This window comes from Onychomys torridus, chromosome 20, assembly GCF_903995425.1.
Source record: "Onychomys torridus chromosome 20, mOncTor1.1, whole genome shotgun sequence".
Classification (NCBI taxonomy): Eukaryota; Metazoa; Chordata; class Mammalia; order Rodentia; family Cricetidae; genus Onychomys; species Onychomys torridus.
The window spans coordinates 20435487-20723844 of NC_050462.1; the positions used below are offsets into that span (position 1 = coordinate 20435487).

Sequence of the window (288358 nt, forward strand, 5' to 3'; positions counted from 1 at the left end):
GATTTAGCCTTTGCTAGTTAAAAAAAAAAAAAAAAAAAAAAAGGTTTCTGGGCTATGTGCTGCTTTGATAGAACTGCTTCTGATAGTTGATAGTACACATGGCTCCAGACCCAGAGCTGGCAATAAACTTTACCACCACCACTTTGGAAAGCTGAGGTGGGCAGAGCTAGCAGCCACAGTGGTGTTTCAGTCTTACAAAGATGGATATTACACAGAGAATCTGGTTTATGTTGTTTGTGGGATTTTTAACTATAGAAAAAGATTTGATCATAAAAGCTGTTGAGTTAAACAAATATGTAAATTTTAAAGGTAACTTGATTTCAAAATTTGGATATAAGGATATGTTGCTTTGGAAAAGAGTCTCTGCTTTTGTTTCCACAGAAAGCCAGAGGCTATGGATTTTTTCCAGATTTAGATACATCAGGTTTGATCAGCCAAGAACACCTGAATGGTCTCAGATGACACCATGGCACAGATGATCCAACATCCAGAATGGTTTCAAGGCAACTAACTGGCTCAGAGGTTTACCCTCACGGACTACTCCATAATCCTAAAATTTTCTTTGTGTCCCCCATAAGACACAGCACCCCCTCCAGCAGGAAGTAGTAAGAAAAACTACGCCCAAATTCCCAAAATTATTAAGCTGACTTTGGAGATGGAATTGGCTCACTCCTTCTCTAAACCCAGGCATATTGCTAAAAGAAAAGGTTAAGAGATTCTCGTGTCCCAAATCAAAAGAGCCCTCTGGTGTGGGACAGAGAAAAACCAATATTTTATTTAAATCAGGTTGATTATAAATGTGATCTCTTTCTAAAGAAAAAAAAAGGACATATGATATAGATATAATAGGATGAAAGGGTAGATTAATGAACTTACTTTTAAAGAACAACAACTTGTTTAAAATGTTTTACATTGGTATATATTTTAGTCTATTGATACAAACTTAAAGTTAATTTTGTTAAACTGTATATATATTTCTACTCTTGTTTGAGGTATTAAGTTTATACAACTCATTTAGATTGTAATGGATAATTAAGAAATACAGATCAATTAGTCTTCCATGATAATCAAATTTATAGTAATGTTAAGTTTTCTAGGTATACATAGATATATTTCAAATAGATAGGTAATCTTCAAACACTTCAGAGGTCTACAGAATATGGCATTTAAAATATTTTTAAAATTTAGACTTTCTGGACAGTGAGCTACTCCTGGCAGCACTGATTTACTTCAGAGAGGAGGATGGGCATTGAAGACACTTCATATGGAGTTTTTCACCTTGGCAAAAATAGCCATTTGGGCAAGAAACTGTTCTTGCCTGGACTGCTTGATCGACTGGACATGCAGGACCCATACAAAGGTGACCACTACATTTTGCTTGACAAAATGGTCCTTCAGGTTCCTGCTTGGCAGAGGAAACTGCCAGACATTCTACAGGACACTGAAAAAAGTGACCAAGAGACTTTAGCCATGAAGACAAATGCCCCAACTTTACAAAGAAACATTAGGTGACTGTCCAGGCTGCCAGCTGTCTCTGTCTACCCTACAAGACTCCCAAAAGTTGCTTGCATCCTTCTCCCGGTTCTCAGGTAATATTATATCCTTCTGAGGTCTTTGATGTGGTTGAAGACTAGATAGTTATAATTTCCTGTTATGATAAAAGATAAGTTAGATATAAAACCTTAGACTCACAAATATAAGATAGATATCTTCTTTAATATTGTAACTGTAATTCTTGCTTGATGATTGTTTTGTTATCTGAAATTTTACTATATAAAAGTTAAAACGTTGCTTTTTGAAAAAAAGAAAAGGGGAAGTGCTGTGGGATGTTTTGCATGTCAAATGTGTTGCTCTGATTGGTTAAAATAAATAAAGTGCTGATTGGCTAGTAGCCAGGCAGGAAGGATAAGGTAGGCGGGACAATGAGGAGGAGAATTGTGGGAAGTGGAAGGCTGGGTAGGGAGATACTGCCAGCCGCCTCCATGGCAACAAAGATGTAAGGTACTGGTAAGCCACAAGCCATATGGCAACTTATAGAGTAACAGAAATGGGTTAATTTAAGATAGAAGAAGTAGATAACAAGAAGCCTGCCATGGCTATATAGTTTATAAACAATATAAGTTTCTGTGTGTTTACTTGGTTGGGTCTGAGCGTCTATGGGCCTGGTGGGTAAGAGAGATTTGTCCTGACTATGGGCCAGGCAGGAAAACTCTAACTACAATCACCTGTAATTGAATTGGTTGAAACTAGCACTGGGAAACTTTTTCCATGAATTGTAATAAATGTACATATATACATGACCTATACAAAGATCTAGACATTATGTGATTAAATAGTCATAGTATGTTGTAGCATGAATCTTAAAGTCTTATTAATAAAATCAAACCTGGAGCCAGGTATTGGGGTGAATACTGGAAGATCAGAGAAGTAGAACAAGCCACAGCTACCTCACCAGTTCCTCAGCTGATCCTGTCTCCTCAGACTGCAAGCTTCTGAGTCCTCATCCAAATGAATCTCAGCTGGACTGTGCTGCGACAAAACCTAAAAGCTTAACCAGCCAAATGCTGCTAGTTTCTGGTCTCCACACCTTATATATCTTTATGCTTTGTGCCATCATTCCCTGGGATTAAAGGCGTGAGTTACCATGCTTGGCGGTATCCTTGAACACACAGAGATCCAGGTAAATCTCTGCCTCTGGAATGTTAGGATTAAAGGCGTGTGCTACCACTGCCTATCCTCTATGTTTAATAGTGTGGCCGTCCTGTTCTCTAACCCCAGATAAGTTTATTAGTGTGCACAATATTTCGGGGAACACAATACCACCAGTATATATGCATAGCCTTGAAAAAAAATCTACCCATTTCTCCAAGCAACATATCTGCAGTATAGTAAATTCGCATCATTTTCCATTTTCAATATTATGATTGCTGCTGAGCTGACAGCATTGTCTTTTGCATTGTAGCTCTTTCTGTGGGTTGGATGTGACCATTGCTGCCTTGAATCAGGGCTGTTGTGTTAACCCATGAGACCCTTATGAAAATAGGTCTATTAACATCCCCTGGCAAGACCTGGGCATTCTGGAGCCCTGCTGGGAATCACAACAATCACCAGGCTCATAAGCTTTCACAGGTACCTGTTCCTCACCAGGTGTGGTGATATTGTGTCCCCCAATATATTGTGTGCTCTAATAAATCTATCTGGGGTCAGAGAACAGAACAGCCACTAGATAGACATAGAGGCCAGAAAATGGTGGCACACACACCTTTAATCCTAGCATTCTGGAGGCAGAGATCCATCCAGATCTCTGTGAGTCCAAAGCCACATTGGAAACAGCCAGGCATGGTGACACATGCTTTTAATCACAGGAAGCGACGACAGAAAGCAGAAAGGTATATAAGATGTGAAGATCAGGAACTAGAGTTTTGTTTTGTTTTGTTTTGTTTTTTAGCTTTTAGGCCTTTAGCAGCAGTATAGCTGAGATCCATTCAGATGAGGACTCAGAGGCTTTCAGTCTGAGGAAACAAGAACAGCTGAGAAGTTGGCAAGGTGAGGTTGCATGCGGCTTGTTCTGTTTCTCTGATCTTTTAGCATTAACCCCAATATCTGGCTCCAGGTTTGTTTTATTAATAAGACCTTTTAAGATTTGTGCTATACCAGGTCCCACTGCTTCTCAGCATTCACAGCAGGTGAACAGTTACTGTGAGATGGACTCTGGTTGTGTAGCTGTCTATAAATTACCTAAAAGGGACTCTGGTGACATAGCTTTTGGGAGTTGTCACCTATGTGGTGAGGGCATATTTTGTTGATATAACTATTTTGGGATCACCTATCAGCCTATAAGGAACGCCCCAAAACTCACTGGTTCATCAAACTGGACTTGATGGACTCATTGCTTTGGTCTATTAAATAGATGCTCCCCTTCCAAATTAAGGCAAAACACAAACACATATGTATTTATTCATAAAAATGTATGTGTAGTCAGGAGTGATGGCCCAAATCTATAATCTCAGAACTTGGGAGCAAAAGCTGATAGATCTCTGTGAGTTTTAAGCCAGCCTGGTCTATGTAGTGAGTTCTAGGCCAGTCAGGGCTAAAGATAGAGATAATGTTTCAAAACAAAACAGACACCTGGCCATGGTGGTGCAAGCCTTTCATTCCAGCACTTGGGAGGCAGAGCCAGGTGGATCTCTGTGAGATCGAGGCCAGCCTGGTCTACAAGTGAGATCTAAGACAGGTACCAAAACTACACAGAGAAACTCTGTCTCAAAACAAAACAAAATAAAACAGACAAAACATGTGTATCAGGATATTTTTAATTTATTTATATGTTAGTTTAGCATGAAGCTGTCAGTTAAATAATCTATTTATTCTCTTTAACCTCTGTCCTGTATCTAAATTTAGGCTCCCTCAGAATTCTTCCATGTGGGCAGGAATAACAGGGCTAGGAAGGTTTACATAGTTTGTGCCCCCAGAAAGACAGCATCCTTCTCCATCTGCTGGGAAGTAGCTCTCTCATCAGCCTTCCTCATGCTACCTGCCCTGCAACAACTGGACTTGCTATTAGAGTTTAACATGTAGGCAATACCAGAATGGTTTTAAAAGTGGCTCCCTATTTGAGTTCCTGAGTTCCACCAGCTCTGTCCTCTGGATGTGCCCACCTTGGATCTTAGACCCTTCAGAACCTCAGCAACTGTCCGGTAGAGAACGCTCAGAAGCAAAGGGGGGTTTCCTGGTTATGTACACTTAACAGCTCCATAACAGTTCCATAAGGGCAAACAAGCAAGCTACATTCATGGCAGATTCAATCATCTCCTTGAACACCCCGTGACTGATTGTGGGCTCGTGGGACAAGTGATGTTAGTGGGAGTAACGTGGTAATGTCCAGGCAGCATGCCAACAGGAACACATCACTGTTATGCACATGGAACTGTTGGGTCATGTTACAAAGCCTCTTGTTGTTAGCATTCAGACCCGCCCCTTGGGGACCTGCCCAGTGTCCTGACAATGTCATTTTATGTAAACTCCTCTTTAAGAGAAAACCTCTCCCCCTCCTCTCTCTCTTTCTCTCTCCCTCTTCCTTCCTCTATCTTGCCACCAGGGCCCACATACCCCCTCCCCTCTCCTCCCCCCTTTCTCCTCCCCTCCCATCTCTACCTCTTCCCTTCTCCCTTCCTCCTTTAATAATAAAACTTTCCATATGGGTGCCACCTGTAGGTGAGTGACTTTCCACTGCGCCCCTTGGCTCCACCCACCAAGGCCTCCCAGGAGGCCATTTTTAAAAAACAACATTTGTGATTATACTGGGTCTTTTAAGACAAATTTCTCATCTCAAGATACTTAATTTAATCATATCTGCAAGGACTTTTGATAATATAATTAATAACAATAAAGATAATATATCCACAGATTCAGGGACTGGATGTGGAGATTTTAAAAGAGATATTATTTAGCCTACTAAATTCAGCATACTAAAGGGATGTAAAACTAATTAGAAAAGAAACATAAATGATTATTCATAAACTAAATTGTATCTACCTTGACAATTTTATCAGCATAGTTCATTGAACTGATATGCATTTGGGTGCACACTAAACTCCCCAGGCCTTACGTCCTACATGTGGAAAAATGGAATAAATATCTGACATAAATGGGTACTTATGGGACATTATGAGGATTAAATGAGATAGCATTTAGGGTGTTCCTACTTCATTATCTGAGTGTGCTGTGGGCATTGCTCTTTTGAGTCAAACACTTTTTCTTGAATATTTGCTGTACACTAGTGTTCCACATTGATATTACTTGATTAAACTGTAGCTTTAAAGAAAGAGAATAGTGCAAATAATCTGTAAATCCCATGTATTATTCTCCCAAATATTCATGGGAAAATGACTATTAAATGGCTTTAAGCTACTTTCTATCCATAAAGGTCAACATACTTACATCCTCTAGCATGACTTGGCGATCAACTATTTGACTTGAAGTAGGTTTTTAGATGTTCTTCATTTTCATGTCCATTTCGACACTATGAAATAAATATGACAAGAGCCTTAGTCCAACATATAACATTTAGCATGAAATTGGAACTCATTATGATAAATGGGAGAAATAGTGGAACAAACAGATGTCAGAGTTGGATACATCTAACTTTAAGTTCTAAATTTGCCATGAGCTGTATCCTTCATTCTTTTATTTAACCTCTGTAAATTTCAACTTTATCATTCTGGGAATGGAAGTAATTCCACTGTTGTAGATGTGAGGGTCAAGTAAGAAAGATACTTAGAATATATAAGATAATGGCTGTCGATAAGCAGTAATATTATCTAAATGTTTCTTAGTTACAACACAACTAGCAAACACCTTTCTAAATAATAAATATTAAGCTATCATAGATTTAGGAAAAACAATTTGTTAAGGTCAATTTATTTTTCTGAACCAGATAAGGAGCTGTGACCCATTACAAATAGTTTATTGATTGACTTTTAGAACTTTTACTCTCCATGACTTACACAGAAATACACATGCACCAATATGGACCATCCAAAGTGCCTTAGGTGATGGGAGTTCACTGCATGAGTTCAAGGAATTAGAAAGTAATATGCTGTTCTTGGTGCTGTTGAGATCATTGTCTTCCCATGTTTGAGGTTTTCTGAGCCTGGGAAATAAAATAGATTGTACAGGTGACTCAGTGGCTTGATTGCCTCAACTTCTCTGTTCCCCTCAGTATAATTGTTAGCTTGCTTTATTAATATCCCCAATGACAGAAGTCAGGTCCAAGACTGAAATCACACTTTTATCTCATTAGTCATACATATCGCATGCTATGACTGCACCCTGTTGGTTAAAGTGAAGAAGTTGTGAGGAATGTTGTACAAGTCTAAGAGTACTAGGAGTCATAGATCCTTGAGGCTTTGAAGCTATCTATTAAGTGATAGGTATGTATTTAACTTCATTACATATTCCCAAGTTGGGTTTTTTGTTTTATTTTTTGAGACAGGGTTTCTCTGTGTAGCTTTGGAGCCTTTCCTGGAACTTACTCTGTAGCCCAGGCTGGACTTAAACTCACAGAGAATCTGCCTAGCTCTGCCTCCGAGTACTGGGATTAAAGGCATGCACCACCACTGCCCGGCTCCAAGTGGGTTTTTAAAGGGGCTTTCTATTATTTTTTCTCTCCTACCAGCAGTGAATAAAAACATTTCATTATAAATGCTTTTAAATTTAGTTGTAGTAGGAGGTGTGTACATGTGAGGTATTTATTAACACATCTCATATCTTCCAGCAATGTTCTGTGTATGTGATGCATGTGTGTGCATATACCGTGTGTGTGTGTGTGTGTGTGTGTGTGTGTGTGTGTAGGCAAGATTTGTATAAGTGTTTTCCTATGTTGTCTTCTTTTTTATTGTTAATATTTATCTATCTATCTATCTATCTATCTATCTATCTATCTATCTATCTATCTATCTATCCATCCATCCATCCATCCATCCATCCATCCATCCATCCATCCACCCACCCACCCACTCACCCATCCATCTATATTTGAGACAGGGTCTCTCATTGAATCTGGAAATCATGGATTGGCTAGACCTCCCAGAACCCACCTGTCTTCCTCTCCATTGCTAGGATTACAGGAGTGTGTTGCCACAATAGACTGTTTACATGGATGCTGGTATGTGAACTCAGGTCTCTATGATTGTGGAGCAAGCATATTATTTGCTAAACTATCTCCTATTTCCATGTCCATTGTTTTCAGTATAGTTGTCTTGTACAAGTTTTGTTATACTTGTCAATGGATGTTTGATACTACTGCAGATTTTCCAAACTAACTGTTAGTATGTAGGAACAACCTTTTAGACATTTTATTAGCCTATTAATATTCACATATTTATGTAATATATTTTATGTACAACACATTCTCTTAGTATTTTTAGTAAGTTATCCTGCCTTTAACTATTTATTGTCATTATCACTTAAGGAAAACAGAACTCCATAGCACTTTAATTCCTTCCCTAGACTATTATGAGATTTTAATTACACATAAAATACACTTCTCACATATGTAGTCATACTACATTTCATTAAAGCAAGAATTATTTTATATTGGCATATCACTTCTATCCCTTCACTTCTTCCTATGGCTCCATAATCTTATATAGGTCACTTATTTTGCCTTTATGACTGAAGCCAAGTTTTTATTTTTAATAGCAATCATTTTCTTACATATATTTTTCATACAATATTCCCACATCCTTCCCACCTTTCTACTCATCAAACTCTATGCCTACATTTTCTGTCTCTCTCTGTCTGTAGAAACAAAAAAGCAAATAAAACAAACAAACCAAAGGAAAAAATCCCCCCCCCCCAAAAAAGCATAGGAAACAAATACACAGAAGACATAGTTAACAAAAACCCATAAAGACACAGAACCAGAAACCATAATATGCAAACAAAAGACCAGCAAGATAAAAAAAAAAAATCTACAAAACTACCACTGAGTTTGTTTTGTGCTAGCCATCTACTGCTGGGCATTATGTCTGCCCTTAAGTGGTTTATATACTCAGTGAGACTCCATTACAGAAAAGATTTTTCCTTTGCTAGTAGCTATCAAGAAACAAGCAACCCCTTGGTTAGAGATGGGAGCTCCTGTCTATTTCTTCTCCATGTCGTGACCCTATCAGGCCTTGACCTGTGCAGGCCCTGTGTATATTACCATAATTTCTGTGAGTTTATATGTGTTATCAGTCCTTGTGTCTCCTACAATCTTTCTCCCTTCCTTCCAGAGAGTTCCCTGAGCTCTGGGTGGTGGTGGGGAGGAAATTGATGAAGATATCTCATTTAGGACTGAGTATTCCAAAGTCTCTCATTTTGTACACTCGAGTTGTGGGTCTCTGTATTAGCCCATCTATCATAGGAAGAAGTTTCTCTGATGGTGGCTGAGTGAAATACTGACCTATGGGTACAGCAGAATGTTGTTAGGAGACATTTTATTGCTACGTACCTTTGGCAGAATCATAGTATTTAGTTTTCAGCTTTGCCCATGGCCTATCTAGTCTCAGGTTCTTGGCCACAAGCAGTGTCAGGCCAGGGTTCCATCTCATAGGTGGGCCTTATGTTTGTGCCATTATTGCACCAGCATATAATACAGGCAGGTCACTGTTGTAGATTGGAGGGTTTTGAGTTGGGTTGGTTACTTCTCCTCTAATAGTATGCAAAGTACCTTTTAGTATCATGTTCACAAGTCACTACATTTTCTGTACAGAATGAATCAAATATGTATTCTATACAGAACTCAAAAATGCTCCAAAGAAAAAAATTTACCCCAAATTAGCTCTTCTATGAAGCCCCCCTCTCCCACCTGGATTCTAATCTTTGTGATTCTCATTGCATTCACAGGTTTTCAATGTATTTTTTAAAAGCCCTTCAGTGCACCCCTTTTCCATCTGCAACAGTGAATATAAATATAAAGGTCCATCAGTTTGCCTATAAAATACATTTGAAATAAGAGTTAAAGCATTGACATGAATGGGAAATAATGAATGGAAAGCAAGCTACTATAACACTTTTCACGACACTAAATTTCAAGGCCACAGTGAATGAGGGAAAAGGAAACTGTGTATATTGGTTGAGAAACAAAAAGCTATCCGTGATGAATGTATGTATGCTAATCTATAATATAACTTAAAGGAAGCTACTGAATTCTTAGCTGATAAGTTCTTTGAACATCCATAACACATCATTAGAAATCAATATCCCCAAACTGGATCTGGTACAGAGGCAATATATTCACTGTTACTAAGTTCTGATCACAGAAGTCTTTAAGAAAAGATAAAGTGCAAGGATTTTTTGAGATCCACTTTATTCAAAGCAGAAGTAGAAAGGCACCAAATTCTTATAGAACATAATTTCCTTTTGATGGGAAATATCTACTTCATTATAAACACAGAGATGTTTTTGATGAAGTGTATTTTAAAGAATTTGTTTTAGATATAGCCTTGAGACCTTTTCAAATTATCTTTTGCTATATCCCTGCTAGCAGTAAATGAGCAAGATAGTACAGTAGTATAAGTTTAAGCTTAGTTTTCATTTTAACGTATTTTAGAGTATCATTTTCTTTAGGTTATCTCTGCATAAGCATTAGTGTTAAATCTAACTATTTGATTGCTGTTAGGACATCACTGATATTTATGCTGGCATGTATATAAGTCAAGTCGCATTTACCCATTACAGCTTAAGCCTTGTGTTTATTCTAACAACTAAGTCTATATACTAAGCACCTGAAATTGCTCTGTGCAATATAAATATATCAACTCTTTAAAAAAAACCTTAAGAAGGAATAATTTGCATACAAGGAGACTGAGAAACAAGGTAAACAACTTACGCCAGGGTGATAACTTGGATTTGAACCTGAACAAATGCAGAAGTAGATTTTATATATAAAATTCCAAGTTTGAATTTAGTGTTTTTATTTTCTTATTTTGGCTTCTGTCACCAACAATTAAGAATATATCATTACCAGGAATTACTTTATAATGTATACTTTTCAAAGGTAACTTCTAACAAATTACACGTCAGCTCATTCATTTCATTCTATAGGCAGACCTGTTATATACAAAACTTTGCATTTCATTTTAACATCAAAAGGCAATCAGGCTGAAAGTTTTAAAAATTAATTTAATAATGAGTATTTAGAAATGTGCTACACACAAACAGCACAGTAATATAAAATGCATACAATTTTGAACTACTTTTTAATGAACCCCTTAATATGGATGGGTGACAAGTTTCGATAGTTACCAGATATTTTGAGGACTCATTTTAGATATCATTTGGTCATGCAAATAAAAAAATAAATATGACAAATATATGAATTTTTGAAGTATAAATTGACATACAAATCTATATATTCTTAATAGTTTTCGTTAAAGCATCTTTGAAGAAGCATTCCATAACATAAAGTTGAGAACTTGGATGTAAAGAAAAGGCATGAGGTTTTATTAGGAGTGTGTAATTCACAAATGAAATACTTTCATAACAGCAAACACCAAGATGTTAAACGAAGTGATATATTTAGTTACTTTATTCTCTAAGTCATCAACTTCAGAAAATCACATACTTGGACTGGGCAAAGATGTGCATGCCAATGGCCCAATCACACAGGAGCAGGATCACTTGAGCCTTTGAGTTCAAGACCTGTTTGGGAAACATTATAAGGCCCAACCTCAAAAAGGAAGGGTGGGTAGGTGGGGCTACTCACTAGAAACATTAGAAAATTCCCAGTTGCAAACATTAAACGGGGAAACAAAACAAGTACAGGAGCAATCCAGAACTGAACTCTACTTTCTGAGAAGTCGTGAAGGAATGACAGAACACGGCTCCTTGAAGATTGTCAAAGCTTTGCTTAGGACTTCTGCGGAGATTTGTAAAACAATGAAATTAAAACTCTATCCTTCTATCCGCACACAAAATAAGTCCTGTTTTCTTGATTCAGACATCCAAAGTGCTAAACCACAGGATTGTAAATTGGGCTTAAAAATGTTCACATTCCTACTTCTTCAAAAGACAGCTCTGAGGCAGCTGGGGGGATATCCATTACCTTTTCTCATCTGAATAGTTTAAATAAAATTTAATGCATATGAGAAATACTAATTTAATCATAAGCAAGCTTGATAGAATTTACTATTTTAATTTTCATGGAAAATATACTACTTAGAACATATTCTTTACCGAAATTTAAGCCATCAAAACTTAATTTGGTTGCATTACTAAGTTACAAAGTTAACACAGGAGAAATAAACTTTCCTGAACTAATTTAGACCAGTAGCCCTAACTCTAAGTAAAAATCAGAGTCACCCAAAAAAGTTTAGGAAAAACGGAAGTCTGGTTCAATTTCCTAGAAATTACATTTAATTGTTATGGGATGGGTGGGAAAGTTCCCATATGATTCTACTATGAAATGAGGCTGAGTATCATTGATTGGTAATAATGAATAATTGCCACTCAAGATGGATTTGATTTAAATAAATTAAAATTCAAGAAAGAGTATTTTCTTTGTGGCAGACATTGTAATGAGTGCTAATAAAAGGATTTTTTTTTCCTATAAAAATTACTGGGTAATATTAATATTTATCCTCATCACTCGACTAGCTATATAAATTTACTAAAATAATCCTCAAACTTTTCTTGTTTGCTGTCATAAAGGATTCCTTTCACTTTACTTACTGGACTGTTATCCACTAGGAATTTTAATTGTAGTGATTACAAGCAAAACCTTTTTCTAGAGCTATATGGAGCCTAACAACTTCATTTTCAAGTCATAGTATATGAGGTATTCTCCACTTCATATCTGAAGTCTCAAAGCTATACTCGAAGAACTGAAATGAGATACTGCTTTGATGTTTAACAAAATCTCCTGGGTCAAGAATTAACACCCACTGGCATCAGTGCTGGCATTAAATTATCTTTAAAAAAAAAATCTATGTCAGATCCTCTGGGAATCTAAAAGGAATGGGTCTTTAATGTGGAACATGTTTCTTGTGACCTATTTATAAAAGATTTCTTAAAAAACATTACAGAAGCGTGGTCTCTAAGTCATATATAATTAGAGATTAGTTAACTCAAGGGAACTAACAATTTAAACTAAAAGTTTAAAATTTTTATGAAAGATCAGTAGTTAAAATAAATAATAAAATATATACCACAATACAATTAAGAATTTAGTGTTTAAAAAATAAATGTCACATTGTTTAGTGTTCAGTTAAACAGACTGACTGTAGTGGTTTAGACATCTAAGAATGATGAAGGTGTGACTTGAGAAGCAGAAAACTGATTTAAGACCAGAGAGACTAAGAAGAAAGAGATTACTATGACTACTCTAAAGCTTGGAGTTAGAATGACTGGGACTTTTCAGTATGATAATACGTCAAGAAGCAGAACACTTTGGAGAGCAAAAGTCAATGGGTAGACTTGATTATGTAGCTCATGTTAGAATACTGTATGAAACAGAAAATACAGTATTAGTGAGCACCACTAGGAATATGCATAAAACTTTACCTGCCTAATGACTGTATTTTAGAGTGAAGTTAAGGACAAGTACACAGTTATGTAAATGCATTCCTAAGCTAATATGTCATAATTTATGTGATATGAGTGATGTACGATTTATTCTAAAATGTTTTATCCACCATTCTTTCTAACCTCAAAGAACATATAAACAGTATGCATTTGTAGTACAATGTCCCTTGGCTTAAGAGAAGAATTACCGAAAGAAAAAAAAATGGCTTCAATGAATATCAATCCATTGCTGGATCCAAGAGGTTAAAAAAAAAAAAAAATGAGAAGAGAGCTCATAAATGGTAATTCTCAAAACCCAGGACATACTGGATTAATCTCCAAGGGTTCCTCTTTGATATCCTATATTATTTCAATTCAGATTAGTAGATGGATCTGATAGCCCACCCACTCCTGCTCCCCCACCTCAAAAAAATCCCATACCCTTTTCTTTCTATAATAAAAGTTTCAAGTTTGTCACCTGGTATTTAAGATTTCTCCTGTAGTTACCAAATTTGTGCCATATCTTATAAAACATATATCATGGGGCAGATAGGTCTCCAATGAAAATCTTGTTTTGACCCCATGTAGAGGATCTTAGTTTCTGAAAAAGCAGTATGTATTCTTGACATTTTTCAGTTTCCAATATGAGCAAATGCATGATAGACTGAAGGTCTTTGAAACCATTGTTACATGATAGAGAATAGTATTAGTCTACATTCAAAATACGTTCAATCTCTTCTAGTCTTTTCAAAGCAGCAACTCGTTTCTTCTCAATTTCTTTGATGTCTTTTGTTGTTTTATGGGGGGCCTCTTTGTCTGCACTTTTTGTTGATTGCTTGTTGGATTTTGAGTTTTTATGATCATTTGTTTTCATGATTTGTGTTGGTCTGGGTTCACTTCTGATTTCTTTTACATCCTCAGAAGGGATTTCATCTCTTTCTTCTGCACTTGAAGTCTTATCAACTGAAGACACTGGCTGCTCTACAATACCAGAAGAGGCAATTTTATCCCTGACTATACTCAAATGGCGTTGGATATATTCCTCATGAGGTGCTAATGCCAAGGTTTCCACCAGGCATCGTTCAGCTTTCAGCAAGTCCTTCTCTTCAAAGTACACCACACAAAGGTTGTGCTTTCCTTGAACATTGTTTGGATCCATTTCCAGTATCTTTTCAAAGCACTTTTTGGCTCCAGGTATATCCTTCTTTTGGTTCATCAGAATATCTCCTTTTAAAATGAGACCCTTGGTATGGTCAGGGTAGTATCTGAGCAGCTCTTCTAAAATTGGCAACGCCTTTAATTCCTTAGCAGTCTGTGAATATAGGAGAGCCAGGTTAAACAGCGCACTTCTAAAGTCAGCTTGTAATTTGATGGCTTTCTTCATCCAGATCTCAGCTTCAGAATCCTTTTTGTCATCCATGGCAAGCATGCCCAAGTTGAAATAGCCATTAGCATCTTGTGGCTCTTCATTTATGTAGTTTAGAAGCCGTTTTCTAGCTTCAGGTCTGAGTTTAGCTTCACCTAGAAGTAATTTTATTTAAAGGAGATAAATTATCAATGAATCAACCATTTTTTAGGTGTTGTTATATTACAAAATATAGCAACAAAGCAACTTATTTCCATATGTAAATAAAAAAGTAGAAATCAAACTTTATGGGAAAGATAATGAGCTTGAAACACTCAAGTGATAAGTTTGTTTCCTTGTCATTCAGAACTGTGGAAGCCAGGAGGAGAAATTTCTTTAGTCTGGAATATAATAGGGCATTAGAGGAAGAGTAGGTAAGAGTTTAAGACAGGATTTTCCAAGATGTATATTCAAGCACAGTTCTGTTAGTATTTTGAGTTTATACATCAAACAAGTTCTTTAATTTCTCTTGGTTAATTTACTGAATTTTCTAAGAATTACAGGGTGTGTATGTACATGTACATATATACACTATATATAAAAAGCTCAGCAAGTATTATAATAACTATAAATTTTCAAGTTGGAGTTTTTGGTGTATGAGCTCAAAAAATTTAGGAAGCTTCATGGTAAAAATACACTATTAAGTATAAAACTATAAAATGAGGTTTTGAATATCAAATACCAACATAATTTTTAGTAGAATTTTTAAAAGTTCTTGACTTTCATACATTTAGATGAGAACTTGTGGTGGATAATGAGCAATCCTCATAATTATTAAAATTCTAAAACTACTAGTTTTTAGATTTGTACTTTTAAAATATGAACCATAAAGACCTCTTTATATTGTTTTAATTGACTATGACTAATGAAGAAATTATGAAAATAAATCAATAGGCTCAGCTCTTAGATAAGTTACTATCCATTAGCTATATGAATTTGGGGTACTCATGAGGTCTTTTTGGCCTAATTTTCTAGCCTATCAAATACAAGATTTGGGAAAGCAAAGTCCACTTAAGTTACAAAATATTTCTAATTCTGTGTTTCTTTCACTTCTGCAAAAGTTTAAAGAAATATATTCAACATATAAGTAGACTATATAAAGGAGATTTTCAACATAAAAATTAATATAAATCATTTATGCTGTCTTATGCAGGAAAATATTCCTAGATAAACTATGGTTCAAAGACAGATTTATTTTGTTTGATCTTAGTTTACGAAATTATAGGAAATACAAGAAATTACAATAATATTCAAAAAACTAATTTGAAGATATATATAAAGACTATGGTTTGAAAGAAAATGGCCCCCGAAGAGAGTGGAACTATTAGAAAGTATGGCCTTGTTAAGGGAAGTGTGTCACTTTGTGGATGGGCTTTGAGGTCTCCTATGCTCATGCTATGCCATGTCACAATTTTACTTCCTGTTACTTGCAGATCAAGATGTAGGACTCTCAGCTCCTTCTTCGGCACCATGTTTGCCTGCATGCCACCATGTTTCCTGCCATGATAATAATGGACTAAACCTCTGAAGCTGTAAGCTACCCAAATTAAACGTTTCCTTTATAGAAGTTGCTGTGGTCATAGTGTCTCTTCACAGCAACTGAAACCCTAAGACAGGAGTGAAGTATTGCTATATTGCTATGATAGGCATGACATGCTTTTGTTTGAAGGAATATGGACCTTGGGAATGTAGATTAGCAAAGCAGTTGAATACTTTAAGTGCTGCTTTAATGGACCGTACTAGTAGGAGCATGGAAGACAGTGGCTGAGTATGATTTGATGAACTGTGGGAGCTTGGTTCAAGAGGTTTCAGAGGAGAATATTAGTATGTGATCTAGAGACTGTTCTTGTGATATTTTGGTGAAGAACATGGCTACTTTTTTTGCCCTTGTCTGAAAAGTCTACCTAAGGCTAAAATAAAGTTTTGAATTAAATGCATTGGCTAAGGAAATCTCAAAACTGCCTAGTATAGACTCTGTTGTGTGGTTACTAGTGTTAACTATAATGAAGACTTATAATGAAAAGGAGCAAACTCTGAAAGTGAAAATACAAAATGTACAATTTGAGGGGAAAAGGAGCACCAGGAAGTGGAATGGAACTAAGTCCTGTGTTCAATGAGTTCAACTGATTAAGAAATGGAATAAAGGGAGTGGTGACATCAGGGCAAGACCCCACTTAGTTAAGTTTCCAGCTTGTGAAAAGGAATTAAAGAAAAGTTTAGAGCTGGGTGTGGTAGTGCACACTTTTAATTCCAGCACTGTAGAGGCAATGACAGGCGGATCTTGTGAGTTTGAGGCCAGCCTGATCTACAAATTCAGTTTCAGGATAGCCAAGCTTAGGCAGTGAAGGAAACCATCAAAAACAGAAAGGTAGTGAAGATATAATTGAATGAAGGGGCCATGTTCCAGCCCCAGCAAACAGCAGAACTTGGAAGCTCAGCCATGTGGTTCTGATTTTAGAGTCAAGGATAGAAAACAGGGTTTACAGAATCTTCCTCTATGACTAAGGAAAGGTGCTGAGGCCAGGCATGTGTCAGGGTGTCTCTGAATGGAGGACTAGAGAAGCCATTTTGAGAAGCTGTGAAGGTGAAGCCTGGATTGCCTTGAAGACCCCAAGATGTTGAATATGTCAAGCCATGGGATACCCACTGAGAGAGCTGCTAACAGGAAGTGGAACCAGCCTAAGAGAGAAGTATGCTGTAGGAAGGAGTTGGGAGTTCTGAAGAGCATTTTGACATTATACATAGAGACACACAGTTTGGAGTTTGCCCAGCTGGTTTTTGGTCTTGCTTTGGTCCAGAATTTCCTTACTATGATCCCTTCTTATGTTTTGGAATGGTAATGTATATGTGAAGTATGTGATTTTGCATTTTGATTTTGATTTTACAGGAGATTACAGTTAAGAGAGTGTATGAATCTCAGGACAGACTATAAACTTTAGACTTTTAAATAAGTTTGAGACTGTTATAGACTATTGGGACTTTTGAAGTTGGACTGAGTTAATTTTTGCATTACGATATGACTACAAGCCTTTGGGGGCCAGGGAACGGAATGTGGTGGTTTGAAAGAAAATGGCCCACCAAGAGAATGGTAGTATTAGGAGATGTGGCCTTGTTGAGGGAAATGTGTCGCTCTTGGGGAGGGCTTTGAGGTCTCCTATGCTCATGCTATGCCGTGTCACAATTTATTTCTTGTTGCCTGCAGATTAAGATGTAGAACTCTTAGCCCCTTCTGCAGCACCATGCCTGCTTGCATGCCACTATGTTTCTTGCCATGGTGATAATGGACTAAACCTCTGAATCTGTAAGCCAGCTTTAATTAAATGTTTTCCTTTATTTATTTTATTTTTTTACATTTTTAGAGCTTTATTGAGAGAGGGAGAGAAAGAGAGGGAGAGAGAGAGAGAAAGGACCAGAGAAACAGAGAGACCACACGGAGGGAAGAGAGTGTAAAGAGAAAAGGTTAAATGTTTTCCTTTATAAAAGTTGCTGTGGTCATGGTGTCTTTTCATAGCAATTGAAACCCTGACTAAGATAAAGATACACAAAGAATTTTCTTGTAAGTCAAAGTAAAGTAACATGAGATTAAAAAATATGATAATGCTCTGGGATTCTCAAAAACAGTTACAAAATTTCCCCCACAACTGCTGCACTACTTGGACTTTATACTTACAAGAATTTTATTATGTTTATATAATAGTTAAGTACTAGTTGATAGAGTATCTGAAAAGTTTTAACACTCTAGAAAAATGAACAGGTAATACTGTCACATATGCCTGTTTGTGTCACCTGAAAGGACTTTATGTCAAATACTTTAAATATTCTTATTATAAGATGTCTAATGTACACAATTTTGTTACAAGCAGTCCTTCCAAAAAGTGTTTGTTATGGGTTTTGCGATATTCTAATTGGCTCAATATAGACCTATTTTCAGGAAACTTACCTGATTCCTGCATTAAAATAGCAGAATTGAATAATGCTAGCTTATGTTTGGGATTTAGTTCCAAAGCCCGATTAAAGTTCTTCAGCGCTTCACTTGGTTCTTTAAGTTCAATCGAAACAATTGCTAAGTTGTACCACAGATCTGCATTATTTCTGTCCAGCTCCAAGGCTTTAAGATATGCCTCCTTGGCTTTGAGAGGCTTATTCATTTTCAAGAGCAACTCTCCCCTGTGCGAAGAAAACAGACAGGGCTTTTCTTACAGTCTTACTAGGCCACTTCATAAATACCACTTTAGACTAGACGTTAAGTCTTCCTACACAATGGCTTTATTTTCTTCTTTTACCTTACATTTTTAAAAAGTCTCTTAAAAATCACTTTGTGAAATTAGCCTCAAATCTGAACTCTTATATATTTTCAAGTATTATAAAAACCTGCATATCTGACTTTGGATGATAATCGTCAAGAAGTAATCAGGAAAGGGTGACAGAAAATGTGTTCTCGGGTGAATCTTAGAGGAGACCACTGACCGCATGACACCATGGCAGCAAATGACAGGGGCACATCAGTGAATCAGATGATGACATTGGAACATCAAAAAAAATATGCTTGTTCCTGGGAATTCTGGGTCTTTAAATCTGATATAAATCTCACTGTCCAAATCAGCAGAGACTACAGCAATGTGAAATCTCTCTTTTTATATTAACTTCATCTCCTTCAAAGTGTTCTTATAAACTCAAAACAGACAAAGTGCAACTTCCCAATGGTTGGCCGGAGATCACTTGTGCCCCCTGCTGGAAGCTTAGGAGCACACTAGAATGACCAGCTTAAAATCTATCCGAGCAGCACAGCTCCACCTGCTGGAAGTTTAGGAGCACACTAGAATGACCAGCTTAAAATCGATCTGTCCAGCAAGGTTCCATGTGGGTTTGAGAACTTAACGTCATTTGCTTAAACTTTGTGAAGTTACTTTTACTAAGATGGACACAGCAACTTCAGGGCGTGAGACCAGGGTTATTATTTTAATGCAGAGATTATTGAGAGTTTTTATGAAATAACTGAGGACTGGATATGGAAAAGAAAAAACAACCCAATATCCGGTTTAGGAATAGATTTTAATCTTTTAGCCTCAAAAAGTTAAATTCAGAAGATACCTTCCTCAGAGAAACAATGCTATAAGTTATGGGCTTCATGTTCAGTACAGAAAAAAAGTTTAACATGCAATGTCTCTTTAGTATGAGAATATACAAAACTATTAACATGATGTCAGACTTTTTTTTTCTTTACTGTCAACCACGAAGTCTGATTTGTGGCAAAGGTGACAGAGACAGAGAGGCTGTTGAGACTGACTAACATTGTTTACAGGACACAAGTGGATCTAACACAGAGCTGCTTCTAAACTTTTCTCGCTACTGTAATGGTCCCCTTGTCAATTTCAAATTACTTAAGTTCGGCTGGCAATTTTGTTGAACTATCCATGCAGCTTCAGTTTACAGTGGTAATTCTAAGGTCCACCAGGATACCTGCTAATGTAAGCCTGCTTGAAGTCTGGCCTCATGCTTATTGCCTGTCGGTACAGTTGGTCGGCTTCCTCCAGGCGGGACTCATTTGCTCGGATGAGGTTGGCCAGATTGATATAAACATTTAAGTGATTTGGGGCAATTCTGGCAGCATATTTTTTACCAGGTATAATCTGTTTAGGAGAAAAACATGTTTGTATATTTAATCGTACAGTACCAAATAAAAATAACAACTAAGTTTTCATAGTGGCTCATTTCAAATAACATAGAACCTAAGGTTTTGCTGATAGTTTTGCTGATACATAACAAAATAAATCATAAAAAATGTGAAAAGCAAGCAGGGCATGGTTGCACATGCCTTTAATCCCAGCACTAGAGAGGCAAAATGGAGTTCTGTGACTAAGAGGCCAGCTTGTCTACACAGAAGAGCTCATAAAAAAAAAAAAAATAATAATAATAATAAAAGAAAAAAAAAAAGAAAAAAAGAAAAAGGAAAGCACTTAGAAGCACCTGAAAATATGAATTCAGTTTTTGACACTGAAGATTTATATTGTTTTCATCCATGCCAGTTATGAATTTTTCTGGCTTTCTGTTTACACTTCTCTTCATATTAAGTCAGATAAACCAGAACTCTTACAAGGTCAAGGTCTTGCAGTCTCCAACACAAGATAAAAACCCATTTCAGTCCAACTCTGTTAGCTCTAACGCTATCAAGAAAGTTATTTCTTGGCTGCAACAGTAGGGCAGCTAGTTTTACTTCAGAGTCATGTTAAAACCTCACTTGTTTTGTAAAGTTGAAAAATAAAATGCTCTAACTGAAATTCAAGTGTTACACATAATATAAATATGGATCTTTTGTACTACATATCCGACAACCTGTATCACTGCAAGAACTGATGAGCATGACACAGCAGAGAGACAAGCCTGGTGCTGTCTCACCACTTGCCTGAATTTCTCTGAGAAGAGCAATGCTGAACTAATGGTTTAAAGTCTTAGTAAAAGTCTCTTCATTTGGTCATTTACGGCAATGTATGATTAGCCTCAGATATTTCAGTTCTAAGACTCAGCATTTACACATGAACTATACCAAGTATTTTAAAAAATCAATTGAGCAAGAAGTTCTATCTAGTGAAGAATAGCCTGGGGGATATACTATAGTTTAATATCAATGAATTTAGTAAACTTTTTCTGTTTAGGTAATTCTTACTCCTATGGACATGACACAGTAATAAGGCAACTTACTTGAGGCATCAGTGATTTAGCCAACATGTAAGATTCTTCTGCTTCTCTAGTTCTGTTTAAATTTTTATAAGTTCTTCCTACGTTCATGTGGGCACCAATATCATCTAAAGCAAAACAAAACAATTCTTGTCAAATATACTAGGCATTATTCAACTATTGAGAAGGCAGGTACTGAGAAGCAAGCAAGGAATGTGAGAGCAGACTGGCCTGCTTTCTGTGAAGTTCTAAAACAACTTGACATAACTTAGAACAGCTATGACTCACAGAACAGTACAAAACGACTGAGACCCTCCAAGGACACAGAGTGCATGAAACATGGGAAGTCATGAGTGCATCTTTGAAGGTTGAGGAAGAGAGACAAAGACAATGGACTATCTTCACTACATTCTGCTACATCATACTGCAGACAATCTGTTTCTATTTCCTTAATCTTACAATTTTGAAATTCACTAAAAAATACAGTCCAACTCTACAAGTGAAAATGATTATGGGCATTCCTATAATTAGGACATGGTGGTAATGGTCTAATGGGTACAAATACATGAAAACTTTCAGATTTCTTTTTTTAAAACTATTCTTTGTATAGCCAGTGTTCCTTAAAATTACCTCCATTGATTTATATTTACAGGGACTTTTCATTCAAGGTCCATTCTCTAGCTATTAATTCTAACTTTTATGCTTTTTACTTTTATATTTTAACTATACATTTTAAGTATTTAAAAATAAATGAATACACACTCACATATTTTTGTTGTGTATTTATATGTATTTTTCGCATATCTTTTATACCTTATAGCAAATATATTTCTTTGGAATATTTTGAGTTGGCTAATCAAAGCAACCAAGGACCCTAAAAAATTAATTTATTCCTATTTCTATTAGTTAAGTAAAAAGCAGAGATAGAGTTTTCTGCTATCCTTCTACTTGCCTAGGGAAATTCTGTCCAAACAGGAAGAAATTAGGGTCTGACATCCGGCACAGACAAGGAACATCTCAAATGCTGTTACTCAGGAAACTTCCTTAGTAGGCAGCCTTGCACACTGCACACGGCTCCCTCCTCACACAAAGCCCAAACCCTTATTCTGTAGTTACACCTATATAAGGTGCAGTCACTGTTGAAGCTCATATTGTATTATGACTCCCATCTTTAGGCAAGTAATAAAACTTGCATTTTTCCTGTTATTTGTCTGTTGTCAGTTTATATGACCAACTAAAATGATCAAATGTCAGAAAGAATAGAACAAATTCTCAACTACACTTCCCATGGGAGCCTCAGGGCAGGAGTAACACTGCTCTACTCACTGGTGGTTCCTAGCAGTTCAAACAGCATCTGGTTTGTTTTCAATAGCACAGGGTTATGTTCTCAATATACAGGCGATGAGCAAACTCTTGGAGCTGTCTGCCATCCTTCTCCTTTTAGCCTCCCTCCCTGGTGTGAACAGGTTCCTGACTGTCAGCCAAAGGTCATGCGTACAGGCCGGACGCTCTTGTGAAGTGGTGGAACATTGAAGAGAGAGCTAGTAGAAGAAGTCAGGTCAGTGCAGGGATGCCAGGAAGAGATTGTTTGAACTCTGGCCCTTTTCTGTTCCTCCTTGCTTCCTGGTTGTCATAAGGTGAGCAACCTCTTCTGCTATATACTGCTGTGTAAGTACTGTCTACCCAAAGGCTCAGAGTACTTGATCCAGTCACCTAAAACTTCCTTGTCTTCTTTATGCTGATTATCTCAGTATTCGATACAGTAGTGGAAGCATGAATAGTCACTATCCCACATTGTAAATTATCTCCCCATTTCCTAGCTGCGTTGAAAATAATGTACTTATTAATATAGCTTACCTTTATCTACTATATTATGATGGGCTAGACCCTGGCCTAAGGCTTTTATGATGAGTATTTAGCCCATACAAAAAGAGAGTTGATTACTTTTCAAAATATGAAATGTAGAAAACTTGTGATTGAACTCATTATAAGGTCCATTTGAGACCAGGTTCTAAGCACTTTTTTAAAAAGGCAGCTTAGTCTATCCTCATTTCTTTAAAAAAAAAAAAAAAAAAAAAGAATAAAAAAGAATATTTAACTCACAAATACCTTAATCTGCTGAGGCCTCTCCTGACCCGACAGCCTCAGATTCTTGATCTCTCTGCCCTCGTCTCCTACGTGCTGACATTATAGGCCTATGGACCATAAGTGGTTTCAGAGTCTAAGCTTTTAACCACCAAACAATTGCCTCTTCTAGCTTACCTTGGCCATTCTGTCACTCTCAGCAGTATCTAGTAATGTCATACAATAGCATGTTATTCTCCCTGCCAAGTGACTATAAACCTAACCACATAGGAAGGAGTCAGAAGGCACATCATAAATGTTGTATCCAGTGTTTCCAGTCTATGTGCTTATCCAAAAGAAACTAGAATGATGTGGACCCTCTATCTTCCCAGTCTACGGCTGATTAAAACCTACTTCTGAACATGAGGATGGTGAAGTCATACTCGAGCTCTATATATGATGTATGCTTAAAACAGAAATAATTGAAAACTGAGGCAATTACTTAAGGCTGAGTGCTTACACCTGCAACATTCTGTAATCCATGACACCATTCATATAAGCTGATCACTCAAAAATATATTTTACATATGCACTTGATTTACTCTTTAAAAAATTGCTGAAACAGAAATCACTACCCCAACACAGAAGTGAGAAAGTCAAAAGTGAGGAGGCTTAAGTCTTAAGTGTTGGATATAAAAGTGATAACTTGAGCTGGAAAGATGGCTCATTTGTAGAGGCACTAAGCCTGGCAACCTGAATTCTTTCCCTTGGACTAGACTGAAGGAGAGAACTGACTCTCCTAATTGTCTTGTGACCACCACAAGCACAAGCATGTACACACACACACACACACACACACACACACACAATGCAATAAGTTTTTAAAAAGATAAAATTCCATTATGAAAATCTAAGACTTGAAAAAGAAATGAATTAGAATTACTACATTTAATGAATTTTGCCAGTGTAAAACATGAATCAGATGTTTATGTTGCTACAAGGAAGCTCCACATTATCAATAAACCAGCATTTCAAATAAATTAAGAATTAAATTAGTAAATATAACACAAGAAATAAGTGCGTGAGTGTACCTTGCAGGGAAGACATGAAAGAAATTTAAGGGGTCTACAAATAAGTGCTTTGGCTTAGCTAGAAGAGAAGATGTTTGAAAAGAGGCCATGTGAAACAGGCTTTAAAAACAGAAGTATGTACGGTAGAAGACAGATGGGAACACGAAAACATTCTATGCTCAAGATACACACAAAAAAGAGGAGATATAGGACACATACCCCATATTCCAAGAAAAACTAGCCTACATGAAAAGTCAAGGAAGATAGGAGAGCAACAGTTACATTTCTATAACAGGTTTTTCACCCCTTTCTACCAAAATTTGTCTTTTTCTTTTTTAAACCAACCTCCTTCTTCCCCTCCTTCTTCACCTGGTCTTAACCCTCCCACTTCCTTTCTACGCCCCCACCTCACTCAGCAATCCACTCCTCAGAAAGGGTAAGGCCTACCATGAGTCAACAAAGCATAGCACATCAAGTTAAGGCAGGATTAAGCTCCTCCCCCCTGCATCTGGGCTGAGCAAGGCATCCTACCATAGGGAACAGGTTCCAAAAAGCCAGCTCATGTGCCAGGGACAGATCCTGGTCCCACTGCTAGGGGCCCCATAAACAGACCAAGCCACACAACTGTCACCCACATGCAGAGGACCTAGGTCGGTCCTATGCAGACTCCCTAGATGTTGGTCTAGAGTCCTTGAGCTCCCACTAGTTCGGGTCAGGTATCTCTGTGGGTTCCCCATCATGATCTTGATCCCCCTTCCTCCTACAATCCCTCTTTCCTCTCTTCAACTGGACTCCTGGAGCTTGGCAAAATGCTTGGCTGTGGATCTCTGCATCTGCTTCCATCAGTCACTGGATGAAGGCTCTCTGATGACAATTAGGGTAGTTACCACTGATTACAGGAGAAGGCTAGTTCAGGCGCCCTCTCCACTATTTCTAGGAGTCTTAGCTGGGGTTATCCTGTGGATTCCTGGGGTTTTCCCTGGTACTACGGTTTCTCCCTAACACCACAATTGCCTCCCTCTATCAAGATATCTCTTTTGTTGCTGTCCCTCTGTCTTAATAACATAGTTGCTCTGTACCTCTTTCTGTGGTGACTAGGACCTTTTCTTATCCTTTGTAACACTGGGCCTGGAGGAAGAGTGGGTATTACCATGAATCCCAGTTTTTAATTCTACACAGTTGTGAGTCCTTTTAAAAATATCTCACAACTCTGATGACTAGTAAACTGCTTATCCACAGCTATTTTTACAGCTACCAATATTTGACTTAGACAGCTGACCCAAGCTAGTGGGAGCTCAAGGACTCTAGACTAACATCTAGGGCGTCTGCATGGGACCGACTTAGGTCCTCTGCGTGTAGGTGGCAGTTGTGTAGCTTGGTCTGTTTGTGGGCCCCTAGCAGTGGGACTCAGAGAGTCAAATATCCTGGAGCTCTTGGGCTCTCTCCAACATTACAACTGTCAAAATTCTTTAATTTCAACAATCTATATACATCTAACTATTTTTTCTTTTGGGGTTTGTGTGTGTGTGTATGTGTGTAGACCAGGCTGGCTTTGAACTTAGAGATCCACTTATCTCTGCCTCCCAAGTACTGGGATTAAAGAAGTGTGACATTACACCTGGCATACACATGGTATTTTCTAACACTGTGCCCTTGGTACAGTGCTGGGCACTGCCCCATTCATGGGACAGTTAGTATAAGGGGATCATTCTGCTTGTCTTCGAATAGAGTCCAATGACGGTATCTAGTGGTATCAGTAGTTGGATACAACCTTTAGTAAAATAATTCTGCATACTTGAAATGTCAGTAGCATTCTTCTTAAAAAAAAAAAAAAAAAAAAAAAAACCAAAAATCCGCTGCTCCAGTTACATGGTACTCAGATACCAACATTTCTTCAGATAGATCTGATCTCGACACTTTACTCCCATCCCTTTGGAATCAATTTAGATTATAAACATTGATCCCTTAGCCTTTCCTTCCTTAGGAAAACACATCTGAAAAAAATTCTAAGTCTTATTAACAGAGTAATTCATGCCTCAATATCATCACCTTAGCTGGGAAGTAAGGGGAGAAAAACATTTAACTACATCAACTGATTGACTTTTCAGTTATTACTGATCTCAAGCAGGGTGCTAATGCTGCTTGGCAACTGTAATGTTTTTCTAGCTGCCTAGTCCTGCTTCATGTGGATAAATCATACAAGAGCTTACAAGAAATGTACAGTTTCAGGTTACCTAAATCTGCACCAGAATATCACTAGAACAAGACTCTAGCGGACTGATATGCACACTGAAGTTTGCGAAGCACAGTCTTACAGGACCATTTTGCATTCTCCCTGTTCACACATCTCAAAGCAGTCCTTTCCTTTGGGATCTACGAGTGATTTTACTTTCGCACTGATGAAAGAGAAGCCAACAGAAGGCGACTTCAGGTTATTACATATTATTGACTCACCTCCTATCCACTGTCTACACTGGGCCTTCTTAGTTACCACAATTTATTCTAGGTCCTACAAGTAATGCAGCCTGTCTACCAGATCCTGCCTGTCTTCCCACAATAAATTATCACTTTTCTCAGCTATATGGATACACCTGACCTCTGCCTTGTTTCTTCCAAATAAACGAAGCTCTGTCATTCTGCCATCTTCTCTTGGTCTAGCACCACAGCTTTAGTCACAACACCCTTTAATTTTTTTCTGTGGTGTCTTCAATAATTCTTCCTCTACCCCTCAAACTCAGCTTAATCAACCGTGTGCCCTCACTCCACCTAATGTGTACATTAGTGCCATCTAACAACTACAATCTTAATAAAGCCTTAGAAAATAAGCTATTCGTCAATTTAGTAATGAACAGTTTTTACCTGGCTGAACATAGGTAGCCTGCAAGAAGTATTTCAAAGCTCTCTCAAAGTTCTTCTCATTTTCCAGAGCATGACCCACATTATTCCATAATTTGGCATTGTTTTTATTCACCTTAAACACAAGTAAAAACATAATGAGCTATAATCAGAATTATAACACCTCTATTAAAAATCCAAAAAACTCCAGTTCATAGACATTTGTTTGGTTGACTATTGGGAAAGGAATGTTTTATGAAAATACTCCTATAAATGAGACAAAATCCACTTTCTTCTAACATATCATAAAACAACAGCACTTTGACTTCATTTATGTTTCAGAAATGTTCTCAAAGTTTTATTTGACTAGAGCATAATCCTGTTTGAAAAGTACTGCAGCAGTATTTGTATTTTGTTTAGGAGAGAAGATACTAGAATATAAGAATATATTTTGGTTGTACGTATTTAAAGCTATTTATATAGTTTACTATGGAAATAGAAATGCTCAGATTAAAGCTGTGAAATCCATGTGTGTGTTTGAGTTCATAGATGGGTAAAACATGATATATAGCCAAAGGAGTAGCTGCAGTGATTAGAACTGTAGGCTTTATTCAGAGTCCTGAAAATAAATGCGGGCAAAATTCCTAATAATTATGGGATGCCATTAATATACTAAATTATGGATTTAATATGGCAATGATGCTTCAATTACCTACACAGTTAGGAGGGAAGTAAAACTGCATGACACAAGAAGAATCATCTGCTATGCAATATTTTGTGTTCTGACAAATGAAGCTTGTATGGGATCAGAGTACAGAGCTAGCCACTAGTTAGCCATAAAGGCCAGGCAGTGGGGGCTCACACCTTTAATCCCAGCACTTGGGAGGCTTATGCCTTTAATCCCAGCACAATCAGGACACAAGAGACAGGAATATAAGGCAGGTGAAGATAGGATCTTGGTTCCATTTGGTCTTAAGATTTTTAGAGGTAAGAAGTCTCTAGTGGTTGCTTCTCTGATCTTTCAGATTATTACCCTGATATTTGACTCTTGGTTTTTATTGATAAGACTAGTCAGGATCACACTTCATCTGGTTAGGTATAGTACTACCTTAAAATTTAAACTTTCTGTTTTGATATTAATGATGTTTAAGTTTTCTACAGTGAACAATGAACTTTCCTAATAGCAATCTCTAAAGTCTCCAAAAAGATGATGGGGCCCCTCAATGATTCCACTGGACTATGGTAATGCCACTAAGCTGACAAACAGTACCTAAAGATTGGCTTTGGACTACAAACTTCTCAGGACAATTTCAAGGTGGCTAGCTGAGATGACCCAGGCCTTGAGGTAAGTCCTGCACTTTCCCATTACACAGAGACTGGACAACAAATGACACAGCCAGCTGTGGTGATATACTGTGAACCCGAATAAACTTGCCTGAAATGTGGTGAGGACAGAGACAGCCACTAGATTAGACAGGCAGTGGGGGCACACACCTTTAATCCCAGCACTTGAGATCTCATGCGTTTGCTTGGTAAGCACAAACACCTTGAATCCCAGGAAGTAATATGGCAGGGCAGAGAAAGGTATATAAGGCATGAAGAAACAGGAACTCACTCTCTTTAGGTTGAGGATTCCATAGTTAAAGACTAGTAGGTGGCTATCTGCTCCTCTGATCCTCAGGCAAGTTTATTAGAATACACAATATATCACCACAGCTGGCTCTTCCAGGACTTGACAATTACTCAAATTTTTTCAGGGTCCCCTAAAGATGCTATTGCCTCCAGACAGGAGGAAGCAATTTTAAGAACAGGATGCCCACATTCACAAGAGATGGTGTGGGTGGTTTTTGGTTATTCAATGGGTGATGGATATTTCTCATCGTTTAGGGGGGTTGGTTACAAGTTATTATTGGTAATGGTCAGGGAAAAGCTGAACAAAGGAGATTAGATTCAGTGATCTTGTTCTAAAAGGAAAAAGGGGGGATACAGAAATAGGATAAAAAGGTAGAATATTGAATCTACTTTTAGACGAAAAAAAGCAACTATTAGTTTTAAATATTTTACATTGGCTTGGATTTTTGTACATTGATACAAATTTGAGATTATTTTTGTTATACTGTATACATGTTACAGAAATGATAGGATAAAAAGGTAGATTATTGAATCTACTTTTAAACCAAAAGAGCAACTACTAGCTTGAAATATTTTACATTGATATGGATTTTTGTATATTGACACAAGTTTAAGGTTATTTTGGTTAGAATGTACTGTACAAACATTTCTACTCTTGTTCAAGGCGTTGTACCTACACAGTTCATATAACAATGTAATGTAAATTTCAAATCCTTGAAAGTTATTACAAACTATTTAGGATAATAAAGAAATGCAGGTGAGTAGTTAGTCACCTATAACAATTAAACTTGTAGTCCTGTTAGGTATGTTTTCAAGGTCAAACAGATATATTTTAGATAGACAGGTGGTCTTCAAACACATTAGAGACCTACAGAATATGGCATTTAAGATGTCTTAATAACATAAGATCCTCTCTTTCTCTCTCTCTCTCCTGGCAGTACCAATCTACTTCAAAGAAGATGATGGGCATTGAAGAAACTCCGTATGTTACTTTCTTTGCGGCAAAAGTTAGCCATTGGGCAAGAAACTGCCCTTGCCTCGACTGCTGACAGTATTTTGTCCAAAATGGACGAGCAGGACAGAAAAGAAAGTGACTGCAGAACTTTGCCAAGAAAAGGTGGGATAGTCCCTTGAAAATCCTGCTTCACAGATAAGTCTGTCAATATTCTAGACCTGTAGGCCGAGGATGGAGGCCCCAACACTGTAGAAGAATCTTGGGTGACTGTCCAGGCAGCCAGCTGTTTCATTTCTTATTTTTGGAAGTTGTGTGCTTTACACTTCCTGTTTACTCAGGTAATATTATATCCTTCTCATGTCTCTGATGGAGTTGAAGACTTTATAGTTATAGTTTTCCCTTTTAACAAATTCAGACAAGACACTCAGAAAGTAATGCAAGTTAGGATAGAAACTGAATTAGGTACAACACTTTGGACTCAACAAGATAGGACAGATAATATAGAGTATTTTCTCTGAATTTGTCAAATGCTAATGGATTAGATGTTACTAATATAATTACTGCCATTATATATTTGTATATATTTATTGTACTTATTCTATACAGTTTTTCTATGTTAGTTAAAACCTTTGCTTTTTTTGTTTTTAGACAAAAATCAAGAGGCCAGGGGGTGGTTGCTCACACCTTTGATCTCAGTACTTGGGAGGCTCACATCTTTAATCCCAGCACAATTTGGAAGTGGAGACAGGGATATAAGGTGGGTAGAGACAGGATCTAGGCCCCGTTCAGTCTGAGGATTCATAGTGGTAAGAAGTCTCTAGTGGCTGCTGCTCTACTTCTCTCATCTTTCAGGTTGTTACCCTGATATCTGACTCCTGGTTTTAACTGATAAGACTAATTAGGACTTCACTTCAATCATCTTAAGTAGATATTATATAAAGCTATCTCATGAAACAGATGACTCAATAAAGCTAAGTAATGGAAAATAAAGAAGATGTCAAAAGGAGGGGCTGGAGGAATGGCTCAGCAGTTTAAAGCATGGACTGCACTCACAGAGGACCTGAGTTTGCTTTCTACTACTCAGATCAGGCAGCAGGGGAATCCAACATCTCTGGCCTCAGTGAGCACCTGCAGTCACACACACACACACACACACACACACACACACACACGCACGCACGCACGCGCACACACACACACATATCTGCACATATATACAATTAAAAAAAAAGAAATAGTCAAAGAAAATATGAGTTTAGAGATTAGGAAAGAATAAGAGAGAAGGAAAGCTTGGGGAAAAAATTCCATTTTTAAATAAAATTCTGTCTACTAACTCTGTTATCAATAGCGCTGAACCAGTGACACTCCTTCACACAGCAGGGTGACACTTGTGTTATGTATTTCATTTCACTGAATTAATAATTCATTGATTTTAGAACTCTCATTATTTTATATACTATTAACAATAACAAAGCCACCAATAAACTATGAGCTGTCATATCCTATACTACCATGCTATTAAGACACTGAATGTTAAAAACTGTGTACCTAAGAACTAAGAAGATAAAGTTTTCTATTTAAAAATTTTGCCATGTGACTTTCACATGAATTTAGTATACCATTCACAGAACAACTTATATATTCTTTCGACATATAATTAAATGGTATTTAGGGAGTTGGTTATGGTATGTATTATATAAAAACAATTTATTGCTTCTTGGCTAAAATGGAAGTAAATGCCTGCCTAAAAGTATAGTAAAAAATGGTTTCACAAATACATACATTTTGTCCTCTGAATAATAATACTTTACCTTTAATGCTGACATAAACAATGTATATTCAGACTCCCAGTCCCAATTCCTATGGAGAGTTTTCAGGGCATGGGTTAATATCACCATGGACAGACAAATCCAAGAGAGTTTTTTCAATACACTGTTCAAAAGATATAAGAAGAAAAAAAGTACTGTCTTCATTACCAAAGGCATTTTACATCTTAGAAGAGGTAACAAATATGTCAAACATTTCCAAATTATCATTTTGAATTCATTCTAACGACTTCCACAATTAGAAAGCACAGCAACCTCCAAATTAAATGTTATGAATATGGCCTTCCAATTGAGACTTCACTGATGCTTTATTCAGTCTTTGGGTTTTGTAGATCTATTACAAAATTCCCATAGGACAGCAAAGTCTGAAGATGCACAAGCCCTCATCTAAGATGGTAAACATTTGCAGAGCCTACACGACTTTCCCATATATTTTAAACAATGCTTAATGACTCTGTAAGAGTTAGCAGTTTACTGTTAAGGGACAATGATACGTAAAAGCCTACACACATTTGGTACAGATGCAATTTTTTTCTAATATATTGCTCTTTTAGTCTCTGATTATTTTTATTTATACTTTAAGGTCAGAACTGTCTGTTAAAAAACAGAGGAAAACCTATAAAACAGGCGCCAATCCCAAAACTTTAGGTCAATTGTTAACATCTGATTCTTCACTTACAACAGAAGGATTACGTCAATCTCTATTATCTCACTTAGTTAATATTTTGAGACTTTCTGTGCTTTGGATCTCTAACATGGTTCAATATTTTACATTTTGACAGATCCACTTATGCAGAACAAGATAATATGGATCAGATAGTATCACTGGTAAATTGTAATCAACACTTCTGTTTACTAGATGCATGACCTCAGGCAATTCAGGTAACTTGCATGAGCTTCAATTTTCACATTTGCATAGGAGGGCAGGTATGTTAAGATTCAATGAAAAAATAATTCTAAATGTCTATCATGAATAATCCTTGGCACACATTAGGCCCTAAAAATTTGTGACGATAACAACTGGATATACTGGCAGAAATTACAAGAAAGGTTTGATAGATATGGTTGATAATTGTGAAACTAAATAGGACAGTTTACTGAGAACATGTGTGTCAAATGAGGCTAGATGCAAAATGCAGAAAAAAATGGAAATATTCAAAGAATGAATATAGTATGAAGATTCTGAGCTAGAACTTATGTAAGATAATGAGGTGGGATAAGTTTATAAAAACCATGGAAATAATTTTTAAAGAAAAGTCCTAACTGGATATAAGAGGAGGCAGGCAATATGTAAGAGATGTTAAGACTGATACAGAGAGTCAGCTGTAAATCAAAAGTTAGTATCATTTATTGGTTTATTAAACGTACCTAATCTCATTGATATTGTCAGTTTCTAAGCATTACTGTTCCTTAACTGTTAAAACAACACAGAAACCTATATTATTTAATAATAAAGATGGTGATCGGAAATTATGAATGCTTGCTAAACAAATTTTAGATACACTCAGAACTCAGTATGACTCTAATAGGATGACCATATCTTAGTCACTGCATATGAAAGTGGAAATGGTCATCTGTGCTTGAGTTTCAATAACAGTATCATTGTTTCTCTTGGGTCTGACTCAGATGGTTGTCTTGGGCTGTAATATAAATTATCTAGAGAACACAGAGCGAGGAGGTGGTGAAGCGCTTTTCTAACTCGAATTACAGCTATCAAGATGAAAAGGCTAAAAGTGTGGCTTAGAAAACTGAACTACATGCAGACTAAAATACTAACACATTAAATTTTAATGTATTTAATTCCAAATTTAATAACCATCAGACAAACTAGCATTTAATTCACCTTTTGTTTGAAATTTTTTGCCATCCATGAGCTACTAAAATACAGAACCCCATGCTAGGAACATATAATACTCGCTCAGCAACAACAAATCCAACAGGAAAGAAAAGGTTGGATGCAGGAATAAATGGTAATGCCATTAAACAAAGTGCCTAGAATGAAAAAAAAAGATAGCACATTAAATTAAAAAAATACACAGATGACAAACAATAAAAGCTGTTATAATTTATTTGAGTAAATGAGTTTGTAGACTATTTTAGATAATACTACCATGAACAATGAACATAAAGGCAACAGTTGGGTAGTAATAAACATCAATGTGTACATAAGCAAGATAAGAAAAAAGTTTTCTTGAACTGCAGGATTTACTTTGGGGGACTGCCTACAGACTTCATGACGTGTCATTAGAAATTAAACTCTGAACCTTTTACAGCACTGGAGATATAAAAACATAATTAGCAATACTTCACTTGTTTTGAGAGAAATACAACTTTTAGCTAAGTTTACTACCAAGGTTCACTTAGTTAAATGACTTTTAAAAGAATATTTTGGAAAAATAGCAAAAAGTCCAATAAGAAATGGACAGAGAAGACATACAAACAACCAAAAGCTATACGAGAAAAATGCTCTATTTTACTAATCATCAGAGAAATGCAAACTTAAATTTTAATGAACTCCATCAGAGTTAGAGTGCTATTGTAAGAAGACAACAGAAAGCAAGTGTTGAGAAGAATGTAGAGAAATGTTAACTAATACATACTTAATGGTAGGAACTGCATTAGCAATGTTATTACATGCAATGGGACGGGAATGCCTCAAGATATTAAAAACAGAGTTATATAATCCAGTGATCCCACTAGTTTACATCGAAAAGAAGGAAACCCACACACTGTAACATATCTGCACTTCCATTATTGCACCATGGTTCAGAATAGCCAGCAAATGGAACCAACTCAGTGATGGGCAGATGGATGAACAGATAAAGTAGGGCATACACACACAAGAAAATCCTATTTAGCCTTAAAAGGAGGAAGAAACTCTTGCCATTTGCAACAGGGATAAAAGTGATGGACATTATATAATATGCCATTTACTGGTATCCTGATACTTTCATTTGTATATGAACTAGAAAAAAGTGATGTCAGAAACTGAGAACAGAATGGTGTTTACCATAGTGAGGCAGGAAAGTCTGGGGAGATGCTTGTCAAGGGACATAAACTTTTGTTACACAGGAAGAAATTAAAAAGAAGAAAAAACCTTACACACCCAACTTTTCTGCATGTGGTAACAGTAAGTTGAGAAAATGTCAATAGATTTTTTTCAGCAAAACAAAATCACTAAGGTTGGTAACAGACAAAAACATTGGTTTCTAGAACATTACTATAAGAAACCACATGATATTAGAGTCGGAAAGATTGAAGTAAGGTATGGTTTAGATTAGACAGAGACTTCTGGTTCTAGAGCTTGGATAATACTTTTTTTTTCAAGAGAGATTTTTCTAAATGGTGTTTTTTTTTTCTTTCTTATTTTTATTTTAGGTGTGTGGGTGTTTTGCCTGCATGTGTGTATATCTGTGCTGTGCCTACAGAAGTCAGAAGAGGGTATCAGACGTCCTGACAATGGATGTACAAATCTTTGTGAACTACAATATAGGCTCTGGGAACTGAATCTGGGTCCTCTGGAAGAGCAGCTGGTGCTTTTAACTTCTGAGCCATCTCTCCAGGCCCCCTCTAATGAGTTACATATGTTTTAAAAGGTTTATACTATGCATATAAAAATAAAACTGCCCCTTTACTTCAGATTTTCATTCTTTAAAACAATCACTAAAATCACTGCATACTGATATAAGGATATTCAGATTTCCTGCCCTTCAGAAAATGGGATGACATGTGGATTTTTAACTATAGTGATCCATGACTAAGCATATAAATAACATGGGAGGATTTAAATTTGATAGCTTAGGACTTGTAGCTTTGGACATTTGCTTCCATATTTTGTTTCCCTTCTCTCTCTCTCTTGTTTTTGTTTTTCATTTTGTTTTTGAGATAGGATTTCTTGTAGCTTAGTCTGGCCTTGAAATTGCTATGTTGTCAAGAATGACCTTGAACTTCTGATCTTCCTGGCTGCACCTAGGGCTTCATGCACATCAGCAGAGCACGCTATGCAGTCAGCTACATCCCTAAGCCCCTTTGTTTTGTTTTATAGGACTTACTTGAATATGCAATTTAATGCTTCAGAAATCTGAAGCTTTCCAAAGGACCTGAGGAAGGGCCGTCTCTTTCCTTATACTTCATTAATGAGATGGAGATGAAGATGCACATCAATTAATTGGTCTGAAATTTCAGTATTTAAAAAAAAAAAAATCAAAGCACAAACTATTAAAGATTTTTTTTTTTTACTTCTCATTTCCTAGAGATACATGACTAATAAAGCAACCACACAGAGTAAAGCTATTTAGCTACATTACTAAATTCCATAAACAAGGAAAATGATCACCCAGTTAAAGTCTGACTGTGTCTTTAATGATTACTTAGAAATCTTAGTTAATGAAGTACTAATTAATGTATGCCAATCTTGGTAACTATGATTAGCCTATAGTTTTCTTCTCCTAATAGAAAATCCTTTTGAGAAGACTATTATAGGCCGGAGAAATAGCTTAGCAGTTAAAAGAACGTGTTCTTCAAAAGGACCTGGGTTTCGTTCACAGTACCCTCAGTGGCAGCTCACAACTGCCTGTAACTCCAGTCTTAGGGGATCTAATGCCCTCTTCGGGGCCCTGGACACCAGGCACACACATGGTACACAGACATAGATGAAGGCAAAACACTCATATGTAAGAAAAAAAATCTAAACAATAAAAAATAGGGGAGTTTAAAGATAAATCCCTAACTTAATTCTTTTGTAATATAAACTATTCAATCACCCTGAGAACACTTCCTTATAAGCAAAAATGGGGACTAACAACTCTTGTATTATGTTGTTGATATATATTTAATATCTTAATAGATACCTAATATGGAATCTGTCTTTGGGCACTACTTTCTTGTCCTGCTTCTTCAGACATCTTCAGAAAAGTCAACATTTAAGAAAATTAGCATGACTTAAGAGTATAGGCAAAACAGTTATGTCCAAGGGCATAATTTTTCTTACATATATGAAATAACATATAACTTAAGTAAATCATTAAGTAAATATATTTCATTATTTTTATTATTTTCATCTATCTGCCTATGTCTTTTTATTTGCTAAACTTAGTCTCCTATCTTTCAACTGTCCTTTTAGCACAAGTTCAAAAGTAAATATATCGATTTTTTGTGAATTTATACTTAAGCAGTAGTGGACTCTTAGGAAAAGTATGAGACCGGACTGACAAAATTCATATCGTCATAAACTCAAGGCCAGCAACTTCAGATCACTCTCAGACTCCCCAGGCTGTCTAGGTTTCTCTGCTATGTATAATTCCATTCTCTTTGGTCATTTTGAATCTTGACTGCTTTTATCAAACTTCTCATTCATGCTTTTACGAGGAAACCATTGTTTCTTATTTATGGAGGTAAAGCTAAAGGGTGAGGACTAAAAAACCTTGAACAAAGAGAAACCACTCTCAGCTGCCTTTACTAATTACCCTCACCGATGCTAACATTACTGTGTCTTCATCTCCTCCACGTAACAGAACAGTGAATTTACCTGTCCAACTGAAACTACATTGTTGGTAAGTGTTCTGCTGATCTCCACAAACCTACCAGTTATCCACTTTCTTACTTATTCAATCACTTTCTACACAAATATAGTCAGCATACCTAAATTTAAACCTGTTGCCTCTGGAACCCTAGATATCATTTTGGGTACTATATTTTGACCTGTCTCCCCATTTATTACATTTCTTACCCATAAAACAATTGTGGGACAAAACTTTTAAAGCTGTGGTTACAACTACTTGCTTTACAGCCACTTAATAGTTCAACTAAATAATTCTGAAATTACAAAGGCAACCCATTAGTGATATCTTTGTTTCTAAAAAGTCCCACAACACAAATGAAATGCTTTTAAAGTATCAACCAATGGTCTATCTAATATGAACTAGCTCTCATTTCCTCATGTTCCAATAAAACTGCTTCAGTGATACCTCGTCAAATCCAACGTTTTCAAATAGATCTCATTTTTATGTTTAGCAATGCCTGTTAAAGTCAATCAGTCACTCTTTCCTAAAACATTTGCCTTTTTTGGGAGTATGTGTCCTACCTAGATTGTTTTCTTCTCCATGAACAATTTAAATATGCAGTTCTTTCAGAATTCAGTGGTAGTTCAGCTTCTTTTACACTACTCAGTTATGTTAACTATTTTCTAGGAGAGAATGAACACTAAGAATGCTACAGCATCCCTAAGTGTGAGTGATCCTCTATGTGACTTGAATGATATTAAGCAGCAGCCTATAGAACTGGTAAAGGCCTATTTGAGAAAGGCTTCTCCCAGCTGCCCTCCTTGTCCTCCATCCCATGCACCTATCTATCTATCTATCTATCCTCTGGTTTCAATTAGTACCTCCAGACTAAGGAAAATTCTAAGTGAGGCCTATAAGCATTTCTTCTGAAATTCAAAGTACTATTCAAAAACTCCAATAGGATGTTTTAAAGATACAAACTTGCACGTTTGAGTATAAAAGCCAACAGATCTTTTTCCTACACTCTGCATTTTTTCCAATTTTTTCTATATGTTAGCCATCTGTCACAGTTTCTTAGACTGCAAACTGTCTGGAAATAAGGACCTGGGGACTCCTCTCATCACAGTGCCTCAAAAGCTACCAGGTAAAGAGACTGCAGTCATAAATTTATACCGAAAAATATATGATAACCTAGTGGTGCCAGCCAGAAATGATGTACTTGTGGAATATTAAAATACTTTCTACCATACAGTAAATGCTAAAGAAAATGTTACCTTCAACAATGAAAAAAGAATGAGGAAAAATAAATCTGCAAAGTCAAGACTGAAGGAGGAAATTATCAAAAGATGCATGCGCACACACACATACACACACACACACAAACACACACATAAATTTTGAGATAATCAGAGGTCTCTGGACAAAGTCACACTCAGGGAGTAATTAAAATCTTGTTAACAGGACTTAAAATCTCTATTACTTTTAGCTGCATATTGCATGACACTATTCACAATGCCAGGGAAGCAAGCATACAATGTAATCATTTTTTTTAATGTGAATAAGAAATGCAGAGAAAGAAAATGAATGACAAAGGGATCTGACTGTAATTTCATTGTTTCCATCATATTAGAAAAAATATTATTAGCTTCTGTTTTACATAGCTGCTTGTGCATGTTAAAATATGCCTGTAAATTAATTTTATTATTAATTTAATTAATAATTAATAAGGACAATGAAGCATATGTTCATAAATTGAGAATGATCCACGAAGAAATATACTTCTAGAAGCACAAGTTGGATAAATTACAGATAATGTCGCACGGAACCAACCAAATGCAACATAATTTGAAAAGTTAAGATTTCTTACCATTAGGACAGTCTTTGAGGAATCACCAGGGTATCGGAGACTGAATATTCCCAAAGCCCCCAGAAAGCAAAAGAAAGCAAAAGTGGCAAGATTGCGAATATCTAGAAATGACTCGATGAGTGGTATTGTCCCCATGGTCCAATCACAGCAGAGTTCTGAAGGATTCAATAGAAGCCAAGCGTTCACAGGAAGGAGGTAGTTAAAAGTGAGCTGTCGTGTAGGGGTTGGGCTTACGGCAGCTGGATTATCAAACCTGCATAAACAACAACAAAAAAGGTATTACAAAAACGTTTCCTCCCCAGTGCTGAGGATTGAGACCACCACACTGAACAGGCCAGCACTCTATATGGAGCTACATCGCAGCTGGTGGTTTTTGGAGACATGATTATTGCTCATATAACTCGTTCTACCCTCGAACTCAGGACCCTCCTGTCTTAGTTTTCAAGTAGAGCGGTTACATGTGCATGCACTCAGTAAATAGCAAACAACAGCCCCAGTCGAAATGCTGTAGGCTTTAAATTTTCTTTAATTAGGGGAGAGGGAGAGGGAGAGGGAGAATGAGTGTAAGGAAGGACAAGGGCATGACACTAATTAACTCACACAGGTAAGTCAGAGGACGGCTTGTGACTCACTTCTCTTTCCATCATGTGGGTTCCTGGGAATTGAACTATGCTTCTAAGCTTTGGTGGAAGCACCTTTACCCAATGAGCAAGCTCAGCTGCCCCAAACCCCACGTTTTAGATACCAATTTTACTAATTAAATATATAACTAAATACACAATTACTTTATGTGCAACACTCTTAAACACAAGAGTAAATACTTTGGGGCATTGCAGTTAGGAGTAGTTGCTGCTCTTGTAGAGACCGAAGTTTGGTTCCCAGCGCCCACGCTGGCGGCTCACAACTGCCTGCAACTCCAGCCCCAGGAGAGCTAACATGTTCTTCTGGCCTCTGCTCATTCCTGCACACATGTGGTACACACACACACACACACACACACACACACACTAAAAATAAATCATTTTCTAAAGAGTAAAAATATGTTGTAGGTAACTCAGAATTTTGCTGTCTAATTCAAAATCTGTAAGTCAATCAAACTGCCTAACCTAGAAATTAATTGGATGAGAGAAATGGTATTAATGGAGAACTGCTTGAAGAGAAATCAGGTCAGCTCTTTTCAGTAATTACTAGAACAATCCAGACATGAATAATACATTCTGACAACCTGTAAAAGTACTTCCATTAAATCAAGACTTTCAGATTAAAGGTCATAAAAAAAGTTGTATGAGATTGAGATTTATTTGTTGTGTGGAAGCTTCTAGAATATCTAGCAATGTTGTTGTAAGTGAATCAAAATTTGCAGTTAAATACTGATAAAAATTATGATTCCTAGGGAGAATTTGTCTTTGTACTTTGACTACAGACAAAGCTGTATCACTTAGAGCACTCTTCCTGCTTTGAAATAAAACTGAAAATCACATTTCTAATACAAAGTATTTAACATGTAAGCCCTCTCAGCATTTTGTGTTCTAATTTTTCTCCTAGTAAATACGAACATGTTCACATTTAGTTTTCTCTAAATCATGATATATTGACTCCGAAGTTAATTACTACAGTCTAATTTTTTTTTACAAATTAAGTAAAATTTTTAAAAAGGAATATGTTTACATATTTGGTTTTGAATCCAAATACTAAATTTAATTTATGAACATATATAGTCCTTAAGAACATAGTTTGTTGTTTTAAAATGAATAAAGCATCAACCTCTATCCTATTTCAGTTGATTTATTTGGAAAAGAATCAAATGGTTGAGAAAAAAATCAAGAGTGCTTGAACAGACAGTGTCAAGTAGAACTTCTATAGTTGGCTATACACGAAGAGCACAGTGTCTAGAGCCCCTCGGACTGGAAGTAAACAGTGAACAGTGTCATGTAGAACTTCTATACATGAAGAGCAGTGTCTAGAGCCCCTCGGACTGGAAGTAAACAGTGAACAGTGTCATGTAGAACTTCTATACATGAAGAGCAGTGTCTAGAGCCCCTCGGACTGGAAGTAAACAGTGAACAGTGTCATGTAGAACTTCTATACACGAAGAGCAGTGTCTAGAGCCCCTCGGACTGGAAGTAAACAGTGAACAAACAGTGTCATTTAGAACTTCTATACACGAAGAGCAGTGTCTAGAGCCAGAGCGCGGACTGGAAGTAAACAGGCGGGACTGAACTTGACGTGTTCTCCTCTTCAGAGGATGCACTATTCATTTTTAAAAATAAGAGATTAGAGTACTTGCTTTAAAGAATTAATATTTAAGCAAACCAAACAATAAGGTCAATTTCTCAGGGCAATATAATAAAATCTAATTTATAAGCACATTTTTAAAAGCTTTTATTCTGAAAAATTTATTTCTATGTAATATATACCAAATAAGCAGCCATATAGCACATGCATAAACCATTTTTCAGAATGACTGACTGATACACAGAACAAAATTATTAAAACTAAGAGTAAGAAAGACGTAATTCAATCTATTTCCAATCCCTAAATGAGTTTAGTTGATGACAGATAGACTCAGGAAAAGACAAGCTAAAATTACTTCTTAAAAACAAAAAAATGCTAAGAATGACTAATAACAGGAAAATACTACAAATGTCTTGGCTTAGATAATAATCTGAAATTTTTTTTTTAAATAATCTATTCTGTGAATCTGAACAAGAAAAAAAAAATTCCAGCCAGAACTTGTAATGTACTATCATGGATAAAACGTCACTATGTGGTTGGTTTTGTTTCACCTCAATTATTTCATGTAATACCAATTACTTAAAATTTATGGGGGAACAGTATAAATTTCATTTTAAATTTTTACTATGATTAAGTGGGAAAAAAGGTAATGTTACAATAGGTAACCATAGAATGTAGATTTTAGTTTCTTAAGAAATTACTAGAGTGGGCACTATATCCAATTACTCAGTGCCCTTAACCAGGTGAAGACCAACAGGCAAGGCTATATAAAAATGGAGCAAACTTGTATGAGGAAGCTACAAGTTAAGGAATGCCAAAGACTGCCAGTAATGACCAGAAGCCATGTGGTGGAGATGTTGTTTCTAGGTTATCTAGTTTGCAGTTTTCTGCTCTAGCTGTTATAGAAAAACTAACAGAATGTCTTAAAAAAAAAAAAAAAACAAAACCAGAGATAAAATCTATTAATTAAAAAAAGGTCTGGAGATAGTTACTTAGCAGTTAGGTAGAAATTTTCATAGTTTAGTTCCAAGGTAGAGTATCCAGAAAGCTCTTGTAAAGCAAAGCAATTCCTATCCTAAGGCTTACTATGGTTCCACAAATAAAATTCAAAAGCAAAAATTAAAAGATAATACAACTTAGAACTAAAATATATACCAGAACAAACCTCAAGAATATTTATTGGAATATGTCAATGTACTCTTAATGCTTTGCATCCATTCAAAAATTACCAGAAATGTGACTAATAAATACAACTCATAATGACAAGAAAATGTACACAACACAAATACACCAAGAAGAATCATACACGAAGCGTACAATTACAGACTACGAAACACAAAAGAACATGTAGAAATATGGGAGACATAAGAAAGGCATGTCTGAGTGCACATCTGTGTAGAAGAGCATATCTAAAAATAAAATAAAACAAAATACATTATTTCTTAAAATTTTGACACAGTCTATAAAAGCAATGCATGCCAGATGGTAGTAAAGCCAATTTTTGAGCAGCTCATGGGAAGAGCTGAGGTAATGTTCTCAATTCAGTAAAAGTATTTTATAAAAGCACAAGTAAAATAAAGGTAATTCTAGAAATAAAAGTTGAAGGAATTTGTTGCTGATAAAACCAGGACATGTCAAACAAGATCCTTCATGGAAAAGTGATAATGGCACAGTAGGAAACTCTTGATACAACAATGGAATAAAAAGCACTGTAAATAATACCAAAATTTAATATAAGAGATTTATTTTGAATTCTTCCAAAGAAGAACATTCTAAGCAAAAATGTATAGTTAAGGAAGCAACATGCACATTGCAGAGGTTGGCTCTTTGGGAGACAGACGTACATGGGATGAGATGTAGTGGTATGTCTGAGAGTTCAATGACAGTTGTGCTCCTTTTATGCACAGCCTGAATGGTTGGTAGCTGTTTTTTATACTATCTTATAATACTGTTCCCAGAAACATGAATTGGTCTACATTCCTCTTCTGAGACTGGAGGAATTTTAATCTGGGTATTCCATTGCTGTAACAGATCTTGGACCCTAAGATTCACTGCTACATTTGCCACATATGCCTTCAGCCTTCCTCTCTGTCCTTCTGGTCCTATGCAGTCAACCCATCTCGAACTTTGTTTTACCTGAGATAGGATTCCAACCCCTAGAAATTCCACGTCTACCTCTTGAAGAGGCCAATGTGGATGCCATGATTTTGGTGTATTTATAGGCACATCCACACCTGTGTCCACCAGTCCTTCCAGGACAATGTTGTTAATTTGCACTCTAAGCTTTGGTCCTTGTTCATTTATGGAAGTCTGCCAAAAATATTCTTTTTATGGTGGTTTTTTTTTTTTTCATTTTTGATCCATCTATCAAAGCTGTTTTATCATCCAGTGCAGTATTATTCTTTACATTAGGCACTGGGTTATTTAATTGTCCTGGGGAGGAATTTCCTCTAGTGGTTGGAAATGTTTGGACCATGTTTGATATGGAGGCCTACAAGAGGTCCCCTGAGGTGTTTCCCACTGGTAAAGGGTTGCCTAGTATGCCTCTTGTTGATTTGCATTCATTGGTCCAATGTTGGCCTTTGCCACATCTTCCGCATAATCCAGAAGGCTGGGGTCTCCTGTCTGGGTTATATCAAGAAGAAGCATTGCCTCTAGGAGCACCCTGTGTATAATTTCTTTTTATATGACCTGGTGTACTACAGATAAAACATTTGGTACTTTGAGGCCTCCTTCTACCTATTAGTTATGGTCATCCTGGGAATATCTGGACAAATTAAGATTGACAATGCTCCAGCATATGTCTAAAATAAAATGAGAAAGTTTTTTTTTTTTTTTTTTGGCCTATTACAATATAAAGCATATTACAGGTATAATAACAATCCCACAGACCAAACAGTCACAGAAAGATCCAATCAAACTTTAAAGGATATGTTAGATAAACAGAAAGAGGTAGCAATCACCCCTAGAAATACATTACATAATGCTTTATTAACTCTGAATTTTCTCAGTGCTGATGAGAAAGAGACAACAGCTATGGAGATACATTGGATAACAGAAAAACTCCTGAGCTAAACCAACTGGTTTACTTCAGAGATGTGTTGAACTTGGAATAGAAACCTGGATACATCTTATGTTGGGGAACAGGTTTTTCTTTTGTTAGAAAAGCTATGGATTCCAATGTGACATCTCTACAAGTTGTAAGAAAAACTCAACAAACAGGGGTTGGGGCAGGGTTCTGTTTTTTGTCTTTACAGGGTAACAAAAATACCCATCTTCAAGCAATCATAAGGCCCTGGCCACCTAGACTTCTACCTCATAACAGAAGGACCAGTATACTCTACAGGGTAATATCTCACTGCCTAACATCAGTCTCTCTTTAACCTTAGAATAGTTGTGGTCCAGATTCAATTATAAATCAAGCTGGCTTTGGAGTTGGAATGTGGCTCTTTCTTCCTTTAAAACCAAGCATAATGCTAAAAGAAAAATTAGGAGATTCTGTTTTATATTGGAAAAGCCGACTGGTGAGAGCAGAAGAAAATCAATAATCTAGGGACCACTGTTGTCAAGATTCTATTTCTTCCCATGCTTATCCTTGATTTCCAGAAATCCTTTCTCAAGTCACCCTAAATCCAAACTTACCATTTTGATATTAATAATGTTCAAGTTTTCCACAGTGAAAAAAAGTCTTTCCAATTGCAATCTCTGAAGTCTCCAGAAGGAAGATGGGGCTCCACAATGACTCCACTCAGTTCAGAAAGATGTTATTGCGCTTAAGGACACTACTCAATGATCAACCTTGGACTAATAATTCTTCAGGACAGTTCAAAGATGAGATGGTCCATTATACTACACTTCTAGCCAGAATCTCAGACAACTTTACCCATTACTCTGTGACAGGTGCAGATTCTATAGCTAGTCCTATTGAGACCTAACTATCTTAACTTTCTTACAGGACCCACAGATATTTTTGGCCCCTAAATAGCAGGAAGCAATTTGAAGAAAATGATGGTCCTCTCCCAAAGTTTTCATTTTTCTCAGGGTTATGGATGGATGGTTATGGGGGGGGGGTGGGACAATAAAATTTAGACTCATTATTCTCCTTTAGAAAAGAAAAAGGGGAATAGTAGATATAGTATATTAAGGCAGATTATTGTATCTACTAGTAAACTGATTTAGCAAACTATCAGCCTTGGATAATTTGTACTGATATAGATTCTTGTATATTTGATACAAATGTAAACTATTCTTATATTCCTATTTAAGATAATTTGTATATTGATAGAAATACAAAACTATATTTGTTGTATTGTACATACATTTCTACTCCTGTTTGAAATATTTTGTATAATGATACAAATGTAATACTATATTTGTCATACTGTATGTATGTTCTACCTCTGTTTAGGATATTTTGTGTATTGATACATATTAAGGATATTGTCATATTGCGTACTGCACTATACATTTCTACCTCTGTTTAAGATATTTTGTGTATTGTCACAATTTTGAGGTCAGACTGTTTATCTTGTTAATGTGTAGCCTTAGTCCTTAGTTTACTTAGATAGAGAAGACTTACAGAACTATAGTCACCCATGCTTGTCATTTCTATAGTTATGTTAGGTTGGATTTTCCAGATTTACAGAAACAATTGTCAGATGGATAGGTAATCTTCAAACACTTCATAGACCTAGAGAATATGACATTTAAATGTTTTGATAACTTAGAATCCTGTTGACATGAGACATGATTGCTCCTGGCAGCACTGATCTGATCTTGAGAGAATGTTGGGCTTCTAAGACATTTCCCATTTGGAAGTTTGTCTTCTTCTTGGTACAAAACAGCCTGCTGGGCAAAAAAATTGCCCTTGCCTTGACTGCTGACCATATGAATGCTGTCCTTTCAGGACAAGCAGAACACAAGGAAAAGTGACTACTGAACTCTGCCAAGACAGGGTAAGATGGTATTTCAAAATTCCAGCTTCTGAAAATGGTCTGTCAGATATTCTAGGCCTGTAGCCAAATTGGATGCCCCAATGATGCTGAGAAACTTATGACTGCCCAGGCTGTCAGCTGTCTCTGTCTGTCTCAAAATAATTTTGGAAATTGCTTGCTTGCATTTTCCATTTTCTCAGGTATTATCTTCCTTCTCAGGTCTTTGAAGGAGTTGAAGACTAGATAGTTACAGTTACAATCTTCCCATATCTTAGCTAGAACATATTATGTACTAGAGTCAGATTCTTCAGGACAGGACAGCTATTGGAATAATCTTGGTAATTTGCCATTTACCTATGATTTGGACATCTCTGGACATTTAGCATGTCTTTCTTGTTTGATGCTGTTCTTGTTGTTTGTAGTTCCATTTTTGTTTATGTATTACCCCTTGTTTTTCCTGGACAACACTTGATAATCAATAGTTTGCATTAAGTTTAGAAGCTTCTTATTTAGACAAAAAGGGGAAATGTAGTGGTATTTGCTCCACCCATGACCTTGGGATATAGGGCCTGAAAGAGGCCCTGCTTCTTGCCATTGTGTGTAAAAAGTAAGGGAGAAGGGTTCCCTTCTCTCTGCTGTCTGCTTCCTGGTGTGAGTGAACTGGCAAGTGGATTCACTCCTGGTCAGAGGACTTTAGCTGTCTACTCCGGTCTGTATTTGTGAATGTATTTCCTCAATTTACCCTAATAAATATCCCTAATATGCCTTAAGCAGACTCCTGTGGATTTATTGCATTAATGAAACAAAGAAAAAAATCATAACATTATAGATTTACATTACATATATCACAAAGTATATTAAAAGCAAATGGATAAAACACCTCATCTAGAAGATTAAAAAGACAAAAAAGATCCAATTATATATATTCTATAAGAAATCTTCATTAAAGCAGAGAGACAGGAAAAGAGTAAAGTGCTGGGAAAATATATATATATATATTACATCACAGCAAAAAGATTGCAGGACAGCTCACTTCTGAATATATGATTCAAAAAGTCCATTTCCTAGTGATAATATGTTTTGGGGCTTAACCACCACCACCAACAACAACAAAACCAAAAAACCACATGAATTAAAAATTACCAGAATTACAAGGAGAAATAGACAAATTGACAAGGCTAGTCAGAAGAGGCTTGAATATTTTTCTCTCAGCATTACTTCATCAAGTAGATAAAAATCACTTAGGATATGAAGACAACACTATTATGATCTTTGCTGTGGAGGTTTCAAACACAACTGTAAACATATATACCAGAAAAAAAAAAATGTTTATTCTAAATAGTATATGTAGCTTTATAAGTATATTGATATCTCAGTAAAGCTGTTGAAAAATTAAGTATAAACTAAAGAACTCCTGGAGTATTAATGATGACTTAAAATCTTAATGTCAAACACCAGAATGGAAAAAAAATGAAGAATTTCCTACCTTGTAAACACTGGAAGTTGGGACTGAATAACTTGGACTCTAATCACGACCAGTAACAATGTACTGAACATCAAGACAATGAGCTTTATTAGTGTCTGCAGCATAGAGAAGGGAATACTACCCTTTCCACGGAGAAACTGTCCAGCAACTGTACATAACAACGGTAAAGTATACTGAAAAGAAAAAACAGTTTCAGCAACAAATACCAACCATGCTTCCAATAACGCAGTAATTCTAAATGTATAGAAATAGAACCAAAGTGAGAATAAGTGTAAGATAATGTAGTACAATTTGTGGAACCTATAAGGATTGAGACCAATCTTGGTAATCTCTGCAAATACTGAGCTGTCCTGTTACAGTATCACTGGAAATTCCACAAACTGTCTAAAGATTCTAGTCCTTAAAACATGAAGGGGTCATAACATTTTAGTAATTTTTTGGTGGGTAAGAGGACAAAATACACTTGTTTCTTATAAATTTTGCTATCATTATAGGAAGCAGAATGTTTTACATGTAGTGATATACATAAAGAATTAGGTTATTAAAATCTCATTTAGTTAGCACAAAAAAGAAAATGAAAAATTAATTTTCCCTTACCCCTTGGGCAACAAATACTTCATATACACAACAAATCCCGATGACTGTTATTCCTTGTTCTTTACATAATGTTGCAACAGCCACTAAAAGCACTGTCAAAGCAATCGGGGTCCACACTACAATTTAAGAATAGAAAAAATAAATCTATACAAAAGTTTTATAATGTCACAAAAGTATATTTTAAATTATTCCAAAACTTCCTATCAATATTTTGTTTCTTGGTGACCAATGCCTTATATTTTATGATACATTTAAACTGTGCACCTTTTACACTATATTGCCAAAGCAAAATATCAAGATGCATAATTTTTGTGGAGGAAATTATCTAGGCTAATACTAACTCTTAAAATAAAGGTAAATTTGGATAAATTAACAAGGCTGAACATGGTAATTAGTGAACAATCAACCAGACATGAAGACAAATTATCTGGAGTTATACAGGTACTAGCAAAGATACGGAGGAAATAGAACACTCTCAGTGAATGTAAAGATTCCTTAAAAGTTAGTAACGGGCTGGGCAGTGGCGGCGCACACTTTTAAACTCGACACTTGGGAGACAGAGCTAGGCGGATCTGTATGAGTTCGAGGCTGGCCTGGTCTACAGAGCGAGATCCAGGACAGGCACCAACACTACACAGAGAAACCCTGTCTTGAAAAAACAAAAGCAAAACAAACAAACAAAAAAATAGTAACAGGGGAGACCTGGCCCAAGCAGTGAGGAAAAAGCATGACCCAGCCCAGTGCCATTATGACTGAGTTCTTCCACTCTCAAGATCTAGGGGTCAGCTCTCCCAAGTGGCGAGTGGACAGCATCTTTCCCTCACCCACGCTACCACATGGCAGATGAAGGGGGCTGGACCAGCTTTCCAGCTCTCATGTACTTAAGGCCATCTCGCTCAGCGATACTGAGCTGCCAGGCAAGGTATAGGACTCTCTTTCCCAAGTGCTGCACCTGGTGAGGGGCAGGGCCAGTTCTCCCTAGTACTGCAGTCAGTGAGGGGCCAGGCCAACTCTGTGCAGCCCTACCCTCTTGGCCTTCATTGGTAACAGGAGCCACAGACATCAACACAGGGCCACAGTCCTAGCCATGAGTCTTGGCAGCAGCCCAGGCCTGAACAACATCATGGCTCTGGGTGGCAAGCAAGTCACCCACCTCAGCCTGCTCCTCATCACCTTAACCTCTTCAGAACTGCCTCTCCCAACAGGACATAACCCCCGCCCCCTCTCCCCCACATCTCACCATATATTTGTTCACCATAACTGCCTTGCAGCTCTGGGCTGAGGTGAGGTGGGAAGCTATCAGGGCAGTGCTCGAGAGCTCACCATGGTAGTAAAGAGCTGACCAACCCTGCAACTACCCAGGCCCAGAACCAGGATTGTGTTGGCCCACCCTAACATCCACTCCAACTATGGTCTGCAGGAGCATGTGAAGGGGCAGGTTCTGTAGACCCAAAGCTGCAGATCTCCATGACGCAGGGCAACAACAGGATAGCCAAGTCCTAGTGAGAGCCAAGTATTGATAGTGTAGCAGAGATCAGAGGCCTTGAACCAGACGAACACCTGCCCATAAAGATAGATGAACTAATGGGTACACTGTGTGGCTCACTGTGTCACACTACAGTTTCCACAATGAAATTTTTCTTTTCTCTTACATTTTATTTTGGATGGGAGGTTGTAAGGGCTGAGGGCAGATATGAAGATATAGGGAGATGAATGGTATTGAGATGCATAAAGTGTAAGCCACAAAGAATAAATAAAAAGTCTTAAAAAGTTAGTAACAGGATTACCATTTTAACTCAGCAATCATACTCCTGACTAACAGGAAATGGGAATGAGTATGTCCAAGAGACAAGTACACTCTCCTGTTTGCTGTATCACTCCTCACAACAGTGAGGGAACTGCACACATGTCGTGTCATCTGATGAGAGTACCAGGAAATGTTTACATATATAATCAAACACTACTTAACACACCCAAATTAAACCTTACAATTTCAAGAACATTGATGAAACTGGAAATCACTGTGTAGGCAAGTATTACATCTAAGTCACATAAGGAATCTAAAAAAGTTCATCTTGTAGAATTTCTGAAGACAGTGGTGGTTACAAGAGTCTGGGAATGACAGAGAAGGAAGAGAAGGATGGAGAATGGTTGATCAATTAAGTACTAAGTTACAACTAGTTAATAGTAAGCAGTTCAAATGTGATATTGTTCAGTAGAGTGATATTAATAATAATTGTGTACTATGTCCCCCAAAACTGCAAGAGGTCATCATATCTTGTCCCACACCTCTGGCGGAAGCCTCCTACCTCACTAGAGGCCAGGCCAGAGGCCTGAATGGCAGGTAAGACTGCCCAGCTCCCTGTGCCCACACTTGTCCAGTATAACCCCAACTGCCCCTCCACTAATCACCAAATCCTGCCCCACACCTCTGGCTGAAGCCTTCTACTCCACCAGAAGCCAGGCCAGCATTCTGAACCCTTGAGGACCCTAGCCAGATCAGAGGCCACACACACAGCCAGAATTCCAGCCCCCAACTAGAATAGCAATTGCCTGCTAGACCAGAGGCCATACAGGTCATCAGAAGTCCCAACTCGGGCAGAGACCCTCTACTCAACCACAGGCCACTCCAGCCAGAAGACCAAAGAAGAAATAGAAATGAAGAAGAAAATACCCATCCAACGAAGAAAAACTTAGAAATAAGTACCTAGACCTATGATCACTCAATATCTAGATGCCTAAATGCCAGTGTAAGAACACAATGAATAACATCCAGGGCAATATGTCACCACCAGAGCCCAGCCACCTCACTACAAGCCATGACTATTCCAACACAGCAGAAGCCCAAGAAAACGATCTTAAAACCAACTTTATGAAGATGACAGAGGTCCTTAAAGAGGAAATGAATAAATTCCTTAAAGAAATTGAGGAAAAGATAAAAAAATTGGAGGAAATCAATAAACCCCTAAAGAATGTCAAGAAAGCCAAGAAAAAAACCAAACAGTTGACAGTTAAAGGAAACAAATAAAACTGTTGAAGACTTGAGAACGGAAATAGAAGCAACAAAGAAAACACAAACTGAATTTGGGAATTCTGGAAATGGAAAATCTAGGTAAGTGAACAGGAACTACAGATGCAAGCATCACCAAGAGAATACAGGAAATGGAAGAGAGAATCTCAGGTGCTGAAGATATGATAGAAGAAATAGATACATTGGTCAAAGAAACTGTTAAATCTGAAATATTCCCAACATAAAACATCCAGGAAATCTGGGACACTATGAAAAGAACTAACCTGATAATAGGACTAGATGGAAGGAGAAGATTCCCAGCTCGAAGGCCCAGAAAATACTTTTAACAAAATCAAAGAAGATGTTTTTCTTAACCTAAAAAAAAGGACATGCCTATAAAGGTAAAAGGAGCTTACAGAACTTCAAATAGATTGGACCAGAAAAGAAAGTCCCCGTGCCACATAATAATCAAAACAATAAACACACAGAACAAAGAAAGAATATTAGAAGCCGCAAGAGAAAAAGGCCAAGTAACATATAGGCAGACCTATTAGAATTACATCGGACTTCTCAATGGAGACTCTAAAAGCCAGAAGGGCCTAAACAGATATGGTACAGACTCTAAAAGACCACAGATTGCAGCCCAGACTACTATACCCAACAAAACTTTCAATCACCATAGATGGAGAAAACAAGACATTCTATGATAAAGTCAAATTCAAACCATATCTATCCACAAATCCAGCCCTACAGAAGGTGCTAGAAGGAAAACTCCAATCCAGGGAGGTTAACTACACCCATGGAAACACAGGCGATAAATAATCTCATGCCTGCATGACCCAAAGAAGGAAAACTCTCTCTCACTACCATCAACTACCAAACAAAACAAAACAAAACCAGGAATAAACTATCATTTGTCATTGATATCTTTCACTATCAATGGACTCAATTCCTCAATGAAAAGACAGAGAATGAAAACAGAATGGATGAAAACACATGATCCATCATCCTTCTGATCTTGCCTCCACCTCCCCAGTGCTGGGGCTGTAGGTCTATACCACTATGTTCAGTTTTATGGAATGCAGCAGACTGAACCCAGGGATTTGTCAATGCTCAACAAGCACTCTTGTCAAGTAAGCTACATCTCCAGGTCCCATTAAGTTCAATTAGAGTTACAAAATATTCATATTCATAATATCTTGGTATTCTACATTGAGATTGAACTGCCAAAAGAAAGCAGGGAAAAACTTGGGAGTTTAACATTAACCAAATACAGCTTAAGATTATTTAGGAAGCTTTTTTTTTCTGTCTGTTATGCCCATACACTTGGGGAAAAAAAAGTGAGCTAATGTATAAAATAGATTCTAGAGTAAGCCACATCCTAAAGAAATATTTAACTATGATGACACACAAAGTTAAATTCTAGTAGGCTTCGAACTTTGCCTAAACAGTATCATGGGCCATTAGCTATTATTTATCAAAGACAACTAAAGGGTTGGGGCAATGGCTGAGCAACTAATGTACTTGCTGTGCAAGCCAGAGGACCTCAGTTCAAATCCTGGGAACCCATGTAAAGGCAGGCACAGCTGCATGCATGTGATCCCTTGGTTACTACAGCAAAATGGACACAAGAAAACTCCCAGTACACAGCAGTGAACAAGTCTCAGGATAGAAAGTGAGAAACAATACCAGTGGTTCTCTTCCAACACACACACATACACACAACTGAAGAATTGGCACTGCACTTTTTTATAAGAAAAAAAAAAATAGATGAAAGTCAGACTGACTCTGAAACTGTTACTTTAGGGCTATTTGATCATAGAGCAGAATCTGCTAGGTAATGACAAAATGTGAATTACATATAATTTTTTCAAGATTGACGTTATATGTCTTACGATTTTACACATGCTAAAGCAGAACACTAAAGGCAAACCCCAAATGTTGTCTTAATTATGAAGCACTTGGAATGAACAAGTAAACGTATTTGATCAAGTTTCGTAACTCCAATAAAGAAGGTGGGTAGCCGCTTACCTATGGAATTCTCTGGTCCTTTTGATTTCGTGTACGACAGAAACGCAGCTAGAAAGAAGACAGACGACAACAGCTCAGCTCTCCCCACAACCCCCGTCACCTGGAACACGACAGGACACCCATGTTACTGCAGTTCTGAGAATCTACTGTGTATAGTAACAGATTAGAAGATCAAACCGTCAGACCTCCCTACAACTCCCGTCACCTGGAGCAAACCAGGGCGTCCAAGTTAGTACAGTTCTGAAAATCAGCTTAAAACCTAAAACCTCAATTTTTCAAGGACAGGTTTCTTTCTTTTTTTTTTTTTTTTTTAACATGTGAGCGCCCTCATGTGGTAAATTTAGGCATCACTCATAAAAAACCTATCAGAAATTCTTGTAAATAGGTTATTTTAACTTGGCAAAATATTAGTTTTTGTGTATTCTTTACTACCTTTCACATAATTATAGCATTTTATGCAATTATAATACATTATGTAGATTAGTTCTTTAAAAATATAAGTCTTCTTGCATTCTTTTCTTTTCTTTCTTTCTTTTTTTTTTTTTTTTTTTTGGTTTTTCGAGACAGGGTTTCTCTGGGTAGCTTTGCGGCTTTCCTGGATCTCGCTCTGTAGACAAGGCTGGCCTCGAACTCACAGAGATCCACCTGGCTCTACCTCCTGAGTGCTGGGATTAAAGGCATGTGCTACCACCATTATTTTCTTTTTCTTTTTCTTTTTTTTTTTTTGCATTACTTTCTTAACATGAGTGTTTTTTTTAATATGAAGCTATAAATTTGCTAGTCTGCAAGTTAAAGAAATTTCAAAAGCTCTTTTAACTAAAAACCCACAACATTCCCAAATCTTGCCTTCTAAAGCAATGAAACCCAATGTACAACTTAAAGCAATTCTCTTTTGTATGTGAATGGAAAAACTGAGCTGGATACCACATGGTTCCAGAACAGCAAGAGAGAGAAAATCATTCTGCAAAAGCAAACCAAACCAAAAAACCAAAAACCAAAAACAATTTTGCTTAGGAAGAAAAGCTTATAGGAAAGCAGCTAAATAAAATATTCTTTACTCTTCCCTGAAGGGCAGTTTTAGTGTCAATGTAGCCAAGACAAATTATTTTGGATATCATATTAAGAAGTATGTTCATTTGTATTTTTCACTAATAACATTAAGAGATTTTACATATATTATATACAATAATATATAATCTGTTGATAACATGTATTAACACATACATAACATACATTATCAATGTTGGGTGTCTTATTCCATTGCTCATTAGTTTTATTTCTTTTTCAAAGATTCATTTTATCTTATATGTACAAGTGTTCACATGTTAAGTGCACTGTGCATGCCTAATACTTAAGAGGCTAGAGGAGGGTGCTACATCTTCTGGAACAGGAATTAATGCAGGTTTATGGGCCATGCTGCTGCTAAGAACCAAACCTGGGTCTTCTGCAAAAGCAGCAAGGACTCTTAAACACTGAACCATCTTTCCAGCCCCTCTAGGTTGCTGTCTGGAGAAAGGTTCTCTCAGTAAGCCCAGAATTCAAGGATCAGCTAGCTCAAACCCCAGAGGTCCTCCTGACTCTGCCTCCACACTGTGGGATTACAGGTATCTGCTACCACACTTGGCTTTTCACATGGGTGCTGATGACACAAACAAGTACACACTTGTGATGTGATCACTTTATCTGTACATACATTCTTGAATGAACACTGTTCTCAAAACTACCTTAAATTTAAAAATTTTATATAACAGTAGGATGGACTTTGCACATGGGGAAGAGTACGACTGTACTAAAGTAGGAATAGTTAAATGCCTGAGATTAAAAATCCTTTTTCAGTTCTACTTACCGCTTCTGTATGGATTGGGTGTACTGCGAAGAGCAGAGCCGCAATCACACTGCTCCTCTTGTCCAGGAAAAGTTTGCAGACCTTAAGAAATATCACACTAACCACAGCATGGAAAACCGTGTTTAGGAGATGATAAGACATGGGCTTTAGTTCGCTAAGGAGGTAGTTGAAGCGAAACGTCAGCACTGTTAAGGGCCTGTAGGACTTGTGGCTTCTCTCCTAGAAGGAAAAACAACCACTGATTACTAAAATACCTCAGAACTTCAGGCTACAACAAGCAGTCATTGCTTCGATTAGTAAGGTAATGATCAAAGAGTTACACACAAAAAAAATTATGCTTATCACTAGAAGGATTGAAGCATGAAAAGGCTCTTGATAGGGGGAATGGGTACATGTCATAAATGATGACTGGGAAATAGACTGTGGAGAATATTACATATTAAGTTTCAAGACAGTTTACTCAAAAGTGACTTGACAGGCACCGTAGATAAATGCATTCATTTATTTATCCTCAAGGTATCATTTGTTTTTATAGATCAGGGAAATGTTTTACCATCTGAAAGCTGCAGTTCATTTCACATAGCTAATGAATGACAGACCTAAAATTAGAATCTAGTCTATACAACACAAAGATGAAAAGGGTTTAATCCTAAATAAGTTAACAATGACTTGAAAAATGTTTTTAAATAAACTTTTTTCTTACTGCAAAGAAATAGGCAATATGTACTTATTTTTAAAATCCAATATATATATTTCAATTTTTTCCAGACAGGGTTTCTCTGTGTAGTTTTGGAGCCTGCCTCCCAAGCGCTGGGATTAAAGGCTTGCGCCACCACGGCCCGGCTGAATTTACCATGTTCTAATGGTAAAGTTTATCAGTCCTTTCTGTTGCCTGACTCACAAGACAAGAAGACGACTTGAAGCAACCCCTCTTGCCCTCCCTACATATGGGTACTGTTCTCACACAGAGACCTTCTCTTTAGAAAAGTGAGTCAGGGGAGACTGCCAATGAGGCAAATCCTGTTTTCAAGAGAAGGGAGTTGTAGACACAGACACATCTACAACTGCATTGGATTTTAGGGGGAAAGTATTATTTTCAAACATCTGAAAAAAAATATGGAAACTGATTTTCTTATTTTTTCTTTTAGTTTCTTGATTTTTTTATTCATTTTACATATAAACCACAACCCCCCCCCCCCCATCCTTCCCTCTGGTCCCCCTCAGCCCCCACCCCTCCCCCTCAACCCCCTCCTCCAAAAGGATAACAGCCCCTCCCATGGGGAGGCAGCAAAGCCTGGTACATTCAGCTGAGGCGGGACTAGGCCCCACCCCCACTCCTCCATTGGTGAGACTCCAAAAAAGCCAGCCCAGGCACCAGGGGCAGATCCTGATCCCACAGCCAGGGGCCCTCAAACTGACCACGCCACACAACTGTCTCTGGCATGCATGGCCTAGTCCAGTCCCACGCAGGCTCCACAGCTGTCGGTCTAAAGTTCCCGAGTTCCTGTGCGCTTGGTTCAGGGAGACTGATTTTCTCAGAGCTCTTTCTATTTGTATTCCCTACAGTGAATCTTCCAGAAGCCTCAAAGATATCGAGGCTTGTGTTGGATATCATTGGTATACTGGTTAGTTAGCAATTAAATATCTACCTAAATATATTAATTTCAGTGATGAGTATTAAACTGTATTTGTTTTTTAGAGGTAAGTGAACTACACCTGTAACTTGTTAAATTTTTATTAAAAACTTCTGTTTTATATAAAAAAGGAATTATTTACCTCAGACATAGGAGTTCCCCAGAAATCATTCTGAAATAAAGTTTTTAAAGGTGTAGATGGATGGAGATCTTTATTATCCAGTATTGCTGAAACATCATCAAAAACAAACCCACAGAACAGACTGTTCCAGTAGCAGGCGGCAACCACACTGACTAGTAAAGCCACTTCTTTCAAGTTAATATCGGCCATCTTTCCTTCAAGCATTGATAAGCAAAACTGGAAAGACATGCAAGATAAAAGTGAAATAAACAACATTTCCCTCCAAATAATTACAACTTCAGTGTTAAATAATATTTAGAATAAAAACTGCACATTAATGCTTCCAGAGAGAGGATAAGCTTAAATACCATATATTTTTAAAGAACTCACTGCTTAACTCCATATTTCTAAGGCAAAATTCTTCCTTTTATACCTCTTGACCTTCGGGCCTCTGTCTCTGGCTAACTAGACAGTGAAGTCCATCAGCTGTCACTGGCTGACTCACTGGGAAGCAGGCACACTGTGTATCTTGTGGGAAGCCTACACACTGAGCAAAAGATTTCCAAAACTAACGGAACTTTATTTCAAAATATTTAAAAATTAATCTAAACCAGAGCTTCTGTAGCTTTGTTGAATTTTAATCAAAAGCCTTGTAAAAGTATTTCTTGAGTCCTTACATTCTGGTTGTATACTAGCAATTCCCTAATCCTAATATTTCTTTCTATTTATGTGATTTGGCTCTTTGAATATATGAGTTTATGACCTGGATGTAAATCATCTTTCTTTTGATCACTGCACTGAAGGCTTTTAGCTTAGAATTTACATGTTATAGATGACAATCCTTAACTGAGTAAAAACACAACGTCAGAACCACTGCTTTAGGAAATATTGAGTTAGGGGAATGGTGTAGAGAAAGGGCTCTAATAACTGGAAAATACAGAAAAAGAAAATCAGCCACTGTTATAACAAAGTGAGAAATTATTTCAAACAGAACTAAACCAAGCTGGCCATTTTCTGTTCTGGGTAGTGCCACTAGATCTCTGAGTATTTTATTATCATTTGTAAAATGCAGATTACTAGTTCCTAAAATCTGTTAATAGCCAAATACCAAGTCTGTGCATAAAGTATTTAGACAGCAAGGGAGTTTGAAGGTATGAGGGTCTTACCTGAGGAATCACCTAGGTAGGCCCAATACAACAGCTGAGTCCCCAGGAGTGAAAGAACACCTGGAACAATAGATGTCTGCCTGGGGACCATGAGCCAATAATGGCAGCAGCCCCTGCTATGTTGGAAAAGGAAAGGGTTAAAAATAAATAAGTAAACAAACAAACAAACAAATAAATAAAATCTGGATTCTTTATTAGAGCTTTACCAACAACTACTGACACTTTGATTTTGATTTTTATCTACTTAGAAGTATTGTGTACTTTTGATTTTCAAATTGGTAAGAAAATAAATGTAACTGAACTATATTTGTAGCACGTTGTTGCAGTAGCAATAGTTATTGATGTACTATTAAAAGACAGAAGGTTTGAGATCTGAGATTATGTGCAGGAGTTCTGACTCCATCAGAACTGGAATGAGAAATAAAATAAAAATTCCAGTTGGCAATAAAAAGGGCACAGGCTTAAAATATGATGCAAAACTTAGAGGATGTATTTAAACTATTAATGTTAAAGCATGAAAGTGCTTCTATAATCATAAGATGTCTTACATTTACAGAAAACACAAAATTCCAACCAATAAAGCAGAAAGGACATAGATGAACCCTTTAGGAAGTAGTTTTCAGGTAAAAGAGAAATTATTTAAGGCTTCATCTTGACTCCAGAAGTGACTTCTCATCTCTGAAGGGCATGGATTTGCAGGGACCTGTTAGCTCACACTGCCAAAAGATGATGGTGTTTCTAATTCAAAAAATGGGTTCAACGAGCATTTTCTTCAGCTCTTGCCAAGTTGGAAACTAGAATATGGGGTACTGTTGTTATGGGAAGAATATATATGTATACATGTATAATGATAAAGACTACTAACAGAGGCCACAGCCCAATTCTGGAAGCTAGAAAAGTCAAAGGATTAGTAAGCTAATCAACAGGTTGCTAAAAAAATGATTTCTAAATTGAAAGAGAAGCTGTGTATTTTGTTCCTGGCACTCTTCCAACAGCAATCACAAAACTGGTTCTAAAGATTTTAGGACTAGGAACAGATGAACTGGTTAAAGTCTGGCCTTTCTCCCATCCTAGGCAAAGACCGGAGATTTCTAGAATATTAAAACAGGATCAGCTATATAGGCTACATAATGATGAGAAAAGAATCTTATTGTTAGTGAGGGTTAAATAAGTTTGTCTACATTATTTATCCTGAGGCCCTCCAGCTCTCTTCTCTAATAGGGCAGATAGTTCTCTACAACTTTTCACCATTGGGAAAATTGCAGGATTCTAAAGGCTCACAAAAATGGGTAGGATTCCAAACCAGGAATCAAAAAAAAAATTTTTTTTTTTTTGCAATCAATGGTACAATTCAGAATAAACACTCCACAAAACACAGAGAGGAGCAGTGCTTCAAATTTCTATGAGAAAAGAATTTCCAAAGTAAAAATTTTTATTCAGAAGCCCAGATTACATCCATGGAAAAGCAGAATAGAGAAGTTTTGAAGTTACTAAGTTTTAGGATGTTTTTCTCTCTCAGCCAATTGGGACAATAGTAACTAAGTAGTGTATACTAACTAGTAAGCAATAGATAGGGAAAGGGGGGACAGAACCCGGCTGTGGCAGTCGAGTATCTCAAAGGGCAGAAGGATTCACTTTAGCTCATGGTTTCAGAAGGCTCAATGAATGGATCCTGGGTCACTGCTCTGGCCCTGTGGCATGGGAGAACCACAGCATGGCAAGAAGGCACCAGGGAAGTAAGCTGCTAAGCTGAAGGTAGGACATGACAGAGAAAAGGGAGACAAAGGATGGACACAGCGGCAAGTCCAATCCTTTAACTGCACGGAGACCCACATCCTCCGTCAGGCTCCACCCACCAACTTTCACTACTTCTCACGAGTACACTCAAATATGAACAGACTGCTTATATTCTAGAACTCAGGATCCAATTTCTGCCGAAAAGCTGCTCCTCTGAAGACTGCACTAGTACTCAGCACATGAAGTTTTGGGGACATTTCATATCAAAGTTACTAAACAGTATAAAGCAAAGGAAACAAGCAGAATGACAACCATGGCATGTTAGAAGGTTTCTAAATGATGATCCCAAGAAGATATAATACCCAGTGTACTTAAACAAAGTGCAACAAAAAACTACTGTGTTACTAAGTTGTACATGGACACACACACACATCAAACAGGAAAGCAATTCAGGTACCCACTATGAGGAAGATTTTTTTTTTTTTTTAAAGTGTTATATAAAGTTGGAAACCTCTCATTATAATGCGGCAGGTCCCAGATCTGCTAAGACCAATTTACTTATAATGAAAATGTGTTCCTTGATTAAAGGTTTTAATAATACAAACATGTTAATAGAAGATAATGTGGCATATTGCAAATTGACATGCTGGTTTCATAATTATATTTCAGAATATCTGTGATAATATGCAATATAAAATATTAAGTTAACTAATTTATTACAATATGAATTATAACAATGTGAGAGTTGCTAGTTTTGAGTTTAATTTACTAGCTTTATGAAAGTTAGTGAAGCTGTCATGATACATGGATGGCATTGTGATCAACAAAACACACGCTGAATGGTGAACTTGGGGATTAAACTGCCTAGTGAGTTAGTGTTCATAGTTTGTGTAAGTACACTCTTGAATGATCACACAATGGCACTGGTTTAATGACACACATTTAAGAATACATTCACATCACTTAAAGACATATAATTACACTGCTAATGTTTGGCTTAAATTAAGCATCTCATTTAAGTACTTATTAAAGATGAATACATTCAAATTATAAATGCAGTTTTGAATTAAAACTATTTAACTACACTTTTACTTTTTATGGGTGCTTTTTATTAGTTTTGTTGCCTCCCAATTTCATGTATATAAAATTACTCTGACCTCCACCATTTCTATCCCTCTTTGTCTTGCTTTCTCCCTACAAATCCACTTCCCAAATTCATGTCTTTTTCTTTTAACGGAGAGCAAACATAGATTCAGGCAAAGTGTGACAGAACTTAGAGCAGGAAAAGCTCCAAGGGAAACTATGCCTAAGTGTTAAATGTTGTTCATTAAAGAGTTTAGTCTTTTTGAGCTGTTATTTTTTAAATGACCTTTTATCATAAACAAAGTATGATCTTTAGGTCCTAAAGATTAAAGAACACAGAGTATAAAGTGTTAGTTTAATAAAGTTGGGTAGATCCATGGCAATTATATAGGTAGGCATGGTTTAAAAATTGTGGTACTTATAAGCTAAAAAAGTTCCATTCAGTAACTATAAAGCTCAATTCTACTGTAATCTTCCAAACTCTGAATTTGATTTTAACTTTGAAAACTGTCCTCTTCCCCAGGCTCAGGCTCACAGCAAATGGGACATGATCATCACTCCTTCATGTAGATAAGATATTTCATATTCTTGTTACTTACACACACACACACACACACACACACACCCACACCCACAAATTTTGTTCTCAATAATTTAAGGTAGAATAAAGAGACAAGGAGAACAAAAAGCTACTTACTTGACTACTATATTCAGACACTCATGGGTGTTTGAGGGTTCTCTGAAGAACAAAACCCCATATAAGGGCAGGGAATGTAGTTTAGTAGTAGAGTACTTTGTTATCATATAATATGTTTTGTTTGTGTGAGTGTGCATGTGCGTGTGTGTGTGTGTGTGTGTGTGTGTGTGTGTGTTAAAAGATCTTACTATGTAGTCCAGTCTATTTAACTTCAGCATCCTGTCTGGGATTACAGTCATGTACCATGATGTCTATCTTTGCTGCTACTTAAAACAAACAAACAAACAAACAAACAAACCAATGTTATCAAGTGAAGTGAGATCTGGAATAAATGCAGGGTAGTTAGAAAAGGGCTGGGAGAACAGGTTTTAAAGGCTTCCCAAAGGTTTGTACCATGAAAGGGAGAATTAGTCCTAGTATAGGTCCTGAGTGCAGGTATGCCTTTGTTCAAGGTTTCCTGCAGGATAGAGTTGATGAAAAAGTACTTACACAGTACTCCTTATTAGACAAGGTTCATTGGGGGTATTAGCATATATACATGGGCATGCAGCATAAAGCAAATGGGATGCCCAACTTGTTTGCCTACAAAAAAGAAATATCAGCATATATGCACATAAAATCCAACTGTAATCAAAGGTTACTTATGAGCTATATTGTAGATATAAATTCAATTTCTTCAACAAAATTATATTAAGTTCTTAGGGTACTAATCTAATGATAAACTTGGGAAAGACAAATCTATAGGTCAAAGCTAATTCCTTACAGTTCTATTTCTTGGGAAATCAACAAAATCATTCAGATCTTCTCTATAGCCTCCTCTATTTATTACCATCTTGAAGTCTACAGAACTTTTGTATGCAAAGTCTGTGTTTACCCTGAATCATACTTAGCCTTCTAGTCGGCGTATGCTAAAGAGAGACAAGTATCTGCTTGTTATACATGCATTCCTCTACCTGAACATCAAGTTCCTTTTGGAAAAGTATCTTGAAAAACACCTTTACCATAATAGGCATTAGCTAATAAATTTCTTATGCTCATGCATTACTTTGGAAACTAGAGCAGTAAGTGAGCAATAGACAGGTAATGAATTTAAGTCCATTGGTAGAGAGAACAGAGGTAACAATTACTAAAGGCAAGGCTTTCTCACAGAGTGATTTTGGTTAGATAAAACTGTTCATACAAGCCCAGGTTAGACAGAACACAGGTCTAGGCAAGCTCTCCTGCAACAAGGCTATTTACAAAACTCTTGCATACAACTAGCTCTTGGGAAAATTTGAAAAACAAAGGAATTCTGATGAAAAACTACCTTAGTCATTTTAAAATTATATATCAAGCTGCAGAATCAGAACTTCAGTTAAATGTCCTGACTCACAGGTACAATAGATAAAGACCTGGATCACAAAATAATTTCTTTTCTGCTTTATGCTTAGGTCAAGCACAGTGTATTAGCTCAAAATACTGTTAAGACAAATTAGAGAATGGAATTTAAGAAAGCTTATACTTTAGTTATGATTGTCACTGAGATCTAAAGTCTTAGCTTAGTCAGTTATTAACTACTTCTCTGAACTTATTCTTTATCAATAGACTATGCAAATAATACAAATATGAACAAGAAAGAGAAGGAAATAGCAGTACAAAAACAACAGAAACAACACAAAACTAGTTAATGAGTGATAGAAAATAAAGTATGCATTAAAAAATCAAGAGCAAATATCAAGGTTTTGTGATTAAAAACAAATTCTTAATATTAATAATCAGTGAACACCATAGTATGTGTGCTCAAAAATACTGTTTTATCTCAAGATTTTTGACAAAATGAACATGAAAAAGAATTCATATTCTCGAGTAAACAAAGTTATAAAATCAAAATGTGCAAAGTACATATAAAATCTAATGTCAAAGTTTAAAACAGTAAGACTGAAGTGCAACTATTTCACATACTTCACAAATACTAGTTCCTAGTGATGTGTCCCTCACACTAAATGAGAAAACAGCGCATAACCTCTCCAAGCTCCCATCTCTTAGATGGAGAAGCACTCATATTGCTGCTGTACCTCTATCAAGAATAATGCAGAAACCGAACAGTATTTGGAAAAAGCAAACATGGTTATCAGTCCTACCAATCTGAACCTTAGTATTTGTTTCAAATACCATCATTGTGAGCTATTTCTAGTTTTTCTCAACCACACGGTTTGTACAGAAATTTTTTCAAAAGTAAATTCTGTCTACCGTTTTTTTCTTTTAATTACTGTGTGTGTGTGTGTGTGTGTGTGTGTGTGTGTGTGTGTAAATGAGACACACTGTTTCAGACAGAAGCCTACAAGCTTCCTAAGTTACCTGCTGGTGTACAATAGCTACGGAATGAACAAAAGTTGCCTGAGTGAGAAGGCAAACACCCAAGAAGGCGCTTTCTCAGAGCCCCCCCATTGGTACCCAGCAAATGACAGCAGAACGCCTGAACTTGGCATGGCCCCCTCTCTCTCTCCTGCAGGGCTCCCTTCCTACCTTCGGCCTCCATTCCACACTTCACAACCTAATAAGCACTACGAACCTCCAGCTGCTGCAGGGGGCGGGCGAGCCGAGAGCCGGCCCCCTCCCGATCGGGAACTCGGGGGGTCCCCAGCTCCACTTTCCCCCAGCAGGTTAGAGCCCAGGGCAGCTGGAAACTTTTCTGACTTCCTACCGGGAGCCCCGAGCACACACCTGAGCCGCGGGAGGAGTCTTTCCCCACCTCTGCAAGATCCTGCCGGCCCTTCGGCCCCAAGCTAGAGCTACCCTGAAGCTCAAGCGCTCCCTGGATTTCCTCCCGGCCGCTGACCCCGACCTCACCTGAGGGCGGGTCCGCCAGGAGATGGTTCAGGGAAGCCTCTGGGACAGTGGACCGGAGAGGGACTCCGCGGAAAACACTGTCATAGTCCGCCACGCCCGGGTGCCCCGGGGTGGCCGCACTTGAGCTGCCGCCGCGCCTCCCGCCTCCCGATCCTTCCCCAGCTTCTCCGGGGCGGCCGCAGCGACCCGCATTGCACGCCGGGAGAACTCGCAGTTCTCCTCCTCCGAGACTTCCAGTCCCAGCATGCACAGCCGCAGGGCCGAACTGCACTCTGGGATGTAGAGTCCTCACCCCATGACTTTCCCCGCATCCAGACTCGGGCCGTGTCGGGGATGGAGCGCCGTAAAGCTTTTCCCACCGTCGTGAAATGTAGTCGCCCCTCGTATCCGGTGGCCTAGTTCCGGCCCTGGCTGGGCGGGGAGTGGGGTCGCCTAGCAGCGGCCGCCGCTTTGGCTCGTTCAGGAGGAAGAGTTGGCGGGAGCGGGAGTGCGCGAGGACAGCGCCTGGAGGAGAGGAGGCCCCGGGCGGCGGCCGAACCCGCAGTGGCGTTCTCTATAGATGAGCGACTGCCGCAGGTTGCAAGGCTTGGTTTAGGTGGGTGGATGCCTGCGAGCCGGAGCAGCTTAGTGTCTTTCACAGGTTCCTAATCCCGAGAGACAGTATGCAGTCTGCCTACCCTGTCCTTCTCCCCTCCTGTCCTCAGTGCCTGCCTCAGCCTTCTTGATTCGGTTTGGTTCCTCCCACACTTCATCCAGTTCAGTATTTATTTGTACACTTAAAAAAACAAAAACAAAAACAAACAAACAAAAAAAACCCACCTCTCTCGTCCCTTCTCAGAGTCGGGGGATGAGTTCAAACTTCCAGACATCCTGGGAGCTGATATCCTCACTGATGGTAGGGGACTTGGAAGAGAGGACTCCGGGGGTCTTTAGGACTTCGTTTTAGCAAAGAAGTAATAATCTGGCGTGTACATTATCGGATAGTCTGTGCCAGGTGGACTAATTTTCCAGGATGTTTGTCCTTGCCTCTGTTTTGCAGATTCAGGAGCCAAAGCTCCTTGTCAACACCCAGAGAGTTAGAATGATCATGTAAACACTGCAGTGCCATTTTTTTTTTTTTTTCCCTTGAAGATGCTGAAATCCGCCTGTTTTGTTGTATGAGCTGAAAGACGGGGAAAGAATTCAAGATGCCACCTAACATAAACTGGAAAGAATTAATCAAAGTAGATCCAGATGACCTACCACGCCAAGAAGAGTTGGCAGATAATTTATTGGTTTCCTTATCCAAGGTGCTCATTAAATAATTTGTACACAGATACTTACAGTGTGATGAATTGAAATTGCTTTTTGAAATCACTGAGTGCTACGGCTGGAAGAGGGCTTGTGTTTATGTACAGGGTATTAAATGGTCCGTTTTTTGGTTTCGTAGGTGGAAGTGAATGAACTAAAAGATGAAGATCAAGACAACGTGATCCATCTATTCAGAATTACTCAGTCACTAATGAAGGTTTGTATGCAGGAGCTATGTGACTAACTGTAGAGGGAATGCAAAACTCTATTTCTATGTAAACTAATATTTGTGGAAATATTTGGAAGGCCTGTGTCACCCCTCAAAAATGAATTCTTTAAGTGTAGATCTAAAACTGTGGGTTGTAGTATGCATAGCAAATCTAGTTCCTGTTCTGAAAATCCTTAAAGTGTGTGTAGGGGAAAAAGTAATTTAAAAAAATAACGTAAATATAACCAGGGGTTCAAATAAAAATGTGAAATGTCTCCTCTAGAAGCTAATGGTGAAATGGTAAGATGATTCTAGATTCTTCATAAGTAAATACTAAGAAAGGATATGTTCTTACTCGTTACATTCGGGTAGAATATAGAAAATCTGTATTTGTTGCTGTAGACAAACAGATACTAGCTTGGTAATTTGGGATATACTGTCCAGGGGTTTGAGGCTGCATTTTTTTGTTATTAGCAGTTTAGGATTGAATAAAGGTTTTTGAATCATAATTGATAGATACAGAAATGTGCTTAAGAAGGCAAAATTAGAAGTGCTGTATAGTGCAGCTTGAAGGGGATTGGAGCTGAGGAGCTCCAGTTGTAATAAGGAGTTAATAAATAAAATTATGTACCAGAATAGTAACATTTTCTGGAATAGAAAAAAAGATAATGAAAAACATTTAAAATAGTGGATATAAATAAAACTTAAAGGAAAAAAATCAGAGATGATTCACAACCTTGCTGCTCTAGAATTTATAGGTTAAGTATTTATAATTCAACAAATATTTACTGACTGTGTGTTAGCCATTTTACACCCTGAAGACTTCGAAAGCAAATGAAAGAAAATTCGCGTGTTCACTGTTTATATTACAGTGTTAATAATACAGACTTTTCCTCCCTTTTCGTATTTAGATGAAAGCTCAGGAAGTAGAGTTAGCTTTGGAAGAAGTTGAAAAGGCTGGAGAAGAACAAGCAAAATTTGGTAAACCTCTTGGGGAAAAAAAAACAACTGTTGTGATTCCGTTACTTAGTAGTCAGTACAAAATTAATTTCTCCAGGATACACATTCAGTTCCTATTGAAAGATGCTGCATCCTTGCACCATTTTAGGGACTGACTGACCTGAGTGGTGGTTAGAGGATGAAAAAGACAACCCAAAGACACAGAGAAAAGCTGGGTTCGGGTGGACCAGGTTTTCCATCAGAGGACCTGCAGCACCCCAGGAGCTCAGTGTCTTTATTGTGTACCCTTGAAGACAGGCGGGTTGTGTACAGAGGAACATGAAGTCATGGGATTGCCTGCAAATAAGCTAGGAGGCAGGGTTTCTGGTATACAGTGGAACAAGGAGGCAGACTGAGCTAGTCAGTAGGGAACCATAACATCACAGGGAAGAAAGCTGTGGTGGACAGTTTCTGCACATGCTATCAACATCCACACTCAGATGGAGGGAAGGCTCTGCTATCTGCCATAGTTCTGAGGCTTTGCCCATTGACTCAAGACTTCACTCACTCAGGTCAAGACAATTCTAGAATGCCTGTTCTATGGATTGGGTATATTGGTGTATATATTTGGCATATATTTTACACTATGTTATTGACATTCACTTAAAATCTGATTACAGGCAATTTAACCAATTGAAACATTTGTATTTTTTTGTAATAGAAAATCAACTAAAGACGAAAGTAATGAAACTGGAAAATGAACTGGAGGTATGTCCCTTTGTATTTCCTTGAGTGTAATTGTTATTCATTGTATTACGTTATTTTGAAATTTTTCTATTACTGGGTTGAAAAATACAAGGGGAACTTTGTGCTCAGAGTTTGCTGATTGTACAGCATGCGGTTTTTATGATTTGATTTCTAAGAATTAAGCATCGAATAAAATAAACAGTTGTTTTTCGAATGGAGCTGTCAGTTCAGAAAAGCATCTAGAAAGAGTGGGAGTAGCTGAGGTGAAGGAGTGTGGGAACTAACTACATTGAGGTTCTGTAAAGGTAAGAAGGGACGAGACACAAACAGATTAGCCTTGGAAGGAGGAGAGAGGGAAAAGGAGATGTGTGCAGAACTTGTCTTACTTGTGAGTGTGGCGCTTAGAGGCTGAGAGACTGGAAATGAGGTCATCCATAAGGCTGAAGAATGGAAGACAGTGAGGTCAAGATTGCGGAATGTCAGCTAAACTCTGCAATACCGTGGGGAAAGGACTGAAGACTCGGCATCTGATATAGTCAGATTGGAGTGCTAGTCCTCATTATTCTGACCTAACTCTACTTGGATGAGTTAGTTCATATCTCCTGCTGTCTTTGAAGCCCCTGGAAAAATGTCAGGTACTTTTAGTACATATTTTTATAGTAAATGATTGATGAAGGTGAATCGGTTCTGTACTGTTACTTAGCCAGATAGCTGACAAAGAATTGAAGCGTGTGTGTGGCAGTTGAAGGTCTTGGTAGGAAAGTAGTTGAAGTTTTGATGATGAAATCTTAGCTGCATAGGTAGGATGTCCACATTGGAGCTGGGCCAGGGGAAGGTTGGAGACAGGGAAAGAGAAAGTCAAGGATCTAGGGGTCCTTTGAGTTTGTAAAAGGGAAAGTACTAGAGAACAGCTGAGGAAAATGTTCCTTTGGACAGGATCTGTTATGGGCATATGTGTGGCAGAACACAGTGAATCAAGAAATGAATTATTTTTAAATAGTTATTTACAGTTATTAAAATAATTCCTGTGAAAGTTATGGGATTGTGGAAATTGCTCAGGCTGATTTCTGATGGAAGACTGAGCCTAGCTCCCAAGGACTTGTAAGCATGAGTAGGAAAGTGGGGGCTTGCTTATATTGTAAGCATATTGGAGTGGGAGAACTAGATATCTTATAGAATCAAATGAAGTGCAGATAGAGAGGATGGTAGAAAAACGGCATGAGTTGTAGCTTGGAGGTGGCAGGATGGAGGAAACCTAGGAGAATACTAATACCTTTTCTTGATCCTGAAAGAGCAAACAGCTCCCTGTTGAGAAAGTTCCAAGAGAGTCAGTATCCAAAAAGAACATACTTGCAGTGTTGCAAGGAAATAAAGAAGGATGTAGTTAAAAAACAAAAGCTCAAGATGTCAAATACGTATTTCAGAAGATGCTTTTAGAGGACACAGTGCAAAGCATCCTGGAGCAGAGAAGACTGAGAAGCATTTGAATAAGAGGAAAGTAGCAGAAACGTGTGGGCAGTGTTCAGTGTGAGACAAAGTTAGGTGGCTAATGAGTCAGGTTTTGGGGACATGGTCCAGTTGACAGGAATGTGGAGTAAAATGAATTGAAATGTCAGGAAGGTTTGAAAGTGAGCCTGTCTTGGTTTTCTTGTGGAGTAGTACTAACCGGTCATAGTACTATCTACATTTGTATTTGATCAAACTCAAAATTCAATTCTGGAGTTGCACTTGACACAATTCAGCTGTACACATGGCTTCTGAACTAGACAGTGGTGGACACAACAGAGAGTGTTTCTGCTATACACAGTGCTGTCTGTTCTCGGTAGTTTGTGATATCCAGGAAAAGGCAAATCAAGAGGACCAAGGTGGTTTCTAAGACTCAGGAGCAGTCTTCGTAATTCACTGCCTTAGTCTCAAAGCCTTGGCAGTTTAGTCTGTATCTATGTCTTGGTGACTGTAACAGAGCCTGCAACCAATTTTTCTTTTCTTTTTTTTTTTTTTCTTTTTTTTGGTTTTTCGAGACAGGGTTTCTCTGTGTAGCTTTGTGCCTTTCCTGGAACTCACTTGGTAGACCAGGCTGGCCTCGAACTCACAGAGATCTGCCTGGCTCTGCCTCCCAAGTGCTGGGATTAAAGGCATGCACCACTACCGCTCGGCTTTTCATGGTTCTTTTGTTGGTTCAGGAATGCTCATGAATTTTTTACTTATAATTTTTTTTTAAAAGATTTTTATTTATTTATTTAATCTATGCAAGTGTTCTCTCTACATGTATGCCTTTAAGCCAGCAGAGGGCATCAGATCCCACTATAGATGGTTATGAGCCACCATGAGGTTGCTGGGAATTGAACTCAGCACCTCTGGAACAGCAGCCAGTGTTCTTAACTGCTGAGCCATCTATCTCTCCAGCCGCTTGACTTATAATTTAAATCCTAAATAAGTTCAAGGTTTTTTTAAATTTTATTTTTTATTGTATAAAATGATTTTAAATTTAAATATATTTTCATCATATTTTTCCCCTTCCCCAAGGCCTCCTCCCTACCCACCCAACTTTTTAAAATGGTGTTTACATGTCTATGATTTTAAAGATCTGATGCTGAAGCATGGGAAAATTTAAAGTTGAGTTCTTGTTTGTTGATTCATTTGAAAAGGAATTGCTTATATGTGGAAGAGTTAACCCTTGCCTTGTGACTTCCAGATGGCTCAGCAGTCTGCAGGGGGACGTGATACTCGGTTTTTACGTGATGAAATTCGCCAACTGGAAAAGCAATTGGAACAAAAAGATAGAGAATTAGAGGATATGGAAAAAGAGTTGGATAAAGAAAAGAAAGTTAATGAACAAGTAAGACACATTTATCTCAATTATTTACGATAATCCTCCATAGCGAATCTTACTTTTTATAATTGCCTTTCATACCAGTTCGTTGTTATGTGTTATAGTTGAGGGATAATGTGCACCTAGCTAATTGCTGTAGCAGTGTTCATTGTGACATCCCATTTTAAAAATATAATGAAATTACCTACTTTTAATGATATAACTTGGAAAATAATTCTTTAATTTTGTGGCATGTTTTTCTGAGGACATTAGAATAACCTAAAAGTAACTTGATCTTGAACATTGGTATGAAGAAATGTATTTCATGTTCATAAATAAGTAATTTTTCTAACTGTCAATGTATTTTGGTGAGTTTTATATGAATTAGTGACTTTTGATGTAGTAAAATTGGAAACTGTGAATACATGGCCCTATACTTCTTCAGCTGCTAGGGTATAATTTGCTTTTTTCACCTTTAATCTATGGTTATTACAGCACAACCAAAACTTTGCTGGGTAATACCAAAGTTCTAGTTCTGAGAGATGCTCACAATTTATAGTATTAACATAGGGATAACATGAAACTTTATGGGTGCATCAGGATGTAAGAGTAGGTTGAGATACGCTGTGGAGGGCTATTTAAACCAGTCTGGGTGTTCAGCATGTAATGCATAAACTGAGTCTGGAAGTAGAAGTGAGCGTGGCAACAGAAATTAAAATGTATATGGTATCAAAGAAGACAATTCTCTGGATAGAAGGCTCATCATTGACTAAGACTCAGTAAGAAATACGCAAGAACTACAATTACTCACTTGACTGAAATGTAGATAAGATGGAGCCTTCATCATTTGTCAGATACTTTGTATGCATTGATTGATCATTCCTTATTTGATACCTACCATATGTGAGACAAGAATCATTTCTGATACGGTGCAAGTGAAGAAATGAGGGATATAGACAAGAGTAAGTAAGTGCTTATGGTCACAGCTAGTGAAGGATAAGTAAAGATTTGAATGCAGCAATCCACTCAAGAATGGGCTGATAACCACTCTCCTATCCTACCTCCCAGCTTTGCTACTTGGGAACTTCTGGGAAAGGCCAGATCCTAAGGAACTCTTCTAAAAAATTGGAAGGGAATGTTTGAACACAGGATAGGTCAGATCAGTGCTTTTAAAGATTACTCTGCTTTGTGGAGAGTGGATTGAAAGGGCGTTTGTATTATTAATTCCAACAGGTACTAATGGTGGCCTGTTAAGGGCATAATTGATGGGATTAAGAGATGAAGGCATACTTGAGAGGAAGAGATGTAATTGGCTGTGGTCTATGATTGATGAGGGAGAGGAATGCAGTCTGTCTATTTTTTTGGTATGGGCATGGGGAAACATAAGGGTGCTGTTTGGAACACAAAGGAGTTTGGAAGTTTGAGATTATTATTTCAGTTTTGTAAAGTTGAATTTGAGGTTCTTGTGGACATACTCAAAGAAGCGATGTTTGAATCTCATATTCACAGTCGACACTGGACAGATCATGAGAATATATTAGTTTTTAATACAGATATTAATGAAGCTAGAACAATGATTGTAAGATGTATCTCTGACAAATGCTTACTAAAATAATGAAGTAGGTGCTCTTAAAGAAAGCTATCAAGAGTGCAGAGTTTGAGAAGCAAAAGGAAAACAATGGAGTAACATTGAATGATGAGTATTAAATTCTTAACTTTCCAATTCAGAATCCGATTGGACAGTTAATACTAGATAATAACAGTAGTCATAATTTTAATCACCATTAAACTTCTAAATTTGCATTGTGCCTTGCATGGTACTATAAGCTTTCTTTAAATATTTTATTTTGAAAAATATGTTTTCATGAAGATTATTAGAAAAACAATAAATATTCATATTCTTCTCATGTATATTTATCAATTCAGATTTCTGTCATATCTTTGGACACATAATTCTTCATTTTTCACTCATTTTTCTTTGTTGAGCCATTCAAGACTTAATTTTAGACATAATAATACTTTACACTTAAATAGTTCTCCAAAAGTGAGTAATCTCTTATAGAACCAAAATAGAATTGTGATGCTCAAGAAATGTAATGTTGATTCAGTAGTCTTATCTAATCTATGATTAGAGTTCCTCTGCTAACCCAATGGCATCTTTTATTTCCTACCTGCTGCCCCTGGAGTCTAAAGAACCATCATATGCCTCCTTAGAGAACTCTCTAAGTTTGTTGCATGCTATTGTGATTGGATTTTTTTGCTTGAGTAAGGCAGAAACCAGATAAGTGAAAGGCCATCAAAAGGATGTTTTATGAGACTGGGCAATAAAAAGTAAAAAATATTGGTCATATTTTTTTTCTTCTGTCCAGAAGAAAAAGAAACTGCCACAAATGAACTCTTTTAGGTGAAGAAAAGAACATTTGACATTTTCTGCTGTTCTGTTCATTGAGTATCACGTTAAGGACTTATATACATCATATTTCTCATGTCACCAGAGGAGATGAAATGAATTTAAGAGATAGTAAATGGCTTTTTCATTCTTAAGTAGGAATTGAAAATCAAAAGATATAAACCCAGGCCAATCGGATATCATATTGCTTCAATTAACTAGTCTCTGTACTGCCATTTTCAAGGTATTTCAGGTCTATGAAGAGCAAAGACTGTTTTTCCTTGGCATAAGGAAAGCCAGAATGATCTTAAACATTTAAAATATTGGGCGATATAACTATTAGATGTTTGTCTTTTTTAACCTTTAGTTTGCTTTTCATATATATAAATAATTTTTTTATTTATTAAAATTAAGCCTTTTTTTGTATTTTTTAAAATCCTTAGTTTAAAACTATTTCTTATTTGTGTCCTAGTGTGATATGAAGTCTTTAGTAGTTAAATGTTCTCTACTTTATTGGAAAAGATTTAGAATCTAAATCAAGAAGCTAATATGGGATTTAGATCGAATGAACTTTGAGTTTTATCTTATTTTTATTATTATTATTATTTTTTATTACTTTAGTTGGCTCTTCGAAATGAGGAGGCGGAAAATGAAAACAGCAAATTAAGAAGAGAGGTTAGTAGAAAACTTCAGTATGTGTGGTGGTTCAACAAAGACTTACCTGTCTGAAAGGTTCAGTGAAATTTGTATTTTAACCGGAATGTAATCTGTGTAACTGATGATAATCATACTAGCTGATGTTATGATGACTTTGTCTCAGGGAATAACAAAGTCAACCAAATGGGAGGCCCTTGGGTCATTTATCCCTTTCTTGGATCTGTGTAGGTCCATCTTGTTTCTTTTACATGGCTATGCTTCCTAATCAGCTAATTGAGCATTTGAATACATTTCTTTTTTTAGGACTCTTTCTGTAGCATGCTCATAATTTTGTTTCGAAAAAAGTCTTTTAAGTTGTATTGTTATTTTTGTATATGTGCTAAGTAATAATTTTGTCTTGTCACAAAAAATATTTTAATTAAAATATGATCACATCATTTTCCCATCTCTGTTCCTCCTCCAATTCCCATCTATCATGTTCTCTCCTTTTAATTATTTTATCTACAGTTTCCTTTTAACCTAGTCCAAATGTTCTTTCTTTTGGTTCATATTAAATAAATTTTAATTTTTTTTTGGCTATTTTAAAAAATATATTCAGTTATCTTAGAAAATTTCTTTATTCCTGTTTTCTTTAAAACTTAAATGTTAGTTTTAATTATGTGTTGCCTTTTTCATTTCTGATTATCCTTTTCCTGTCCTTTACTGAAGAACAAACGTCTAAAGAAAAAGGTGAGGTGGTAAGGGTAGTGAGCCCTTGGGAACTTAGACATATGTCTGGGAGCTTTAGTTAAAGGGTAGCTCTTCGTCGTTCTCAGTAGTATTGGCCTGTTGTGTTTCTTTTGGTTCTGGCTAGTATTTTAATGATGACTACTGCGTTTGCTCTAACCTCAGAATGAGCAGCTTCGTCAGGACATTATTGACTACCAGAAGCAGATAGATTCACAAAAGGAATCACTTCTGTCAAGGAGAGGGGAAGACAATGACTACAGATCACAGTTATCTAAAAAGAACTATGAACTGGTCCAATATCTGGATGAAATTCAGGTAAAGTGAGTCAGTCAGTTCAGAGCAATGGTTTTACAAACTTGAATATCAGCATGGTGTAAACCTAATCTCTATCCCTCTTTGTAATTTCTGATTATGTGTTTACCACTGTGTATTTTAAATGTTCTGTTTTGTGTGTGCACAGTGCTGTCTGTCCATATATGTGTGTGAGTGGGTGCCTGCCTGTGTGTGGAGCTCAGAGGATGACCTCTGCTATCTGTTGTCAGCCTCTGCCCTGTTTGAGATAGGATTTCTTTGTTCACTACTCTGTATTCCTAGGTCAGCAAATTCCAGGGATTGGGCTGTTTTCTGTTTCCCATCTCCTGGTAGAGCAATGGGAATAAAAATAGTACTCCTGTAACTGGCTTTATGTGCATTCTAGTGAATTCAAACTGAGTTTCATGTTTTTACACTGCACCTATTTTACCCACGGACACATCTCTGGCCACACTATGTACTTTTAAAGTACAAAGTAAAATGGGTCTCTGAATTTGTAATTATTTATTTACTCCTTACATTTGCCTATATTGGGCACCAAGAACAATTGAGATCCTATATACAATTTTCTTGACATCTAATTTGACTTAATTGGCCAATGCTACATTAATCCTAATGGTCTATGAAGAACCATTTTCTTCTCTAGAGGGCCCTATGGCTCTATTTAATTACAACTTAATATAAATTTCAGTTTCTTGTAAAACTATTTTAAACTAATAGTATATTTAACATTTTTAGACCTTAACAGAAGCTAATGAGAAAATTGAAGTTCAGAACCAAGAAATGAGAAAAAATCTGGAAGAGTCTGTACAGGAAATGGAGAAGATGACTGATGAATATAACAGGATGAAAGCTGTTGTGCATCAGACAGACACTGTTATGGACCAGATAAAAAAAGAGAATGAGCACTATCGACTTCAAGTAAGACTTCCTGTTGAAACCAAGACTTGCTCTCGTAGGCTTCAGATGGAGTTATTGCTGACTATTTGAAACTAGCAATGCTTTCATTTCCTAACGTGTGGATTTTGTTGCTTTTCTTCCTAAATATGTTGTCATCCTGATAGTACTTGTCCACAGGGGCTCTACAGTCCTCTCATGTGCCATGTATAGATTACATATGTACGTGAGGTATCTTGGGGATAAGGTTATGGTTTAAACACTAAATTCATGTATGCTTATGTCCCTTATATGCATACCATTACTACAGTTTTCATACACCTGTCTTTTGATTAAAACAGAGCATATGATGTATGATGTGTAATTTTCTACTTGTGGTACCATAAAGAGTATCCAATTTTGGACGATTTCAGATTTTAAAGTTTTATTTAGTGTTGTACAGCCATTAAGTGCCACCTTTAACTCTAGGGCTATGGCAGTAATAAATAGCATATGAAGTATAAGGCATCTGCAAGCATGTATCTGTGCATAAATCAGTATACATATATAATAATATATTGGATTGCACTAATTTGCACCATCTCATGACTGATGGCTCCTCTTAGGTGCGAGAGCTCACAGATCTTCTGAAAGCAAAGGATGAAGAGGATGATCCCGTCATGATGGCTGTCAATGCTAAAGTGGAAGAGTGGAAGGTGATGTCTCAGTGGAGACGACCTGTTCTCCTTTTGTGTGTTAACTTTCACTTTGATTCATAAGGCCTTACAGCAGATAATAATGCTTGTGTTGCTTTTTAAAAAGTTTACTATGTGTTCTGGCTAGAAAAGCTCTAAATTTCTATATGTAGACTTTTATTTATTTGGCAAGTGCTTTAAAGGCAAGATTAATCCACAATGAGATTAGAAAAAAGACTTGTCAAAATCATTTGGAAAGCCCTTCTAGAGTACCCCCATGTGTACCTGATTACTGTGTTCCAATCACACCTAATTCCAGAGCTGTGCCTTCTGTCAAGAAGCTAGGATTATGCAGTCAGGAGGTGTTTATTATTGGGGAAGTTCAGATAATCTGCATTTTAAACCACTGTGGTTGCAGTGGGGGATAAAGCTGAGTTAATCAGAAAGGCTCGGTTAATTTCTGATGCTTAGCTCTCCAGTTGTGTGGTAAGCACTCTGCTGCCGCTTCAACGTGAAAGCAGCAGTGACTGGATGGCTGGACAACCCATGAGCGAGTGAGCGTGGGTGCTTTCCAGGTCACAGGGAAACGAGTGGCAGGCCAGGCTTTTCAACTGTTGTTTGAATCATGTTTGCTCATTGAACATTTACAAGGTTTCCAGTTGGTCTTGTGAAAGCAGTGTTTTAATGAGAACATACACACACACACACACACACACACACACACACACACACACACACTGATATGTTTGTTTGTTTTGTTTTGTTTTGTTTTGTTTGGTACAATCATTTGCTACAAGTGTGATTGTGATTTAAATTACAACTATATCTATCTTTGGCTCTTACAGTTTTTTTATGTGAAGTGCTTGTTTTTATATTGTATAATTAAATTTATTATATTTTAATGCTTTTTGACCCTTCATTATAACTAGATACATTTAATATTGCTGGGCCAGAGGGCATATGCCCAATCCTATTACTCAGAAGGTTGAGGGTCCTGAATTGAAGACCAGCCTGGACTTCTGAGTAGTGAGACATTATCTCCAGATAAATAGAAAATGAATGAATATTTATATTGGCTAGTACACTTTGAAAAAAAAAAACTTTTCTCATCCAATTCCTAGTATCTTCTGGCATTATATTTAATTTTCAATCTTTGAAACATGTATATTTAAAGTGAAATGGACGCAGCTGAGTGACTTTCATTTAAGTAATATTTCTCGAATATTTCATCTTTCTCATATTGAAATGTTGTTCTATTTTTATTACATAGAAACTTGTGTTGAATTTGAATGTTTTTGTACTCCCTTTTATTCATTGATTAGCTGTTTTCTAGCTACATAACACATTTTTTTCTACATATACTTAATTGTCGCATGTCTAAATATCTGAAAACCTGTTCTTATTTTGGTTTTGATTTTTAGACTCTTACAGACAATTTTTATGATTTTTATGAATATCTTTTTGATTTTTTTGCCCTCTGTAGCTAAGAACACAAAATACTCTTCCATTCATTCAAGGTATTTTGTATTTTCCTGTGATATTTTAATATTTTCTTAATAAACATCTTGTATAAAAGATTTTGCAGTTATATAACTTTTCTCCTGAAATGAGGTCTGAGATCCAGAGAGTTTTCTAAAGGGTTGAATTGTGAATTTCAAACTGTATATATAGTAGTTGTCGTTACTGACACTTTTTTATTAAATGAATTTTATTTCCTGGGCTGGGGAGATGACACATCAATGCAGTACCCACTGTGGCAGCCTAAGGCCCGAATTCTGGATCCCTGGTACCTTGTGAAAGCATGCTGGGGAGGCAAAGGAGGCAGATTCAGGGGCTAGTCAGTCCAGCTAACCTGTCAGATCTAAGCTAATTGAAATACCCTATCTCGAGAGAATGATATTCCATGTCAACTACTGACCACACACAGACACACACACATAAACACACACACACACACACACACACACACACACACACACACACACACACACACACACATTATACACCACACACTGAAAAACAATTTTTAAAAGAATTTTATTTTTTGTATTGTTTTAAATGTATAGAGGTATTTATTATTTTCTATAAATGAGGAGTGGTTTGTTAATTTTCCTTTTCTATAACAGATCTTGTTTTGTTTATAGTTAATTTTGTCTTCTAAAGATGATGAAATCATTGAATATCAGCAAATGTTACATAATCTGAGAGAGAAACTTAAAAATGCCCAGCTTGATGCCGATAAAAGTAACATCATGGCTCTGAAACAGGTAAAACCTGCTCAGAATTTGCAGTGTCCGCAAATGATGTTAATGTCCGAGTCGTCCTGTCTGTCATCATGCCTGACTGGCGGCTTCCGTTACTGCATGCTTAATAAACTGAAGTTCCTCATCCGTCCCCAAATGGGGGAGGCGAAACTGGAATTGCGTTCAGAGTGAGAGTTATACTTCAGAACAATTACTTTGCTTTTTTATATTGCTATTAGTGTCAGTCAGGAATCACTAAGGAGCTACTAACAACCTGTAGATTTTAAGAACCTTACTGCCTTTTTATTAATGTCTATTACTGTATATCTTATGACGATACTAGCAAAATGAACTAAGTGTGGTTATATTGTTAATGCGCTACCTAAAGGTTTTGTTTTAGCCAAACAAACTTGTTCAGAAAAGCAAACAAGCAAGCAAACAACGCCCTGCACTTCTCTTATGTGTGCTCTTTCCGGTTCAAGTACTAAAGACAGAATGGAATTTGAGATGTAGCTGATGAATGAGAACAGTGATGAGGAAGTTGTTTCTAAACGAAGTATGGAAGGCATAAAAGCTGAGCTGGATGAAAATCCCAGGGAAAACATAGGAAGTGGTAAAGATAAGATTCAGTGGATGATGAGGAACAATATGTAAGAAGTTGTAAAATCTCATATATTAGGGAGTTCTGGAATACATTTTTCCGTCTTTATATATTAGCATGATAACATGAACTACCTGTTGTGAAGTACAGTTTGAAGAATGCGTAAGAAACATAGTTTGCTGGTTCTGGTGCCACCTACCAAGGTTGGCACAGTGGGTACAGACACGTGGTGTTTGCCTGACAACCTCAGTTTAGCCCTGGACCTGATGTCCTGAAAAAATGAACTGACTCTTACAAGTTGTTACCTGGCCTCCACACTCCTGCCTACACACATACACACACAAAATAAATCAATTAAGGTAATAAAAATTGTCTAAAAGAAACATAGTTTGGCCATGAGGAAGTATATTCTCTTATTTATTGAAAACATATATGTTCATAACAATGCAGGTTTATTTGATACTTCAAAATATTTTATAGGGTATTCAGGAACGAGACAGTCAAATTAAAATGCTAACTGAACAAGTAGAACAGTATACAAAAGAAATGGAAAAAAATACTTTTATTATTGAAGATTTGAAAAATGAGCTCAAGAAAGACAAAGGTAATTTAATATTTTATAAGTAAAGACTTTCATATATTGTATTTCAAAAAACTTTTTATAAAAATAAAATTGTGTAATGCTACCAAAGTGTTTGTTAAATTATAAATATTTTTAAATAATTATCCAAAATATTAATTATGTCATCTATTTCTAGTGTTTAAACTTGTAAGTAATGCATGCTTTTCTGTCATCTTTCTCATGATAAAAATTACTTAGACATTAGTATTAGATCGATTGTATAAAAAGCTAAAATGGTAATGTAGGTTGTCTTTATATCTTTTATAATTAACAAAGATTCTTTGGGGGATGTGTTACCCATTGTCAATTATTTTCAGAAATAATTGTGTATGTTGGCATTTGAAATAATTCTCCCAAAAATCTGTCATCCTATTCTTTGACTAAGTTATATTATTTTGCCTATTACATCAAATCCTCTGACTTTAAGCCCTGGAAATACCAGTATTTCCATAAGACTACATCTTGTAAGTATACTGAGGTATGGTAGTTCAAAAGCATTCACAATAAATTTATGGGCATACTTATACTTGCTGAAGATAAAAAAATTGATCAGGTGGGCAGTGTTGGCACACGCCATTAATCCCAGCACTTGGGAGGCAGAGCCAGGTGGATCTCTGTGAGTTCGAGGCCGGCCTGGTCTACAGAGTGAGATCCAGGACAGGCACCAAACTACACAGAGAACCCCTGTCTTGATAAAACAACAACAACAACAAAAAAACCAAAAAATATTCAGCCGGACATACAGATTGTAATTTAGACAGTAAAGCGAGAGTCTCATTGGACATGCTGGAACAGTGTCTTAAAGGCAGTGAAGGAGTAAGCAGTGTGTATGGTGGCAAGCAGTGGGGTATGTTCAAACTCACTGTTTAGGAGTCAACAAGTAAATGTTCGTAGCTGGAAGAGAGTGAACAATGAAAAATAGCAGAAAAAAAGGTCAGAGAGGATGCAAAAGGCCTTGTTGTTAAGTCTGCAGTTTATTGTAAAGAGTTTGACTTTTAAGTAAAAGAGATGGGAATGATTTAGTCTCACCTAGACTGTGTCTGCAGTAGGGTGTAGTGATTGTAAGGAAGGAAGCAGGGAGAGGTGTTACCAGGCTATGGGAATAACCTAATAGACTGGGCATTATGCTATCAGTGGTATTAACGGTAGGTAGTTTTAGATGTGTTTTGAAGGTGATAGGAGTTGAGTTAGTTAGGTGGAGGATTTGAGAGACACTCATTAGGACTTTTGATCTGTATCTTGAAAGGATTGTAAGAAGGGAAGGTTTAGAGATGATGAGGTACTGTTTTGAACATGTTAAATTTGTTTATTAGGCATCCAGCTAAAAGCCTTAGGTAGATACTTATGTATGGCTTCTAAAGTTCTTAAGCACAATTTAGGTTAAAGATAAAAGCTTGCCATCCATCTCCATGAAAATTCAGCTTGAAGTTAGAGACTAGTGTAGACCATCAAGGGAAGGAATATAGGTTATGTAAGAATCTCAAAATGAATCCCTGGGAATACTTCTAATTTGGAGGCTAATGAGATGAAATGAAATGACCACAGGACACTAAAACGGAATGTGCAGAGAGATGGAACACCATAAGATGCCAGTCCTGACAACCACAGAAAATGTCAGCTGGGAAAAAATAAACTCTTCATTTCTGGCGATAGTTCAAGATGAACTGGTGAAAAATCTATTTTACTGTTAATGGTGGTCATAAGAAATGTTGATTATTATTATCCTTTGTCATAGTAATGTATCTTTTACAGCCTTTTTTTATAAGCCTTATTCTTTTAGTTAGAGTAATTATACTCAATTCTGCTTTTAAGTTGGTTTTATTAATAAAATCAAAACAGCACCTTGGTCCTTGGTTTTACAAATATAAATTCTAACATGTAAGAAGCTTTTGTGCTGTACTTCTTTCCCTGTTTGGGAACAACTGGTTAATAGGAAGGAATACTCAATTCGGTTCATTCATGATTTCTGTTTTCACATGGTAGGTACTTCAAGCTTTCACCAACAGACGCATTATATGAAAATTCACTCCAAAGTACAAATTTTAGAAGAGAAAACAAAAGAGGCTGAGAGAACAGCTGAACTGGCTGAGGCTGATGCCAGGGAGAAGGATAAAGAATTGGTTGAGGCTCTGAAGAGATTAAAAGATTATGAATCTGTAAGTATTTTTATCTTGTCAGCCAGAGAGCCTGAAATTATTCTTGACGCCAGGGCTGTTCTGTGGCTTCTATTCCATTCCATGTAGAAAGCCCTCTCTATCTCTGTTGGTTCTAAGTTATTCAAGCTTTTTGGGCATTTGGTTTATGTCAAGAGAATTGTTTCCAAACATTTTTCTTTTTTACAAATTTATTTTTATTACTTTTTCCTCTATGTTTGAGATTATAATTTCATCATTTCTCCCTTCTGTTTCCTCCTCACGAACCCTCCCCACCTAACCCTCCTTCCTCTCATTGCTTCCTTTGTCATTAGATGTTGTTAGCTGTATAGTAGGACTATATATATAATATGTCCAAATATAACTTGATCAGCCCGCATGAATAGTTATGTATGTATATAGTTAGTTAGGTTTTTTCAAGACAGTGTTTCTCTGTGTAGTTAGTTTTGGTGCCTGTCCTGGATCTCACTCTGTAGACCAGGCTGGCCTCAAACTCACAGAGATCCTCCTGGCTCTGCCTCCTGAGTGCTGAGATTAAAGGCGTGCACCACCGCTGCTCAGCAGTTATGTATTTATTTGGTATTGGATAACCATTTGCTGTGCTTTTCACTGGAGAAGACTTTTTCCTGCTAAGCATTCGTTAATTGCCTGTAGTTCTTGGTGGAGGGTTAAGACCTCGTGGGCTTTCCTTGGCGTATCTCTTGTTGTCATTCCTGTTTAGCTCATATTTAGGCAGTCATGGTGATGAGACTTTATGGCGCAGCTTCTGACATTGATTAGGATATACAATCTCAAAGCAATTTGCCTCTCTTAAAACTATGATTATCTCCCTCTTAAAGTTATGCCCCCTCTTTGCCATGGTCCCTGAGCCTGACTGGCCTCTACAACTCTGCGTTTTGATTGCCTGTGGTTTTCAGTAATGGTCTCCTTCTTCTGCAGAGAGAAAGAGGATTACATTTATCAGGACGTATGTTTAGATTGTTGTTTTAGTAAAGTGGTTGTGGGTTCTCCTTCAGTAACCATGACTTCACTAGCACTGTGTAGTTTCCCTCAGGAATAGTGTGCCATGCTGAGCGTTGTGGTTCATAAGCAGCAGAGGTGGGGAGGTCTGTCAGCTGCTTCTCACCTTTGTGAACTTCCACGGTGCCTTCTGATACCATGAAAGCTAGTCCTTAGGGAAGAGGCTTAAAAATCAGTTCCAACTAGGGGTGTCTAGGCCCTGTTTATGAAATGCATGGTGTCTTCAGTAACTGGGACTATCTATCCTTCTACTACTGGGGGAAAGACAAGGGCAATAACAACAGGCTGTGTGTTTTGAGAGTCTCTTAGACAACCTTGACCAACAACTCAAAAGAAGGCTTCTCCTGTCTGGTATTGGGGTTTTTGTTAGGTGATCTTTGGCTCTTGGAGGGATTATTGTCAGCACAGATGAGAAAAGCTCATTTAAACCATATAAGCATTTTCAGTTTGTTATAGAGTTTTTTGTGCATTTGATTGTTTTTGTTTTAGATGAATAGTTGATTGTCTGATTTCTTTTGGCCTTTCCAGACATCGTTATTATTATTTTGCCCTCGCTTATCCTCCTCCCGCATTTCATTTACCTTCCTTTCAAACCTTTTGGTGGAAGTGTTCTGTTGATAAGCAGCTCTGATGAGGTGGCAGGGTTAGAGCCCTTGTTATCTGTGTCTTTGTGCCATCATGGGCGTGTGACACTGACTGACTTGATGACCTTGTGATGGGGATGGCTTTGGTGCCTACTATATCAACTGAATCTACTTGGACTGTTCATATTTTTAAATTTGATTTCAGACAATTAATTATACACTGATTGGTATGCCTGATTTTATCTTTGTGGTTTTATCTCTACCTTTATGTATATGTCTATATATTCAGTGTTTCATATGTAATATTCTGATTCACATTGCGTAAGTGTCAGATGTTGATATTCTGCCCTCATTGCTAGATTTGGTTTATAGAATCACATTAAAAGACTCCATTAATATGCACTATTATTATTTTTATGTATCAGTTATAAAAAATCTGCCATATAAAATACAGGTCTAGGTAAGTTTGTTTACCCATCAACTTAACAAAAAAAGTAAATTCATACATATGATTTATTTGTTCAAATAAATTATGTCATATTTAAGTTAGATGGGGTATTTTTCAGGGTGTTTATGGCTTAGAAGATGCTGTTATTGAAATAAAGCATTGTAAAGCCCAAATTAAAATAAGAGATGGAGAGATTGAAGTATTGACCAAGGAAATCAATAAGCTTGAGATGAAAATCAATGATGTCCTTGATGAAAATGAAGCCCTTAGAGAACGGGCTGGTAAGCTATTTTTGAAGACATTTCTTTTTCCTATAGCCTACTTTCTAACTCTTCTTTGTCTGCTGTTGGTTTGCTTATACTTTTGGAGGGGAGGTGGCCCTATCCAGCAAATCAAAGTGCTCTCATTCCATACGCATGTTCTTCCTTTTCCCCTATGCTTGGCTGCTAGCCCTTACTTTACCTGTGTTTATTTACTCCTCAGTAGTTGGAGGGTATTTTTCCCCAAATAAATGTTTCTGTTGAAACATGTAGACAAAAGTGGGGGTACTCTGAATGAAGTGGGTTTGGGGACCTCACTGTGTTGGGATGGCTGATAAGGAACACAGTTTTCCTTGGCCTGGTATGTCTTCAGTAATAATAATTGCTCACCCAGAGGTGAAAGTGCATTGTATTATGCTGCATAACAGCAGTCAACTGTATTTTTGCAAATAAGAAACGTCTGTATGAATTGTTTTGTTACAAACTGATTTTGTTTCAGATGAGGCCATTTAAAAATATTTTGTAAACCTTTTAAGAATTTATAAATACAATATAAACTGCTTATGTTTCACTTGAGAATTTTAAGAGTTCCCTTTAGTCAAAGATATAATTTTCAAATATGACTTGGGAACGAACTTATATACTTTTTAAAATAAGTGGTGAATTCATTAATATTACTAGTTTGTTTATATGGTAAGTTATAGCTGAAGTTCACAATCTTAGTTGCTTCTGTAAAATGAATATTATAATTTAAATATAATTTCATTATATTTGCTGAATATCAATTAGTGCTTTCTTAGTGAAACTGACAATCTATAAAATTTTTGTATAGAAAAATAAATACTCTATATGGATTATTATTTGTGAAGCATATCTAACTAGAATTTAGGATTATATTAAATATTAAAGTTAGATTTCTGATTTTTTTGACCAGTCAGGTCACAGCTAGGAATCTAGAGGTATGTATGAATAACTTCTGTCTTATCTAGTGAGCTGTCACAAAAGCCATGTTGTCTTATCTTTCTTTAGGTGTTTAGCCACCCCACTCCCCTTCCCACACCCAAGACAGGGTTTCTCTGTGTAAACCCAAGCAGATTTCTCTGCTGTCCTGGAACTCTCTATAGACAGGCTGGCCTTGAACTCAAAGGCCTGCCTGCTTCTGTCACCTGATGATGGGATTAAAGGCATGTGCTGCCATTGCCTGGCTAGGGGGTTAGCTTTTAATTATCAAAGTCTGGTTTACAATTATTTTACACTGTCTTGATTCCTGATTTTCACCTCTGAAGTGGAGGCAAATTAGGAGACAAGTTGGCTGAAAGGATTAAGCCAGTAATAACATCATTAATATTAATAATGATTGCTACCTGCCAAGCACTCACTGCTCTAAGCATTATATTTAACCTAATCTTATTATACTCTTGGCAGATTAAAATAATAAATAAACAAGTAAATAAATGTCATCTTTGTATCTAAGTTACAAGTTACAAAGTGGGAATTGAACCAAGTTTACCTCCTGCCAAGATTCCTTAATGATTGAATTGTAGCCCCTTTGGAACATCCCCATATGTGTTTGTCAGGATTTTCATAATTAGTTACCTTAATGCTCTTTGTAGTATAACTGTCTGGAACGTTCTTGGACAGGAACTCTCCATGTTTCAAATGATATTGGCTGGTGAATCCAGTTACTTGATGTTCTATGATGATTTTGCCATTCATTTGCAAATTTTTAAGTTTTTACTTACATTGCTTTCTATTTCAGGCCTTGAACCAAAGACAATGATTGATTTAACTGAGTTTAGAAACAGCAAACGCTTGAAACAACAGCAGTACAGAGCTGAAAACCAGATTCTTTTGAAAGAGGCAAGTGATGCTCCATTGACGGTTTTCTTGTCTGGAATAAGGAGAACTACTAATAATTCATCCTTTGCAGATTGAAAGTCTGGAGGAAGAACGACTTGATTTGAAAAGAAAAATTCGTCAAATGGCTCAAGACAGAGGAAAGAGGAATGCAGCCTCAGGTATTTTCAGTCATTCTAGACTTGTAAGAGTGGAGCCATTTGGAAAGACTTACCTGGAACTGGGCTGTTCTTATGTTGCAGATGATTTTACTATATTATAGTATCCCAAAAAAGAGATAACTATGTATAATTGGTGTGATCCTCACCCTGAAACAATGAAATAAAACAACAATCAGGTTTTGGAATTACACACTTTTGAAAAACAGTGTACAGGCTGATGATTTTTTAGACAGCTCTACTTTGTTGTGACTAATCTTACAACAGGAATTTTTATATTACTGTATGTCACACTTAGAGTGGTACTGTGCTTTGTTTTGTTTTTTTAAGATTTATTTAATGTATACAGTGTTCTGTCTGCATGTGTGCCTGCGGATCAGAAGAGGGCACCAGATCTCATTACAGATGGTTGTGAGCCACCATGTGGTTGCTAGGAATTGAACTCAGGACCTCTGGAAGAGCAGCCAGTGCTCTTAATCTCTGAGCCATCTCTCCAGCCCTGGTACTGTGTTTTAACGGCTGTACATTGGAAGGGTTTTTTAAATTATTTACCTTAAATTTTTCATTAAGCTTAAATTTAAATACAGTTGTTTGTTTACCTGACTTTTAGAAAGACCACATAGTTTTTGTAACAGCCATTGCAGTTCATCTTTGAGGACCTGATGGAGAGTGTTTCTTTAATTCTTTTTTTTAAGTTTATTTTTATTTTATATTTATTTGTTTGTCTGCTACACATGTGCCAGTGCTCATGGAAGCCAGAAGAAGGTATTGGATTCCTTGGAGCTGGAGTTATAGGCAGTTGTGAGTTGCTTGGTGTGGGTTCTACGAACAAAACTTGGATCCTCTGGAGGAATGTTAAACACTTTTTAAAATTCCATAACTTTCTTCCACTCTTCCCCTTAACCCCTTGCATGTTCTTCCTCTGATCACCCTTTGTGTGTGTGTGTGTGTGTGTGTGTGTGTGTGTGTGTTTGTGTGTGTAAAAAATATATATAAATGCAACCTACTGAGTCCACTTTGTGTTATGCTCATGTTTGTTTTTAGGGCTGACCACTTGGTGTTGGTAAACTGGGTAGGGTCCTTATCTAAAGGAAACTAATTCTCCCTCTCTCAGCAGATTTTAGTTTCCTGTAGCTTTTCATCTAGTGGCAACTCCATGTGATTTTTCCTGTTCAGGTTATGATATTAACTGGTATTGTCATTGTTCAGGTCTAAGCAGCTGTCCTGTTGTGATTTCATGGGTGTTTCTTCCCCGTCATAGACAGAAGACTCAGTCTTTCAGCAGACTTCCTGGTCCTCTAGCTCTTACAATATTTCTGTCCCTTCTGTGATGTTCCATGAGGCTCAAGTATAAAGGTTATGGTACAGTTGCTATCAGTTGGGGATGGACACCCATACTCATGTGTTCTGTAATTTTACTAGTTGTGGCTTTTTGTAATGGTGTCTGTCTGCTGCAAAGAGGTGCTTCTTTGATGAGGGAGTGAGAGATACATATACTGTGGATATAAAGATAACTGTGTAGAATGCAGTTAGTAACTACACTGGCTTAGGAAAGTGACAGTAATGTGTTCTTCTCTGAGATATATGAACTCTAGCCACTGCAAGTTGGCTAGACAGTCTCACTGTGCTATTTCTAGCTGTCACGGAACTCTCTATATAGACCAGGCTGGCTTTGAGCTCACAGAGATCCTCCTGTCTCTGGCTCCAGAGTGCTATGATTAAAGGCATATGCCACCATACCTGCTCAGTGTGTGCTCTTAACCACTGAGCCCTTCTCTTAAACACCCCCCACCTTTTTTTTTTCATGTGACCTTAGTTCATTAGTGTAGAGATGCAAAACTTCACAATGTACCAGTATAATGACCAGTTTACTTAAACTTCTGCTTCTTTCCCATACTCTGGTAAGTATCCTACATCCGTGTTCATACAAGCAACCCTAATTCAACGTAGAGGTCATGAAAACAATAGTCAGGAGATCAGGAAGAGGCTTGGCTGAGAGTAAGGTGTTCAGAGGGGTGTGGAAAGGGCATAAGAGGTGGTGGTGGTTAAACATGATCAAAATACACTCTCAAATGTATGAAATTATCAACATAAGTAAATTTGAAAGGGGCTGTAGATATGGTTCAGCAGCTAAGAGCACAGCCTTCTTGAGGACCTGGGTTCAATTTCCATCACACACAACCTTCTGTAAGGTTGGTTGGCTCACAATCTTCTGTAATTTCAGTCTTAGGGGAATTCAACGCCGTCTGTGTCCTGTAGGCACACTGATCACACACGTGGTTCACAGACACACATGTAGTTGAAACACCCATACACATAAAATAGTAGTATAAAAAGAAATGAATTTTCAAAGTATTGTTTTAAGAATCCCATTGGAGGACTGTGATTGGAGCCTACTATTAGAACACTTGCCTTGCATGCAAAAACCCCGCGTGGTCACTTCCCAGCTTCACAAAAACAAAGGCAAATATAAATATTAAAATAAAAATGTATGGCTTTTCATTGATTTTCTTTATATGTTTTAATCCTTATTATTGGATACTTTTAAATTAATGTGAACAAAAATGATAAAGATACAATTGAAAGTCTCCTTTTATTGATAGCTTATTAAAAATTAACTAGATCATAGAGTTATATTGGCTACAATGTTGATCAAGGATTTTAGAAATATTGGACCTTTTGTGTGGATTAAAACCTTACTCTTGTATTGGATTAAAGGAGAGTTATTTTTTTCTTTCTTATTTGTTAATTCTTTCATATTGTAGGATTAACCACTGAGGACTTGAACCTAACTGAAAACTTTTCTCAGGAAGATAAAATAGAAGGAAAGTTAAATTTTATGAGCCTCAGAAGTATGAATGAAACACAATCAAAGGTAAACAGTAATGCTTTGACAAAAAGAATAGAGGAAAATGCTCACAGTACGTTTTTGTGTTTCATCATTTAACCTCGTTTAGCATCTCTGCTCTTTGAGGTTGTTAATTAATATTAATTTTTGCTTGCTTAGATAACCTGGTGGTCACATGATTGATTAACGCGACATTATTTACTTTGAATACAGATTAAGAGTTCAGCTAAAATAGAGCTGCTACATTGCAGACCGTCATTCAGCATTCTGCAATCAGATCAGAATGAGACAGAGGAAAATATGACTGTACAATCATTACCGAGAATGCTGTCTGGAATTCATCCTAGTGTAGACAGTGGAGTGGATCCCATTGTCTCTTTCACTAAATGTTCCTCATTTATGCAAGTAAAAGATGATACTACAACTCCAGAAGCTATCACAATAAGGGAGCTTTTTAAAGCACCGTGTCTACAATCTTTGAGAAATCTAGACTCCTTAGTCAGTACCTTCAGTAAGGAGAGCAATGAAGACATAAATGATTACCCATGCTCTCTTTCCGATGATTGTATGAAGAGAGTGTCAGGAAGCCATCAAGCTCTAGAGAAAACCAGGTTCTTGCAGAAAAGCAGTTCATCTTTTCAAGCATCACCAATAGCTTCAGAAATAATGCAGAAATTATCACATAGGCAAAAATCTGTAGTATTTTGTCAACAATCGTATGACCATGATGTGGATAAAGTAACATCAGAAGATGAACAGGTCCATTCTCAAGCAAAGTGTGCTGATTTCAGTTTGAAAGACGATAAAAGACAGAGTGAATCACCCTCACAGCCTGAGATGTTGAGAAGCCCGATCCAAGTTAGTCTTTCAGATCCTGTGCCTGTTGCTGCACTATCCAAATTGTCTCAGATAGAGCCCCTTGTGAATCTTATAGAGCAGCTACAGAGAGAGCTAGTAATCCTTAGATCGCAGGTGAGCTTTCTTTAAATATATTCATGCAATCCCTGTCTTATTTCAGAGTTCTTTAAACAATTGTAAGATTTCTTTTTATTTACACATTAAAACTCATTTGTAACAGATATGTACTTAAAAAAAAAAGTTGCAGTATACTTGTTGACTTGCCTAATATATTAAATATTTCTTTAGAGTGAAACCATAGCACAGGATATATTGACCCAAGAACAGCAGAATAGAAATGCAGAAATAGAGCTTGACCGTCAGAGAAGACAGGCAGAACAGGGAGTATAAAGACAGAGCATCAAGGGCAAGGGTGTAATTGGTACTAGGACAGAAGCCTGCTGTCTCTCTCTCTGCCTCCTGCCATGGGGAATGCGGGAGGAAGAGGTGGTGGGAAGATGCACATCCTGAAGTTTATAATGCCTGTGTCTATAACCTGTTTCCTAGTGTGCTAAACTCGAATTTATAAAGCATTGTTTTTGAAACCTCCTTATTACTGTGGTATTTTATAAAACGTTTTTATTCTCTTTGTTCAGAATGAATTTCTTTCAAGAGAACTAATTGAAAAGGAAAGAGATTTAGAAAGAAGTAAGACAGTAATTGCTAAATTTCAGAATAAATGTAAGTTACTATTATCTCTTCCTTTTCTATACCTATTTTCCTTATACTAAAATTTAACCCTATAGAATTTTAGTACATTAGTTATTCTTTGAATCTTAATTGCCTTTATAATCTATAGATCAGTCCCTGTTATATGTCTTGTGGTTTACATTGCTATTTTTATTGTTATAGAATGTTAAGTGCAGGGTTTTTTTTTAATGAAAATATATCACAATTTTATATGCTTAAGTGAAAGAAAGTAAAGTTAAAAATTTAAAGATTTTAATATGACAAAGTCATGCTGTCTGTGTATGTGAGTGAGTGAGTGTGTGTGTGTGTGTGTGTGTGTGTGTGTGTGTGTATGTGCATATCCACATCACTAAAATAGGTGTGGTGGTTATTTTCAGCTATTCTTGTGCCATTTATAGTTGAACTTTTATTTATATTTTTGTTCTCCAATTTTTTTTTCTATCTGAAATATTGTCACATGAAAAATGTAAGTTTGTAGAAAAGATCTATTTATTCAATATGAAAAAAATATAATTACAGTAAAAGAATTAGTTGAAGAAAATAAACAACTTGAGGAAGGTATGAAAGAAATTTTGCAAGCTATTAAGGACATGCAGAAGGACCCTGATGTGAAAGGAGGTGAAACATCTCTAATCATCCCAAGTCTTGAAAGACTGGTTAATGTAAGTTATGTTTGCATGTTAATGTCTGCCTGCAGCCAGCCCTTCTCTATGGGTTTCTTCTTTTGATACTGTGATAAATTACTCAGATAAAAAGCAGCTGAAGAAGCAGGCTGAATTATACATTTCAGGTATGGCCTATCATGGCAGGAAAGTGTAAGCAGCAGGTGCCAGCAGCAGCTCATCACATTGCCTCCACAAACTGCTGAACTCACACTTCTGCTTTACAGATGCTGGAGCGAAGAAGTGAAGGTGTAAGGACACTAAAGTTCTTGCCCAGCTAACAAGAAATGGGCTCATATATGAATGTGGATCATCTGATTACTGCCTGGTTGTTTTCCATTTCACTAATCTATTAATATTTATCTACTCAATGTTATTTATTTTAATGAAGTAATCAATATGTATAGTAACATAAGCCAAACTTAAATTTTATAAAGATTACTTCATAAATAAGAAATCCAATAGGATTTTTATTAGATATGCCAGTGAACACAGAAAGATGATTAAATTATTTAAGGGCATATTTTTCTTGTCTATGATTTGACTGTTCTCCATTGCATTTGTAATTTATAATATAAATGTGCTAGGCTATAGAATCAAAGAATGCAGAAGGAATCTTTGATGCCAGTGTGCATTTGAAAGCCCAAGTTGACCAGCTCACAGGACGGAATGAAGAGCTAAGACAAGAACTCAGGGAATCCCGGAAAGAGGCTATCAGTTATTCAGAGCAGTTGACAAAAGCAATTTTAAAGGTGAGAATTTTATTAAATTACACCTATGACTGTTTGTTCAATAGGAAACTTGTTGTATTTTTCTGAGACAGAGTTTCTTTCTATAACAGCTCTGGCTGTCTTGGAATTCCATTGGTAGACCAGGCTGGCCTCGAACTCACTGAGATTTGCCTGCCTCTGCCTCCCAAGTGCTGGCATTAAAGGTGTGCGCCACCACTACCTTTTTTTAAAGACTGCTTTATGAAATGAGAATGTTCTTTGAGTTCTTTCAAGCCTAAAATGACTTTTTTGGAGATTTGAAAAATGTTTTTATTTATTATTTGATAATTTCTCATAGTATATTTTGATTATATCCCATCCACACATGCTCTGTTTAGATCCTCCCTAACAACCATATATTGTGTTCTTTCTCCCTCTTAGAACAACAGCCAAAAGAAACTAACAGAAACCATAGACTCTGATTTGTGATAGGCAACTAACTACTCCAGAGCATGGTGCTTACCCTGGAGTATGGTTGAGAGATAGACCCACTGTCACTCTCCCGAAGAAAATGCATTTCTTCCTTTCTTGGCAGTTACCAGTTACAAATGGCTCCTTGGCTAGGGGTGGGACTTCATGAGCATATCCTTTCCTCTATGCTGGGATTTTCAGGCTTGATCATTTGCAGATCTGTGTGTCCTGTCACAACAGTTTCCATATGGGCATGTGCTTTGTTGGGGCTGAAAAAGGCTGTTCCTCAGTCACCCACCACTTCTGGTCCTTAGGATCTTTGTGCCCCTCGTTGTTCATGTATATCCTTGAGCTCTATTTAGGCTGAACATTCCAAAGTCCCTCACTCTCTGCACATTTTTTTTTTAAAGATTCCTTAGGAAGTTATGTGGGAAAATAAGTTCCTTGAACTATAAAAGAGAACGTAAGAGCTCTAAATTTTGTATTAGGCATTTCTAAGTAAAAATTGAAGTTTAATTAATTCTTGTCAAGTTGTTCTCATCCATTTAAAAAGATACTCAATAGAGAAAGCATGAAGTATAACTTACTGCCTTGTAGTTTTCCTAACTGTCCTAATCATTCCTGGGTTGATTCCAGATTGAACATCTGGAGAAAGAAACTGATCTTCTGCGTCAGTCTGCAGGATCCAATGTAGTTTACAAAGGTGTAGACTTACCTGATGGAGTAGCACCGTCAAGTGCCCATATCATCAATTCCCAGAATGAATATCTAATACACCTTTTGCAGGTACTGGTCATTTATGTGTTAATGACAGACATTTTTGATAGTATGTTTCTTAATTTAGTCTATGAATTCCATTGAGTTCTCAGAAGAAACAGGTATGTTATTAGTAGATTATGAGTCAGCTGAGCTAATAGAAACCAATAACATACCTGTATCTGTATATATCAAAACATTTGTTTAAAATTCATCTTATAGCACTATTTTTAAATTCACAGCAATATTAATGACTTATTTTTGTACATTAGAGAGACACCATCAACAAATAATGGCAACATGATATGCTTGATCTAAGATTTATGGTTTGTTTTTTTTTAATTAAAAACAAATGGGTTCCAGCAAGATGACTCAGCGGGTAAAGGCACATGGTGCCGGCTCTGATGGCCAGTATTCATGATCAAGCACCTGGACTGCATGGTGAAAAGAGAGAGCAGACTCCTCAGGCTTTCCTCCCACCTCCACACATGCACTGTGTGCTCACATGCATGCAAATAAATGCTTTAATTCATTAATGCAGATGTCACAGTTTCCCCATATTTCAAAGGAAATAGAAAGGCTAATAAAGTCAAGGCATAGAAACATATGCTGGCAAGAGAATATGTGGCTAAGTAATAGGAGTTGAGTATTTAACTGTTCTGTTTGACGAACATTTGTGCTGCAGGTGAATCCTGTATCTGATAGCTTTTGTGCTTACTACAGCCACCATATTTGAAAAGAATTTTGCTTGTTTTGTAGCAGTTTTTATGTGTATTGCCTCATTTGTGGTACCTTATATTAAAATGTTGAAAATACAGAGTTGTAATAATCTTTTTGGAATGTGAATCTGTACCTTTGGATTCAAAATATGGTCTAATACTATTTAAATTCTAATTTACAAACTAAATTTTAGGAACTAGACAATAAAGAAAAGAAGCTAAAGCAGTTAGAAGATTCTCTTGAAGATTATAACAGAAAATTTGCAGTAATTCGTCATCAGCAGAGTCTGTTATATAAAGACTATCTAAGGTATTTATGTTTGAAAACTATACTTTTAGTTGGAGTGTGGTACTGTTCTGACAGTCACAAAGAAAAGTATTAATCCCCCTCCACAGAATTGCTGTCAAAAACGTGTTTAAACATGTTTCTGAACTGGTTTAGTGATCTCAACACTCTTCATGTCTGGGATTGGTAGAGATCAACCAGACTCCAACAGTGGGTAGGCGAGAGGCATTGAGCAAGTTGCTTTTCCTTTACTTAGTATCTTAGTTTCTTGTACAATTCTGTGATAATACTTTTCTTAACCGCAATAGGGTTGTAATGCAATCTAAGAGAATTATTACGTGAAAATGTTCACGCTGGTGCAGAACACAACTGTACACTGTAAATATTAGCAGTATTCATCATTGTCATCACTATAGAAATATATTCCTAAGGAACTAACATGTCTCCCCTTATGTCTCTCATTTCCTCAACCCAATCATATTCTTAGTAGGAATTATACTTCATAATCAAAGGTGATTTTGAACACTTATGGTAGCACCTCATTGACAGGAAAATAGTTAGAGATAGTTAGAGGATGGATCAATTTGTATGTTTTTTTGCTATCTCCTATTGTTGTAAGGTATTTCCACGAGTTTGCAGATTAGTGATTTATGTCCATTGAAGAAGAGTAACATATTTTTTCCATATTTTGGCACATATCTAATCAAAATTAAGTAACATGTTCAAATCAAAACCATTTAGTAGCAAAGGTAATGATGCCACTAAAATTGGCTTATGCCAAGCATAAATGAACATTTGTATGACTTTTTGGTAAGCAGCAATGACGTATGTACTTGTAAAAATGATTAATTTTTAATCAATAAGGAAATATATTTGTTTATGCATATAAAAAGGTATTTTAATTCTTGTAAAAGTGGAATAGATGACTCAACCTGTGTAATGTACTTACTATTCCACTCATTGTTTTTATGGTGAGAACATCATAATCTACCATTTAATAAATTTTCAAGTGTATCAAGAAGTCACAGTGTGTACAGTAGAGCTAGCTCTTGAACCTACTCTTGTTTGCATCCTTTTCATACCTTCTTTAGATCGAAAGGGTTTTTATTGAGAAGTTCTTCTCAGACAATGTATTTTGACCATGTTTCCCCTCTCCCAGCTCCTCCAATACACACTCTCTTTCCTAAGTACCCAAATTTATGTCTTTATTTTTCCTTCCTCTCTTTAAAAACGACAAAAAAAAAAAAAAAAGAAAAAAAAGAAATGAAGTGGAGACAGGATCCCAGCCCAACCAAGAAACTATTTCCATTTGATACCCAGTGGTGAAGACAAAATCGGTTGTCTCCAAATCCAGTAATGTTTAATATTTGCATCCTAAATATTCCATGCATATTCATTGTTTATATTTAAGAGTTGGGCCAGGATTTTGAGATTTGATTTTTTTAAGAGTTTGTTTACTGTATTAACTCTATATTCTTAGTCGTCTTCTCTTTACAATAATTTGTTTATAAATTCCATATTCTAACTGATAAGTTACTCAATTGAAGTTATATTTATATGTGTGTGTGTGTGTGTGTGTAAAATAAAAATACATGTATGTATTTTTTTAACAAATCAATTGGCTCCATTGGGTGCTCTGTTCAGCCAGCTTTTCTGCCCTTTTATTTGGAAACCTCTAGTACTAGAATGAAGTTTCAAAGAACCCTTTTTTTCTATTTACTTTTTATTGACACAGAATACCGTAGACTTACCCTGTATGTTTTATGTCTGGCTGAGGATTGGTGAATTATACTGCAGATATTTTAAAGAGATAGGGCAGAAAAAGATGGAAAATGTGATAAAATTGTGATACTACCTTTAATTTATTAAAAATATTGAGTGAAAATTTAACTTCTTGTATGTCGAATGTTAGGTCGTATATCTCTTATTCTGAAAACATTTAGAGCTTCCATAATCTAAATTTGTCCCTTTTGCAACTAAAAATTTTGTTCTGTTTGCTTTATCATCTTTTTAATTGTTGTTGAATGATACTATAGTGAAAAGGAGACTTGGAAAACAGAAGCTGAGACAATAAAAGAGGAGAAGAGGAAACTTGAGGATCAAGTCCAGCAGGATGCTGTGAAAATAAAGGAGTATAATGTAAGCACCACTTGGAGCACCCTTCTGCAGGTACAGATGAGCATAACGAGTCAGTCGGTAACATCAGTGTGGTTTTGTGCAGAACTTGCTCAGTGCCCTTGAGATGGACTCAAATGAAATGAAGAAAATGCTTTCAGAAAACAGCAGGAAAATCACTGTTTTGCAAGTGAATGAAAAGTCCCTCATACGGCAGTATACTACCTTAGTGGAAATGGAGCGGCAGCTTAGAAAAGAAAATGGGAAACACAAGAACGACTTAGTATCAATGGAAGCCGAAGTTACTGAAAAAATTGGAAGTTTGCAAAGATTTAAGGTATTTCTGATTTTTTTTTTCATTTGGCTGAGGAACTTTTTGGATCTGAAGACAGTAAGAATCATGCACATCCATGATTAATAGTTAATGTTTAGTGACATTTGCTGTAATTACTTCATCCTTTTTTTGTATAAATACTTAAATTGTAGACATTTTTCTGATAAATATTTTTAGTATACATCTCTACAATAGAAGGCTTTTATTTAAATAACCATAATGATGTTATTTTAATGAAAAATTGACACTATTTCCCTAATTTCCCTACTGTGCAGACTATATTAAGTCTTAGGCTTTGATCATAAATAATGCATTTATTGAATTTGATAGTTCCATGTCCTAGATTCCAAAGACAGCAACCACTTTTGCTTTGTTTTGCTCTTCTCTTCGAAGAGTATTTGCTTGATCTATTTATTTTGATTTTACCAAGTTTAGCTCTGAGGCCTTGATTTGATTCAGTTGGAACAGTTTTAGCAAGAATATGGCTTAAGTAATTATGTTACATGACTCCAAAAGAGTGCATATCTGTTTGGATGGTGTTTTATGGGGATTTACCTCATTTTTGATTGATACCTACATTTTTAAATGGTTAACTGGTAAGATTTTAGCATGTTATACGTAAAGAATCCTTTGCTATTTTCTTCAATAATTTTAGCATTCATGATGATTGACTGGAATGGGGTGCTCATGATTTTCTCGTATTTACAGTCTTTTGAAAATAGAGAACTTTTGCCATTGGCCAGGGTGTCAAGTCCTCTTGAAGTGTATTTCCCACCGTGAAGACAGTATGAGTGCTCTGATCTTTCCTTTTCACCACTTGGTAGACATGGGCAGGGTGTGTGTATGTGTGTGTGTGTGTGTGTGTGTGTGTGCGCGCTCTCTGTTCTGGGAGCACGGCTTTGTCTCCTCCTAAGACCTTCTTTGGTTGTAATGGTAGGTTCACAGACCTTTAAACATAGGCACATTTTACTCAATTGACGACTCTCAACTTTCCCTATTAGGAGGCTTTTGACAGTGTCTCTTAGATATTTTAGCAAGGATCCATTAGTTTTTGAGCCAAGCTTGATTTGTTTTCTGGCATAAAATTTTTTTCTAGACCTAATTTACACACTACTTCAGTGGATATAAAGTAATCCAGTTCTTTAAAGAACTCTGTGTCTTTTGAGAGGGTAAAATATTTACATACCCAGAACTGATTCCATAGTGTCATTGCTCTGGGATGTCATGCTGCTTGTCTCTTTCCTTGTACAATATAGGGACTATAGTGTGTAACTTTAGAATACAAGTTCATATTGTTATTGCCAATTAAAACTTAGCATTATGAAGTCAGTATAAAACTTATTTAACTTCGTAATGTTATTTTCTTCATTGTTTTGTATAGAAAACTGAAAGATTAAAGTAATTATTTTATCAGATATCACATATTAATTAAAAATAATGACATCTGTAACCCTTCTAAATATGTCCTAAAATTTCTTTGCAGTTGTTACTTTCCTTGGAATTTATCCTGTTGGGCATGTGTTGGCAAAAATAACATTCTAGTAACTTGAAAGGATTCCCTAGTCTTTTATTTTCTTTTTGCTTTCAATATTAGGATTTTTTAAAATGAATTAGAATATATAAAACATTTATGTTTCAAAAGATTTAGTGAGAAATGTCTAGCTCTGCCCCGTGCTCTGCTATCTAGGTAACAGATACTGTCCAGGTGGTTTTTCTGCACCAGAAACAGGACCTGGGAGTGAGTACCCACTTACACGTGTCTGTCCCTTTACCCAAGAGCTATTTCTATTTGGGTAGGAATTAAGGGTGATTCTGAGACTTAGCAATGTTATTGTTTTTATTTTTTGGCCTTTAGAAAGATTGGACTCTTGGGGTTTTACCAATACAGAAAGTGCTTAAATACAGCTGGAGTTCTCTGTCATTTTCTCTTTCTTCAAAGAGTTTTGTTTTTGTTTTTGTTTTTTGTATTTTATTTTTTATAATAGAAAATAAAAAGGGGGATATTTTAAAGGAAACAAAACATATTTCCATGTCTTTGTCTAGCCTGCCTCACAAAATGAAACCACACCCTAGAACAAGGTAGAATAGCATCTATTTATTTGAACAAAGAGAAGCTGTTGCAATTGGATATGGAGTCACTATACTCAGGAATGAATTATAACTTCAACTTCTTCACCCACCTCGTCAGCTTGGCTAGTTACTGCACCCCTCGCTTCCACCACTTCACTGGGCTTTTTAAGTGACTCTGGCTTATCATAGGACATCTTACTGGACAGAACTAAGAGTCCCATACCTTGTGTGTTTCAGTAAAGCCACTTTAGTGATGGATTTTCAGAGCTATCATAGAACAAATGTTACTCTTCTTCCCAGGACTATACCAAATACCTAGGATAATTCAACTGAGAAATAGGAAAGGTCGGTTTTGGTTCAGAAAGTTGGAGACATGGGAATATGATCTCATTACCTTTGGCCTGTGGTGGCATAAGAACATCATAGTAGAGTGTGGGTAGTAGAGGCCTTCTTAATGTAGCCAATTATATAGTAAAAAGAGAAAGAGAGCATGAAGGGACAGAGGTCCCAAAGTACTCTCTGAAAGCAGCTTCCAAGTGACCTAAGACTTGCCACCAGACTTCACACCGTAGTTGTTTCAGTTCCCTGACAGCACCACTCTGGAGAATACACTTTTAACATGTCTCTTTGGGGAAAGAATATTCCATATTAAATTGTAGGAAATACAAAATAAGAAATAACTTAAGTCCTTATTATTACCATTTAAATATCTTAATCACTCAATAATAGGAACCAAAAACGAGTTTGTGTGACTTCAAGAAAGCAAACATAGCTGAAATGTAAAAACTCCTTTAGTCTATGCTGATTCTGTCACAAAGTGTCAAATCGATTTTAACTTCTAAACTTTAGAATAGGCAGGCATAAAAAGATGATTTCTGGATGATTGCAGATTATTGTACATTCTTAAATTAACTCTTTTATTTTACTGTGACAAGTTATAAAATAACTCATTTAAATTGCTAATTAAAACTTTCCAAATATTTTTTCTTATATGAAAGAACATGAGAAATATTACGTATTTTTCAAATAGCTTTAAAATCTGCTTTGCTTTCCATTGAATTATCTTTCTTAGAAGTGACTAATGCTTTACTAGAAAAAAAAATGTGCAAATTTAACTCAGTATATCCTTTTTTTTCTCCCCCCAGGAAATGGCTACCTTCAAAATTGCAGCTCTCCAGAAAGTTGTAGATAATAGTGTTTCTCTCTCTGAACTAGAACTGGCCAATAAACAGTACAATGAACTGACTACTAAGTACAGGGACATATTGCAGAAAGATAACATGCTTGTTCAAAGAACAAGTAACTTAGAACACCTAGAGGTGAGTGGGTATGATCTTTGAACCTTGGTATACTAGCCACTTTACTTTGAGGGCATCATGGGGTCTCTAGGAATTTTACTGATTTCAAGTGATTAAAGCTTGGTTTTATTTATGTAATTGTAGTGGAGATATATTATAGGTCTAATCTAATTGTGGTTTATCCCATATATCAATGCATATACCTAAATTAACATACTGTCTATTTATAATTGCAAAAAGTTTAAAGTGATTTTATGCAGGTCATCCTCTTATGTGTCTTATATGATTTACCTGAGCCAAACTTCTTTCATGGCACACATGTAATTAATGGGAGAAATGCTACTAAGTACCCATTCCTTTCTTTTCTTACCCTGATTTCAGAGTCCCTAGATTTGGTTTCTTATGATGAATTTATTTGACTGTGGATGCATTATCAATGGCATTTCCTAGATGTTGGATAAGCTTGCCAAATCTCCATTCTCTTATGTTTTAGAAATATTGAAAATTAGGGTGGGGAATGAAGGAGATGGCTGTGAATGTAAAAGCATATTTGGCAAGTTATTTGGATCTGTGAAATGCATATGTTTTAGTTTCTTTTCCATTTGTGTAATAAATCACCCCAACAAAAGCAACTTTAAAAAGAAGGGTTTATCTAACACAGTTCATGGTAGAGTCAATAGGGAAATCAACATAGCAGGAGTATGAATTAATTGGTCAAATTGTGTCTGCAGTCAAGGCACAGGTGAGTGCATACTTCCTTTTTCTTAGCTTGCTTGCTCCATTTTATGTAGTATTCTCCCACTAAGGGAAGTAGTCCTGTCTATGATCAAGATGGGCTTTCCTCCATTAGTTAATGCAGTCAAGATAATCCCCCAGAGGAGCCATCTCCCGGCTGATTATAGATTCTGTCAAGTTGACAACTACTACATCATGGGGGGAAAAAAGCCAGCTTGGACCCATTGTTGAGGATGCCTTTCTGTATGCTGTGAGTGTTGCTCTGATTGATTGATAAATAAAATGCTGATTGGCCAGTAGCCAGGCAGGAAGTATAGTATAGGTGGGATAAGGAAAGAGGAGAATGCTGGGAAGTGGAAGGCCGAGTTAGAAGATGCTACCAGATGCTGCCGCCATAAGAAGTAAGATGTAAAGTACTAGTAAGCCACGAGCCATGTGGCAACTTATAGACTAATAGAAATGGGTTAATTTAAGATATAAGAACTAGATAGCAAGAAGCCTGCCATAGCCATAAACTTCATAAGTAATATAAGTTTCTATGTGTTTACTTGGGTCTGAGCAGCTTCCAGACTGGCAGGTAAGAGAGATTTGTCCTAACTCTGGGCCAGGTAGGACCAGGGAATCTTCAGCTACAACCCATAATGACATCACTCCAGAAGGAAGGACAGAGAGGAAAATTGCCTTGCCTAGAAGCTTGTGGCCAGCTAGTCTGAATTCTACATCACAGAAGCAGAAACAATCAGAAAATACCCTGCTTGTTTCGAAATGAATGGCAAGAACAGACTTCCAAAAGCTGTTTTTAGATCTCTATCACATGTGTGCCTACATACATCACACACAGAGGAGAGAGTAGTGGAATATCATAAGTTTCATTAGACTATGGTATGTGCAGTCCAGGCCTTTCTTTATTCTGTTTACTGCTTCTTAATCTTTATTTCCTTGGTGGTGGTTGTTGTTGTTGTTGTTGTGTGTGTGTGTGTGTGTGTGTGTGTGTGTGTGTGTGTGTGTGTGTGCATGTGTGTGTTGGCATGTGTATGGCACACTGGCTTGTGCAGACGAATATGCACATGTGTGCACATGCATGTGGAGGTCTGCAGTTGATGTTGGTATCTTCCTTAATCACGCCTCACTTTTATTTTGTGAAACTGAACCTGAAGTTTGCCAGTTCTTGCTAGTCTACCTAGCCACCTGACCTGAAGGTCCTGTCTCTGCCTCCTGAATGCTGAGACTGGAAGCTGCTGCCTGCTTGACCATCTCTTTACATGGATGCTTGAAATCCAAACGCTAGTCCTCACACTGCAAAGCAAACAGATGTATCCTCTGAGCTGTTTTTCTAGATTTGATATGTAGGGGTGTTTTGTTTGAATGTGTATATGTATACCACATATTTGCTGTGCCTGCAGAGACCAGAAGAGGTCCTTAGACCTTCTGGAACTGGAGTTACTGACAATTACAGCCAGTGTTATTTCCAGCCCAAATCTCTACATTTTTTAAAATTAAGCAAGCAAGTTTTGATTTTTATCATTCTCAGTAGAAATAAAGGTATATGTCTACAGGCTTCTCAGTAGAAATTGAGGTATCTGTCAGGCTTCTCAGTAGAAATTGAAGTATGTGTCTGCAGGCTTCTCAGTAGAAATTGAGGTATATGTTTACAGGCTTCTCAGTGGAAATTGAGGTATATGTCTCCAGGCTTCTCAGTAGAAACTGAAGTATGTATCTACAAGCTTCTCAGTAGAAATTGAGATATATGTCTACAGGCTTTCCAGTGGAAATGAGGTATATGTCTACAGGCTTCTCAGTGGAAATGAGGTATATGTCTTTAGGCTTAATCTCCTTTCAAATCCTCCCGAAAGCATGGAATCATAAATAAATTGGAGAGCTCACAAGCTCTTACTTGCTTAGGGGAACATACTGAGTAAATCAGATATTTTGTTTCTGATGACATCTGCAAGATGGCTTGAGTCATTATGTATTAATACTACCTAGGAATGATCATGATCCATTTACTTTTTATGGCTTTTTCTGAAGACCAGAGGTGATTCTGTTACTGTTCAAAGATAATTCTGATTATTTAGATGTAGTAATAATTTCCTTTTCCCATTCTTCATGTCCTTGTCTTCTGTTTCTAGTATTAACAAAGCTCTTGATGATAAACCTGCGGTTAGCTACCAGTGAGCCATTTCTTTCCTTATTTTGTATTGCTAAATATCAAATTCAGGCAAGAACTGAATCTCTGAACTCCATCTCTGGTCTTCAAAAACAAGTTATTTAAAGTTTATTTACTATTACTATTATTAGTTGCGTGTGTCTCTGTATATGTGTTTATTAGCATGTGTGTAGGTCAATAATTTTCAGGAGTCAGTTCATGGTAGGTTCTGGGGATGGAACACAGCTTGTCTAATGGAGGATTTATTAAGGCAGTTCCACGTTGTTAAAAAGGAGGTTTATTTTGAGGTAACTTACAGCAAGTAAAGGTATTGGTTACAGGATCTGGGAGAGGTGAGGTGCAGTCTAACTGGGTTCTCTGGAGAACTCTCCTCCATCTACCACCCAGCATCCAAGATCACCAGGAACCAAGAGAGCCAGCACATCTGGATCTTGGGTCTTTAAGGGCTCCCATCTTTGCCCTGCCTCAAGGGCAGGTCATAGGTAGGCATGGCAGTTACCGGAAGCCTCACTTCCAGGTCAAAGCTGGACCAGCCACCCACTACACTTGTCTGGCTTGCATAGCAATAACTCACATTTGCTGAGGCATATTGTTTGCCTTCAGTGGATAACTTGTAGCTTAATTCTTCTGTTTCCCCGAAGAACTTTTTTGTCACTCCTCAAAATTAGTATATGGATATGAGATGTGGATATACCTAGGCTGGAGGAAACGCACAGGTGTTAAGAGTGCCTGCTGCCCTTGCTGAGAACTTGAGTGCAGATCCCCAGCATTCATGGTCAGGCATCTCACAACTGCCTGGAACTCAAGCTTCAGTGGCATCTGAACTATGGGCACCTGCATTCCTATGCACATGCCACATACAGATACACACATACACATAATTAAAAAAACTTTTTAAAAAAATTCATATGCCTTGTAATTTAATAACTGTCTTTTAACTTAAATAGTATTAATAATTAATTCATTTCAAAATGCTTGTTAAATGTCCATGCCCCCAAATTGCCTGTAACAAAACTGCCTGTAAAATTTAGTGGATACAATAACCATTTTATTCTTGTCATAGCTTCTTGGTATCAGAACCCAAAGTCACCTGCTACAGAAAATTTTATCTTTCTTCTTCAGTGTCTGGTGTCTAGGCTGAGAAGACTTGGGAGACTAGGAAAGACAGGTGGGGGAGGGGAAACTGTGATCAAAATGTACTATATGAAAACAGGATTTTGAATAAAATATTCCATTGGGCAAAAAAGAAGAATGGCTGAACAGGGGGCAATGGGACCGAGGTTAATCTGAAAACCCTTTCACTCACATAACTGGCACCCAGCAGGGATGACTGAAGGCTGGTTGTCTGCTGGGGATGTTTACCAGTGTCTCCCTGTGACTCCACACATTGGAGCTCACAGCCTGGTACTCTCTCTGTGTTACTGAATTTCTCACAGCTATTGTGTAACTAACAAGGTAGAAAATATGCTGCTCTCTGTAACTTTGGAAGAGGAATATGTCATTCTTTACTGTTGTCTATTGATCAACAGTCACAAGGCTTCCAAAATTTAGTGAAAGACAGCATAGTCCAGTCCCCACCTCTCAATATAAGGAATTCAAAGAGATTTGTGACCCCTTTAAAATTGTCATAGCTTTTTTTTTAAAGTCAAGGAATTTTCTGCTGGGCTGTGTGATAGCTACCTCAAAACCCAGTCTTTCAAGACTTTTCTTTATGCTATGTAAGACCCACTATCCATTTAAAACAAGTGTTGAGACTGCTGTGGTTGCATACATCTTTAGTCCCAGCACTTGGGAGTTAGACGCAATTGGATCATGAGTCCAATGTCAGCCTAGTCTGTATGCAGATCCTGTCTCAACCAAAATGAGAGTGAGAGTAAGAGTGAGCGAGAATCCCTTGTTTCCTTGTCTCCTGTCCTTTCTGTAATTCGTTTATAATTTTAACACTATAGTCACATCTTTTATGACCAATCCATCTCTAGTGGCATTGTCTTGGTTTTTCTTTTTACCTTGTTTAGTTGCAGCCATTATTCACATTGCCATCTCCAGACTTAAATCCTCTTTACTGCTGCTAAAATGATAGTCATGAACCACATGAATCAACCACTCCCACATTTAAGCATCACTTGAATGGCAAAAAGTCAGATTCTTTCTCTGTTTATCGTATGTTAGTTCTTACCGTAGGGCAGTGGTTCTCAACCTCTGGTTTGCTAACCCTTTGGGGTCAAACGACTCTTTCACAGGGGTCGCCTAAGACCATCGGAAAACACAGATATTTACATTATGATTCACAACAGTTGTAAAATTAAAGTTATGAAGTAGCGACGAAGATAATTTTATGGTTGGGGGTCAGCACAACATGAGGAACTGTATTAAAGGCTCAAACCATTAGGAAGGTTGAGAGGTCTGCTTTAAAGCAAGACAAGAGTTTAAGGAAGTGAAAACAGGCTGCATTAAGAAGAGATTGGGTATTAGAAGACCTCAGCAACAATAAGCAAAATTAAGAGTCTAGGACTACAGATTTTGGAATTTAGGAAATGTGAGCCTCAGTGAAGGATATCAATAGTGGGTTGGCCTGTGGGGGGATTGTTTTAACTAACTTTATTAATATGGGGATACAAAGCCTACTGTGGTGCACCCCTTACCTAGGAGGGGGTTTCTGCTCTGTGTAAGAGTGGAGAAATCAAGCTGATATGAGCAAGCAAGCAAGCATACATGCGTTGATGTGACTTGACTAGCTATTGGAAGTTCCTGCCTTGAATTCCCCTTAATGGTAGAAGGTAACCTGGAATTATATGCCTTAAATAAGCTCACCCCAAAATTGTTTTTGTGATAGATTAATTTATCACAGCAACAAGAAGAAACTAGCACAGGAGATTCTACCACACTCACATATACACAGACCCTAAATGGAGAAGCCTGTGAACTGGGGGATTTGTGCTTACTTCTCCGTATTCTTAACATCTAACACCTGCAGATGATGTACTAGGGATGTGCACTTAAGTGCTTGTATGAATGAGGCAAATAAGCAAGAGTTTGTGAAAGTTATGAAACCCTCTGTACTCCCTGTTGGTTAAAATGAGTAGCTATCTTTATTGGCAAAGTGTAATACTTGGAAGTCTAGAGCCAGATTTATTATATACAAGAGTTTCATTATTATTTTTATTAGTGTGTGTGTGTGTGTGTGTGATGTGTGAGAAATTATAACTTGCAAAAATATTTTTGAATCTCGTTAATTTCATCATGTGATTTTTTTATTTGCATCTTTTTATAATAAAACTTAAATTTTTAGATTAAAACATAGATTGTAAGTTTTAAGAGATAATGTGTCAAGTCAAAGAAGTGGCACTTCTGTGGCACTCATCCTCTTTACCGGGCAGTTCATCTCTATGTGTGTCTCTCCTTCAGTGTGAAAACGCATCTTTAAAAGAACAGATGGATGTTATAAGTAAAGAACTAGAGATTACAAAGGAAAAGCTGCATACCATTGAACAAGCCTGGGAACAAGAAACTAAATTAGGTAAGTCTTAAGACTGATAATATCAAGAGATCAGTTCTAACTGTGATTCTGTTTTACTGAAAATTCCTTTTCTATAGTAAAATATGGGGATCTAGTTTGATTCAAAAGATGAACTGCATCCTACAGTTTAATTTAGCATACAAATGATGAATAATATCCTGTGTGTTTGGTTTATAGTTCTTACATGAATTTTTTTTCCTAGTAAATCATATATTATTAATTTTTGTTTAAACACTAGTTATTTTGAATTATTTTAACAATAAAACCTAGTGATAAGTTTGAAATATGTTTTTTCTGAGTACAAAGTTTGTGTTATATATTGTTACATTTAAGTGATATCTTAAAATATCAAAGAAAATTCGAGAATTTTTGTTGCCTATATTTGCAGTAATATATGGTAATATTTTTCTTATGTATATTTTTATATTTTATGTACTTTAAATAATAAACATTACTTGTTATGTACTATGTCAATTTAGTAGAAATTCAAACTATTTCTATATTTAATCATCTATCTTATAAAAACTCATGCAATGTCCTATTATTTGAGTCGTTATGATTAAAGTGTTAGGGATGTTTTTTATTTTGCCATTATTTAGAATGCTGAAACGATTACCTTCATTTACATCTGAATTGCATATTACCGTATATGAAATTACATGAAGTATTTGGTACTACATGTATGCAAGGCCCAAAACAATGCTCATGATTTGAGATTATGCTTGTAAAATTTCTTAATTCTGTAACTTCAGACTTTATTTTCGAGCTTGTGTTTGATGGCATTAAAGATCAAGTCATCATTGCACTTGGGGTTTGATGGCATTAAAGATCAAGTCATCATCATCACACTTGGGGTTTGATGGCATTAAAGATCAAGTCCTTGCAGGTCCCAAGTGTCACTGCTGTCCTCTACTGCCCCAGTGACATTAATGTCTTTCCGTAACAAGTGGTTCATTTGAACGTGTTCCAACCCTCCAAGCCTGACACAGCTCTGCACTGACCTCTGGTGCCTCAGATTCTTCCCAGAGTTCCTCTCTTTCCCGGAAGTCCTGCCTATCCTCTTCTGCCTAGCTGTTGGCTGTTGATCTCTTTATTAAAGCAGTCAGAAGATGCCTTAACAGAGACACATTTTCTCAGTGCACAAAAAGATTATCCCACACCATATAGTTTTTGTTGGCATTTGATTAATGGAGAGATGTCTTCTAGAAAGAATAAATGGATAGGCATCAGACAGGTAGGAATAAATAAAGAGAGGAATGCAGATGTGTCTTAATTTATAAAGTCCATTCCTTGCTATAGAACTGTACTACTTTTTATACCTCTTGTGAATTATCTTCTGTGTAATGTATTATTATCTACAGGAAATGAATCAAACATGGATAAGGCAAGGAAATCAATGACAAATAGTGACATTGTTTCTATTTCAAAAAAAATCACGGTGTTGGAGATGAAGGAATTAAATGAACGGCAGAGGGCTGAACACTGTCAGAAAATGTATGAACATTTACGGACTTCATTAAAACAAATGGAAGAACGTAATTTTGAATTGGAAACCAAATTCACTGAGGTTGGATATGATTTTTACCATGTAACTAGACAGTAAGAATTACTGATAGTAGATATTGTATTATTAAGAACTTTGTGTCTCTAAGGTAGCATATGTATGCATCATTTGCATTTCTTATGATGGCTTTAGATTAAACTTTTTTTTTGGTTTTTCAAGACAGGATTTCTCTGTGTAGCTTTGCGCCTTTCCTGGAACTCACTCTGTAGACCAGGCTGGCCTCAAACTCACAGAGATCCGCCTGCCTCTGCCTCCCGAGTGCTGGGATTAAAGGCATGCACCACCACCACCCAGCCTAAACTTATTATTTTTATAAACAAATTCTTTCTTGCCAATATCATGGTATTAGTTTTAATGAACAGAAGGTTGTTGTTTCTTTAAAAAACAAATTGTCTTCCAGTCCTATTATTTAAAAAAACATGTTTGGGTACAAGACTATAATAAGAGGTAAAATATTAAGAAATCTCTGCTTTCAAAAACTTTAATAGAAAATTAATAAAGATTTTTAGTGTGGCCTGAATTAAGCAGTCTGAAAATATTTAGCAACTTATGATTAAACAACACCTTACAGATGTTCCCTTAGGTTGATATATTTTCCAAAGCATAAGCATTATTTTTATTTTAAGCGACTAAATATTAATAAAAATTTATATGATTTTGTAAAATTTGTATAATTTTAACTATTTTAAGTACTTTGTTTATAGTTCAGAAATTCTTAGTGATTGCCTAAAATAAATAATTTGTGATGGAATTGGACTCTACTACATCTTTTTTATAATTTGTTGTTGATTCTTTCTTTCGTCTGTTCTTACCACTTTGTACCTATTTCTGGACTCGGGGAAAATAAGGAAGACTATAGTACTCAGAAGTCTAGAAGTCATGTGCTCAGGCTGTGGCTGTGTTCATTGGCAGCGTATAGTAAAGCAGAGTAGATGGAGTGAAACAGTCTTGAGGAGTACCTTATTGTTACTTTTCCACAGCTTACCAAAATCAACCTGGATGCACAGAAGGTGGAGCAGATGCTGAGAGATGAATTAGCTGACAGTGTGAACAAGGCGGTGAGTGACGCGGACAGACAGCGGATTCTGGAGTTGGAGAAGAGTGAGGTGGAACTCAAGGTCGAAGTGTCTAAGTAAGTGCCCACAGACATTTGTGTCTATGTGATTTGTCTCCAAAAAGATCCCTACAGACAGAAGGGATAGTGTCCGTACCAGGTGACATTACATCAAAGAGGAAATGACCTCTCAAAGTGTGTCTCCCCGTCTCCCACCCCCACCTCCCCACTCCCACGCCCCCCCACACACCCCATCCCCCCACCCTCCCACACACACGTCAGATGAAACTGTAGAAGGCACTAAAGCTGGAACAGAAGCCATGTAGGGCCACATCTCACTCATATTGCCTGTTTTTCAGGGGAAATGGAGATAGATGACTTAGTATTTATTTTATTAACTTTGAAAAGAATTTTACCTTTTTATAGGTTGATGTAAACATAATTCATAATTAATTTCTATTTTGATTTAATTCACATTTTTAGGAACTAGCTATGTGGTAGGTATTCTGCAAGACATTTGACATATTAATTCATGAATTCAGAAACTACTAACACTGAGGTAAAAGTGGTTTTTGTGGTTTTTTTTTTTTTCATTTGGCAGGAGGAAATTTGCCCAGCTACTTTAGAATACTAAATACATGCAATGCACTCACTTTTCTAGTCAGGTGCTTCTTCGGTGGGTAATCATAGGGAACAATGAGTTCATGTATCAAGCACAAATAACTATTAGAAGTGTGTGTGTGTGTGTGTGTGTGTGTGTGTGTGTGTGTGTGTGTGTGTGTGTGTGTTTTACTTAAAAAATTATAGCCATCCATTTAGAACATTTGAGAGGAGTCTTTTTGGGAAAATCAGTCATTTTTAACTCTTTCCATTGTGACTGACTTTGTTTCTTTTGGGTTTTTTTTGTTTCTTTTTTTATTTTTATTTATTTTTTATTATATTTGTGTTTTAATTTTATGCATCAGCCATGAGTTCCCCCTGTCCTCCCCCCTCCCGCCCCCACCTTCCTCCCATCCCCTCCCCTCCATTCCCATCTCCTCCAGGGCCAAGACTCCCCTGGGGATTCATTTAAACCTGATGGATTCAGTATAGGCAGGTCCACTCCCCTCTTTCCAGGCTGAGCAAAGTGTCCCTGTGTAAGCCCCAGGTTCCAAACAGCCAGCTCATGCACTAAGGACAGGTCCCGGTCCCACAGCCTGGGTGCCTCCCAAACAGTTCAAGCTATTCAATTGTCTCACTTATCCAGATGGCCTGATCCAGCTGGGGGCTCCACAGCCTTTGGTTCATAATTCATGTGCTTCCATTAGGTTGGCTATTTGTCCCTGTGCCTCTCCAATCTTGGTCTCAACAATTCACACTCTTACAGTCCCTCCTCTTTCTCGACAATTGGACTCCCGGAGATCCACCTGGGGCCTGGCTGAGAATCTCTGCATCCACTTCCATCAGTTATTAGATGAGAGTCCAGCACGACTGTTAGGGTGTTTGGCCATCTAATCACCAGACTAGGTCAGATCAGGCTTTCTCTCTATCATTGCCAGCAGTCTACAGAGGATGTATCATTGTGGATTTCTGGGGACCTCTCTAGAACTCTGCCTATTCCTGTTCTCATGTGGTCATCATTTATCATGGTCTGTTATTCCTTGTTCTCCCTTTCTGTTCTTGATCCAGCTGGGATCTCCTGCTGCCTTAAGCTGTCTTTCCCTCAAACCTTGCCCTTCATTACTCCCACTGTCATCCAGGTTGGTCATGTCGATCTCATCCATGTCTCTGTCATTGGGTGATCCCTGTGTCTTTCCTAGGGTCCCGTTTTCTAGGTAGCCTCCCTGGAGTTGTGTAGCAGTCTAGTCATCTTTGTTTTACTCATAGTATCCTCCTATGAGTGAGTACATACCATGTTTGTCCTTCTGAGTCTGGGTTACCTCACTCAGGATGATTTTTTCTAGATCCAGACATTTGCCTGCAAACCTCATGATGTCATTGTTTTTCTCTGCTGAGTAGTACTCCATTGTGTATATGTACCATATTTTCTTTATCTATTCTTCAGTAGAAGGGCATCTAGGTTGTTTCCAGGTTCTGGCTATAACATACAATGCTGATAGGAACATAGCTGAGCAAATGCCCTTGTGGTATGATTGAGCATTCCTTGGGTATATGCCCAAGAGTGCTACAGCTGGGTCTTGGGGGAGATGGATTCTCAATTTTCTAAGGAAGTGCCATATTGATTTCCAAAGTGGCTATACAAGCTTGCATTCCCACCAGCAGTGGAGAAGAGTTCCCCTTGCTCCACATCCTCTCCAGCATAAGCTGTCTTCTGTGTTTTTGATCTTAGCCATTCTGACAAGTGTAAGGTGGTATCTCAGAGTTGTTTTGATTTGCATTTCCCAGATAATTAGGGATGTTGAACAATTCCTTAAATGTCTTTCAGCCATTTGAACTTCCTCTGTTGAGAATTCTCTGTTTAAAGTTCTATAGCCCATTTCTTAATTGGACTGTTGGGCATTTTGGAGCGATCAGGAATTAAGGGAACATACCTAAACATAATAAAGGCAATCTACAGCAAGCCAACAGCCAACAGCCAACATCAAATTAAATGGAGAGAAACTCAAAGCACTACCACTAAAATCAGGAACAAGGCAAGGCTGTGTCCTCTCCCCATACTTATTCAATATAGTACTTGAAGTTCTAGCCAGAGCTATAAGACAACATAAGGAGATTAAGTGGATACAGATTGGAAAGGGAGAAGTCAAGCTTTTGCCATTTGCAAATGTCATGATAATATACATGAGTGACCCCAAAAATTCAACCAAGGAACTGATACACCTTATAAAACACCTTCAGCAACATAGCAAGATACAACATCAACTAAAAAAAATCAGTAGCCCTCCTATATACAATAGACAAGGGAAGGAAACAGAGATACATCACCCTTTACAATAGCCACAAATGATATAAAATACCTTGGGGTTACTCTATCTAAGCATGTGAAGGACCTATATGACAAGAACTTTAAGTGCCTGAAAAAAGAAATTGAAGATGTCAGAAAATGGAAAGATCTCCCATGCTCATGGATAGGCAGGATTAACATAGTAAAAATGGCGATCTTACTAAAAGCAATCTACAGATTCAACACAATCCCCATCAAATTACCAACACAATTCTTCACAGATCTGGAAAGAATAATACTCAACTTCATATGGAAAAACAAAAAACCCAGGATAGCCAAAAGACTCCTGTACAATAAAACAACCTCTGGAGTCATCACGATCCCCGACCTCAAGCTCTACTATAGAGCTACAGTAATAAAAACAGCTTGGTACTGGCATAAAAACCAACATGTGGACCAATGGAATTGAACTGAAGACCCTGACATTAACCCACACACCTATGAACATATAATTTTTGCCAAAGAAGCCAAAACTGTACAATGGAAAAAAGAAAGCATCTTGAACAAATGGTGCTGGCATAACTGGGTGTCAATGTGTAGAAGGCTGCAAATAGATCCATATCTGTCACCATGCACAAAACTTAAGTCCAAATAGATCAAAGACCTCAACATAAATCCAGTTACTCTGAACCTGATAGAAGAGAAAGTAGGAAGTAGTCCTGAACGCATTGGCACCAGAGATCACTTTCTAAATACAATACCAGTAGCACAGACACTGAGAGAAACAATCAATCAATGGGACCTGTTGAAACTGAGAAGCTTTTGTAGAGCAAAGGACATGGTCAACAAGACAAAGCCGACAGCCTACAGAATGGGAAAAGGTCTTCACCAACCCCACATCTGACAGAGGGATGATCTCCAGACTTTGTTTCTTTCTTCTCCTGAACCTTTCCTTGTAGATGACTAATTTATAGCTATTTATTTCATTATAGTTTTATTATAGAGGCCTTCAGATCAGTCTGAGGAAACCCGGTGTATATGTTCTACTTAGCTCAAATTAATCTACCCCAAACAAAAGACTATGTTATAGAAATCATAAGGGAAATTTGTGAAAATGCATAATTTGTTTTGTGTGTGTGTGTGTGTGTGTGTGTGTGTTTCAGCTAACTGATAAATTGAAATAAAGTAATCACACTTTCTATATGTAACATCTTTCATATATAAAGTTCTGTGTATGAAGCACATAATGTAAAGGTTAAAATGGGAGTTTTACATTGATTCTTAACTAGGCAGTGGGAACAGATTAGCCTATTTACGTTGACCTATCATTTCCTAAATATAATAAATAGTATCTTAGGAAAAATGTGTAGGAGCAAGTGTTATCTGACCACCTGCACTTGGAAAATGACGTAAGTCATTATCTCAATTTCACCCAACAGATGGCATTATATTTCAAAATGTATATATTATTCTATACCACAGGTGATGGACTTCCCAGAGTAAGATGTTTTTATAGATCACTTTTTGTTCTCATATAGAATTAGGTTTCATGAAATGGTTCAAGAGACCCTTGAACCCTTTGGACTTGACACAAAGAAGAGATCCTAAAAACCAGTTGCTTTTCTAGAACGGTGTCTCAAAATTGGGGCTTTTGGTGTTTACTGAATTGTTCCTTAAATATTTTATCACTTTAGACTGAAAGAGATTTCTGATATTGCCAAAAGACAAGTTGATTTTTTGAATTTGCAACAACAGTCCAGGGAGAAGGAAGTGGAATCCCTCAGAACACAGCTGCTAGACTACCAGGTCTGTATAGTACTGCCTCCTGGGTTTAGTTGCTGTTTGCTAAGCTCACCGCAGACACTGATGCAACCGTGCAGTGCTAACCAGAAGTAGTGCAGCCATACAAACCCATTTCTGTTTGTTGGGACTTTAGAAAACCTCTTTTTGTTTGTTTATCTTTTGTTTTTGTTTTTTGAGACAGGGTTTCTCTGTGTAATTATCCTGGCTATCCTGGAACTCACATTGTACACCGGGCTGGCCTAGAACTCATGGAGATCCACCTGCCTCTGCCTCCCAAGTGCTGGGATTAAAGGTGTGCACCACCATCACCCAACAGTAGAAAACTTCTTTTATTTGAAATACCTATAGATGGCATTTGACAGATGTCAGCCACAGTTAACACGCTAAGGAGAAATAATTATTGAATCCTTATTGACTGTATTTTCTCTTGTACATGTTTGTAGCTTTTCATATAACCCCATGTTCTATAATTTTTAGAGCATTAAAAATTATCATTTATATATAAATGTATACATATATTTAAATATATAATTTATATTTATATTAAAATATATAAATTTATATTTATATTACAATATATTTATAAATATGTATGCTTATATTTATTAAGTATGTATGACAATTGTGCTGTTAATGTTATCTGAGAACTAAAAGGCAAAAACACTACCTTTCCAACTCTCATTTAACTAGAATTTTAAGTATGTTTCTTTCTGGGTATATAGTTGGTAACTATTGTGTTAAAGTAAAATTCATTGTTTGTTTTTAAAAAAAGCTCATGTGCAACAGTGTTTTATATTTTTATTTAGTAAATCATGACTTTGAACCCATGATATATTTATTTAAAAAAAACTTGAAATTTACTATAACTGTGTACTTTTCACTGTTAGGCACAATCTGATGAAAAGGCGCTAATTGCCAAACTGCACCAACATGTTGTGTCTCTTCAAATTAGTGAGGCCACGGCTCTTGGTAAGTTGGAGACAGTTACATCAAAACTCCAGAAGATGGAGGCCTACAGTTTACGCTTGGAGCAGAAACTGGATGAAAAAGAGCAGACTCTGTACTATGCTCGCCTGGAAGGCAGAAACAGAGCGAAGCACCTGCGCCAGACCATTCAGTCTCTACGAAGACAGTTCAGTGGAGCATTACCCTTGGCTCAGCAGGAAAAGTTCTCCAAAACCATGATTCAGCTGCAGAATGACAAACTGAAGATAATGCAAGAAATGAGGGATGCCCAACAAGAGCACAGAAACATGGAAAACAAAACGCTGGAGATGGAGTTAAAGTTGAAAGGCTTAGAAGAATTGATAAGCACTTTAAAAGATGCCAGGGGGGCCCAAAAGGTAAAACTTGACCTGAAATTCAGTATTCCCATGTTATGTAGTAATACTGCTCTTAATATGTAGCTGTGTGATGAATGTTCAATTTGTGCATTTAAAATACTAGTTGTAATTAGCTTTGATTTTATAAATTAGAAATTTGTACTTTCCTAAGCCAAGATCTTTAGCAAAAATACTTCTTGTGTGTGTAATAGTGCAAAATTTTAAACGTTCTAGAAAAGTTAAAATAAACATTAAATATAATAAATTAAATGATTTAATAGTTATCAGTTGATTTCTACTCTGCACAAACATTTCCTGTTTGAATTTTTTGTTTTTATATGGTAAATAATTATCTTGCAATTAAATCCTATACTCTGGTAGAAATACTTAGAGTTTATTTTTTTTTAATTTTCATTTATTGGACCAATTTTTCAAAATTTATTCTTTGAGGGTTTTCTATGTGTATATATAGTAGATTCTTGTCACGCTTATCCCTCCACTTTATTGTATCTTCCTCTTCCCTCACCTCACCACTTCTTCCCATTGAATCCTTGTCCTGTGTTTCATGTGCTTCTGTTCATTTTGTTACTGACTGAGCTTGCCCAGCACCAGTCCTGGGAGTGGGAGTGGGAAGCTGTCCACTCAGCGTGAGTAAGTCACCAGTAGCTATATCACTGTAGACAAGGGTAGGATTTCTAGTTTTAAAAGTAGTACCAGTGTGTCAATAAATTGACGACAGTGAGTATATAAAAAACACGTGACAGTGAGTGAAAAACAGAAAGCAAATGTTACTAATATCTGTTTATTCATTTGCAAATAATGTGAAGAATACTGTATTTTAATATTGTACGTATTTAGAATAATCTTTGGAAATTCTAAATGACTTTGCCATGTGTCTTGGCTACGAGATAACTTTTTTATCTTAATACAGTTTGCCGTTAATTTCAATTAAAATCATGCTCAGTTATATAGCATTTATATTTATCTACCATTTAGGTAATGAATTGGCATGTGAAAATAGAAGAACTTCGCCTTCAGGAACTTAAACTAAATCGAGAACTAGTCAAGGGTAAAGAAGAAATCAAATACTTGAATAATATCATCTCTGAATATGAGCAAACAATCAACAGTCTTGAGGAAGAAATTGTGCAGCAGAGCAAGGTTTCCTTTCCTCTTTATTTCTGTTCTTTTGTTAAAGCTACAAACATCAGATCATTACATTTTAACTGTATTACTGTGATGAAATACAGCTCCCGTTATTTTGAGTAACAGAATAACCTGTTTCTTCCTTCTTAAATGTAGTTGGAGACCTTCTCTCCAGGTGCCACCAAGCCCTGTTAGTCCAACAACCCACTTGTAAAATAAACACACAGACACTTATATTATTTAAACTGCTTTGCCATTAGCTCAGGCCTATCATTGTCTAGCTCTTACTCTTATATTTAGCCCATTTCTATTAATCTATACTTTGTCACATGGCTCATGGCTTACCTGTACTTTATTTCTTTCTTGTCATCATGGCGGCTGGCAGAATCTCTCTCTCAGCCTTCCACTTCCCAGAATTCTCTTTTCAGCTTGTCCCGCCTATATTTCCTGCCTGGCTACTGGCCAATCAGCATTTTATTTATACAGAGTGATATCCACAGCACTTAAACTTCAAACATGCAAATTAACTTGGTTGTAACAGAAGTCTTAAGCTTAAAAAAAAAAACAAAAACAAAAACAAAAAAAACAGTGTCAGCAAGCTTACTTGGTAAGTTAATTTGTATTTGTTATTAGTTATTTGACTTCTGCAGTCAAGTTTCTGCTCCTTGTGGTTGTTGATTTAGAACACAGCATGGGGTAGAGAAAGTAGAGTTTAAGAGCCAGATGACAGGTATACATACATACAACACACACTCGCCGCAGAGGTTGTGTCCCTGTGCTTAGGTTTTTCTTCTTCTGTGTCCTAGATACTCTGTTCATAGTTCACACTGTCACTGCCTCAAGATCTTCACACACATACCTTTTCTTGCCAATGAACTGCAAAGGCTCCTGGTGTTGAAAAGTAAATTGTGCCATCCAGATTTCCTGTGGAGGGAATGCTTGCTTTCATTTTCTAAAGAGTGTTTGCTGTCCTCTGGTGTCTACATAGTTGTTTGTTATTTCCTGTTCCTTACTTCCTGGGATGCAAGTTCCTTGGTGACAGGGACTAGGTTTTGTTTATTATTATGCTTACATTGCCCCAAATAGTGATTGAAAGATATGTGTCATTAGACGTGGTTGAAATGGATGGATGAATGGATTCATGACTTCATACCTGCCTGCCTCTGTGACCTTAGGCAAGTTGCTTGACCTCTAAGTGTGTGTCTTTTCCCATATAACAAGAGTGGTAGTAGTGGCAGCGAAAGCTGAGGTTAAATCAGGAAATGTCTATGTATGTGCTTTCTGCTCATGCCGCTGTGTGTGCCTGACACACATTGATGTCTTTCTTAGTTTCATGAAGAAAGACAAATGGCGTGGGATCAAAGAGAAGTTGAGCTGGAGCGCCAACTAGACGTTTTTGACCGTCAGCAAAATGAAATATTCAGTGCAGCCCAAAAGGTATGAAAAGTGACTATGTTTGCTGCTTCTCTGAATTACATGTATTTTTAACTGCAGGGTATATGCTTTATGTGAATTGTCCTGAGTTTCTTTGTCTAAAGAGAAGTGAAATTTAGTTTGTCATCTTTTCATACATTTAAAAAATATAATATTGTTTCCTCAGTACTACTCTGCTGTTTTTAAAGCATATTATTTCTCAATAGTTTGAAGAGGCTACAGGATCAATGCCAGACCCCAGCTTGCCTCTTCCAAACCAACTTGAAATTGCTCTAAGAAAAATTAAAGAAAATATTCAAACAATTCTTAAAACACAAGCAACTTGCAAGTCACTAGAAGAGGTAATTGGAAGAATTTGTATTTTGATTGGTATATTCTTAGGTATGTTTATGGAATTTTTTTAAATAATATTTACTAATGGCAATAAAGTATACAGTGGTGGGTTTGTTGCTAATTCCTCTCTTTTTCTATTCTTATATACTAATAGGTGATAATGACTATTCCATGCTGTTAATTTGAATTTACCATTCATTTATTTACTTCATTCTATTTTTGGGAACACTAAATGTAAAAGTGAGCATCAAGGGTAATAAAAGGCGCTTACTTAATTGTAGCTTTCTGAACACTGTATTACCTTCCCTAACTGCTGTTTTCATTGTCATTTATTTTTATCATCACTTATTTTGTAGTTTATGTTGTCTATCCTTTAAATAGTTTCTTTGTTCATGTTATTTGAGTGTGTAAAGTTGAAGCAAATGAAGTTATTTAATCCAGGTAGATAATTTGATTAGTAGGTGGTCAAATCAGCTCATTAAATTGTTTATACAATAGCATAAGCTGGGGCTGGAAAGATGTCTCAGGGGTTAAGAGCACTGGCTGCTCTTCCAGAGAACCTGGGTTCAGTTCTCAGCACCCACATGGCAGCTCCAGTTCCAGAGGATCTGATGCCTTCACACCAATGCACATAAAATAATTTAAAAAAATAATATAAACTGAAAATTATATAAATTTTAGTTTACATCTAAACATATTAGTAAGTGCCTTTAAGAAGAATTTATTGAGTAAAATTCTGCCTATTTAATCAATTCAGGAAAGTTAATTTAAAGTTTTTAGTTTCTGGGAAGTACTATTCAATGAGTAGTTTTAAAATATCTGCTCTAATCTTTTTTTTTTTTTTTTTTTTTGAGCTGAGGATCAAACCCAGGGCCTTGTGCTTGCTAGGCAAGTGCTCTACCACTGAGCTAAATCCCCAACCTTATCTGCTGTAATCTTACTGAATATTAATTAAACCTTCTTTTCTGCTTTGGTATGGTAAACTTCCCACTGCAAAGCAGTGACTCATTCACCTGTTAACAAAATCCCAGGCTTAGACTTGAGTAACTCCTCTGCGTTATTTTTCTGACATCAAAGGAGTGGATTAATTGCATTTTCTTTCTGTTCTAGTACGACCACTCATTTCTAGTTCTAAACTGCAAGATATCAATAAAGTTAACTAATTACATTTTGTGTTCAACCTAACAAAGTTTTTTTTTTGTTTGTTTTTCTTTTTTGGGTTTCTCTCTGTAGCTTTGGAAGCTGTCCTGGAACTCACTTTGTAGACCAGGCTATACTTGAACTCACAGAGATCCACCTGCCTCTGCCTCCCAAGTGCTGGGATTCTAACAAAGTTTTTAACAAGTGATAATCTTATAAGTAAATTAAAATATATATGTGAATAAGTTACTGTCACATAAAAGTGTAATAAACAGAATTTTTTTGTCAAATGACTATTAGAAGTATGTGAAGAACAAAGTAAAACTGCTTGTAAATCTAACTAAAATTCATATGAAGCATTTTAAAGGACATAATATTAATAATTATTGTAATAATTATTGTGGCTTTCCTACAGAAACTAAAAGAAAAAGAATCTGCTTTACGGTTGGCAGAGCAAAATATTCTGTCAAGAGACAAAGTAATCAATGAACTGAGGCTTCGATTGCCTGCCACAGCTGATCGAGAGAAACTTCTAGCTGAGCTAGACAGAAAAGAGCTGGAACCAAAATCTCATCACACAATGAAAATTGCCCACCAAACCATTGCTAACATGCAGGCAAGGTTAAATCAAAAGGAAGAAGTCCTGAAGAAATACCAGCATCTTCTGGAAAAAGCCAGAGAGGTATTTGCTTATGCTCTTTTACTTACCGTGTGTTTCGGTCAAATGCCTGATGGTATTTCTCTTCAAGTGGTAGTTCGTTTTTGCTTTCAGATGATTCTGTTTATCAATTGTTAGTAAAACTGGCAGTTTGTATACATGTATCTTCCTCTTGTGTACTGAAGTAAATGGTTATGTGCTATGGTGAAACTAGATGGTTTAGGAAATGTCAGATGAACTTACAAATAAAAATTGAACAGTGGTGATATGTGGAGATTAATTTTCTAGAACAGTAGGAGAGATAGCTAGTATTTTAAAATGTTTCTAGAAACAAATTAAGGGTGACAGATACATGTTAAGAATAAATTCTAATTTTTCTTGGGTGGTCAACATGAGCACATGCTAGCAGAGATGTATAATGGCCTATTTCACATATGCATGGAGAAATTACGTTTTTATTTTTTTGAGGATTTGGAAGATTAAAGATTAACTGAGATCTTTTAGAATATGAATCTATTTCAGTCATAATTCATAGTACAGCTTCAACTTTCTATGAAACAGGAACAAAGAGAACTTGTTAAGAAGCATGAGGAAGACCTTCATGTTCTTCATCACAAGTTAGAGCTACAGGCCGATAGTTCACTCAATAAGTTCAAGCAGACTGCTCAGGTAAGGTTCTGAGTACTTTGTTCTATTCTCTATTGAGATTTGAGATCACATAATTTCAAATTTACCTCTTCATATCTCACAGTAGAACACCCCACCTTTGTGTTGACAAAATAATCTTATGAAAGCCAGCTCTGATCATGAAAACGTGATCATTTTTCTTAAACCCAAATCCAATCCTCAGTTATTGTCACTGCTTATAAAATCATATTTACATTCCTTTTCCATGGACTCAAAGCCTCTGGTTATAAGTCCACTCTTTTTTTCTTCAAATTCCATCCATAAATTTATTTGTATCTATTTTCCATCTTTTGAATTAACCTCCTACCTTCTCCTTTTTGATCATTGTGTTCTTTCTGTGTGAAAAGTGGCCCTTCTCTTAACCCGTGGGGTGAGGCTCCTCAAGCCTCACCTCATTAATTCACCATTATAACTCTCCACTGTACTTACATGCTGGCTAAAATTAACAGGGCATACAGAGGATAGTCTATATAGCCTGTCTTCCCTGATCCTTCTTTTCCTCTTAAATTGCAGACTGCATTACTTTGTAAAGAAATGTAAAGGATGTGTCATAGTTTCAGATTATACTTACTCATTACTAATATATTCATATTTCATAGGACTTAATAAAACAGTCTCCTGTCCCAGTACCTACCAACAAGCATTTCCTCCGTCTGGCTGAGATGGAGCAGACAGTAGCAGAACAAGATGACTCTCTGGCCTCACTTTTGACCAAACTCAAGAAAGTATCAAAAGATTTGGAAAGACAAAAGGAAATCACTGAGTTAAAAGTCAGAGAATTTGAAAATACCAAATTACGGTAAATTTTAGAAATCTTTACATTAGTTGGGCTCTGCTGAAGCCTGTGTGAGCACCGTTGTAAGACCTTGGTGTCTATCCTCCTGTTTGTCCCCAGGACTACCTGAGGTTCATGGCTTCCCATTAGGAATAAGGCCGTAGGGAGGTCAGTAATGTGACTGAGTGGACGTGGGAAAATGACAGTTTGTAACTAGTCATACTCAAAAGTCTTATTTTTAACCATCTCCACTGTCCATGCCATTCTCTGTAAATGAAAATGGCAGTGTTTACTTGGGCTCCTTCAGCGTGCTTAGAGGAAGGCCCTTTGGAACAATGTACAAAAGTAACTTGAACATTTTAAATGCACATATAAATAGTTGTTTTTTTTTTTAACACCTGAGGGTAAGTGATAAAAAGCAGAGGGTCAATAAGTGTTTGTTAATTAAAGCTACAAAGAAACTATAGTGCCAGGGTGTACACAACATTCTGTATTTTAAATATTGTTAATTTAGCCAGGCTGTGGTGGTGCATGCCTTTAATTACAGCACTTGGGAGGCAGATGCAGGTGGATCTCTGTGAGTTGGAGACCAGCCTGGTCTGCAGAGTGAGTTCTGGGATAGCCACGGCTGTTATATGGAGAAACCTTGTCCTAAACAGAGAGAGAGAGAGAGAGAGAGAGAGAGAGAGAGAGAGAGAGAGAGAGAGAGAGAGAGAAACATTCAGCCATTTTTAGAAATACACCTTTAAACATAAAATTGGTTCAGTTTCTAATCATAGAACCTCAGTTCCTATCTGATGAAAGTGAGAATGTTGGCCCACTTAGGATTCCATTCCTTAATAGAACTTTGACTGTTTACTCTTGGACCCAAGATACCTCCAAAACGTGTTTAGATACCTCTAAAGCATGTTTGTTAATATGTAAGTAGTTGCCTCTTGAGAATTTTTTTCTCTTGAAAATAGTATATGGTATTTCTTTTGTCTTGGTTTTTCTTGTTCTATTGAATATACAAGGGAATTTATTATTTTGTATATTAATCTTATGCTGTGTACTAGATTATAAGCTTACATTTTATATCATCTTTTTTCATTTCTTTGTTGAGACATACCTCATTCTAACCCAGGCTGGCCTAGAACCCACTGGGTAGTGTAAGTTGTCCTCAGGCTCACCATATTCTCGTGCTTCAGCTGCCTCGGTGCTGAGATTTGAGGCATGAACCACTGTGCTGTACTGAAAATCACTTAGGCTTTCCCATCTAATTCCCACGTGCAAAAAAAATGATAATTTCTGAAATGTATTGGCTTTATACCTTTATTTAGTTGTTTTGCTTGTTTGTTTTAAATCAAAATATTACTCGCAACAGCCAGTCTGGTAAGTATGTGTGCTTGTTTCTCTCAGGCTCCAAGAAAACCATGCAGGGGAGGTAAAGAAAGTAAGAGCAGAAGTCGAGGACTTACGGTGTGCTCTTGTCCAAGCACAAAAGGAATCCCAGAGTCTGAAGTCTGAACTCCAGGCTCAGAGAGAAGCCAACTCAAGAGCTCCAACAACCACCATGAGGAACCTAGTGGACAGACTCAAGAGCCAACTGGCCTTGAAAGAGAAGCAGCAAAAAGTGAGTGGCAGATGGCCCCAAAAGGGAAAGGTCCAGAGAAGATGTGGAGACCTGTAAGAGGCACCCGCAGAGGTGTTGGAGTAAGAGTGAGCCTTACCCCCTGCTGGAGCATAGGAATTCTTTCCCATGGCCCTGCTGTGGTAGTGCTATTTTAAAATGCAGATAGAGTACAATTTATCCTTTTACTTATGGTGATTTATTGAGTATCTGTAAGAAAGGAAATCTGAACTTCATTATTTTCTCCTGTTCTGTTTTTCTGGGGTTTCATGGAGCTGAAACAATTTTGAACAGTTTAGGGAGTGGGGGTGATATGGTGGTAAACAGGAAGAAGGGTTTGAGAAGGTAGGCACAGTGGCTTTGTGAGAAGAGCTGGTCATTGGATTTAGTACAGTGTAGTAGGTTTACTGTTTGTTCTGTTTTTATTTACCCCATACGTGGTAATTGGTTTAGAAGATGCTATATTTCCCACCTTAGTTCATGAATTTTATGGGCAAATACTTTAAACAGTGTCCTATAACAAACTCATCTGCCTGAATTCAGTCTATTTCATGTGGATGGATGCACAAAGTGAATTTTTTCCTATATGAAGAATGTATTGCTAGTATATAAACTGGGAAATTTTCAAACAAAATATGCTTTCTTTCATAATATGAATTGCTTGGCATAATGCTTAGTTCTGAAAATAAGTGTCAGTGTTTTCAACTATTTGTGAAGAACCGAGTACAATTACAAAGGAAATTCATTTGAAAGAGTTTGTGAGTTTGTGAATTATATTTAAACAAATTCCTTTTGTTAATCTCATTTCTTTGTTGAGACAGGTGTCTCCCTGTAACCAGGCTGGCCTCAAACTCACTAGGTGTAAGCTGTCCTCAAGCACGCCATAATCTTCTGCCTCAGCCACTTGGTGCTGAGATCATAGGCGTGAGCTGTATATAGTACCATACTTAAAATCACTTAGGGCTTTCATCTAATAGAAAGTAATACTGCCTAGTTTGTATTTTACTTTGCTCATATGTAATGTTAATTTTCCACTAACAACGTTTGTATTTTGTAATTTTTTAGGCACTTAGTCGAGCCCTGTTGGAACTCCGGGCAGAAATGACAGCAGCAGCTGAGGAACGTATTATTGCCGTAACTTCTCAGAAAGAGGCAAATCTCAATGTCCAGCAGGTTGTTGATCGACATACTAAAGAGCTAAAGGTGAGCATCAACACATTTATCGATATGGCCAGATACCTGATCAGTTCAGAGAATGTTTTTGAATTGTTGGCTAATGAGACAGATGCACACACAGTTTTAAGCACTATATATCTTTATGTTACTTTTATATTGACTATCATCTTGAGGGTTTTGAAAAAGATAGGCCACTTGAATTATGCTTACTAATAGAACTCATTTAAGAAACAGTTTACTTAAAAATTTTTAAAGCATCTTTAGTACATCTTAAGTATTACCAAGATTCAGGGTACAGGTCCAACATGGGCAAATACTACCACTGAGCTAAACTTCCAGCCCTCAGGATTCTTTCAAGGCTCTTTTGTTGAAATAACTGCAGGTTCACAGCAAAATGGAGAAGACCAAGAAATCTCACAAATACACCAAACATATATAGCTTTTTCTATACCTGCCATTCCCATAACAATATGGCACTGTTATTTACTGCTTGTAAGATATTTTATCTTTAGAGCTGCCTGGCTCTGAAGCCTTTTCTTCCACTAAATTAATTCTTTACAATATACTTTATTATTTTCTTATCTGGCCATTAAGCTTAGTGATTTAAACTTTTTTCCTAAATATATATTTCATAATAACTCTCAATTTCTCTTTTTTCCCCAAAAAATTTCTTTACAGAAAATTATATATTGTGATAAAATGAAACATCTAATTACTTTTATTTTTTTAGTTTTATAACTTTTGATTTTTTTTTCATATATGCCTTTTTCTACCATTAAACACTTTGGGAAGTAGATTTTTGTAGCTGGAAGTTTTCCTGTGTCCCACCTGGTCCGCATCCACTCAGACCCAAATAAACACACACAGGCTTATATTATTTTTAAACTATGGCCATGGCAGGCTTCTTGTTAACTAGCTCTTATATCTTAAATTAACCCATTTCTATTAATCTATACTTTGCCACATGGCTCATGGCTTGCCAGTATCTTTACATCTTGCTTCTCCTGCTGGTGGCTGGCAGCGTCTCCCCTACTCTACAGGCAAGCTTTATTTATTAACACACAGATAAAATATCACCACATTTCAGCATAAATAAAATATCACCACAGATTTTCATTAAATTTTAAAAATAGCCTATTACACTTTTCAATCATAGTTAATAGTAAAAAGGTCTGTTAACTAAATAAATATATAAAAAGGAATTGTCCTTTGTGGTATAGTTTTAGTATTTTTCTATTCATATGAAATACTATTTCTGAATATTTCATCTTTTCAAATCCTTATTTCAAAACTTTCTCCAAGATATAATTTTCCTTTCAACATATTATAAAAATACCAATTAATATCACTAATATTACCATTTATTCAGTAAAACACTTATGCCAGGCAGTGGTGGCCCACATAGGCAGGTGGATCTCTGAGAGTTCAAGGCCAGCCTGGTCTACAGAGAGAGTTCCAGAATAGCCAGAGCTACACAGAGAAACCCTGTCTTAAAAAACCAAACAAACAAACAACAACAAAAAAAAAAAAAGAAAAAAAGAAAAAAAAAACCCACTTACACACTTAGTTGAATAAGCCATTACAGAACAAATAATAGGATGTTTCTGCCATTGTCTTTGTCCAGAAGAGCTGAGAATTTCTGTGTTTATATTCATGGCTGCTGTCCTAGGCCTTCCTCTGATGTCTTGTCTTCACAAAGTAGTTCACACAGTGCTTGAAGTCAGAGAGTTATGTTATGCTAATCTTAGATTTTATATAACCTTTAAAACATTGCTGTGTGTGTTGGAAGGTACTGGTTTATTATTTCACCAATAATGAAACATTTTTCAAAAAAAATGTGTTTTTTGGGTGTTTGTTGAAAATGATTTGTTTTAGATTGATGCTTATTGTGTGTGTGTGTGTGTGTGTGTGTGTGTGTGTGTGTGTGTGTGTGTTCTCTTAGTGAACTTGTTTCATTTGGCATGAATGGGGAAAGTATCTACAGCTTCTACTTTTCCCTTATGTGCTGTACTTTAAAGTTTATATTGGAATTGCATTTCTAATGCATATTAATGTTATAAGTTCAGTTTTCTGTTGCTTTATCATTAATACTTGAAGATTTGTAAATAATGCTTTATTATCTCTTATTAGTCACAAATTGAAGATTTAAATGAAAATCTTGTAAAATTGAAAGAAGCTCTTAAAACAAGTAAAAACAAGGAAAATTCACTAGCTGATGACTTAAATGATTTAAATAATGAGCTTCAAAAAAAGCAAAAAGCTTATAATAAAATCCTTAGAGAGAAAGATGGAATTGATCAAGAAAATGATGAACTAAGAAGACAGATTAAAAGACTGTCCAGTGGGCTGCAGGTAAGATTGTATTTAATTCAGAGAATGTATTTGATCTGTAATGTATAAGGCATGATTCTTACTCATTTTACAGTATGTGCTAAAACTGCCTATCAGTTTCTTTCTTTCTTTCTTTCTTTCTTTCTTTCTTTCTTTCTTTCTTTCTTTCTTTCTTTCTCTCTCTCTTTCTCTTCCTTCCTTCCTTTCTTCTCTCTCTCTCGCTCTCTCTCTCCCTCTCCCTCTCCCTCCCTTCCTTCCTTTTTTCCTTCCTTTCTTTCTTTCTTGTTTTCTTTCTTTCATTTTTTGAGACAGGGTTTCTCTGTGCAGCCCTGGCTGTCCTAGAACTCACTCTGTAGACCAGGCTTGCCTCAAACTTGGAGATCCACCTGCCTTTGCCTCCCAGGTCCTAGGATTAAAGGTATGTGCCACCACCACCCAACGCTGATTAGTTCCTTAAGTGACCTCTGTTGTATTTCTTGTCTACAGTGGGCCATGTACAATGGTAGTTTCCATGTTATACTGATACTCAGTCAGAATCATGTAGAAAACACTACTAATGTTAGCCTCACTAAATTTCTATAATTGGAACATTTAATGTGTCCTTTGATATTTATTTGTCATGTAACATTACATCTTAATGTTTTCAGAGCAAACCTCTGCTTGATAATAAGCAAAGTTTAATTGACGAACTTCAAAAGAAAGTTAAAAAACTTGAAAGCCAATTGGAAAGAAAGGTGGATGACATCGACATAAAACCCGTGAAGGAAAAGGTATGTGAAATGTACTCATTAGTAGTTTTAAACTAAGTGAAACCTGTATTGATAAACAGAATTGACTCTAATAGTTTTAGGGCCTCAGACACAGTTTATAGTACTGAATAAACTTGAGATGTCTATGGCAGGTTTCTGACCTTTAGAAAGTTACACTCCACTTGTGGATACAGCTGTAGTGCACCTCCATGACATTTCCTGATCTTAGGGTACCATCTGTCAGTGTCTCTTCACATCCTGTGGAGCCCATGAGTTAGTTTATCATGTCTCCCCATCCTCTCTTCCCCTTACTCAGTTCCAGTCAAGGATTCCATTACATGCTGCAGAATTACTTTGTACATACCTCATTCTCCCAGATAGTGTTCATATTTCTGGAAGTCACATTATCCTTTGAATACACTTAAAAAAAGTTTCGATTGGGAACAGTTTTGTAGTTCTAAAAGAATACTTATTAGCTAATTTGAATAAATAAGGTTGGAAACCAATTTGGAGAAAGCATATTGAAAGGTCTCTAGTATTGGAGGAGATTGTTTGAATTTGACTTCAAACCACAACTCCCAGGTGTTTTAGACATGACATCTCATTTATAGTAAACTTAATGTTTCATGATATTTCCTATATTATTCTAAATGAAGTGTAAAGTCAATATAAGCTTCTATAACTTTAATAATGTTATAAATTTATAAAATAATGAACATGGTAATATATTATTCATATATCAATATGAATATGATCTATACTAAAAAAATAAGGTAACTCTGTGTTTATACCTTATGTAACATTAATGTGAATTCAGACCTCCAAATATAGACTATGATGTATACTTTGTAAAAATGTGTTCTAAATATGATCTAATTCATATTGCTGCTTGTAATTTGATTTCCAACATGATAAGCAATTGTTGGTAGCATTTTCAGCAAAATAATATCTAACCTTTATTTTTAAAAGGTAATTGTATTCTTACTAAATTCTATGTATAGGGAAAACATTATAAAAAAATTTGGTGTTAAAATGGTAAAATGGAATTAAATTCTTAGCCCATCCAATTGTGGGAAGTGTTTTAGTCCAGCAGGACTTCTTCAGAACATGGGACTATTGTGTATCACACAGCTTTCCTTTGTACCTTTTATTGTAGTACTAGCAACCATAACACTAACATTACTGTTACCAGAGAGTTTACTCCTGTAAGAGCCTACCCAGATCCTGTCTTTTCCATTCTTAATTACTCAGTATATTTATATCTTTTTTGTGTATAGTACCACCACGCAAGTTTGTTCATAAATAAAAATTAGAAGATTTGCAGACTTCTACCCTTTTTCTGGTTTATATATATGCTTTCTGCTCTTTGTTTCTCGAGTACTAGCTGCACATGAGCAGCACTAAGTAAATACATGTTGAATGGTGAAGTCCTGTGCATTTAGACCAGAGTGAGTTACAGTCCTGCTATAACAAGATTGCAGTGCTCATGCACACAGAATTATTTTTTAGAAGCTTACTTAAGTAAATCATGTATTTGAAATTTCCCTTAACTTCTTAAGGATATTGACATTAGTTAGACTCTTCTCTGAGACTTAACTGTCTAGTTATGCCTAGTTAAAGCCTACTTAAATTGAAGGTCTTTCTTCCTAATAGTTTGCCATACTTAAAGATTCTAGAAGTTATATAATAGAATGAACTGTTTATATATTGTCTTGGAAGTATATTTTAAAACGTGGATCAGTATTTAAAATGGGATTAGAAATAAAGCTGACAGTTTTTTAATCCATTTGTTACTGTTTACAGAGTGGTAGAGAAGAATTAATCAGGTGGGAAGAAGGTAAAAAGTGGCAAATGAAAGTCGAGGGAATGCGTAGCAAATTAAAAGAGAAAGAAGGGGAAGTCCACAGTCTGACGAAGCAGCTGAATACTTTAAAGGAGCTTTTCGCCAAGTGAGTTTAAATTTCATTATAAGTCTCATACTGTGTAAATTTTCATCTTGAAATCATGTAGTTTATTGTACTTGATAAATGACAAGTTTTCTAATTTAGGTTATTTATGATTCACATTTTATTGTCTTTAAAATGTGGTATTATATTTTAACTATGAATGAATTATCTATTATTTTTCAAATAAATTCATACCAAGTACAAAATGGTGTACTTACTGTTTATGGGTATGATGATAACTGAACTGCAATTTAATAAACCAAACAAAAATTGTAAAAGACATTTTTATCATTCCTTATTAAACTCTACAGAGCTGATAGAGAGAAACTTACATTGCAGAAGAAACTGAAAACAACAGGCATGACTGTCGATCAGGTTTTAGGAGTGCGAGCCTTGGAGTCGGAGAAAGAGTTGGAAGAGTTAAAAAAGAGAAATCTGGACTTAGAAAACGACATATTATACATGAGGTAATCCAGTGCATTGAGTTAAGAGTGCCTATGTTGATGAAGAAGTGCTTGACTTGTACACATAGAAATGTAAATATATTGCTTCAGGTATGGGTTTTATTGATTATCTTTCTCATGCTGGAGCTCAGGAGTGAGCCTAAGTCATAACCAACTCTTTACCATTCTTCTTTGGAGCTTCCCGTGCCATCTTTGTGGTACTTCTGGTGTCTCTCAACACTGTTACTTGAATAAAACTGGCCTTTAGTTAAGTCCTTATGTTGTATTTTTTTTTTTTTTTTTCCCTGAGACAGGGTTTCTCTGTAGCTTTGGAGCCTTTCCTGGAACTCATTCTGTAGACCAGGCTGGCCTCAAACTAACAGAGATCCACCTGGCTATGCCTCCTCCCGAGTGCTGGGATTAAAGGTGTGCGCCACCACCACCCTTATGTTGTATCTTTTAACCACTGAAAACATGTACTTAAGCAGGCACAAGACAGGCAGAAAGGAGGTGCAAAGGGAATTTGGACATCCTCCAAACCAAAGAAGTTTGGACCTCTGAATTTTATTAATCAAATGCATATATTAAAAAGGAAGGAGATGACATAGACACATTCTTAGTAAAGATATAGAGACAACGTGGATTTTATTGTCTTCATATTAAGTGCATTTATTTGTTAAATGGAGAAAGAATTCTGGTCAATAAGGTTTCATAGATTTGTTTGTACCAGAGTAAAGTGGGTCTTGTAGCTAGCCAGTTAAGTTTGGACTTGATGTGACAAGATTTACTGAAAACATTAGAGCCTTGTTGGGTGCTGGAGCTTTTTGAGAATGAAATAGATGCTATGCAATTACTCTGTAATATTTTTTAAATAGTGAATATTTAGCTACTCTACATAATTCCGTATAAACAAATGCATGCACTTTAAAAAATGTTTGTGTGTCTCTATCAGGATACGCTTTAGCTGATGGTGTAAGGAAGTCCTTGGTGGTTGCCTGATGCAAAAGGATCATCTGTTAATATAAATTATGATGTCCTAATTTATTTCTTGTGAATGTTGGAAATTTGAACATTTTAAGTTATAGCATTGATACACATGTATATTTTGTTTTCTTTTCTGTATCATAAAATAATAAATTTGAGAAACAGTGAGATTTCTGTAATAGTCTGATTGTTGCTTATAGGACCCACCAAGCTCTTCCTCGAGATTCTGTTGTGGAAGACTTACATTTACAAAATAGATACCTTCAAGAAAAGCTTCATACATTAGAAAAACAACTTTCAAAGGTTGCATATCCTCAGTCTTTGGTAAGTATACATCTTTCCTCCCCTCTTCTCCCCAACAATGTTAAAGGAAGAAAAGGGCAATCAGATTCTACGATTATCTGGACAGAAACATTAGATCCTTCTTATTGATGTTGGCACAACACATTCACTTTTACTAACTAATGCTAAATTATTTCTTTAATCCTATCTGATATGACGTTGGTTAATTTAAATACTTACACTTTGTCTAAACCTTCATTGCAAAGATTCCTAGCAGTTCCAGCACTAGTTAGAGATGTTGCTGGGCATCACAGCTGGTAAGTAGTGATTAGCAAGTTTGCAGCATCCCCATTTTCTCTCTGATGTGGACCATCTGGTTTCCGCCATTGGTATTAGTGTTCACAAATATAGAAACAATGTTTTTCATAAAAGATCCAACAGCAAGAACATACAAGCAGAATTAAGAAATGAACAGACAGAATGCCACATAACCTCACTCAACCAAAGTGAGAAGAAACAAATGTCACTGATTTGCATCAATACAATATTCTGTGCCATTACAGAAATGTTGTAGATCCCACTCTTAAGTATGGAAACAATACCAAATAAATCAAGCAAATTTAGGTCAGCTTTACAGATTTTTTTTACTTGAGTTATGAAAATATATCAGTTCCTAAAGGTAAGAAAATTAGTAATTTTGTGAAAATGAAAACCTGAAACATAAAAATGAGAAGAAGAATAAGGCTGGTAAGGATGAAAAAATAAAGGGACATGTAGCCAAAAATGTCAGTCACATGACATTGGTCCGGGTGGACCTGCTGGGGACCGTGATGCTGCTACCATGCTGATGCAGTGCACTAGTGTGTTGAGGATGCTGCAGAGGGCAGATAGGAAACTAATGTGTCAGTCCTGAAAAATGCCCTGATCTCAATACACTGCAGACCTTTATTTCTTTATTAGCTGAATTTACTTACAAAAAGTCCTATGTGTACATAGTGACAATTTAACAAAGAAAAGAAAAACACCTATTAATCAACAGTTTTCCAGAAATTTAGACAATTCACACAATTGCTTTTAGCTTTATTTTCAGAAAATAAGAGGAAAAAATTTGCAAATTTATTATTTAGTAATTGCATTCATGGTTTGATAAGAAATATGTTAAAATACTTTCATGTATAATCTTCAGATATACCCTTTTCTGTAAGTCATAATAAATTATTATGAAGCAGTCATTGGTAGTGCTATCATTAATCAGATCAACTATCTATCAGAGATAAACAACCTTCAGGAAGAGAAAATAGTTTAGAAACAGAGAATTAAAGATTTTCATGTTTGATGGAGACCTTAAAAAACATCCGAGATGTGGAAGTTGTCATCTTTGTAAGTGACAGGATTTGTTTGGTAGTAAACTAATAGGAGAAGAGCCTGAATACATGCTTAGGCCATGTGATAAGAAGGGACCTGTGTGGCTTATGCAAAAGATTGTATCTTTTTCTTGGCATTACATTTATGCATATTTGTCCTGTAACAAAAAAAATTTGAACCAATGCTGCCTTCCTGTCAGTTGTTCTATTATTTTGTGTCCTTTTATTTTATTTTTTTTTATTTGATCTAAGAAAGACTGTATATTTTTCCTTACTTAAATAAATATGGAGTGGAAGCATAGTATGTTAATTTGAAATATACTATAAAGGGAAGTATATAAGATCTATTTACACAATATTATTTTAAGTAAACTACTTCAATGAAGTATAGTGTAAAGTCTCTTACTATATCTATCTGCAAAGCATGTCTCTGTCCAGATCTCCTGATTTCCTCTTTGCATAGGGGCTAACCTTCCTCAATCAGGGTCAACCCTAACAACTTCCTCTTAACTTGATTATTTCTGTAAGGCAAATAAGGTCACATTCTGAAATGTGGAGGAACAATCCCATCCCTCACAATTTGATGACCTTTATTTTGAGATAACAAAACCAGTATAGAACAGTTTAAACAGTATGGGACTAGCTGTGAAGGCAGAGTTTATATAGATTTTTAAGCCATACTTGACTTCACTTTCCGTTTTAACTTTTAAAAATTACCTTTTCTGGAGGCTTTCTAATCTGTCTTACTTGGTTTTGGGTTTATGTAATGCTTGCCATTTCCCTCCCACATCCCTTTTAAAAAGTTCACTTGGACAATGTCTCCTAATTGAGTATATCTTTGTGGCTTTTATTAAATGTTGAACATATTCTACATTTCATGTTCCAGACTTCAGAAATAGAGTCAGATGATCATTGTCAAAAAGAACAAGAAGTGCAGAGGGAAAACTTGAAGTTGTCATCAGAAAATATTGAACTGAAATTTCAACTTGAACAAGCAAATAAAGATTTGCCGAGACTAAAGGTAAATTTAATTTTATAAAAATTCACCGAAATTCACCATACACTTAAATTTACTTATGTTACTTTCTGAAATGCATATTCATAAGATATCTTTGTGATGTTATATTGTGTACATTTCCTCACTTAAGAGGCATTTCTTGAGTCCCTTTTAGGAGCTAGAGATAGCAGTCATTAAAAATCCAAGCATTAATAAAACTTGTCTTCCAATAAGGAGGATTACCAATCAACAAGCAAACAAGTTAGTGTGAACAAACTCAGCTGATGGGAAGTGCTAAAGGAAAACAGGAAGCATGGTTAGTAGCAGGGGAGCGGGGTAATGAGAGGGCTTGCATAGAGCTGGTGGAAAAGTGAGGAGTTGGGTCACACTGACACTAAGAAATCTACACGATAGAGGGCCATACTAATAATAAGAATTCCAGACAATGGAAGTGTCAAGTTCATGTGTTCCAAGGTAAGAGGATATTTCTTATATTTTATTAATAATTATAAGAACTGAAATGTAATTGTTTCTTTAGAAGTATTACTTCTAACTTACTTCTGATGTTAATAAATTGTTTTTAAATCTTTGATTTTCTATATCTCACTCTATAATGGTGATAGTTTTTTTCTTGGCTAGCTAATTGTTTCAGTCTTCCTTTCTAATCAAGAGCATTAGCATTCTGTCATTTCCACTGGTGGTGATACTGTTAAGCTTCATGCTTCTCATTCTGATGTATACACCGAGAAAACAAGTGCAATGACTCAGTTCCTTTTCTGTGTCTATGAGTGTGCACTATGTACCTCAGTTATTAATAACAGTTATTAAATGGTTATGTGCATAATACTCTGCAATCTATTGAACATGTTGTCTTAGTTGGGGTTTCTGTTGCTGTCTTAAACTTTATGACCCAAGGGAATCTGGGGAAGAAAGGGTTTATTTCATTTTAGACTTTCAATCACAGACTGTCAAGGGAATCAGGGCACGAACCTGGAGGCAGGAGTTGAGGCAGGGGATTGAGGGGTGGGGAGAAGCTGCTTACCTACTTGCTCCTCAGGGCTTTTCACCCTGCTTTCTTGTAAAACCCAGGACCACCTGCCAAAGTTGACACCACCCACAGTCAGCTGGAATCTCCTACATCAGTCTTGAATCAAGAAAAGACATCCCAGGCTCATAGTCTTTACGGAGGCCTTTTCTCAGTTGTGCCTCCTTCCTCTCAGGTTACTCTAGCATGTGACAAAAAGCAAGCTGCACCTGTCTCATACCAGAGTTTCTCTGGAGACACAACTGTTGAGTATGAGTCTACTGTGTAGATTTTTCATTCAGATTATGTTTCCTTCCTCTCTTTTTCAAGGGCTCTTATGCCATCATGACAGATTGCTGTTATTTTCTTTTATCTTTTAGAATCAAGTAAGAGATTTGAAGGAAATGTGTGAATTTCTTAAGAAAGGAAAAATGGAAGTTGAACGGAAACTTGGTCAGGTCAGAGGGGTGAGTTTACATTCTTAGGAAGCTAGCGCCAAAGGCTTAAGCTCCTGTTGATTTTGCTTTGTTGAATGGTAATAAATTGAAGCACTCAGGACACAAAAGTTCATTCAGGTAATAAAACTATGGCATATATGATGCATTCCGTGAAACTACTGAGAGCATTAATAGAAAGTACTCAGAACAAACATTGACAGTCAACATTTGTTTCAAAGTTAAAATATGTAATCATGTATGTGCAATAAATATGAATATAATTTTGTCTTTTTTAAGGAGTACAAAAATTATAAACAGAATATTTGACATTTTGAAGGTGTATATTAAAGTTTTATATAAGTATTTGTTTTAGATTTTTCATTGCATATTATGAATGCTAACTAAAATGTTAACATTTTTATTAATTTTTAGAAAATTTGGTGCAATTTAGTTTGATCATATCCACCTCCAACTTCTCCCCTTTATCTTCTCCCCATTCCACCCCCTTTTCCCTAATCCTCCAACCTTGTCTACTTTTTTTATGTTAATAACCCATAGACTCCATTTATGCTGTCTGCATACTTCTGGGTATGCGGTCATCCAATAAAGCACAGTTGACCGACTGGGAGCCATCCTTTTAATGTAAAACTAACTCTCCTTTTCTAGAACTCATCAGTTACTTATAACTCCTAGTAGGTTGAGCGATCGAGGCTCATGAAACTCTTCTCTATCAGTGCTAGAATGTTGCCGCCTTCATCTGCTGGTTTTGAGTGACCAGCCACAGCTGTTAGAGTTCATGACTGCAGCAGTCCTGTTCTGCCCAGAGGGAAGCACGTTCCTTTACTCAGCTGTTGAAAATTAACTAAATCACTAGTCAATTATCTCTGTTGGTGTCTTCATTAGGCCATAGATTTACTGAAACTAAATTTCTAAGCCACAGCTATTGGAGAAAATTGCCTTTATAATGATTACTTATGAGCTATTTAAACGCATTGTTTCACTTTTGTTATTGTGTTCTGTGCAAAGAAACTTTTATGTGCTAGATCCATGGTTCTCAACCTTCCTGATGCCACAACCCTTTAACACAGCTCCTCATGTTGTGGTGACCCCTCAGCCATAAACTTATTTTTGTTGCTACTTCATAACTATAATTTTGCGACTGTTATGAATCGTAATGTAAATATCTGTATTTTCCGATGGTCATAGGTTACCCTGGTGAAAGGTCAACCCCCAAAGGGCTGTGACCCATAGCTTAAGAACCCTGGCTAAGTAAACTGGTTTGCTTCACTTACTTGGAACACACATCATAGATAGAGTATTTAAACTGTTACAAACTATAACTATATGATTTAAGGAATTTAAGGAAAATTTAGATACTTTTAAGCCCTGGTTTTCTTTTTTGTAGTGTGGGATAATTCTGTCTCACATATTTTAGAAATGTATTGAATTACCACAATTTTTAGAATCAGATATTAGCAATTATTAATGATAAGTACAGTAATGTTATTGGTTGCTTTTACTCTTTGCTCTTTGGGGGCCTACCTTTCAGCTCCCAAATAAACACACAGAGACTTATTATTGCTTATAAATGCCTGCACTTAGCTTTGCTTGTTTCTAGCCAGCTTTTCTTAATTACCCTGTCTACTTTTTGCCTCTGGGCTTTTACTGTTTCTGTATATCTTTCTTTCCTTCTTACTCTGTGGCTGGTCCCATCATTCTCCTCTCCTCCTTTTCTCACTCCTCTTCATGTTCTATCTATTCTGTCTGTCTGCCAGCCCTGCCTATCCTTTCTCTTGCCTTGCTATTGGCCATTCAGCTCTTTATTAGACCATCAGGTGTGTTAGACAGGCACAGTAACACAGCTTCATAGAGTTAAACAAATGCAACATAAAAGAATGCAGCACATCTTTGCATCATTTAAACAAATATTCTACAGCATAAAACAATGTAAAACATCTTTAATACTCTACAACACAGTAAAAGGCCTTTTTTGGCATTAGTACATCATTGTCTCTAAGATGAAATTTAAAAAAAAAAAATGTATCTTCTCTTATAGTCTGGTAGAAGTGGAAAGACAATCCCAGAGCTAGAAAAAACTATTGGGTTAATGAAGAAAGTAGTTGAAAAAGTCCAAAGAGAAAACGAACAATTGAAAAAAGCATCAGGCATAATGACTAGTGAAAAAATGGCTAATATTGAAGCAGAAAATGACAAATTAAAGGTAATTTTTATTTAATTGTATATGAATGTTTTACTATTTAATTTACATTGCTTTTTAAGGGAAATGTTAAATAGACTCACACTGCATTGAATGTCCTAAATGGATGCAGTAGTATTTTCCAGTCAGAACAGATTTCTTGGCAAGAAATCCAAAGTTAGCTACAGTGGCTGTCTTTGGTCTTCTTTACTGTTTCTGGAACAATTGTTCTTTTCTGGTGATTTGTAAAGTGGGGATTCTGTGGGGCTTGTGTTTCCTTTAAATCTTAAAATAATTTTCATGTCCAGCTAAGGTTATATGGGAACTTGGTTATAGATAAGTCATTTGGACAAAGTCTTTAACTGTAATCATATCAAGTAAGGTATCTAAAACAGCCCACTTTGAGTTAAATCTTATGAGTTTAAATAATAATCTTTATTTTTTATATTTAAAAGAATTAAAATCTAATTGTTTCATTTACCCCTTCCCTTTCCTCCTCCATCACCTCCCATGCCACGCTACCTTACTTCCTTTCAAATTCATGACCTCTTTTTCTTTCTTATTGTTACATATAATGTGCTTAAATACATGAATAAACTTGCAAAGTCCATTTAATGTTGCTTGTGTATATGATTTCATATAAATAATCATTTTGTTGATGTTTTGATAATATGTTGCTTTATTAATCACCAGGCTGAATTAGAAAAGCTGAAAGCTCACTTGGGACGTCAGTTGAGTGCGCAGTATGAATCCAAGAACAAAGGCACCGAGAGAATTGTTGCTGAAAATGAACGGCTTCGGAAAGAACTTAAGAAAGTAAGACGGTTAGGACAGGTTACATTTATTTTCATTAAGTCATTTATCATGGCAAAATTAAAATTGATAGATCTTTGATGCCAGTGTCTGTTCACAGTAGACCTTAAGAGTTCTACTTTCTTCAAAAGGAACACTTACATGAATTTGAGAGGTACGGTGGTATCAGGAAGAAATTGCTCACTCTGGTTTCTGGTGCTAGTTGTTCTGCTACTTAATGGGAATTGTTCCAAGCTGGATAACGTGTCCCTCTCAGTTCCTCAAATTCCTCATATATGAAATTTGGAGTACTAAATATACCTGTCTCTTCACTGAGGGTGGCATTGAATGCCTATAATCCTAGTACTCAGACAGTGCAAGAAAGAGAGACCAGCCTGGGCTCTATGGGGGACCCAGCTCAAAAAAGCAACATACATACACATAGTACATATCTCACAGGGCTGTTGAGAAGTTTAAATGAGTTAATATTTATGCATATGACTTAAAGCAATGCCCAATTTATAGAGCAAAGAACACACCATTTTGTTATTAAGATTCCTTTATTTAAATGGTAAAATATATCCCTTATTTCTGATAAATAGGTATTAGTTTTAACATACATTATCTAGTAAATGAATTAAGATTATGATCCTAAAACATTTTAAAACAGTAACTGATTGTATTGTGAAGCCAGAGCTTTGCTGTCTTGAATCTTAATGTTCATGACTGGAAATAATCTGTCATTTACATACTGCTTGTGTTAATAGCCAGGACTCCTCTATGTATTCCAAAGTGAGAACAAAGCATCTTTTAAGGTTACCTATCTCATTGTTCCGAACATTTGCCTGATGGACAAATGACAAATTTAAAGTATCCAGTAGATACCTTAGATAATAAATACTTGTAAATACATATTCCTGCCTTCATTTACTTGATCTTTTGTACTAATTGCTGTGAATAGATTGCTGTTTTAGAGGAAAACAAACATTTTTGTGGTTTTAAAACAGTATAGCTCCGGCTTGTTTTCTGTGTCCCAGCATAGAGATAATTTTAAATACCCGGCATCTATGAGAACACGTTGTTTTTCACAGTGTACTAATACGCCTTTACTGGTAGGAAATGGAAGCTTCTGAGAAACTGCGCATAGCTAAGAACAACTTAGAGCTGCTCAATGACAAGATGGCAGCTCAGCTGGAGGAGACTGCCAAGAGATTACAGTTTGCAGAAAGTCGAGGGCCGCAGCTGGAAGGTGCAGACAGCAAGAGCTGGAAGTCAATTGTGGTCACAAGGTAGGACCAGAGCGCTTCGTCATTGACTCAAAAGATGACCATGTGCTGAATAACCTAGTTGTTTCCTGATGAGCAGTTTGCTTGTTTATCCATGTCTTTTCATTCTGTCTTAGAATTCCCAAAGCTGTTTCTTCTATAATGGGTTAGCTAATTTTACTGGCAGGCCCCAGAGCAGAGCAGAGCAGAACAGAGCAGAGCTGAAGCTGGGCTAAGGTGCAGGAGCTAGGTGTGCATCCCGAAGCAGCTGTCAGCCGAGGGCCAGGCTGATGCTGCCCAGCTTCTCCTGGATGCTTTGTTTCTGCAGCTGCAATATGGCCTAAACAATTGGGCTGTTTTATCCCAGACTGTGCTGTACTGGATCTGGGATGAGCTGCATTGCTTTTACTTGTATACTGGTCAGCTTTCTTTACAGAGAGCCCAATAGATGAATATAGCAGCAAAGTTAGTGTCTCACTGACCCCCCCTTTCTGTGTATTTTCTACCTTCCTATAAGGATATTGGATTTATGCCTATGGCACTAACTGTTGCGGCTGTGAAAGCCAACTTTATTTTACCATATTTTTCCAGTTCCTTGCATTTATACATTCCACTGTGATGTCCTTGGAGGCCACATATGCCCTATCTATTTGGAACGACTTGACAGGAAACATGGCACCTATTGTCACTCCAACTAAAAAGTGAACTGTAGCATTACGAGACTGCTTGTTCCATAGTGGGCCTTCTATTGCATGTGTTTCTGTCGGCCACTTTTATGGAGAAAAGAAACGGCTAAGGAGCCATATTGGAGAGCACTCAGATAGATGGCTATAATCCTGGAGAAGAATCCCTTTTCCTACCTAGACTACCTAGAGTAGTCAGAGTCCAAACCTTCCCTAGAGCGCACTTTCCCGTCTACAGGCTGGGAACTAGAGTTCCGCCAGAATGCTAACGTCAGGATGAAAATAACAAGTGTATAGTGTGACGGGGAGAAACAGCTCATCGTCTTGGACCCCTGTGGCTTTGAGCCAGCAGCTGTCAGTTGACTTTTAAGGGTCACTATCTTCTTCTGTTGTCACATACGCTGCTTGACATTGAGACTTACTTATTCCATTCATATTCACTCAACATCTGGTACTGCCACATTGTGTACTTCAGGTTATTTCTAAAAATCCCAGCTTACTTAGGCTCCTTGAAGAGCCAGCTTCCATCACTCAGAAAGACCCGCTTTTCACTGTAACATTACATAAATTATATCCCTTCTGTGGGCCAAGATAGTTTTAACTATGGAGATGATAGACCATGCCATTATTTTTCTATGGCTCTATATGAGGTAACAAAAATGCATCCTTACTGGCATGAAAAACTCTTCAGTTTTTAGATAGTTGTTGCTGGTCGTTTTACTCTTCTGGGGGGCCGCCACCCAGCTCCCAAATAAATCACACACATGGAGTTTTATTCTTAATTATGAATGTCCGCCTTAGTTTGGCTTGTTTCTAATCAGCTTTTCTTAACTTTAAATTATCCCGTCTACCTTTCGCCCCTGGCCTTTGTCCTGTTCTTACCTCTGCAATCTTGCTTTCACTCTCTCCATGGCTGGCTGGGTGACTGGGTGACTGGCCCCTAGCGTCCCCCTCCCCTTGATCTTTTTCTTCTTCCTTCTCCCCAGATTTCTCCTATTTATCCTCTCTGCCTGCCAGCCCCACCTTCCTTCCTCCTGCCTCACTATTAGACCATCAGGTATTTCACATAGGCACAGCAACAGCTTCACAGAGTTAAACAAAAGTAACACACCTTAAAGTAATATTCCCCAGCAAGTTGTGGGTTGATGGCACTATTTAACCTTAACTGAAGGTGACTTTACATGTTAAAGCATTTTTGAGTTCTTATTCTGAGAACTGCACGTAGGCAACATCTTCAGTAAACATAAGTCCAACTTGTTTTTAAAACACTCCTGCTGTTTATCCAAGGCTGATCTCAAACTCTACCTTGGCCTTCTAAGTGCTGAGTGTTCCACCTATACTGATTGTTAGGAGGTACCAGCGTAGTGTGGGTGGCTTTCCTAGTCACTCACTGTTCTATTACTGTGAAGAGACACCATGACCAAGACAATTCTTATAAAAGAAAGTATTTTATTGGGGGCTTGCTTACAGTTTCAGAGGTTTAGTCTGTTATCATCATGGCAGGAGCATGATGGCACACCACACCACATGTGTGGTGCTAGAACAGTAGCTGAGAACTATATCCTGATCTGTAGGCAGCAGTCAGAGCAAGGACTGGGCCTGGCAAGGGCTTTAGATACCTCAAAGGCAACCCCCAGTGACACACTTCCTCCAACAAGGCCATGCCTCCTGATCCTTCTAATCCTTTCAAAGAGTCCTACTCTCTGGTGACTAAACTGTCAAATATAAGAGCCTATTTGGGGTTGAGGGGTTATTCAATTCAAACTACCACAGTGGCTTTTGAACAGAGAAATGGATGAAGTGGGGGAATAAGCTTCTGATATTTAATATTAACCTTTATTATATCTTTGTAGTTAGCCCTTGTCAAGTAAGCACACCCTTCTAATCTATAAGGTCTGTCCAAAATTATTTGAAAGGATCTAGGTAATCCTAACTGCCCTTTCTTATGCTGTCCTTGTCAGATACTTTTTCTAAATCAACCCCATCCTTATTTAATTTATTTAGGAGACATTACACATTATTTTCCTCTGGAAAAGTTTGAATACAGTAAGCATTATCTTTCTCTAAGTACATTCCTATAAAAGTATTTGGCTCAAATTTGTGAAGATTCCTTTCGGCCATGTACCATTTCCTTCCTGGTTATGAACTGGTACTGTGTCTTCCTTCCCACAGTATGCACCGTTTCTCTCACTCACGCTTTTGAACAACCGTTCTTTCTCTAGTGCCCTTTGGCTTGTTCCACCTGACCACCTCATGGGGCAGGAAGAGTACTGGAAGTGGGGGAACATTTTGTAGTCTGATGAATTATGTATTTTCTCATGCCTGAAATCAGATATCAACCTAAAAGCTTTTCAGTTGCCAAATCCAATCGCCACGTCTGCTCTTCAGCTCTTTAGGATCACATTAATTTTCTATTTTAATTAGCACATATATTAATCAGGGTGAATATGTAGCTAAAGGTTTGACTAGAAGAAATACTATAATGTGGTCTTACCTATTTTACTGTGATTTAGGCTGACTTTTAAATTAGGGAGAGAAATTACAGATCATTATATGCCCATGATAATTTTTCTTTTTCCTTTTAGAATGTATGAGACCAAGATGAAAGAATTCGAAAGTGATATTGCCAAAAAGAATCAAAGCATTATTGACCTTAAACAGCTTGTACGAGAAGCAACAGAGAGAGAACAGAAAGCTAAGAAATACACAGAAGATCTTGAACAACAGGCATGTATAATGGTCTCTAAATGAGGAAACAGTGTAGCATGTCTCAAGACACTCCCTGAAGTGCCTGAAGGTGAAAACAATGAACTCTGAATAATGTCTAGGAGACTCATCCAGTGAATGGTACTTCCACTCATTCACTTCTGTAAACCAAACTAGACCACAGACTTCATTCTCTTACTCTCTACATCGTTTTCGTCATTAATCATGCTGGGTGTATTTTCAGAATACTCCACAATCTGACTAGTGCTTGGTGTGAAGCCATTATCTTACATCTGAATGACTGCAGTAATTTCCTAGCTGGTCCCTGGGCTTCCACTTGTATCATTTCACCTTATCTATACTACTGGTCCATTCGCCACATAGTTGGCCAATAATCCTGTAACGCATAGAGCAAGTTATAGTAGTTCTATTTTGGCTCTTGTAATAGTCATCACCCTGGCATGAAACTTTGAAGTTCTTTTCACAGCCTGTGTCTAAGTACAAACTCTGACACTTTGCACCTTCTGCCAGTTGTCCCAACACTAACCCTTTCAACCCTTTGGACAACCGAAACTCTTAGGCTTCAGATCTGGATGCCTCTTGCTGTCTAGAACACTACCCACTATTCCCACTATTCTTATAACTGACTCCTGAACTTCTATCTGTGCCTAAATGGAGACCTTCAGAGACTGGACCAGCCCAGTCTATCACCCTGTCCAACCTAGATCCTTTTCCAACAGCCCTTTCTCCCCATTCTGCCCTGTCACCTCCCATCTCCTTGTATGGCAGTTTCACTACTTTTCCTCCCTCGGTAAAAACAACACACCTCTGTAAGAGAATCTAGCTATCCCGTATCCCATGTCCTCACTACCGTGGGCATGTAGCAGTGAGTTACTCAAGCATTGATGGCTTGCCTGAACGCATAGACAAACACAAACTGTGCTTTCTTGCTTCCAAACCCAAAAAACTTTAAGAGTTGGTCTTTTTAAAACTTATTTCTATGCTGAACTTTTATCTTCTAACTAACTTTTCATTGTGCTTAAAGATTGAGATCCTCAAAAATGTTCCTGATGGTGTGGAGACAGATGAAGGGCTTATACAGGAACTCCAGCTCCTTAGGTACATGTTAAAACATGAACATCTTTGTGTGTGTTTGTGCGTGTGTACATATGTACATGCTGGGGAAGGATGTGGTATGTGCATGCCGCCTGTAGGAAGGCCAGAGGACAACTTGCAAGAGTTGGTTCTTTCCTTCCAAGAATTTAAATCAGGTCATCAGCTTCCCACCATGCACCCTTATCCACTGAACCACCTTACCATCTATTTATTTTTAGAAAATTATTTTACACAACCAGATTTGCTACACCTGAAGTCTAGAGTTTTTCAAAGTTGATTATTATTTTATCCTTCTAATATAGTCACTGAACACAGAAAGGGGGAGGAACCCAATATTAGTATTTCCAAATTGTAACTTAAATTTCTCTAGCAGCATAAACTTAAACTTTAGCACTGCAGAAACAAATCCTAATGAAAGAGAATAAGTAATTCTATGCTCCTAGGAGTTTTTTCAGCCTCCTCTCACTATAAGAAAAGTACTCTTGAAAATAATGTCAGGAATGAGATTAGTAAAAACTTAGATTTGTGTTGTTTGGGAATGAAGCAAGGAAGCCTAGAGAGTAAATGTTTACCTTGATGATCCTGATGCTGTCTCTTAAGCATATCCTACCAGCGTCCGTCACCGGAACCAGCTTGATAGAACGCTGTTTTGGGGACCATATACCACTTTATAGGAAATGCCTACACCCATCATTGTTTGTTAAGGACGTTTCCAATAGTTCAGGCTAGCTCTTACATTTTAAGTTAACCCATATTCCTTATGTATGCTCTGTCATGTGGTGGTACCTTTATTAGCATGGTGTGCACATCTCCTGCTCCCTCTGCATCTGGCTGGCGACTCCTGATTCCACCCTTTTCCTCCCCATCATTTGGTTGTCTTGCCTGTACTTTCTGCCTGGCTACTGGCCAATCAGCATTTTAGTAAACCATTTCCAGTGGCAAACCTTTAGAGTGTACAAGAGGATTTTCCCACAGCAATTGTTTATTTTTCTAACATGTTATCATTGTATTATAGATTAGCCAACAGTCAGCTGGATAAAGAAAAGGCAGAATTAATCCATCAGATAGAAGTCAACAAGGACCATACTGGAGCAGAAAGCAGCACACCTGGTAATGTATTTCCTAACACTTGTTTTTTAGTTAGGGCTTGTCTTTGTGTGTTTCTATAGTATCAACCAGTTTCTATAGTGCCTGACCAGTATAGTATACTGGTCAGAGTATTTAGAGATGTTCTCTCTTAGCCATAAAAATATTTGTAGGAAAACAGAACTGTAGATCATCTTGCTCAGTAAAATAGGCCAGTCTCAGAAGACAAATATTACATCTTTTCTTCATATGTAGGAAAATGTTTTTTGTTTTTTTTTTTAATGATTTGAAACCTTGCTTATATTTGTTCTTTCTGAGTTATAGGGGACCACCCCAGAACACAATAATACACTTTTCTTGTCCTTATCATGAAAACTTGTTTTCATTATTTCCTCAAACTTTAACATTAAAACATAACTCTCTACCTTTCAGTGTTTGCACAGTGTGGCATGACATTTTGTATCCTAACCTTTGTGCTGTGTATCAACAGCTAATTTCTTACCCAACCAGCAGGGCTGCACTCCTTCATCTGTGTGTGCCACACACCTTGTCTTAGTGCACATAGTGCAGACAAACCTAAATGCAAATACCCAAAGCCATCTGAGGTAGAAGGCATAAATGGCCAGCTGACCTTTAGTCCTTTGCCTGTATATTTCATACCTAACAAATTTTACTGGTTGCAGGATTTTTCTCTCAAGAATAGGAATTTCTCTCATCTGAAGGGCTAACCCACATTCCTAATACCTAGCAGCTCCCCTCTGTTTGCTTGCTGTGGAATGACCTTACCTACTAGTGGTAGCACCCATACCTGGGCAGTGTTCCCGCCATACAGTGCCAGATGATTTCAGACTGCAGGCTTCATAAAATTCTGAAACAAATCCTCTATCTTTAAGTCATTCACAGTAAGTAAAAATGTGAGTCTAATTTTCACGACTATTTTGGCAGATACTGGTCAACAAAAGGAAAAGATAAATGACCTGGAGACCCAGCTCAGAAAGTCAGACCTAGAAAAGCAGCATTTGAAGGTAATTCTTCTTTATATCTAACTTTAGTATGGCCAGTGTTTTGTAAAAAACAGCTTTGAGAAACAATTTTTATGATCACCATGTTTAAGTATATGCCTAAAAATTCATTATTCATTTCACACTTACCTTAATATTACTAAGAATATAATTTCGCCCATGACAACTTTTAAACAACAAAAAAGTCAGACAAACAAATAGAAAGGTCTAGAGAATAAATTTATTTTTAAATTATAACAAATGTACAACTTTTTAAATATTTAATTTGTGGGTCATGTTGGAAACAGCATTTCTAAGTACCTTTTGAAATTATGTCCAGGATCTTTCCCTTAAAACATTTCTGTGCTCTACCTTAAGACCCAGAAGCACAGAGTCTGGAAGTGAGCCCTGTCTCATCACTGGGTAGTGAAAACAGCCATTCATGGTCACATTCCCTTCACCAGGGTGCGTAACTTTCACAGGCCCCAGGATTTCCATGATCATAAACATTATTTATAAAAGTAAAAAGTTAGAACTGTAAAGAAATTACTGAGAACTCTGAAGACAGTAACTTCAGTGTAGTGAAGAGCAGAGTCCCTTTTGCTTGCCTCACTGAGACTATCTGATGCAGTTCAGAGAAAGACTATCCCAGAGCTATGGAAGCGCTCATGAACTACAGTCAGAAATGGTCATTGCGAAGTTATTCACTTGGTCCAATGGAACCTTGTTAACAAAAGTCTTAAATACTTTTCTTGATACTTTACTGTTTGGGTTATTTGGGTTTTCATGTTTGTAATCAAATCTCCTAAATGTCAAACCAAAAACATGTATTTCTATATATGACTTTTAGGAGGAAATTAAAAAGCTAAAAAAAGAACTGGAAAATTTTGATCCTTCATTTTTTGAAGAAATTGAAGACCTGAAGTACAATTATAAGGAAGAAGTGAAAAAAAATATTCTATTAGAAGAGAAGTTACAAAAACTTTCCGAACAATTTGGATTCGAATTACCGAGCCCTGTTGCAGCTTCTGAAGAGACAGAAGATAGAGAAAGTCCTAATAGTTTCCCTATTTATTAAAGACCACATTTAACTGTAGATTTAAAACTATTTTATAAGTTTAAAAGTTTCAGCTGGAAATCAAGAAGTCTCTGAACTATAGAATTCATCTCAAAATACTGTATTTTTGCTTAAAAATAAAAATTATATTTGGTTTTAACTTGGTAGAAAAGTATTATTTTTGAAGATATGAATAATTTATGACTGTACAGTGCACAATGAGCTATGATAGATATCTCTGTTTTTATAATGTCTTAAATTTTCTAAAAGCATAAAAGTAAGCTTAACAATTTTACCATTTAAAATGGAAGTTTCAGATGGAATTATTTTATACTTATTTTTGTGTTAAGATATTCAAATCCCATGGTTTCTTTAAATACAGATACATAAATGTTTAGAATTTATGTTTTGCCAAATAGCAAAATTAAATAGACCTTTGAGTTATTTTAACCTCTGTAAAATAGCAGACTATTTGCAATAATTCTAACTATATTTCCATTTTATACATCAAGTATTATATCTTTAAGTCGATCAAATTTCTGTTTATCTATTTTTGAAAACCGATTAAACAAACACTCATTATCAAATGCATAGTCATATTTGTTCAGGTTCAGGTTAATAATAACTGGTTTGGAATTCATGTAAGTATCTGGAAGTGGCCAGCATAAACCAAGATGATGGCGATGGACCTGTAAGAAGGAGAACATGTGGCGTTAGCTTTGGTCTGTAAATAGCATCTTAATTTACTTGTAAATACTTACTTTGGGTGCCTGCTACCTGCCTGGGACAGTGTAAGGGTATACCTTAGATTACTCTTGTTTTAATTAAATGCCACATTTGTTCTCTGACATAGTGCTGTCTGTCTTTCCCATTAGAACATGAGCTTCCTGAAGGCAGAGAAATTATTTTGTTCACTCTGCCAGTACCTTAAAAATGCCAGGAACATATTCAAGGGCTCCTCCAAAATTTAATGAATAGAAGTGTCTTGGTGAACATAAGAAGAAGAGAAAACTGTGAGCCAGAATCTAGTATTACCAAAGGGAATATCAGTGGTAGAATGGCAGGGGAGTCTGGGATTCCAGTTGGTTAGGACATTGTTGGGTAGCCGGTTCCTCCACATGAAAACATCCTCTCCGGAGGGAGGTTCTTAACTCAGAAGGAAGCAAAGTTCACAAGTTTCAGGAAGATCCCCAAAGCTTTGGAGAGTCCCAAGACACTGCAAGGTTACGAGAGCAGTAACAGTTGCTGGAGAGAAGGCTCTCCTTTTACCAGAGGTGCTGCCAGCCCCTGCAAGATGTGCAGGGGGTCCCCAGATGCCGCTTTTGTGAGTCATCACTGAAGCTGGGGGGGGGGGGGCTTCTGATTGATGCTGCTGCCTCTGGGTCCGCCATGCTCATAAGCAGCTCCTCACCCACATCCTGAAATTAACCCCAATAAAGTCACTGGCTCACTGAGCTCCACTTGGATAGAATCCTTTCTTAGGTCTGTCCTCAGCACGTTATCTGTGGCAAATGAATGTTCCTGTCTCCCCAGGAGTATACAGTCACACAATAAACATAATTACATTTCCACAGATGCTAACGGAAAGCAGTTAGGGGAAGTTAAGAAGGGGCTGTACCATGGAAAGTCTTAACGTACCTACACAGGCTTATGCAAGACGTAATGTCATTCATTTGTGAAGAATGAACATGATGTGGGTAGAAATGAAAATGAATGTTTTAGGGACCACAATATAGTAATAATTCAGGCAAAACTCTTGGCCTAAATTAAAATCAGCACCTAGTTGAGTGTAGAGAACAGACTTTTCAAGAACTGAACAACCAGATGCATGAAGCAGTGGGGAGAGAGCTTACAAACAATGAATCCAGGTTTCTAATTTCAGTGAATAATGTGGAGCTAGGAGTGATCAGAACAATTCCGTTTTGAACACTGTGAATGTCATATACCAGTGAGAAATCAAGCAGAGAAGTCTAGGGAAAGGGCACTAAGCATAAGATAATTCATTCTGTGTAAGCTGCTACTTGGCACGTTTTTTACTCCACAGACTCCCTAATAAGTTAGTTGAGGGAGTGCTGAGTTAAGATAGGCACAGAGTGTGCCACATGAACTCCCAGGAGGGGAGTGTGTTATCACCTTAACTCGGAAGCACATCCGGTAGAGCCAATGCCCAGCCAAACACCACCATCTGTGTACTGTGCACTCTGACACTCCCATAAACTCAATGCTGTTTTAGCATATAAAAATGATAGGAATTATACTAACTGCATGCCAAAATTAATAAAAATCTACCCAGAGAATCTGAGTGTCGCATCTTTATTTGAAGAACAGAATCCAAAGCAAGCTGGTTTTGTCATTACCTTAAGTAAACAGCCGTCACCGCAGTGCCATACGATCCCTTCAATTTGACCTTCTCTGCAGTCTTCAAACCAGGACAGCAAGTCATTGTGCTTCAGCGTAGGCACGTTTCTTACTTGGAATGCTCCATGTGGTATAAGAAAGTGCAATGGATATTTCTTGCTTCCTAGCCCTAAATGGTAAAACTTGCCATTAACCATTTTCAGTCATATTCAGGAAAGAGAAAATGTATTAAGTGTCTAAACATTTAAGAGGAATGTTAACAAAAAGTTTATTTGATTTTCCGTAAAGAATAATCCAAAGTGCATTACGTCCTATGATCACTCAAGTGACACTTCTTCCAAAACCTCTAAATTGCACTTCCATGTGCTCTCTACACTGGGACCTGGCACACTGACCTGTGGACCAAGTCCAGACAGACACCCATTGTAAGTGGTTTCAATGGAATGCAGCCTTATCCATTCATATAAGTACTACTGATAGTCTGTTTCAAAATTATGGTTAACAAAGCTTAAAATATTGCCTATCAAACATTTTTACAGAGAAAATTTGCTTGCATGTGCTACATCACTAGCTACATTCTGCTATTATTCAGTGTTTACCTAACATCATCTTTGATCCTGTATGTACGCTTAATACCTATCATTCAACCTGCTTAAATGTGTGTATGTGTGTTCACATACATGTTTCTGTGGAGTACAGGTGTGTGCATGTTCATGCAACTGCACTGTGGAGACAGGAGGTCAACACTGAGTATCTTGTTCAGTTGCTTTCCATCTTATATTTTGAAAAAGGGTGTGTCTCACACTATACCTGAAGCTCAATGATTAGGCTACATTGTCTGCCCTGTGAGGTCCAGATAGCCTCTATCTATATACCTCTCTGGCTCTTGGCCTGGCACACACCACTGTCACTCAGCTTTTAACAAGGGTGTTAGGGATCTGAACTTTATGGACCGGCCTACCTCCCTATATCTTCAATCCGCTCTTGATCTCTCTACAGTTATTACATCTTTAGAGTCCTTATTCAATTTTATGATTCTCCTTTCAATTCTATACTCCAGAATACCACTGATTTACTCAACTCATTATGGTACACATTCTGATGCTTTATACAGTATCTGCTGCCAAATCTTACTCTCGCCTGTATTTCTTAATGCTAAAGTAATGACCGAACAGCACAGTGCATTTAACTCAACTAACTCACCTAAAACTTATAAAGCAGTAAAAGGCTACATCTCAGTTAACTGCATTTCATGCACAGTTGTTAAAGCTACCACAGGGAAGGATAATAGGATAAAGTCAGCCTTTTGCATTATTAAATCATAATGATTAGCCACACAGAAACTTTCTCTGGAGCATAAGATGTGCAGAAAAGGATATGCTCCTAGGCAACAATGCACACGCATTCATTGCTGCTTCAGTATGTTTCTCAAGTTGACCTTAGGACGTTCTCTTTGGAACATCTTCCCTTACCGTATGGGTTCCCATTGATATTTGTTCCGATCAGCTCCAGGGTTTGCTCTAGAAGCTCGGACAGGGGCACAGCACTGATTTCCAATAGTCCAGGCTTGTCAGGATCATGCCGTAGCACCAGGGCAATTCCAAACTCGTAGTTCACTACAGACGAATGCCAGCAGTACTGTTTGCTGTTCTTTTCCACAGGTACCCAACCTGGTATTTCAAGAAAAGTTACTTCTATCACATGGGTTCTATTACAAGACACAGGCATTTATTTATTTGTTATAAATACTCCTTATTTTCTACATTCCCTATCATACAGACACTTAAAATCTGTGGGGAAGTTAGCAGTTTTACTGTTTTTCCTGAGAATCACAAAGGGTTCCTTTGCTTATTCTGTAGGGGTATTACCATGAATTAAACATATTCTTCAAAGAAAAATCATCTTGGTTCAGGAGCAACTGAGCATTATACTAAGATAACATTAAACCTTTTTTTCTTTTTAGTATCTTTTCTAGCTGCCTGCCCTCCTTCCTGTCTGATGATGTCATGTTTTTTCATTTAATAGACTAAGTTCTCTGCAGCATCCTTCCAGTGTCAAAGATAACAAATATACACAGCAAGCCCTCCACAGCTCCTACCATTGTTCCAATCATGCTGGACAATTTATCAGTTCCCTATTTGTTGTTGCTGTCTTTACTGTCATTTCTAGAATAAGCTCCCTCGATATAGAAAACTTGCTGCAAATGAAAGAATCAGGCCACTGAGCAAACGTCTTATGCTCATCCTTGAGAACGATTCAAACCAGAAAGGACATTGCTTCCTATGTCTTTGATATAAACTGTTAGACTTTTCAATAAACTTGATTCAGAAGTTTCCACTATAAATAAAATGAAAAGCTAGATTAAAACGAATGTCTGACTGGTTTTGTTTGTTTCTTACACTGAACACAAAATGATTACGTGATACCAGGAATGTGTCCATTGTCATCAGGTACTGGTTTCCCATTCTGTTGTTCTATTTCCTTTGCTGGTATCCAGCATTCTGGCACAGGCTTGAAATCTTCCTCGGTGTTCCAATGAAACTCTACAAAGAATCAGTTAATTTTGTGCTGTTACTTTAAGACACCAAATACAGAACAGATGCAGAGTGGAAGTAGGAAACACAACATCGCTCTCATATGTGAAAGGTACTCTCCTATCACTGCAATGTGGTTACGCTCCAAATTAGGGTACCAACACTGTAAATTTTCAACTTTCAACATTCTACCACTTAAACACATTTGCAGTCTAAAGTAGCCAACATTTTCTGAGGGTTTGTTTCTCTGTATAATAGTCTTGGCTGTCCTGGAACTCACTCTGTAGACTAGGTTGGCCTTGAACTCTGAGATCCACTCGCCTCTGCCTCCTGAATGCGATTTATGAGTTTTAATATACTCTCTATACAATACTTTATGTTACATATATGAGTATAAATAGGTAATAAGTATATATGTATAATATAGGCATCAATTCAGTAATAAAATATTAATTTCCTTTGATAATTATAACATGACTTAGGAAATTATTTTTCTCATGCATACCAAATGAAAATGTATCTCTTATTATAGCACTGTATGTTTTAACAGAATACACTGATACTATAAAGAAGTTACAGAAAGGTTGGGAAAATGGTTTTTAGTACTTGTATAGGTGCGTGCGTGCGTGTGTGTGTGTGTGTGTGTGTGTGTGTGTGTGTGTGTGTGTCTGGGCATTGTGCCAATGTTTTATCCCTAAAAGTGATTATTATTTATATGTAAATATATATAATTATTTTCCCCAAGATAGATATATATCTAGAGAGAAAGAAAGAAGAACCATAGCAATAAACCACAAATTTCAACTCTATGAAAAGTTTGAAGAAAAACCCACTAACCTTTTGAGCTTTCTTTTGAATGTAGAAATTTTTTAAATCTTTTGTCAGCTTGCTTGTTAGGTTTTCTATCTAGCCGAGCCCAAAGGTATGGCTGACCTAAAACCGCAGTAATAAAAAGGGAAAGTCAAGCGGAACCAAAATTCATCTTGCAAGACATTTCAGAGGAAAAGAACCAACAATCAGTAGTTTGCTCTGTAAGAAGACCAACCCCTAAAGGACAAAGGAAATACAAGATGCACCTGCAAGTCAGCATCCTAGCGTGTGCGGGTATACTTTGTTAAATGACCATTGTGAGAAAAATGCATGCTCCTTTTATCGCAATGGTCCACAGTCCTTTGCTAATTTCTCCAAATGAGAGCAGAACCAGGTGGCTGTGTTCACACATCCCCTGAACATCACACTGCAATGTGGGGTTAATGCTGGCAGATAGGGAATCAAGCTGACCTGTCTGGCATGGCCAGGTCATCAGGCACACTGATGACGAGGACTCCCTGTAACCCTGGGTGAGCGTAGTCTCAGGGCACTGTGCCAATATTCTGTGTTGCTAAAAGTGAGACTTCTGGATTGCATCTGGTTTCATTGAGACTCCTGGTTAGCTTGCTGTTGCCACTGCTTACTAAGCCGGAAGATGCCTACAGGACAAGCAAAAGCAGAGAGTTCCCCGCCTAAGGCTCCACCTTGAGTTCCTGATTCTGAAGTGTGACCTGAACACATTGGTGGTTCCTAACCTGAGAAAATACGTCCTGCTGTGGCTACAAAGCAGGACAAAATACAGATTTTTCCCTGGCATCTCCATCCCTGTTGCTCTGTGGCAGTCTTGCTTCTGAAATCCTTATTTTATTATGTATTTATTCATTTGTTATCTTTGGTCCTGTGAGCATTCTTGAGCAGTAAAGTTCCAACCCTCTAATTGCTCCCATCATGCACCTCACACATGATACAAACTAAAGTTTTTTTTAAATAGAAGAGCCTGATAAATCTTACTCAAATATATAAATCAAAGATTTATAAAATTTTTAATTATACTATAATACTATGACTAGCTATCCATATACATAATATAAAGAACTAGATTAAAATTATATTGTTTCTGGTTAAATAGGCATTTTTTTCTTTTTATTAGTAAACATATAAAAATGGATTCCACTCACATCCATTAGCTATCACCGAAAATAATAGTAATAGTCCTACTAGGTATATGGACAAAAATAATAGTCTTTCCAGGTATACATCTGAAAGCCAGAATTTCTGTGTGACCATCATGGAAAATGTATGATGGGTACTCAAATTTTCTAAGTTAGAATTAACATATGATCCAGTAATCCCATGTATAGGTTCATAACTCCCCAAAAAACTGGAGACTAATTTAGCATTATTAATTGTATTATCCACAATGGTGTAAAGGTTGGAGCAACCTAAATGCCTATCAGTGACTGAATGGATGAACAAAATGTGCTATGTACATATTAAGCAATTTTAAAAAATGTGTGCAATCTGATATACTCTAACATGATAAAATACTGAACTAATAAACAAGTAACCCAGTCATAAAAAGACAAATATCTTTTGAGTCCATTTACATGAGTTACCTATAGTTAGAAAGTAGAATGAACTAAGGCTGGAGAGATGGGCTCTGTGGAGGAGTTCCTAACAAGCAGTTTTAGTTCTAGACAATGACATATTCTAGAGTTAAGTGGGGATGATATCACTACAGCCTTGTGAATGTGCTTAATGCCGCTGAGTTACACATCATTGTTATGATGGCAATTTTTATCTTATCATAAGTTCAAAGTTTTTAAAGTGCATTTCAGGAACTGGGAGTCAATCTCACCGTCCGTTAGTAGTTACAAACAATAGTTCTTTCTTTTTGGTGTGCCTTTTCCCTTCATATCATCAATGTGAACTTTCTTTTTCAAAGTCTGTAACTATGGAGACCTGGCCAATGGTAACGAAAGTGCTGGAAGCTCTCGGGTAGTACAATGAGAACAAGTTCCAGGGCTGGACAAACCCAAGCCCCACCACTGTTCAGCCATTCATGAACTGAATGGTCTTAGACAAATTACTAACCCTGGCTCAGACTCTGTGTCCTCATTAGTGATACAGAAAGGTTTATTATGCAAATAAGGGAACATACAAGACCTGTTTATTAGGCTTCCTAGCCTTTCATGGAAATTTCAAGTTAATGTTAGTCACACGTCTTTCTTTCCCCAAGAGAAGTAAATACAACCACTGTGATTTTTCACTCAACTGCTACAGTTAGGTTTTAATAGTTTGTGAAGAGTAAATACCCATCCCAGATGTACAGGATTTATACAATGATTAAGATAATACTTTTAGTAAATGTGATAGTTGTATTTTACCTTTGTAGTTAGTAACATAACAACATGTTCCATCCACTTTTTCTGTTGCAATAGCACTGTATACATCTGCATCTAACGCCTTTTCACTTAGAGTTTCAGTTGCCAAAACTTTAAATGGCTTTAAAAAAAAGAAAGAGAAAAAAAACTGGTGTAAGACACACAGCCTCTGCCTTCACACACAGGCTCACCTGAACTGTGCCTACTTCCATTAGTTCTAAACAACTGTCTCCCAAGACTCACACTGCAGCCCAGGCTGGCCTTGAACTCATAATCCTTTTGCTTTAGCCTCTAGTTCCCCGATTCCCCTCCTGTCCTGCCACACCGGCTTTGCAACTCCTTGTAATGTGATCACAGTAAAATTTGACTTTCCACGCAGACTCTTATTTCCATGCTTTTCATCCATCACAAGGAAACCGGGAATCATGTCCTGTGCTGTTTCATCCTCAGCACTGGTTCAACATGCACAATCCTATTCATTGTGATTATGCACTAAATGCAATAAGGACCATTCGTGACTCTGGAAATATAGAGAAGTGCCCACCTTTAATGAAACCTACACTCTGGAGGGCTATGACACAAATAAGATGCATAATGGTATCACACTGATGAGTCCTAGAGAGGAAAACACGACAGAATGGTGCAGGGAAGTCCTCTGAGGAGGCGACAACGGAGCAGCTTTGACACACCAGGAGAAAAGCCCCCAGTCAGGACATTCTGCTATGGATATCTCTCTGTGTAAATAAAGTTCTGATTGGTCAGTGGCCAGGCAGGAAGTATAGGCGGGATAAGAGAGAAGAGAATTCTGGGAGATAGAAGAAGTAGAGAGAGAGACACCGCCAGCTGCCGCCATGAAAAGACACCGGTAAGCCACAAGCCATGTGGCAAAGTATAGACTAACAGAAATGGGTTAATTTAAGATAGAAGAAGCAGATAGCAAGAAGCCTGCCACGGCCATACAGTTTCTAAACAATGTAAGTTTCTGTGTGCTTTCTTGGTTGGGTCTGAGCGACTGTGGGACTGGCAGGCGATAGAGAGATTTGTCCTGACTGGGCCAGGCAAAAAAACTCCAACTACAACATTCTGTGTCTGAGGGCTGCAAGTCAGCCTCTGTGTTCGGAACAGAGCACAGGGAAAACTAGATCATGTGCTTACTTCATTCCAGGGTGTTCGTGGGGGTTCAGCACATGGATTCACCAATCACAATTCTCTAAGACTTAAGTCTACGCTTCAATGAGATCCTTGCAAAACTGACTTTTTCAAATCACACTTGGTTCTTAGTTGTAGGAAGAGTCTCGTGATGCCCTCTGTCTTGGGCCACATTTTCAGAAAAGAGATGAAAAAGACGGCTCCTATTTTTAGTTTTGAAAAGACTTTCTTGCAAAGCTGAAATCGGCATGCTTACTTTAAGATGTCCATCTTAAAAACCTCTCTGGCTACCCATTCAACAATGTTGCTGAAACTTCATGAAATACATTTTCCTTGTATGCAGGCCATCTTTAAAGGACCAAGACCCACTGCCATTGCCTGCTGGGTGAAACTTCCAGTAACTACTATGGTAAGTCTACCCCAGGTGATCAAAGGTGGCCCACCATACCTCCTGGGACTGAAACACTCAGTTCTGTTCCTGGCGCAAAGTGTACTCAACACCTGAGGCCGACTGCGTTTTCTCTTTCGACACCTCCCAGGTTCCACTGTTAAAAACTACCAACATTCACCTGCCTGCTGTTTCCCTCCCATGTTACTTGCTTTGTCTAGTATCCCTTCTTGTTCATTTCATCTTTACCAACAATGAGCTGTTTACAAGCTTCATTTATAACCTAGTTGCTACTGTCAAGAAGAAAATAAAGCATCGAGGCTGGAAGAAAAATCTTTTTAGCTTTAATTTTGATTTCTGAGAGACTTACACTACTATTTTATAGTTTGAACCTAAACGTTCACTTTACAAAATAAATAAATAAATAAATAAATAAATATTAATAAAAACACTGCAGAAAACAAAGGGGAAATGGTAGTTCAGACAAAATTGGGTACTAGGATATCATTTCATTACTGATATACTATGTGTGAGGTATATGTATGTATATATGTGTGAACGTGTGTGGTGTGTGTGTGTGTGTGTGTGTGTGTGTGTGTGTGTGAATACATGCCTTTATGCATACATGTTAAAGCCGGAGGTCACTGGGGTCTGCTATTTACATGGCCAAAGGATGACACAAGAGTCTATTACTGCAAAAGCAAGAACATTTGTGTATGAAAACAGACAACGAAGATCGACTGGCTGGTGTGCAATTTCTGGATACAGCCAATCAAGGGAAGACTAAGCTAGTCAGTTTTATTAAGATCTACTGAAAAACACTAAAGGTTATTTAAGCAGAGTGGACAGCCTGAGAAAAGCATTTATGTACAGGAGTGTGCTCCATATGTTCACAAGATGAAAGATGTTGTGAAAACGAGCTCCACATTAAGATTTTAAAATAGACTAGGCCTAATTAACAAGAGACTTTGGATTAGAATTATTTGGACGCTATGTTGTAAGCACTGCTGTTAAGATAGTTTTAACTGCAGAGATGAGAGGGTTTTTTTCCCTAGTATATTTTTAAAATTATGCCCCACCCCCAATATTCAAAGTGGAGAATCATAATTAAAATGAACCATCAAGGATGACAATGTTTTATGGTACCTGAATTTATTCTGATTTTTGTTCTAAATAGCCAGCAATACAGACACCGAGTACTCATCTCAGGGTTTTACTAGAAAATACCGTGAAACTCACTCTGGGTGTCAGGTCCACCCTATTAAGTAGTACCGTAAACAACAAACAATTGTAGGAGAGAGGGATATGAAGAGCTCAGTTCAACGTAAAAGGTAAGAAAACAGCCAGCTGATGGAAAACTGCCAGGAGGACTCTCAGAGTCCTTTTAATTAAAATTGGACCAATATTAATTCATGTTGTCAGTTCCCAGCAGCAGGGACTAAAAGATAACAGGGCATCTTGTCTTAAAGGTCACTGAATTTAAAAAACAAGAAGGGGGGCCCTGAGGGAGGGAAAATGAGGCTCTTAAAGAGGGGCAGTAATAGAGCTCAAAAATGAAAGAGGTAGGGGTGTGGGGGGGGGGGGGGGGGGGGATGCAAACTGGAGACATGGGGGAGACCGTGAAGGGGACAACACAAATTATGTATGAGAATGCCACAAGGAAAACTCCTACCTTGCATGCTAATTAAACAAACAAAACCCACAAGAACGACAAGACCATACGGCCAATGGTACAGTAGTGATAATGATGAAAGGGTAGAAATGACTGAAATGCACACGAGGACTGTGTCTGAGTTAAGGGATTAAGAACGTTGCTACATAGCAAAGAATCACACCGATATAAGCTATCTATGAATTAATTCACTTAGTTCACTCAAGGCTCAGTCTGTGTAAAACACACAACAAGATGACTAGAAAACCTTAGGACGGGAGCTCAAAGTTAGAATTAAGCAAGAAAGGGCACTTGTCTGCTTTCAGTGACCTCGCTAGGCTGCCTGTCAATAGGGCCGTGGGTTCCTAGGACACCACAAGTAAACAGTGCCTTCTCATCAGACTCTTGGTCGCCAGTCGTTCCAAGTTAGGCGCGACATCTCACTACTCAGGTTTTTCACATTAACTGCGATGTGGGTTTTCAGACCTGTCACGGCAAGTTTGAATCACCTGATCAGGGAGCGGAAAATTTAAAAAAAAGGAATCTCTCCCACACTCCTTACAACTAAGAAGGTCGAAGAAGCTGGAGCTCGGAGCACAAGGGAACTTCCCCCAAACCTCCCCGGGAAAACCTGGAGGGTCCCCGGGCCGCAGCTCAGCGGCGGAGGAGCGCAGCTCAACGCCGCCGGGTACCTGATGCTCCCGCTTGGCCGAGGGCTCGGCTTTCACCTCCGTCACAAACACGCACGGCATCTTCCGCTGCACCGAGCCCAGGCGCCTCATGGTGCCCACGCCCACCGTGTCTCCACCAGCGCTGGGTCCAGGGCAGAGAAAGCCCTGCAGCAACTGGCCGGGGAAATGTACTCGGTCCTGCCTGGGAATCCAAACAGCGGCGCCAAGCTCCACCCCGGCGAGGGGCGGCAACGCACGCCCGGAAGCGACCGCCTATTCGCGGGGCATTCTGGGAGTTGTAGTGCAGTTGTGAGGCTACAGAGCTGGCACCTCCACGTGGGTGACTCCCCTACGTTTTGATGACCAATTAAAAAAAAAAAGAAAGAAAGAAAAGATCCGTTGCCCGGTTTTGTGTACTTGGCCACAACTTAGTAACGAAGTCATTTTCGGAAATTAACGTTCAGTTATGAGTGATGAATCACTTTTAGGATGCGTCCTGCGTTTCTCCTGAAACTCACTTGTCTGCTTTTTCTTTAAGAAATGTAAGGGATTGTAAACCCGGAGAAGTTTAGAAAGAACTTTCAGACATTTCCTAACATGCAGACAGAAAGCCTGATTTTCCAGGAAGAACATAAACAAACGCTACAATGAACAGAACTGTAATTTTTTAAAAGCTTCTGTTTGAATTCATCATCAAACGGTGTATAATTTGGTGTTCTTTCCAAAGAGTAAAATTTAGACAAATCCAAAACCACTGAAATATCAAAAAACAGTTGTCAAGTGTTTCCTGGTAATCCAACAAAGGGCTTGAGTCAACTACAGGGCTGAAAACGGCTTGTTTCACTTGCCTTACTGTCCAAAACGACATTAGATGGTAAATAATAAAATTGGTGCTTATATAAGAAAAAAAAATTATATTCTAGTAGTAGACCTATGTCACCGAAGCCTAAGATCATAGGGAGATTTTTGACTTTATTATCTTAGGTAATTGGAAAAGCCAATTTTTATTTCTATAATTCTTTTTTATCATCCCAATTTATATTTCTCTAATTGCTTTATCAACACATATCCAACTGCCCAGCAATTTACTTTCTTAAGCACTTAGAAAAAAATTAACCTTATTTCCCTTGGAAGTATCTATATATCAGAGGACTCTCAAAAGAATGAAGTATCCCTAAAAACAAGTTCACAGTTTTATGTTTGATGCATTTAGAATCACGGGAGGAAGGAAGGAAGAAGTTGGCCCTTTTACAATCTTTCTCTTCTGGCTTGTAATTTTTTTTTTTTTCCATAGGTGAACATACACAATTTTACACAAAAGAAAGAAAGTAAGAGGCTGGGAATGGGGAGAGACTACCCACATGGTTCTGGCTCTGTGGTATTGAAACTGGAAACTCCTTAGCCTTTTAAAATCAAGAGTTGGTAACTTTTTTGACACTCTAGATAAATCCTAAGCAACAGCTTGTCCCTTGAGTCTCAGACAAACAAATGACCTTTCCAGCTCTCAACTGTCACTTCCCAAACTGCCACAGAATATTCTAGATCCAACATTCTGCCATGTGTTAAAAAAAAGTAATCTTCCAAAAACATTCCACTTGCTTTAAGCCTCTCTCTCAAAGGACCAGCAGCAATATTTTGATTCCTTCAATGTCGGTCAAGGCTTCTGACAGAAACAGAAGAGTCCATACCAGGAGACCATCCCAGGATCAGGTTACAGTTGTAAACTGTGTCCCTGCTCAGAAGGATGGCAGCCATCAGCTTCCCCCAGTTCAGATACAGAGCTGGTTGTGGGGCCCCTGGCCACTGATCTTAAAGTGGTACTACAGGATAACTGAGAGATGTTTCTTCTCTGATGCGTTAGAAACCTGGCACACACCAAAAAAGAAACTCCGCCTGAGTCTGTCTTGGCCTGCACAATCCAGGATTTCTGGATCTGTTTTTGAAGACAAAATTTCCTATCACTTCTCATTACAAGGAGAAAAAGAAAAGAAAAGAAGAAAGGAAAAGAAAAGAAAAGAAAAAAGAAAAGTGAAAAGTAAAACTAAATGATAGGAAAAGGAAAGAACTAAAAAAGGAAAGTCGAAGGTTCTGAGTATTCCAAGGACTAACAGAAGGTACCCATCCAATGTGTTACACAATGAAAGAATTGTTTTTTAATCCCTTTGTGATTTAGACCCGATTTTGCTATGTCTAGTGGATTGTAGGCTACTCATCAGCAATCAAGGTAAAAGCATTTTTCAACCTTTCCCTGTGAAATCACTTAATTCCGCAGTAATAGTGTTTGATAGCAGTCTTGGAAAGCCATCTAGTGAAACTTCACACTCAATCATGGATTCATCTGGAAGAGGTGCACGCTTGAAGACTTCTTAGAGGAATTTCTCTGACCAGCCTGTGACTTAAGATGAGCACCTTGCTGTTCAAGAGATAGAGAGAAGGGCAAACCCAAAGACGAGGCTTATGTTTATATATTAATCAATAATTTCAAGGGTTTTGCCAAACCTTTGTCCCTTCTTTTACTTCTAACACAACCTCGCTTCTTTTATTTTACACTTATAAGCAAATGAACCTTTGCTAAATTAAGTTTAGTTCTAGATTATTACTCTAGGCCATCCACTCAAAAAATTCAAGGCAATTTGCCCTATTTTACTTCAATGAAAATCTGTGTTGTCTTGATCATTTGAGATTTCAGTTAAAAGTCTGCAGTAATTTAAAAACATACTTCAGTCCAGTATGCTCAATTAGCACCACTCAACTTCTAAGTGACCTATGGTGAATATTCTTCCTTTCTGCTAGATTTTTATTCTTATAGGGAGGATGCTTGGATGGAGACTAAAAACTGCTCATTGAAATGTCTCCCTTTGGGAATCAGAGGGCTTCACCTTGTTTTCAACAAATCTCCAAGTTTTCAAGCATGCTGGAACCCTTTGCTATCAGATGAAGCTAATTCCCTTTTTATGATGGATGAAAATGGAACCAAGTCACTGGATAAATAGGTACTCCTTTTTATTTTCATGTACATTTATCACTGTTACAGTCTGGCTATGATTTTTCCTAAGTCGGTGTATATAGCACCAGGTATATATTTAAATAATTGTATATGTTTTCTTGGAATATAGATAGTATATTTATCTTGGTTCCATTTCCAAATCACATATACAAATACCTTTTTTCCTCATGAAATACTTACCAATTTTAATTTTGAAAATATGAATTTGTGTTTCTTCTTTAACCATACACTGAAAAATAAAATACAGTGTTAAATTTACATATAATGTTTTAGTATACTTGATATATAATGGGTAAGGAAGATATTCCTGTAGGTGAAGTAGCCTACAGTTGCATATGAGGTCATTTATGATGAGCAAACAATGGATTATGTAACAATGAGGAAAATTCTGGAAGTTTGAGTTTGTGTGATTACTAGTAACCACTTTCAACATTTCTGCAAAGCTAGAGAAGGTATCTTCTAATTTAAATTTATTTAAGAATTAGCTATTGTGTAATATACTGTCAACCGGAGGTCAGTTTTAAAGGAATACTACTGATAGCCTGAAAGACTGTGGAAAAGAAAGAACAATTTCCCCCTTACACACTGATAGTTCTTATATTTGTGATCCTGCAATCTGTACATATTTATAAAACACAGTCATTGGATTAGCAGCAAGAGATTGAAAATGGCAGAAGTTGGGAATGACTGCTATTTCTTTGTTAATTCCACATGCATAAAGGTAAATATTGTACTACTTACAGTGCACATGCTTAAGTTTTTTAGTAGAATGAAGGAAGAAACAGCAATAAAAAGATAACTTAATTCTGAAGTAAAAACCTATGTATTTTTGATATCTTGAATTTATGTGGGGAAATCTGGGTTAATTTTAAATTATGATATATTTAAAACTATTCTCTGTATACAATCAGTTTCATGCCAGTTTTCATAAAACATTTTTTGCATATATTAAGTCTTCTTTAGACATCAAATTCCTAATTCTGTATACTATATAATGATATGTATAATACAGCACATTATTTTGTTGTATATGACTTCAGTCATACATTATTAAATAGTTGAATTCAGGTTACTATCAATAATGTAGTATCTGTTTCCATTTGAAATTAGTTAAAACAGTTATTGCATTTTTCCTGTCAAAAGTCTGAGTAACAGCAAGTATTTAACTATATAAAGAGAGATAGAATGTAGTTGATAAACAAATTAACCACAGTTATAATATTAAATGGGAAACTGATTTGAGATTAATGGATATTTTAAAAATGGATAAATGTAGAAACTCATTTGTTGCTCATGTTCCAAATGCACTTAAGAAAGATAGATGTTCTGTCTGGTTAAGCATCTTTCGGCTCTGCTAGAAACCTGGAGTCTAACTCTTTGGTCACAAGAATTCAACCCCCTTTTGTCATGTCACTTTTCAAAGACTTCGTGGATGACAGACTTTTTGTTCCAGATTGTCAGAATTTTGTCTCTTTCTCTGTTTACCCCCAAGTGACTGATGAAGAATACCTTCTAAGGAAATGTCTAGAGAGAATTTAGAAACCATTATACCTTACCTCACATTGTTTCTCCAATATACTATGAGAGGTTTTTTGTTTTTGTTTTATTTTAAGAGAAAAATGAGTTAATTATAAACATGTAGCTGTCGACAAGTGATGGAGCTGTGGTGTTAATACCAGTTTGCCTGAATGCAAACTCACTGCTCATTCTCCTGTGCTTTCAGAATACAAACTCCATCTTTGAAGGGAAAAGAAAGTGAATAGAGAGGTAGAAAGAAGACATAGAGTATGTGTCAAAAAAGAAAGGAATGCAATAAAATTGTTATTGTTCATTATTCCCCTGTCTATGAGACAGTGGCCTACAGTTTTTCCAACTGTGAATATATGCACAAAAGAATGTTGAATTAAAAAATAAAGCAATAGCAGACCATTGACATAATCCATATCTAGTTTGGTTGTTATATAAAATACCTGTGTAAATAAATATATTTAGTCAACTGTTTGTACATCAAGAACATAAAACATGTGTGTTATGTGTGATGTGGAAATTACTGCAGTTTTTACAATATCACACAGTTGAGATTCTGCTTACTTTCTTAATCTCAACACAGTTTGCAGCATCTCCACAGACTGCTAGTCTTAGTGGTCGGTAGAGACTGTCTTCAATGTGACTAGTGCCCGGTAGATACTTGCCAAGCTTTCTTCAGAAAGAGAAAGAAAACCCTCCTTGTTGTATTGCAGTCCAGGGAGTCTCTGCCCTCACACCTATGGGCTCACTGGATGCAAAGGGCATCATTTTGAGAGTAACTTGTGGCGAGTTAACTTGTGGTGTGTTGTACTGTTTGATCATCACCTTTTCTTATCACTTTCTCACTCTAAAGGGATGGATTTGTGACAATTTAGTCATTATAATCCTGTATTGATAGTGCATGTTTTCATGATTCCAATAGCATAGACTCCTTCATTAATTGGTTAACATTTTGCTCTTAAATGCTAACATTGATATACTGTGTCTTCTGCACTGTTTATCTCTTAGGGTTCTCAGTGCCGATTTCGACACTGTGAAGAAGCCCTTGGCAGTGACACTGTGTGCTCATTATGGAGAGAGAGAAAATGTTTAGACCCTCTTTGCAGATTTAGACACATGGAAATGCAGGTAAAATGATTGATCATTTTCACTAAAACACTCTTATCTTCATCATTGCAATAAACTTTTATAACAAAATAGGGAAGAAATTATTGTTCCTCCCCAACAATTTAAGTGTTTTTCACTTTGTTCAAACTAAACTTGTACAAAATAAAGGAACATTTTATCTTTTAAATAGAAAAGCTTAGAGGTGGCAAAATATAGGAAACACAGATGATTCTAAGTCAGCCATTAAAGCTATCCTTTTCTCGTTGCACTGTGTTCTGACAGCCTGCATTTATTGTGAGTACCTAAACATTGTATTTTCTCCCACTTCCTTTCCGTAGCAAAACTGCAGCATTTCATGCTTCTGGGAAACCCAACCTCTTGGTTGTGTGAAGATCAGCTGTATCTTTTACCACAGCAAACCCCGAAATATCAATGGATTATTTTTGCCACCAAGTAGCAGTGAGTATATCTGTAATAACTGTACCCCCAGTATTATTAGAGTTTGGTCTTGGTGTCGAAGTCTAGGGAGCAAACAACCAGGCGAGAAGTGCAGGAATCTCTCATAGATGGAAAGAGCCAAGACATACTCTGGGTTAGTGTCACTGTCTGCAGTGATTCAAAAATGTTTCTTTGTGGTGAGGCTTGACGTAGATTCTTCATAGAACACAGAGGACCTCATATTTAAGGGAACCTTGTTGGAGAAATTGGTGATCTCAAGGTCTTCCCTGATGCTGTAGCAACCTTATTCTGCTATGGTCACCATATGTCTCTAGTGGAATGGTCCTAGATAAGAGCAGAATATGGTATTAGTCCTTTGGGAATGAAAAGATTAGTTTCCTATAACCTCAATAAGAGAATAACTAAAACTTTAGCCCCTTTATTACATACTTGGGGAAACTTTTGACCTCATAAAGCACATCACATATGCAATACTTTTATTATTGTTTCTCTTCCTCACTAGAATGTAAGCATCTGGAGGCTGGGGAACATAATTCATTTCTTTGCCATTGCTTTGCAATGTCTGGACTAAAAAAAAAAAAAAAAAAAAAATGTGTGTGGTAAATTAGTTGCTTAGACAAATGGGTGGGTGAGAAGAGATACAAACTTGCTGGGTTGAAAGTGGTGAAGCCACCTAACTGGATTAACTTGGCTTCGTTAGTTTACAACGGTGTGATTTTTATCCAGGGCAAAACATTCCCATGGCATTATTTTTATCTGGTAGTTTAATCCCAGGGATTTCACTAGCTCTTTCAAGACCAGCGGGACACAAAGACTCCCTCCTCTCAGAGCAGAGCTGGATGGGATGCCTGTGTAAATGACTACCTTTCATCTTCCTGCTGCTAAACTAAGCTCTGATGTCAGCGCTGTAGTGTTGTTTTGTGGGTTGTTCTTGTATGTTGTAAATAGAACTAGCCTTTCTGGAAGTACCGACTTTTCCAACAGGGGTTAGGGCTCAGCTGCACTGGCTCTAACCCTTCCCCCTAAACATTCTAGCTCATCATGAGATGTGTAGACAAATAATGCCCAGTTTCCTTAAATCTCCTTGACTCTTTGGAAGACAGGAGAGAGTTCCTTATACTTGCTACACTATTTATCCAGCACAGACTCATCGTGTACACTTGGATCTTGAATAGAACTTCTATTTTGAATAGAATTAATTTCATTCTGGCTTTTTTTTTTTTATGTCAATCAATGTAAGAGACTCTCAACTGGTCATTTACACTCATTCTTCTCCAGCTTTCCTTTGTCAACACAATTCTGTCTTCTCTGAATGTTCCTCTCATCTCTCACACTTCTATGTAAGGAGTCTTCCCTCGAGGACTCTAGTTCTCCTGTGGCACTCTTCACTGTTGGCTGACAACCCCATCTCCCACCCCAACTCCCTCTCTTCCAAATCTCAGGTACCACCAGCTCCAAGGGTGAAATGAGAGATTTTCTTGGTCCTTGCTGCCAATGTCAGACTGTTTCTGACACTTCTTTCTAATACTGTCCAGCATGAGTCTGGTGTTAAGTATTTTTATTAGTTTGTTCCTTAGTGTTGTGTCATTGTCTTCTGGTTCTATGTTCATCTACCTCCTTTCACCCTGTTTTCAACCATACACAACTTGTATGATTGTTACTATATTAGTACCACTCTATTAATTCTTGGTATTTTCAATAGGAAAATATGTGCTCTATCATCACCCTAGCCTCTCTATGCTTCTAACTCCTCAATCACTCCTTAATTACTTACTCTTCTTATGTGTCTCCCTGGCAACCAATGTTTTTCACACACTTCCCAGTCTGTTACCATTCACTAACTGCAGTAAACTCTTCTCATAGCCATGGTATTGGTACATGACTCCCCACTTATTTCGTGTCTGTATCTGTTAACTTGCTCATGGTTAAAGAAAACACATGACCACGCTGATGAAATTTAATTTCGTGGCCATAGACATCAAATGAGTCCATACTACCAACTTCAGCCATGCTCTATATTGGTCCTCAGGTACATCTCTATTCTTCTAGAATATAGTTTTGTATTGTCTTCCGTCTCATTCATCTTCCAACGTCTCCTCACCCCAGATGGTGACCTTAATATTTTACTGAAGAACTTAAGGAATGAGTAGGGAATTTCTACACCTTTCCATCTACCCACCTAACTACCATCTATATTGGTCTCTTCTTCACACTTACCATAATGAACTACCATTCTCTATCTAGTCTTCCCACTTGGTAACTAAATGACCAATTCTTCCTGTGACTTCTACATAGCCATTTTTAATTACCCAGCCATTCCTTTCATCATATGAACACACATTTATCTTTTTATTAACTACATAGTATTTCTTCACAATCCGTTCTCTCACAAGTAGCTACTACTCCATGTTGTTTTTTTCTTCCCCACTGCAGTGGCTCTTAAAGTATTTGTCTATTCTTGCTGTAAATATTTTCCTCCCTCCCTTTCTCCCTCTCTGTCTTTCTTTCTTTTTTAGTAATCGGGTTTTTTTTTTGGCGCTTCTACCTACTGTGTGCAGATTATAAAATACACTAGTCAAATCCAAGTCCTTATGTCACCTGAGCTATTAGAAGAAGTGGACACATTGGGACATCTCCTTATCCTTTCACATAATTTCTTAGCAGCTTGCCGACCTCAATAGTATCTTCATTCTGTGCCCTCTGTGACTTGCCCTTGCCAGTTACACCTCATGGGTGGTATCCAAGTAAGTTGTTGAGTCTCCTTTTCTTTTTTCCTGTCTGTTGTCTTGTAATATCATCCAGTCTTATTTTTATTTTTAACGTGTGTTATCACTCGTTAGTTATACATAGCAATAGGTTTGTTTATATTGTCACATTCGCACTTAATGGGTCTTGATCATAGCCACCCTTCTTTACTACCTTGTCATCTCTCATCACTTTGGTCCCTCTTTCCTTTTCCCCACTAGTAATTATTAGGTTTGTTTATTTATTTGTGCCCAGCCTGTGTCTTTGTGGGTGTCTATACATGTGTGTGTGTGTTCAAGTGCACCTATCTGTGTATACAAATACAGCCCAGAAGAGGATGTCAGATACCATAGAGCTAGAGTTCTAGACCATCGCAGGACTCCAGCTTGTCACTTGGGTGCTAGGATCTGAACTCCAGTCCTCAGGGCTGTGCAGGACATGGTCTTAACCACTGAACTATTTCTCCAGTCTCAGCTTTGTGGTTCCAATGATTCACACATCATTAACTCTGTTTACACATCACTCCACATCAAGATTTTTCCCTCCCACACACACCATTAGACGTCTGAATTCAACTTCTTACTTTATCTCGTGATTTGCATGACTAACAGTTATTTCACATTTAACATGTTTAAGAGATCATGATTTTAGCCGTACTTTCTCAAAACAGCTCCATCCATTGCTGGTTCTGATTCATCTTGACTGTAAGCCCAGCTTTGCACTGGCTTAGGTCATTTGAATCATCCCCAAAATTTCTGTCATATCCTGCATCTTATCCATACAGAGACATAATTCTACCACCTGGATATATCAGAGTCAGACTTCATCATCATCTATACAATCGCCACATGGATCAAGCCGCCATGATGGCCTTATAGCTGTATTGTTACAGCAGCTCCTGGTTTCCCCCTGCTTTCTCTCTTTATGTCTGTTCAAAGCCCTGTACCTACAGTCTTTTGATCAAGCAGGTTTTGTCCTCTACTCAAAATCCCCCAGTGTCTTTTCATCTAATTCAGAGAGGTCAGAGTCCTAACCAGAGCTTGAATTCGGAAAGTTATTTGATGACTCTGCTAGCTCCCTTGAACTCCAACACTTCTCATTTTGCTCCAACTGTTATGTTTCCCTACTTGTCTTTCCTGGAGCATGTTAGCATATTCCTGTTTTCAGAGCTTTGTATGAAGTACCCTTTCCTAAATATCTTTGCGGCAAGCAACTTTATTTCTTCAAAGCTTTGCTCAAATATTGTTTTTAATGAGGTCTCTGCTTAGTGCCATAATTGAAATATAGCCTCCTGTCCTACCTCCTTCATATACACTTCCAATTTTCCTTGCCCTCCTTTATTTCCTGTTTGCCACACCCCATTAATTTCTCAGATGCAGTCTAATTTGTTTGCTCTGTGCATTGCTTATTGCTTAATGCTTCCTTGTAGAATAAAATCTCCATGAGACCAGGGATCTTTGGTTTGTTCACTTGCCAATGCCATACACTTAACAAAGGAACATTGTATTACCTCTTATAAATTCTAAGCTGGGAAATCTTAGATATTAGTTAATCATGTTGAGCTGAAAACTCATTCATGTTAAGTTTTCCTCTGCTCGGACACAGTTCTGTACTCTAGAAAGAAGATTCAATTTCTAGGAAGTAGACAGACTGTTGTTGTCTGTTTTGTTTTGCTGTTACAAAGTGCCAGAGACTGAGTAGTGTATAAAGAAAAGAGGTTGATCTGGCTTATGATTCTAGTGGATGGAAGGTCCAAACAACACAGTACCGATGTCCTGTGAGGGTCTCCCAGCTACATCACAATATAGTAGAGAAGTAAAAGGAAATGTACATGTGTAAATAGCACAAGGGGAGATTCCTGCCTCATGTTAAAACAGTCCACTCATGAGAACTCCATGAATCTCAGAAAACCTGACCCTTATCAGAGAGAGAACCTTTATCCATTCATGAGAGTGGCAGATCTTCCCTCCAACTGGCCTCACCTCTTCAAAGTTCCACTCACTTATGATACCACACTGGGGTTCAATATTCTGGCATATCAGACATACAAAAATATACAAAACTATCAAGTGCTTAAAAAACATGTATTGAGCTGGGCGGTGGTGACGCACGCCTGTAATCTCACCACTCGGGAGGCAGAGGCAGGTGGATCTCTGTGAGTTCGAGGCCAGCCTGGTCTACAGAGCTAGTCCAGGACAGGCTCCAAAGCTACAGAGAAACCTTGTCTCGAAAAACCAAAACAACAACAACAACAAAAAAAAACATGTATTGAGCTACCATATTACCTATTCATTTTGGAAATATTAAATACTATAGAAGATATAAATTGATCCCTAGCAGACCTGATAGTTCCATAATATTTGTAGTGACACCTGTCTACCAAATGCTATGTCAATCAGAACTTGAATGGTAAATCTTTTTCTTTTTTAACCTTAAATCCTTACGTGGTCATGTAGTACATTTATGGAAAAGCATCTGCATTCCTGTGTTTCACTAAGTGCATATTACTACTTACAAATTCAAGGTGGAAATATAAATTATGAAAAGACACAGCCAATAAAGCACCAGTTAGTACAGAACATTACATAATCTGTAGGTTATGATGTCCCTCAAGTCGAGAGAAGATAAAAGTTAGATATTAGAAAAGACAATCAGTGAAATGTCTTTTGGGATTCCACTTGTTGAATTGAGACCCACCAGTCAGCACATGTAAAGTAGGTGAGATGGAGCCACAGAGTATTATCTAAATCACCAGCTGTACTCTTCCAGGATGAGGTGCTTCCCAAGACAATTTCCCATTAGTTGATTGGACCCTATAGATCATATATTGGTGAAATTATTAAGGCTACTCCACGTAGTTAAAAGGGAGGTTTATTTTGTGGGGTAACTTACAAATGAAGGGGTAGGTTGCAGGGTCTGGCAAAGGTATAGCGCAGTCTGGTGGTGTTCTCTGGAGAACTCTGCTCGGTCTACCTCCAGCATCCAGGGTCCCAGAACCAAGAGCTTGACCTACTCTCGATCCTCGGTCTTCCACTTCCTCCTCCGCCCTGCCTTGTGGGCGTGACCATTACCGAAGCCTCAATGAGGGTTGGAACTTCCAGGCCAATGCTGGGATGGCTATCCACTACAATCATATCTATGCTCTAAGTGAAATGATCAATTATGCCTTCTTCATGGTTCTCTTCATAGGGCTGTGGGGCTTATATCAAACTGCCCATTAAGCTGGGCATAGTAGCACACACCTATAATCAATCTGTCATAAGCTTAAAATGCATCTGCATTTTACTTTATTGCATTACTCCCGACCTACCAGAGCACCAGGATTTAACCAGAGCACCCTGATTTAGCACCATAGCACACTCTAGACAGAGTCCTGTACTTCTTGACTATGTTGTTGACTCAGATCTGTGCTCACTGTCACTGCCCAGTATCAAAGGGATTATCCCGGGAATGTTGTCATCCTGAGACAACATCAAAATCCAGAGCTTGATGCCTGTCATTTCACAGCACTGTAAATGTAATCCACCCTAAACCAGGGACCAAGTATGGAATACCACTCAAAACATGTGAACTCCTCATCCAGTTCATCACAGTGAGAAAGTATAGAAAATGACATATTTCCCTTTAGTTACAGACAAAATGTTGATAATTACTATATTGGTATAATAATCTTTTGGAAAATAAGGGAAACATTTTAATGTACAACTAATTACGAAGATAATGGTTTAAAGGGACAGGGATATATTACAGTTGGTAGAGTTCTTGCTTAGCATATACAAAGACCTGGGTTTAAACCCCAGCCCCACATAAACCATATGTAGTGGTACCCAACTGTAACCCCAGTTTCAGGGGAGTAAAAGCAGGACAATCAATCAAAGCCAGGTTGGCTGTAAATGAATGTGAGTTTGAGGCCAAGACTGGATATAAGAAGTCCTGTTTCTTTTCTTAAAATGGTATTTTAAAATTCTATTTATTTCTTTTATTTGTGTAAGTTTTTGTTTTTGTCTGAATGTATATTCCTAGTGCCTGCAGAGGCCATAAGTGGGTGTTGGATCCCTTAGGACTGGAGTTACAGACAATAACTGCCATGTGGGTGCTAGGAATTAAACGATAGGTCTTCTATAAGAGCAGTCAGTGCTCTTACCTGCTGAGCCATCTCTCCAGCCTCCTCCTCCTCTTCTTCTTAAGATTTTGTTTTCTTTTAAATATAAAATTTTGATAATTTTTAAGACTTTCATGTAATATATTTTGATAATACTCACCACCCACTTCCGCTAACTCCTCTTAGATCCACCTCCCATCTTTCCACCTACTTTTGTTTTGTTTGGTTTTAACCCATCATGACCAATTCCTACTATCCATATATTCATGGGTCAGTGGCAATCCACTGACTGTGATCAACCTACCAAGGGTGACACTAATAAAGAAAAATAATTTTTCTTTCTTCGAAAATCATTAACTTTCAAATTCCTCAGTTAGGGAAGGGACCTTGGGGACCCCTACCACTCCATACTGGGATGTTGACTGGCTTGATTTTGAGCAGGTTGCTCAGGCAACCACAGCTACCATGATCTCATGAGTGTAACAGTTCTATCACATCCAGAAGAGAAACCATTTCTGGTTTTTTTTTTTTTTTTTTAAGAAATAAAAAATAATAACAACAAAAAGAATGGTTGGTCACTGAATGTATTAGGAATAGTGGTTGAACCAACTAAAGCATTGTGTTTTCTCTGTAGACACCACCTTACAGAAAGAAAGTCAGGAAGGAAATCCACCCCCAAGCCAGAGTCAGGAACCTCTGAAACCCATGGAGAATGTATCAAGACCTATCCATAATCCATTAGTTTTAAAAACTAACTTTGAAGAAGAGGAGGAGGAAGAAGAGGAACAAAATGGTTAGTACCCCTTTTCTTGGATTACAATACACATGTAAAAACCCACAGTATTTTCTACACACTCATAAACAATTAGAGACTTAAGATGCAACATACATACCAGATTTTGTTGAGAAAATACTAATATTATTAAAGAAATAGATTTTATTTTTTAATGTGTTGTCTATTTATGCTTATGCTTCTTTGGACTAAGAGGTTTTGTCGTATGATGGCTGGGAGACATATATCATGTTTAAGTAAGTGTTTAAGTAAGAGATACAGATAGCCTCATAAGAGACAACCGCTGTAACACAGATGTACAGATCTATGTCTCATCACATTTACTCCTTTGAGTTTTAAGGATCCAGGGAGTAGCTTGGAATTTAAAGTACTGTCACCTACAGCATCCCTGATATTCTGTAGAGAGGTGCAGACAGAATTAGGGCCCATGTGTTCTGCATCATGGTCCTTCCCCTTTTTTTCCCATATCATCACGGCACAGTGGAGCCATTCAGATGAATTCCAGATGGACACCAGAAAACACAAATTTGCTTTGTCTCTGCCCTGGAATGCATCTCTCTGTGGGTACCAACTGTCATAGCATCCGTGCTTAGGAATATACAGAAGTCTTCACTGTTCCCTCTGCCTGTTATCATTTCTTCCTCTCTCATGCCCACATGCTCTACCACACAGCATCTCAGTGGGTCTATGCTTTCAGCTTCTCCTTTAAGGACATAGAGCATAAAATATATAATTTCTCTTAGATGATTCTTTCAAATACTAACCATGGAAGCATTTTGAAATATGAATTTGTTATTTTTTATTTATTTATCTATTTTTAATTTCTTTTTTTACTTCAAACATTAGATGAAGAACAGTCTAACAATGAAAACAATATTTGGGATTTTTTCTTTCTGATTTATAAATTTTCAGATTATTTGAATTTGGGACAATTTAATTTTTAAAAAATATATCCTATAGATGCTTCTAGTTTATGGACAAAGACACCTGAAGAAATTGAAGAGAAAAGAGCAATAAAGGAGATGTGTTATAAATCTGGTAAGAAATCAAACAATTGTGGAATTTTCAATGGTTGACATGCTCCACATGCTAACTATTCTCTTCTCACGGGAGTTTAGGTGAATACTATAGATTCCATGCTCCTCCAGACATTTCATCGTCAAAAAGCGTAGCTTCTACGCCAGAAAAGGAGTTAGAAAAGCCTTTGGAAAATGGCAGTGAATTGCAGGAAGGTAAGAATCGAGATGGTAATATTCAAGGTGACGTGTAGGAGATACTTAGTGAATAGACCCTGAATTATTTAGTGCAGTGTACGCTACAGCAGGATTAAATAATAAATAATACATCTGGTTTGTGAGTGAGAAGGAAGGTTTTTACTGGATGACCCAAATTTCCTATGAAAGGATGCTGTTAGTGTAATGATGTTTCCCCAGAGGAGCCGTGAAATGAACAGACTTCGCAGATACAAGCGACCCTCACACACCACACAGGCATTCTGTAAATAGTGTGCCTTTCTGTGTCAGTGGTAAATCTTTCTGTGAGACAGAGCTTGCTGTTTTATTCTGAGTGGAAAGGGTAACCCAGGTCAGTGTGGACAAAAGTGAGGTGGTGAAATCATGTCAGTGGAAGAATGCATCTCTTGAATGAATGTTGTGTGTCAAGCAATTTTAAGGCAGTTTTGATGGACAAGTCCCAGACTCTCTCTTTCATGATGCATTTCTTCTGAGCAAGTCTGAGTTTGCTTTTGGTCAGCACCTTGTCCTTGAAGGCAAGGCAAGACAAAGAGCATTGTATTGTGTATAGGACAGCAGAAACTTTTTTTTTTTTTAATTTTGTTTTTCGAGACAGGGTTTCTCTATGTAGCTTTGCGCCTTTCCTGGATCTCACTCTGTAGACCAGGCTGGACTCAAACTCACAAAGATCCACCTGCCTCTGCCTCCCGAGTGCTGGGATTAAAGGCGTGTGCCACCACCATCTGGGGAGAAAAGCCGGAACTTAAAGACAAGTCCAGGAGTGTTGAAAGTTCATGTAGGTTTCCTGGTTTCAGAGTGAGTTTGTGTACACATTGTAGCAATAGAAGAGAATGCCATTGCTCCCTGATCTCTAGGGGACAGGAAGGAGGGAGGGCACACAGAGAGAGGAGCTAGCAGAGAGAAGGGAGAACGGAGAAAGAGATGAGGATGGCTGAGGATGATGGGAGGCATACAGAACAGAGCACCTGTGCCGCCCTGCCTCCAAGTGGTAAGCTGTTTAAATGGCTGACAGAAGGTGGCAGCAATAGACCAGCAGAACGCGGAGCAGACTGCAGCCTGTACTAACTAGATGCCAGAAACCTTAAAACAGGCGAACAAAAACAAAAGACAAAGTTACCAGTAAAAATTAAAACGGCAAGATTGTAAAAGAAATGATGTATATATTTGTATACATATACATATTGCCTTGTATTGCTCTCAGAAAGTTAATCCCTGAACTCCCTGATTGCTTACATCAGTGGTTCTCAACTTTCCTAATGCTGCAACCCTTTAATCCAGTTCCTCATGTTTTGGTGACCCCCCCAAACATAAAATTATTTTTGCTGCTTCTTTATAACCGTAATGTTGCGACTCTTATGAATTATAATGTAAATCTCTGTGTTTTCTGATGATATTAGGGGATGACCCCTGTGAAAGGGACTTTTGATCCCTAAGGCATCATGACCCACAGGTTGAGAACTCCTGATTTAGATTGGCAGTTAAATGTTAATATTTTACTACTTCTGCGAGTTTACATACTGTTAGAGTAAGTGTGAACACTACCATGACTATTTTCTGAACTGCTGCAAGTGAAGATATGGTGCTCTGTGTCCTTACACAACTACAGCATAAATTTTAAAATCAGGAAATCTCCTGTGTTATTGTTTATGGGTTCCCTTCACCAGCTACGTTTCCACAAAGTGAATTTACTCTTTCTTGGCATTTCTCCAGTCCAGAATCTCACACTGCTTTAGGCTGCTGTGTATCTTTTCATTCTGATATCAACAGCTTACTTTTAAAGTAGATTATTTGGATATGTACAATGAAATTTAGAGAATAATTATCAAGTATCAGGAATAATGACTCTAATGCTGTTTGCTAAATTAATCATGAAGAGATGGAAACAAAAGAAATATTTCAAATCCACTACAATAAAACACCAGATAAACTAAACATGTTACACTCACACAATAGTGTAAGATTGTTTAAACCTCTCATTGCCATTTAGTTACCAATGCAAAAAAGGACAAACTACTGCTTTTTTTTTTTGTTATTTACCAAAATTAGCTTGAAATAAATGGGCTTATATATTGTTCACCAGATCATTATGCAAATGGTGTAAATATTAGTGTCTAAGCTACTTAACTGTCGTCATGGATTCTATCACAATCTTGTTTATAATGTAAAGGTGGCTGGAGTGACTTTTTATTTCTTCCTTTTCTAGGAGATGGTCTCACAGTTCCAACAAAGTTTAGCCTCTTGGACAGGCCAGGCGAGGCAAAAACATCACTGGATAGGAAACCAAGGACTGACATTGCTACTTTTGAAAATGGAGGTGAGCTAGATGTTTCAAAATGGGTTACTTCTGGAACTGAATTTTTGTCCTTAGGCTTTTTTTCTTTCCTATTTCCTGTTTGATGCAAGGTTTGGAAATACTTCATAAAATAAGATGCTCTGAAAGGCTGGCATCTGTTCCATATGACTTAAAAGAATTTACACTCCATGTAGAGGGCAAGATATTTCAGTTTCCATACCATTATGAGAAATCTGGTGTGGATGTGTGTGTGTGTGTGCTCAACTTCAGGATATAATTCAGATATTAAGCGCATGCAGTAATATACTACTGAAGAGGCAAGTGCAGGAGACTGGGTTAATAAAAACTTGGAGAAAGTTATGTCAGTTATGTTCGAGTATATGTATCATTTACACCAAGACGTACATTATCATTGTTTATCATAGCTTAAAGATTTGAAGACTATATTGCTCATTAGAGTATGGGAAAATCTCTCTGTTAGAAATGCTAACTTCTTGAAAAGATGTAGACACCTTTTTCTGATGCAGAAAAAAATTGACAGGAAAAATGTATGTCAAAGAAGAAAGGAGGCCGAGAAAAGTGCAAACATATACCATCAAGGCTGGAGCACGCTGGAGACGCTCTCCACAGGCTGAATTTCACCTGTTTCCAGCCATTGTCTTTGGTCAGCCATTCCTCCTTCTGCTAATTTCTTTCTTTTTTCTCTTTCTTTCTCTGTAGATGAATTTTTAAATGGTCTTATTAAATAAAAAACACAGAGCCAAATATAGAAATGAAAGCCTTAGATCAGGAAAACAGTGAGAGCCACCAGCCAGCCTACACCACCAACTCTGCAGCTTCCAAATGCCAGACTTCCTGTCTAACCAGGCTTTTATTGCCTTGCTGTCCTGCCCTCATTGGCTTAGCCCAGCTACCTCACTTCCTCTTCCTATTGCAGCTCTGTCACTTTCTATCTCTCTGTACAGACCTCCAGGTCTCTATGGTTGGTACTGGGATTAACGGCATATGTCACCACGCTTGGCTCTGTTCCCTACTATGGCCTTGAAGACATAGAGACCCTGCCTGCTAAGTGATAGGATTGAGGGTGTGTGCTACCACAGCCTGACTTTTGTGTTTAATTAAAATGACTTGCTATTTCCTCTGATCTCCAGGAAAACTTTATTTATTAACATACAAATAAAATATCATCACATTTCTCTCTTTCTTTTTCCTTCTTTCCTTCCTTCCTTCCTTCCTTCCTTCCTTCCTTCCTTCCTTCCTCTCTCTCTCTTTCTTTCTTCCTCTTCTTCTCTTCTTCTTCTTCTTCCTCCCCTCCTCCTTCTCCCTCCTCTATATCTGCAGTAGACTCAGTGTTATCATTGGTTGCTTTGAAGCAACACATTCTAGCTCTAGTGAGAGAAAGAGAAAAGCTGACATTTTGTACTTGGGCAAAATATTACTAAACCATCTGGCTTTTTTGGTTGGGAAAAAGTTATCTTCAGTCATTAATGAACTAACCCTTTCATGTAAAACATCAGCTTTCTTCATATATATTTTTTGCTTCCTTGAGACTTAGGAAGTATTAGAATGACATTGCATTTCCATTATTCTTTCTAATAATACTGTGAATAATCAACTGTTTAGCAGCAGTACTGGAGGATGTTAAACCTCTCAGTCATCTGGGAGAGGGGATTCCTGAAATAGTGAATCTTCTTGATTCTCCAGCTGTCATAATAGTCTTTGTTCAATTACAAACATTCCCAGGGTGTCCATATATGCTAAATTGATAATTTGAGTCTTCTAAATAGTTGATAGAACATCTTGAGAGGAAAAGTGGTACATTTTACAGTTGTAGCTAGTGAGTCCATATTTAATTTAAACATGTGAAACATTGTTTCTAGCTTTATCATTTTTAATGTCTTCTTGAACTTTGAATTTAATGAAGCATTCTACTCTAAGGTATATAGCTTGGGAAAAAATTTCACATGCATACCCATCTATGTAACTGTACTTTTATGAACTTATTGGCTACCTTGACATACTCTTTTGTCAAGTTCTGTTATATCCCAATACCACTTCCATCAGCTTTTTATTATCAGTCACTAAGGGACTAGTAAAGGCAATAATCACATCTCATTGATAATCACACTCAGATCTTTGCCTCCACAGTTTAGTTTTACATATTTAATTGCTATTTAAATGGAAATGTATAGTTTGGCTTCCTTCAGTTTGAGTATTTTAGTTTAGTATTTAAGTTGAATTGTATGAGATATATCCACATAGTTGAATGTTGCAGTAGCTCTTTGACATTGCGGTTTAAATTTCATACACATACATAGATATGCATATAAGGAGAGTGCATATATGCATTTATATGTACCTATTTAAAAACATTCTAGCTGGGTGGTGGTGGCACACACCTTTAATCCCAGCACTTGGGAGGCAGAGCCAGGCGGATCTCTGTGAGTTCGAGGCCAGCCTGGGCTATAGAGCGAGATCCAGGAAAGGAGCAAAGCTACACAGAGAAACCCTGTCTCGAAAAAAAAAAAAAATTCTATATGTGCCTGCATTTCTTTCCGAACACACACACACACACACACACACACACACACACACACACACACACACACACACACGAGAGGAGGTGGGGTGGGGAGAAAGGATTCCCATTATTCCCAGCAGCTGTAAAGTCGGCATGAACATTTAATGAGCAAATATCAAACTGTCTATGTTTTTACAGAGAAAATGGAATCTGGAAGCATTAGGTGACTGCTCAGGCTGTGTCACTCGGCAGGAGCCAGCGTTAGGATTAAGATCCCTAGAAGCTCCCCTTGCGTTAAAGAGATGGCATGATGCGGCAATGTCCTCCTGAAAGTCCCATCCTGTGGCCATCTCTGCATGAAAACACACGCAAGGATGCCGAGCATATCACCTCACTGGAGGAGTGTGTGCAGCTGAGAAGTCTAACTTCTCGCCCCTCTGTGTGCTGTTTTTGAAAAGCACCAGCAGTACCAACAGTAGACATCGTCTCTACCTTGGGGCTCTTCTGTTGGCCAGCTTGTGATACCTCATTTTAGTTCACATTTCCCTGGTGATGGATGACATTGAGCATATTTTCAGGAGCTTATTGTCTACCTTGAATTCTCTTTTTGTCAAGTTGTTCTATCTTGATACCACTTAACGGTCATTTTTTATTATGAGTTACTCTAGAGACAACTGGATCCTTCCTGCTGACCCAAAGTCTTGCTTGCTAATCATCCCTCTTTGCCCTGCTCCCCCACTTCTTTAAATAAAATTCTACCTTCTCTGACCTTTTAAATAATTTCCCACTACCTTTTTTGTTGTTGTTGTTGTTTTGTTTTAATAGTCATGTTACTAGTTTTTTTCTTCCTTGCTGTTTTACAATACTTAGATAATTTTCAATTTCCTCTGGGTTTTGATAAACATTTGAGTTTTTGGGTTTTTTAGTACACCTTTTCAGTTTTTTTTTTTAAGATTTATTTATTGATTTTGTATACAGCATGTATGACTACAGGTCAGAAGAGAGTAGCAGATCTCATTAGAGATGGTTGTGAGTCTCCATGTGGTTGCTGGGAATTGAACTCAGGACCTCTGGAAGAGCAATCAGTGCTCTTAACCTCTGAGCCATCTCTCCAGCCCCACCTTTTCAGTTTTAATCAGATGCTGGACATTGCAAGTGAAATACTACCTAAAGTCTGGCTGAAGTTGTTTTCTCTTGGAGAAGCAAGTGCACCCACTATGAGGTGTGACTTTGAGGCTTTACTGAAAGGGACATGATAGGTGATGTATTGTTTGTCCTGTCTTTCAAGTTACAGTGACCATTTCAAAGACAAGACAGTCACTGCTAAGGCACAATCTTTCTGGCTTTCAAGCTGAGAGATTACTTGGTTTAGTCATTAAGATCTCTCTACTCTAGGAAGGCTTAAAACTCCAGATTTTGCCTCCCAAGCAGTGCACAGCTGTTGAAACCTCTGAAGAGGGCTGGAACTCTTAAGGCTACTTATTTTTTCCAAGGATACTTTTTATTGTTTGAGGGTACCATAAATACATATAATATTTTTTATTTTTATAAAACCTACCCCAATTTGCTCCTTTCTAGTTCCTTTCTGTTTGCCCACACCACACTTTTCATCCTAGCTTCGTGTGCCCTTTCTGAAAACTCACTGAGTTGACTTGGTCTGCTTGTATGTGCATGGGTCTACACCCATGGGACTATCCCTTGGAACATAGATAGTAGTGTCTCTCGGATCACATCCTTGAAGAAAACTCACTCCCTATACTTCAACAGCTTTCACTTTGTAATAGCTACTCAGCTAGGGGTAGGACTTCATGAGCCCCTCTTTCATCCATGCTGGGATCTTGGTTGGCCTGATCTTGTACAGGCCTTGGGCATGCAGCCACAGCTTCTGTGAGCGTGTGTATGTGTCCAGTGGTGCTGCCACGTCAGGCAAATATTGTTTTCCTGCAGTAATCCACAACCTCTTCCTTTCACAATTGTGCTTCCTTCTTTCACATGATTATGGCTGAGCCTTGGGTTGAGGGAGTATTGATATAGATGCCACATGCAGAGCTGAGCACTCTACTATCTCTTATTTTTTTCCATGTCAACTACTTTTGAGTCTCTGTATTAATCTCCATCTACTGAAACAGACTCTCTGTCTCTGTCTGTCTGTCTGTCTGTCTGTCTGTCTCTCTCTCTCAAACTTGTAATGAAGACTGAGAGTTACACTAATCTATGGATATGAAAATAAGAACAGTTAATGGGCAGTTTATGACTATCAATTAGCAGAGTAGTTGTACTAGGTTCTCCACTAAGGCCGATGACACAGCCAACCATGATTTTTGGCCCTGTTAACTGTACAAGGCATGAGTTTTGTTTTATGGAGTGCTCTTTAAATCTGATGAGAAAGTGGTTAGCTCCTCCCGTACCATCTGTGCCACTTTTTTTGCCAGTGGGCAAGCCTTGCCAGGCAAACCTTTGCAGTGTATAGGGCTTACAGCTTGGTAAGACTAATGGTACGATCCTTCCCTTATAGTGTACAAAGCACTGCCCCCCCCCGCCCCCAGCACTACGAAAGCCAGCCAACATAAGCTGAAACTCTTAATGTCTTATGATCTTTAGCAATAGGATCTTACATCAAGTTCTGGGGCGGGGCAGGGGGTGGTGGTAACCAAGACCTTTTGCCAACAATGCTTTGGGAGGATTGGTGATATCTCATAGACCTACAACTCATAAAGAGGGAACCCATACCTGGCATTGAACTTTTTATTTGATCACTTATATGTGGTAACTCTGCTTAAATTCTTTTTACATATGTATGTGTGTACGTGTATAAGGAAGTATCTTATGAAGCTTATTCATTAAGTCATCCCTGTATAGCTTTTTCAAAGGTCGTTAATGTTATTTATTCCTCCTCACATTCATCCCTCTACCCTGCCCTCCATTCTACCCTACCAAATCAAACCCTTCCTGTTCCATTATGCTCCTTTTCCCTTTCATGATGTTTAAGTTCCAGTTCCAACCACCTTCCCTTGAAATCGACTCCCCACGGTCCCTTACTAGTCATGTGACTTCTCTGGGTACTCAAATCAAAGATACATGTCTAAATGTCCAAATCTGTGAGGGTAAGCATGGCATGCTTGTCTTTTGGGAGTGTGAACTACATCCCTTAGAATGATTATTTCCAGCTCGGTCCATTTACCTGGGGATTTCTTTTGTTTTCAGCTTAATAATACTTCAATGCACATACCTACAACGTTTTCACACATGACCCATTAATTCATTTATGGCTATTTTCATTTGCCGAGTATTGTGAATAAATAGAGCAGCTATGAACACTGATGAGCAAGTATCTATGGAGTAGTATACTGAGTATTTGGGGTATATTCCCAGTGATAGTACAAATGAATCGTGTAGTAGACCTATTTCTAGCTTTGGTGAGAAGCATCTGTAATGATTTTCAGAGTAGCTGCACCATTTTGGAAGGCACCCGTGTTAACCACAATGCACCTAGTATAGCTGCACCATTTTGTACTTCCCCCACCCATGGACAAATGTTCCATTTTCCCCACATCCACACCATTATCCTTGATCACCATTTGCTTTTGTGATTGTAGCCTCTCTGACAATGTTATAATCTAGATTTCTAGACTCTCACTTTTAGACATCAAGTGAGTGAGTTAGAAATTCAGGTTTTTAGAAATTCAGGTTTTATCTAGTGAAGGAGACTTCTGTGGTGGGTCTTCCTCTTTTAGATTTCCCTCTCAGGTTTTGACTTTCTACATGGGCTCAAAATTTAAACTCTTTCTTTATACTCTAGTTGCCAGGTGATGTCTTGTTGGAATGAGTCGGAAATATCGTCATGGGAGTTGTGATGACTGTGGTACTTCATTCCTTACACAAATGTTAGTAGACTGTAGACACAATGTATTCTTCTGTGCCTCCACTCTTCTTATCCATCATGGGGCTGAGCATTGGGGTGCTGACCAGTCAGTTAATTTTGAGTATTTTATAACTTTTTTTTTTTTTTTGGCAGAAAAAGTCTTCTAGTACAAGCTGTAGCAGAAATCAGAATTACTTCTGAAAATTTATTATTTGTTTTATATAAACTTCAAGAGGCCAGAAAAGGATATAATTACTATAGATAAATGAAAACAGAATGACTGGTAGATATACATCAGCAAATACCTGAAGAACATATTACTACATATTTACATGCATTTAATGACCAGGTGAAAAGAAGCATGTTTACTGAATTTACTGATTCTGGAAATCAATGTATTGAACATGGAAACTATCTCTAAATAGATAGCAAATAGTGTTTTTACATCTAGGTTAAAGACATGAATGATAGGTAGAATTTTTCTTCAAGTGGGGAAAAACTTCACATATGATATAATTTGTGAGAGGAGCCTTCTTTTTTTTTTTAACCTATTATGTTTCAAAATGATTCAGTAATGTGTTCTTACTGCTAAACCATGGTAAACACGCACTGAATTAGTAGTCAAAGTTGTAGTAGGAGAAAGAGTATAGGGAGATAATAAAATTTGAGAAGTCATTTAAAATACTCAAGAGAGGCTCTGCTACATAAAAAAGTTCTCCATATATGTCAGCTATTATTATATCATTATTACTGTGTCTATTTTTTAATTTAACTGGTTATTTTTATTTAAAAGTTTTTGAAAATTTCATGTGAATACTGTATTTTCCATTCTCCCATTTCCTCCTCTGTGTCCCCTCGCTCCTTCACAAATCCATGACTTATTTTTCTTTATTATTGTTTCATACACACAAACACACATATGTATGTAGGTGTGTATGTATAAATACAGCTTGCAGAGTCTACTTCCTGTTGCTCATATATACATGTGTTTAGGGCTGACCTCTTGGAATTAGATAACCTACCAGAGGCCTCATCTTGGAGAAGACTGAGTTTCCCTGTCTTAGCAGCAATTCATTACCTAGCTTTTCATCTAGAGGGGGAGCCTTGTAATATTTTCCCCATCTGTGTTGATGTGACAACTGGTACTGTCAATGTGCAGGATTTCTTTAAGCGACCGTGTTGTCGATGTTGATGTTTCCTGAGTGCGGTTTCACTGTCATATGTAGAAAATACTGCTAGCAAATATCCTGGTCCTCTGACTCTTTACATCCCTCTTCCATGATGTCCTCTGAGCCTTAGGTATAAAGGTTATGCTAGAGATAGGTTTGTAGCTGGGGACCCCACCATCAGTTGTTCGCATCATTTTGACCAGCATGGCTTTCTGTAGTGGTGACTGTTTGCTGTAAAAAGCAGCTTATTTGATGAGAGGTGAGAGCTGTACTTATTCGTGTATAATAAGTCTTAGGAGCTTGTATTATTCATGTATAATAAGTTAAGAACTATACTGGTTTAGGAAAGTGGAACAAGTAGATTCCACGACCTTACCAGGCACAGATAGTTGGCTAGGTTTTCAGTACCAGGCATGAATTCCCTCCTATGAGCAGGATTTAAATCCAATTAGATGATATAAGTCACTATCATTCCGGGATATAAGTCACTGTCACACCCCTGGGGGCATCTTGTTGTGTGACTTTTTCACAGGTTATTCCATAACTTTTTTTTTTTTTTTTTAATGTTCTCTTTACTTTTGTTATACTGGGGCTTGAGAACCTTGTTCCTGCTAGGTGAGGGCTCCTCGACTGAACTGCATCCTCATCTGAATATTCTTTTCTTTTTCAAGACAGGGTTTCTCTGTGTAGCTTTGCGCCTTTCCTGGAACTCACTTGGTAGCCTAGGCTGGCCTTGAACTCACAGAGATCCACCTGGCTCTGCCTCCCGAGTGCTGGGGTTAAAGACATGTGCTACCACTGCCCGGCCTCATGTGTCTGAAATCTAAGTACCTCTACAGCACGATGGGAGCTGTAGACAGGAGAATCCTTGGAAACTGGCAGGTTAGCTAGCCTGACAAATACAACAGTAAATAAGAAACACTATCTCAAACATGGTGGGAGGTGAAGAGCTGCACCTGAGATTGTCCTTTGATCTGCACTGTAGCACACACACACACACACACACACACACACACACACACACACACACACACACACACACACACACACACACACACACACGTGTGCACACACAAATGCATGCACGTGTACATGTATACATAAACACATCACACATACACAGGAAAATGGTTATTTAAAACATAATTTTTTGCCTAATAAGAATAAATTTCATGGTGAAGGTACTATAAATCTTATTTGTAGCATTTAAAGCTAGCATGTGTATTTATCTTGAAAAAATGTAGAAGATCTTTAAGGAAAACCAAACTGCTTTCCTATATCTGGAGATTTCAACTGAAGAATAAGTTACATTTACTGTGAATATCTCTAAAGATCACTATGCTAGAGGGAAGTTAATTTTGTTGAATATGTGAACTTTCTTGCAATTATCTATATGTCAGTTTACATACTGGCCACTCAAATAATATAGCTAATACACATACACTAACCTAAGCATCTCTGATAGAATGTGTCGAGATATGGGGGTAGCATAATCTGAGACATGTTTAAGCGAAAGTGGGCACCAGAGATATTGTGGGGATCATTCCTGTATTAAAAGGTAGTCATGTTCTTCTTGATGCTATTGCTGCCCCTGACTGTGAAATGTCATTCTAGGAGGTGACTGCTATGCTCCACAGAGGATCATATTTCTTGGAGTGGATGAAAGTGAGGCATTAGCCGAAGCGAAAGAAATCACCTCAAAATGCTCAAATGTCAAAGGTAATGAGTCATGTGATAAAACAGACCCATCTGTATGTTGGGCAGATAAATTAAATGAACATCTTAGTTGTTATGGAAACCAAATGCAATCAGAAAGGTAATATATCGTAAAGTACTGAACAGGACACGAGAACCCCATGGCTCTGAACTGGCTATGCGCCTAATTGTTTTAAGTTTTATAGCCTGTTTCCTAGTCTGGAAAGTTTGTCTCTTGGACAATGACATTCCAAGGGCTCTCTCTTTCAGCTGTAAGGTTATTGGCCTCCTTAAATGGCAATAGCAAGACCTTTGATTTTTTTTCTCTTTTTTAGCAACTTAAAACAGATGGCTGAATTTCCTTAGAAACATTGTTCGTGAACATTTTGAAGAGATCCATCCTTGTGATGACATACCCATTACATAATAATTGCTAGGAACAATCTGCGAATATTCCAAAGATAAAGTAAATGTCTCCTCTTGAGCTTTGTGCCACTCTATCAATCGACAGCTGGGAGTGCTCTGGTGGACAGAGGTGTAGGAAAAGACATTTGTGTCAAGTTGTTGAGTGGAAAATTATATGTAAATCTGTTTCATATTCAGAGGTATTTTTTTCCCTAATCAATCAAAGAAATTCTTGGGGGGAAAACCCCCCAGTTATATTAATTTGGAGGCCACTAGCAGGCTCTGTATGAGTGCCTAAATTTACTTGTATTTATAAAGTTCTAAATTCATCTCTTCAACTGTACTAGCCCCCACACCAAGTAGTAAATAGACACAGGTGAGTACTGGCTATTATGTGAGACAGCACAGAGTTAGATCATTCTCATACTTGTGGATATGGATAGTCCCTCTGCCAAGCACAGGTCAAATGAAGATGGTCCCATTGAAAGTGTCTTGAGAACTTAAATGGGCGTATTCCCTGTAAAATATACCATCCACTTAAAATTTTCAAGGAGATGCTAAAACACAGAAATCTCGCTTGTGCGTTTCCACTTGTGCATGGAAAGGATAGCTGTAGTTTGAGTTTTTAAAGTTTTATCAGTACTTGAGGGACAGTGTGTCAGTGAGTTGATTTTAACCAGGCTTTCTAGAAAATGGCACACATACGTAGGAGGTGTGCGCATCTGAAATGTTTCTTTTACTAATAATTGACCTTTTGTTTTCCTTTGCTTTAGAAGAGAGCAAGGACAGTCTACACCCAAAGCGCCCCCTAACTACTCGCCTAGTCCCTACAACACATATATTAAATGCTACTGAGAACATCAGGATGAAATACAGAGAGAACCCATCTTCAAGTAAGACAGTGCTTCTACTTTTAGATCTTGAATTTGTCTGTCTTATTATGGACATATTTTTCTTATTTGCAAGAGAGTTTGAAGAGGAAAGACAAAAGAAAGAAAAGGAAAAAGTGTGGATTGAAAAATCTGCCATTTGAAGTAGTTTAAAAAAAACAAAACAAACCCACAATATTTTTCTTCTAAGTCCAGAGTGTGTGATAGGTCCCAGTCAATAATACCCACTAGTTTAAGGCACATGTTCCTGTACTGGTAAACTGCTGGTGCAGAAGGTCATTACCATGGAACACATTGGCAGCTTTGTAATTATTATGGATCATTTTTCTCGATCTGGCTTCTCTTGGGTGTTGGTGCTCTGAGCTGCTACTTTGATGGGATCTGCTTTATTCCTCCTCTCTTTCCCCCTGATCTTCATGCCATTTGCTGAACTCTTGTTAATATTATTGGTTCTCAGACGCTGAAGGCAAGGCGAACCACAATAGCTTCCGGAAGGAGACCCATGTTAATAGTACTTGTTATAACTTCGGATGGTAGCATCTTAGGTGTGGGAGCTTGGGGGCGGTGTCTGGGGAGGAGGCAAAGATCCTGAGGGCTGAAAGCTTGAGCTACGGCGAACACAGATTTATTAGCCTGCTAACGGAAAGCTACTCTAATCTGTACACGGACACTCGTTTTTCCCTGGTAGTCCTTTGTGGTGGTTAGCAGAATGCCTCTACAAAATTGGTTTAAGAATCTCTGAAAAATATTCCTTAGGAAGCCTCGAGAAACTGAGAATGCATGTAGAAATTTTGATATGAGTGTATCCACGTAGCGGGAGAGGAGCATGACTAGAAGCTTCCACCTTCTTATAGTCAGCTTTGCTCTACCGGAACTGAGTAGTCAGTCTCGTACCACTTTAAAAAGGATGCGGAGAAATTCAATAAAAGTGCTTCAGGTATTAACCTAACTCATTAAGAAACAGCAGTTTGGGCTTAAAAAGTACACAAAGATTCATTTTGAAGATAACAATGACAACCTTCGAATGGCATCATGTGTGGATTTGTAATTATGATTGGAGTGCACGTTTGTGCTATTTTAAGGAGCCCACGCATTCCTTTGGAGAACAATAAAACATTTTTTAAAGGGAAGCAACTCATCGAAGGTTTTTTTTTTTTCTCATTAATGTATTTCTAAGGGGGATTTCTTTTCGACACTTAAAAACCAGCCACTCTTTGTTCTGAAAGCTGGTTTTAGAGAGGTACACTTTTGCTTGATGTGAGAATGCACAGATAGGTAATTATCACCTCAGTAATTCTCACATAAAAGCATCTCTCTTAAAAACTGTAAAAATTTGTATCTCCTCCAAGTGAATGATGTCCAGCCAGTGAGGAAGCCTCATTTTAAAGGTGTGAAGAAAAGAAAATGGATTTATGATGAACCAAAGAACTTTCCTGGCCCTGGAATGCGGAGAGGTAGAATATCTAAATGTTTGGTATTTCTAATTATAATTTTCACAGATATTAAAAATCAAATATTTTCCACTCCAAAGAAAAATTATTGCTGTATAACTTCAAGTCTACTTTAAAGGTTACCCCAGCTCTTCTCTCTGAATGCCATTCTTTAACTTAAATTTTCTTTGATTTTGCTAGCCTATGCTTCATGTATTTATTTTTTTTTTTTTGAACATGAGTCTGTCTTGTTTCATCCCTCATCTCCGCTCTCTTGCTTTACAGCAGTACACACCCCAAATCCCAAACATAAAATGAGTTACCATCATCACAATAAAAACCGAAACGCCGAGAACACCTCCTACATGCATGTCCAAAGAGACCCGGTAAGAACGGTCACACTGAACACCCCTCCCCGAAGCAGGCCCACAAGTGGGTCCTACAACAAAGCTGACGTCAACAAGGAGCCCAAACTCAACCTCTGCCCAGGTGAGGTTCTTTATTGACGTGGTTCACTCTTGACTGCACTTTGCCTTAGTGTAGGATCTCCCCCACGGAAACCGATCGGCTCTCCTCCCTCTCGCTGCTTTTAACTGGACCGTCGTCATTGTAACGTCCGCGATCCTAAGCAGAGGAGTCATGCATGTTCTAAAGGACATGGAAGAATCCTCATGCTGGGTGCCGACACCGTACCTCCTTAGAGATTTGCGTCCATGTACTGCACTTTGTCACCCTGGGTAGTTTTGTTTCTCTGGGGAGGATTCTTTTTCCGAGGTTGACATTTCCTCGTTCCACTAAATGCACCATTCAATTACTACTGTCAGACCACCACCCTGTCATTTCTTGAGGACATCATGATTACTTTCCGAAAGGGTTAGTGTGAGGGTTAACAGCAATATTTCTGACAACCTCTCCTCCCTCTCATCATGCCCTTCTAAATCATTTCATCATGTCATAGGCAAAGGCATGGTGTATGTCAGGAAGTATAAGGCCACAGGAGAGAACTTCTTTGTCTTCCTGCTCAAGATGAATGGTGCTCTTCCGAAGCTGGGTTTCAGTTCTCTGTAACTTACACTGTAGCTTCGTATTCACAATGTAGTTTGTGAATTCCCCTTCTCGAGAACTTTTGGAAACCTAGGCAAAGACTCGTCTGTCTTTAACAACTTAAGTAGACGTTTCACTTCAATTGTTTGTTTTAGACTATAATGGTGTATGGTTGTGTCTAAGCAAATAAGTGTGCACTCAGAAGAAACTTGTTTTAATTGTATTGCTATAGCTTTATATGCTGTTTATTCTTTTTTTGCTGTAATACTGGGGTGGCTATGAAAACTACAATGCATACTAGCACAGTGCATTGCCTAAGTCCAGATCTGTGTGAACTGAATGTGCCACCCACTATCCTGGACTCTGCTGTGCCTCATTCGTGTAAATATCAACTCACAAAAAAGGACACAAAAAAGAAAGTTCTTGAGATTTATTCTGAGTCACACTCTGAGAACTATAGATGTGTGGTAATAATCCTGAGAACGAAAATTTAACAGTGTTAGGGAGGAGCTCAAAGCATGTCTTTATAGACAACTTATTCCGTGTGTCTGTGTGTGTGTGTGTGTGTGTGTGTGTGTGTGTGTGTGTGTGTGTGTGTACAAGCCTGCTCTTGCTTCCTGAGGCCTCCAGTTCATGATTCCGGTGGTCACTGTTTTTACAGAGGGCATTTCCTGGAGGCAAATGTGGGACTTGTTGTCTTTAAAGTAAAATTAAAAATATATTTACAAAGTAGGTTATGTATTGTCTGAAATGTTAATTTTCTCTATTTTTTGAGATCGTATAATATAAGTATATCATCTCTCCCTTCCCTTTCCTCTCTCCAAGGCCTCCCACAATCCCCTCTTTGGTCTCTTTCAAATTCATGGCCTCTCCAGACACTAGTAGGACAGTGCGTTAAGTTACAAAAGGAAGGTCATGAAATACTGTATCCAGACACTGTTCTGTCTTCTAGATTAGCCTCATGGGATTGAGGCTTATTTGAGGAAATGAACAGTAAATTAAGAGACTTGTAACCATGCTTGCTGATCACTTAAGTGGGCTTAATAAACTCACTTGAATCTCTGTTGCTTTAGTTTTCAAATGGTAGAGGAAACACGTGGAGGATAATCCTTACTGCTGAGATATTTGTAGCTTTAGAATGCTCTTGGAATATAGTTGTTTGAATTCGGCAATATTTGCAAGCAGTCTTTCCTTTTTATTTTCTCAGATAAACATATGTCAACATCATATAATGGTTCAGCCTGGCGAAGAAGAATTCCTTTTTCAAAAACATATTCAAAAACGGAAAAGATATATCCAGGTAAATATCCACTGCTGACTTTAATGTGCCATGTAGTCCTGGAAATAAATTACAAGTTCTTAAGTCAAGAAACAGATTTTAAAACATTTAAAATAAAAAAAAAAATTTCAAGATCATTTAACTACATATAAGACCTGGAGAGTTAGTAGTGCCCCAGTACAGTGGCAAGTTAATATTACTTTATTTCATGGTGTTCAGGTTTACCTATTTATGTGTTATCAGAAAACCTTGGATATTGTTTTTCCTCTCCATCAAACACAGTAATTGTAATAATTACATATGCTAAACTACTCTTTGCTATAATACAGTGCAAATATTTTGCACAAATAAGGTATTCTCTCTTGCTGTATTTACCTTAGACAGATGTAGGCTGGTATAGGCTAGCAGTCCATGAATTTGATTGCCAAGGAGGTATCAAGTGACTGTATTGTCCCACTTGTTACGTTATACTCACTGAGGGAACAGGAATGTTGAGAATCTCAGATGAGACATTTGTAGGGATCCTGACCACAGATAGGTCTTTGCTTAGAAATTAGTTACAGTGAATACAAATTACTCCTCAGACAATTGAATCTTTCAGAACAAATAATTCAGATAGGGACCCTGTATTGTATCTAAATGAATACCCTAGTATTTTTAAAATATTCTGATGCCATAAGCTTTTATACCAGGGCCTTCCAGCAGGTTCACATGAAGACTAGCTTATTTTCCTTCCTTCAGAGTAAATGGCTTAGATGACACTTCTTAAAACCTCATTTGACTTCAACTGTGAGTCAGTACCCAGAAGCGGTATACTGTTACATTTTGGAGACAGCTCCTAGTTCCCCTCATTTTCCAAACCAAATCATGCTTCGAGAGAATATTGATACGGTATTATTTAACTGAGTGAATTTTCTCTTAACATGGGCTGGATTGTCACATGTGATCAAGCATAATTTGAAAGGGAACAGAGGAGGGAGAAAGCAAAAGTAATGATACAATGAAAATACTGGAAGGAACTAGGCATTTCTAAGTCACGGCTTTGCTTGCTGTGGTTTCCCTCTGAGAGAGACGCATTTGGGATGTTAAGGATGTGCTCTTTCCCCTCATACTGTCATAATTGTGAATTTTGTACCCCAGTGCCTCCCTCCCCCAAACCAAATTGTTAGACAGCAGCAGGAGAAATATCTGGGGGATGGAAAAGTCCCTCCAAATGTGAGTGTGTACCACCTCCATGTAGTACAGAATCCAAGCATCCATGCCGGGCTACATTGTACTTCTCCGGTTCAGGGCATGGAGAAAAGCTCTGAAAAGAATGTCTCAGGGCCATGTGGTTAGGGGAAAGGCAGGCCTCATATCACATGGGAGGTTGCAGACTGCTTCTTGAGAGTTCTAAGTGTCAAGGATACATAGGAGGGCATCACACAGTCCTGTGGGAGACAGCCCTTGAGAAACAGAGAGATCACAATATGAATGCGTGAAGTGTTCTGGCTACAAGTGAGGGGATGAACTTCAGAAAGACATGTTTGTTGTTGAACTCTACTGGGGTGATCGTGGCACTGAGCTATGATCTCAACAGATGGCCTCTGACAGAGATGTAAGTACATACCAGCCCGGCATCCAGGGAGCAAAACCTTGTTCATGAAAGAATGATCTGCAATGCCATCCCTGGGGAGCTCATTAGAAATGTGGAGTCTCTGTATTATTCCTGCTGTGGCAGGATCCCATCTTACCAACATTGCCAGGTGACTGGGGTGCATGTTAAAGTTTGTGAAACCCTAGGCAGGTTAACTGGCTTACGACCCAGCTACATCAGGAGTGTGGAAATTATGTATTCTCTCTTTGGCTGCCACATGGCAGCTACCATTGTCCTTGACCCATCCCAGAAATTAGGAACAGCCACACAGAGTCTGGAGCTGGAACAAAACCCCAAGAAAAACCTTTAAATGTGACTGAATTATGAAATCGAAGTAACTAAGAAATTACCAAATTCAACTGAATTTGTCTACAAATCCTCAGGAATGAGGACTTATATTTAAGGTCTATATATTGTAAAATACTTTATAAAATGAATAATATTTTACAAACTGCATGCATGTTTTCTTACTTGCTTTTGATTGAGAAACTAGTAATGCCCCAAATTCATCCTTTTGGGTTGTTGTCATCCTCAGAACGAAAAGAGAAAGATTAGCTTGTGTTTCTTCCCACACATATTCTTGCTAGGGTGCAGAACAGGCATCGTGACACTTCCCATTGGACAGATGGATTGCTGGAGGGAAGAGACAGAAAACACAAGCTGCCACTTGCCTGTTCCTTGGAGGCTCTGGCAGCCAAGACCAAGGAAATGTAAACCGACCCCAGGAGTCTTTTGGGAGAATGTTGCAGGATGCTGAGGGTGCAGTGGGAGAGGAGAGGAAAGAGCTGGTCGCCTATGAAGAACAGGGATACAAGCTGAAGGGGGCTGGAGATATTCTCATTACCAGCCTTCCCTTGTGGCCACATGGCCATTCTGATAGGGACATACCAGAGTGACTATGGAAGCGCCTGTCTTCATGTCATAGAATATTCATTCCATTCATTGTGGGTGTCCTCTAAATGTAGACTTATATGCAGTGTTAATTCAATCTCTCACCAACCTTCTATCTAAAATGCAACGCTGAAAGAGCATGGAAAAGAAACCTAGGAGGCTTGAATAACATTAAAAAAAAAACTTAATAGAACACTAAGCTTGGTTTTGTTTTTGCCTTTAGATTTTATGGTAATTAACACAAGAGATATGAATTATGGATGCTCCAAACCAAAATGTAAAATATTGTTGGTGTTTTATTTTTAGAGCCAAGAAGAAATGGAAGTAAGTAAACTTGGAGGTTGAGAGAAGAGAGAAAAATGGAAAAGAGAAAAATGCCAGCCATCACCTGATTTACAATCAAAAATGAAAATTCAAAGAAAGAGATATTCAAGTACTCCATAGTATATAGTGGATAGCCAAGGATGATAAGATGCAAATTCTGAGAATATGATGCAGGGAGAACATTGTGCTCTTGCAAAACTGATAAAATGCAAATTGCAAACAGCTGACTGTTTATTTATGTATGTCTGGGATTCATTCAATACATTACCGCAAACGTTTAATAAAATTTCAAAGTTTGACAATTAAAATCATTCTTTAATCGTAAGCAAGTTAGATTGCACAGACATGTTCTGATCTCTGCTGTTTGTGACAGTCTCTATGGAAAACAATTACCATTTTCTTTCTTTTCCTAGATCTTCAACAGAGCTCTCAGCAATAACTCATAAAGCAAACACAAATTCAACCAAGTCCCGGGCTTGCAGTTGGTGATGAATCCCTTGGGGGAATTTTAATATAAATACCCTTTGATGTATGAGAGAGAGAGAGAGACAAAGTGGGTTTATCAAGCAGGGAAGTTGCTGAACAGTATCTTTTAATTGACAACTGCAAAATCTATCTGCTGAGAGGTGCTACACTCAACACTGAAAAGGGAACATTTTCCTGTCACAAAAACAAAAGTTTAATGATTATAACGGAGCAAAGGAGGTTCTTTTAAAGAATAGTGAACTGATGTAGTTCCCAGAAGTATTACTGAAGTGAGATGCCAGGCAAGTGGTGTCCCAAGCCTTTCCATCACACACTCAGGAGGCAGGGGCAGGCAGATCTTTGAGTTCAAGGTCAACCTGGTTTACAAAGTGTGTTCCATGTCACTCAGCGCCACACAGTGAGATCCTGTCTCAAAAACAAAAGCGACAAAGTAAGGCCTCACCTGGGAGCTTTTTATTATTACTTTTTCATTTTAGGATCGTGGAGTCCGAATAATATATTTTTAATTTAATGTTTGAAAATATTCTCAAAATTACCCATTTTCAGTGTGGCTAAAACAAAAATGTGAGTGTTTAGTTTTCAGTCTTAAAGATCAATGTAAGGCTTTTTTTTTTTTTTAATGAAACACTCTAACATTTGCACTTGTGTACAGGGATAGCTTGCTTCTATTTGTATACTTTTCTGATTGAGTTGCCTCTTCATAGTTAGGGGTGACAGCATCATTTCCTGAAGTGTTTTACTTCAAACAACACTTTCCATGACACCGTTCCCATTTGTGGAGTGACACACTCCAGTTCTGTTCTAATGCACGCCATGCACCCATTTTCAACAACAGTGGGTATGTTAATTTTGTTTTTATGAGTTGAGCATAGAGAAAGGAAAACTATGTAGATAAGTATGTTGACAAAGCAGATTTGAGAGATATGTAAGAAAACATCTCAACTGAAAGCTGCCTAGTTGGAAGCTGATGAGGGGACATCATAAACTCAAATTTAACTAACAGACCCATTTAGTTACAATCAATGAATAATGACTAAAGATACGCTTATATGGATATTAAACTATGATTTTCTAAATAACTCCTAAGTCAAAGATGAAACAATGTAACTGTTACTATGTTTGGTAATGGATGTTAAAAGTTCTTAACCAAATTAGTGGAGTGCAACTCTCAACAATCCCAGAAAAGAGGAGTCTCTTAAATTGATGATGGGTCTCTAAAATTCTACAACAAACATATTCATTGCCAATGATAAGGAATTCTCAAAGTTGGAAATAAAAACAGAGTTTGAGGTTTGGGGATTTAGCTCAGTGGTAGAGTGCTTGCATAGCAAGTGCAAGGCCTTGGGTTCGATCCTCAGCTTTAAAAAAAGGAAAAAAAAAAAAACCAAAACCAAACAGAGTTCGATATCACTGCCTCAGTTTGCTATTTTGCTAAAATTCTCCCCCCCCCCCAAGTCAGGGTTTCTCTGTGTAGCTTTGAGTCTTTCCTGGAATTCGATTTGGAGACCAGGCTGGCCTTGAACTCACAGAGATCCACCTGCCTCTCCCTCCCAAGTGCTGGGATTAAAGGCAAGCGCCACCACTGCCTAGCACTAAAATTCTTAATGGGCAGTGTCAGATGAGAAAAAAAAATCAATTGAAATTAAGGGGAAATTTTTATTGTTCTTAGGTGATATTATTTTCTATCTAGAAATGCCAAAGTACTTAAAAACTATCAGAGGTTAGCAAATTTTGCATATTAGAGTGATAGAAAAAAAGTCAATTGCCATTTTTTTGGTTTTGTTGTTTTTCTGTGTTTATTTTTGAGATTGTAATTTATAGTAATGCTACTTCTCTCCCTCCTTCCCTCCAAACCCTCCCATATACCCCTTCGCTCTTCTTCAAATTCATGGGTTCCTTACTCATTAGTTATTGTGGCATACACATATGTATTTGTATGTACACATATAAAACTCTTCTGTCCATATAAGGTTACTTGTATGTATCTTTTCAGTGCTGACCACTTGGTACTAGACAGCCAATTGGTGGACCCTTTCCTGGAGACACTCACCCCGTCCTGCTTCCAGCTTTCCTCAGTTCCTTGTAGATTTTGTGTAGGACTGACGCCCCTTGGGCTTTCCTCCATCCAGTCTGGCACATCTGCTAGTGTCATCTTCCTTCGGGTTACATTTGGGCAGTCATGTTGGTGAGACTTTATGGGAATAGTAGCATTTTTTATAAATTAGCACACATGTTTAAAACAAGCAACACAGGTGAAAACAGATAGTTTTTTAAAATGTTTTAATCAACAAAGATTTAAGGCATCAGGGAGCAAAATGAACAAATAATTGCAAAACAATGTCATTCATCTACTAAGAAAGATGAATGACTGTCATGTGTGGCATCACGGATATATCTGTAGGACATTATGTGACACAAGATAAGCCAGACACAGAACATAGGTACCATGTTGTATCTTTCATGTTGTGAGTAAGTAAAAATCTTGATCTCAGGATAGCAGCTATTAGAAGTTGGCAATTGGATGCAGGGGCTGGGGGGGGGGGAGCGCTGAAGAAAATTTGGACAAAAAGTTCCAAAATCCAGCTAGAAGGAGTAAGTCCTAGTGCTCTCTTGCATAGAAGGGCACTAGAGTTCACAATCATGTAGGTTATGAAGCGATAAGCTGCTTGAAACTTCTAATGTAAAGAAATGACTGGGAGCTTGCTAGTTCATTCATCAGGTTCTTGTCTCCAGGCCTGTTGACTTCAATTCTTACTCAGGGGACCAAATGTTCAAGGGAGAGAATTGACTCTGGAAAGTCGCCCATGATTTGACCAGTGAACGCTGCATTTATTGAAAAATCACAATACAGTCCTTTAATGTGTGCAGTTGTAAATTATATGTCTATTGAAGATAATAATTGTCTGCCAACTGACTTCTTCAATACCATACCCGTCAAAATCCTCTGGTTTTTCTCAGGAAACCTCAAACTTATTCTAAAGTAAATATGAAATCCCAGAGTATCGAGTGTTGGATTTCATAAGCAGCGCTGTTACCGTGTGAGAAAGGTCACAAGGCATGACAAAACTCACTATCAAGAGTTTTATTAGGAGAGGGGACAGAAGAGAGTGACCAGGCCTGTGGAAGATACATGGGGGGGGGGGAGAAAGAGAGAGGGAGAAGAAGGAGAAGGAAGAAGAGGAAGGGGAGGGGATCTGTGTCTCTGTGTACCACTTTTTTTATGGATTCCCCTGCACATGTGCATATGGGCTTACTGAGCTGTGCCACACATGCGCAGATTGCATGACCACACAGCGCACAGATTACATAGAACATAAGGCCCCTTACTTGGCTACTGAATTGCACATATGCGGTCATGTAAATGGAGGAGTGGCCAGGAATCCCAACATCCAGAACAGCTTAAGATAATTAATAGCAAAGAAGTTTAAGATACGGGTTTGATGTGAAGAGCAAGAGTGATCTTCAAACTAAAGTTACATTTTAATTTGTTACTGGATATTATAGGCACTGCTATAGTATTTGAGACGACATCAAAGAACAATATATAAAACATCTTACATCAACTTTTGTGCCTGTGTAAGGTGATGTACATCAAGGAAAGCATTTCAGATAATGCAGAAGGGAGTGACTGCTAACTAAATATGAGGGAATTTTTTACCTATTTGTGGGGAATGAAGACAATGGATTCTTAAACTTGAACAACAACAACAACAACAACAAAATGGATTTTCAAATTAATCAACTACTTATGCAACAAGTTGAACTAAAATTCATAAATGTTCTTTGTTGTACGTGTACCTGAGTCAGAACAAGTTTATAAGTGAATCCCTGAACGAAATTTTGATGAACTTAAGTTTACAGTTGTGCTTGCCAATATTTGAGTAAAGGAAAAATAAAACATGTTTAACCTTTTTTTAAAATTAAGTTTGAGTAAAATTTAGTATATTATTCCTACACTTAGGAAAAAAACAAACATGAAATTAAAAAAAAAATGCCAGAAACACTGCATTTTGTACAGTGATCATCCATGCTCCTTTTTTTTGGTGGGGGGGGGTGGAGAATTGATTTTTATAAACAAGATTCCTCTGTTCTCAGCCACCCTGGCTGTCCTGGAGCTAGCTTTGTGGACCAGGCAGGCCTTGAACGCACAGCATGCTCTTAAACTCACACAGAACCTGGCAAAATAAATGTCCCAGTAAGTGAAAACACATTTGAAAATATTAGGCATTGACCTCTGATATATTTGAAGACATTGCTCCCCCCCCTTTTTTTTTTTTTAATTTTTTGGTTTTTTTGAGACAGGGTCTTTCTGTAGTTTTGGTGCCTGTCCTGGAACTCACTCTGTAGACCAGGCTGGCCTCGAACTCACACTGATCCACCTGCCTCTGCCTCCCGAGTGCTGGGATCAAAGGTGTGCGCCACCACCGCCTGGCACTCATTTTTTTTTTTTTTTAATTCTGTGTTCCTGGACATATATAATTTAACTCACACTACAACCGTTAACATTTTTTTTTTAACCTAAATTCTTTTGTGTCCATTCAAGGACCCCACCTAATTTGTTCTCAGCTCCAGTCTTTGGGTGTATTGGTGCTATCTTTAAGGAAGGCTCACTACACACACAACCTTTTTTTTTGAATTTTTTTTTTTTTTTCCCAACGGCTAAGCTTTGACCTGGGAATGCAAGTTCTAGGTCTACAGTTTCTTTGGTTTTGTAATTCTTTTGTCACAAGTTGGTGTCTCTATTGCCCAGGAAAAAAATAAAATAAAAGAAACAGCACTTAGTTTGCTCCTGGCACAAAGGCAAAAGGAGAATTGGTGCCATTTGTGGGGCAATTATCACAGGAAGGCAGGGAGAACTCTGTGTTCTAATCCCATCTGCTTTGAGCTGCTTTTGCTCCTGTGTGTGTGTGTGTGTGTGTGTGTGTGTGTGTGCAGACAACTGAGCCCTTTTCAGAAACAAAGCTTACATTCTTTTCCCCCAGGGAAAACATGGCCTTACAGCGAGTTGAGTGCTTAGTGGGCTGGTTGGGCAGTTGCCAATAAAGTTAGTAAACCCCGTCGGCTTGCAGCCAGAGAGGCTTACTTGAGGCTCCTGGGTTTTCTATTTGCTAGGTGTTTGACCATGGAGGTAATACTTCATCTTTCTAACATTAATTTTCTTACTATCAGTAATAATTTTCTGATAGGCTAGACATTAGAAGTAATAGGTGAAATATCATGAGTTGTGCCTGGTGGTTTTTGGTCAATGGTAACTCTTAATGAAAAATATCTGATGGATCTTTCCCCACTCACTTCCAGGAGTTACAGCTAGAACCACTCCACATGAGATCGAACTGAACCAAAAAAACTAAAATTTAAAAACAGTAAACTTGTTTAAATACTTCACATATAAGTAAAATAGTTCATGGAATACAAATAACTGTAAACACAGGGGAAACACATAGTAAATTATTGGTGAAATTATTAAGGCCACTCTTGCCTTTTAATGTTAATTTTGGCCGCTAAAAATGCAAATCTTCTTTACCTGGTCTGTTTCTCCATTATGTCAATGTCCTTGAATATTTCAATTTTAAGTATAGTAGTTCTGTTATTTTCACATGTAAATTATATGTTAGATACAGAGGATAAACATTTTAGAAGGCCATATCCAGATTATGATGGCTGATCATTTTGGTATGATCCAGGAGTTTCTCTCTTAATGGCTTTGCCAGCTGTTCCTTTCTTCTGAAATGGCTGTGCTGCCCACTACTCAACTTCATCTAAACCAGATCCTATGAATCATCCTTCCTAGCTTTGTGGGACATTATAATATCTAATAAATAATATACTTACCCCACTCTCTCTGAACAAAAGGTGATACATGGCTGACATCAGGAACTGTGGACACCAGTTCTTATTTATTTATGCCTAAATTTGTTTATTTTGTATCCCACCCCACAGTTTCCCTTCCCTTTTCTCTTCCCATCCCCTCCCTCCCTGCTCCTTGTCCCTCCAATTCACCCCTCTTCTGTTTTTGTTTAGAAAGGGGAGGCCTCCCATGGGTAGCCACAAAGCATGACATATCAATTTGAGGTAGGACTCAGCTCCTCCTCTTATATTAAGGCTGGGCAAGGCAATCCAGTCTGAGGACTAGGTTCCTGGAAGCCAGACAAAGCCTTATGGACTTTTTCCCACCACTAGGACTCCTACAAGAAGATCAAGTTACACATCTGTCATAACATGTGCAGAGGGCCTAGCAGGCTCCCTCGCTGTTGGTCAGTCTGTGAGTTCTTATGAGCTCAGGTGAGTTGTTTCTGTGGGCTCCCTTGCGGTGACTTAGACACTCTTGTTGAACAGAGGGAGGAAGAATTGAAGGCCATTTCTTGAAAAGAAGCTGTGTCTGTGAAGCCTGATTGACTTGGTTCGAACTTCTGGAATATGAAAAGTTTGAGATGTTGTAATTCCAGAGTCCAGTTACAATTTGTCTTGGACAGTCTTAAGCTCTGTGTATAGCCATTGCTTGCTTGCCTCAGTGCCAGACCTAACATTGGGCTGTTGTGGAACAGTAGCTTAACTATGTAAAGATGTGTTGCTTATGTTGTGGTATATTAGTTTAACTACGTAAAGATGTGTTGCATTTGTTTATGTTGTAGAATATTTAACTATGCAAAGCTGTGCTACATTTGTTTATGGAATAAACAAACAAATATTTGTTTAACTATGTAAAGATGTGTTGCATATGTTGAGGCATATTAGCTTAACTATGTAAAGATGTGTTGCATTTGTTTATGGAATATTTGTTTAACTATGTAAAGATGTATTGAACTGGTTTACCTTACCTGCCTAAGGCACCTGATTGGTCTAATAAAAAGCTAAATGGCCAATAGCTAGGCAGGGGTATAGGTAGGACTTCCAAGCAGGGAGAGTATGTAGGAGGAGGAATTTAGGCTCAGTGAAGAAAGGAGGGCAAAGAAAAGGAGACAACAAGGAGACGTGGAGGAAGCAGAAAGGTAGGACATGTAAAATGAAAGAAAGGTAAAAAGCCCAAGGCAAAACAGAGAAACAGGTTAAATTAAAAGTGCAAGTGGAACAAGCCTAAGCTAAGGCCGAGCATGCATAATTTAAAAAGTTTCTGTGTCTTTATTTGGGAGCTGGTGGGTGGCCCAAGGAAAATGCAAACTACATCTGGTGACTAACAAACTTCTTGGAATGTATTAACACAACCTGATTTCACCCACCGAAACAATATGATTCATCAGAGAGCATCCAAAGCCTCTGAGATTTCTCTGCCTTGCTGTTACTAATTAATATTTCCACCAATGTATTTGAAAAGTGCCTTGATTTATTACTTTCTTTGTTCTATTACTGTAAATACAAACAAAAAACCTTCACAGAACTGCTTCCACATGGAAATGTGTAATTTGGGGTAACACAAACCTGTCTTCCCAAGGTCATGGTCACTCATTTTTGGCTCCAGAATAAACTCTCTTATGACCTCTTTTTTAAAAAAGAGTTATGCCTGGTGGTACCCTTTAATGAAAAATATCTGATCAATTGTCACCACTTACTGATTAATAGTAGGTTAGTATGACAATGCTTTTTCAGACTTTTTATGATTTTTAATTTGCATGTTATTAAAGAGCAATTAAATTTAAGAATGGGGATTTATGCTGGAGCATGGGTTAGAAGTAGCCTCAAGGTTTTTTGCAACAGATGGTTACTTCTCACACGCCCTTTCTTGTTGTCTCTGAGATCCTCTGCTAACTGTAAATGTGCATTTTGCTTTCTTGCATTTTTATTCAGAAACAAATGTATTTCTAGTACTTTAGTAAAAATATCTCTAAAGCATAACAAGAGAAAAATAATTCAATGGAGTACACTTCTAGAAGCTAAACAATAAAACACATGCTGCAAAATTCCACATGCATTTTCACTTTTCTTTTTAAAAATTCTGATTTAATAATTTATACTCCATAGGCATGCAGCCCTAGAGAATTCTAGCCCTGGGCATTGTAACTGTGCATATAGCCAAGTAAACGGTTTTCAAGTGATTTTCCATGGGGAAATAATTTTAAATTTGCTTCCTTTTGACACCCAGAAAATTCTTTTTCTCCCTCTGTTACATACTTGGCTAATATATTTAAAGGATATAAAATGGCTTAGCACCATGCTGATTAATCCTTAAATGGAACAAAATGGTCTTATTCAAGATGTCCATTTCAAATTAAGTAAAAAATAGTTATTGCTAGGTGGCCTGGGTTATGTTTACTCATTACTGGAAGACGCTAATTCTATTTAAATAGGATACATTTTGAAATCTTCACACTAACACTGTACTATGCAATTGTAAACTTAGCTTTGTAAAATATATTAATGTGCTATATTAATGCACTGTGCAGATATATAATATGCTAATGTTATAGTGTTTATTTCTGTCCAGAAGAGCTTAAGATTCAGATTTTTTACTTGCCAGGCTTTACTAGTTTTCTGGTAAACTTATTTGCAGCAAAAACAGCCCTTGAGTGTAGATTGTTGATTCCTGTGGTGGAGGTACTCCCAGCATGACTGATTTAAAGCAGCTAGAGTGAAATCACTGATCCCAAAGTCAGGGAGAAATGCACATCACTGGTTCTTTTGTGTTGGTAAGAGCCTGTTCCAACATATTCTGCTTATTTTTTTCCTCGGCTTTAATTAAACATTTTAAGAAATAAAATGAATTCACTTGGTGACTATTATGACTGACTATTATGAATCAGCTATTATTCAACATGCTAGAGGTCTCTGTCCAGCATTTTATTGATTTATTTATCATCATTTTTTACACTATACTAACAGCTCTCTAAAGGGAAAGGCTTTTTGAATTTTAGTTATTATTGATTCTTGTTGAATCAAATGGAAAATCAAAGACTGGACATATAGTTTGGTGGTGTGGATATTTGTCTAGCATGTGTACAGATACCATATCTTCAAGCCCTAAGACAATAAAGTAATAAATAGAAAGGAAACTCAACTACAATTAATATATTACAGCTCATTAGAAAATTAGTGGTTCTTGAGAAGAAAACCTATATCTAATTTATAATTAACAAACCTTTATGTTTCTAAACCTAAATATTAAACTATAATACATTTGATAATTGTATCCATAACAATTTCTATCTGCAGTAACAGTTATATTTGATTTAAATGTAGTATATTGAGTATGGTCCTTCAAAGACTGCCAATGTTACCAGTAACAGTAAACTTATCTATAGTGCTTATGTAATAGGAGGAACATTTTAATGATATATATTATTCCTAAATTTTACTCTTATAATAACCTTTAAACATGTCCAAATTTACCTCTCCATTTTAGGAGCTAACCACAGTTCCAAACTGTTCACTAACTTGCTCATGTCAGCAGCTAATCAGTGCTTACCTTGACTCTTTGGCCTTTTTTATTTGAGATTCCCAGGTCTTAATCTAGAATCTGTCTTCTCAGTATAATTTTGTCATTTCAGAATGGTGTCCGTTCTAGAGAGTTCACATTTTGTGAACATATACAATGTGCATATACAAGGTTAAAAATTAAGATAGTTTTTCGAAGTATAAGATGCTCTGCCATTGACAGTAGGTTCTCTGCAAAGTGCTATAGAGTTGTCCTCAAGATATGACTGTGTTAACTATCAGTTGTAAAGGAAAGAGTCATAAACCAGCATGTTTTCAACTTTTCAGTAATGTACTCAACAGCTATGAGTAGAAAGACATTGATAATGTTTTCCTTTTTAGATAAGTCCAAATTTGGGGCTTTTGTCATAGAAAATTATATAACTATACCTTGTATATGTTACTGATTACTGGTTTTTGAAAGTGTAAAATTGTATGTGATAATTTATGCAATCATTTGATGTGATGTTTACACCTATTATAAACGCTAACACTAAACACTGATATGAACTTTGGCAAAGAATGGCCATGTTAATAATATGACCTCATAGAGTTGAGAGGAATAAACATGATTACCCATGCAAAACTGTTGAGATTATACCTGCTACATAGTAATCATTCCACAGATTCCAAGTTTCAGTCCTATTATTATAAGTAATTTTGAGGAGACCTAAGTTAAGGGAGAATAAAGTTGTAACATTTTGTAAGCAAGATACTAGATTGTTCACCATATTGTATTATTCCATAGTATAGTGTATGGTTTTCAATGATTGGGTTGAGAAAAACCATGGAGATTAGAAAGAGTCCCTCTTGGTGTACCTATGAGGACATTATCAGGGACAGTCAGATTGCAAATACTCTTTGCAGATGGATTCAAACTTGAGTAGACTATTAGGAGGTGGTGGAAACTGCAAGGAGGCATGTGATTGAAGTGGGTCACAGGGGAGTGTGTCTTGGATGGACATTTTTTTTTTTATGCTGTCCCTTCCTGTCTCTGCTCTGCTTCCTGGTTATAATGAGATGAACAGTTCTGTTACCCCATGCCTTTGCATCCTCCAATGGAAAGAAATCTCTGAAATAATGAACAAATTAAGTACTATCTCTCTTATGTTGTTTCTCTCAGGTATTCTTGTCACAGTGACAGTGAAATAAACACAATGATAGTTTACAGAGATGTTGGGATGAATGATGTATGAGGAAGATGTTAAAAATAATTTTGACACTGTTAAAACAGTAAAGCAAATGTCATTCAGGCAAAACACCTTCAGTAAGAACAGGGACCATTGTGACAGGGCTCTGTCTTAGAGGACAGAAACTGGGCTAAACTCTGACCACAGCAAGATAAAGTAGACATGTAAAGCTGAAGATCAGGCCTAGTTCAGAAGAGGATCCAGAGAAACATAATACAATCTGGTCAAGGCTGGAATCTTTGAAACAGGGCACAGGAAATATTTGACCCTCAAATTGTACCTACTTCCAAATTAGCCTGGTGTCCAGCAGTCTAATTTCTCCTGATAAAATAACCTTAATTAATTCTTCATTAATTATTCATTTCTATTGTTACCCCAAATCACTCCACTTCCTGATTTCTAAGTAGAAATTGTTTTCTTTCCTATTTGAACAGCACATTTTAGGATAGAAACTACATTTTACTTATTAGTCTATCCTCTAAAATATCATTTAGGAAATTCTTCAGCAGAGTGGTGGAATCCAAAATGCATGGGAAGCAATAGATGGTGATCAGCTTAAGTATTTGGTCAATTATGGGAATCAACTGAATACTAAGTATTGCTTTTATTGTTTATTTACTTCTTTGGAAAGAAGGGCTCATATTATTGCCCCAGGCAGCCTAACATTTTCAGTGTAGACTAGATTTCCCTTGAACTTGCCAGGGATCTTCTTGTCCCTGGATCCCAAGTGCTGGGATTAGAGGTATGGACTACCCACATGTGGCTGATTATTTTTCTTTTCATTTTACTTTATTTCTATGTCCCAGACAAAACCCCTTTTAAAATCCAATTAAGTAATTAAGTTTCTAGAATGCACTGCTAATGAGTCTCCCATAAGCCATTACCCCACTCCTATACCCAGCCTATACCCAGCTAGCTAGAATCAATTGATTCTGCTCCAGATCCTTACCACCCTCATGCCCAGACCTAGCTGGGAGTTCCACTCATTTAAATGCTTTTTTAGTGAGTCTACCATAACCCTAGACCCAGCTGAGAGCTACATGAGTGTGTCTTCTCAGTTACCACTGAATTGAAATAACCCCAACCTTTAATAAAGACAATACCAAGCATTTGAAGGGATGACATACACACTCTTTGCATCTGATCTGAAATTAACCAACTTTGGGCACCATGAAAAACAGAATCAAAATTCACCAGAGGCAGGCTAGAATTTCATATCAGACACACATGACCAATGGAATAAATGCACATATCCAAAGTCCCATTGCAAAAATACAAACAATATGTTCCTCCCAAAGTACTGCTGAAATGCTTGTCAATGAGAATTACCGAATGCAGCTCAAGACACATAATATAAAAGAACAATTGTAAACAGAATCCATTAATTTAAATAGCTTAAAGAGGACAGGAACAAAAGCTTGGATGCACTTAAAAAGGATAAGAATAAACTTAATAAATAAACTTTGAAGACTAAGAAAACACAAACACACAGCTAAATGAAACAACAAAGACAATCTAGGATTCAAACAACACATTCAGTAAAGGGAGAAATACTGAAGAAAACTCAAGCTGAAATGAAGAAGGACTTGAAAAATTTAATAAATTAGTTAGAAAACTTTGGAAAAGGACTTATCAGTAGAATGAGTCAAGTAGAAGATTGAATATTATTAGGTCCTGGAGATAAAGTAATTAGGCCACCCAAAGAATATGAAAACAAAAATGAAAGGAATATGGAAGAATTTGAAATACTATGATGAAAAAGCAAAATCTATGCATTACAAGGCCCTGAAGAAGCATCCAAGGCCAATTTGGGTACCAGCTTCTGTGTTAGTACCATTTCTGTTGCGGTGATAAACACCACCACAGAGGCAACTTATAAAAGAGTTTATATTGTCTTAAGGTTCCAAAGGGATAATAGTCCCTCATGGTGGGGGAGTTTGGAGAAATCATTAGTCTCATAGAACAAAACTTATCCAAATTAAGGAAAGACAAACCCATACAGATACAAGATGCACATGGAATACCAAATTAGATGGTACCAGAAAAGAAGCTAATTACACAGACCAAGGGAAGATATTGAAAACTGTAAGAGATACAACACAAGTCATACATAACAGGAAATGCATCAGAATAACATCTGGTTCTTCAATGGGAACTTTAAAAACCAGAGAACTTGGGGCAATGGCCTACCAATTCTAAAAGATAATAGACGACAACAGACTACATTACCTAGCAAAATAATTTGCCATAGTTGCAGGAGAAAGTAAAACTTTGCATGATATAAAGAGGCTGAAAGAACCAAACCAGTTCCACAGAGAACAGTGGAAACAGTCCTTCAGATGTTCTGTAATGGACAGGTGATCTAGACAAAAATAAATAGGAAACTTCAGAATTAAATGACTCCACACATTGATGGACTTAATGACATCAACTCATTCCACCTAAACACCGTCCTACTTCACACCCCATGTTGCAATTATAGAGCACAGACTGGGAACCAAAAGAAATCCCAACAAATGTAGAAAAACTGAAATAACTTCTGGTATTCTACCTGACCATAATGAAATGAAGCATAAAATGAATAACAAAAGAATCTCTAGCAATTACACAAACTCATGGGTCTAAATAACATACTACTGAATGATAAATGAGCCAGAGAAGAAATTAAGAAGGAAACAAAAACATTCCTGGACATAACAACACACAAAATCTCTGGACAATTTAAAAGGGAAACTTACAGCTCTACATGCTAGTGTTAGAAAACAATCACAAAAAGCAAAATAATCAACTTTATGATATACATCAGGAGTTTGGAAAAACAAGAACAAACCAAGCCAACTCAAATAGATGTGAAAAATCAATAAAAAACAGGTCAGAAATTAAATAAGAATAGTACAAAGACTCAATGAATACAAGAGCTGATTCTTTGAAAACATAAACAAAACTGACAGACCTTTCACTGTATTAACACCCTTCTTTGAACTGTTGATCAGGGGAATAAAGAACTCCCAAAACAATGTCATTTTCTTTGGTTGCCTCCTCACTCCAGAATGTTAAGACTCCATTGCTTAAGGTACCATATGCTTTGGTCACAGGACAAGTAGTAACCTAACCAGTACTCTCCTGGAAGCCTTCTCCCTGAGAGCTAGCTTTCATTGCATCAGAAGGTACTATGCCAGTTTTCAAGGAAGTAATTAGTAGTTTTACCCAGCATTAAGCCTGTGAACTACAACAATGGCTAACCTTGCAAGGGATTCCCCAATGGTGCAATAGTATTTGAGGGTAATCATTAACTGGACTTGAAGTCCACTCAGTAGGAGGAAACCTATGCCAGGCCCTGTAAACCTGGCAAAGAACTTGTGATTGGAGAGGTCACGGACCTCAGAAGAAAATCTAAAATTTCCATTTTTGTAAATCATTGGCTCCAACTCAGTTGTAAACAGGTCCTCTTACATGTGTAGATAAGTGCAGTCTTCACTCCTCATCAAAGAAACTTCTTTCTGCAGCAGATGGAGACTATAATAAAGAATCACAGCAAGTCAAAATTCAAAGACCGATTGACTGTGAGATGCCTAGGCCCAATTTGGACATCTACAACATAACTCATATGCTTAATGCTCAGGGAGCATCACGGTAGAGGAAATGGAAAGGTTATAAGAGCCAGAAATCCAGGATGACTCTTGCAGAATAGAGATCGCATCCTTTAGACACGACACAGATTCTGTATTCATGAACTCCCAATGATTTGGTAGTTTGTACAAGATCATATGGGTCAACATGCCAATGAGGATGGGGGAAAAACATCACCAAGGCTCCACCCCTCCAGACACTTAGTCAATAGTTGTTGACGGAGGAAGAATCAGTTTTCTCCAGGGACCAGTCTCCATCCTAAATGATCAGTCATAAATACATAATGGTCAACACTAATTGTACTCAGTGAGATACAATCACGATAGTTATAGAAGAAGTCATAAAATCTAGAGAGACTGGTAAGAGGATATAGGAGAATTAGAGTTGAGAGAAGGTTTGATGGAAATGATAGAAACACAGTGCACACCTGTAAGGACATTCCTCAAAAAGCTAAAACTTAAAAAAGCAAAACAAACAAACAAAAAACAACAACCACCACCTCAACAAAGACTGTCTGTTTTCTTGAAGCTTGCATGGGGATGGGGTGGATGGGTTGAGAGAGCAGGCAGTTAAGAATGTACAGTAAGTTTAGAAAGTAGTAAGTTTGATGGGGAAGAGGGAAGAGGTCTTGCTGTTTGCTGTTTTATGCTAGATTGGGAAACTTAAAAGGTCTTATTAATAAAAACAAACCCGGGAGCCAGATACTGGGGTGAACGCTGAAAAATCAGAGAAATAGAACAGGCCACAGCTAACCTCGCCTCGCAAATTCCTCAGCTGATCCTGTTTTCTCAGACTGGAAGCCTCTGAGTCCTCATCTGAATGGATCTCAGCTGAACTGCTGCTAAAAGCTAAAAGCTTAAAAAGGCTCTAGTTCCTGGTCCTCATGCCTTATATACCTTTCTGCTTCCTGCCCTCACTTTCTGGAATTAAAGATGTGAGTCACCATGCCTGGCTGTTTCCAGTGTGGCTTTGAACTCACAGAGATCCAGACAGATCTCTGCCTCCTGAATGCTAGGATAGGTGTGTGCTACCACTGCCTAAACCTATGCTTAACATGGTGGCTGTTCTGTTCTCTGAACCCCAGATAAGTTTACTGGGGTGCACAATATATCAACTACAGAAACTAACTGGCAGAGTAACGCTTAGGACAAAGTCTTTCGAAGGAAGCAAGCTTGCACTTTGGCTTGTTCACCTCTTAGTATATCTTGGTACAGCCAATGAGAAAGAGAAAACTTCAAATACACAGACTGAAGGAACAAGGAAAATGGCTCTGGACAAAGTCATAGAAGAGGGAGATGGTGTATAAGTAATATGATGCAGAGGCTGAATTTGACCCCACAAAGAGCTGGAGGTCTGAAGAGCTGGGGTGAGGGATTGCTGGACCCCTGCACCTGCTATTGGCCTTGCTGAAAGAAAAAGTGAATTGCTTTATCCATCCCACCTCAGGCCGTGTTACAACCAGGGAAAAGAATGGCAGGCTCTGCCTCTTCTAGAAGCCCAGAGAAGTGTGCTATAGTTTCCCTTAGAGATTACATCTAAGAGATTGTCCCTGGGTCATGGAGAAAGTCTTTTTTTGAATTGTAAACCAGGCAAGAAGCTTTTGCACCTAGCAGGGGCCAGGAAAGCATTTATTCTTCTCTCATACTTTGCATCCCAACTGCACTTTCCTCATCCACTCCTCCCAGTTCCCCCCAACCTCCCTTTTTTCCCAGATCTATTCCTCCTCTGTTTCCCTTCAGACACGTTTTCTTCTTTTTCCCTCATCATAATATTGATTTTTTGGAAATTCATATAATGTACCTCACTTGCCCTTGTTTCCCATTTCTCCCAGGTCCACCCTTGTGGTCTCCCCACCAAAAAGGCAAAGCAAAGCAAAGCCAACGAACAAAAAACCAAAAATGTCACCAAGTCCAATTTGTGTTGCCCATATACTCATTGGAGCATGGTCAAACTCCCATGTCCAGCTCCTTAAAGAAAACTGAGTTCTTCTCTGTCCCATTTCCCATAAGCCGTCAATTGTGAAGAGCTATATATCACAATTTTTATGGATTCTCTTCAATGGTTTCCTGTCTGGACCCTTCCTTCCTTTCTTCTTCCTTCCTTTCTTCCTTCCTTGCTTCTTTCTTTCTTCCTTGCTTTCTTTCTTCCTTTCTTTCTTTCTTTCTTTCTTTCTTTCTTTCTTTCTTTCTTTTTTTATCTGTCTTTTTTGGTTGGGTGGGAGAAGGTTGTCATAGAAGCCTTCAGTGTCTTTCATTCTCAATTATGAGTCTGCAGTCATTGGCACAAAAAAAAAAAAAGCTTCCTTGCCCATAAGAGCCAGCAGCATCATGGATCATGGCCTCCCATGGCATCAGGGACCATGAACCTTAACATGATCCCTGATCCCTGGTGGTAGCACAGACCACTTACCTCAACATGGCTTCTGGCAGCATCATGGCCCAAGGAATTCAACATGGCCTGTGCTAGCAGCCCAGATCATGGACATCAACTTGGTCTCCTTTGGTAGTCCTAATCACAAGTGTTCTGAAGGAAGTGCACTAAGAAAATGGAGGTCAGAGGCCAAGGATTTGTTCAAAATCTGGTTTAAGTTTAGACAAACTTGTGGGAATTTTAAGGCTGTCTTGGGTATTGTGTTTGCTTGAGAAGCCAGTCAGAGGTCACACTGACTGAGTGATGGAGGATGTGACATGGAATCAGAATCAGGTGAGTACTGGATGTATGAACCAGCTCTAGAAGTTAGCTTTTCTCCAAAAGAGGAGGGAAAGCATTTGCAATGTTTGAGAAGAGGAATTCTGTAATCCACTTTCCACTTTTGAGGGACTGTAGCCAATGCTGAGGATAAAGGACTTCAAGTGTGGGGAGCTGTGACTTCAGGGAGACCAAGTAAAACTTAACACCTTAACCTGGAGACCAGGTGTGTAGTTCAAGAAGGTGGTGGCATGGGTGAGAAATGGCTGAGTTCTGGTGGATTTGACAGCGTGGCCCACAGATTTTCTCATGGAATTATCGAGGAAGAGAGACATCAAGGCTAATTGAAAGGGTTTTCTTCTGAACGAAGGGAAGCGTGGAGACCGTGGGAAGAGTATGGAGTTGGTTCGGTGCTGTTTTCAGGTTTAAGTTCGTCCAAGCAGGTCTGAGGGGACCGTTTAGAAGGTACAGTGCTTGCCATGGAAACATAAGGGCAAGAGTTTGAACCCAAGGAAATGCTACAAACCTAAAAAACAAACAAGCCAGGCAGTGGTGGTGCACACCTTTAATCCCAGCACTCGGGAGGCAGGAACAGGCAGATCTCTGTGAGTTGGAGGCCAGCCTTGTCTACAGCAAGAGCTCCACGACAGGCTCCAAAGCTACAGAGAAACCCTGTCTTGAACCTCCCCCAAACAACAAACCAACAATCAGACAGACAAACAAAAAAACAGACAAACAAACAGCAACAACAAAAACCTTGGTGTGGTACTACATGCTTGTAATCCCAGTGGGTTGGAGACAAGTGGATGCTTAAGGCTTATTGGCCAGCTCACCTAGCCTTATCCATGAGTTCCAGGGCAGGGAGAGGTCTCCTGTCTCAAGAAACAAGGTGAATAGTGCCCAAGGAAAAACACCTGAAGTTGATGCAAGAGACACATGAACACACACACACACACACACACACACACACACGCACACACACACACACAAGGGTTGGGGGAGAGTTGGGGTGAGGGAGGGAAGGAGGGAGGGAGGGAGGGAGGGAGAGAGAGAGAGAGAGAGAGAGAGAACAAAGGAAAAGTCTGATGGCAATTGTAAATGCTTGTGAATATACCTTACAAAATTACAAAAAAAATGTATTCGTGTCTTACAAAGTTACCAACATTCGCTGTGCTATTTCTGAACATAGACCTTATAAAGTCAGATTCTAGTAATTACCAAAGCAAAACACACAAACCTAGCTTGGGAATAATAAGATTGCAAACGTGAAAGGTGAAAACTCCCAGAATCAATCTGGAGCTGCCCACATCAATCCTGACAACAAAGGGGTGATATGTCGAAGAAGGAGGACACACACGTGGTCTCCCGACGGGAATCATCACAAAGGACTCTGTCAGACTCATCCACTTACACGGAGGCCTCCACAATGCTATATGCCACAACCTGTCTGTGTACAGCAATATTTGTCCTGTAACCCTCTGTTCAACCTGAGACCGTTTCCCAGTCTTTTCATTAATCAACACGACCAGATTGTTGTTTCAAAACATTTGATGTAATCCTTATTTTTCCTTAAAAAAAAACCTTCCACTTTGCCTCTTTGAGCGCAGCTATGGCTTGCTGTGACATGTGTATTCCTGTTGTTGCATCGCTATCCCTAAATCGATATCACCTTTCTTTGGAGAGTTCCAGTTTTTAATCCAAGTTGCCCGAAGTTGAAGAAAATATCCACGTTCTGAACGCTAGAGGGCAGCACTGTCACAGAAACGGAGCATACTTTCAGAATGACTTCCCAATAAAACATTTTGTTTGGACACATTTATTCCTACCTCACCGACGTGAGCACTAGGAGTCTTCAGAAATGAAAATAAACAAAGCACAACCTTTTCATCAAAGAGACCTTATAGAAAGGAAAAGAAAATAGTTTGCTTTTATAAGGATTCGGAGGAGCTATAATGTAGCTTGGGAGCTTCTATACTATTTGAAAATAAAAGCATAAAGATGGATAGAGCAGGGGACACTCCGAGGCATATTTTCATCTTGATGCCTGGACTGAAGCTACGCTAGCAGCAATGAATTGTATTATATTAGAGAAGAGGGCAGCCTACGTTGTCCCAGTTCAACTTTTATATTCCTCTTCGGGGCTAGGCTGCGACTTTGGTGTATATTCCTCTTCAAAAGAGGTGGCACTGTTGTCTGTGGCCTTACTAAAATCAGCCGTCACCGGAGAGACCAGCAAGTCGTGAGTGCTGGAGATGGGGTGAGAGTCTTCTTTCCTTCAGGGGACAGAGGAGCAAGGAAGAAACACAATGAGAAAATGAAATAGGGTCATGAAGAAAGGAAGTGCAGCATGGAAACAGAAGTGATACAAGTCTGAAAATGTCAGGAGAACGAATATTTTGTGTCACCATAAGAACTGAAGGGGAGCAAAATTGTGCAAAACTGAGAGTATGCTTTGTTATTAGAAAATATAAACAACTTATTTATAAAAATAAATGAAAAATATTTGGACAATTTTATTTCTATTCATCCCAGATAGGACACCAACAATGGACCAAAGCAATGAGTTCACCTAAGTCTAGCTTAGTGAACCAGTGAGTGTGTTGGGATTATTTACAGAATCATCGTGAGGGGTCATTCACAGAAAGAGCAATGATGACCCAGAATGCAGCATGGGTGATGAGTCATGGAAGCTGCATCCTTGGAGATCCCTGGACAACCAACATGCTGGAGTATATCTCCTTTCCCCACACGTTGTTTACTGCTTGTAGTGGTTGGAATGAGAAATGCCTCCCCCACCTGTCCCCATTGCCATAGTAACAGTCATTTGAGCACTTGGGCCGCCTGCTCGGCCCAGTTAGTGGTAGTGTTGGGGAGGTTTTGGTGGCACAGCCTTACTTGAGGAAGTAGATCATCAGAGGGGTAGACTTGGAGGTGAAAAGCCTTACACCACTTCCTGCTGCCCTTTTGTGTGTCATCTTTAGGGTTCAAGCTGTGAGCTCCAACTTCCTGCTGTTGTTGCCCTGTTTGCTGCTGTACCTCCCAGCCATGGCGGACTCTTCACCTCTGGAACCTGGAGCCCAATAAATTCTTTCCTCTGTAACTTGCTCTGGATCACTGGATTTTGTCACAGTCACAGAAACTTAACTGATACACTGCCTTTGAGAGAAGCTGTGAGAATCCTTTAAGTCTCAGGGGCTTCCAACATCTTGTAAGTTTCATTCATTTCTTGAGTCTTAAGGCTTCTACTTGGAGGAAATAGTTACACATCAGGGTCCTTGGAAAATTTCCACATAAAAGTGGAAAAGTTTGAGTCTTGATCTTGTGATAGTTCCTCACCCCCCACTTTCAACATTAAAAAATAGTCATAGTGCTGGTGAATTTCTTTTTTTTTATTTTTTGAAGGATTTCTTTTTTTTTTAATGTATGCATTTATATGTGTCTGTGTGAGGGTTTGTGTACCTGAGTGTCGCGTCTATGGAGGCTAGAAGAGGGGACCAGACTCCTTGAAGCTGGGATTACAGGTGTCTGTCAAGCACCAGGCATAATGGTGGCAACCCAACTCAGGTCTTCAAGAGCAGTAAGTGCTGTGAACCACTGAGCCATCTCTGTATCCCCTGAGCTAATTAGAATTAAATGTTGACTTGCCACAACCTAGATTCACCTGGGAATAGAGTCTCAACTGAAGACGTATTTCAATCAAGTTGTCCTTGGGGATGTCTGTGGGGATTTCCCTGATTGTTAACTAAAGTAGGAAGAGTGAACCCATGGTTTGCAGCACCAGTAGGCAGAGAAAGCTAGAGGAAGCAGACACAGAAGCCGGCAGCATGCATGCATTCACTCTTCTCCACTCTTGACTGTAGATGTGTCGCGACCAGCTGCTTTGATTTTTCCTCGTTGATGGAACTGAAACTCTAAGTGGAATACACTCTTTCTCCTCACAACTGCCACTCTTTGTCAGGGTATCTGTCACAGTGACAGGAACGAAACCAGGACACTCACTATCGCTACTATACTGTTCCCATTGAAGGAATAATTTTTACATGTTATGACAAAGGGAGAAAATCGTCACGAGAAATGTCCTTTTTAAGTTTCTCATCTTTCTCTATTTAGAATTTATGTCTGCTACCCAGTGGTTTCTGTCTTTTCCTTTAGAGAGTGGAAACAGCAGCAACAACAAAATCTCATTGTCTCTAAGTACCCTGAGCATTAAAAAAGACGTTGTTCTTAGATCTTGTTACCACTCATCAGGCAGTTTAAGAACAACTGAGCTGCGTACTGGAAGGACAAAGAACACACCTTCAGTCTGCCTGCAGCTGCCAGGTAATACTGGTGGATTACATATCTTTTTGCCAAAGACAGGTGGAGGTTAGGGGGTGCATACCCCCATCAGTCTCTTAAACAAAGGAAGGCTAAGTCCGAAGAGGACTGTGTCAGTGAAGGGAGCATTTGGCCATGCCCTAATGCTATCTTGCACAGAAGTAAAAGAAACTTGTTGAAGCCCCTTGTCTGACCTCTCTAATGGTTTCATTATTCGTCTTATAACTTTAGAAAAAACGTTCAATCCATCTTTAGGGCCTGTGGCAAAGACTTTTAGCTGCCCTTGGAAATCCATTCTCCCCTTTTCTCCAGCATAAAGCTAAACTGCATTTAATAGCTTCCTTGGCAGTTAGGGAAGGACATGTGACCAAGCTCTAGGCCATCACTGGAGTGATGGATGTTCTTTTAGGGCTGGAGCATAAAGCATGCTAAGCCATACCCTTCATGTTCTTTTTCTTTTGTGGCCTTCCAGGGGAAATGGAAGACACATGCCTTGATTATGGCAAAGCCTTTGTAATTCTGGCTCCTTAATTAATTATGTAGAACATGCTCCCCAATCTTATTCCAACAGGCATCTTTTGGGTATTCTTGCAAGAACAAGAAATATATTTCTCATTCATCAATCATTAAATTTTGAGGTTTTATTATTTTTTTCTGTTCTTATAGCTCTGCTGTACTACCTAGGACACTGCCTCATGTAAAGGCAATAAGGTAGGACTCAGCAATGGTTATGACACACTCTGAAGACATTTGTCAATCTCAAGTGTTCTTCGGAAGAAAAAGATAAGAGACTCTCATCACTATTGCTAGAATTTCTTTTTTTTTTTCTCCCATGTATTACATCCCAAACCTTAATTTCCCCTCTTTCCTCTTCTCCTAGCCAACCTTCCCCCACACCTCCCCTCTCCCCCAGATCCACTCCTCCTCTTCCTTTCTCTTCAGAAAAAGGGCAGGTGGCCTAGTGATATCAATCAAACAAGACTATCAAGTTATAATGTAACTAGGCACCTCCCCTCATATTAAGGCAACCTAATAGGAGGAAAAGGGTCCTAAAAGCAGGCAAAAGAGTCAGAGACAACCCCTAATCCCCCTGTTAGTAGTAACACAGGAATACCAAGCTATGCAACCATGACATACTCACAGGGGAAGTAGGTCAGAAAGTCAGACCCACACAGGCTCCCCAATTGTCAGTTCAATCTCTGTGAACCCCTTTCGGCCCAGTTAATAGATTCTGTGGGCCGTTTTCTTGTGATGTCCGGCTCTTACAATTCTTCCTTGCTCTCTTCTGTAGGATTCCCCAAACTTCACCCAATGTTTGGCTGTGAGTTTCTGCACATGCTTCCATCAGTTACTGGATGAAACCTCCCCAGTGACAATTATGCTAGACACTGGCCTGGTTGCATAAAATGGCCAGTTCAGGTTCTGTATCCTCCATCACTAGGACTCTTTGCTGGGGTCACCCTTATGGATTCCTGGGAGTTCCCATGGCATTATGTTTCTACCTGGCTCCTCTCTCCCAGTACTCTCTCCCTCAAGTTCCCATCACCTAATCCTTCCTGTTCCCATCCACACCTGCCCCAGGCCAATGGATAAATCTATTCTATTTCCCCTCCCCAGAGAGATTCATTCATCCCCCCATTGAATCGCTACAATTTCTGTAAAACATACTGATCTGAAATATTTCTGCATTCAGACGTAAGATGGATTACAAAAGTAGGTGGGTGGGAGTCAGAGATCTCACCTTGTATCTATGTTGGTTGCATGGTCATGAGAATGAGGCCATCAAAACAATCAGACAAAGCAGAGATGGGTTAGGGATCTTAAGCACATTTCTTCAAATCCTAGAAATGCTTCACTGGTCCAGAGCAAAGGAGGCATTTAAGCATGGTTTGCTGGTTCCTGTACACTGACAGGTGCTAAAATTTGCATTTTCAATCCATAACAAACAAACCTGTCATGATAACCCCCAAGGAGGCTATGCCTTTCAGACCTTGGGTCTCAGTCATCATGGACTATGTATGTTTAGGGATGTGAGAGACACTTCTGAAGTATAGGATGCTACAGAGATAAAAATCTCTTTTGTTAATTTATGAAGAGACTTAATTTAGTTTTCCATGACACTGGGTTTAAACTATGCAGGACTTAAGATACCCAGACTTTGCTCAAGGAGAATGTGAATATATTCCCCAGCCCCTAGCTCCTGTGTTAGGAGGTATATGCATACGTACATATGTGTCAAGGCCAGGGCCAATCTCAGGTGTTATTCCATTGTGTTTTTCTTTTTATTTGCTTTGAGACCAGGTCTCTCACTGTGAGCTGGGGCTCATGGATTAGGCTAGGCTTTGCTTTCCAGCAAGATCCAGGGATCTTCTGTCTCCACCTCCATGGCTGGGATTTCAAACCTGTGTCATCACCTCTGCCTGGGCATTGAACTTAGATTTTCATGTGTATGCAGCAAGCACTTTAATCATTGAGCCTCCAGCCACTCCTTCCAGTCCATGTTGTTAATTTCTCCAGTACAATTTCCTAACTCCATTGGAGATACATGGTAGTTTATGGATATTGAAAGAATATTTAGGTAAAGTTAAAAGGACATTGTCTCATAATAAAGATGCATTTATTAAATCTTCCATTTTGTGGTTGGGTCTATAAAGGTTAGAGACAAGTTAAAACTGCTGAGTTCACAAAGCAAGTCAACACACGGAACAATTGGGACTGTGGTCAATACATCAAGACCTACCAAGGCTTTGTGCTTCTGTGAAGCAAGTGATGTCTTCTAACTTGATTGTTTCTGCACTCAGTCAAGTGTGATCCTCTGGGACTCACTTAAACTACCTTGTTTGGAGATTCATTGACTTCTTTTGATGGTATGAATTTGAAGAAAGGCAGTGTAGCAATTAGTCAAGTAAATAGAAAACTACTGGTTATCTATCCCACAGATTCCCAAAAGCCCACCATCATGTTCTCTAGAACTGACTATGAGAAAAATGAAGGGAAGACCAAAGATACCTGTTACCTGTTAACATAATTTTATCTTTCCTTCCAATATGTTTCCCATGCATGTCAATAAATGTTTGGAATTATAATCACATATTCTATTCAGTTATTTAGGTTTTTTTATTTTTTTATTTTTTTATTTTATTTTATTTATTTATTTTTTTTTTTGCCAGTACCAAGCTGTTTTTATTATGGTAGCTCTATAGTAGAGCTTGAAGTCAGGGATCATGATGCCCCAGAGGTTGTTTTATTGTACAGGATTCTTTTGACTATCTGGGGTTTTGTGTTTTTCCATATGAAATTGAGTATTGTTCTTTACAGGTCTGTGAAGAATTGTGCTGTTATTTTGATGGGGACTGCATTGAATCTGTAGATTGCTTTTGGCAAGATTGCCATTTTTACTATGTTTATTCTGCCTATCCATGAGCATGGAGGATCTTTCCATTTTCTGACATCTTCTTCAATTTCTTTCCTCAGGGACTTAAAGTTCTTGTCATACAAGTCCTTCACTTGCTTAGTTAGAGTTACCCCAAGGTATTTTATATCGTTTATGGCTATTGTAAAGGGTGATATATCTCTGATTTCCTTCTCAGCCTGTTGTCAATTGTATATAGGAGGGCTACTGATTTTTTGAGTTAATCTTGTACCTGCTACATTGCTGAAGGTGTTTATAAGCTGTATGAGTTCCTTGGTCAAATTTTTGGGGTCACTCATGTATACTATCATGTCATCTGCAAATAGAGAAAGCTTGACTTCTTCCTTTCCAATTTGTACCCCCTTGATCTCCTTATGTTGTCTTATTGCTCTGGCTAGAACTTCATGTGTTTTTTTTCTTCAGTTTGATTGTATGGTGTATTACATTGACAGACTTTTGTATGTTGTACCACCCTTGTATCCCTGGGATGAAGCCTACTTGATCATGGTGGATAATTGTTTTGATGTATTCTTGGAGTCTGTTTGCCAGTATTTTATTGAGTATTTTTGCATCAATGTTCATGAGGGAGATTGGTCCGTAGTTTTCTTTCTTTGTTGCATCTTGTTTGGTTTGGGAATCAGGGTAATTGTAGCCTTATAGAAGGAGTTTGGTAATGTTCCTTCTGTTTCTATGGTGTGGAACAACTTAAAGAGTATTGGTATTAACTCTTATTTGAAGATCTGGTAGAATTCTGTGCTTTTTTTTTTTTTTTTTTGTCCTGGGCTTTTTTTGGTTGGGAGATTTTAATGATTGATTCTATATCCTTAGGGGTTATTGGACTATTTAAATGGTTTATCTGGTCTTGATTTAACTTAGGTATGTGGTACCTAGCCAGAAAACTACCCATTTCTTTTAGATTTTCCAGTTTTGTCGAGTAGGAGTTTTTGAAGTATGACCTGATGATTTTTCTGGATTTCCTCAGTGTTGATTGTTATGTCTCCCTTTTCATTTCTGATTTTGTTAATTTGGATGCTCTTTCTCTGCTTTTTGGTTAGTTTGGATAAGGGCTTGTCTATCTTGCTGATTTTCTCAAAGAACCAACTCTTTGTTTCATTAATCCTTTGTATTGTTCTCTTTGTCTCTATTTTATTGATTTCAGCTCTCCATTTGATAATTTCCTGGCGTCTATTCTTCCTGGGTGACTTTGCTTCTTCTTGTTCTAGAGCTTTCAGGTGTGCTGTTAAGTCACTAGTGTGAGATTTCTCCAGCTTCTTTATGTGAGCATTTGGTGCTATGAATTTCCCTCTTAGCACTGCTTTCATAGTGTCCCATAAGTTTGGGTATGTGGTATATTCATTTTAATTGATCTCTAGGAAGTCTTTTATTTCCTTCTTGATTTCTTCCTTGACCCATTGGTGATTCAGTTGAGCATTATTCAGTTTCCATGAGATTGTAGGATTTCTGTAGTTTTTGTTGTTGTTGAGATCTAACTTTAAACCATGGTGGTCTGATAGAACACAGGAGATTATGCCAATTATTTTGTATCTGTTGAGATTTGCTTTGTGGCCAAGTATGTGGTCGATTTTAGAGAAGGTTCCATGGGGTGCTGAGAAGAAGGTATATTCTTTTTTGTTTGGATGGAATGTTCTGTAGATATCTATTAAGTCCATTTGAGTCATCACATCAGTTAAGTCCATTATGTCTCTGTTAAGTTTCAATTTGGCCGATCTGTCCAGAGGTGAAAGTGGGATGTTGAAGTCTCCCACTATTAATGTGTGGGGTTTTATATGTGATTTAAGCTTTAGTAATGTTTCTTTTACATATGTGGGTGCCCTTGTGTTTGGGGCATAAATGTTTAGAACTGAAACTTGATCTTGGTGGATCCTTCCTGTGATTAGTATGTAATGCCCTTCTTGATCTCTTTTGATTGATTTTAGTTTGAAGTCTATTTTGCTGGATATTAGGATGGCTACACCCACTTGCTTCTTAAGACCATTTGGTTGGAAAGACTATTCCCAGCCTTTTATTTTTAGGGAGTGTCCATCATTGAATTTGAGGTGTGTTTCATGTATGCAGCAGAAAGATGGGTCCTGCTTTGGTATCCATTCTGTTAGCCCGTGTCTTTTTATAGGTGAATTAAGTCCATTGATATTAAGGGATATTGCATTTAGTTTTGTAATAATTCCCATGTCATCCCAGTTGAAATCTCTAACTGGCTGCAGCTAATTATTTATTATTATTATTATATGTACTAGAATAATAATGCTGAGATTTTTCTAGGACACTGACAGGCAAGAAGGCCTGTCATTTCAGAATTAATTGCTATTGCCATGTAGTATAGCTTAGTATTTTCCAGTCATTATTTTAAGATTTTTTTTTAACGATCATTAATTCATTTAATCCCAATGTAACTTCCAATAAGGTTGACACTGCTACAGTAATCATTTAGAACAGGCAACAAAATAGGTGCAGAGAGATGAACTGTCTTTACAAGGTCACACCAGGTAAAAGGTCTAACCACCAGCTCTGAACCGCCTGAATCTGGAGTTCGTTATAACCAGTAGGCCCAGCTGTGGTGATTTTTTATTTCTGCTTTCATAAATAAAGCTTGCTTGGAGATAAAGGGGAAAAGGCCAGCCATTTTAAGTAAACAAAGTCAGGCAGCACATGCTCTTAATCTGATCACTTAGCAGGCAGTGTCTTTGTGTGTTCAAGGCCATACAAGGGAATAAAGCCAAATGTGGTGACACATACCTTTAATCCCAGTGCCAACCATAGAGACCTGGAGGTCTGTACAGACAGGCAGTGACAAGCAAGTGAAGTATCTGGGTTAAGAACCACTGAGAGGGCAGAAAAGCAAGGGATATAAAGGCGTAGGTAAACAGGAAGTAGCTTGCATTTGGAAGCTGTAGAGCTGGTGAGGTAAGGTTGGCTGGTGGCTCTTCTTATTTCCCTGATCTTTAAGGCTTTCACCACTATATTTGGTTCCATGTTTTTTATTTAATAAGACCATTTAGAAACTCATGTACACCCAGTCTCTTATTAGAATATTGATTTGCCCCTAGGATGGTATTCTGAGGAAATAAGTAATTGTATGGAAGTCTCAAACACTTAGGATTAAAAAGCTTTAGAACCTTACATAAGGTCACACATGGAGCAGCTTAAAGTGTGGAAAGAGATGTTGCCAGCTGAGAAAGTTAAATGTTAGGCAGCTTAGAATAATACTTACTGATGGACCTGGAAAAAGCATGAGCCAGCCAGGCTGGAACCAAATATTGTGCACAGTGTGATGGGGAGGACACACCTCCAGTATGACAGCTGTAGACAAATAGATACGATGTCATCTCCCAGATTATGGAAGAATGTCTGAGTCAATATTATTCTGCTTTATAAAGTCCTTATGAATGCTCAGAGAGATAGTGGACATGTGGTGAGGTGATGCAGAAGAACCTCCCTTGAGAGGGTGGTAATTTGCTTTTTAATGCTATGTTCGGGAGAGTCTTGTAACAATTCTGTTACCAAAGTTTTAGATGAACAGAGTAGATACAAAAAGATCTACCATACTTTGAAATATTTGCCCTATCATTAGATATTTATTTATTGATCTATAATGCTGTAATAAACATGTTTGAAGTTTCATATTTCAGAGCAAGGATCTTCCAAGATCATTGTGTTATCACAAATGGCACTATTCTGCCACTTTTATTAGGTGAGTAGTTCTCCTTTGTGTCACATTTCTTTCCACATCCATCCATCACTGGACACTTAATTCCATATCTTGGTTGTTGTGAATAATGCTGTCCATCACATGGGACACACATCTCTTCAGCATATTGGTTTCATTTACTTTGGGTGTTTCACCAGGGGTGGGAAGGAGGGATCTTTTAGATTTTTTTTTTTTTTTGGATTATTTGAGAAGTCTTTATACTCCTTATCCTCATATTAATAGACCCCCTTTCAGTGCCCAGCTTATGAGTTCTCCTTTACATTTTATTTTTTTCTGTCATGGCTGGAGAGATGGGGTCAGTTGTTGCCAAACTCTAGGCCTTGTTTCTAATCTATGGTGTTACCTGAAGTTATAGGTAAAACTTCATTGGAAAACAGCCGTACTTCAAACGTTCTATACAGGCAGAGTTAATAGTGAGACCGTGATGGTGGGCTTTAAAGCCAGCAATTTGCTACCTGGTTCTTTATGGAAGGTGATTTCCTGCCCCTTTGTTGAGGTGAACTTTCTACTTCTTTCTCATACTGAAATTTTAAGGCTGTGTAAATCTGGAATCCCAGGCACTTTCTTCTGGAAACATCTCCTGAGGTCATGCCAACAACCCTTAAAATCTTCTATTTATCAAGAGAAATAAGAGACCATAATCCTTGTTAGTTTTTACCTTGAATCTTTGTTTTATACCTCTATTCAGAAAAATAAAATGGTAAGGGTTTAGAGAGTGTAAATGCTACCAAAGTCTTTACATTTGTTTGGACTGAAATGCACACTAAGAATATGAAAGCTGGCTTGATTTTTTTTTTTTTCATCAGAAGGAAGGCAGTGAAATCCACAATAGGACATCATAGAACCAGAATTTTCATTTCTGTTAGGTTTTTTTTAAAAAAAATTATTATTATAAAAGTAGAGAAGGGAAAACACTGGGAAAGAAATCACCCTGAGGAATCTTCCACCCCTGTGCCCACAATGTTTCAAGTCTAAAAGCTGGCGGATGCTGAACATTTCTCATTCTGAGGCCACAGATACCTGCTGCTTGATTTAAGGCGTTAGAAAAGCGATCAGCGTGCTCTGTGATGAAATCGCTGCAGAATAAACAGCCTCATGGGTCTAACACTTCTCAACTTTTATTGTATTACTCATGCCTTCAGTTCCCCTTGCCCTTTACTGGCTTCCCAGGGCTTCCCAGCATCTGTTCCTAGCCTAGGATACTAATGATGGCAATAGGCAAGCTCTGGAGAATGTACTTTTAGAAGGCCATGCTGTAGCAGTCTTCACATAACCCTTCCAAGTGTCTTGGGGTTTTTGTTTGTTTGGACTCCCCCCCACTTTTCCCTCTGTAGAAGTTTCATTTACCATTCTCACTACTACTTACATTTTCTCCCCTGCCGACACCTTGAATTAAGGTTGTTATTTGGTCACCATTCAATTCCTTTTGGACAATCCTATCTTTGCACAGGGTAGGAGACCTCTCCTTTTAAATGCACCACCATCTTCCAATACAGTACTCAAGGCTGGAGAGATGAGGAGACCAATTCCTTAACACATGGCAACCTTTCAGGGACAGATGGTGTTGATCTTGGTGAAGATAATTCTGAGTGCTAGAAAAACTGAGAATGGGACACAGTTACTTTCTTCTTTGAGAACTGAGAGCATTACGGGCTGACCAAGAAAATAAGGTAGATGAGAATCTTGGAAATAGTACATAGGGAGACTGAGGAAGGAGTAGGCTTCCCTTGGTATCTCTAACTTCTCAGTCTCCTCTTGTCAAAGGGGAACAAGTTTCCTCTGTTGGGATGAAGAAGCCAATTGACATGATATTCCTAATAGTCAGGAAACTCATGAAAAACCAGTGAAGGACAGGTAAGAGCTAGATACTACTTTTTGCTCCCACCAGTTTAACCCCTAGCTTTTAGTCTTCCATATTACCCACATTGTATCATGGCCACAGTTTATGTTAAAAATATTGCTTCTCAGAGCCTCATAAAAAAGCAAAGTTGGCCAAGATTGGTTTGGAGCAATGGGAAAATCATTTTCTAAGTAGCCTAAAGCATAATTATTTTCCCCACAAAGTTCCATTAAGTTTCATGGATAGAAGCAGGGGGTGGTGGCACACGCATTTAATCCCAGCACTTGGGAGGCAGAGGCAGGTGGAACTTTGTGAGTTCTAGGCCAACCTGGTCTACAGAGCAAGTTCCAGGAAAGGCGCAAAGCTACACAGAGAAACCCTGTCTCGAAAAACCAAAATCATGGATGGTATTGAAATGACAATAACTACAAGGGAATATGAAATACTTCCCAATATTTCTTCTGTGGATCTTTTGTCTAACAAAGAGTGACATAAAGAAAAAATAGGAGGGTTCTATAGACATGTGGTAGACAATGTCTTTATGAATGGTCTGGATTATTGCAGGTTATTTAAGTGTGCTGACACTACACAATGAATAGAAAAAAATTAAAGTTACAATACTTTTTTATAGCAATGTGCCCATTTCCCATTCTCCGTGTTTATCTTGAGCTTTACACCACCGTAATCCTCTGGGTGGGGTAGAACGCGATACATAAAAAAATATATAAAATAAGCTAAGCACCTTTGATTAAGAAAAGCATAGTGAACATATGCTGGCAATTCTTCTCCACGCATGGAAGCCTCAGTGTGGTTTCTGTTTATTGTATTGGCCTAAATGTTATGCAGTTGGCTGTCATCTGGAGCGTCAGTTGGTGTAGCACACAAATGGCTCTGCTTCCTCATTTCCCACAGGCGATATTTGTAATGGCACGATTATGTGTCCAGAATTCAAGATAAGCAAGAGGAGAGGCGGGGGAGAGGAGTGGTTGCAACAGGAGTCAACAGTTTCGTTGGCAAGTGTTCTTCACTACAGTTGACAATGAGGAGGCAATCATGCACTAGAGGAGGGGTGAGAATAAAGGGAAGCAAGGCGTTACAAAATAACCAGACCAAGGTTACTTTAAACCTTGAGAAACATAATCATCTCAGATGGTTAACAGAATGAATGCACTGTAGGGAGATGAAAGGCTAGATAGACCAGTTAGTTACAAAGCACACAACTCATTGTTCCAGGGCTACATGATGAGGTGTAGCAGCTACACGATGAGTGTGATTTCCCTTGCCATCTGTCTATGACAACATAAAACCCAGACATTAATAACTGAGTCTGCAACGAATAGTCTCTTCGAAGGATTTCTCCTTTACTTCAAAAAGTTCATTCAGATTAATGTTTTGACATTTTTTTTAAAAAAAGGTATCTTTAGGATGAAATTGGTCACCAGTGTACCTTTAAATATTTCAAAGGAAAATATCTTCTGCTTCTGACCCTTACGAGTGGGAAATTTTGGTTAAAACATTTGGATATTTCTGAGCTCTAGTTTCTTTTATAAAATGAGGATGAGAAAAACAATGGTGATAGGTAATTGTGCAGTAGCCCAACTTATCCCCATGTTCCAGGAAAATATCTATTTTCATATGTCATCTTAATCCTGTTATTATGCTTATTAATGTTATAATTAGTAATAGAAGGTATTCTTACATTTTGTTAGATACATCCGTTATGTTTTTGTAGCCAAGTGTATACTTTTGACTAAAAGTGGTACTTGTTTTTCTGGCCCCTGTCTCTTGCCTGAAGGAGCAGCAAGCTGGAGAAAAGAACAGCTCTAATAAGGAAAGTGAACAGGAAGCTGTTTGGCTGCTGTTCTGTGTGTGCCAACATGCCAGTAGGCAGCATTCTGTCTCCAGTTTGAACTCACCTTCTGGGTGGTGTTCATGTGGGCCAATTTGGTTTGCCTGTTTGATGTAACTCATTTGTGATCAAGTGTACATTTAAAATTCAAATTCCTGTCCTCAAGAAATGTCTATGCCAATGAAATAACCATTTGCATTATTATACATTAGTCATCACCTGGCAGATCATTTTAAAATGAAACTTGACCCGAGTGACTGTTGAGGAATGTGTTGCAATCTATTGTTGGATCAACGCTTGAGAATTTGAAGTTAGGAAAATAATGAATGATTCCCAATTTATTCCTATTAACTCCTAGGATACTGCAAAAGCTTATGGGGACTCTGTGAATGACCTGAAGAGACTTTCTGATCTCCCTGAATAATAACACACTTGGGAAATAACATAGGAAAAGTAGAAAGTTGGCACACACAACAGTGTGGCAAGGTGGAAATAATTTGGAAGAACTTCGTCAGGTTTTGGCTAGATTGCTTATACTAATTGGTGATCCGTTTCTTGAAATGTCAAGTAACTGTGACATGTTGAAATGATGTGCTTGGTTTGAACCACTTGCAAGTGAAGTTCCAGGGCTCTAGTGTGGCTCATGTGCCAAAACTGTGACTAATATATGTTGTTAGTGCTGTTGGGAAATCAGGTCATTCTTTGATTATCTATTTTTAGTAATTAAAAAATGTCTTCCCATTCAGTATCCACAGTGTAGAATTTTCATCTCTAATCTATTTCTATATAGAGATAAACTATATGGTCATAAATAAATATTGCATAAAAATGTACACAACTGAACGAAAATTCCTGAATTTGCAAAGGAATTGGATAGTTTTGGGGAGCCAAGAGTGGCTTGGCTAAGTGACTAAGTCATTTTAAACTCCAAACCAACAGAAATGAAATGTGGATGTGGTTTTTAAGTCCATGAGAATTGTGGCAATATTGCTATGTAGTGGAAGAAAAGTAATGTAACAGGTGTCCAACAGTAAGACTGAACAACTGCCCATATTCTAACTTACCTCTTTGACCCTGCACAAATGCATTCTCTTTCTTTTAGTTATATGTCTATTTGTTGCTTAAATCTTTTTAGTGAGTCTATATACCTCCAGAACACAATCATTATCTGTTTTCATGCATCTCTCTTGCCTTTTGCTGGCCACTTTGTTTCTACTTGACATCTTGAAAATACCCTATAGAACATCTTCTGTCTTTTTACCGGCTATATTCATTGTCCACTTACCTTTCAATAGAGAGTAAAAGTATTACTACAAATAACTGAATACTACATATTTCATTTTATCTACAACTATAGAGACATTTAAATTAAGCGACATTAATGACCACTGATGCTATATCCAAAAATAGCTTTGATGTCTTGTCCATGGCTTAGAAGTAGATTTCATGTCTTCCTACAGACTACTTCCAGAATTCTTTCTGTTGTCTCCTTGTCCCCACCAGCACACCGTTATGATGCTGATATTGCTTAGTGTTTACTACTCTGAAAAATAGTGCAGTGACTTGTCTAAAGGTATAATGTTATTCAATCCCCCTGCTGTCCTGTAGTAATACAGACTTAGTGTCACTAGGAAACTTATTTTAAGAGAAGTATGTGCCTTGATTTTGATGAACAATGCCCCATTATTTCAAGAATAAAAATGTATATGTTTAAACTATGGGATTATTCCAGGGATAATTCAAGTGTGTCTTTTCCATATTAAATGAAACATCTTCTAATGCTAAGAGTTATGACTTTGAGCTGGGCAGTGGTGGTGCATGCCTTTAATTCTAGCACTCTGGAGGCAGAGGCAGGCAGATCTCTATGAGTCTGAGGCCAGCCTAAATCTAGAGAGTGAGGTCCAGGATAGGCTCCAAAGCTACACAGAGAAACCCTGTCTTGAAACTCCCCCAAAAAAGAGTTATGACCTTAAAAGGGGGTGAATAAGGAAGGCTTTAAGTCTAATGATGGTCTTGGGTTCTATAAGAAATCATGCTGAGCAAACCATGAGACACAAGTCAATATGCAGTCCTCATGGCTTTTGCATCGGCTCCTGCCTCTCTCTTTCTGACAATGTTGGTTTCCTGTTTTAGCTTCCCTCAAGAGACTATGAATGAGGTTATAATAAAAACAAAAACAAAAACAAAACAAAACAAAAAAAAAAACTTTTCCTCCCCCAACTTGCTTTTGGTCATGATGTTTTATCATAGTGGTAGAGACCCTAAGACAGTAGCTAATACAGAGTTAGTAACATAGGAATGGGGTGTTGTTCTGATAAATATGACCTGGTGACTTTTATGCTTTTCAACTATTCTGTGGGAGAATTTGGAACACTGGTTAAGAAAGTTCCCTGAATGTTAGAAGCAGAGCTGAATGGGCCATTCCAGTGGGAACTTGGAAGATAAGTATGCTGAGAAATTGGATAGTAGAGGCCTCATTTCTGAGTTTTCAAAGGGTAAGCAGACCATCAAAAACAGGACTAAGGGACATTCATGTGATATTTTGTCAAAGAATCTGTGTCCTCAGAACTTGAAAAACATTGAATTTTAGAATAATGGAGGAATAACACTTAAGTCATTTGATGATGGATATAATGGTATAATTCTTTCCTTTAGGAATTTATAGTATATAGTCAAGAGAAAATATTGTGTATGGGATTTCATTTTAAATTATGTGTGTGCAAGTGTGGCTCTGTGTGAATGTGTGTGTGCCCACAGAGGGCAGAAACTTTAGATCTCGTTGGAGCTGGAGTCACAGATGCTCACAGATCCCAAAGAGAATGCTGTGGACTGAACTCAAGTCTTCTGTAAGAGCCCTTAGCCACTGATCTACATCTCCAACCCTCTATAAAGTTTGTTTATTTTGTTTTGCTTTTAATTTTAGAGGAAATCACAGAAAAATATTACTTTGAGAAGAGACATTGGGCTTTTGAATAACATTGACACTATTAAAGACTATGGTCATTTTAAAGGTTGAACTAACTACATTTTGCATCATGGGCCTATGGGGTGGTTTGAATGACAAATATCCCAAACAGGCTCATATATTTGTACACTTGTTCACCAGTTGGTGGGGCTGTTTGGGAAAAGTTATGAGATCTGTAGGAGCTGCAGCCTTGCTGAGAGGAAGCATGTTACTGGAGGCTGTATTTGAAGGTTTAGAGCCTGACCATATTTCCTGTTCTCTCTCCATGCTTTCTATATGCAGATGATAGTAGTATCAGCATTCCCCATCCTTCAGTAACTATAAGACAAAACCCTTCTTTGCAAATCAATCAATCAATCAATCAATCAACCAATTGATTTTAAGACTACATGACAATTTTTACCTCTTCTAATAAAGAACTCTAAGCTTTTTATTATATTGTGAAAGTAGGTGATTTGGATCTGATTAATTAGATGTAGTAAGATATGATAGGGGCCATTGATGGCTAGTAGTTTTTGCCATTTTCAAATGCCATTATAACAGGTGGTTTGGAAGAATCAACTAACCAGTTAGTTGTTCTAATCCTGGCACCTGGTAATGACGGTTGGTTGGTCTTCTGGACCGAACTTTCACATTTGTGCAAACCCCAAATCACTGTGGTTTTTTTTTTTTTGTTGTTGTTGTTGTTTGTTTGTTTGTTTTTGTTGTTTGTTTTTGTAATAGAGCTCTGAAATAAATTTGAACAAACTGTGAATTGTAACTATGTGCTAATCTATTAAGAATCATTTTATGTCCATATATTGCAAAATAACTGTTTGTAAGGTAGGCTCCTTTTATAACTGCTTGAGTCAGTTCTTACAAGAAAGCTCTGTCTTCATCAGGAATCTTATCTTGAATGAAAAAAACTTTCTTCTTACCCCCTTCTGTTTTACACCATCTGCTTTTGCTTATTAGTCATTAAATACTCTGTTTACTATTAGGTTGAATGCAGGAGTCCTCTCAATTCTATATCATTTTCAGTTTTTTAATATATAAAGTTGATTCCCTAAAACTTTCTGATCCTGTTGCTTTCCCTTTTCTTGATATCAGTATGTGATGTTTTTATTTTTCACTTTGAATTTCTTTATGCAACTAAGTTGCATCTTTTTATTTCCCTCTTGGTTAGTCTCAAGCTAAAGTTTGGTGTGCCGAGGTCCTCTCATTAACTACAGTTTGGCTATATAGCAGAAAAATATATCTATGGTCATCATTTCCATGAAGAGTCTAAGTTAAGTCAGCCAAGTGAAGCACAGCAGGTTATGAGGTAGCTACTAGGGTTCCCAGAACTGGCCAGTAGGAAGGAAGCACAGGAGATCATGAAGACAGAAATCCTTGTATCTATCTTACAAGAGTATCCATTTGCTTTGACTCCTTCATGGAGATGATTAATGGGTTCTAGTAGTTTTATCTGTATTTGCCATAGTTGCTTTTTTTTTTTTTTTTTTTTAACCAACCTAGGCTAAGGTCTGGAGTTCATTTTATTGGGTTTCTTCCACTTCTAGAACCAACCTGGAAGGAGCCAGGGAGAGAAAATTGTTGAGAAAGTCATCAACACATACTTTTATCCTAGCCAAACTTCAGCAGCAATAGCCAAAGTGTGATGTTTTTGGGGTATGAAACAACCTGGTGCTCTAGATGATCAATTCTGTTTAGCATTCTATTCTGCTACTTTTGAATTCCACAAAGGTTGATTGAACTTGCTACTGTGGTTAGTGGGGGCAGGGTGGGAGTGCGACCTATCTGTGGGTTGTGTGTAAAATGAATAAAAAATTTCTTAATAAAGAAAAAAAAAAGAATAAAAATATAATACCAAAGATTTTCATAGGAAGAAAAGAAGACTTCAATTCTAGGAAAATAGATCATTGAGAAAATCCCTATCTATTCTTTATTACCATCTTTGGTAGATGAATATGATAGGAAAACCTTGACTCTCCTCATAGTTTATCCAAACATGCTGAGGAGTTTTTTAGTCTTAGTCATTTATTAATCATCTGTGAGTATTTTCTTAATTCCCACACCTACCACTTAGTTTTGCTGATGCAATCATGAAGAGTCATGTGCTAAACGTGGTACAGAAAAAGGCAGTTGAAAAATCCTTTCCATAGTTCCTCAGAAGCTTTTATATGGTCCTCTTCTAATGAGGAAAACAAATCCAGAGAGCTTTCTAGAGGATATTCCAACAGCCGTATTCAATGTCATGTCACATGGTGTAGTAGCCAGTCAAGGATGCTCAGAAGGAAAGTATTTATACAATTCACTGTCTTGGTCATCAAGTGTTAGCCTTCCCTGGTACACTCTGTGTCATTATTAAGATCCTACCTATTTTCAGAACATTAATGTAGGCACTTTTCTATTACTGGTAAAGCACTAGCTTCTGGGCATTCTTTGAGCACACTTAGAAAGGAATAATACCTTATTCAGTGAAGGAATTCTATGGGAGAGATATATACATTTATGAGAACTGATGTAATTAATGTACCAGAGATCCTGCCACTTCTGCAGTAAAATACTGTGAATATTTAGCATGTTCGTATCAGTGAAATGACTGATACCTTTAAAAGGTCCTGTAGTTTTTAGAACTGTACTAGAACATAGAGTAAAAATTAGGGTCCGGGAAAGGTCATTATTTCATTTATTCCCTTTCTTCTTTCATACAATGTGTACTGTATTGTCATAGCCCTAAAGATACCTTATCAGTTGGCTATCGTTAATTGATTTTAAAGTTGTTTTACTCTAGAATAGATATCTCACCAAATATATATTCAGTTTCAGAGAGGGAAGAGTGAAATTTACCTGTTTCTATTCAGACATTTTTTTTTAAAAAGATCTATGCAGTTAGGTATCAAAACCACATTATAACTTTGAAATAGCCCGTAAAGTTCAGAATATAACTCATGATAAGAAGAATTCTGAGCCGGGTGGTAGTGGCACATGCCTTTAATCCCAGCACTCGGGAGGCGGAGGCAGGCGGATCTCTGTGAGTTTGAGGCCAGCCTGGTCTACAGAGTGAGATCCAGGAAAGGCGCAAAGCTACACAGAGAAACCCTGTCTCCAAAAACCAAAAACCAAAAACCAAGAACAAACAAACAAACAAAAAACAAACAAAAAAAAAAAAGAAGAAGAAATCTGGACACTTGGTTTATAATTCCAGAAATTCACATTGCTAGTGGCATTTAACCTCAAGTTGTTGATTTTCTGATTATAAAGAATTTTTTTTTTAATGTGCAAGCAATGGCCCACATCTGTTTTCAGGTTTAACATTTCTTTCCCTTTATTGCACTCTTTTTTCTTCTTCCTTTAACTTGCAAATCAATGCTCCCCAAGGATCTTTCAGTGGGTTTTCCCGCAAGGCAGAGTCCTTAATCAAATTTGCTTGTTTTTCCTTCTTACTATGTTCTCCATAGAGAGGACAAGTTCTCTGCTGCAATTCTCAGATGGCGAGTAACTACAATGGATGTACACAGAGTGTCTGGGAACAGCCTCAAAAGCCAGAATACTTCGTGTTGAATAGCACCTGTTGGATGAATTCATGCTGGAGAGGAAAGGGAAATGCTCCTCGGGGCAGCACAGCAGCATTCCTAGGTGCTCATGCCATTAGAGTTATTTCTTTTAGAAGGTCTCTCGAGCATTGGTGGTACTCAGGTAAAAATACCCTGTAAAATCTTGAAGAATATTTTAATCTTTAAAAGGGCTCTCTGGGAACCTCTCCAGGCATTTATTTACTACTAAATATTATTAAGTGAGGTATAACTTCATATGATATCCTTGAGAAATGGAAGATAGGGTCTAGAGATGGGCACTTATGTTCTGTCTTCTTCCACACACTATGCTTTTTTTTTTCTCATTTTCTTATGTTAATTATTTGTAGATACATTGTTTTATGGATTTTGGGTGAACACTCTCATAATATTGCTGTTCTGTGTTTCTTTATGGTAGGCATATGACCAACCCTCTGACCACAATGTGTTTTAATATAAAGTCTGAGGACACTTCACATACAGGACAAGGTTTATATATAATTCATGTACTGAGACTTTCTGGGGAGAAGCAGGTAGATATTCATATCAGCCTGGAATTGCTTGAACAGATAGTACCCATGATTTCTATTGCATTTTGATGTTGGCTTTGTGTGTGTGTGTGTGTGTGTGTGTGTGTGTGTGTGTATTTTCACTGATACCAAGAGTTCTCTGCTGTCCCCCAGAGCCCTTACTTTAAGTCCTATGGAGGAGTCATAGCTGTGTACTGTGCTCTGCTGCTGTTTCTACTATTGTCTACCTATCTAGCTCTCCTGCTCCATAGACAGGTGCTATTTTCTCTCCTACTACAGTGACTGTATCATTCGTTGGCTCTGACCATCCTCTTCTAACCCCTTCCCTTCATGGCCCTTTGACTTTTTGTCTCTTGGGTTGTTCTCATTTATTTAGAGGGATTCCCAATGTACAGAATAGTTGGGCCTCTAGGCACATCCCACCCCTTTATACCTGAGCTCTGTTTTCTTTGCTGGGAGGTCAGGAACTGTTTATTGTAGGAGTGCATCAGACAGCAATTCACATTGTGGCTGAATCATGCTTTTCCTTCTGCATTCCATCCCATGCTGTGCAGTCTCTGCCATTTCACCAGACTTCATCATTCAACTAGACTGATAGGACCGTCACCAGGACAACAGTCTTTAGTAGTCAAGTTACTTCCATAAGAAGGGATAGATTGAAGAAAACGAGGCCAAAACAACTGGTAAACTTGGAATAGCAGAGGACTTCTTTGACTTGGAAAATTTGCATTTTCAGTGACTTTTGGGAATATAATCCTCATTCAAATGAAGTAGGAGGAAGGGAAAAGGAGACTGTTTAACAAGAATAGTACTTCTAAGGGATTTTGCAGAGAGGGAGAGGGAGAGAAGGAGAGGAAAAGGAGGAGGAGGAAGAGAGAAAGACAGAGAGAGAAAGAGAGAGGGAGAGAGGAAGATGGAGGGAAGGAGAGAGAGAGAGAGAGAGAGAGAGAGAGAGAGAGAGAGAGAGAATAGTCTGCTGCAAAGGTAGTGGCTTTGAGTAATAAGTAATAAAAGCAGGATGTGATTCATAACACAGGTGGAAGGGTTGGCCTTAGAGAGGAGCATGAATCATTCATCCACTGCAATAGTCTGGAAGGCGGAAGAAACAGGGAAATAGGGACAGATGGTGGTTTCGTGGTAAACACTAGAGGAATTCTCTTTTGATTACTTCCATTTTCACAGTGAAATGAAAAGAAACTCACTAGTGTATACTTATGCAGAAGGTGTATAGTTTATGCTATCATTTGAGTTAAAGCTTTCCCAATTCTCCCCTTTGAAGGTCAGAATTCTTAGTATTAGAAGTTGTTTCACATAATGTGGGGAAGATGCACTTGAATCATTTGGGCCCAAATGAGAGATGACTAATGACTGAACACCTGGAGCAGTCCTGAAGTTTAAACATTTATATTTTTATTATTGAAATAATTGGGCATTGTTCATCAAAATCAAAGCACATGCTTCTCTTAAAAAAAAAAAAAATAGTTGCCCAGGTTGCCTAGTAACACAGGATCTGTATTCCTATAGAACATCAGAAGGATGGAATTGAATAACACTGTCCTTTTGGACAAGTCATGGCAGGAAGTGTTTTTCAATCTCTAGTACACTCATTGTTATCTTATCATTGGCTTGGATAATTCCCTTGTATTGGTTTTCCAACATCTTCTACAGAAGCTGAGACAAAGGCTTTATTTGCTGCCATTCAGGGGTTATTTATGGTGTAATTCTTCTAAATGGTGACTCCTGGCTGTGGTGCAGTATGGAGGTCTTTAGCTCAACAGATATTTGCAGTTCTTCCTTTCATGGTCATAGTGAACTCAATAACTAGAGAATATTCCTGAGAAGATGACTTCCATAGTTGGGTTGATTTCCATTTTCCATGCTGCAATTTCCTGAAGAAACAGCTCCATGTCACTGTTGTTCTTCAGAGTAATCTAAGGAGATATGTTTAAGTCCTAATTCTGTCAGTTTGCTGCTGTTTGGAAATAGGGATGATTTCAGATATCATTGTAAATATAAATTAGGATGGGATCTTACTGGGTTAGCATGAAGTCGAAGTCTCACAATTAATATTCTTTCAATAGTGACACGAAGATATAGAGAAATAAACATGCTTATAAAGGAGGAGGTCATAAGACTGATGGAAGAAAACTGGATGGATGAAGGCCTATGTTGCTGACAACAATCAGAAACTGAGATGAGGCAGAGAACAAGTCTTCCCAACAGTCTTTAAGGAAGTCTGGCCCGAAGATATATTCATTTTAGAATTCCAACTTTTAGAACTATGACGATACATTTCTGCGTTGTATGGCTTATGACTTGTCATAATTTTTAGGGCAACCATAGCAAACTAATACAGGGTCACTCATACAAAATTCTCTTTCTCCATTGTGTTCTCTAAGATACTTTAGAAATAGTCTGTATTTGGTATTTATGCTCCTGATTCTTATTCAAAAGAACGAGCACGTTCTGATTTAAGGACGCAGCCTGCATTTGGTTATGCATATTACCTTTTATCAAGGCTGAAGTCATTTAACTCCTCAGGCAATCTAGACTCGCTCCATTGAAATCAGTACATGTTTTTAGGCTCCACATTACATACTTTCAGATTTCTGAAAACGTGAGGTACTCACTGCTGTGGTTTCTACATTTTGAACTGTACAGCATATAATTATACTACCTAGGGACCAAGGGTGGGGCTACTCTACTGTAGTACATTTATGTAAGACTAGGAGTTGATTGTATTTTAAGCATTGTTTTTAGTGGATAAAGACATAGACAGAGACCAAATTAGTTACTTGATAAAAGCTAAACAGCAAAAACAGTGACATTTAAATGATTACTTCAAAATATCTTATGAGATGCAGTATTTGTACGTGAAAAGGGTATCATTTTAGTCAGAAAAAGAGATGCTTACAAAGTGGGTTAAAAACCTTTGTGGGCTGGTTGCAGTTTTGTTTCAAAGGTTGGAAGTGTCCACCACCAGCAGCACAGTCGCTCAGATAATTTGAAGCATCACCTTGAAGACGGAGAAATAGGGTGAAATGAAGAGTGGCTATTAATGTTATAACAAAAGATTTGCTCCCAGTAACTGAGGAGAGATCCTCATTCTTCAGTGATAAATGTACAGTTTTAATTTCTCATACATAATCACAAATTCATGATACAATCAGAAAGTAAATCACGCAAGAAATAAATGCATTAGATGCTGAACTTTGTGAAATCAGTTACATGATTAATTACATGACAAAGATATGAACATTTTATTAATTTAACATTTTGGAAACTGGAAAATTAATTATAAGATGAAAGTCTCTCTTCCAAATGAATGGCTCCTTTAAAATATTTAATAATCTTCATCTCATTGAAATACATTCTACTGTTAAAAAAATCTGAATAATTAAACTGTTAGAATGATTGCAAAACTACATATTTTTATTATTTTTTCTAGAGGGATATATTAAATTAAATGTTGCATGTTTAGGCATATGAATGTCTAATAATAAGAGAAAAATTATTCTCTAGTACCCAAAGTTGGTTTTCCAGCAAGAGTAATCAAGTGGCAGATATATTAATTTTGATAATGGCAGGAATACATACTTTTCAGAAATGTGTTAATATTTAGCTTAAAGTAATAAAATATTAGTATAGCACAAAGCTAAATCCTTTCATAATTAAAAGCTCTTTATTTCTTTATTTCCACAGGGGGATTTTATTTTAAAATCACAAAGACTCTGTGTTCGTTTCCCATCACCATAACAGAATATTGAAGGTCGCAAAACATCTCACAAAGAAAGATTGTTTTGCTATACATTTGAATTTGAGCAGGTTCCTGTTCATGATTGAGGAGTAGCATTGCTTTCAGGTTTCTGGTGAGGTGAATGGTGGCAACAACGGAGAACAGATGTTGGAGGAAGTTCTTCTCCTGATGGCCAGGAAGCACATGTAAGAAGGGACTGAGAGCCATCAACCTCCTTCAAGGTAACACTCCCAAGTGCCCTGTAGACTGTCCACTGAGTTTCATTTCTTAAAGGTTCTACATCCTTCCTTTAACACATGGTTTGGGGGGAACATTTAACATCAGAGCCAAAGAGACTGTCCTTGCTGCTGACTATCCAGGGAGGAAGCAGCCATTGAAGAACTATGGAGACATTTCCACCTGCAGCAAGGCTGATGGCTATCACTAACAACACAATACAGAAGAGACCCACTAATAATTATAATATTGTAATAAATAACAAACACCTTTGTCTCTGTAGCATGACCACATGAATCAGAACCAGCCAACTCCATTTAGGAAGGCTACCCTTAGTAATTGTAATACGCTACACTTTTTTTTGACATACCATAAACACAAAGGCAATAGTTAACAAGAAGTTATTTAACTTAGCTAGATGTGGTAGCCTATACCTGTAAACCTAACACTTGGGAGGCTGAGGCAAAATATTTACCTCAAGTTCCAGGGTAGCCTTGGCTACAGAGTGAGACCTTATCTCAAATAAGAAGAAGAAGAAGAAGAAGAAGAAGAAGAAGAAGAAGAAGAAGAAGAAGAAGAAGAAGAAAACACAAAAGAAATTAATTTTCTTATTTGTCACACAGTGAATATTTATGAATGCCTGTTATATTTTCAATATCAAAGCTAGAGTATAGAATATCTGGGCTGGGCAGTGGTGGCACATGCCTTTAATCCCAGCACTTTAAAGGCCAGCCTGGTCTACAGAGCGAGATCCAGGACAGGCGCCAAAACTACACAGAGAAACCCTGTCTCAAAAAAACCAAGTAAAATAAAACAAAACTAGAACAATATCTGGAAACACATGATGTTCACCATCTATGGGAATAAATGAACATTTCTAAATAAGATAATTTGCTTTTCCTAGTTCTTTTTTTTTCATTTTTCTTTATTAAGAAAATTTCTATTCACTCCACATATTACCCACAGATTCCTCCCTCCTCCCTCCTCCCTCCTCCCATCCTCTAGCCCTCTTTCCCAAGCCACACTGCATCCCCACATGCTTTTCCCAGTTCTTATACATGTCAAAGAGACAGGTGTACAGCTTGAGAAACTTGGTGTTGTTTCCTTCTGTTGATCTGGTACTTTAGTCTACTTGCCTGTGTATTAAACATTCTCTTTATGGAGTTATGTCAGTACTTAGCTCTACTCCTTCCATCTCAAGTATTGAAAGAGACACTTCAACTTCTTTATTTACTCTTTACCTGATTCCCCCTGATGCTAGCATTTCACATATGTGTGCTGCAATTTTCAAAATTATGAGGTTGATATTGGTACACTTTTATTAACTAAAATTCTGACTTCACTAATATATCACCCCCCCCCAACTCATATCCATGTTTTAGGGTCCAACCCAATATACCACTTAGCATTTAGTGGTGCATTGATTTTGTGATTTCCTTAGTGTCAAATCATGTCTTTGGATTGGCCAGAGATAATACAATTTTCCTCTTTTCTCCCTTCCTATTCATTTCCTCTTTCTACCTCATTTCAATAAAATTACTGTGATTTTTTTCAAAGACTTTAAATTTTTTTTTCTGTTGAACAACTGAATAGAGACAGAGCTTGGCAGAATTCTAGGATATAAGTTCTTTCACTTAAATGTAAAGTCAGAGAGAAATCTTTAGGAAGGGACAATAAGATCATAGACTCTTCTAAAGTTCATAAGACAATTGAACATCATAAGATCTAGTAGAAGAAATTACTTTACCTCTACATTTCCAGAAAAATCTTTTGTACTTCAAAGTTGGAAGTAAATTGATCTGATTGCTGTCTGACCTCCAATTCATAGTCTCCACAGAGATTGAATTTCTGTTTGTAGAAAGTCAAAGTGAAATAATTTAAGAAGCACATGATCAGAGCCGGAGGGAGAGCATAGTGAAAAAATATTCGATAGGATACTGGAATCTTTTACACAGGACTTCCTGCATTGCCTTAGACTTACGGCATGTGACTGCCATAAATATAAGTCAGACGCTGAATGGCACTCTCTAATTTTCTCAAAATGATTGAGCACCATTTAATCTTAGTGGCGTATGAATGAATTGATCAACTTCACTTCGTTGTGATTTATAATCCATAATGAATTGTTACAAAAGTGAGTGGTCCCACAATTTTTCACTTTTCCCAAGAAATATTTTTCACACAACTGGGTTCCACTTATTTATTTTGTTAACATTTTTTATAAAAATAAGTAAATGGTATGTACGTTAACATGAATGTATTACATAATGGAGTTGGTAAGGAAATAATAGGTCCCCTCTTTGTCTCTAGGACCATTCCTCAAAGGTAAACTATCAGAATCATTTATATTTGACTCTTCTTGTATCTACCTTTGACAATATAACAGTATGTTTGTAATATTTTACAAATGAATTTTCAAGTTTTCTTTGGCAATTATGGAAACTTTACTCAATATCCTTCTACCTAACTCTAGTATTCTAATTTAGTCTCTGTTGATCTCCCTGATGGTGATGATGATGATTATTATTTTTCCAGCTTGATACTTCTTGTTTTTAATACCTCATTAAAGTGCATACTCCTTGTTCTTTGGCTTGGACCGTCTTTTCCCCATATGTGGTTCTTACAGTACCATTTTCCCCATACTTATTTATCTAAAAAATCTATTAGTAAGAAAGATATGCTTTTATGTTACTGAAACTAGTATCACTTATAATTAATTTATTCAGTGTTTTATCTAAAACCACCATATAGTATTTATATGTATTTACAAAGTCAATTTTATTTCCTATTGAATCCTGTAGGGATACTATGATTATAATTCCATCCTTATAAAGCTGAAATCATGATCCCTATTTTCAAAAAGCTAAATTTCCTATGATTAATAAATAGTTTAGTGCTTGCATCTCCCAATTTTATTTTAGTCACAAGTTGGCTTAAATGTTTATTGAATACCTTTTGCTCATAGATACAATTTAAAGGGCTGAAGTTAGAGTCATGAATAAAACAAATGGAAATCACTATCTCCGTGAAATAAAGAGTGGGCATAGAAGGCTAGAGGGGACAGACTGTATTTGCACCTTTCCTTTATCTTCTGTGTGCCTGGCTACCTTAGGGCTCTTACCTGCTCATAAAAACACTGCAAGAATGTACAGCTTGCTCTAAAGCAGCTGAACATTAGCAGCACATTCCAGACTACTTCCTTTTCCACCTTTTCATTTATAACCGCTACAATTAAAATTTATCTTTTTGGAAGTTGTTGCAATGGTTTGATGACTTGTACCACAATTGAAACTGGAGTTCCAGACAGTTGTGAGCCACCACCTGTGTGGGTGCTGGCAACTGAAACGGGGTCCTCTGGAAGAGCAGCCAGGGCTCCTAACCACTGAGCTCTCTCTAACCCAGAAAAGTAATTTCTTTCGACTTTATAAATAACCTTAATATGATTACACAGCAGCTCTCCTGGGGCGGGGGCATTACTCTTCACTGTGTAGAGGCAGGGTTTATTTTTTTTTGTGTGTCAACCTCCCAGACTATACCCCTCACTTATTTGAACACGAACCTAATTGCTGCTGTGAAGAATCATTGAAGATGTGATAAAGGTCATAGTCAGTTGACTTTAAATAAAGAAGATTACAATTAGTACCTGGGAAGACCTCAGACAATTGTTGGAAGACATTAGGAGCAGAGCTGAGATCTCTTCTAAGAAAAATTTTCACCTAGAGTATGGAGCTTGCACTTCTGCCTGAGATTTTCTAGGCTGCGTTTTCGTATTGTGACCCCAGATCCCACTATTGTGTTAACTGATTCCTCTCAATTAATCACTATCTAATGTCTATTTATCACCCACCCTTTATCTATCTGCCTTTCATCTACCTGTGTTCTGTCCCTAGTGATACAACTCCATTTCACTGAAGTAGAAAGTCACTCCATGATTTGACTGCATGGAAGGAGTTTTTCTCAAGTTTTAGTGTTTATTCATTAATTTGTTCTCTACACACTTTTTTGGTTTTATTAGTATTATTTTATCTTGATCTATTTGGGGTTTATCCAGGTATAGTATGAGGTAAAGCTACAACTTTATTTTTCCCTGGATGAGTATACAATTGTTCAACAATGTTCAATATATCTCAAAAATGAGTATATCTTGGGAATTATTTTCTACATTTTTAGCTTTTTGCCTATTCATTCCTCTGGTGTCATGCTTCATGTTACCATGAATTTCAAAACTTTATAACATTTTAATATCTAGTAAGGCTCATATTACTGTGCTTCATGTCACTATGAATTTCAAAACTTTGTAACGTTTTAATATCTAGTAAGACTACTTCCACACAATTGTTGTCCTTTATTAAGATTTTTCTTACGACTTTGATTTTTTATATTCTTTTCCATGTAAATTCAAATTATACATTTTCGCTAAAACACGAAAGTGCATGCTGTTAATTAAGATTATAGAAAATTTATAAACTCAAGGAAGACTATGTCATTGGGAGCTCCAGTTTTCCTGATTAGAAATTTGAGAAACATTCTCAGTTGCTTAAACCTGCTTGTGAACTTGTAGCTTTTTCTCATGGAAACTTTGTGCATTTCTTGTTTTGTTCTTCCATAGTAATTATTGTATTATTTCTCTATTATAGTTTTCACGCTCACTTTCTTGACAGCTTTTCTTGTTTTGTTCTTTGTATAAATTGGATATGATTACTCTGTGTTACTAATTGGAAATCTGACTATCAAAATTTTGGGTAGAGTTTTGACACACACTTTCACTCTATGGCCTAGACTGGCATTGCATTCCTACAGATCCTCATGTCTGACCCTGAATGTGGGGTTACAGGTATGAACCACTGTGTCTGGCTTGCAGTTTCTTCTCTTAACTTCTCAGGGACATAAATAATTGCATAATTGCAGCTGCAAGTAACTGTAATGTATCTCTCCTTTTACTTAAAAAAGGTATCTTGCTTTCATTTATAATTGTGCACTGTCTGATTCTTGGGTAGAAAGTTATATTGCCATATCATTGGAGAAATGATTTTGAATGGCATCAGTCTACGTTCCTGAAGTGTTTCTTCATCAACTACATCACTGTAAGGAAGTATTCCTCAGCTCTTGTTGTATTGAGGTTTATGTTTTTAAAAGGAAAAAAAATGTTAAACAAGGTCTGTTAAATATTCTTTTTTCTGTCAAATATTTTTTCATAGTCAAAAAAGTTGATCATCCTTGAAGATGCTATTGGTGGCATTTCTGCTGCCGCATGTCATTGAAACCTGCAACAAACCCCACTGGGCTACAAGCAGTAGATTCATTTTGTCTTTATGTTGATGGATGAGAAGTGGGCGTCTTTGAAATTCAGGTTTGTAGGTGGGAGGTTTTGTCATTTTGTTGTAGTACCAACTTTCCCATCTCCATCAGAGGGGGAGTTAGAACTGGTCACTCTCTTCATAGGAGCTGTGGACTTGTCACTTCTGTGACTCTCTAAGCAGTTATGATGTGTGCTCTTCAATGACAGAAAAATCTAAGGACAATCCCTCTTTCCAGGCTACAACAAGGAAGATGTCCTTGAAATGGCATGCTCCTTCAACTTGCCTCTCCCTCAGAGCAGCAACATAAAATCATGGATCATGTAAGCAAACACATTTTCTGGGACATACTGTGAATAAGGGACAAATGGTCTTAAACATCAGTAAATAAGAAGTGTTTGGTGCTATACTGTAACTTCCATAAGATTATTTCTATAGGCACACCATCACGTCTGCTAGGATTTTAATCACAGTTAGCTTGCCAGTTATTCCTAACTATCCTTTGTGAAAATAAAGCAATTGGTTTCTATTACAGCCCAGAAAGCATTAGAACAGAGGTTTTCCTTTTTTTGTGTAATTTTTTTATTAAGAAATTTTTTATCAAAGAAAAAAATGAAAATTTTATTTATTTTACATACCAACCACAGATCCCCCTCTTCCCTCTTCCCACTCCTTCAGCCTCTCCCTAACCCACCCCCATCCCTCCACAAGAGTAAGGCCTCCTTCCCATGGGGAGTCAGCAGAGCCTGGTACATTCAGTAGAGGCGGGTTCAAGCCTCTCCCCCTGCTTCAAGGCTGTGCGAGGTGTCCCACCAAAGGTGATGGGCTCCAAAAAGCCCACTCATGCACCAGGGATGGATCCTGATCCTACTGCCTGGTGGCCCCTTAAGCCGATCAAGCTACACAATTATCTTGCTTATGCAGAGGGCCTAGTCCAGTCCCATGCAAGCTCCACAGCTGTTGGTCCACAGTTCAATAATTCCCACTAGTTTGCTTGTCTCTGTATGTTTCCCCATCATGATCTTGATGCCCTTTGTTCATAGAATCCCTCTTCTTTCTCTTGAACTGGACTCCTGGAGTTTGGCCTAGTGTTTAGCTGTGGATCTCTGCATCTGCTTCCATCAGTTACTGGAGAAAGGCTCTATGATGACAGTTAGGGTATTCATCAATATGATTATTGGGGTAAACCAGTTCAAGCACCCTCTCCCCTATTGTTAGTAGTCTAAGCTGGGGTCATCCTTGTGGATTCCTGGGAACTTCCCTAGCACCCATTTCTCCCTATCCTCATGATATCTCCCTCTGTCATGGTATCTCTTTCATTGCTCTCCCACTTTATCCTTGTTCCAGCTCAACCATCCTGTTCTCTTAGAGAATAGGAATTTTCAGTTGTGGGTCACAACCCTCTTGGGAATGGAATGACCCTTTCACAGGAGTCAACAAAGACCATTGGAAAACATAGATATTTACATTATAATTCATGACAGTAGCAAAATTACAGTTATGAAATAGCAACGAAAATAATTTTATGTTGGGGGGCACCACAACACAAAGAACTATATTAAAGAATTGAAACATTAAGAGGAATGAGATCCACTCCATTGGAATGTTTTCTTCATTTTTATTATTTTTATTGTGGCCTAGAACAGATTAAGTTATGTGGTAATATTTTCTCGATAGTCCATCTGGAACTCATGCTTAACATTTTCTTTGTTTTGTTTAGAAGACAGGGCTTCTCTATATAGCCCTGGATGTCCTGGAACTCGCTCTGTAAACCAGACTTGCCTCAGACTCATAGAGATCTACCTGCCTCTGCCCCCTGAGTGCTGGGATTAAAGGCATGTGCCACCACCACCCAGCTATCTGTTTAAAAATTTTTAAAATTAAAATTTTAACTATCTTATTTACTTATTTAGTGTGTGTTTCCAGATATGAGTATCTCTCTTTTGCTACTTTGTAGGATTTGGGGATCAAACATAAGTTGTCAAGTCTGCACTCCAGTGCTGCTACCATCTTGCCAGCCTCTCTTTAATAATTTTATTATTGTTCAGTGGGAAAACTTTTCTCTTTAGACACTCTATTATTTACCATTAATTTGGGTGAGCTATATTTTCTTATTTAATTACTCATTTATTTCAAATTTTCATAAAAAGTAATTCATTACACACGATTTAATGAATTCATTTTCTGTCTTCCCTTAAACCATTAAAACTTGTACTCGTATTGGCACAGAAAATGTGTGAAGGATCCAAAATTACCATCTAAATGGAAAACATCAACTTTTAAGAAGAAATATTTGAGTAAAAAATGCAGTTTTATTTTCATCACTACACACAAGCAATACATTTCCCAAGGGCTACAATAAGCCTCCAACTATGTTAAGACCAAGAGTTTTCATCCAAATACAGAAATCTCTGCCATGAGAAAGTAGAAAATCTCATTAGAAAGATTGAAGCTGGTAGTATGTGATAAATATGACAACCATCCCCTTACCATCACTGTGGAAAAATAGATACTGTGGTTAAATCAGAGATCAAGTTAGAGCTGGGCCGGTGGGCTGAGTGATAAAGGAATATTGATCAATCGCCTACTTCTTAATCAATAACTTAAAGCATGATGGAAACTCTGCTAGTAAAGTTTGTGGGTAACATAAAGTTAGGTGAGATATCTGACAGAATGAATAATAAAATGAAGATTCAAAATGATAGTGATAGCTTAGAAATCTGAGACAAGATGTAACATAATGGGGAACCATGGTGTTCTGATATAGAAATGAAATCACCGTGGTATAGGATGAGGCTGCAAGCTCTTGTTCACAACAACAAGAAGATGAGATGATATTTTTGTGGTTTATGTCTTTTAAAGAGATAACTGGAGACTTGGGGCATGTCTCAATGGTCACATACTTGGCATATACCATAGCCCTGTGTTTTAGTTAGTGTTACTGTGGCTGTGATGAGACACCATGGCCAAAAGCGACTTGAGGAGGAAAGGGTTTATTTGTCTCACATATCCTCAATCACAGTCCACTGAAGGCAGCCAAGGCAGAAGTTCAAAACCGAAAGAGAACCTGGAGACAGTAGCTGATGCAGAGGCCATGCAGAGTGCTACTTACTGGCTTGCTCTACATGGCTTGCTTAGCCTGTTTTCTTATAGAACCCAGGACCATGAGCCCAGCAGTGTCTCCATTAATCATTAAAAAAAAATGCTGTACAGGCTTGCCTATAGCCATATTTTATGAAGGCATTTTTTAAAATTGAGGTTCTCATCTCTCAGTTGCATCAAGTTGACATAAAACTAGCTAATAAACCCTGGATTTAGTCCTCATCACCACTAACATACATACACACATGCACAACTGTGCATGCACACACACACACACACACACACACACACACACACACTTCAAATATAAAGAATAAAATGGTCCAATATTAGTCTGTATTACTAAGAGTTCAAAGAACATATGCTAAGAAAGGATATATGCTACAACTTCTCCTTGACAAATTGTTTTTGGATTATTGTTGGATTACGTTTTAAGTATGAAAATTGCAATTTGCCATATAGGCATTTAGATTTTGAGGGTGCTTAAGTCATGAAACCATACTTTCTTCTGAAGCATCTGAAATTTTGTGTGTGTCTCCTAAAAGGCCAAGGGAAGTTCTCTCCAGGAAGGTTTCCATGATTATCTGGGTTGTTCAGGCCTTCCTTTTGTGTCTACTCTGTGGCCTGGATTCATTCATTCCAGTAAGAATTATAGAGCATGCTTGTGATGTGCTAGGAGATGTTCTACTTCCTGGGTTACAGAATGGTGGAGAGAAAAGACCCCTGCTCTCACAAAATAACTCTGGGAGTTAGTTACAGATAAACAAATATTCAGATCACTGACAAGCACTATCAAAGAGCAAAACATTACATAAAAATGCAGCAACCATGCAGGGAAGCTTTTTTTGAATCATGGCTGTAGAAAGCCTCTGTGGAGAGTTGACATTTGAATGAAATAAATTATAGAAGGAATCGGCCAAGATGTAGATTGTCATCCTTGTAGCAGGATGACAAGGAGAAAGTTCTGCTAGATGAAATGGGCTTGGCTTGTGGCACAGAGAGGTGGATAGACAGCAGGAAACGTAATTAGAAATTAAGTAAAGTTGCCTCTTACAGGACATTTAAGTGGTATCAATGACTTTGAGTTTTATTCAACATCCATGAGAAGTTCATGGAAGATTTGGACAGGGCAGTTCTGTGATCATATTTGCAAGCTATAAGGCTGAGTATATGACAAATTGATTATAGAGTACTATAAGAAACTGAGAATACTTAATTTTAGTTTTACATACTATATTGATTTTATTTGTTTATTCATATTTGTTTCTCTCCAAACTCTAACTTCTTTAAAATAGTCACCATCTTATTTATCTTCTGCTTCAAACTCAGGGCTTGGTAGATCCGACCTAGATGTCTCCTCCCTGAGGATTAGTTCTCATATTAGGTGAAGAAGCCAGGCAAATTGCCAAGGGAGAAATGCAATCAATACTCCTATCCAGTTGCAACACCCATGAACCACAACAAGATAATCTGAAAAATACAATAGTGGCATTTATATCCTGGGGGTAACCAACAGTCTCCTAACTGGATATAAGGGACTCTCAATAAGAGGGAGTTCATGCTTGGCACTGTATACTTAGCCACCTTCTCATGGCTGGTGAAGTCATGCAACTTGGAGGAGAATGTATCACTGTCAGTTTCTTAAACAAGTATAATGTCTCTACCTGCATTCTGTTATCTTTATATCCATAGAAGAATGTAGCTACCATCCACCCATCAAAGAAGCATCTCTTTTTTTTTTGTTCTTTTTATGGCAGATGGAGATCATTGCAGAAAGTCACAACTGGCCAAAATGTAGAGATCTACTGACCACAGGTTGCCAATCCCACAATAAATATGTTTACAACACAACTTCTACAGCTAAGACTCAAAGAACATCAAGGAAGAGGAGCTGGAAAGATTGTAAGAGTCAGAGGAGGGCCAAAATGTTTGCTTTGAGATTGTCGTGTGTGCGCGTGCGTGTGTGTGTGTGTGTGTGTGTGTGTGTGTGTGTGCGCGTGCGTGTGTGCGCGTGTGTGTGTGCGCGTGCGTGTGTGCGCGCGTGTGTGTGTGTGTGTGTGCGTGTGCGTGTGTGTGCGTGTGTGCGTGTGTGTATATGTGTGCGTGTGTATGTGTGTGTGTGTGCGCGTGTGTGTGTGTGTGTGTGTGTGTGTGTGTGCGTGTGTGTGTGTGTGTGTGCGTGTGTGCATGTGTGTGTGTGTGCGTGCGCACGCGCGTGTGTGCATGTGTGTGTGCGTGCGTGTGTGTATGTGTGTGTGCGTGTGTGTGCGTGTGTGCGTGTGTATGTGTGTGCGTGTGTATGTGTGTGTGTGTGCGTGCGCACGTGCATGTGTGCATGTGTGTGTGTGCGCGTGCATGTGTGTGTGTGAGTGTGCGTGTGTATGTGTGTGTGTGTGTGTGTGTGCAAGTACTGAGCCTTTATTATCTTTATCTTTAATTTTCTTGTTTTTGAAGTTATAATTACATCACTCCTTTCTCTTTCTCTTACCCCTGACATTTACTCCTTGTAAATTTGATCTCTTTCAAATTTATTGGACCTTTTTACATAACTGTTGTTATAGATATTTAAATATATGAATAAAATCTACTCAGTCCATATAATATTTTACACACACACACACACACACACACACACACACACGTATATATGATCTTGAGACTGACCTTAAAAAACAAAAACAAGAGGGCATGCTGTGGGGTTTAGTGAGAAGAGGGTAGATCTGGGAGGAGTTGGCAAGATGGGTGGGAGGGAGTATGATTAAGATATGCTGTATGAACTTCTCAAAGAATTAATAGAACATTGTGATTTTGAATTATTTATGTATTGTATGTATGTATGCACATTTGTGAGTGTGCATGTAACTTTGCATGTGCAGAGGAAAGAAGACATTTTGTCCCTCAGAACATGGGTTACAAGCCTTAGTGGGACACCTGTCTTGTGTGGGTGATTTGATCTCTGTTCCACGTGTTTATGCAGCAGACACTGATAATTGCTAATCCTTCTCTCTAACCCTGTTTCTTAACTCCTGCAAGTCCCACTTTCATTATCCTTAACATAGTTCTCATCATATTACAATACCTGGTGAGAATGTAATTCAGAGAATGCAACTAGCATTTCATAATCTTCTGCCTTGGTCTGATTCATCCACAAATTGTGTAGGGTAGCCTTGATGAGCATTTGGGTGGAAAATAAAAAGGCTAGGCAAGTGGGATTCAGGGTGATGTGTATTGGGAAGAGGAAAAAAAAATAAGATGAATTGCCCTGTCTCTCGAATATTTTAGCCTAATCACTCCATATTGATTGATTAGAATGACACCGGAACTGGTGACTACTGCTTAGGAGACCAGTCCAACTACAGTCCCAGGATAGTAAGATCTGCCAGGCTGACATCTGTCATAAGGTGACAACAAGGTATACTTGGGACCATGGTGGATCCAGTGAGTATCATGATCTGTCTTACTCCACTGAAACTTTTTCAGGATCAACCTAATTATATAATTATATTTCTAATACTGTGACTTTGTATTTTATGCAGGTGGAATTTTTGTGTATCATTTATTATAACATGGTAGGATTATACAATAATAAAGATCACCAAGCTGTGACTGTGAGAAAAATCAGGTTGTGTACATGTTTTTCATCTAGAACACTGCACTCATGATGATATGAATTAAGTATCCACCATTATCTTCAGAATTATGGTTATTAAAATTGGAGGACAAGTGTAAGAATGGGTTGGAACAATTGGGAATAGAATGAATACAAATATCTGAGGTGAGAATTTGCAAAGCATATGTGCTTCATCCTTTACCTAGACTAATTGTGTGTTGGATGCATATTTGATATTTTTAAAAGAAGAATTGGCAGTGGCTTCCCTCTGTTGGCATTTTTGCCCATACATATGCTCTTCCTATGCCTAGGGACAGTGTTATTTTTACCTTCCTGTCACCATACTACTCTCTTTTATAAGAGCAAACATTTCAAAATATGAACATTTGGGATTTAGTTTATTCATCTTAAAACACTCATCTTTTTAACTTGTATTCATTTCCCATGATATATGAAGCTTGTAGACTTGGTGCTACTTAGGATTTGTAAAGCAATTATTAAAAGTCTTTGATATTTATAAAGGATCTGAAGCTTTCAGAGTGATTAATTATTGATTACCCCAATGAATCAACCTATCAGCCTGTAATAAATTTTTAATATTTTTTGAGTGGAGTGATGCAGTTCTTGAAGATTTTTGAAGTTATATTGTTCTTCAGTATTTTAAATACCATATTATGATTTGACACTATCTAGTAAATAGAAAATTTTGATTCTTATATAACATTTAATTTGTTATTGGAAATCAACCAAGCATATAATACAGTCAATGGCCTTATAATGACAGTTTAAACACTGATAGTTTAATTTATATTTTATTGTGTGTCTGAAGCTTTGTATGCAAGATTTCTGTTTCCATGAAAACAGGGCAGTTTTGCTGTTTTGACTGCATTTGCTAGTTACATGAAATTACTTGTCCTGTATACAATGGCCTCTTTGAAGTGTAGATGTCTATGAGGAAATTGCCATTCAGCCAAAAGAGAACCACTTTATTTAACAACAAATCAGTTATATCAAGAGTTGTAGCCAAACTACAAAACATCTTTGACATACTCTTTGTTTATAAGTCTTCAAGAATACAGTTTTGGTCCCAGCACTATCCATTTGCTCAATATTCTTTCAACAAGGGAGTACATGTTTTGTCATTTAAAAAGGAAAAGATCACATGAAGTTGGGAGGGATAAATGGTGGGGGTAGGTCAAAGGAGGAGCCTGAGAGGAGGGGATGGAGGTAAATTTGATCACAACATATATGCATGTATGAAATTCTCAAACTTCTTTTTAAAGAAGACAAATAGGCATGTTTTTAAGTGGTGGGAAGTTTGAGTCTTCAGCCATTCATGAACTGACACCACCTCAGGGGTGCTAGGAGACACTTATAAGGCAAAGGAATTGTATTTGGTGAAAGTGAAAAGTTCCTAGCCTCCTGCTAGTTAATAGTAACTTGTTAAGCTTCAGTCTGAGGGTTTAGTTTGCTTCCCTGAGAACCCTAGGTTCTGAAATTCTCTCTGCCTTGTGGTCTCCAAGTATCTCTTTAATAACACGAAAGAGAGAAAAGGAAATTTTTAAAAAGTGTCCATCTAGAGGAGTGTGGCTATAAACATCATGGTACAGCTCGTCAGTGACTCATGTGTGTTAGAACTCAGGACGTTGAAGGAGGAGGAAGACCATGAGTTGCAGTTTATTCTACACAGTGAAATCCTGTCAAAAGAAAGCAGGAAAGAGAAAGGGGGAGAGGGAAGGAGGGAGAGAGGGAGGGAGAGAGATGGAGGGAGAGAGAGAGGAGATGGAGCTAGAATTAAGAGCACTTGAAGAAGATGAGCTTAGTTCCCAAAACACATGCACACACATACCCCATACACCAAAGCACAGCTATGTATCCTTTCTCCTAGAGCACAAAAGGGGAACAACAAGTGTGAGATCAATTATATAAGATGCTGTGATGCTGTAAACAATTGGACCTAAAATACATACAGTGAGTGCTTCTAAGTCCAAGCATATGTGTGTGGAGGACTTAACAGGACTTTGCAAAGTGAAAAAGCATTGAAAAGAATCTTCAAATATGTATGTAGACATAAAGGAATATGTGCATGTATATCTGTGTAGATACATGCACATATGACCAAATGCATATATATGTATATACACACACACACACACACATACAAATGTATATATTCAACATCTTTTGTTCTTCTTAAATATTACTATTCTTGTATCAAAAACAAATTATACCCACTAACTAAATTACTTGACAATTTTAATTGTAGTCACTAATAATATATTACACAAGAGTGGTAATGGAAACCTCTTCTGATATAAAGTGAAGAATATATTAAAAAAAATAGGAAAAATGTAATAATGTAGGAAGTGTTATAGAAATGCTGTCCCAGTCTGCAAATGTGTTACAGCATAGAAAATCTTCAGGGATCAATAACAACAGTGTTTATGAATGCCATATGGAAATATTTCTTCAGCAGTGTGCCTGCATTGCTATTTTAAATGGAGAATAAATGTTATGTTAGCAATATTTTTATATAGCATAGAATGTTGATTATTTATTTTCCTTTCCCTGAATCTGGATGGTAAACAAAAGATAAAACTCAGCTACCAAAATAGCCATTCATATAATTTATGCATCATTATTAAAAATGAACCTTTTAAAATACTATCTTAAAAGAATATTCATTATTTTTTCAAAGGTATTACATTGAATCAGTAGGTAAATATGTACTTAATAAAATGTGTTTTGGATAGCTGATCTTTAATTTGCAGTCTGATACTGGGATTGACAATGAACTGTCAAATTGCAAATTAAGATGGGGAAGTTCTCTACTTTTGGAATTTCTAAAGCTTTTTCTGAATTGTGCTCCAAAGGACACTGGCCATGTACCATTTCCTTTTTATGATCCTTTCGACACAGTAAGAATACAAATAAACTTTGTTTTAACATTTTAAGTTTTCATGTAACCAAGTACTGTGTTTTATAAAGCAGAAAGATGTATTTGCAAAGATGTAGGAAAGTTTGAAAATTCAGAAAACGACACAAAGACTATCACAATCGCACATAATTTCAGTCACCACACGGACCCCCCTTCACACTTGCCGTCTTTGTGTGCACATGGCTTCTGGAAGCCTGTCTCCACTTATGAATTTTGGGCACGCTTTTAAGATCATACTACGTATGTCATGCCATTTGTTTCTGGTGTGTTTTCTCTGAGCTGTACTGGAGGGAGGCTTAAGCCTGCTAAGTGGTGAACACAGTTTGCTTCCTGAGCTCTGGCAGCTCATTGGAGTTGTCCTTTCCTAGGTGTAGCTGGAGTTTTTCTGGTCCTGCCTGGCTCACAGCCAGGACAAATTTCTCTCACCAGCCAGTCTCACAGCTGCTCAGACCCAACCAAGTAAACACACACTTACATTGCTTACAAACTCGATGGCCATGGCAGGCTTCTTGTTATCTACTTCTTCTATGTCAAATTAACCCATTTCTATTAATCTATACTTTGTCACGTGGCTCATGGCTTACCAGTACCTTACATCTTCCTTGGCTGGCAGTGTCTCTCTGCTTTAGCCTTCCTCTTCCCAGAATTCTCTTCTCTGCTTGTCCCACCTATACTTCCTGCCTGGCTACTGGCCAATCAGTGTTTTATTTATTAACCAATCAGAGCAACACATTTGACATACAGAACATCTCAGCACCTAGGATTTAACATTCTCACTGCACTGCTTTCTCAAAGGGAACCCTGATGCCTTTTGCATGTAGGAACCAGCGGAGTAGATCATTTGGTGGTTCCCAAAGCATGATATCCTTTTGTATTCAGGGCAGGGAGGAAGAGAAATCCCTTTGTAAATTCTAAATAATATGTGTTTACTCAAACCCTAAAGCTTTAGCAATGCCTGGGTACTAAATATTTCTTTAGCTGACTAAATTAGGAAAAAATGGTCTATTGTTTAAAGACAAAATAAATAGTAATCCTAATGAAACTAGAGAATCACACACAAAGAAGTTCATGATGCCCAGTGATTGAATTTAAAACATAAGTGCACATGTATTTACCAGGCTCAGACATTTTAAAGTAATCTCAATGAGAATCTTAGATTTCATGATTTTATCCAGCTTTGTTATCTTGCTCTTCCGTATCAATTCAAAACTCCTTTCCAGGCATCAACTTTTAGCATTTTTCTGTACAGCATTTCATTTAGCTTCAGTTGAAAACTTTTTGAACTCACATTTCATGGGTTTCCACATTATTTATTTAGATTGGGTAATTGTTTTTTTTTTTTCTGTGAGTGGGGATGAACAGTTCTGAGCTTTTGGTTTTATTTCAATAAAGAATACAATGGACTCTACTGTGGGAACAGATGGGTGTGACTCAGCTGGGTGGCCCACTGGCTGTTAGTTTTGAGAAAGTAGAGGGTTTCATATAGTACATCTTACAGTACAAATATAATTCCCTCTTAATCCACTGGATTTGTTAAGGCAATGATAGTCCTATTTTACCTATGTAACAATCATCTGTGGATCCTTTTAATGAACACTTTTTGCTTTAGTCTAGGACCTACAAAAATGAAAAAAAATTCATGTTAATCTATGTCTAAATTCAAACATTAATATAAATTCAAGGTGGTTCTTACATACTGTTGGAGAATCCTAGGTTATTATTTCATTTGTGCCATATATGTCAATTTATACAACTCTGTATAGTTTTATTATATTATAGGACTTCCCCCTCAGTGATCTTAATCTTCAAGAATCAGTCTACATATTTATATTACTAGGTGAAAGTGAAAATTTTACTTTCTTGTTGTTGTTGTTAGGGGGTGTTGGGAGCATTGTATGAAGATCCTTGAGCTCACAGATCTCCAGAGAAACCAGGAATGTTAAGCCTAAAGGATTGCCTTTCCAATGGGAAAGATAAAAAACCTGTTCTTTCACCCAGGAAGCTGAGAATTGGAAGTGATTAAGAGCCTGGTGATCTGTGTTATCTGTTGGGCCAGGCCATATCAAACTCTTAGACCCATGACTGAAGGTGGTTCTTAATCTATATGACCCTTATTGCCAGAGGCTTCCCAAGCTTCCACAACCAGGACCAGAGGTGACTAATAGCCCAAATGATCTTATGCTATCTGTATGACCGAAACCAGCCAAGGCTCTTATGCTAGCTCAGGTAGCCTACCTCCAGAACCCATCTTTTTGGATGAAATGGAATGTACCCTGAGTTGATTTTCAATGTAATTCTGCTTCCTTGTCCAACAAGGATTGTATTATACCAGGAAACATTTCCCAAACTATACTGACTTTAAATACATTGGGAATGAACTGCTTGTTATTAGACTCCAGGAGGTCTGATCCAGGTTTACAAACACAGTCTGTACTGGGTTTTTGTCCTTCCTTCCTTTCTTGTTTTTCTGGAGCTGAAGACCGAACCCAGGGCCTTGCAAGCACTCTACCACTGAGCTAAATCCCCAACCTTCTCTTTCTTTCCTTCTTTCCTTCCTTCCTTCTTTCTTTCTTTCTTTCTTTCTTTCTTTCTTTCTTTCCTTCCTTCTTTCTTTCTTTCTTTCTTTCTTTCTTTCTTTCTTTCCTTCCTTCCTTCCTTCCTTCCTTCCTTCTTTCTTTCTTTCTTTCTTTCTTTCTTTCTTTCTTTCTTTCTTTCTTTCTTTCTTTCTCTCTCTCTCTCTGTCTCTCTTTCTTTCTTTTTATTAATTACATTTTTCATTTATTTTATATCCCTACCTCAGTTTCCCCTCCCTCCCTTCCTCTCCCTCACCCTTCCTCTGATCATCCCTTCCCGCATCCAGTCCTCCTCCATTTCTGTTCAGGAAAGGGCAGGCCTCCCATGGTTGTCAACAAAGCATGGCATGTCAAGTTGAGGTAGGACCAAGCTTCCCCCTTTGTATCAAGGCTTGCTGAGGCAACCCAGCAGAAGGAACAAGTTCCCAAAATCCAGCCCCTAGCATTAGGGACATGTTGGGGAATATTATTTTAAGGTGTGTTAGTTTTGTTTATGTTGCATTTGTTAAACACCTGTCTAAAACACCTGATGGTCTAATAAAGAACTGAACGGCCAATAGTGAGGCAGGAGAAAGGATAGGCGGGACTGGCAGGCAGAGAGAATGCACAGAAGGAGAAATCTGGGAAGAGGAGAAGGAATGACAGAGGAAGGTGAAGGGTATCAGGGGTCAGCCACCAAGCTACATAGCAAATCATGGAGTAAGAAACAAAGAACGGTATGCGGGTATAGAGAAAGATAAAAGCCTGGAGGCAAAAGATAGAGGGAATAATTTAAGTTAAGGAAAGCTGGCTAGAAACAATACAAGCTAAGACTGGGCATTTATAATTAAGAATAGGCCTCTGTGTGTGATTTATTTGGGAGCTGAGTGGTGGGTCCCTCCAAAATAGTAGAAAAAAACAAACAACAAAGGGGACAGGCCCTGTTCCCACTGCTAGGAGTCCCACAAATAGACCAAGCTACACAATTGTCACTCATACATGCAGGGCTGGGGTGGGTCCCATGCAGGCTCCATAGCTGTTGGTCCAGTGTCTGTGAGCTCCTATGAGCCCAGGTTAGTTGTTTCACTGAGTTCCCTTGTGATGACCTTGAGCCCTTCAGCAAGATTCCCGGAGCTCAGCTTGACAGGGCTTGGATGTCGTCTCTGCATCTGTTTCCACTTGATGTTGGTGGGATTTGGTTCATCTTAGTTTGAAACTGTACTTTTAAAAACACTGGATACTAAACTATTCAGCAGTGACTGAAGAGCCTATTAAAGAGCCTAGCTGCACTCATAAGCTGATTGGTCATCATGGTTAACCTATAGGTAAGCACTCACTGTTATTATGAAATGTACTTCAAATGACTAGTTATATGTTATCATGGACTTACCCTCCTCCCAGAAGAAAACAGATCAGATGACGTTGTCTAATCCATTGGCACTTTGTTAGCCATGTATTTTTATATTTTTTTTGTCTGAAATATAGGATACTTCTTGAATTTACTTGTAAACTTTTTGGTTAAAACTAAAATTGTAAGATTTGGATATTATAATTGTGTGTTTTACATTTTAAAAATGAGTAAACTTTGAATGTTAAATCTCCAGCTATACTAAAATACCCTGTAACATGCAGAATCTTATTAATGATAACATTTTGTTACCTTAAAATATATGTCTGCTAACTTCATGTTATATTAAATGAAAATAAACTTAAGAGTGCACAATTCTAAAAAAAAAAAAAACAGATGTCTTTTTCATTACTCTCCCCTACCACCCCTCCCCCACCCCACCCAACCCGATCCCTCATGTTCCCATGCCTCCTCCCTTTCCCAGTTTACCTAGGATAGCTCTTCTATTTCCCCTTCCCAGAGAAATCCATGCATCTCTCTTCTGGCATCCTTGTTACCTAACCTCTCTGGGACTATGTATTGTTTCATGGTTATCCTTTACCTTACCTCTAATATCCCCTTACAAGTTAGTCCATATCGTGTTTGTCTTTCTGGATCTGGGTCACCTCACAAAGGATAAATTTTTCTAGTTCCATTCATTTGTCTGCAAATTTCATGATGTCACTGTGTTTTGTTTTGTTTTGTTTTTTTTTAAGCTGAGTAATACTCCATTGTGTAAATGTACCACATTTTCTTTATCCATTCTTCAGTTGAGGGGCATCATTGTAGATGATAAGGTAGTATACATAATTGACCCCAAAAATTCTACCAGGGAGCTCCTACAGCTGATAAACACCTTCAGTGGCTGGATACAAGATTAACTAAAAACAAAACAAAACAAAAACATCAATAGCCCTTCTATATACAAATGATAAATGGGCTGAGAAAGAAATCAGGGAAACAACACCTTTTACAATAGCCACAACTAATATAAAATATCTTGGGGTAACTCTAATCCAACAAGTGAGAAAACTGTAGCACAAGAACTTCAAGTATTTGAAGAAAGATTGGAGATGTCAGAAGATGAAAAGATCCTCGCATGCTGGACTAACCTAGTAAAAAACGGCAATCCTACCAACAGCAATCTGCAGATTCAACGCAATCCCCATCAAAATCCCAACACAATTCTTCACAGACCTTGAAAGAACAATACTCAACTTCATATGGAAAAACAAAAAAACCAGGATAGCTAAAACAATCCTATAAAATAAAGGAACTTCCAGAGGTATCACCATCCCTGATTTCAAGCTTTAAAATAGAGCTATAGTAATAAAAACAACATGATATTGGCATAATCACAGACAGATGGAGTAATGGAATTACATTGAAGACCTTGGTATAAATCCACACACCTCTGAACACCTGATTTTTGACAAAGAAGCCAAAATTATACAATGGAAGAAAGAAAGCATCTTCAACAATTGTGCTGGCATAACTGTTGTCAATATGTAGAAGAATGGGAATAGATCCATATCTCTCGATGTGCACAAAACTCAGATGCAAGTGAATCAAAGACTTCTACATAAACCCAGTTACACTAAACATCAGAGAAGAGAAAATGAGAAGTAGCCTTGAATGCATTGGCACAAGAGTCTACTTTCTGAATAGAATACCAGTAGCCTGGACAGTGAGATTGACAACTAATAAATGGGACCTCACGAAACTGCAAAGCTTTTGTAAGGCAAAGAAAACTGTTAATAAGACAAAACAGCAGCCTACATAAATTGGAAAAGATCTTCACCAACCCCACATATGACAGAGAGCTGATCTGCAAAATACATAAAGAACTCAAGAAACTAGACATCAAAATACCAAATTATCCAATTAAAAATATAGGGTACTGATTTAAACAGACAATTCTCAACAGAAGAATCTCAAATGGCTTAGACACACTTAAAGAATTGTTCCACATCTTTAGCCATCAGGGAAATTCAAATCAAACCCACTCTGAGATAACATTTGACACCTGCCAGAATGGCTAAGATTAAAAACACTAATGTCAGCTTATTTTGGAGAGGGTGTGGTGTAAGGGGAACACTCCTCCACGGCTGGGAGGAGTGCAAACTTGTACAGCTACTTTAGAAATTGATATGGTGCTTTCTCAGAAAACTGGGAGTCAACCTACCTCAAGACCGAACTATATACCAATTGTGGGCATATACTTAAAGAATGCTCAATCATACTACAAGGACACTTTGCCCACTTAGGTTTATAGCAGCGTTGTTTGTAATAGCCAGAACTTGGTTTAGCCAGAACTTGGTTTTCGTTCTTATCTCTTCGTTAAGTGCTTCCCTGTATGACACATGCAGAAACCCCCTTAGGGAGGGTTGAATTGATTATTTTTAATTGCCACAGATATAAAATGTGAAAGCTTTCTACAGTAGTAGCTTTCAGTAAGGCATTGTCAAAAGCCTTTGGTATTAACTATCCCTCCCCATACTTCATCTTCCCCTCTGCTTTCCCCTCCCCCCCCCCCCATTCCTAAGACTCAATGGTCATTATTGAATAAGGATCAGAAAAGTTTTTAAAACCAACGGTAGTGAACATCTGAAGCAGAACAGTATCTGTGACAAAGAATGTCAGGGCCATTGTCCACATGAACTCACAGTAGCTGTGACTGCCTGCCTGCACAGGAACTGTACAACATCCAGGTAGCTAAAATCTCAGTTAATGGTGGGGATAGGAATGGTGCTCATCAAGTTCCACCAGTAGTAGGTGCTATCAGCAACTGATAACTGCTGGAGGAGAGGGTCAGTTTTCTTCAGGGATTCAGACCTGAGAGGCTGCTCTTACTCTATAATAGATGTCTTATATCCACGCACAGGCAGACAGCACTAAGCAGAGTCAGTGGCTGTAAAAAGTGAGAACATGAAGTTGGACAGAAAAGAAATATATAGGGGATCAGGGAGTAATTAGAGGGGAGAGTTTGGGGGATGGGATTGATTGAAGCACACAACACACATGTATGAAATTCTCAACAATAAAAAAGGGAAAAAATAAAGGGCTTAATGGAAAAGAAAAAGATGTTCTAATGTGCTTCAGTAAGATTTGAAAATTTTTTCTCTCTAGTCATTCTTGATAAGCTTCTCTCTACATATTTTAATCTTATGTCAATTCCATTGAGCCAACAAATGTTCTAATTTATGTTATGCACTACAGGAATTTGTTGCTTTTATATTTTGATTTTTTGATACTCCCTGATTGATTTTTTCCATTTCTTTTTTCATTTCTTCCTTCCTTCCTTCCTTCCTTTCTTTTCTTTCTTCCTTCCTTCCTTCCTTCCTTCCTTCCTTCCTTCCTTCCTTCCTTCCTTCTCTCTCTCTTTCTTTCTTTTTCAGTTTTCTTTATTAAGAAATTTTCTACTCACTCTACATACCACTCACAGATTCCCCCTCCTCCCTCCTCCCACCCACCAGCCCTCCCTACCAAGCTACCCCACATCCCCCAAATCAAGGTCTCCCATTGAGCTACCCCCTGACACAGAGCCCATGACCGCCAATTGGACTAAGAGCTGATTGATTTTTAAAATATTATTTCGAACAGTTTTCTTTAAAGGTGACTCTTTGTGTTTCCAAATATTTAGTCATGCATAAGGCAAACTATGCTTATTTTATCTTTTTTATTTTCAATTTTATCATTAAATGATTCTACATTTACCCACTCCCTGCTCCTCTAATCCCTTCTGGACCATCTCTCTTACTCCCTCTCAAATTCTTTTGTATATATACTGCTAGCTCCCTTCAGTGTTACTTGCATCCATGTATTCAGGGCTGACCACTCAGTAGATTCTGTGAGTATAGGGCTCATATCTAGGGAAGACTAATTCTCTCTCTCTCAGCAGCGGTTAATTGACTGTAGTACTTTGTCTAGTGGTGGATTCCTGTGAAATTTCCATTTTCCATATCTGCATGTTTATTGGTATTGTCCTTGTTCATTTCTTGTTTATGAAACCATATTATTGAGGTATCATGAGTGTAAGCTACCTTGTCAATTGCAGGAGACACAAACATAGCAGATTTCCGGTTTCTTTAACTGCTACAATTTTTCTTCCCCTTCTTGGGTAATATTCCCCGAGCCTTTGGTTTGGGGATTGTGTTACAGATAGATCAGTTGGGGCTAAGTAACCATAATCATAGTCTCCATCTGCTACAAGCTGCTGCTGCTTCTTCTCCTTCCTCTTCCTCCTCCTCCTTCTTCCTCCTGTTCTCCTCCTCCTCTCTCTCTCTCTCTTTTTTTTTTTTTTTTTTTTTTTGGTGGTAGTCCTGGCTGTCCAGGAACTCACTCTGTGAAGGCTGGCCTCAAACTCACAGAGATCCATGTGCCTCTGCCTCCTGAGGGCTGAGACAGAAGGTGTGTTCTACCACAAGCAGCTCATGCAAAGAGAAGCTTCTTTGTTGAGGGATTATAGCTACACTCTCCCGTTAGAGTAAGGGTAAGTACTTAGAGTGCAGGTAGGAATTATACTGGTTTAGGAGGGCAGTAGTAATTCTCCTATAGCTCTACTTTGTCTTCTTTGTTCCATAAGTTTTATTTCTTGATTTTCTTCCCAAATGGCCTGACGTTCAGAAGAGTACTTTAGTTTTTCAAAATACAAAATTAGTTCCCATAGGGCCCTGTCTATTCCTCCTATCTCTGGCTTATGTCCACAGCATAAAGAAATCATAGCAAATTTTTCAGAGCAATGCCCTTTAATTCTTGATAAATCATCTCTGAAATGTAGAAAGTTGCAGCATCTCTCTATTTGCTCCCAGGTGCACTGTATTTGATAGATATTTTTCTCCATTTGCATTTTACATTTGCAACTTTTATTTAATGGATGAGACCATAATTTTTGATTCTGTGTTTTGGTAGAGTTTCAGGTTGGATGTGAAGAGCAAAATGATTACTTTTCTGCAGCTAATTATTGCAACATGTCTTCTCCATCAATTTCTCAAAAGCTAAAAAAAAAAAAAAAAAGGTCATGTGAATTTTAGTTTCTTTTCTCTCACTAAATTTCCATATCAAATATGCTGATTTTTTTCCTGCATAACTTGGGCTTATCAATGTCACAAAAGGTTGCAGAAGGTGGAAGAATTGAAACTGGATAAGGGCACACAGGAATTCATAATGCTATTTGTCACTGCTTTTTACATATTTATAAATTTCTAAAGGAAAGAAATAGGTATCTGTCAACTTTGAACTTTAAAAATTTATTGCCCAAAGTCTCATTTCAGACATTTTATTTTTAATTATTACTTTCATTGATTTGGAATTATTTTTTTTTTGTGATATTGTATGAGCATATATTTTATCTTCCAAAGAGATAGGTAAATTTTCTTTTTATGCACAATGCATATTTCCATTTTGTCCTTTGACAGATTTAGGTTGCTAGTCTTATGGTGTACTAAAACCATTGATTAAAATCTGTTTGGGGGTAATTTATGAGATTTTGTCTCTCTCTTTGTCTGTACTTGCACATCAATCTTCTTGTTTTTTTTTTTTTGCAACTAATGATTTTAATAATAATCAAAGCAAATATTCTTCCTTACAAAATAATTATTTTATTGAGGTAACTCAGGCCTAGGAAGACCAATGCTACAAATAAAGATACTGTCTTTGAATTTTTAATTTATTTTAATGAATCCAATATCCTTTAAAATATACATTCCAAAAATGCTTTCAAATATGTAGACTTCAGCAGAATAATCCCTTAACATTTGTTAATCTCTCCTTCTTAATTTTGTTGTTTTTTCGTCCTAGACTTTTTATTTATTAATTTATGTTTCCTACCTATTTTTAGACTTCTCAGCTAAACATTCTGTTGGCACCATATAATTTCTCAGATTGGAAAATTAAACTTTCATTTTCTTGCAAGTAACTTCTAAATTAATACAGTCAGCCACATGCTTTCCTCTGGACACTGTGTTTATTCCAGAGGGCATGATGCATGCCTTTCCATTTCTTTATTGGTAGTGGTTTTAGAATTATATCATTGGTTTTTGATTTCCTGTGTCTTAGAGTTGTTAGTAAAAGTGTTAAGAAACTATTGTCAGGGTTTTGGAGCCCATCTAGTTTACCTAGTTGTTGTACCCAGCAGATCTGCATTAAGAGGTTGATTGGGCCACGGGCCTGGGTATCAGGTGTTTGGAAGGGTCTACACTTGACTATAACTAGCAAGGGGGAGGTCCTTTGCACCTCCTCTTGGCATTGTTATAGAAAGCCCTTTGAAATAAAGTTCTGGCCTGATGGATTAGGATCCAGGCCCTCTTGAGGCTATCCTGTGTTTTCTATCTGTTTCTCTCCCCTCTATGCTCTAACTAATATTTCCTGCTGCTTCTACTCAAGAGCACTTTGGTGAAATGTGGGGGTGGGATGGCCCACCACATCAGAGTCAAACATTGGTGGCACTTGGGAAGCAGAGGCAGGTAGATCTCTGTGAGTTCAAGGCCAGTCTGGTCTACATAGTGAATTCCAGAACAGCCAGAGCTGCACAGTGAGGTTTTTATCTGTACCAGTTCTTTTAGAAATTTATCAATATTTCCTGGGTTAACATAGAATTATCTTTTATGAATGGCCAAGACCCTTCAAATATTATGAGACAATATATTGTGTACATGTATAACAAATATGTATATATTATATTCATACTGAAAAGAAATACTAAGGGTGAAATATTCATGGTAGTTGTATTAATTCTATTGCTATATAACAAATTAACACAAACTTAGTAATATGAACTAAAAATTCATTATTTCAAAAGGGGTTTTGCTTTTTTGACAAAATAAAATATAAGATAAAGTAAGAACTATCACATTGATGCTGGACAAGGAAACCCAACAGAAGAAGAAGAGCCCCAAGGGCAGGCATGAGAATCAGTGACCCACTCCTTCCCACACTCGGGAGTCCCATGAAATTACTAAGTTAAGCTATAATGATGTACATGCAGAGGACCTGGTGCAGACCCATTTAGACCTTGTGCATGCTGCTTCAGTCTCTGGGAGCTCTTATGTGCCTTGCTTAGTTGATTCAGAGGGCTTTGTTCTCCTGGTGTCCTCCATGCCCTCTGGCTCTTACCATTATTTCTGCCTCCTCTTGCACAGGGTTTCCTGTTCTCTAAGAGGAGAGATTTGATGGAGACCTCCCATTTAGAGCTGTGTATTCTGAGAAATCTCTCAGAGTAATGTCTAGTCATGGGTATCTGCATCTGTCTCCAACTGCTGCAGGAAGATGCTTCAAATGATGACTGGATAGGCACTGATCTATAGGTATAGCACAATATCATTAATGTGGGGCCCACAGAGGCCTTACTAGTGAGGCTTTACTCCTGGTGAGAAAGTCTGAGCTTGCTTTGCCCAGCAGAGCTGCGTACTATGATGATTTGGCCCAAGGCAAAACCAGGTGTTTTGAAGGGTCTACACTTGTTGGTACTTTATGCCTCGACCTTGGATGGGGGAGGTCTTTTACGCCTCCTCTTGCTGATATATAAAAAGCCCATTATGAGTAAAGTCTGGGTGACTGGATATTGACACAGGGTCCTCCTAAAGCTATCCTGTGTCTCAGTCTTTCTCATCGTCTTTGTTTATATTTCTATCTAATACTTCCTTACTTCCTTATTCCTCTCTCCTCCCTCCAAGAACCCCTTGGCAGGTTTGACCTGGCCTCCAACATATTAGGAGTCATTTTACTGATAAATTTCTCTCTTTCTTTCTTTCTTTCTTTCTTTCTTTCTCTCTCTCTCTCTCTCTCTCTCTCTCTCTCTCTCTCTCTCTCTCTCTCTCTCTTTCTTTCTTTTAAGACTAGTAGTGTTTGGTTTTACCAGAGGTTTCTGGGATATCTGTTCTCTGGTCCTTGGTCACCCAAGCAGTTTCAGGTATTGTTTCTGTCTCATGCAATGGGCCTTAAGTCAAGTCAGATGTTAGTTGGGTGCTCTGTAAGTTCTGTGTTACTGTTGCTCTAGCTTATCTTGTAGGGAGGACAGGTCAAGGTCTTGTGGTTAGGTTGGTATTGTAACACGAATTTTAAAAGATTTTCTTAATAAAAACAAACCTAGAGACAGGTATTGGGGTAAATTCTGAAAGATCAGAGAGACAGAACCAGCCACAGCTAACCTCGCCTTAACAACTTCTCAGCTGATCCTATTTTCTCAAATGGGAAGCCTCTGAGTCCTCACCCAAATGGATCTCAGCTGAACTGCTGCTGAAAGCCTAAAAGTTTAATGGGGCTCTAGTTCCTGGTCCTCACACCCTATATACCTTTCTGCTTCCTGCCATTCCTACTTTCTGGGATTAAAGGTGTGTGTCTCCACGCCTGGTTGTTTCCAGTGTGGCCTTGAACTCACAGAGATCCATGTGGATCCTAGCCTTCTGGAGGCTAGGGTGTGTGTGTGTGTGTGTGTGTGTGTGTGTGTGTGTGTGTGTGACCATTTTATGGCCCCTATCTATGTCTATCTAGTGGCTGTTCTGTTCTCTGACCCCAGATAAGTTTATTAGGGTGCAGAATATATTGGGGGACACAATATCATCACATGGTATTTATGTTTCTTTTTTGGTAACTTGCGGAGTATCTTCCCCCACCAAAGATATTAGAACTTGGGGATGAAGGCTCCATGTCAGCACCAGCTCAACTTCTCCATGTTCAATGAGTTGTAAATGAGGCTCTGCTGTCAGTATGTAGATTGCAACCCATTGTCATAGTAACAGCCTGGAGATTTTCTAGCGACTCCCTTGGCCAACAACTCAGTTGAATGCAACCCAGTCTCTATACTAGAAGCCTCCATATTCCCCATTATTAGGAGACCTTCTTAAGATCATCATCATATATTTTAGGAAGTTTCCACTGCACTAGGTTTCCATTTCATCCCTAAAATGCCTCTCAATTCCAGCTATCTCTCCTATTCCATCCTTCACCTCTGTTTCCCCCTGCCACCTGATCCTCCCATACATGTTTCTTTTCTTTTCTTTTTTTCTTGTTTTTTTTTTTTTTTTTTTTTGTTTTTTCTTTGAGACAGGGTTTCTTTGTGTAGTTTTGGTGCCTGTCCTGGATCTCACTCTGTAGACAAGGCTGACCTCAAACTCACAGAGATCCGCCTGGCTCTGCCTCTGGAGTGCTGGGATTAGAGACGTGCCACTACTGTCTGGCATCCCACAGATATGTCTACTTGCCTCTTATCTACCCATAAAATATACTTCCCCTTCCTAGGGAGATCCATGTGCCTCCCATAGGCATTTTCTCTATATCTGACCTCTGTGGGTCTGTGTATTGCATTTTGGTTATAATTTGTTTAATGGCTAATATCCACTTATAAGTGAATATATACCATATTTATCTATCTGGGTCTGAGTTACCCCACTCACGATAATGTTTTTCTAGTTGTATCCAATTGCCTGCAAATTTCATGATATTATTTTTTAACAGCTGAGTATTCCACTGTGTGGAATACTACAGTTTCTTTATCCATTCTTCTGTTGAGGGACATCTAGATTTTTTTTTTTTTTTTCAGTTTCTGGCTATTACGAATAGAGCAGCAATGATCATGGTTAAGGAAATGTCCTTGTTGTAGGATGAAGTGTTATTTGGGTGCATGCCTGTCTTAATTAGGGTTTCTATTGCCGTGAAGAGACACCATGACCATGGAAACTCTTATAAATGAAAATATTTAATTAGCATGGCTCGCTTACAGTTTCAGAGGTTCAGTCAATTATCAGCATGATAAGAAGCATGGTGGCATGCAGGCAGACATGATGCTTGCTACATCTTGATCAGAAGGCAACAGGAAGTCAACTGAGACATTTGGTGGTATCCTGAGCATAGGAAACCTCAAAATCCAACCCCCTACAGTGACACACTTCATCTAACTAGGCTATACCTATTCTACCACAGCATACCTCCTAGTAGTACTATGGGATGACTCATCCCTAACAGGCTTGAGGGCCAGCTGGCCCAAACCAGTAAAAAGATACTTTCTGGGAGCCAACCTGGGTCTGCCTAAGGGCCTTAGCAACAGCAGCTGAGACATGATCTGGAGATGACCTGGACCAATGAGAGGCAGCCATGTCACACCAGCAGATACATATTCACCCCAGGGAAGGGTGGAGGGTTTATAAGGCTTGCCTGTTCTTGAATAAACTGATCTTCTTGTTTCAGCGTTCTCCTGGAGTCTGTGTCCTTGACTCTGTGCCTACTTGGCTCTCTCCCCCAAAGGGAACAACAGCACAGGACCCTGCCACAATAGTACCACTCCTTATGAGATTATGTGGCCAATTACATTCAAACTACCACAATGCCCAAGAGTAGTATAGCTGGATCTTGAGGTGTATCCATTCCCATCTTTCTGAGGAACTACCATATTTATTTCTATAGTGGTTGTACAAATTTGCTATCCCAACAGGAATGAGTGAGTGTCCTCCTTGTTCCACAATGTGAGCTGTCACTTGTGCTATTAATCTTAGCTATTCTGACAAGTGTAAGATGAAATCCCAAGTGGTCTGACTGGCATTTCCATGATGGCTAAGAATGATGAACTTTTCTCTACGTGTTTCTCAGCCATTTGAGTTTTCTCTATTGAGAATTCTCTATTTAGATCTATACCCCAGTTTTAAATTGGATTATTTTTTGACATCTGGTTTCTTGAGTTATTTATATTAGTCGTCTATTGGATATGGAGTTGTTAAAAATGCTTTTCCCTTCTGTAGGCTTCCACTTTGTCCCATTGATGGTATCCTTTACCATGCAGAAGCTTCTTGGTTTCATGAGTTCTCATTTATTAATTATTGATCTTAGTGCCTGTGCTATCATTATTCTGTTCAGGAAGTCTTCTGTGCCAATGACTTCAAGACTATTCCCCTCTTTTTATTCTGTCAGGTTCATTATATCTGGTTCGACGTTGAGGTCTTTGATCCATATGGACTTGAGTTTTGTGAAAGGTGATGACTACAGATCTATTGTCATTTTTTCTATATGCAGACATCCAGTTTGACCAGCACAATTTATTGAAGATACTTCCCCTCCCATCCAAGTGTGTGTTTCTTGCTTCTTTATAAAAAAAAAAATCTGGGGTCTATATGTGTGTTGATTTATGTTTGGGTCTTCAATCAAGTCCATTGAACAACATGTCTGTTTTAATAGCAACACCCATGAGGTTTTTGTTACTTTGTCTCTGTATTACAACTTGAAATTGAGAGACTGATGAAACCTCAAATAGTTCTTTTATTGTTCAGGATTGTTTTAGCTATCCTGTTTTTATTTATTTATTTATTTATTTATTTATTTATTTATTTATTTTATATGAAGTTGGCAATTGTCCTTTCAAGGTCTGTAAAGAATTATGTTGGAATTTTGATGAGGATTACATTGAATTTGTAAATTGCTTTTGATAGGATGATCATTTTTACTATGTTAATCCTACCAATCTATGAGCATGTGAGATCTTTTCATCTTCTGGTATCTTCTTCAGTTTCTTTCTTCAAAGGCTTGAAGTTATTGACCATACAAGGCTTTCACTTGCTTGATTAGAGCTATGCCAAGATATTTTATATTATTTGTGGCTATTTTCTTTTTCAGTCTGTTTATCATTTGCATATAGGAGGGGCCTGATTTATGTGAGTGAATTTCATATATAGATATTTTGCTGAAAGTATTTATCAGCTGTAGGAGTTCCTAGTGGTGGTTTTAAGGTTATATATGCATACTTTTATGTATTTTATAAATAATAACACTTCTTCCTAGAATTTTCTCCAAAATTCATAAAATCAAGTTTTATACTGTTGATCTCCTTCAGTAGTCTTATTGTTCTAGCTAAGACTTCAAATACTGTATTGAATAAATGGAAAGAGTGGACAACTTTGTCTTGTTCCTGTTTTTAGTGGATTTGTCTTGAGTTTCTCTCCATTTAATTTGATCTTGACTATGGACTTGCTGTAAACTGTCTTTATTATATTTAAGTATGTTTCATGCATTGCTAATCTTTCCAGGACTTTTTTTCATGGAGAAGTGTTGGATTTTTGTCAAAAGAATTTTCTGCATCTGATGAGGTGATCATGTGTTTTTCTTTCAGTTTGTTTATATGGTGGATTACATTTATTTTTGTATATTAAACCATCTCTGTGTTTTTGGGATGAAGCCTACTTAATCACGGTGGATGAACTTTTTGTTGTGTTCTTGGATTCAGCTGCAAGTATTTTATTGAGTATTTTTGCATATATGTCACTAAAGGAAGTGGGTCTTTAATTTTCTTTCTTTGTTGAGTCTTTATGTGGTTTGGGTATCAGGGTAACTATGGCCTCATAAAATGAATTGGGCAATGTTCCTTCTGTTCCTATTTTGTGCAATAATTTCAAGAGTATTGGCATGAACTCTTATTTGAAAATCTGATAGAATTGTGCACAAAAGCATCTGGTCCTGGGTTTTCTTTTGGTTGAAAGACTGAATGTCTGCTCTTATTTCACTAGGGGTTATAGGTCTGTTTACAATGCTTATCTTACCTTGATTTAACTTTGTTAAGTAGTATCTATTGAGAAAATTATCCACTTCTTTTAGAGTTTCCAATTTAGTGGAGAACAAGTTTCTATAGTATGTTCTTATGATTCTCTGGATTTCTTTGGTATCTGTTGTTGCTCCCTTTTCATTTCTGATTTTGTTAATTTGGGTATTCTCTCTCTGCCATTTAGTTAGTATGAATAAGGGTTTGTCTATCTTGCTGATAAACAAAATCTTTGTTTCGTTGACTCATTGCATTGTTCTCTTTGTTTCTATTTTATTGATTTCAGCCCTGAGTTTGTGTTTTGTCATCTACTCCACTTGGCTGCTTCTTTTTGTTCTGAGTTTTCAGGGATTCTCTTCGGTTGCGAGCATGAGATCTCTTCATTTATTTTTTTTAAATGTAAGTATATGTGCTTAATACTATGAACTTGCCCTCTTAGAACAGCTTTCATTGTGTCCCATAAGTTTTGGTATCTTGTATATTCATTTTCATTGAATTCTAGAAAGTCTATAATTTTTTCTTTATTTCTGTCTTGATCCATTTTTCATTCAGTAAAGAGTTGTTCATTTTCCTTGAGTTTGTAATCTTTCTGTTATTGTTGACAGACAGCTTTAATCCATGGTGCTCTGATAGGTTGGAAGTAGTTATTTAAATTTTCTTGCATTTGTTGAGACTTGCATTTTGTCCAAGAGTGTGGTCAATTTTGGAGAAAGTTCCATGAGGCAAAAAAAAAACATGATGATAATTTCTTTTTCATTTAGGTGAAATATGTTATAAAGATACGTTCAGTCCCTTTGGTTTACAATGTCTGTAAGCTCCAATATTTCTCTGTTTAGTTTTTGTCTAGATGACCTGTCCATCAGTGAGAGTGAGGTTTTAAAGACTTCCACTATCAGTGTGTGAGGGTCATTATGTGATTTAAGCTGTAATAGTGTTTCTTTTACAACTTGAGTGCCACTGTGTTTGATGATTAATATCATCCTGGTGGATTTTTCTTTGATAAGTATGTAGTAATTTTACTATCTCTCTTTTGATTAGTTTTTTATTTGAAGTCTATGTTGTTAAATATTAAAATGGCTTTAACCAGTTTGCTCCTTAGATCCATTTGCTCTGAATGTCTTTTTCAATCCTTGACCCTGTGGTAATGTCTATCCTTGATGTTTAGGTGTACTTCTTGGATACAGTAGAAGCATGGATTCTGTTTTTACATTCTTTCTGTTAGTCTATGTCTTATAATTGGGGAATTGAGACCATTGACAATGAGCTATATCAGTGACCAATGACTATTGATTCCTATTTTTTGGTTATTGTTGTTGGTAGTGGGGTGTGTGTGTGTGTGTGTGTGTGTGTGTGTGTGTGTGTGTGTCTTTCCCTTCTTTTGATTTTGTTGGTCTGAGACAATTTATTCCCTATGTTTTCATGGATGTATCTGACTTCCTTAGGTAGGAGTTATTCTTTTAGCACCTCTATAGGGCTGCATTTACTAATAGATATCACTTAAATTTGGTTTTATCTTGGATAATCTTATTTTCTCCATTTATGGTGATGGAAATTTTTGCGTGTATAGTGGTCTGACTTGGCATATGTGGTCTCTTAGAGTCTGCACCACATCTGTCCAGAACCTTCTGGCTTTTAGAGTCTCCATTGAAATGTCAGGTGTAATTTTAATAGGTCTGCTTATGTCACTTGGTCTTTTTCCCTTTCAGCTTTTAATATTCTTTATTTTCTCCATATGTTTAGTGTTTTGATTATTATGTGCTGAGAGTCTTTCTTTTCTGGTCCATCTATTTGATGTTCTGTATGCTTCTTCTTCCTAGATAGGCATGTTTTTTTCTTTGGGCTAGGAAAATTTTCTTCTATGATTTTGTTGATATTATTTTCTGGGCCTTTGAGCTGGGAACCTTCTCCTTCTTCTATTCCTATTTTTCTTAAGTTTGGTCATTTCATACTGTCCCAAATTTTCTGGATGTTTTTGTTCAGGAGCTTTTTAAAAATTTTATAATTTAATTTAATTTTACATATCAGCCATGGATTCCCCTGTCCTCCCTCCTCCTGCCCCCTCCCCCAACCCTCCTGCAGACCACCCTCCATTCCCATCTCCTCCAGGGCAAGGACTCCCCTGGAAATTCAGCTCAACCTGATAGATTCAGTCCAGGCAGGTTCAGTCCCCTCCTCCCAGGCTGAGCAAAATGTCCTTGCATAGGCCCCAGATACCAAACAGCCAGCTCATGCACTAAGGACAGGTCCCAGTTCCACTGCCTGGGCGCTTCCCAAACAGTTTAAGCTAATCAACTGTCTCACTTATCCAGAGGGCATGATCCAGTTCCATGGGGGCTCCTCAGCTATTGGTTCATAGTTCATGTGTTTCCACTAGTTTGGCTATTTGTCCCTGTGCTTTTTCCAATCTTGGTCTCAACAATTCTCGCTCATATAATCCTTCCTCTATAGTGATATTTTATTTGTATTGAAATGTGGTTTTATTTGTACGTCAATAAAGTTGCCTTGAGGTCAGAGCAAACCAGAGCAGAAACTGAGCAGTAGGGGGCACGCCTTTAATCCCAGCACTTGGGAGGCAGAGCTAGGAGGATCTCTGTGTGTTCAAGGACACAGCCAGCATGGCAGACACATGCCTTTAATCTCAATACCAACCATAGAAAACCTGGAGGTCTGTACAAACAGGCAGTGACAAGGAGGTCATGTGGCTGGGTTTGCAACCAATGAGAAAACAGAACAGAAAGTCTTTAAATAGACAGGATGCACAGAAGTAGGTCTCTGGTGGAGAGGAAGAACAGCAGAAGCAGTGAAGGGTAAGGTTTTCCCGCTCTTGCTCTGACCTCCTGTTTTTTAACTCTGCAATCGATTCTGTGTTTCTTATTTAACAAGCCGGTTACATCTACATTCCTCTTTCTCAACAATTGGACTCTTGGAGCTCTACCTGGGGCCTGGCCATGGATCTCTGCATCTGCTTCCATCAGTCATTGCATGAGAGTTCTACCATGACAGTTAGGGTGTTTCAGAAAGACAAACATGGTATGTATTCACTCATAGGTGGATACTAGATGTAAAACAAAGGATGACTAGACTGCTAGTCACAACTCCAGGGAGGCTACCTAGAAAACAGGACCCTAAGAAAGACACAGGGATCACCCAATGACAGAGAAATGGATGAGATCTACAGGAGCAAAATGGACGTGGTGGGGTAATGAAGGGGAAGGTTCAAGGGAAAGAGAGCTTAGGGGAGCGGGAGATCCCAGCTGCACCAGGAGCTTTTTATATTCAGCATTTTCTTTGACTGATGTATCCATTTCTTCTATTGTATCTGTAATGCTTAAGATTCTCTCCTCCATCTCTTATATTCTGTTGCTTGCCTATGTAGTTCCTTTTTTAATTCCTAAATTTTTCATTTCTAGACTTCCCTAAGTTTTGGTTTTCTTTATTGATTATATTTCCATCTTCAGGTTGTGAACAATTTTATTCATTTCCTCTCACTATTTGTGTTTTCCTAGATTTCTCTGATGGATTTATTAATTTATTTTTCCAAGGATCTCTATTATTTCCATACAGATGGTTTTAAGATCTTTTTTCTTGTGATTCAGGTACATTGGAATATTCAGGGCCTTTTGTGTTAGGGCTGCAGGGCTCTGGTGAAGACATATTGTTTTGGCTGTTATTGATTTTGTTCTTACACTGGTGTCTAGGCATTTGGATTCAGGATGGTTCTAGTTCTAGGTGCCGATTTCTGGATTTGTCTTTGTTGGGTGGGTGTTTAGTTCCTTGGTTTCTGTTTCCTCTCTGGATATTTGGAGACTGTGATGCCTACTGCTGTTGGATGCTAGGACACTGTGTTTGAGTTAGGGGAAGGAAGGTTGGAACAGAATATCTTTGTGATCCATTGCTACAAAACTGGGGATGAGACTAGCGGGATGGAATGTGGAGGAGCAGAAAAGAGCGTGGATCTGAGTTCAGCTTTCTTATTGCCCTGGCAAGAGCAGTCCTGGGGCTAACAGAGGCTGCCTGCTGGGGTTAGAGGTTTCAGTTAAAGCACCAGGTTGGAGGAGTGAAGTTAGAAGGCGAATGAAGATCTGTGGGATACAGAGAAGATGAGAGGAAAGGAGGGCGGGGAAGGCCCTCACAGTTGTTCTGCTGCAGAGCCGGGGATGATACTGGGGGGTTGGATCTGGGGGGGACAAAGGCAGAAGAGAAGATCTGCAGGCAGCCTACCTGCTTTTCTGGTAGGCACGGCTTGTGGTTTAGCAGCGGGCATCTTCTGGAGTTGGGGGCTGGGATAAAACCACAAAAGGGAAGAGGAAGGTTAGGTGGGGAAGGTCCGTGGGATCCATAGCTGGGGCAGTGGGTAAGAATGGCTGCAGCTGATGTTCTGTTTCAACACTAGGAACCAGACTGGGAGACTGGATTTGGAGGGGAGGACTGAGCGATGAAGGTCTTTAGCTGGCTTACCTGCTTCCCTAGCTAGCTGCTCAGCCGCTGTGTTCCCAGAGAAGGCCTGCTGGTGTCGGAGGCTGGAGTCATGGGATGCGTTGAGGGAAGGAAGGTTGTGGGGAGAGATCTTTGTGATCTGTTGGGGATGGGGTCCAAGAAGAAAGGGGAACTGCAGCCGGTGTCCTGCTACAGAGCTGGGGATGGGACTCCTGACTTGGGTTTTTTAAATTTCTGTACTTGTAGTGGTTTTTTTTTTTTTTTTTTTTTTAACTTAAAAATGAACTCTTGAACCTTAACTGAAGTTAGGAATATTAGTATGTAAGCTCAGGTATGAAACAGACACAATAATTATTCAAACATAATTAGAGTGGACACCCAAGTTTTCATATCATTTTGAGCTTTGCCTCACCACTACATTTTAAGTCCTCCTTATTCCTTGATGATGGTAACAGAATGCTCTAGGAGGTTTCTGTGATCCCAAAACTATGTGCAACATAACTGATGGACAAATCTTTGGAATTGTTCCAGGCTCCTTCCCATTCCCACAAGGAGCAAAGAATTTGATTCACAGGATGCTCCACCCTGTGATGAATGGGATCGTTCACAAGCACATGAGAGAAACTGTTGCTCAGGATGCCCTTCTTTGAGTACATCCAATTAATATTGGTCAAAAGCACATTTTTTTTTTTTTTTTTTTTTGTGATAATAAAGAAGCTAAGGGAGAACTGCCCATACTATACTCTGAAGGAAATGTGGGCTAGAGTTTACAAGAGATGCCTGCTATGATACATCTGAGGCCCTTCTTACACTTTTTCTCCTCATTCAATGTGTAGACTCCTCAACTCTTCTCTTTCTTAATCCCTTGCATCCATACCTACTGTACTATGAAGAATTTCCAACTCACAATGGTAGCAACTTCAGGAAGACAAGCACTTTGGATATTTTCTACCCATTGCTATTTTTTAAATGTTGTGATTACATTAAAATTACATTATTTCTCCCTTTCCTTCCTCCAAATCCTCCCATATACTCCTTGTTCTCTTTCAAATTCATGACATCATGTTCTTTAAGTGTCACACACACACACACACACACACGCACGCACGCACGCACGCGCACACACACACACACACACGCACGCACGCACGCACGCACACGCACGCACGCACACACACACACACACACACACGCACGCACACGCGCGCGCGCGCACACACATGCACGCACGCACACGCACGCATGCACACACACGCGCACACACGCATGCACGCGCACATACACACACGCACACGCACACGCACACACTCACCCAGGCTCTGCAATGCTTTGTGTTTCTCTAGCATCTGGTTTAAGTTAGGTTTATACATTTCCTTTTTTCTTTTTTCTCTCCCAACAGTATCAGAAGAGTTATGGAAAGTCTTATATTGTCCAGTTGATCTTTTCAGGTTTTCATTCTCTTCACGTAGGTCAGTAATCCCTCTATGCCTTATGCCATTATTAGCTGCTTTTCTTTTATCCAACCTTTACCTTTCAAAAGTTGGTGGATGTTAATTCTAATTATAAATTATGGGGAGATTTTTTCCCTTTACGGTTGCTAAAGGTGAAGTTTCCTGATAGATAGCTAGGACTGGGAACTGGGATAATGTGACTTGATTGTTATTAATACAGATGAAAACTGAGGAAGAGGGCAACCATATTTTCATACTTGTGTTGTCCCTTCAAGGTTGCCTTCTAGATCTTTAGGTAAACGGAACAGTGATAAGTTTTACATTAATGATAGCAAATACTAGATCCAGCCATTGTAGCCACACTGTTAAACAATGCTGGAGCTTTATCACACAGTTTCTAAAATCTTTTCATTTTCTGTTTACAATGCTGTGGCACTCGGGGAAAAAAAAAATCTTCCTTGCTATGGAAAGAAATCAAAGCATTCACACCAGGCATTCAAAACTGAAGAACCTGCAGTGGTAGGGCCACACTATTACAGTGAGACAATGTCATTTGAAAGTAAGATCTTACCACATATAACTGAGTGACCACAAAAGGCTGAGATCAGTAATGGCAAATGCCCCTGGGATGCATTCTTATCCATTGTTTTATTTCTCCAAAAATATTTATAGGACAAAATTCAGTGACGTCCAAGAAAGAGTTGAGAAGCTTAATGATAGGCAGATGAACATACTGACGTCTTCAGAATATTACTTCCCTTGTACAATTCATGTCTACTGAAGTGTGGACATCAATATTCGTTGAATCAACATGTATTATCTATGCTGTAAATGTGGGTTTTCAAATGATTAGTGTTAATTTAATGAAAAGAGTAAGTTTATAATGAAAAAAATAAAAGAATGAACTGACCTTAGAATTTCTGGCACACCCACTATGTGAACCATGACACTTTGTGCTTACCTTTGGAAAAACATTGGCATGGGGGCATTTAATTACTTTATAAAATATTAAACCATAACAACATAAAATCATTCTCATAGCTATATAAAGGGAAAAACCCTGGGAAAATAAGTTACTATGATGCTATAATAAAATACAGTAATTCTTGTAAGATTTAAGTCACCAAGTTTTTGTTTCATATGGAGTCATCATTAATTCATGCTCTGTCTCTCCTGTGTTTGGAGAAAAGTACATAAACAAGAGGAGTCTTCATCCCCAACTGCTCTACTGCCTCGCTCCAAATGAAATGAAACCAAAGGAAGCACATTACAAATTTGATTCAAAGAAAACTTCAGACACTACAGCCATTACGCACATATTTCTTAAATAAGAAATGAGTTGTCTGCAAGCTGTCTCGGCACGGCCTGCAAAGGCTCACTGCATAAAGCATCAGTTCAGTAGACTGTCAGGAGAACTCCTGAGATAAACAAAAACTCAAATCCAACTGCTCCCTTCCTGTCTTTTTAGCTCAGCTTCATCTTGACATAAAAAAAATCCTCTTTTACTCTGTAAGGAAAGCCATGACTATCTCTGTATGACATTTATATGGTGCCTTTTGCTTGCCAAATAAATGTAAAAGAAACCCTTCAAAGTAATGCATAGATTGTATGTAAAAGATACACAATTAACGATACATTGGGAGTTTTAAAAATGAATCAATTTTCTTTTGTATATGAACTTCTGGTAATTACAATTAAGATTCAGAAAAGTTTTAATGTAATTGTAGTTGTTAAAGCAAATGTCTAGAATCTGTACTTTATGAATATGCATAATTACTATACATCAAATAAAATCATTCAAAGAAAGTAACTGCGAGCATAAACATCTACATTAAAGAACTGTGCTAGTTAGCAATCAGTATTTATTTACAATGTGTCTTTTTTTTTATCTGAAGGCATGTGTCACTAATAATATCCAAAAATGATTTGAACTGGTGCTCCAGTCTCTGTCTTTTCTTCCATCTCTAGCCAGTGTTGTTAAGTTAATTGAAACACAAGTTTGATTCATTTGAAATAGTAAGTCTCAGTTGGAATACACACACACACACACACACACACACACACACACACACACTGATTTATATGTATATATATAATATATATTGTTTCTGATATATTACATTTTATATATGTGAGATAAGTTTTTAAATATTGTTCCAATATGTCTTACTTTGCACTCTGTGTCTCTTAAAACAGAGGAACAGTGAGTTTTCTGTGAGATTGTTTCTCCTAGGGCTGTATTCATAAAGTTTCACTAACAGGATTGCCTAAACCAGTGGTTTTCAACATGTGGGTCATGACTCCTTTGGGTCCACATAACAGATACCCTGCATATCAGACATGTACATTGCAATTCACAACAGTAGCAAAATTGCAGTTATGAAATAGCAACAAAGTAACTTTATGGTTGGGGGGCACCACAACATGAGGAACTTTGTGTATTAAAGGGTCCCAGCATGAGGAAGGTTGAGAGCCACTGGCCTAAACTGAAATAAACAAGGATAACAACAATATTAAACATCTCAAGGCAAACTGGGGTGTGGGAGGCCAGCTCCCACCTTTTCAAGGGTTCTTATGAGGAGTAGAGAGGGATAAGAAAATATTACAGATAAGAAAGTATTAGATAGAAAGAGAGACCTAGTTGACAAGAAGAAAGACAGAAACACGGGATAGCTTCAGGAGGGTCTGGGTCAATACCCAACAGCCTCATCCTCTGTTGAAAAGGGCTTTTTATAACATGCCAAGGACCTCCCCCTTGCAAGATCAAAGCATACTGCACAGCCAATGGTAATCACACCCGTGGTCAAATCATCTCCTTATGCATCCCTGCTGAGTAAAGCAAGCTCAGATTCTCTGACCCTGAGTAATTTGGGCCTTCACACTGGGGAAACCCCATGAGGTCTCAACCATATACCAAGAGCTTTAAACAACCAAGGACGCTCAGAATGGGAGAAATCATCTTCCCCAGAGAAGAGTTGGTTATCCAAATTTAAGAAACATGTTTTTATGTTAAACTCATTACTTAATTTAATTCTGTTTCACTTGTAAGGCCCATTGTGGTTCCTTTCTTAAATGATTCATGGGTATTTTGCATACATGCATGTTTGTGTGAGGGTGGCAGATACCCTGGAGGTAGAGTTACAAACAGTTGTAAAGCTGCCATGTGGGCACTGGGAGTTGAACCCACGTCCTCTGGAAGAACAGCCTGTGCTGTTAACTGCTGAGCCATCTCTCTAGCCCCCGTGGTTCCTTTCTAAATGGTAGTGTTTTGTTATGTATGCCTCAAGGAAATGCCCAAAATCAGTTTAAGCGCTGTTTGAATATTGCATTTTCATTCTGGAACTTAGAGGTGTATTCTCTGTTGGGAAAAGGGAAAGGCCTGCCTTGTGCTTATCTATTTTATGATGAGTTTGCCTTAACTTGTTTTACATTTCCCAATTCATATTTTGTCATCTTTTAGATGACCAGTGATATTTATTTATTTATTTTTAACATAACTTGCTTCATCAATTCTTTGGTAATTTCACATCATGTACTCCAATCCTGCTCATTTCCCAGCCCCTCCATATCCATCCCTCACCCTCATAACATCCTCGCCAAAGACAATTTAAAACATATTAATTAAAAACAAAACAAAACAAAAACAAAAACAAATAAACCACTTGCTCTTCCATCTTTCCTGGTTGTTTAAAATATTTTCTCTGTTTACCAAACTTTTCCTCTTTTTGTTTAAACACACTTCTTTCTGGAAGATGTTGCAGAGATGTCTGTGTGGGTTGAAATGTTTGCTGCAGAAGTCTAAGGACCTGAGTTCAGGTCCCTAATATTCACATGAAACCTGAGTGTCATGGTAGCCTTTTGTAACCCCAGCATTAGGGGAACAGAGACAAGCAGATCCCTGAAGTTGTTCAGCCAATTTGACCAAAAGAACAAGCTCCACATTTGGTGCTATGTTGGTTCCAAACGCACAGTGGAGAATAGAGCAAGACACTCTATGTCAACCTCTGACCTATATGAGAGAATGGATAGACAAGGGCATCACACATACATGCACATACATAAACACATACACATGAACACACACACATGCTCTCTCTCTCTCTCTGTATATACATACGTATTTATACATACATACATACACACACACACACACACATATATACATATATGGGTCATTTTTATAAAACAGATAAATGGGAGCCAACTAAGACCTATTCAAGAGGAGAATGGGATGGGAAATGGGCAAGTAGCTCTGAGCATAGCCTCATGTAGCTAACTGCTTGCACAGAAATGTACCGAATGTCTTATTCTATGGACCATTTTTAGGGCTCATACTAGGCTAACAGTTAGCCTAAATTAAGTCTAGATCACAGAAAGCTTTATAGGCTGTTAGCAAAACTGTAGTTATCAATCTTTTCTCTAAATGAGAAGTCAGAATGATGGCAACTGCACTGGGCTAATGTTACTCCAACTCTTCAGTAGTTGGTGATATGGAAACAGAAAAGCTACAGAAACTTTCATCTGTAGCTCAGTAGCTCTGCCAAATGTGTGTTATGCTGTGAAAATGACATTCTATTAAATGCTTTCGCTTTCCTTTGGGGGTCTTTAAGAATGCCAATTTTCTTTCATTTTATTCATGGACACCATTGCTGTGAGCTTGATTTAAGTAAGGATAAGTTCTCCATATATCCTGGTCCCCACTCGAAAACTCTTCACTTTTCTTTTTATAATTCTTCCCAGAATATTTAAAGACACTGTATATTTTAATTGAATGATACAACTATAGCAGCTAACCACCCTTTGGTGTTTCCCCAAATTACAATTTTCTAGGTTTTACATGTTTCTTAAAGTCAGAAGTCCTGGGTAGAATTGTGCTGCTGCTGATATCTTCTCTAAGTTGCCAGTTTTAGAATCCTCATCTGTCTCATGATATACTCTAGATGACTATTTCCTACCAAAGTAGTCTGGTCTCATGATGAATCCCAGATGCTTGAAAGTTGAAACCATATTTTCCTTTCATGCTCTTGAATATATTCTCAGGGCATACATGGGACTAGAAAAATAGAAATTTATTGCTCTTCAGGCTTTCTCTTCACCCTTATTTACTCATTTTCTTTCTTTCAACCGACTTGATTAAAAACAAGCATTGGAATATTGAAGGCTTGGGAGAAATTTATAGTGTGATTAAAAAGAGGTATAGGATGGATGTGGGGAGTAGGTAAGAGCAGGGGTGGTACAGAAGGAAGGAGATATTTTTTCCCGGTTATAAATGTGCTTCTAGAAGTTTTTCTGGCACTTGAAAAATACCTGATTGAGGTTGGCAGTTAAGAAGAAGAAAGCAGCGGAGACAGGAAAAGGTAAGAAAAATACCCCTGTCTAAAATTTGTGAACCTTCCTCTCCAATATTAAAAGAGATAAATTGGATGCAGGAATCAAGTATTTTCAAACTGAGAAAGAATGCATGGGATGATGATAAATTTTCCTGGGATGGATGGAAATACATAAAAATATCTTAGACATCAGAATTTGGAGAGTGTGGTTAAAAGTTGGTGGTGCTGGGGCTTAGGCAGCAGTTTCAATATGAGTGGTTATTTCAGTATATGAATTTAAAAGGACTTCCATGTGTAAGATGGGTCAGTAGAAGATTAGAAAAGGTCTGTGTACCCATGCAAGCATGCTCTATCACTGTTATAAAACATTCAGTACTTATATTTACCCTGAAATGAAGTGAGACTAACTGTGAAATGTTCTCCAACTTTCACAAAGCACTTTGACTTTTTAAATATCCACAGATTTCTCGAAGCTTCCAAGCAGCAGAAATGAGAAGCATTATAGAAAGGTACAGATGTTCCCAAATCAGAGAGACAGACCTCCAAGAACCAATAAACTACTCCAAACAAATTATGATTATGTTGGAAAGATACATTCAGAGGAAAGTGCCAAAGGCACACTTAGAGTTAAAGGGCTGAAAATATGGGCCAAAAACTCAGGGATGTGTGAGCTTTGAGCCAACACACACCAGATGGGGACCATACGGCACCTTAGAGTTCCCGATATTTTCATAAAGGAGAGCCAGATTCCTAGATTTCAGCAACAGTTATTTCCTTTAATCCTGTTTTATCTGCTCGATTAATTGTGACAAAGGGAAGTGGAATGATGATCATGAGCTTCAGCTTTCTTAAAGGCAAAAGTGGCTAAGTAAGTGTCTCTAAACATGGCCTTGTAAACTCCACATGCAGGTCATTAAGAGCAGGCAAAATGACCAACAACCAGTATACCCACAGAGTAATTAGCACACCAAAGCTACAGATTGTTTCAAAGTATGCTGAAATAAGTATGTAAATCCAAAACATTTATACTCAGAACACACCACTGCATGGAGACCCAGTCGGTACATGGGCAGAAAATAGGAAAAGAAAACCAATAGGAGACAGAGAAGGCCTCATAAAATCAGACACCTTGAATCAACACTCTGGCTCTAGAAATACTGAGGACAGGTTGGAGTCTTTGCTGGTCATATCTCTGGCTACTGGGAAGAGAAAGGGTATGTTTGTTTGTTTGTTTGTTTTTTCACAGGTGAAAGTGAACAGAACTAGAAAGTTTCAGAAAGGCATTTATTCTGGAATAGAGCAAAGAGATGGGGCAGGAAGCCTACTTAGGAGGATTGTTGGTGAAGAAAATGTTGACAAAGCAAGTTAAGCATCCCACAAAGTGGATCTGGGGTATGGCTCAATTGGTAAAGTGATGCCCCGCCAGCATGAGGACCCCATTTTGGATCCCCGTGTTCATGTAAAAGGATCGACATTGAATTTGTACTTGTACTTTCAGACTCTGGAGGCAGTGTCAGGACGTTCCTCAAGGTTGGCTGGCCAGCCTATCTATCTGAATTAGTGACCTGCAGGTTCAGTGGGAGAGACTTTCAAAATATAAGATGGGGAAGTATAGACTAAGGAGCTGGAATCAACATCTGGCCTCTACATGCATGCACACTTACTTACACTCACCCGCATACATATGTACATACATACACAAGCCTGAACACCACACACACATACACACACACACACACACACACACACACACACACATGTACGTGTGTGTGCGCACATGCGCATACATATGTATAACACATAGGCATGCACAGATACACAAAAGATCCTACAGCAGTAAAGAAAAACAAAAGCAGAGGAAATACCAATTATTCCCACCTCTTGATCTACTCCACAAAATATGTCTTCCTCTGTTAAATAAACCTTGCTTCATACTTCAAGTACTAACACAGGAAGGTGATCTTAAGCAAAGTCTTGGTAAGTGACCAAAGCTTCCACCATATGAACCTAATATCATCTAGGAAAATAGCAAAAGATCATAACCAAATAGCACAAAAACTTGAATGGAAAATCCAGATCTAGTTACTAAAAGCAGAAAAAGAAAGATAAAAATGGCACCCAGAAACAAAATTTAAAAAAAAAGTAAAGTTATTGTCATGCTACATAGTCTTAAGAGATAGCTGTAGGCAAGCATTAACAGATTAGAAAAACTACTTTATGCATACAAAGATCTTGACATAGAAATAGAATATAGAATAGGGAACAAAATATGAATAGTGAGCTCTTCCACTCAGGAAAGTTGTAGAATATCAAATACAAGCTATCTTATAAATAACAATAAAGTACAGCCAATCCCAGAATAATTTATGAGAAACTACAGGAAAATTCATTTGATTAAAAAATTTGATGGAGTTCAATGGGAAAAATAAAGTCAGAAAGAACACAGCGGACCAACGTGTTCATAGTTAGAATGTCCAAAGGAGCAATCAGGCAACAAAGTAGGCAATGTGCTAATATTTAGCAGAACAATCGAAGAAAAAATTCAGAAAATAGAAGCTTTGAATTTAATATTAAAAAGGAATAATATATCTGGAACAATAAACTAAAAGTAGCATATTAACTAGGCATGAGGCTGAGAGACAACAAGTTTCAGGTGACCCTGGGTCAAATAGTGAGCACATATCTCAAAATACTAAGAACAAGGGAGGCAGGAGTATATTTGAGGCCTATTCTAACAGGCAGGTTGTACTTTTAGTACCCCATTCCTTTGCAATGTCACACCATAAAAACAAAGATGGAAATCAAACCAAACCAAAAGCAACCACTTTTTGCAAGACAGAAAAGAAAATGGGCATCACACAAAGATAAAGCACATTTAAAAATTTTAGTCAGAGATAACCATGAGTATGCAACTCAGTCCCCACCTATCAGCAGCATATAGAGCACACAGTAAGAATTGAAATACATTGTTACTGAGTTGAGTCACATAAACGGTCAGTAGAGACCATTGAAACAAGCTCATTGGAACTCACCAACTTTAGACCCACAGCTGTGGAGCCTGCATGGGACTGCACTAGACCCTCTGCTGACAGGAGACTCTTGAGTAGCATGGTCTGTTTGAGGGGCTCCTGGCAGTGTGATCAGGATCTATCCCTGGTACATAAGCTGGCTTTCTGGAGCCCAGTACCTATGGTGGGGTGCCTTGCTCACCTTTGAGGCAGTTGGGAGGGGCTCGGTCCTGCCTCAACTGAATGTTCCAGGCTTTGCTGACTCCCCATGGGAGTCCTTACCCTTTTGGAGGAGGGGATGGGGGGCTTCAGGGCTGGGGGGAGGCTGGGGGGGTAGATAGCAGGAGGAAGGATGAGAGGGGCATCTGTGGTTGGTGTGTAAATGAATAAATTTTTTTCAAGAAAAAAAAGAGTTTCAGGGTAGTTCATTGTGAATATTCAAGTCAAGTTTGACCAGAAAGAACACTGGACATAAAAGACTGAAAAAAATAGATAAAAATGGTATCAGGAAAATACATACCAAAAGAAAGGAAAGATTTAATTCTGATGTTGGAAAGATGAATTTTGGAGCAAACCTTATACAATGATGACAAAGAAGGCTGCTCAACAATCGTGAAGGACAAACCTCATAGTGAAGGTAAAATGGTAATGAACATATGGCAGAGAACATAACATTCACCTTTAAAAATACACACAAAATGTTTTTCTAAAATGTATTTAAATATGTGCATGCATTTGTGTGTGTGTGTGTGTGTGTGTGTGTGTGTGTGTGTGTGTGTGTGTACAGAGGCCAGAGGTCAACCTTGGTTATCATTCTTCAGGAACCATGCTAAAAAGTTAACTTTTTAGACAGGGTTTCTTTTGTCCAAAACTCAATAGAGGTAAAGCCAGACAGACTGACCATCAAGCTCCAGAAATATATCTGTCCTGATCTTCCAAGCACACCCAGATTTTTTTTTTGTGGGTTCTGGGAATTGGAAACCAAGGTCCTAATTCTTCTAGTCAAGCCCTTTACTGACTGGAGTAACTCCTCTGCTTTCTAGACCATATTATGAAGTGAGTAAGACTAGTGGCAAATAGTATCTATGAGACACTGACTTTTTATTTTATTTAATGTTTTGCAAATAGGCAAATAAGTGGACACTTATTTGCAAAAAAGAAATGAAAAAGAATGGATAACAGGAAGAATAAAGGTGAAACCAATTCATGATGGATACTACATGTCAAGGAAATATGACGTTCTGGAAGCAATAAAAGGAAGGAAATGGCTTCTTCACTAGAGCCTAAGTCAGCCTGGTGTACTGCAATCAAACATCAGAATTTGTAGTACGGAAACATCAAAACTTATTTCTTCACCATTTAGGAGGCTGAAAGTCTACCACATTGATGGCTGGAGAAGACCCTCTTCCTGACTTTCAAATGGTGTCTTCTTGTGTCTTCACATGATTTCTGTGTGCATGTGTTTGAAGAGGTAGTTATCTACTGTTTCTTATAGAGCTCCACTCCCATTATGGCAGCTCTACTCACTTGATGTCATGTCTCCCAAAGATGCAGTTCCTTATACTGTGTCAATAAAGACTAGGACTTTTCTATGCATGTTTTAGGTATATGCACATCTATACCTTGTAAATATGTAACAAACACATTGTGGTTGTTTAAATGAAAATGGCCTCCATTGGCTCAAATGTTCCAATGCTTGGTATTAAGTTGTTGGAATTGTTTAGGAAGGATTAGGAGGTATGAACTTATTGGAGGAGGTGTGTCACTGGGGGTGGGCTTGAGGTTTCAAAAGCACATGCCATTTCCAGCTAATACTCTCTACATTCTGATTCTATCAAAAATGCTTCTCCGGTGCCCTGTCTACCTGCCTGCTGCCATGCTCCCCTCTATGAAGGTCATGGACTCTTCTCACCTCTGGAACTAGGAATCTTAAATTAAATGCTTTCTTTTACAAATTTCCTTGATAATGGTGTTTTTGTCATGGCAATAGAGAAATAACTACAGTATATATGCAAATTTAGTGCCATGGGTTATGTACCACCTTTGTTTTACAAGTAAAGGAACCAAAGTTGATACATTTAAATATCTTGATCAAATTAGAGGAAGAGCCAGGGTTTAGATTCCTGTTTTAGGTCCTACTTCATGGTTTTTTTTTTTCACAATCACATGCTGCCAGTAATATATTACCTTATGGAAACGTTCAAAAAAACAAAATAAAAGTTTTATTCTGATAAATCAAGATTACATTTACATGAGTTATTAGAAGAAAATGCTTGAAAGGCATTTAGAAACTACACAGACAGAAACATAGTTGTGAATGAGGAGGGGCCCAAAACAGCTTGACCACAAAGCTGCCATGACAGGGTTAGAGGCCCAGACACAGTTGCCAAGACAGGATTACTGGTAGGAAACACCCTCCCGGATCCAGGAAAAGCCATAAACTGACACCACCCAGGGATCCACCCAGTGACTGGCCAGGGATGGGGAAGTACCTGACATCCCAAACATTCCAACTGTTAGATAAGGCTAGACAAGATGGACAGATCTCCCTGAGCCTAACACACATCTGTTTCCCCCTTTTGCTGAGATACTCCTAGACAAATGTCAGCCAATCAGGGTCCTGAACCCTGGAAATCCCCTATGATAAAACCCTTCCCAAAGCTTAAAGCTCTCTGCTCTCACACTGAGTCAGACAGACACAGAAACTAACCTCGAGCTTGAATAAAGATGCTTTGCTTTTGTATATGGGATTCAGTCTCCATAGTGGCATTTGGGGGTCCCCATGATCTGGGAATAACAGTAAAGATGCTCTCTCTTAATTATTTAATCTGTGAATGTTGTAGGTTGCATGTCAAAGGTAAATTGAAATTGCAGAAGGAATTAAGGTTTCCAGTCACTCTACTTAAAATAAGAAGTAGTTCTGTATTTTGTTATTGGTGGGCTGAATAAACTGATAAGAGCCCTCAAAAGTGGGAGAAATGAAAGGGCTGGGGAGATGGCTCATCTGCTAGAGCCACTTGCTGCATGATGATCTGAGGTGGAACCCTGGAATTCATAGTGGAAGAAGAGAATCCATTCCTAAAAGCAGTCCTCTGATTTTCACATACCCACTGTGGTGCACACATGTGCACAAGCACAGCATAAAATATCCTTAGTAGTGTGCAAGTGTAATTCAAGTGTTTTAGAGGGTGAGATTGGCAGATCTCTGCAGTCTAGCTTACTTTGTGTGCTTTGGGCTAGTGATAGATGCTGTCTAAAACATTAAATAAATAAAGATATAAAAGGTTGATGATGCAGGGGAAATGATATGAGAGAGAGAAAGAGAGAGGGGAGAGAGAGAGAGAGAGAGAGAGAGAGAGAGAGAGAGAGAGAGAGAATGAGGCAGATGGCAAGGAAGCAGGGAAGCATGAGAAATTATTTCTCATCGTTGATGGAATGAGGCTGTGAGTTGAGGGTTCTGTGGCTCTGGTAACTAGAAAAGGAAGGGAGTGGTTTCTCCTCTGGAGTTTTCAGGAGAGCAGCTCCCCAAAACGCTGACTATAGTAGACATAAAAACCCAGAACTCTCAGATGATAATCCCATGTTGTTTACGTCTACAAGTTTGTCACGCATTACAACAACAAATCAAAATGATTCAGAAACAAAGGCTGGTGTTCGGGAGAGAGGAAGTAGCTTCTTTTGAATCGGCCTCCAACAGTTAAAGCATGAAAATGCTGATGCCATCGATTCAGAGAAAGTTAAACCATGTTTGAGGTTAGCAGTTAGAATGTCTGACCTTGGGATAAAAAAAAAAAATTGTATCTAGGCTGGGTTTTATAATTTGATCATAACTCTTCCTCAATTTCAATAACTTTCTCATTTGCTCTTACATCTCCTTGAAAAGAATCAAAACCTTTGTAAAGAAATATTATTGTGCTGAGAAAAGAGCCGAGGAGAAAAATCCTGTTTAAATTAAAATGAATTGAGAGGAAAAAATTTAAAAGGTGACTAGAAGAGCAAAGGGGCTTCTTATGATCTCATTTTTCTTCTCAGTCCCTCTGACCCGCTGTGCCAACAGGGTCACAGAGAACTGTTTAGCATTCTCTTCTGTGGATCCCCTTGAAAGAGTACAAGAACAAAAAACTCATACTGTGTCTAAAATTTCACTAAATCTTTTTTAGAAAACTTCAGAGGAAATTTCAGACCATTCCTTTTTTTACTGATTGCCAGATAAGATATCAGTGGGCTGACCCACATGATTTCAATATAACTGAAAAGACCTGCTGGGCAATAGGTGATTGATTGAAACGTTTCTCATTTCCCCTGGTGCAATACATGCTTTTCTTCCTCTGTTGTAACTCTTCGGATTAAGAGTCTCTAGGTCTAAGGGAATACTGACATTTTGGATTCGATCATTTTTCATATTGTCATGGAAGTGGTAAAGTATTTCTATCTTGTGTGCTTGTGAAAATACGAGCTCCTTTTTCTAAAGGTAAATTTATAGCATTTGGGGTATACCTTCATCTAGACATTATTTTCCTTAGGAAATTTAACAGATTGATGAAGCTTGTATTATGTAGTGGCTGAATTTACAATTGGTATTGGCTTAATGTGGATGTAATAGAGACATTCAAGTCAACGAAGCATTTCTCTTATCATTGTAGTGGAAACTGAACTACCACTCCAAACAAATTATGGTGTGCCAGAAAAAAAAAAAAAAGGATTTAATTTGCCAAGTGCATCAAGTTCTCATATGTGATTTTATATTTTCACTTCTTTCATTATACAGCTCAGGCTTCAGTGTGAATGTTTTTGAATGGTAGATCAAAGTTGCATCATTTCTGGGAAGTAGTGATAAGCACTTAGATTTGGAGGAGCCTGAATGCTATACCAAAGCCCTCAAAGAATTCTTTCACAGCAATTGCAAGTTCCCATTTACTCTTCAGAATCATGCCACTGCCAGCATTTAACTAAGTCACACAAAACTGCCATCCAGGAAATACTCTTTGTGGCTACACTTGGATCCAGCAAATGAGCTTGAGCAAAAATAAATTTTAGCTTCAAGGAAAAGATACATTATATAAGTAATATTATTTGGCAAATCTGGGAAATGGATCATTTGTGCTGTTATGGAGTCTTGCTTATAAGTTCTCAATTTATAAAAGTATGCATCCTTGAGCCTTTATAAGAAAACACTATAAAGTATCAAACAACCATTGGGTATAATTTTTTTAGCCAAATTTGAAGCAAGCTTGATTTTCATTGGGGTGCACCCAAGAGCTGGCCAGTGACTGCCTCCTAAGTCAGGCAATTAATTCTTTATGAACACAAAAACCTGAGGTACACTTTGAATCCCTAAAAAACTATTTCTTGGTATAATTAACGATGTTGGGGATTTTATTAAGCTGCAAACTTTTGATCTGAATGGTGCTAAAATGATGCTTTAATGATTGTGTCTATAGTTAAATTATACTCGGCATTATAATATCACAAGGTAACTATGTGTGCAGTAATGTTCTCTAAGCAACTTTCCCATCCAAGGCCTGCATTTCCATAGCTGTTCTAAATCACATCACTTCTTACATTTTGACTTTGCTTCAATAATTATTCTCTTGCCTTTTCAAGTTAGCATATAAATAGTCCAAACATGTATCTCCTATTTTTTTTAAAAATAAATTAATTCTTTTTTTATGACAAGGTCTTGCTATGTACCCATGGCTGACCTCAAGTCACTCTTAGTACAACCTAATTATCCCTAGCTTTATAAAGAAAAATAAAAGTCAAACATTTTGCTGGATACAACCACCCTGTATAATTTTTCTTTATAGGTTTACACCCGAAAAATATAGTCAAAGGCCTCCAGAGAGCAGGCTGCAGATGGATGACAGAGGTGTAAATAGTTGAGGGACAGTGGGCACTGGAAAAGTAGTGACTTGTGCCTGTTATCCAATGCCATGGCTGATTTTGTATCCCTAGCATATAAAAATTCAGAATCAGTTTTTAGAACTTATTTTTCAATAGAGCCTCAACTTTGGGATTTTTAACTAAAATATCTTAAGTGCTACTTTGTACTGATGAATAACACTAAACAGGAAAGCAAACCCATCCACATCTATTGAGGGTTTCTATTGCTGGAGCCCAGGGAGAGGACCCCTTGAGTAAAGTGCTTTCTTCCTAGACCTGGAGATGTGATCTTGAAACTCAAGCACCTACATAAGACCAGGATTAATGGATTATGTCCACAGCCCAAGCCCTGTGGAGGGGAGGGTATAGACAGGCATATCCTGGGAGCTTACTGGCCAGGTAGTCAATCACTGTCTTCTAGGATTAGGTTCAGTGAGAGACCGTCTGAGAAACATAGGTGGACAGGTACTGAAGAGCTCATCCCAAATTCATCGACGATTTCCACAGGTACAGGAATGGCCACAATCACCCCACACAGACAACATGCACACACACCCCAACATCTCTTTCCCTCACATTTAAAAAGAAGATTTTTTTTTTTTTTTTTTTTTTTTTTTCCGGGACAGGGTTTCTCTGTGTAGCTTTGCGCCTTTCCTGGAACTGCCTTGTAAACCAGGCTGGCCTCGAACTCACAGAG

General features: G+C 37.8%; 4 protein-coding genes across 8 annotated transcripts; 2 read left to right on the forward strand and 2 right to left on the reverse strand.

The window, feature by feature from the left end:
• Positions 1-10648: 10648 nt before the first annotated feature.
• Tmtc3 (transmembrane O-mannosyltransferase targeting cadherins 3) lies at positions 10649-64469 on the reverse strand. Of its 2 annotated transcripts, none has more exons than XM_036169850.1 (15): positions 64284-64469; positions 57938-58050; positions 56793-57008; positions 55017-55235; positions 53171-53270; positions 48130-48245; positions 47533-47705; positions 38878-39130; positions 33353-33501; positions 31495-31615; positions 27121-27232; positions 21152-21255; positions 19913-20082; positions 18393-18619; positions 10649-14568 (listed from the first exon to the last, which is right to left on the reverse strand). In XM_036169850.1, the coding sequence occupies exons 3-15, from the start codon at positions 56994-56996 to the stop codon at positions 13754-13756; spliced, it is 2763 nt and encodes a 920-aa protein (XP_036025743.1). In that variant the 5' UTR covers positions 56997-57008; positions 57938-58050; positions 64284-64469; the 3' UTR covers positions 10649-13753. The 2 variants fall into 2 exon arrangements, with proteins under 2 accessions (XP_036025743.1, XP_036025742.1); XM_036169849.1 differs by having other exon boundaries at positions 57938-58053.
• Positions 64470-64617: 148 nt separating this feature from the next.
• Positions 64618-148539, forward strand: Cep290 (centrosomal protein 290). Of its 2 annotated transcripts, none has more exons than XM_036169571.1 (53): positions 64618-64878; positions 65415-65572; positions 65713-65790; positions 66693-66762; positions 67442-67488; positions 70163-70306; positions 73290-73343; positions 74217-74369; positions 75105-75287; positions 75869-75958; positions 78082-78204; positions 79262-79385; positions 81387-81559; positions 83727-83889; positions 85628-85728; positions 85799-85886; positions 88649-88758; positions 90225-90309; positions 90838-90980; positions 91568-91732; positions 92798-92947; positions 93831-93946; positions 95959-96061; positions 96144-96374; positions 99587-99760; positions 106047-106158; positions 107520-107725; positions 108703-108854; positions 113355-113466; positions 114351-114806; positions 115782-115946; positions 117261-117368; positions 117572-117706; positions 119254-119520; positions 120058-120165; positions 120783-120982; positions 122357-122570; positions 123633-123770; positions 125874-126095; positions 126722-126844; positions 128627-128772; positions 129081-129236; positions 130397-130520; positions 132729-132863; positions 134244-134330; positions 136357-136521; positions 137191-137313; positions 138406-138578; positions 141823-141964; positions 142989-143062; positions 144075-144169; positions 145091-145170; positions 145997-148539. In XM_036169571.1, the coding sequence occupies exons 2-53, from the start codon at positions 65471-65473 to the stop codon at positions 146222-146224; spliced, it is 7416 nt and encodes a 2471-aa protein (XP_036025464.1). In that variant the 5' UTR covers positions 64618-64878; positions 65415-65470; the 3' UTR covers positions 146225-148539. The 2 variants fall into 2 exon arrangements, with proteins under 2 accessions (XP_036025464.1, XP_036025462.1); XM_036169569.1 differs by having other exon boundaries at positions 65443-65572.
• On the reverse strand, positions 145415-158331 carry C20H12orf29 (chromosome 20 C12orf29 homolog). Its single transcript, XM_036169572.1, has 7 exons — positions 158170-158331; positions 154293-154410; positions 151933-152028; positions 150988-151104; positions 150034-150231; positions 148561-148730; positions 145415-146892 (listed from the first exon to the last, which is right to left on the reverse strand). The coding sequence occupies exons 1-7, from the start codon at positions 158257-158259 to the stop codon at positions 146704-146706; spliced, it is 978 nt and encodes a 325-aa protein (XP_036025465.1). The 5' UTR covers positions 158260-158331; the 3' UTR covers positions 145415-146703.
• A 3215-nt stretch (positions 158332-161546) lies between these two features.
• C20H12orf50 (chromosome 20 C12orf50 homolog) lies at positions 161547-192888 on the forward strand. Of its 3 annotated transcripts, none has more exons than XM_036170202.1 (13): positions 161547-161607; positions 163691-163810; positions 164128-164248; positions 171730-171888; positions 172849-172926; positions 173007-173120; positions 175345-175455; positions 184601-184705; positions 185863-185979; positions 187326-187430; positions 187692-187895; positions 189658-189750; positions 192563-192888. In XM_036170202.1, the coding sequence occupies exons 2-13, from the start codon at positions 163799-163801 to the stop codon at positions 192586-192588; spliced, it is 1245 nt and encodes a 414-aa protein (XP_036026095.1). In that variant the 5' UTR covers positions 161547-161607; positions 163691-163798; the 3' UTR covers positions 192589-192888. The 3 variants fall into 3 exon arrangements, with proteins under 3 accessions (XP_036026095.1, XP_036026096.1, XP_036026094.1); XM_036170201.1 differs by having other exon boundaries at positions 161570-161607; positions 185860-185979; positions 192563-192878; XM_036170203.1 differs by lacking the exon at positions 185863-185979.
• Positions 192889-288358: the final 95470 nt, after the last annotated feature.

Coding starts and splice junctions, on each gene's coding strand:
- Tmtc3 (XM_036169850.1), bottom strand. CDS start 56,996: ATGCTTGAAGGAAAGATGGCCGATATTAACTTGAAAGAAGTGGCTTTA. Junction 55,236..56,792: donor GGGGAACTCCTATGTCTGAG/GTAAATAATTCC, acceptor TTTTCCTTCTAG/GAGAGAAGCCACAAGTCCTA. Junction 14,569..18,392: donor TATTTTAATGCAGGAATCAG/GTAAGTTTCCTG, acceptor AATTACTTCTAG/GTGAAGCTAAACTCAGACCT.
- Cep290 (XM_036169571.1), top strand. CDS start 65,471: ATGCCACCTAACATAAACTGGAAAGAATTAATCAAAGTAGATCCAGAT. Junction 117,369..117,571: donor TATTCAGTGCAGCCCAAAAG/GTATGAAAAGTG, acceptor ATTTCTCAATAG/TTTGAAGAGGCTACAGGATC. Junction 144,170..145,090: donor AGCAGAAAGCAGCACACCTG/GTAATGTATTTC, acceptor CTATTTTGGCAG/ATACTGGTCAACAAAAGGAA.
- C20H12orf50 (XM_036170201.1), top strand. Junction 173,121..175,344: donor TGGCAGTGAATTGCAGGAAG/GTAAGAATCGAG, acceptor TTCCTTTTCTAG/GAGATGGTCTCACAGTTCCA. Junction 189,751..192,562: donor AACGGAAAAGATATATCCAG/GTAAATATCCAC, acceptor TTTTATTTTTAG/AGCCAAGAAGAAATGGAAGT.
- C20H12orf29 (XM_036169572.1), bottom strand. CDS start 158,259: ATGAGGCGCCTGGGCTCGGTGCAGCGGAAGATGCCGTGCGTGTTTGTG. Junction 151,105..151,932: donor TTCAAAAGAAAGCTCAAAAG/GTTAGTGGGTTT, acceptor GATTCTTTGTAG/AGTTTCATTGGAACACCGAG. Junction 148,731..150,033: donor TATCAATGGGAACCCATACG/GTAAGGGAAGAT, acceptor TTTACCATTTAG/GGCTAGGAAGCAAGAAATAT.